The 288,358-nt window shown below is 41.4% G+C and overlaps 20 protein-coding genes across 20 annotated transcripts; 6 read left to right on the forward strand and 14 right to left on the reverse strand.

The window, feature by feature from the left end:
* Window positions 1-1,939: 1,939 nt before the first annotated feature.
* nr2c1 (nuclear receptor subfamily 2, group C, member 1) lies at window positions 1,940-7,028 on the reverse strand (the record flags this gene model as incomplete). The annotated part of the gene is made up of 13 exons (XM_079224325.1): window positions 1,940-2,820; window positions 2,989-3,094; window positions 3,248-3,385; window positions 3,578-3,720; window positions 3,888-4,009; window positions 4,149-4,302; window positions 4,683-4,870; window positions 5,152-5,248; window positions 5,683-5,833; window positions 5,928-6,107; window positions 6,208-6,286; window positions 6,442-6,675; window positions 6,957-7,028. 13 exons carry the CDS (start codon window positions 7,026-7,028, stop codon window positions 2,649-2,651), a joined length of 1,836 nt encoding a protein of 611 aa, XP_079080451.1. The 3' UTR covers window positions 1,940-2,648.
* Window positions 7,029-9,640: 2,612 nt separating this feature from the next.
* LOC306741996 (FYVE, RhoGEF and PH domain-containing protein 6-like) lies at window positions 9,641-24,476 on the reverse strand. Its single transcript, XM_079224337.1, has 21 exons — window positions 24,394-24,476; window positions 21,313-23,314; window positions 19,394-19,526; window positions 19,149-19,210; window positions 18,838-18,868; window positions 15,759-15,910; window positions 15,191-15,347; window positions 14,958-15,045; window positions 14,382-14,432; window positions 14,214-14,272; window positions 14,067-14,138; window positions 13,003-13,071; window positions 12,446-12,529; window positions 12,206-12,285; window positions 11,961-12,063; window positions 11,674-11,820; window positions 11,427-11,532; window positions 10,934-11,028; window positions 10,725-10,853; window positions 10,474-10,613; window positions 9,641-10,381 (listed from the first exon to the last, which is right to left on the reverse strand). The coding sequence occupies exons 1-21, from the start codon at window positions 24,404-24,406 to the stop codon at window positions 10,345-10,347; spliced, it is 3,810 nt and encodes a 1,269-aa protein (XP_079080463.1). The 5' UTR covers window positions 24,407-24,476; the 3' UTR covers window positions 9,641-10,344.
* A 10,323-nt stretch (window positions 24,477-34,799) lies between these two features.
* Window positions 34,800-40,809, forward strand: LOC306741114 (methionine aminopeptidase 2-like; the record flags this gene model as incomplete). Its single annotated transcript, XM_079223367.1, is given in 11 exon segments — window positions 34,800-34,938; window positions 35,754-35,867; window positions 36,075-36,137; window positions 36,792-36,894; window positions 37,191-37,352; window positions 37,596-37,777; window positions 38,000-38,094; window positions 38,891-38,987; window positions 39,082-39,185; window positions 40,267-40,382; window positions 40,557-40,809. Coding segments are annotated over 11 exon segments (1,428 nt in total).
* Window positions 40,810-42,880: 2,071 nt separating this feature from the next.
* Window positions 42,881-50,745, reverse strand: LOC306740999 (netrin-4-like; the record flags this gene model as incomplete). The annotated part of the gene is made up of 10 exons (XM_079223250.1): window positions 42,881-43,023; window positions 43,374-43,547; window positions 44,373-44,441; window positions 44,589-44,701; window positions 44,843-45,050; window positions 45,848-46,036; window positions 46,297-46,423; window positions 47,288-47,560; window positions 49,865-50,415; window positions 50,685-50,745. The coding sequence occupies 10 exons, from the start codon at window positions 50,743-50,745 to the stop codon at window positions 42,881-42,883; spliced, it is 1,908 nt and encodes a 635-aa protein (XP_079079376.1).
* Window positions 50,746-58,655: 7,910 nt separating this feature from the next.
* hal (histidine ammonia-lyase) lies at window positions 58,656-64,848 on the reverse strand (the record flags this gene model as incomplete). The annotated part of the gene is made up of 20 exons (XM_079224179.1): window positions 58,656-58,778; window positions 58,924-58,993; window positions 59,112-59,220; window positions 60,359-60,493; window positions 60,763-60,928; window positions 61,024-61,089; window positions 61,262-61,342; window positions 61,575-61,633; window positions 62,047-62,142; window positions 62,252-62,399; window positions 62,627-62,674; window positions 62,872-63,011; window positions 63,160-63,285; window positions 63,414-63,451; window positions 63,544-63,610; window positions 63,730-63,802; window positions 63,910-63,984; window positions 64,065-64,092; window positions 64,372-64,432; window positions 64,602-64,848. The coding sequence occupies 20 exons, from the start codon at window positions 64,846-64,848 to the stop codon at window positions 58,656-58,658; spliced, it is 1,956 nt and encodes a 651-aa protein (XP_079080305.1).
* Window positions 64,849-68,142: 3,294 nt separating this feature from the next.
* LOC306741030 (ETS domain-containing protein Elk-3-like) lies at window positions 68,143-77,067 on the forward strand. Its single transcript, XM_079223283.1, has 5 exons — window positions 68,143-68,217; window positions 72,236-72,444; window positions 72,773-73,573; window positions 75,403-75,525; window positions 76,324-77,067. Exons 2-5 carry the CDS (start codon window positions 72,238-72,240, stop codon window positions 76,420-76,422), a joined length of 1,230 nt encoding a protein of 409 aa, XP_079079409.1. The 5' UTR covers window positions 68,143-68,217; window positions 72,236-72,237; the 3' UTR covers window positions 76,423-77,067.
* A 2,167-nt stretch (window positions 77,068-79,234) lies between these two features.
* On the reverse strand, window positions 79,235-108,648 carry LOC306741670 (cyclin-dependent kinase 17-like). Its single transcript, XM_079223985.1, has 17 exons — window positions 108,640-108,648; window positions 98,225-98,373; window positions 93,099-93,263; window positions 92,216-92,349; window positions 88,617-88,742; window positions 86,716-86,772; window positions 86,471-86,585; window positions 85,561-85,655; window positions 85,307-85,369; window positions 84,789-84,912; window positions 84,420-84,540; window positions 82,507-82,604; window positions 82,241-82,346; window positions 81,698-81,740; window positions 81,424-81,514; window positions 81,179-81,256; window positions 79,235-80,448 (listed from the first exon to the last, which is right to left on the reverse strand). The coding sequence occupies exons 2-17, from the start codon at window positions 98,349-98,351 to the stop codon at window positions 80,411-80,413; spliced, it is 1,581 nt and encodes a 526-aa protein (XP_079080111.1). The 5' UTR covers window positions 98,352-98,373; window positions 108,640-108,648; the 3' UTR covers window positions 79,235-80,410.
* Window positions 108,649-110,078: 1,430 nt separating this feature from the next.
* ucmab (upper zone of growth plate and cartilage matrix associated b) lies at window positions 110,079-113,747 on the forward strand (the record flags this gene model as incomplete). The annotated part of the gene is made up of 5 exons (XM_079224359.1): window positions 110,079-110,167; window positions 110,270-110,332; window positions 110,424-110,519; window positions 113,487-113,585; window positions 113,668-113,747. Exons 1-5 carry the CDS (start codon window positions 110,110-110,112, stop codon window positions 113,745-113,747), a joined length of 396 nt encoding a protein of 131 aa, XP_079080485.1. The 5' UTR covers window positions 110,079-110,109.
* Window positions 113,748-116,326: 2,579 nt separating this feature from the next.
* camk1db (calcium/calmodulin-dependent protein kinase 1Db) lies at window positions 116,327-135,726 on the reverse strand (the record flags this gene model as incomplete). The annotated part of the gene is made up of 11 exons (XM_079223558.1): window positions 116,327-116,823; window positions 118,844-119,000; window positions 119,109-119,196; window positions 119,950-120,028; window positions 121,053-121,165; window positions 122,618-122,693; window positions 122,929-123,055; window positions 123,405-123,543; window positions 125,603-125,677; window positions 126,751-126,882; window positions 135,632-135,726. 11 exons carry the CDS (start codon window positions 135,724-135,726, stop codon window positions 116,672-116,674), a joined length of 1,233 nt encoding a protein of 410 aa, XP_079079684.1. The 3' UTR covers window positions 116,327-116,671.
* A 1,517-nt stretch (window positions 135,727-137,243) lies between these two features.
* dhtkd1 (dehydrogenase E1 and transketolase domain containing 1) lies at window positions 137,244-148,323 on the reverse strand (the record flags this gene model as incomplete). The annotated part of the gene is made up of 17 exons (XM_079223549.1): window positions 137,244-138,606; window positions 138,712-138,797; window positions 141,555-141,721; window positions 141,945-142,027; window positions 142,114-142,278; window positions 143,384-143,490; window positions 143,595-143,745; window positions 143,836-143,975; window positions 144,076-144,160; window positions 144,252-144,564; window positions 144,965-145,163; window positions 145,398-145,569; window positions 145,912-146,181; window positions 146,375-146,569; window positions 146,664-146,875; window positions 147,707-147,859; window positions 148,152-148,323. 17 exons carry the CDS (start codon window positions 148,321-148,323, stop codon window positions 138,505-138,507), a joined length of 2,772 nt encoding a protein of 923 aa, XP_079079675.1. The 3' UTR covers window positions 137,244-138,504.
* A 2,528-nt stretch (window positions 148,324-150,851) lies between these two features.
* LOC306741284 (CUGBP Elav-like family member 2) lies at window positions 150,852-180,288 on the reverse strand (the record flags this gene model as incomplete). The annotated part of the gene is made up of 14 exons (XM_079223555.1): window positions 150,852-154,193; window positions 155,149-155,337; window positions 155,854-155,997; window positions 156,165-156,338; window positions 157,006-157,125; window positions 157,754-157,885; window positions 158,666-158,729; window positions 160,452-160,613; window positions 161,909-161,988; window positions 162,769-162,903; window positions 163,987-164,035; window positions 165,577-165,659; window positions 169,153-169,349; window positions 180,176-180,288. The coding sequence occupies 13 exons, from the start codon at window positions 180,286-180,288 to the stop codon at window positions 155,210-155,212; spliced, it is 1,581 nt and encodes a 526-aa protein (XP_079079681.1). The 3' UTR covers window positions 150,852-154,193; window positions 155,149-155,209.
* A 4,138-nt stretch (window positions 180,289-184,426) lies between these two features.
* taf3 (TAF3 RNA polymerase II, TATA box binding protein (TBP)-associated facto) lies at window positions 184,427-190,820 on the reverse strand (the record flags this gene model as incomplete). The annotated part of the gene is made up of 7 exons (XM_079223548.1): window positions 184,427-185,328; window positions 186,373-186,479; window positions 186,742-187,027; window positions 187,560-187,642; window positions 187,724-189,543; window positions 189,950-190,192; window positions 190,655-190,820. 7 exons carry the CDS (start codon window positions 190,818-190,820, stop codon window positions 185,214-185,216), a joined length of 2,820 nt encoding a protein of 939 aa, XP_079079674.1. The 3' UTR covers window positions 184,427-185,213.
* Window positions 190,821-192,726: 1,906 nt separating this feature from the next.
* On the reverse strand, window positions 192,727-200,216 carry tasor2 (transcription activation suppressor family member 2). The gene is made up of 6 exons (XM_079223550.1): window positions 198,147-200,216; window positions 196,067-196,189; window positions 195,336-195,489; window positions 195,121-195,226; window positions 194,656-194,837; window positions 192,727-194,122 (listed from the first exon to the last, which is right to left on the reverse strand). Exons 1-6 carry the CDS (start codon window positions 200,127-200,129, stop codon window positions 194,025-194,027), a joined length of 2,646 nt encoding a protein of 881 aa, XP_079079676.1. The 5' UTR covers window positions 200,130-200,216; the 3' UTR covers window positions 192,727-194,024.
* Window positions 200,217-215,795: 15,579 nt separating this feature from the next.
* Window positions 215,796-220,605, forward strand: asb13b (ankyrin repeat and SOCS box containing 13b; the record flags this gene model as incomplete). The annotated part of the gene is made up of 6 exons (XM_079223561.1): window positions 215,796-215,838; window positions 216,981-217,180; window positions 217,270-217,420; window positions 217,837-217,971; window positions 218,433-218,624; window positions 219,658-220,605. 6 exons carry the CDS (start codon window positions 215,796-215,798, stop codon window positions 219,804-219,806), a joined length of 870 nt encoding a protein of 289 aa, XP_079079687.1. The 3' UTR covers window positions 219,807-220,605.
* A 3,988-nt stretch (window positions 220,606-224,593) lies between these two features.
* LOC306741280 (neuroepithelial cell-transforming gene 1 protein-like) lies at window positions 224,594-230,490 on the reverse strand (the record flags this gene model as incomplete). The annotated part of the gene is made up of 12 exons (XM_079223551.1): window positions 224,594-224,955; window positions 225,880-226,066; window positions 226,160-226,330; window positions 226,486-226,743; window positions 226,836-226,912; window positions 227,171-227,267; window positions 227,372-227,434; window positions 227,541-227,708; window positions 227,809-227,916; window positions 228,580-228,639; window positions 228,865-228,931; window positions 230,342-230,490. 12 exons carry the CDS (start codon window positions 230,488-230,490, stop codon window positions 224,624-224,626), a joined length of 1,737 nt encoding a protein of 578 aa, XP_079079677.1. The 3' UTR covers window positions 224,594-224,623.
* A 23,320-nt stretch (window positions 230,491-253,810) lies between these two features.
* slc35b4 (solute carrier family 35 member B4) lies at window positions 253,811-258,424 on the reverse strand (the record flags this gene model as incomplete). Its single annotated transcript, XM_079223559.1, has 10 exons — window positions 253,811-255,379; window positions 255,904-255,979; window positions 256,066-256,141; window positions 256,283-256,392; window positions 256,696-256,756; window positions 256,921-257,002; window positions 257,118-257,167; window positions 257,271-257,373; window positions 257,468-257,577; window positions 258,344-258,424. The coding sequence occupies 10 exons, from the start codon at window positions 258,422-258,424 to the stop codon at window positions 255,130-255,132; spliced, it is 999 nt and encodes a 332-aa protein (XP_079079685.1). The 3' UTR covers window positions 253,811-255,129.
* Window positions 258,425-260,208: 1,784 nt separating this feature from the next.
* Window positions 260,209-262,740, forward strand: golt1bb (golgi transport 1Bb; the record flags this gene model as incomplete). The annotated part of the gene is made up of 5 exons (XM_079223563.1): window positions 260,209-260,233; window positions 261,068-261,159; window positions 261,256-261,434; window positions 261,538-261,619; window positions 262,591-262,740. 5 exons carry the CDS (start codon window positions 260,209-260,211, stop codon window positions 262,627-262,629), a joined length of 417 nt encoding a protein of 138 aa, XP_079079689.1. The 3' UTR covers window positions 262,630-262,740.
* A 1,817-nt stretch (window positions 262,741-264,557) lies between these two features.
* On the forward strand, window positions 264,558-265,778 carry LOC306741116 (spexin prohormone 1-like; the record flags this gene model as incomplete). The annotated part of the gene is made up of 5 exons (XM_079223369.1): window positions 264,558-264,620; window positions 264,720-264,765; window positions 264,859-264,918; window positions 265,566-265,649; window positions 265,720-265,778. The coding sequence occupies 5 exons, from the start codon at window positions 264,558-264,560 to the stop codon at window positions 265,776-265,778; spliced, it is 312 nt and encodes a 103-aa protein (XP_079079495.1).
* A 1,310-nt stretch (window positions 265,779-267,088) lies between these two features.
* ldhbb (lactate dehydrogenase Bb) lies at window positions 267,089-270,775 on the reverse strand (the record flags this gene model as incomplete). The annotated part of the gene is made up of 8 exons (XM_079223560.1): window positions 267,089-267,256; window positions 267,919-268,042; window positions 268,501-268,618; window positions 268,724-268,897; window positions 268,993-269,166; window positions 269,329-269,446; window positions 270,267-270,403; window positions 270,700-270,775. 8 exons carry the CDS (start codon window positions 270,773-270,775, stop codon window positions 267,089-267,091), a joined length of 1,089 nt encoding a protein of 362 aa, XP_079079686.1.
* A 4,314-nt stretch (window positions 270,776-275,089) lies between these two features.
* Window positions 275,090-277,793, reverse strand: tmpob (thymopoietin b; the record flags this gene model as incomplete). The annotated part of the gene is made up of 6 exons (XM_079223556.1): window positions 277,207-277,793; window positions 276,949-277,066; window positions 276,129-276,278; window positions 275,779-275,891; window positions 275,591-275,691; window positions 275,090-275,474 (listed from the first exon to the last, which is right to left on the reverse strand). The coding sequence occupies exons 1-6, from the start codon at window positions 277,438-277,440 to the stop codon at window positions 275,090-275,092; spliced, it is 1,101 nt and encodes a 366-aa protein (XP_079079682.1). The 5' UTR covers window positions 277,441-277,793.
* Between the last annotated feature and the right edge of the window lie 10,565 nt (window positions 277,794-288,358).

Below are 288,358 nucleotides of genomic sequence, written 5' to 3' on the forward strand. Positions count from 1 at the left end.
GAAAAATGACTGATGCATTAGAGTCAGCAGCATTTTAATGTAGCTGGTTAACTACTGTACATAATGCAAGGTTCTTTATATTGAAGAATGCACAATATGTTCATTGTGGATTATATGTTCTGCATGTGAAATCTATTTCCTTGCTGCCAAACATAAGTACAATATTTCCCTCATGTGGTTAAGTAGAATTGAAGTAAATAAGTGTTATTATATGGAAATGCCCACGTTAAGCACATTTGCTATATGTGTGGGCATATCAACCTGTTGCTTATCACACTCCAGCGTATGTATGCTGAGGGAGAGTTGTCATAAGCTTCAGCCTACACATTTTCACTATATTGAGGAATGTTGTGTTATTGTGTGGTATATTCAGCAGTGTTATTTTACTGGAAATGTTGTTGTTTTTTGTTGGGTAATTACTCACAATGTCTTTACTTTATTAGAATTATGATAATCACCTATAACAATGGACTCAGCTGAGATGTTGTTTGCTGGTGTTTTTAATTAATCTTTAGAAATTAATAATATATTATGAAAGATTGAATTCAACATAGGAGACACCATGTTTTGCAGCACTTTCCCCAAAGCCCCAAGAGGCCATGGGAACAGTCCAACTGGCCTACTCACTCACATTCATTCAGCTTGGAATGAGCTAATCCACCTATAGCTTGGAACACAAAAGCCCATGTTGCATCACAAATCTCTTAACCCTTCTAGTTACAGACAACAAGTGTTTGCTTTTGTGGTCACAAATGCTCCAGGCCGACCTCTTATGTGTATGTACAGAACGTACAGTGAGTGCTCCAGACGCCTGTGGTTCAAAGACGGTGAGTCAGGTGATGAAGTGATACGTTCGGGCTGTGGAGAATCACATTAAACAGGATACAATGGACTTCCAAGAATGCCAGCAGACAATATCAATCATCAAGTTTCAATGGTCCTATCAGTACTTTTAATTAGCCAGACACATCCTCCGGGCAACTACAGCATACCGGTGCTGTCCTCTGTTCATCCATATCCGCAGAGCACTAATGAAAAATTGATGCACCAATAACACACACTGACAGTTTCGTCCTTTGCACAGCAGCCTGCGACATCTTCCACCTTCACGTCACTTGACACACAAAACCCAACAACATCACTGGGGTAGGTTATAGATTTTGCATTATTAATTCAGAGGGAACATGTAAACTGACTGATTTGTTTACAGAAACAAGGGCAAGTTCCAAGAAGTTACAGAGTTTTCTAACACGTTTATTTAAACTCTGAGACTCGTCAAGTCTGGAACAAAGAGCTATTGCAGGTTATCTCTCCAAATTTTGTCCAGATAACTTCGAGACAGCCCAAACAAAGGGCGGATTAACACCTGCGAGCCAACAGTCAAATAGTGGATTTACACAGTTGAGGAGACATGTTTAAAATACTCCAGCGCTCAGCCCAAAATCAACTGTTTGTGTCCATAGGGTCTGATTTACTGGAACCTGTTTTCCTTAAAACCTACTCTCTTGAGGGGGATTTTGATTAACAAAGGTCGATTGGCTTGGTATAATTGTTAACTAAAGAATATTTATCGCTTTTAATAGTTTAAATACTCCATTATCTGTCTCTGCCTGAGTGCTTAACAAACAGGTGAAAACCTGTTTTTGTACTTACAGGATTGTTGCAGCAATGACATGCACGACAAAAACACTATAAAATACATCTCACACACAGAAAGCCTATTATAATGCAAACGGTTGCCCTTTAAATTGATCCAAATATTACTGCAGATGGGTTCTTATTTTTGGGGTACATTATAGCCCTCTACTGTGGAGAGACAGTTATCAGAAGTCAGCTCTATCTGTCTATCTATCTATCTATCCTACTTATATCCAATCAAACTGAGAGCTCATTTGTGTGAATAATAAAGAAACAAGGTTGAAAGGTGTTTTTATTTTTATTTTCAAATTAGGATACCATTTTCCATCCAGACTAATTTGTCCAAAAGATGGAATTCACAAATTACCAAGTGCTGCCCATTTTAGCCGTCTTGGTGCATTCTATATACACAAATATATATACACAATGACTTCAAGCTGTCAAATATTTGTCAAGTGATGCTGCCTGATCCTTTGGATTAGCAAACAAATAAGAAATAAAGGTTATAACCTTTTGCGATAAAGACATCTCACAAATCAATTCACATTATTACATTGTTTTTCTCATAATTATTCGAAAATAAAAATAAAGCATGACCTTGCGGGAAAGCAGTGAAAAACAAACCACCCTGATTCCTTCAAAGTGGAAACACAATCTGCAGACAAAAGAAGAGTCTTGGAGGCGATGAAGCATAAAATACTATGTACAATAAAAAGCGCAGTCTACTATGCAGGTTTCAGGGGTTCATTCCTGAATGGGAAGATACTGGCAGGCTCCCTGGCCACTGGAGTTGATTTGCTTTTGTCCTCTTCTTGGGTCGCGCTCTACTGACCGGTGACTGAGGAGCCAGATGGAAAAGCCAGGTTGGAGTGAAAATAGAATTCCCATTGGATGCCGTGTCATAATTACAGTATGTTGTGACCACTTAGTGATCGCTCTGCGGAGCACTCCGATTGGCTGGCTGTCCAGTTTTAACAGTCCAAAGTTGCAATAACAAATGGCACAGCGTGTCAGACCCCAGAGACGGCCTGGCTATTATAATCAGTGGACTCCATTTTCAGGATGTACGGGATGATGCTGTCAATCTGCACATTGCCGATGAGCCCAGCGAAAAACAGCTCCTCTGTGACAGCTGCACTTATCAGCCTGAGGGCAGGAAGACGCAGCAACAGCTTGGATAACCTGAGAGCAATGAGGGGGGAAATGAGTTGTCAAACTTAATGTGAACTATATCACAGCGATATGATCACAAATCTGTCCTGCCAAATATAGAGCCGTACTGGGTTGGTACGCCATCACCTTTCTGTCAATGGGGAGGCATTATGTACTACAAAGTTAAAGCCTACTGACCGATAGGAGTCTTCTGGGTAGGACGTGGTCACGTAGTCTTGCAGCTCCATGTAGGCCTTCTCCTGAAACCGCTCGATCTGTGGTGTGTTATCGATACCCGGGTGATCTTGTACAAAAACAACACATGCAAAGTCAGATAAGAGTCAAAAGTATATTTGGCCCTGTGTACAGGATTTTCCACTCAGGATTCAGCCTCAACAGGAGGACAAGAAGTTAAAAATGTACATTTCATTTAGTAAACTGGCAGTTGTGTACGCACCAGGACTGAAGAGAACGATGGCTTTGAGGTAGGCATATTCATAAGAGTCTGGGGACAGGTTGGTCATGCTGTTACAGAACTCCTGCATTCTCCAGATGTGCTCCATTACTAGTTTTACCCGATCTGGGGACAGCTTATCTGTAGGATAAAAAAAAGAAGAAAAGAGGAAGAGTCATGGCTGTAATGGGTAGAGCATCAGTTTATTTTTTTGCAAAGTCGAGACAGATTGTGCCACAAAAGTAAACATGGCAGATCTCACGGTCTGTAAATGGTCGTACACGAACATCATTTGTGCTTCTGTAATTGTATTCAACAGCAGAGTGCTCCTACCTTCTTGCAAGCTGGTCTGCAGATGATTGATAATGGCACTTAGGATGGTACCAACATTCATGACGTTGGAGCACTGTGCCAGACCCAGGGCGAACAGCTCATTCCAGCAGGCTTTCATTAAGTTAATGTCATTGTCTTGACCACTGTGAAAATAAAGTAAAAGTTACATTTTGCTCCAGAGAACTGTGTGGCCGTTTTAGGGAATGCTCGTTCAATTGTCATTTTATAAATTACATGTTATGATAAATTCCAATGCCATTATTTAAAAAGTTTTGATGAAACAATGAAAAATCCTGTGACAAAAGCTTACCCAAGGGTCTGAAAGGCAGGAATGGAGCGTGCCCAGTGCATAGAGAGAAAAAGTAGCCGGGAAGCCGACTCACAGATGTAGTTGACATTGAGGTACTCTGGCACAGGCAAAGGCATCATAAGCTGAAGGAACAAATTGTAGCGTAAATGAAGAGTGCATGACTGCAGAGTTTTAAATGTGTAACTCAGTCAAACTTAAGCGAGGGTTTTGGGCTCTGTTAGACTTTATCCTGAGCGGAGGAGTCAGTGGCTGTGCTCTTACCTTGAAAGGGATATGACTGTCAGAGAGTATAGGTCCCTCCAACTCCACCACAGGACCGGACTGGTCCCCCGACATCAGCTGCATTGTGGCCTCTAAGGAATCTCCCGCTGGGCCGTCACCAGGGTGCAGGACTTTGGCCAGGGTGTCAAAAGCTCTAATTGTACACAAAATATGAAAACAAAAAGTTAACATTAAAATATCCACATTTTGTGTTTGTCATCTAATATAAATGGAGCTTACACAGAAACCGGAAAAATATGACATTACTCAAAGCAGCACTATAGTGCACCCTTGACACACGGTTAATTTTTTGATTGACTGTGGTTGAATCTAATTAAGTCCGTAAGAGTGGAGTCAGAAACCACATGGCCCTGCAGGAAATTCTATTAAAGGTTTGTGACAGACACACACAAAAAACAGCCCCTGGGTTTTTTGCTAGTGCCAATGTCAATCTCTAGTATATGTATCAACTTATTCAAAAGCAACTACTGGTTAGTATCAAAGCCTCTTGATTCTTAATGACATCTCCCTCACCGAGTGATATCACTTGCACTTTGCTCATCTCCTTGGATGTCTGTCATCGAGCTGTCCCCGTTGCTAAGCGTTTCATCTCCCATCAGGTCATTGCCGCAGTCAATCGCCTCCCTGGCTTTGTTGAGGTGGGCGAGGGACGTCACTACATTTGCCAGAGTGCCGAGGTCACCATGAGACGGGTCGATCTGCTGAACGGGTAGCAGTCAGTAAGAAGTCATTTTTTTGCACTGCTATGTCTGGAGTTGACAAAACATTTGTGTTCATCACTGAACTATTTCAGGAAAGAATAACAAAATATATGAGGGACACATGCACCTTTAATGAACAAGCAATTATTAATTATTCCTTTCTCAATTATAAGTTACAAAGCTGATGTATTTAAAAAATCCAATATGATCAGGGGTTGTATTATTGAAGAATGGCTAGGTAGGATTTCAGTAAAAAATGAATTTGGCTGCATCAGTGTTACCTTGTCAGGGGATACAGGAATCAAGATGGTGTTTTCCATCTTAGTGAAGGGTTGTTGGATGTTGAGCAACATGCTTGAGTCAAGCAAACTTGTAGACCTGAATGTAGATATTTAACATTTTTACATTGCATTATGTAATATAGAACCATGCAATGTGATTAAGTCATTACTCAAACTCTTGTCAGTATATTAGTTACACATGTACAATCTAATTGAATTAAATCCAATGCAAGAAAACGCTTCCTTCCATTTGAATCATACACTAGTCAGAAAAAGACACAAATGTTTTAGAGAGGATGACGTTGTATTAGACTATATTATGTTGAGGTGTTTCTAGTTTCCATGAAATGAAAAAAATAAAAATAAGAAACAAGTTTCAATATGATGCAGTCCAATAGAACACCATAGAGTTACTATCATTTAACAGAAGTATTACACAAAGATAATGTTTACATCAGGGCTATTTATTGTGTTGTATTCGACTGTACAGGTGCATCTAATAAACTGGTAAAATAGTGTAAGTGGTTGTACCTAGCAGTTTCTTTGTCAGACATAAAAGTGGGTGTGGCAGCCAGAGGACTACACAGGTTTTTGCGGATGTAGATTTTCTCAGTGGAGGCTGCACAGTTGACGGATTTCTCTCTTGGGGTCACTTCAACGGGCTTCCTTTCACACTGCACAGCTAGATAAGACAAAACAAAGACATCAGACCTTATTCAAGCAAGTCCTAAATTACAAATCTACAACTGTTTATATAAAATATCACACTCTCTTACAATCCTGTTTCATGCCCAGAGATATGCAGCGCTGCAGTCGACAGTACTGGCAGCGGTTTCGGTGGAGCTTGTTGATGGCACACTCTCCGGAGCCCCTGCACGTGTACACTAGGTTCTTTCTAATGCTGCGTTTGAAGAAGCCCTTACAGCCCTCACAGCTGACCGCTCCGTAATGACGCCCTGAGAGAGAAAAGAGACAACAGGATCAGGTTAGCGAATGCTTGCGCATATCTGTTATATAAAAAGCATAATGATTAAGTAAATTAAACTTAACTCGTACCTGAGGCCTTGTCCCCACAGACAACGCAGTACTCCACAACCGGCTTCACAATGGACTGGTCTGAACCGTCAGTCACAAACTGACAAACAACCAGAGACAGCAGAATAATTTAATGCAGCAAACATTCCAATAAGTTACACTAAACATATTCATGCTTCGGTCATAAGAACTTTCAGTTATTTGTTTATCACAACAGACTAAAAGAGATCACTAATATCCTCCAGTCAGTAATACCTGAATCTGCTGCCCAGCCAGATCATGGGAGGCAAACAACAGCTGGTTAACCCCAGAGCAGTCTGGAGTGGTGAGGATGACCTTGTTGGGTGAACCTTCCTGCTTGGCCAGAATCACCTTCCCACCAGAGGAATAGTCAGCATTTGATAGGATATACTGTTGCTTTCCAGGGGAGGATGGCTCAAGTGCTGTGACGATCTGGATCTTCTGGCCAGTCTGCTGATCAGTTACAATCTAGTAGGAAAAAAAAAGAAAAACATGAGTGAGTGCTGACTGGATGCAGGAGGAGTGCGGGAGTAGTTTGGCTAATGATATGATAGAGGAATCAAATAAAATACAAAACCAGTGTTTGTCATTGGAGGACCAGGGAGAAATTGGGCAAATACAAAACAGTGCTAGATTAAACCATCAGCAATTCTTGGATCAAATCATGCCAAGATGATATAAAAATGTGTTTATTCACACACAATTTAAAAGAAGAGCATGTTCTCGTGGTTGACAGGGTATCACATCACCTGGATTCTGTGTCCTAATGCCATGTTGCCGTCTGCTGACACAAGTTGAATCCTTTGAGTCTGTCCATCCATTCTGATACTGCACGCACCTTCGTGTACTGGTCTTTACATCAGTGTCCCATGAGGCATGCACACCTGTAGAGAGGATATGTTTTACTTTATGTCTTAATAAAGCAACATTTGAGTCAGGTAAAGAACACCTTCAAGGATAAGGATGACATTATTATTATCTTACTACCATCAAATCTAATGTATAATACTTAATAAATTATTTTATTTTTCTAAACAGGTCATCGAGTATGTAGTCCCATTGTATAAAGGATAAGCAATTTCCTAAAACAGCAGGGCACTGTAGTTGTAGCAACTGTTCAACAGGAGTAGATTTGTTAGCAGATTTGTACACATTAGGTGTTCTAGTAGGTATTTACAGAAGCAGTTCAGTGTATTTTAGGATTGGCATAAAATAAAACTGCAGTGCCCCATGTTCAAGCTAATGCAGAAACAACACACCCAGTGCAATGGTGCAGCTTAATTGTTTTTTTTTGTAAAGCTTTTGGGCATGATATGAAGGAATAAGGTGCATCCTGCTACAATGACAATACTTATTTGCTTTGGCCTTTCATGGAAGCTTGTTGGCAATAAGAAAGCTATAGAACATTACCGGCCTTGTCATTTAATAGACATCTGAGCTATGTGTGTAATTTAGACCCCATAAAACAGTTAATTTCATTTTTACCACATGTGTAATTAACATGTTTTATATATATCGATGAGTGTCGAGCCACCCGGAGCTCGGATTTAAATGATTTTCAATTTGATATAGTTTCACAGCTCAGAGCTATTATTCAAGTGACAACAAGGAACAAGTACGTCCTACAAACCACCAGTTATATAACTTACGTTATAACTAACTCGTATCTATCCTGTTTCCTAGTTTAACTTAACCTTTCCTTCAGCTAGAAGATATGTCTGACCAAGACGTGATTTATATTTCTAAACATTTAAGAGCGATAAATGTTAACAGGTAATGTAGAACATATCATAAATGATATTGCGTGCCCCTAACTTATGTTAGTTTGTGGCCTACGCTAACCAATCGAGCCGGCGCTAGCTTGAAACTGTAATGTACCAAATAAAATACGGTTGAATATCACTGTTGAGTTTCAAAGAATGAGCGGCAAAGCTGCAGCAGTGACACAAACACGCCTTTGACAGCCGGCTATTTTAAATCGATACGGAAGATAAAGGTATTTCTTTTCCTGTGGGTGAAAGGTCAACATTGAAGGGTTAAAGCACGCTAGGGTTCAGGGCCCAGGACGCAGACTCGCTCAGTCAAACGGCGGGACTTCGGGGTTTTGACAACCGAGCAAAAAATCGCATACATTCTTTGCACTGGACTTCCCTTTTAATCAGGCATTCAACGAGACAAATTACGATCAACGCTACGACGTGCCGTTCTCACAATCGGACTTTATTTAGCGCTGTGGTTGTCTAGTTTGCGGAAGGCTGGTTAGCATCGTTAGCAGCACAGCTAAACTCAGCTAACAGGGCTAGCTGACGCGGCTAAGCTAGCTAGCACTAGCACGTACGTTACTAATATTACAGTTGCTGACATGCTAACATGCAACGTTAATGCGATTCGCAGGGCACTCTGTACAGTCGCGCGTGCACACACCAATTTGATTGCATACTTGCCTAATTTGAGTTTTAACTGCAGAGCTCCGGACGACAGCGCTAACGAGCTGTCCTAGCTGTTTGCTAGCTGGTAACGGTCGCTTCCCTGCCGTGGTCGTTACTGAACACTCCCTCTCTTCCTGCGTTACTGGCAACTCGTGTCTCCTTCTTGAACCCCTCATTCGTCCGCGTTAGCCACTGTATCTTACCTGACAAGGAGTCGTTGAGTCAGATAGTGTGTTGTCTTCTATATATTACTATTTTAACTGTTTGTTGCAGTTGGTGGGAGGGTCAGAGTTCGTGACCTTTTTTTCATCAATAAACGATTTACGCACATGCGCAGTTTGGTAGCCATGGCTCATAGCCGGTCCCCAGTGTGTGTGATGTCAACCTGTCGAAAAGTAATTTTTAAATTGGCTTCAGTTTTTTGTCACAGGAGTAATGGCATATCCATCACACAGAGTATTACTGAACACTTGTATTAACAATTCTGCATTGCACATTAGAGCAAACGCACAATGCTGTGCTGAAGTAGAACAGTTTGCATATAAATTTAAACTTACTCCGACTTATTCGTTATTTTTTTTACAGAGGGTTGACTGTCATTGGATGTAATGTTATGCATTTAGATATCTAAGAAGTTCAGGCTTCATTGTTTTAAGATCAATAATACAGTGAACAATGCAAATCAACCTACTGCTCTCCATTGAATAGTCAAGACTTCAGTTTCATTACTTGCATTTCTGCAATAGAAACTACATTTTCACACAGAAATTAACATAACTTTAAAGTCCAGTGAAAGATGATCTACTCAAAATGCCTTTCAGTTACAGTACAATGAGTATTTATTTCCCTTTTTGCTTACGATTTGCATTTCCACCATTTAATGTGCAGTGAATTTGTTTGTTCTTTCCACAGTTGACCAGGGAAAAAAAACATATTACAGTCACAGAATTTAAATGAAAACAAGATTCATGGAAATTTGATTAAATTTGATTTGATTCCTTTTTATTCACATCAGATGTGTGTAGGCACATAATATATACAGCCGGTTGAGTTACTTAAGTGCATTACCCATTGTTGTGCAGTTAATATCCAAACAGTGGAAATACTCTGATACACCATTAAGACTCCTAAGTTAGACTCAGAGTTACAGAAAACGTTAGTGATGTAAGGGGGAGGTTTCCAACATAAGCGTGAGTGCACTTTGTGTGTTCTACAACAAGACACACACTGGTGTGACATAAAGTGATCATTCTCAGACTACAAAAAACAGTAAATGTTATTTGTTTTGACCTCTAAAAATTAATGTTATAAAAAAAAATTATGACATTATTCATTACAAATCTATTGATGATAAGCTTATATTAAACAGATCTGTGCTGCAGAGATGCAAACTGGTTACTAAAAAACATGGAAATGTAACAAAAAAAGGTCTAAAATAGCTACAGATGATTTGGGCATATTATTCTTAAACTGCAGCCAAAACTGCATGAATTAAAAAAATGTAATTTAATATACAAAACTAACGGCTAATTCCCACACTTTAAAACTATATAAAAAGGTAACTACACTGATACGAGCAATAAAATACTATATTTGGATTTTATTTCAGTGCAACTATTATGGTGTCTCCAGATGCTTTTTCAGAGAGCACTGAGGTAAAACAGTATGTTGATCAGCCACACACACACACACACACACACACACAATATTAAAGCACCGTGGCGTCTTTAAATGAGTCGATCCATCTGTTAAAAAAAAAAAAAAAAGGTATAATTATTTGTATCATCATTGCTGTCACTTTATGCAACAATAAGTAGCACCCTTCTTTGTACCTTACCTCTGTGCTGTTTGGAGGTCGTCGGCTTTATAAATGTAGTGAAGTGTGTTTTTGTGGTAAAGCTTAAACTGTAACTTCTGTGATGAATCAACTTTTAACATAAACCCTAACAGGGGCTGACTCTCTAAGGCTGCAACGTCCTGCAGAAAGAGACGATACAAGAGTGATGTTAGATGGACATGAAATCAATCCCGATTGGTTAAATTATAACATGACACTGGGCTTTCACTGATGCAAGAAGGAGATCTTACCTCACTTGCAGCGTATGTATACAGGACTTTGTCTTTGATAACGAACCACAGCCTCTTCCCTTGCTTCTTATTGCGCTTTAATCTCTGCAGATACCCACTCATGGAGGAGTTGTCTGTGCTTGCCGTCACCTAGAAAAATAAAACATCTGATGAGATATCAGGTCGTTATCACCAACAGTGGGTCTTGATCACGGCAAAACAATCAGCACCTCTTTGAGTGCTGCGGGAATCTTCTTCTGCTTCCTGGAAAAAGCAAAGGTTGCTCTGTTTCCAGGGGATACAGCTGCTGAGCGTGCTCGTTCACCTGATGCACAAAAATGTGGAACATGCAGTTGTTTGATTTAATACAGTGTTTCTCTAATGGGGTGCTAGTGCCCCTATGAGTACTTTGGGGTAGTGCAGGGGGTTTGAGAGAAAACAATGTTTTAATAAAAAAGAAAAAAAACAGTCATGCATAACTCCCAAAATATATATAGTATAGTAATCTCAATGCAAAAACTGTAAAAAGAAAATAAAAGAAAGAGATAAACCACATTTTGTGTTAAATATTCATATGTCTAATGCAATCATTAACTACCATCAACTGCTGCAACAAACACAATGCCGTTGACCATTATGTTTGGACAGTCATGTTTTGTGAAATTAGGATGACAGATTATTTTGATCATATCGCAAACAATGTTAGAAGGAAGCAAAACTTACTTTTCTGTAGCTGAAGAACAGGAAAACACTGGTCACACACTCGTGCTAACTGGTTCTTTAGGTATTCAAGACAGCATTTGTTGGAGGAACATGACTGGCACACCACCTGATGGGATGATAAAGCATTAAATATGTTTGTTTTTTTCTTCCTTATTTTATAACATGTGCAGTTGTGTAAGCCATCTTATTTTGCATCTCTCATTTTTTGATGATTTGTTTTTGATGGGAGAGACTTTTTCTTTCTTACCTTTCCACATGCACGGCAGTGATGTCGCCTCCATGTTATGGTGAACTCACAGGTGCAGATCATACACATGGTGGTCCGTGGGTCAGGGATCCATATCGGGGCTTTGGATCCCAAATGAGCACCATCACCACAGTCTCCCAGCTCTACCTGAAGATAAAAACATGCAAGACTTAACTCTCATTGCTCATATACACACACTACAAAATGTACTTTGTATTCATTACTATAACAGAGTACACACTGCAAACAAAAGGTGTATGAGGTTCACTTTAAATTGTGTTTTTTACCTCTTCTGGAGGTTTGCCAGATATAAAGCTGATCTTCTTCTTAGTGTAGTCACTGATCGCCGTGGAGATGGCCTCAAGCCATTCGTCTCGCTCTGAGGCTGAACTGTAGAGAGAAAACAGTGTGACTACACGCCTACACAGTATCTACAGACCTATGCACTGCGCGGAAAAACAGAGGATGACGGTTATGAAACAACACATGTTCTTAAATTATCAAGAGAATATCTTTTGTTCCTGATCATTACCTTGCTGAGAGAATGAAGGAGCGCTCCACGCTCTCAATGTTCAGCTCATTCTGGTAGGCCTCTTGGCTTGGTTTGCTAACCTGCAATTATTTCATTGTGAGCAGTGATGGCAGCAAAGAACATATCCTGAGATCATTTTATATATATATATATATATATATACATATATATATATATATATATATATATATATATATGAAAAGATGAAGAGTGCAAAGGAATAAAGAGTGAAGTTCTCACCTTCATCCCAGCCAGAGAAAACAGGTTGTTGAACTTGTACTGGCCCGACTGGACAGGAGTGGTATACAGCAATGTGTCGTTAAACTAAAAGGAGACAAACAAACATCATTTACCTATTGCCATTTCTGTCGTTTTAAATACACCACAGAGTAGCTCGGAAATACTGGTCAACACAAATTAATTTAAATATGTTTGGCTTTATTAGGCGCCATAATGCGTTGATATGAGCCGTTACCAAGTTTGAGGTCATATGATCAAAAGGCTCGGTCCTCTTTGAGCCTTAATCTCAGGACAATCAAATAGTCTCTGATCTAAACTCCCTCAGGAGCTTTACAGCAGTTTAAGAGGACAGTAGTTCTGATAGATACAAGAATCTATGAATATATAACGCCTCACTTAGAAAAGAATGCCTTTGCTGAAAAACAAAACCAGCTACACAGGACACACTTTCTAACTGAAGGTAAGAGCGTGTGCAGTAGATTGTCTCATTGCAGTATTACCATGATAATGTGTACAAATTATATTAGAGGAGGAAGAGATGTTTTCTTTCACTGTACCAGGAAGAACGTCCGGGGCTGCATGCCCTTCCTCGACAGCTTTTTCAGGGTGCCCTCTTTCAGGAAGATCTGGAGCATAACAATATCACAAGATCACATTAAACCATGACGGCTATTTTTGGACTCCTGAGCTGAAAAATGTCGGTGTTAAAATGAAGCACTATATTAGGTTTAAAAAAAGCATGATAAAAATACTGTAGTCGTTTTGCTAATGATACTTGCAGGAAATTATAGTAATTACTTCAAGACCTACATTTTATGGCTTAAAGTGTAACAACTGGTAATATAGTATCAGTAAACATTTAATACACAACATTCATTCATTCATACATTTGATCAATTGGTGAAATCAATGAGTTTTGAGTTAATTTTTAACCTTGAGGTGAGATTGTTCTGTAAACTGCTTCTTTCAAAGTGAAGCCTGAACTCTAACTCTTAACTTTTAAGCCAAAACAACCTAGAAGTACTGCAAGTAGAATAAGTATAAATAAATATAAACATGATCTATTTCATGACAACTGACTTTGACTTTATTTATTTGATGTGGACATCACAATGGCATTAGCATTCCTAGCACACAGCTATGCACAAAGGAAAAAACAGATGCACTGTGTTGAGTGTATATAGCGAATGCTAATTTCCAACACCTGTCCACAGGAGGCTTTTTTAAAATATAATACAAATATTATAAAAAAGAGAATACAGATACATACATAGATAAATACGCAAAGTAAAAGTATGAGGGTGTTAAATCTTCCTCAGCAGATGGAGACTGGGCAAAATCTGCTGAGGAAGATCATGTGATATAGCCGAAAGCTCCAGAGCAGCTACTAAATGGGCCTCAACGTGTGTTCTTAACTTTCTTCATCTTGTTACCTTGTCTGAAAACAATGTGTGAATATTTATGGATGAGGGCTTTGGGGGATCGATGTAAATGAGACGAGCTTAAAAAATTGTAACAATCTTATTACTGTAACAAAATAATGTAGGTTTATCTACAAATGGTTTATATATAAAAAGAGCAACACACAAAATCAAAAACAAAAAAATCTTTATGGCCCTACCCGTCCAGGTTGGACTATCTCATGGTGACCGTTAAGGCTGCACTGCACCTGGATCAGCTTCTGGAAGTTATCCTGAGAGAAACAAAGTGGACATCAGCATTGTATTAACACGTTATTAAATACGACTGATTTCTTGTTGGTTCTCACCCCTTGTTTCATGATGTCGTTGGCATGATTGGCCACCTCTTTCACGATTTCAAGAGCAGCTGAGAGGATAGAAATATGAAAAAGTGTACATCACATACAGGACAGACACATTTCACCATGCGGTTAAGTTAACAGTATACCGATGTTCAAAGACCGTTGTTGGTTTACCTTGTGTGTCCTTGTAATCAAGTGAGTCTTCAGACAGGTTTTTTAGATAGTCTGAAACACAATAAGAGAGGTTCAACCGTAGACACTACTTTGTTCACTAGTTTACAAGTGCTCAGTGTTGTACAGCAAATTCCTGAAACGTAATCCGAGATTAAAATCCTGGATGAAAAGGTCCGCAGGTGCTCACATAATACAATTATACAAGAGCGACGTGAGGAACATTCTTCACATTTTGCTCCCGAGGGAGCGAGCCTCATCCATTAGACTCCTGAAACACTAAGCTCACTCATGTTAAAGCTTGTGTTATGTCACCAAATCTGATTTGGGCCGCACTTCAAAAATCTTATTTTACGGGGATTGTAGGAGCAAATTCCAAACTATTTTCTTTTTCTGGACACCAGAGGGCAGCAGGATGCCAACAATGAGACATTACAGGTTGGTCTGACATGCAGCATTGAGGAGTCCATAACTACAACAATTAAGGGATTTTTGTAATGAAATAAAGCTCAACTTTAAATAAACATACATTGTGAATGATAGTGATGAGCAATTAATGTTCTGAAGATGAGGATGTACCTGTGAGCAACAGCCGATACTGAGGAATCCTCTGAACAGGCTTCAGCAGGTAATGCTTCAGAGCCAAGTTGGCACAGCGTGGATTAGCCTTAGATGGAAAAAAAAGACACATATTACAGATAACACAAGTTTCAGGAACAACCTCACATACACAAGCATTAACAATGAAACCTCAGTGACCCAACAGACACGCCCCCTCTGACGGGGAAAACAGGTCAGGCAAGCCTCGTTACCTCGAATTCCCGAACCACTGCGCCGAATGCCGGGTTCCTCTTGCTCTGCTCTTCCAGTAGAGCTACATTCTTGTCAAACTCGCGGATGTATGTGGAGTACATCTTCAGATAGGGCCCTTTCTTCAGGAAAATGTCTGCTAGCTGCGCATTCTCATCCCTTGACATGGAATAAAGTAGAATGAGATCAAACTAGACGCTGGGCCACTTTGAAGTGAATGCATCTGTAACTAAGCTGTATTCCTGTAATAATGATATATGTACACATATACAGTATACAGACTATGTCTGGTAAGTTCAGAAAATGACGTCACTTTACTGTAATGTAATGTAATTTGAACCCAGGAAAAGACAACACTAATGCCATATTACAATATCCAAAATCATAGTGACATTGTTATATATATCATATCATGACATATCAATGACATATCATTTTATTCAATAATGTTAAGCTTCCTCTTGAATGCAACTATGTTGACTATCCCCAGACCAAAACACATTTATGGGACAGGTGTTTTCATACACCTTTAGCCATATCTTGTAGGTGTTTTTCAGGATTCTTTTGTACCATTTGGCTACTCTCTGCTTCAGCTCTCTCAGCAGGTCTTCGTTGAGTTCGTAGAGCTGCGGGAGGTAGTACAGAATCTGGTTGAGAAGACGCTCCTCGATCACAGGCTTCCCACTCTGACGAGACGCTGTGGACACGGCGTCACGGAAGTCCTGTGGATCAGAGCCAGACAGATCAAGAGTCAGATGGTCAAATACAGGAACTCAGGCACTCAGGGGGAAAACCCAGAGGTGAATCTCACTGAAGTACTATAGAAGAAACATAAAAGGTTATAAAACAGTCTGCTCTGCAGATCATGTAATATGCTCCCATAAAACAGATAAGCTCCAGAAATCTTCAGTGGAAAAGATAAAGAGTGCTGACCCATGACCAACACATACACCTGAATCACACTTAGCATTTTTGAATTTCCAGCATTTCATGAATCCAAACCAAAAAAGAAAAGGAGAACAAGAGAGCCTGAGGGTGCTGTCTCTGCTTCCTTTTCTGATGATGTGGAGTTTTTTGATGGTTTATGAGGACACATGGAAAATGAAACTGCTTGCAGACTGAGCACCCAGTAGAGAGCTGCTGTGGTTAACGGGTGATCTGACAGAGAAGATGATGCGTCATGTGGAAAAAGATTTGGCAAGGAATTATAAAAAAATAAATCTGAATGATTCACAAGATAAGAATAGATCACAATGTAGACGTGACTGAATCAGCAGCAAGCGAATATGTTATTTTTATAATATTTAAGTAGACAACAAAAGGGAGGAAAAGAAGCTGTGGTTTTTACTTCAAAACGGTTACACACTTCTATGTGAATTGAAATGATTCTTTAAATGTAGTTTGTGAAGCCCTTTGAAAGCTGATCATTCATTTGAATCAAGTAAAAAAACAAAAAACAAAAAACAAAAAAATCAAGCCTTTTCTTATCTTTCTGTTCCCGGAGAGAGGCATCGACAGTACAAAGAGCACTGCAGTACCTTTGATACCGCTGAGCTTGTAACTTCGATAAAAAACGCACCACACATTTGCATATGGGGTTATCATCAATCAGCGTGCCTGGCACAGATGGAGAATAAACAAATAACAAGTCACCTCTACATTCTTTTGAACTTGGTATGACTGATCCTCATTACTGGACTCCATTCCTCTACAGTCTGCAGAGACCAAAGTATTTCCTGTCTGTGCTCTGCAGTGACGAGTCATTGTTTGTGACTCAGTCCCACGACAATCTTGTTTCGAGACCTTTGCATCTCCAAACATCCTTTTTTTTGCGAAATAAAATGTGAAAATACCAGAAAAGACTTTGAGGTAAACCAACACTGTGAACACAGGCACACACGTTAAATTAGGTGAAATACAATGTTTTGAAGATTTGCTTTGAAGATGACCTTCTCTGATTTATTGAAATAATGTACATGAATGAATTAATGGTGACTACATTTATATATTTGATTCTGTTCCTTCTGTCCGACAAGGTACTGCATAAAATGCCGCACCTTGTCTGTCATTTTAGTAATGGTTAAAGGTTAGCGGAGTGATATGATTAGGAGGGGACGTTTTGTGTAGTTATCAGTGTTCAGTCATTAAAGTGGTTATCCAGAAGACACTCTCCCTGTGGTCTTGCTTTACCCACGTCCCAAAAGTAGTTTTAATTCATCCATCCATCCATTATCCGAACCGCTTATCCTGTTTAAGGTCGCAGGTTTGCTGGAGCTGATCCCAGCTGTCATTGGGCGAAGGCAGGGTACACCATGGACAAGTCGCCAGTCTATCGCAGGGCACATGCAGTATATAGACAGACACCATTCACACCTACGCTCAATTTAGAGTCCAATTAACCTGAGCTGCATGTCTTTGGACTGTGGGAGGAAGCTGACATGGGGAGAACATGCAGACTCCACACAGAAGGACCGCCCAGACTGGGATCCGAACCCCGGCCCCTCTTGCTGTGAGGCTTTAATTCACTTTAATTCAGAAACTACAATTATATAGTTAATGCTAAGAGAAACCAGCATTACATTTGGTTGCATGTCGCCCCTCTAGGTATTAGATATGTATAATCCCCGTCAGTTGCTACACAATACAACTTGTGCTGGTTCCTCTTTAGGCTCGTCTGCATCTGATTCATGGCTAACACGAGCAATTATTGTGGCTGTGTTTAAATTGCGTAAAAGATCAAACATTTTAATAAACTGTCTTTGTTTGTTTTTTGTCTGAGAGAGTGTGGATGTGGGATTGTGGTCCTTCATGTATTTATTTACTCTACATTTGATATGACATGCAAAGCAACTTGGCTGCACAGTAGAGGGTTTCTGTTGTAAGATTACAAGAGAACAATAGTTCAAAGTTGCTTAGAGTTGCACGGATCTGACAATACAAACACTCATATTCTCAAACATACTTTTGAGGGAGTTACAGCACAGAAACCTGATCATCATATAATTCCGTTGGCTTGTTTTGGTTATAAATTAAATATCTGACAATATCCCAACATGAAAAACAAGTCGAAGAAGTGTATGGTGTTACCGTCAGATCCCACTATTATCAAAAAGCCGGGGGAAACCGCAAGGAATGCGAGCTGAGCGGTCGAGACTGAAGGGAGTGAGGACTTATCCTGCACGGGGTGTGCCCTGTGGCCAGCATAATCAAACGCATATGGAGAATGTGGGCTCACACTGTAGACTAGCACCAGATAAAACATATACAGAGTCAAAGTAAAACGTTCTCAACACCATAACGTGTGGCTCGCTTCATAAGTTTAGATAAAGATGGTAGATTTATTGAATATATATATTATCATTTGTTCAATATTAATGGTGTTTAGCTGCCTTTAATGAACACCATTTTCCATGTGGTCAGTTTCTGTACTCTTATTAATCATTTTTAATTTAGCTGGCTTTGCAAATATACAAAAACAATTTCAAAATGTAAACTTCAATTCAGAATTTTATCACACTTAAAATATCTTTTGATGCATGATTTTAGTAAAGACAGAATTCTCCTCCCACTTCACAACTCTAAAACAGCCGCCTCATTTTATCACAGAAAACACAAGTCTTGTTTGAGGTTGATGTGCGTTACAACTTACGACATGAAGCAGCTTCAGGACATCAACAAACCTTAAAAAAAAACACAGAATGTGAAAGTTAAGTTATGATTGATTATAAAAAGTAAATCAAAATAATCTAGTGGTGGCTGATCATTTTGTATTATTTGCCAAGATTTTGAGGTATACATCTCTCCCTAATACAGTGGGGATAAATAGAATTGAATCGGTGGTGCTACCTTAAAAACCAAACCACCCTCATGGCTTAACACCTCTCAATGTTAGTTAACAAATGTTTTAGCTCATAATTTGAATTAACCTACACTTAAAGAAAAACAAATGAAGACTCTTACACACTCTCAGAGCTCATAATTTCTGTGGCGATGTGGTGGATCTTGCTCTTCTTCAGTGTACTCTGCATCAAACAAAAGGTGCAAAAAACACAGACTTAGAATTACAATGCACTATAATAAATCACTGTGTCGTTCACGGCAAAACTACTCATACACGCTGTGCATCATAATATTGCGTATAAAAGTCCAGGAAGTATTTCTGAGCACCTCCAGGGACTGAATTCATACATCTGTCGGCTTCTCACCGGACTCTCCTCTGGCTGCTCAGGGTCTCCTTTACTCGAGGTGGAGCTGCTATCGTCCTCTGAGGTGTTGGCCAAGATCTCCTCATCCGAGGGCCCATCATCCAGGGCGGTCACCTCCTCATCGACGGAGCTTCTGTCAACAGGGGTGGGATGTTAGGGTCAGAGGAGAATGAACGAACCACACTAAAAAGACCTTTATTAAAAAAACCTGAATGCAGCACATGATGACCACATCATTCACGTGCTGCATGATTAGTACCAAAAAAAGTACAAGAAAGAGAGCTTGCTATCTATAGAAGAGGAAGAAAGAGACAAGGTTTGTAAGAAAAAACACCTTCGTCAGCACATAATCTGTCAGTCGAGTCAAACATTTCCTGCTCTGATCAAGTGGGAGTCATGAAACAAAGGGCACACAGGAAATGGGAACACTTGACTAAGCTGGAAAAAAGAAACATTTAATGATAACCATCAACACGCTCACATGATGCTAGACTTGTCCAACAGAAACAGAAGAACTGCAAACCACTATTCATCCCACACACACACGTTTTAAAATGACAACATTTGAACAGCTAATGGGGGAGTAGCAGCAAAAAGAAACTACATATCTAAAATGCCACAATTCCCGAAGGGAGTGCTGCATGTGCAACAACGGCTCCTCCCTGAACAAAACTGCAGAGAAAGAAACAGGCCAAGGCTGAGCAGCAAAACCAAATAAGCCGTAGTCTGAGTCCTTCACACTGTGGTACGTTTACAATAGCTGTTGCATTGAGCTGGTCTCCGTTTGTGAGCTGCTCAATGTATTTTTGACATGTGATTGTTGCACAGTTGGAGCTAAACAGGGGCGAAACACTAAGCTGTGCAATGCCGAGCGCACAGTTACACAAACTGTAATCCGATTTTTTTTCACTTGTCGTTCACGACACAAAATGTGAGTTCCCTGTATAAAGGGATAATTAGAAACATTACTACCCAGAATGTACACATGCTAAGTTCAATTGAGCTAATCGAGCTAATTGAGCGTCAAGCTCAGGATCGTGCATGTGGTGTGAGAATCGGTTCACTTCAAAACACATTTTCTCACCTTCCAATGAGTTTTTGTCAATCAGCACATTACTTTTTTTTATTTTGAGCATTTATAAATCTTTCACAAATGGAACTCAATCAACTCCATTGTAATCAAGTGGAGGCAAAAATCCCAGCAACAGATCTCTGAAAACCTGAGCAAACTAGAGTCCATGGCTACGGTGCCTTCCCAACTTCCTACCTCCTTACTTCCGACACCCTTGCTCAGACCAGACCCGTCATCATGCTCATATCTTCATTTTGATCTCAACTACACAACTCTAAAGTTTCGTTATTGCATCTTGCATTGTTGTGACACTTCTGTACTTTTTGCCATGATGACAAAGGTGTGGCTAGAAAATACTGAATATGTGCCTTATTTAAAAAGGCTTAGAGTATTTAGTTCAAAACTGCTTTTGAACTAAAGCACACACACACACACACACACACACACACACACACACACACACACACACACACACACACACACACACACACACACACACACACACGGGTTCGGGTTTTCTTTAAAAACTATTTAGGTCATGAAGATATTTAAAAAAAATAGGTATGTGCAATCCAAACCCACACCTGACGGCACGCGTGTCATTACACTTGTCAAACTTCCCTGACAGGAATCTGCAACAAAGGACACAGTGTGCCATGCTTCTGTGTCCTTCCCCTTTTCTTTTTCTTTTTTTTACAAATGACAAACACTTTCCGTAATTAAATAGATATTTTACAGATTAATGTTTTTGTGAAGCCTATATGGTTTAATGCACTCCTTTCAGAAGACAAGGCAAATCACAGACGTGAGGACAAAGAGACATGAAACGAAAGCCCTCACAATCTACCTGTCGTCGTCTGTTGGCGTCGGACACTGTTGCTGTGCAGTGGTTTTCTCAAAGGACATATACGGCTCCTGCTCCTCATAAATGCCCTCATCATCATACTGCCAATCTGCGGGCTGTGAGATGGAGGTCCGAGGAGATGCAACTGCGCCTCCTACATGCACATTTATGTAGTCTGATATCTCCTCGTAGTGAGGCACGTTCTCATAGTAAACGTCTTGTTCTGTTCCAGAAGATAAATCGTCTCCGTCCACGCTTTGCTCTACTCCAATCAGCTGGCAGGAGAATTTACGCTGAGCCACGGGATTCTTGTGGAGGTTCTGACATCTGTCTTGGTCCCTGTCCACATTTTGTCCAACGTCATTCGCAGTGCAGTCTGAGCTCTGGCCTCCTTTCGCTATCAGCTTGGGAAGCATCTTCACAGAGAGCTTCAAGTCCAGCAGTTTCCGGAAAGAGTTCCTCTTCTGTCCGTCGGAGCGAAGGACGTCAGCGCCAGAGAAGGACTTGGCTTTCTGTTTGCCCAGGCTGGACCGAGTAGGCTTCATGATTCCTACTGTTAAGATTTTTCTGTGCGTTTTCTCGACCGGAGGCAAAGGCAGCTCCCTCATCACTCTGTCCTTCAAAACACGATCCTGTCTAGGAGGGCCCTGACTTTTCTTATCATCCCCTGGTTTACACTCTTCTTTCTCCTCAGAAGACTCCTTCCTCTGCATCTGTGCCATCGGGCCGCTGTTTCTCTGGGGCTTCTTGGGAGCCACCTTGACCGCCTCGTCCTCCGCTGCCACAGTTACTGCAGGTGGCTGGCTCAGCTCCGGGTGATTGAGCGAACTCCTGGAGGGAGGACTTTGTGTGAAGTCACTGTAGACTGCCTCCTCGTCAAGCGTTCCTTCCTTCTCCACCTCGTCATCTACCTCGTCATCCTCCTTATCAACCGATACCTCCATCTCCTGGATGCTGCTGTCCCAACCCAGGTCTTCCTCCTCCACATCCTGCGGGGGAGTGTATGGAGCAGAGATTGCTGCTTTCTCAGGTGCAGACAGTAAAGGCTTTTTCATGGGCGGAGGAGCTGGCTGAGCGCAGGTTTTTCTCGCAGACAGAAATATAGGCAGCTTTTCCCCAACTATCACACTGACAGACAGTGATGCGTTACCTTTCCCCTCTGGTGACACCTTCACCTCTTTGACGTTCATTTCCCTCCCTTCCTGGCTTACGATCTCTCCACCCTCCTCCTCCACCTTTTCCTGATGGGCCAGCCAAGCGGTCCTGGGTTTCCGTGGTACAGGGACAGGGATGGGCTTCCTAGACACTGCTGGGACTGGTGTGGGCTGGGAGACACAAGATATCTGCTCTGAGCGAAGAGCATCTTCCTCTGGTCCGCGCCCAGGTGCACTCTGAGTTGTTATGTTACCGTTTGCCTCATCGCTCCATGTTCTGTGAGGAAAGGACGGCCGAACAGTCACCTCAGGACTGCAAGTGTTGATGTCAGTGTTGAGACGTTTATCTAAAGTTAACGATTCTTGAAGATGTTTATGATTTGTGAGGCGAGTATTGGTGGACGTGTTCATCACTTTGCATTTAGCATTGTCTGTTTTCTCTCCTCTGTTGTCCGGAGTTGCTCGAGATGGAGGAGGAAGCCTTCTGTTTGCTGATGAGTTCCTGATGCACATGCAGTGTTCCTGGCTACACAGACAAATAGGAATAATATAATCCCAATCTGGTTTTTTGTTCTCTTGCTGTATTCCATTTTGGGAGTTAAGAAGGCCGTTGGTGTGTGGTGTTTCTGTTGCAGATGTTTGGAGCAAGCTCTTTGAAGCGTGCGGTTTGGATTCTACAGCAGTGGAGAGTTTAGAGAGGCAGGGTTTGGGGGCCAGTAATGGTTTGACCTTCCTCGGTGTGCCAGGAGATGGAAGTGCGAGGGGGTTTCTTCGGGGGGTTGAGGGAGACGGCCTCGGCCTCTGGGACTGGACCAGCTTTGGTTTTGGGGCCACCGGTGGCTTTTGCATGCCTGAGGACAGAAAAACAAGAGATATGCACTTAGGATATTATGCAAAGTTTTCTCCTCTGAATGACAGCCTCTTGCTAGGAAACAGATTCAAATCTGAAAGGCATCAAAAAAGATTATGGCTCTAATGTGACACAATGAAAATCTCATTCTGAATATCCAGATGGTATATTTGATGCATTTTCACTCGTCTGACAGATGTTGCCCTAATGACGGTTGACTCTTTAACTCTGTCACACTGATCCTAACCTAGTGACAGCTTAGTGCAAAACTGCTGTAAAGTACTAAACTACCTCTCCAGGGGGTTCAAATATCACATGGCTTATGTTTGCCACTCAAAACACACAACAGCCCAGTAATCCGGCTCACGGTGCGTGTCAACAGACAGAGGAGGAGGAGGAGGTGGAGGAGCAGATGGTACACGAAGAGTGGCAGATAAATGGTGGAGGGGATGCAGGGACTGACAACGAGTCATGCAACCTGGTACTTCTGTCTTTTAAACTTTCTGTGGTGAGCAAAACAACAACACTGACCTGCTGGCAAGAGGGAAAAACATTTTCTTCCCTCAGCACATATTTCCTGATTCAACAAGCCACAGGTTTGACACAAACACATCTACAAGTCTACGAAAACCCTCATGAATTTTTTTGGGATGTGTCACAAGCCCTGAGAATACTTTTCTAAAAATAAAAAATAAATCACATGATTGCCAGTCACTTACCTGTCCAATACATATATGCAAATACACACAATCTGTCTTCTGATGTGTTTTACGTTCATATATTTGATTCGCTGCATCAACCTCTACATTTAAAAGCAATACGGATACAGACGTAGTAGAGTAGCTTTAGCGAGACGCCCTACAGTATAATAAAAAAAAAACATGACTTCTGTTGCACTGCTTCTGCCTGTGTAACAATGTATCTGAATTGTCCCGAAGAAATAAAATAAACAAACATAAATAAACACACGGTTCTGTCGGCATTGCACTTCCTGTTTGTTTTAATAGGTTTGGTCCTTAGTGGCGGCGCAGTCACTAACAAACGTTTGAGCAGAGCAATCATCGAGTTTCCGTCACTTACCTGAGTTCATCATGGCTTCACTCACTTCGCTTCTGTTTTGTCAATGCTCAACAATCAGTAACCATCGTTGGCGTCCGGATCCATCGCAAGCCGTCGATGCCAAATAAATCATCTGCTAAAAATCGACATTTTCACCGCTTTAGTTAGAGCAACACATCCTGCAGCACACGGTCCATTCTCATCGCAGCCGCACCGACGGGCTTAGAGCTTCCTCTTTGTTTCCTGAAACAATCCACTAGGGGTGCTCGGGGGCCACAGGTTGCCAGATCGGTCAACAACAACAAAAAAGGTTCGTGGTTGTAAAGTCAAAAGTGAAACTTTGAAGGATTGTCGTACACACTCTCCTCTGTCCAATGAATATGTCTACATAATTGCATTAGGATTTGCTCATCATTACATGGGAATTTCCTCCCACACAATTTCCACATACATCATCATCGTTGCTAATATTATCACCACTCGTCTTATTAAGGGACTAGAAATATGAGTGGGAGGCAGCTGATGCTTTGTAAGCTATATTTAATGTATAGTTGAGGAAGTAAAACCAAAAAAACAGTATTTATGGTTGGTGCTTTCATTATGCTGTTACTTTGTCACCGGGCTCATTAATCAGTCATTCTTACAGGGAACCGCTCTGGGAGGGACATGAATGGCAGCTTGTCAAGATCCTGAGATGCCTAAAATGCCTCTAAGAGTTGCCTGTTAAGTGTTAAGCCTAAAAGTTGAAAATAAAATTTGCATTTCAGAAACACATTTGTGACTCTAAATTGCATTTTAAATAAAAAAGCGGCATTACAGTTTGATTGCACATTAAACTAAAAGTATTAACCCACAGTTGATGCAGTTTGGAGACTTTTTAATAACCATGAGTGGACCGATGTGGATAGAAACCCGTCACCGCAGCATATTCAGTGTGTGATCACAGGAACACGGCTGAGTGCTGGAGTCTTCTGTGGTTTGGTAAAAAAGTCTCTCGGCCGTTTTGACACACCAGGAAGTTGATTGTTTTTTCTGTGCAGGAAGAAGACATCAGGCAGGTGAATCATTATTAGCACTGTATTAGCAGTAAACAAGTATGCAAACACGTCACATGAATTAAAGAACATGTATGTGTTCAAATTACATGTCAGGAGTTTGCAGGTAGTTATACAAAATATGAATTCAGTTACAAACCTCTCATTGACCTTTTCCTCTTCCACTGAAGCAGTCAGTGCTCCTTTTAGTGCTGCATCCTGTGAACCGTGTGCATCTGTGACTGCAGGTGTGTTAACTGTATCACTGCAAAAATAACAGAAAACCAGGAACACTTGTGGTGGAAAGTAAAACAAACCATTTTGAGATACTTGTACTTTACTTGAGTATTGAATATTTTAGGGTATTTCATACTTTACTAACATAACTACTTTATTAAACTACCCAGAAGTACATAACGCAGATATAATTAGCTTCACCTCAACCAACTACAAAATTGAAGTATTGCTTGCATATTTATACGTAATTAATACTGATCCAATGATAGAAAACTGACAGGGGCCATTCTGCCAAATGAGTACTTTTACTTTTGATACTTGAAGAACATTTTGTTCCTAATACTTTCATACTTTTAAATTAGTTAAGATTTGAATGCTTTTACTTGTAATGGAGTAATTAATAGTGCGGTACCGCTACTTCTTCCACCACTGATGAACATATTAGAAGAAGTAAACTTCATTAAATCAAATTATGAATTACTTAAGTGTATTTTAATGAAACGTTTCACCTTGAATATGCTTTAAATTTCCCAATGATCACTGACAACTGTTTTAAGTTGAATCCCGTTACATTCACACTACATTACAGCTATGATTCAGGTTCCAGTACATCGGATTCACACTGTATGGTGTAGTAGTACCTGAACTTGTAGTCCGAAGAGAGGCTGAGGCCTGATCTGTAGTCTCCTCTGGTTTTGGAGATTTGCTTCTCAAGGTTCCTGACAGAGCAGCTGTGTCCACTGAATGTGTGGCCCACAAACAGCAGCTTCCCTCTGATGTACATCTATCTCAAAAACACAGATAATTCACTCTAGATGTGTAGAAATGGAGATCATTCATGTGGATATTTTTATATTTCACAACAGAGGATCCTACAGTGTGTGTATACAATGTGAGTAAGATGAGGATGTCTGTTTGATTTATGGACTAATAGAGACATTTTCATCTCACAGCAAAAATCAGTGGAGCATCTGTCATGACTTTGGGCAAAAAATTAGACCAAGCCTTTTGTAATTAAGAACCCCTCACCGCTTACTAGCCTATAGTAATTTTATAATAAATGGCCGGGTTTCTTGGAAAAGACAGCACCTTACCACAGTCTCACCCCATCCCTTTCATATCGCCTCCTCTGCTTAAGGCGAGCACTGCTGCTGCCACCCAGTGGGAACCATGAAGTCCTGCACCGAGCAGAGCCTGCAGCCTTTACTCGAGCCTGCAGTGGGTTTACTGACCAGGGCCATTCCAGGAGCAGCGTTGTGCCGCTGCTGCAGCAGCACGTTGTTCTCCCCTCCACAGCTGGGCCTCCCGGTATACACCTCATACCTCACCAGGCGAAATGAATCCATCTGGCACTAGATTTTTAAGAAACCCGTTACTAAGTTTGCAGAAATACATTCTGTGCAATATCCTGCTGACTGTAGTTTGGCTTTCACGGACCCTTTGTTTTGTAGTCTGTGCAAAGCTGTATATATCTAAGTACACATTTAGCATACTTGCTGATTATGTAATTTGGATGCTATTTTACCTCCAGTGATGAGAAACAAATGATGCAAACACTTCGAATCAGAGACTGTAATGATGCCTGGTTTACATACTGGATATAAAAGGTGATAAAAAAATAGAAATTGCCACATATTGTGTTTTGGATATTTTGCCTCATAAGACACGTTCACACCTGAGTGCAGGGCATGGTTCTGTGCTTGTTCATCCTCCTGTAAAGCTGCTCCAGGACGTCCTGGTGGGACAGCACACGGGTTTTGACGGGTCGGCGCAGCGGAGTTGTGCACACCACCAGGATCTGTTGACTGTGTGGCGGCTGGCCCACCACGAAGGCATCGTACTCCAGGTCCGTGACCACTGGCATCAGTGCAGTGCTGCAGCAGCAGCGCCTGCGCCCCCCCTCCCCCAACAGGGCAGCTCTCAGCAGAGCAGGGCACACTGTGAGGGTGTCCGGTGGGGCCGGACAGCGGGTGATAGCAGAGGGCTGCAAATCTGCACTGCTTGGAATAATCACTGAACTGGCAGGGGTGATAGTGAAGGGGTGATAGTGAAGCATCGTAAATATACTCTTGCTCTTATAAACTGCAGTAAATATCCCTTGAATCTGTCAGTAATGCAAGTGGGTCTTACTCAAGTTGGAAGTTGCCATTAATTCGAAGGGGTCCTATCCGTATGAGATGGGGCTCCTTCCTTGTTCGCTTTTTTGGGGTCCTGGCAACATAAATGTATAGACAGTGAAATGTTATATATTGCATAATACATCTGTGCAAAGTCTAGCAGAGCTGAAGAACTTGAAACTGATCAATAAACAATATGTGTATTTTACTACTAAAACAATTACTGGCTTCTGGATAGGTAGTTGGTAGGTAGCTAGGTAGGTAGGTAGGTAGGTAGGTAGAGTGACACCTTGGCAGCTTGACGGAGGAGGCCAGAGGTTTTTCCTCTGGTGCTGACAGATGGCTGCGTAGTTCCAGTAACTCAGTCTTGTCCTCCTCAGGCCGGACTGGTTTAGCATCTGCCCGCTCAGGTGGGTTCAGAGAGGGCAGAGCGGCTGCCTGTACCTCTCTCCTCAGCCTGGTCCTCCGTGGGGTATCTGCCATCCGCTCCAAGTCAGGACACTTGATACCTGAAGGAGAGGAGGAGGTCATTCAGAAATGCACACAGACCGTGAACAAGATCCTGACAGAACTATTCAATAATGTTGAGTTTGCAGGATGATGTGATACTGTAACTGTTTTGATTCACTGAATCACTCTGAAACAACCTTTCTGGGTCAGATTGGCTCAAAGTTACTTTTGTTTTGTTTTGAAAGGCACACTTTAATACCTCAAAATGTTCAGTACATCCCAGCTGGGAAGCGTGAACACACAATGCACATTTCAGGAAAGCTGGACTTCTCAGACGGCCATGCGCACACGTACGTACCGATGGCCACGTGGTAATAATCCATCCAGTCGTACAGGGTGTTTCGGACTCTCTGCTGAAGCCGCTTCAGCTCCCTGCTAACATGCCCTCTTCTTCTCCACTGTGCTAACGGCTCCTTCGACCCCTCCACCTCTCGGACCATCTGGAGGACCTCCAGGGAGCACACAGACACCTGCATCATTAGTGCATTGTAGATTATATGATATAGAACAACAAAAGGCATTTTGTAAGCTGTTTTATACAAAGGGAGTCAGTGAAGGCCTCTTCAAAGGTATTGTTTTAGCCTGGGCTGTTCTTTTGATATTTGGTATTGAGTCCATAAATGTATGTCATGCCTTCATATGGTGATGAAACGTCACTTACAGTTGTTGGGAGCAGGTCCGTCTTGCTCCCTAGGATCTCAGCAGGGGGTTCTGTCTTCAGAATCAGAATCAGAGCCATTTATTTGCTAGGTATGTTACACATACGAGGAAGTTGTCTTGGTGGGTGGTGCCTACATTCGACAAACAACAATCAACACAGTAAAACATATAGAAACATATTCCTCACCAACAGGAGGTCTTGAGCAGAATCAGAAGTAGACGTTCCTTCAGTCTGCAAACACGTCTGTCAATTCAGAGTAGACGTTCCATCATTACTTGCATGGTAGATTTTATGATATATAGATAAACAAAAGGCATTTTGCGAGCTGTTTTATACAAAGGGACTCGGTAACGGCCTATTCAAAAGGTATTGTTGTGACATATTGTTTTAGCCTGGGCTGTTCTTTTGATATTCGGTATTGAGTCCATAAATGTATGTCATGCCTTCATATGGTGATAAAACATATAGAAACATATTACTCACCAGCAGGAGGTCTTGAGCAGAATCAGAAGTAGACGTTCCTTCCGTCTGCAAATACGTTTGTCAATTCAGAGTAGAGGTTCCATCATCACTTGCATGGTAGAGTATATGATATAGAACAACAAAAGGCATTTTGCGACCTGTTTTATACAAAGGGACTCGGTAACGGCCTATTCAAAAGGTATTGTTGTGACATATTGTTTTAGCCTGGGCTGTTCTTTTGATATTCGGTATTGAGTCCATAAATGTATGTCATGCCTTCATATGGTGATAAAACATATAGAAACATATTCCTCACCAACAGGAGGTCTTGAGCAGAATCAGAAGTAGACGTTCCTTCAGTCTGCAAACACGTCTGTCAATTCAGAGTAGACGTTCCATCATTACTTGCATGGTAGAGTATATGATATAGAACAACAAAAGGCATTTTGCGAGCTCTTTTATACAAAGGGACTCGGTGGGCTGTTCTTTTGATATTCGGTATTGAGTCCATAAATGTATGTCATGCCTTCATATGGTGATAAAAAGTATCTTACGGGTGTTGGCAACAGTTTCATCTTGCTCCCTAGGATCACAGCAGGGTATTCTGTCTTCCTCAACAGCAGGAGGTCTTGAGCATAATCAGAAGTAAACATTGCTTCAGTCTGCAAACACGCCTGTCAATTCAGAGTAGACTTTAATGATTTTAATGATCATAAATCTAATACTTTTTGTCCTCTCATTTTACTTGGTAATCTCACCGTTTCCTGTGATTGGTTAATGTTGGACAGAGCCAAAAGGGGAAGTTGAACGCTTTCGTTATTACACCTGAAGCTGAGCACCGCAGACGTGCCACTGAGCAGCCTCACAGAGATTACATCTGATAACTAGAGGAGACCAAAACACATTCACAGGTTTCTATAAAATGGAGACAATAAATAGCTATCAGTATGATAAGCACTCATAAACTGTGATGAATGCATCCCTGGTTATCTAATCGACACAGTGTACCCTGTTATAAAACCTGTCATGGCCCTGTCAGAGGCAGTTAGTGTTCGTTCATCAGTAGGTCATGCGTCATACCTCACATGCCCTGTTTTGTTTCCCCTAAATGTGACATTTCCCATATGCACGTCTCACAATTATCTCACATGGCAGGTTCTCTCCAGATGATTACCCCCTTGTCTTACCCTTGTCACTGAATATATTTCTTGACTGGTGATTACTTCCGCCCTGGTCTCTATATGTAACCTGTTACTGACTCTGTCTGTATATTGCTCAAAGAACATGGATTTGTTTTATAACAGTAAGCATGTCATTGGTTGAAAAAAAGGTTGTGTTAGTCTAACTACAGCATTGTGGCTTCACCTGTACAATCTTCTCTTTCAGTGAAGAATGCCAGCTCCATTCCTTAGTTATGTTCCCATGATGTTCACGTATGAATCCACCGGCCTGGTCCCACACTGCTGTAATGGCAGAGCTGGAGGAACATTTTACACATCATTAAAGCTGTCATCAGGGTTCCAATTACAGGGGCCTGACCCCCCCTAATTAAGACTTGAACCTCGAAACAATGATATAGCCTTCCTACTTGTAACAGTAGTGAAAGAAGATGGAAGAATCTTGTCATGCGATTTCAGACACCCCTAAAGTTGACCTCCACGGGGCAGACCTGAGTTGCTTTGGCATACTGCTGTGTGTTAAACACGCTCATACATATCAACACTGAGCTCACCTGAGAGGATGTGTCACAGCGCCGTGCCCAGACGCTGTGACAGTCGCCAGAACAGCGGGACACTTGCTGTCGCTGAACACGTTGGTATAGAAGCCTCCACAGGGCCGGCCTGAGTGGCTCTGGCATACTGCGATACAACCAGACGGGTAGCTGAGAGAGCAGAGTCAAAGGACAAAAGGTCAGCTGCAGCGACACGTTATCCATATGTCCTCCGCTTCTGGGAGGAACTTCGAGAATTGAAATGTTTGTGAATAAAAAGGATGCGAGTAGGGTACTATATGAACGAGGAGCCGTCTTCCATCTTGTAGTGTAGTTTCCTCCGTTCTGGATCCTGCTGCTTCACTTCTGGGATCCGGGGCATCCCATTGACTAAAGTAGCAGGTTGGCTTATTCTCACTCTCCTGTCCTTCAGTTGGGTCTTTGCATCGCCGTAGTGACGGAGTATTAGGGACTTGCTCAGGTCCTGTACAGCTTTTTGCAGTTTTCTACGCAGAGAGGAGGTAAACTTTTATGCTTAAATGACTGATCTCTCATTTAGTATTCGTGAGGAGTTACATGGCAAAATGAAGCATCTACAAGTTTCAATAACAGATGGTCGAATGTCAAATTTAGTAGGAAAAACATTGTTCTGCAAAACTGGGCGAAACTCATTAAAAATATAAAATAGTCTACAAAGCCAGTAGCTAGAACTTTTCATTGAACTAAATGCTCACATCAGCATCCCATATGCCCACAATGACAGGGCTAATATGCTGATATTTAGCCAAAGTTATTACAATTCAATTTGAGTGGTGACACGATTGCGATTTCAATCCATCAAGTGGTTGTTAAGACATTTCAATCAAAACCACAAATGGCACACTGATGATGGTGCCACTGGAAAAGTCAGAGAATTCAATGTCAATCCGTCCAATTATAATTTGACATATTTCAATCTGGACCGACAGATCGACCAACATTGTCATCCTTAGAAGCCTATTGGATACGAAATTGTGTAATGTAACCCCTGATTTGACAAACATGTTTAGACCAAATGCAGCCACACACTCTGGACTTCTGGCCGCCTGGAGTCGCTCCAACACCCACTGACACAAACTGATCTGCTGAGGCTCATCACAGGAGGGCGGCTTGGGCTGGATGATCCAATCTGGACACAAATCACATCCAGCTGAGGCCGCATGGCCACACAGACACTGTGGCCACCATTAACATAAAGCTTCAGCTCCATGGTTTACCTGGATTACTGCCGCTGTTGGATGAAATGGAGAAACTGGCGGGGGTGAAGTTGTGAGCTGTTGGGGAGTGAGAATATGAAACAGTCAATTTATCATCTGAAGTCTAAAATTCACTTTTTTATTGAGTCCATTTCGACAATACTGGCCATAAATCGGTCACTAACGGTGGCATCGGGGAACTTAATAATGTAACTCAATAGCTCTGTAACTGATTAACAGACAGCAGATTAAAAGACAGCAGTACTCCAGCTGCATTGTTCTGTCTGGTAAACTAATCCTCTCACTTCCACAAGCTTGCAACTAAAGCCGTCCTCACGTTCAGTCTTAAAAGGTCATGAGAAATTACTTAATGGTTTTTCACTTTCATCGCTCTCATTGTTATTGCCTCTTATACATTAATAACTATGGCAAATAGTTAAACAATTGTTTTGTCTTATTCTCAATTTCATGTCATTTGTACCTTTTCTAATATTTTATAAAAAGGGTTTGGGCCGCAACTAAATGCTTAATTAATTGTTAATAAATAATGCCAGATGTAAAACATATTGTATACCTGTACCTGTACAACCTGATGGTTTATTATAGTGGAAGAATCCATTATTATTGACTTGTTTTGATCAGCATGACCTGATGACTTCTAAAGTTAGCACATGGCTTTCTAATAAACAAATCATACAATCATAAACCATCAAGTCTTCAGTACTATTGATCAGAGGCTATTGATTTTGGATCAGGTGTGTTGCAGCACTTTCTCAGAAAGGTAAAAAGTCAAAGCAAGGTTATGCATGAGGAGGATGAACCTCAGCCAGATTTATTTTTTTGACACAATCTAGCAAAAGTTGCCCTTATTAATAATCTTGAAGGCTTTCATAAATTAGTTGTCATTTTCTTAAGTAACTAACACAACTTTCCATCTAGTGTTTTTTCCCTTCCCTTGTGGAAGTGGGGTACCATACAAATGTGACACCGAGATTCATTCACCTCTAGAAGGGAGTTTTCTCTTTTTCATGCGTGTGTTCGAGTCGACGTGTGGTTTCCCCGCAGAGCCAGCATTCCCCACAACATGCGAGTGTTTCTCTCCTGCCTCCCTTTTGTCTTTGGCCGACACCTGACGGGATGAACCTTCATCTTCATCCAACATCCCGGAACCTCCGTCAGTCCGCTCCAAACTCTTCAAGGGCATCGACCCCGCGGTCACATCTCTCCAGGAGTAATTCAGGATGTTCACAATCCCGTGAGGAATGCGCCCCTCCTCGGTCCACTTGTGTTGTGAAAGGAGTCGAGCCACTTCGTTTAATAACTGAGGGGCTGCTCTCTTGTATGCTGCCAGCGGGTCGTGGTCCATTGTGTTGAGTGCAGCACCTGAGGTATCGGGTTCAACATCGCCAAGTGTTTCACCCGACAGCCTCTGAGAGAGCTCATCACCTGTGTGGTCGTTCTCTCGGTTACTATGAGGGGGGAACACAAATATGAGAAAAAAAGTATTGGTCGCAAGAGGAAAATGTAAAATGATTTGTAGCGATTGAGGGAATTGAGTTACCTTTGTGTCGTGTCTTTTGCCTTTGCTTCTTCATTTCCCAAATTTAAGTACAAAGTTTTGTGTCGTCGTGCCCCTTTAATTCGATTGTGTTGTGTTGGCTGCAGAGAGATGCAGTTACATGATTAGTACCTTGTTGTTTCTTTTAATAAAGTCAGACAAAATGAATCATTAGCCCACCTGGTCAAAGAAATACAAAGGGCCAGTTCTGAGTTCCTTCTGCGCGACAGAAGAAGGCATTCCACCGAGAAAAAAACACTTAAATTTCCTCTTAAGAGTCGCCACACGCCAAAAAAACACGCTGTAAAACGTGATGTCCTTGCAACAGAATACGCTTTAAAATCCACCTTTCTCGCCTCTTTCCGCCCAGTGCGCCGGGCTGGTTGCTTGGATACACTCGTGTCCAAATACTCGCGACACGCACCAGCAGCGACTCCGCATCAAAGTATACGAACAACAAAAGAGTATTAAAACATAAAGAATGCGGTGTTTTCCGATGTGTGCACGCGGGAGAAGTGACACACAAGTCTTGCTGAGGAGCCGCAGTCACATTTGCGCACAGTAACCTGAAACTATAGTAACGTTCAGACAAAGTGATGATTCTAGCATGCAGTGCAGTTTTTCTTTTTTCTTATTTTTACATCAGGACCTGATGGTCACATAACTAAGCATGTCATGTGTTTGTGCCTGAATGCAATCCCACCCTAGAGGAGAAAATGTGATGATAAATAAAAGTTGTGCTCCTCAGGACAGTGGAGGATCGTCTTCCTGGAGGCTATATGGTCAAGTTGTTGCACTCTAATGGCTCATTATTGGCTCAGATTCCTCCAGCACACTTTTCTGCTTTGACCACTGGAGGCTCTCAGCAGCTTATGCGTCACTTCATCTCTCAGTCGCTGATGATGGCGGAGCTACAGCGTGATGTGGAGCCTCAACTTCTCAATGGGGACGACTTGAACCAGGAGAAAGAAGACCCGGAAGCCCTAGAATTAGTAAAGAAGAAGAGAAGAAAGAAGAAGAGGAATAAGACCACCGCACCAGGTAAGAGGCATCCCCAGAAAATCGGTTTGGAAAAAATTGCGCAAATTTGTCTCCTCTTTAGTGCCACTCGAAATAGAGCACGAGCATCAGACATGCGGGACAGGAGACTTTCCAACCTGTCAGATGGCATTCCTGTCCAGCTGTCCCAACTCTGTGCGGCTGGAGCTGAGCTCATTTGGAAACGGGACAATCTCTGAAAATAGGAATTTATCATCAAATACTGATTGAAAGCTGTCATTTGAAGATATGGGTGGAATACAATTTAATTTTACTTCAGATTAAATATGTTTCATAAATCCCCCCTAAGCTGCATGAAATTATGTAATGGAAGTATCCACAGTTTTAGTGTAATAAGATGACAAACACTGTAATATTTATAAAAAAAATACAAACATCAAGCTATATGCTGCCTCATAATATGGAAAAATAGATTCCCGGAAAGCCTGACTTTTTTAACCTGCCATAGGTAAAGTGCTTTCCACACCGCTCTGTCTTTGAAGGGCTAAATGTGATAATGCTGCAAGGTACATGTGCCCTTGAGGATATTGACTCTCAAGGCATAGAAATAAAATATATGCACAGACATTGCCAAGTTGAGATCGTAGTGGATGCACTTTCTTGAAATGGCTGGACCACAAATAATGTACTCACTCTATGTGTGTGTGTGTGTGTGTGTGTGTGTGTGTGTGTGTGTGTGTGTGTGTGTGTGTGTGTGTGTGTGTGTGCGTGTGCGTGTGTGTGTCCATGCATGCATGCCATCGATGCACACGTGCATGTTCACCTGCACATGCATGCACGTGTGTATGACTTTGCAGCAGGGACAAATGAAGCTGAGGGGGATGGAGAAGCTGGAGGTGTTGATGATGTGACAAAACAGCTGGAGCAGCAAACACTGGAGGACAAGGAGAGGGAGGAGGATGGAGAAGAAGGTAACTTCTCACCACCACTAGTGTATCATCATCATCATCTGCAGTGGTGACTGTGTTGAACTTTAAGCTCCTGAAAGTGCACGGGCAAATTCAGCCGGATATCTGCAATGGGACATCTTATTTTCAGCAGCACACTGGGAATTGTGCCCAAGCTATATTATATATGTCTCACTTTACAAACTGTATTGAAACTAATGATGCTTTCAGCAGATGAAGGAGAGAACCCAGCTGGAAAAAAGAAGAAGAAGAAGAAGAAAAAGAAGAAAGGATGTAAGCCATTTTTCTCAATGCAGCAAATGTATCTAATTCTGCATCAGATTACATGGACCAGATTCACATTTACTCAATTTCGAATTTGAACTGAAACTGCAATTTACATCCCAGTGACAGAATTTGTATTGTCTCAATGGCACATCCGATTTTATTGATGGACTGCCCTCTAAGAACCCTTCAACAAAAACTTTTCAGTGTTTGAATTGAATGCGTCAGATTCACTTTGAATAACAGGTAAATACAACAGGTGCAGAAGCAGGTTGATGTAGTTCATTATTGTCATGACAGTAATACTACTACTAATAATAATAATGTAGTACTGACACAGGAGGCATAGGACAAAATGCTTCGGGACTGTGCAGGTCGGACAGACAGCTCAACATTTATGACATCATATTCAGTATGTCCTACATATCGTTAACCCATTATATGTGCTTTTATATTGCCTACAATATTTCTTGCAATATAAGTCAACAGGATTATTTTACTCATGGGGATGTCTTGCTTAATTAGATCTGTAATTTAGGAACTGTACTGTATTCTCTGGCTATTGAAATGCTAATGTCATGGACATGGGGAGGATAACTTGTGCTTTCTTTTCTCTCTCCCGCTGCTTTCCTCTGTTTCTCTTTCTTACTATCTGGGTCACAGTGAAGGGGCAGACTGACCCTCCCTCAATACCTATTTGTGAGCTCTATCCCAGCGGAGACTTTCCAAAGGGAGAGGAGTGTGAATATCCACCATCGAAAGACGGGTGTGTGCAACCTCCACATCGTCCCTCACTCTCAGTAGTAGTCCTCCACTGTGTGACATATTTTTATTTAGCTCTCTCTGTCTCTCTGCTTTGCACTTGGACAACGTGATGAGGTGCAACGTTTAGTGTGTGGTTTAATTTCCTGTTCAGGAGCAAATGGATGTCGTCAGGTTTTGACAACACGACGTTCACCTGTGCGGGGTTCCTACAAGTGTGTCATATCCTCGTTACAAATATGTGTATAATGAGAAAATAATGAGTTCCTCCTCTTTGTGTGCCCGCCTGCCTCCCGCCAGGCGCAGCGCAGCGTGGCGGACCACCAGTGAAGAGAAGCGGGCGCTGGACGGGGCCAACGAGGAGATGTGGAGTGATTTCAGGGAAGCGGCTGAGGCACATCGGCAGGTCCGCTCGTATGTCAAGAGCTGGATCAAACCAGGGATGACCATGATTGACATCTGGTGAGACATACACTGAGATATTGTTCTTGAGCCAACTTTAATGGACTTAAATCTCGGCTGCTCGTACCTGCCTGGGATCATTTGTGACAGACATTGACATGGTTTCAGCACCTCTTTGTCCTAGCCTGCAATACACTGTTTTAAAATCATCAAACCTCTTCTGGATGCATTATCTGCCCCGACAACACTCTCATTGTTCCGCGTCCTCCATCGTCCCTTTGTGCTGCTTTCTGTTTCTGGCAGTGAGAAGCTGGAGGACTGCTCCAGGAGGCTCATCAAAGAAAATGGGTTAAAGGCCGGCCTGGCCTTCCCCACCGGCTGCTCCATCAACCACTGTGCTGCCCACTACACCCCAAACGCAGGAGACCCCACGGTTCTGCGCTACGACGACGTCTGCAAAATTGACTTTGGAACGCACATCAACGGTTCGAGCTCGCTAATAACTTTTTAAGTGCTTTTTGAGTTCTGCTATGCCATTTGACACTTGGCATTTATTATGACATGGTAAAGTGATGATTACATTATAATTTTCACTGCCTGGAATAAACTGTTCTCGCAAGTTAATTAACTTACACTTTTTTTTATTATTACATTTGGAATATTTCTTCAAAATGACAAACTCATAGAAACTGTTTTTGGTGTTTTAGGTCGAATAATAGACTGTGCCTTCACTGTCACTTTCAATCCAAAGTACGACAGGCTGCTGGAGGCCGTAAGAGACGCAACTGACACCGGCATTAAGGTAATACAGATCTTCCTGCTGGTTACACAAAAGATCCTGACTACGTCCCAAGAAATAAGAATAATCATATTCAGATTACAGTTGCGTTAATATTTATATCTACTGTAGATTGAAAAGTATCACAATTAAATCTCTAAAATAATGTAATGATTGAGAGTGTGTATCTAGCTTTAATGATTGCTTCCCAGGAAAAACTCTGTAGCCAAATGTGACATAAAAAAGACATGATACAGCCCTTTAAATTAATGTATCCCTACTAACTTTACAGAATGATATGTACAAAACGAGGAAGTAATGATAAGATAAGAAAAATAGGAACATATAGAAGTGTCACAGCAATAAAAAAAAAGAACAGATAAATCAAATGAAAAAAAAAGAAAATGCTGCAAATGTGCACAAATACAGTCACTCAATGGCATGAAGAACAAAGACAATATAATTCATGATCTTAAAATCAGTGGCTCCCTTAATAAAAATAAAATACTGTATACAATATGGAAAATGAAAAACAAGTATAACAGGTACAATATACAGCTTATATAAACTGCACACAGAGACTCAAATAATCAGGAGATAGGGAAGTTGCAATAAATGATGAAACACAAAAAGGTTTAGGTTTTATTTTTGTTTCTTTTAGTACCTGGTTCAGATTTCAGAAACGATTCATTAAAGTGTTTAGTGTACAGATTCACATTCAAGGAACTAATAGTTAGATACAAGTTTAACACACACACACATAGCAGCTACTTTTCAAGTAGTTATGATGCATATGCATGTTTATGCCTCTCTGCCTTAGTTTGCAGGAATTGATGTGCGCCTGTGCGATGTTGGTGAGACCATTCAGGAAGTCATGGAGTCTTATGAAGTGGAGATAGATGGGAAAACATATCAAGGTAATAGGAGGTCATTTGTTGTCTCTTTTCTTTCATGCACAGGTTCAGTGCTTCTTCCTATCCATTAAACCTCTTTGTTGTGTTCTCTTTATAGTGAAGCCAATCAGGAATCTCAATGGCCACTCTATTGGACAGTACAGGATACACTCAGGGAAGACAGTCCCCATTGTTAAAGGCGGAGAAGCCACACGGATGGAGGTTTGTACAGCAGCGATTATAGCTTAATCAAAATGTTATTTCATCTTTGCCAAATGTGGATGTGACGAGATTCTGGAGCACAAAACAACACTGCTGCCTCTTCTTACTGAAATGTTGTATTGCCTTTTTGTCTGAAGTTAAACCGTTATTAGCTGCTTGACCTTGCATATTAATACACATTTTTAATTCTTAAGTGTAATTGGAAGAACGTGTGGCTAGTTAGGGTTACGATGGGGTGTGGAGAAGTGTTCCCATTCACTGCTCTAACAGCTTCTTAGTCACCCTCATCAGCACTTTAATTACACCTTTAATGGAATTACCAGCCGCATCGAGTAGCAACACTTGTTAAAACTCCAGCTCCTCATTTCACCGTAAGAGTACTGATTTGTGGGCATCCAGTGCTCATTAACAGGCCGACCCTTCACCAAGGATAAACATGGCTTTGCACTGCCCTGCGTTTGCCGAGGACTCCACTGAGATCCACACCTGCCTCACACCTGCACAGCTGCAGCACACGACTGTATTTGGACAGAACTGAGCATTTTAATTGGCAACTAGCTGAGTCGAGCATTTTACCTGATGGTTGCAGGGGGGTTAGGGTGGCGGAGGGGTTGCTGCTGAGGTTGCAGATTTGTGTGTTGTATTTTTAGCACAAGTATGTTGCCATTACCCTCTTTGTGATCAGAGAGTGGCAGCTGGGCGGGCCACAGAGCTGCTAGCACTTTGACTGATTATCGGTGCAGTGAGAGTAGGTGTTGCAGCGTTATCAGCTAATACCACAGGGACTCTAACAACAGCCACGCGCTGATAGAGACACAAAACGCCATTCAAGCCCAGCCAATCAACTCGCACGAGGCGCTGCTCCGCAAAGGACACTACTGCCCTTAATAGACTGTCAGCTGCTGGCATCCTGAGATTTTTATTAAATTTACTCTCAGCCCCACTGGAGTGTTTCTGTCCTTTCAGTAACGTCACACCCACTCAGCCCCACATAATGGTGCATAGATTTTCATAGTTATTCTACATTTTACATCCACACCTAAATTCATTTTTTTGTCCATCTTTTTTTGTTGCCTCTCAGGAAGGTGAAGCTTATGCGATTGAGACATTTGGCAGCACGGGAAAAGGTGCAGTCCACGATGACATGGAGTGCTCACATTACATGAAGAACTTCAATGTTGGACACGTACCAATAAGGTTGGCACTGCCGTTTTCATCTCTCATTTGCTCCTCATTTTTTGTCTGCCAATCCATCATTTTAACAAAAGACATTGTGAAAGAGCATCATACCTGAATGATTGTTTACATCTATAGAGTTAATCTCCAGTTTGTCTCACTGCATGTGGACTTTGTGTTGTTACTGTGCTGCAGACTTCCAAGGGCTAAACATCTGCTGAATGTGATCAATGAGAACTTTGGCACTTTGGCATTCTGCCGCCGCTGGCTGGACCGCCTGGGTGAGAGCAAGTACCTGATGGCGTTGAAGAATCTGTGTGACCTTGGCATCATGGACCCGTACCCGCCTCTCTGTGACATCAAGGGCAGCTACACCGCCCAGTACGAGCACACCATCCTACTCAGGCCCACCTACAAGGAGGTCGTGAGCCGGGGAGACGACTTCTAATCATACACCAAAACTCAAGGCGAGCCAGGAGGAGCATTGGCTCAAAGACAACAAACCTCTGCGGACTGATAGCAATTATGCAATATTTCTCTGACCTAAATGTCCACTGCTTGAGTACCACTAGGTCATTATTCTGGCAAAGGCAAAATACTTGTCTCATGGTAGTAGCTTACTAGTAATTGTTTTCCAAATGATCGAGCCAGTATCAAAGGGCATATCTGTAACAAAGGTAGTGTTGCCATTTTAGTCACATTTGTATGTGCCGCTTTTAGGAAATATGCAAAACAAATATATGCAAAAGAAACATGCAAAAAAGGTTTTGGCGACCACCTCACCTAAAATTGCTTAGCTTCACGCGTTGTTAAGACCTTGTGAGGAAACTGAAATGAAATATTTCTATTTCTATAGTTCTTTGCTCTATTTTAATTTGAAGCAGTTTTGTAAGAAATAAATTGTTATAAATCTTGCATCAATTACTGTGTGCATATTTGCATAATAGCTCTCAATTCTTAATTACATGAGAAATATCTGATGATATAAAGGTGTATTCTCTCCTTTAACCAAAGGAGGGCAGTACTAAAACACAGGTCAAACATCAGTCACTAGTGAAGATATTACAGGAAGACACATCAGGCTATTCGCAGTCTTGTGCTTTAGCATTATGTCACCACGGAAAGAAGCAGATTTTCCCCTAGAGCATTAAGAATGAGCACACTGATGTGTTGTTTTTGTAGTTTAGATGAAAGAAAAACACACATATGACACACAAAAATAGCAATATAAATATTACATTGATGGCAGAGTACATTCATGTACGCTATCTCCAGCCCATTTCTCATTTTTTTGGTGAAGTCTTTGGGACAAGGACATGAGCGTTGATGTCACGTTGGAGGAATGCATTATGTCTCCTCACAGAGTTTGTCCTTCTCCTTGGAGACAGCGCACCAGACCTATTCTTAACTGGACCCGTGGACTCTGGATCTGATACACTGTGATGTCAATGGCTTTTAATACATGTTTATTTTGGAGCGGCAGGAGTCACAGGCCAAAAAGAGGAGCATATGTTAAAGAGAATGTGCTCTTTCTCACGCACACACACACACACACACACACACACACACACACACACACACACACATGCTCACACAGGCTCCCACAGGGTCGAGTTTGGAAAAGGCCTTCTTAAGTAAATCCTCCTCACAAGGAAGCAGGTTCGAACGAGGACAGCAGAAAATCCTCACAGAATCTGACTGGAGCGACATGACAATGGCCCACTCTTGTAGCTGAACCAGCTGCGAGAGCAAACTCAATCCCAAGTGTTTGAGCCGGTTGATTGTACGCCAGGCCTGAGATGGAGGAGCAGAGTGTGCTTTGCTGTCAGACAGCAGGCTGGCAAGTTTTCCGGCGCTGTTCAGATTAAGCCGTCTGATTCCTTTAATGTTTTTTTCATCCTCTTCCCTCAACCAGGAGCTGCTTGTTGTGACCTGCACAGTCCCCGACTCCCTGCCAAGGACATCAAGCAAATGCACACATCCACACTCGCACACATTCGGATGTTGACTTCATTCATGATTTATCGGTAATATCTGTGAGACGACAAGGATAATTTACTCTGCGCCTTCAGATTTCAAAGTAAACAGCTCTCAGTGAAATTGATGCAGTAGGACGTGACTGGCTCGTCAACTCTGACAGAACGTTTGGCCAGGAAATAAAGTGTAATGGAGTTTTTAAACATGCTTCGCTTATTGTTTATAAATAACCTGGAAAATATCATACTGTACAGGAATGAAAGTTCACCATCAGGTTTGTCTTTGTTCAGATGGAAGGCTTTGTTCTTTTCTACTCTTAAGTGACTGGAGTCTGGTGAGGTATGTGCTTATTTCTACCTCAGGCTAACAACCACAGCACTGTGGCATTGAATCTGTTTCCTGAGGATGTGCACTCCACTTGAGACACAAAAGAAACAGTGAAATCCCTGTAGTGGGCATTAGATTTGGCTTTCTTTTTAAGTGTCAAAGCAATGCTTAATTCGAACAGTCCCTCTGTTCTTTCTGCACAGATCATTGTTGCCCTACCGGCGGCCACAGTCATTTCTGAGGATGTGGAGAATTTTACGTCCCAGGGTTGACTTCCACGATTTAATCAGGCTCTTGGTGTTGATCATCAGTCGGCCGGTCTTCCAGTCCTCATGACCAGCCACAACATATTCAGATCCTGGAGAAGGAGCAGAGCATAAACCCTACTGAATCTCAAGTCTGCTGAGAATGCCACAAAAAATGTCCTCATGTAAAAAAAGATTATAGGACTATAATCAATCCGTTAAATACTGTGCCGTTATAGCCGATTTGAACGAATGTTGCCAGAAATGATTATTGTAAACGTGTTTGATGTGAAGCAGTCTCACAACAGAGAGGTGGCTCTAATCTTTAAGCTGTGAATGTTCAATCTAAATGATTGATGCACCGACTCTAAGCCTGCATGAGCAACGACAAAGATCCTCTATTCAGCACAAAGATGGCAGATTGTTCACTCAAAGTTGTCCACTGGAAGTGGCTGCAGCTCACCTGGGTTGAGGACGGGACAGGTACAGCCATGGGTGGTCCAGGACTCCGGGTACAGGGTAACGCTTCCCCTCTGGACCTTCATCTGGGGGTTCTGGTACAAGACTTTCTTGACCTTGACCTCCACCTCTGCATGGGAGCCTTTATCGTGAGCTGACATTACCTTTACCACCAGGACTGCAAAGGCAACACAAACAGATGTTCAACAACAAGAAAATACAAAATACGATTTCCACTTCTCAAACCTGTACTACACTACTAGCCATGAAGAGAACTACCAATGTTCTGTAAACAGTTATGAAAAGTCTTCTTTGGTCCTGGATCAGCTTTTCAAGTCTAAGAAAATAACCAGTGTTGACATTTTCTTTCTCTGCTTGGGTTTATGACAACCTGCATTATATACTGGGGGAATTGCATTTGAAAGATGTGATTCTATTTAAAAGATGTGGATTGTAGAAACATCTATCTACAGATCCAAGCTGTGGACTAAAAGTCAGATATCTTGGCCTCTGCTGCATCAATTTTGACCTTGAGGTGCAATACAACATTTCTTTAAAGGTACACTGTGGAGTTTCTGACCACTGGTAGCGCTATAGAGCAATATTTTTGTGAGTGGGTCCTTGTTTTGTTAATCCTGGTGCCAACAGTTTCTCACTGATCTACAATTTATGTGCCAAGAACCGCAGCAATGCACCAGCAAAGGCAGAGGAGAAGAAGACTTGTAGCAAGTGAACATGGATGTAAACGATGCAAATTTCAATTTGCTTTGCAAATGTTTTTTTGTGGAAGAAAAAGCATTCAACACATTTGATAGATCTCAGTGATACACGTAATGTATTTTAGTGAGAGACAACAAAACAGAAAATGTTATTATAAGAAAACTTTAAGGAATCACTAGACAAGATATCAAGGGGAACAACCAACATTTTGAGTTTTATCATAGACACTGTCATGACAGGCTCACACAATACTGAATTAATTCCCCCTGTCAATAGCACTTACCATAGTCATACTCTGCAGCACAGAAGAGTTTAGGGCTGCCAAGTGTAACTTCTACACACTCACATTTCTCTGAAAAAAACAGAAACATGATTAATAGGATTCATCTTCTTCACAATGTATAGACATCAAGATGTATCAACATCAAAACAGCCGCATTTCCTCTGTGTGGACGGATGAGTGTGCAGTGTATTTTGTGTGATATGACCTGTGACTTACCAGAGTGGTGCAGTGCAGAGAAAAGCTCCTCTAGCCTAAAGAGTGCCGTCTCCCTCGTATTGCTGCTGTGTCCCATGTGGCCGGTGGCTGTATAGAAGACCTCCACATCTGAGCTGTGCCGCAGAGGTAAAACCAGTCAGAGGCAGGGCTCTACATAGTGTTAATCATCCAGAATGCACTCCACCTCTATGCCATATATCACTTGATTCAAGTAAAAATACTTATGGATATGGTATTAAAGTCTTGGCTCTCACCCAGAAATGCAGTCACCGGTGTAGGGGTCACAGTCCCCCGCGCAGTCACATGGGCGGCAGCCGTATTCGTGAAGCCCCCAGTATCCCAGCATGCAGCTGTCACAGCGGGGGCCTCCGACACCGGGCTTACAAGTGCACTCCCCACTGCTAGGGTTACAGAGAGTGCTACCTCCTGAGAGGACGGAGCCTACGGGGTGGCAGGAACAGGCTGCAGAGGAGAGAGGGGGAACAGAGCATTAGGGCTGCGTGTTAACATCTCTGTTTGTAGGTCAAAAGACATGTCTGCTTCTCTGGCTCAGCGCTATAGGCACTGAGTTTACATTATGAGCCTGCATGTATGCGAAGGACAAACACACTTGTAGAAGCACAAACAAACACATTTAGAGTGTACACAGTGAACTCCCAATATTAAAAGTGTACTGTATTTTATCATCCTCCTGTAACAAGCAACAAGCTGGGAGTATGTCCGCAACATGCGCTAAGCAGCTGCAGCAAAAACAAACAGTGAATCACTCCCTCTCTACGCTGTCAGACCTGACAGTCCCTCGTGATGACAGATTGACTTTTTGTTACAGACTTGCTTCATCTGTTTCCAAAAACGGCATGTTTGGTCTTAAAAATGCTTCAGCATACCTTGCGGGGCGAAAGGGCAAGAATGGGAAAAATGTGCTCGCATTGGTCCATGGGAAATTCCTCCATTGTTTGCAATTACAGTCACATTCCAAAAACAGTGCGGTCTCCGTCATTCCTGCTAAGGAGCGGACTATAGTCGTCCTACTATCTCATCACTGGGGAGGCAATGACTCAGAAAGGTGCTGAGGGAACTTTAGAGATCCATCTGCTTTAGTCTGGAGAGTCAAACGAAAAATCTAATCTCCATTACTGCCCTCAAAATATCAAAGACTCCCTCTCTTAATTGGAATTCTCTGCTGGCATTCATCCATACAGAGTTATGGCTTAAGGAAGAAGAAAAAAAAGAGCTGCACTTTGCAGAAAAAGATTTACCTTTGCAGGAGTCAGGGGCCGTTTTTGGTCGGCTGGGGTCTCTGAAGAAGCCCCTCTCACAGTTCTGGCAGTGACGGCCCTCTGTGTTGTGGCGGCAGTCGTCACACACGCCGCCACTCCGCCGCCCGGTCGCTAGCCACAATCCACGGCTGAAGTGACAGCTCTTGGCGTGACCATTACACTTGCACTCTATGTTTGGATGGACATACACAATCAAACACACTGATGCGTTTTGTTCTTTGCTCGGATGAACTCTCAAAGCCCTGGAGATAGCAGTGATAACTCTTACAGCATATAGCTGACATTAAAAAAAAGAGGACCTGCTCTGTTATTAATCTTGCTTGAGCGTCTAAAAGGTCACATGATTTATGAGACTAAATTAATTTTCAAGATACGTCTACATGCTGTGTGTCCTACTCTGCATTTGACTCTCTTGCTCCATCACTCACTCTGGCACTCATGTGGCGTCCCGATGATGCCGTTGGCAGCCTGCCAGGGTCGGTCATTATAGAGAGGGGCACAGCGCTCGCAGTGCTCACCGTCAGTGTTGTGTCTGCAAACACACTTGCCGTGGACCTGCCAGGCAAAGAAACATATTTACATCATTGTATCTGCATGCATCTTTCTGACTGTATGTGCCTTCAAGTGGCTCAAGAACAATGCTGAGAGAAAAGTGAGCATGCAGTACTTGTGATACTACTCTTTGGGATTAATGTATATTTGAGGAGTTTTCATTGTGTCCTTCTTTAAGTGAAAAGTTGATGTAATGTGGTTTTGTTAACCATTTTAAATCACTTTGGCCTGACGATGATCCGACTGAGATCGAATTCAGCCTTTTAAATAAATGTGTGGCTTGTTGTTAATGTGCATTGAGCCTGATTTCTAGCAGCCTTGCACCTACATGTGCGTAATACTTCTCAAACATTGCAACATACCAACATCTACATGCACAATCACAGCAGTTACACACAGTGCAGCTTGTTCCTGCCTGTGTAGCATGTCTACACCTCTTTAGATCATGTTGAAATCAAACAAGCTCTTCTCGTCTCCATTTACAGTAAAGAGAATAACCCAACAGAGACTATGGTTTGGTGAAGCATTGGGCTGAATACCATAATTAAGGTTTCCACACACTTAAATCCCTGTAATGGTAGGTAAAGCTGTGGCCTAATATCCAGTCTTCACTGCAGCCTTCAGCGGCACATACCAGCGCACAGCTGAGTAACAAAGGAGTGGTGGGAACAAAACCCCGAACCCTCTACTCCCAATCTCACCACATAAACAAATCGCGATGGAGACGAAATAAACCCACCGGCAGACTTCAGCGTGACACAACATCTCAGTAAGTTTTCACAACAGAAGAGCAAGAGCTTTCCCTAAGTGGAGTATTGTGCACCTGCAAGCTGTAAACTCACAAAAGCCAAGCTCAGAATCGCTCACCATGTTGCTGGTCTTCTGTTGGCTGGGTCGGTAGCCCCCGGCCGGTACGCAGTGGTCAGCGTGTCCATTGCAAAGGCAACTGCCTTTGACAATAAAATCATAGATGGCATAGTGGTCTGTGGGGAGGCCAGCAGCCCCAGGATGTTTGGCCTGGCAGGGACACTGCTGGCGCTGCAGCAGACGGACTCGGAGGTTGGTGATCATGAGCTGGTCCTGGGCGGCCGGTCCATATGGATCCACTGAGTTCCAGGGCGACAAAGCTCGATAGATCACCTGAAAGATTTAAGTAGAGGAGAAAATGTCTTAAAATCTGTGTTATTCCACTTGTAAAAGCCTCTATAACAAGCGGAAGAAAACGGACCTTTGAGACTCTGACAGACCATGACGCAAACATAAATTATATCAGTCTCTGTTTTTTCTTGGTCTGCCAAATGAAAAACAGGCATTAATCTGGTTCGCCTTTCGTGCTCCTCAAATAGCTGCTCTTGGAAAATCAGACTAGCTCCAATATAAACATGGACGCTAAATCTAGTTGAATGTTGATCTTTCAGATACTCTGTTGGGATGAAAAACTAGGAAATCATTTCAGGTGGGAGATGAATCGAGTGCATCGTCCTGGTTTTGGTGTCTGACTGAAAAAATGTTTTATTGTTTTTTAGCTTCATGTTGGCTTCTTCCGACATGACTATACTAGGACTTTGTAATGACTTTATTCAACATGCTATACTATGACTTTATTTTCTTCTTTCAACATACCAGAACACAATTTTCGTATGACTTATTTGACATTTTATATCATGACTTGAAAAAAAAAAAAAATTATACATACTATGACTTTTTTACACATACATATATGAAAAATATCAGGAAACATCATGAATTAAAACTGTAAAACAAAAAATGCAATAAAAATGATTATATGTTATTTTTATGGAAGCATGAGTGGATGAGTTGTGGTCAAAAACAAACTATATATCCTCAATACATTTTGTGTCAGTAAAAGGTGAAACTACAATGTATTTGATAGACAACCCATACTTAATAAATCCTGTATTGTTTGTTCTGTACACAAGAGAGACTTCCAAATGAATATACTGGATTTTGTATTATAACATAATCTGGTGAGTGGTACAGTACATATCAACAACAAGTTTTACCATATAAACATTGGACTTGACAGATCGTAAGCTAGCTCACAAGCTAGTTCTGATTTGCAGTCTCATGACAGCAAGCCGAGAGTTTAAACTAAGTATATGATGCCTGTCGTGTTATTTTATTGAAACTCTACATTTTAGGTCTTTTGCATGTTGAGCAACAGATACACTAATTATAAAGGGTGACAGGCTTATACAAGAGAGCTGACATACAGTACCAAGGCACATACTTGTTCCAAATACACTGCAATTATGGGATCAGTCAAAGCCATATATTCATTCAAGACGTTCAACCAGAACCTCCCAATGTGGTGCGAGGCTCCAGTGAGAGTCTCTCTTGCACACCATCTGTGTGAATGGAAGGCCTGCTCATGAATTAATCATAGCTGGTTATCTGGCTCAGACCTCCCTGTGATAATGCAGCAGCTCCAAAAAATGCTTTAAGGGAACATCAGAGGAAAAACATTGATATTCTAGCCGTGCATGTCAAAGCAGTTTGCAGCTTAGAAGGCTGGCCTAACAAAAAGAGGTCTCCCATAGCCCATCAGAGGAGGTCAGTTTACAAAGCAGCTGTGTGTTCAGTGGGCTGTGTGATATCAGCTTATAGTGCATCCCGGTGCCAAGAAACGTACTTTGCTGTGAAGTGCTGGCAGTGTGTTTTGATGTGGTCACTCTCAGATCTGAGAAATTAAATCACATCCCGTATTTAACCTTTTCTATGAACGACAGCAACCTCAAAGATTACTGATCATTGGCTCTTGACCCAAGTGTATTTATAGCAGAGTTCCCATTTTGTGAAGATTAGGACTGGATGGTAATTATATGTTATTGTCCACAAACTTCCTGTGAAATATTCAATTTCAATTAAATGTTTCTGTATGGCTCAATATCATAAATCACTAAGTTTCCTCGAAGGGCCTTTACATTCTGCACAGCATACAACATCCTCTGTCCTTGGGCCTTCGCATCGGGAAAAGAAGAACATTACTTTGATTCGTATTGCCTGTAATTTCTATTTTCTATCAAATCATATACAAAACAAATGTCAGTCATATAACACATATTCAAGGAGACACTTACATCCTTGTCTGTGTAAGTGTACTTAACTCCCTAAAAAGTATGTGCCAGTTATACAACTTTTACATTTGACTTTCTAATGTCAGGGTCATGTTCATCTGAAATGTGTTTCATTAAAACACTGATGATTGTGGGGGATGAATGCAGTGTTGTTGTACAATGATGAACTCGGGTTGGATCTACAGGAGGGAGTTATAAACTGTCAAAAGTAAAACAGGTGTTTAGTTGACAACTTTCATTTGTTTGTTATTTACCTAGAAGTAGTAACATATGTATTTGTATGTGGCCCCCAAAGACACCCCTCTCGGGCCACACTGTCAAAAACAAAGGCACTGGACTCACTCACCTCTCCTCTGGTACAAGGGGAAGCTCCTGAATACTTGGAGGTGCACGTTGCTCCCCCGACTGGCGACCCCTCTGCCAGGCCGAACAGCTCCTCGCAGTCTCTGGCAAAATACCGGAGGGCTTTCCACGTGTGCCCTCGGTCCTGGGAGCGCTCCAGCACCATGGCAGCCGGGCGGGGTGAGCGGAACACCAGGATGAGATGCGTGAGGAGGAACCCCGTCTCCAGGTCGAGCTGGAGCAGTTCCTCCTTCACCCCCTCTGCGGACTGCCACCACGTGTCCGGGTAGCGGAAAGAAGAGTCGCTCATGGAGGAGGGAGGGTGCGCCTGGACGGGACTCGCAGAGTTGCACTTGCTGCATTTGGCTGCGGGGCAGGACTCCCTGCTCCGGGGCGAAGGCGTCTCTCTGAAGACGCAGTAGGGCTCCGAGAAGTTGGAGCCGCAGACCGACTGGGTGCTCAGCATTCTGCCCTGGGCCAAGTTGCCCATGCGGGGGTTGCAGGCTCGGCCGGAGCAGCGGCTCTCCACAGCTGGACCTTTGGACTTAGTCGTTTCTGGTCAGAAAAAAGGTGCGTTCATTTTAGTATAAAGTCAGTGAAAGCGAGAAAAGAGTTTAGATATACATTTAGATATACAAAGTCAGGCCATTAGACTACAACGGTGATGAGTTCGGTTCCTGCTTCCCCAACTTGCTTTCTAAATGTGTGCACTAGGCACGTGGATACATTGTTTTCCAGAATCGCACGCGCAATGCTTGTTTTACTAATTCAGGTCTTCTTGAAGTGCCTGCGTAAAAGTCTCAGATACACAAGTTCAAACTCACCGGCTGGCAGAGGAGATGATGCGCACACCGGGATGATGACGAGTAAAGTCCACAGTCTCATCCTGAAGGAGTTGTTATCTAATAAAGTCACCTGTCCGATATAAAAGTTGGAGCGCGCCCTCAACAGCTTGATACAAGGATATTATCCAGTAGTTAATTATCCAACATGTTCCTTTCTGATACTAAATAATTACTTGAAAGTTATTCCTAATTATTTAGAAAGTCAAGACACTCTAACCTGAGCTTAATCCTGCCGGTCATGGTGTAGAAATGCCGCGCTAGATTTAACTCGTATTATCTGAGCGCTCATCATCCTTAAATTATTCCAGCCCACGCACTTCAGGGTTCAATCTGTTGTGAGTTCATTGACATTTGGGAATATGAAGAGGTTAGCACCGCCCTCTTCTTCTTGTCTTCTCACAGTCCCCGCCCACGCTGATTCCGAAAATCTGACTTTTCAAAAAGAGCTAAATACAAAACCCTGAAAGACTTGTGCTTTAAAAGGGATGTTGTGAATATGATAAAGATTATGACTGTGACACTTTGTCATCATCTACCTTCAGACTATTTCTTATCAGCCTCAAACAAATAGTTGCATATTTCTTTTTTAGGGAAGCGTTCACTTTTTTTCTCTGCAGTCAGATGAAAGCAGTCGGCTGTCATCAGATTTGGAGTGCAAAAGCACTGGTCCAAAACAATGAGATATTTAGATTGCCTCCACAAACCACCCAGGCACTCGAGCGCTGGCCGTCAAACATGTCATTGTGTTGCATTCCTGCCACATATCACCACTTATTTCTAACTGCCACTCACTAACCACGCTTTACCTGCCTCGCCGTCAGACAGAGAACAGCCCTTGGCCTTGAGGGGTCACACAACCCCTTGGCCCCAATAACCATCCTGTTGCGTGCCATTTAAAGAAAAGAAAAAAAACTTTCCTACAGTGATGTCACCTCATTGAGTGCATGGACACATTTCAAGAAGAAGAAAACAAATAATGTGCATATGATACTACAGGTAACTTTGTGATTTGATACCATGAAAAAGCTTAACATGTGGACGCAGACTGTCAAAGACATGCGGGACAGGCTGATGTAGATGAAAAGGGAACTATGTCGTTGAAAATCTGCATCATTCCTGTGAATACATGAGGTCAGGAGTGATCTGTTCTCACTGTGAATATTGTCCGTCTTATGAATCATCCTCTCATTGAGTGTATATGTTAAAGCACAAGAAGGGGAGTCATGGGCATTCTCAGTCTCTTCCCTAAGGCATCCCAGATCAGGACATTCCTTGAATACTGCTACTCTCGTCACAGTGACGGGTCTCCTCTGTTTAAAGGGGACAGGGTTCATGCCTGCGTGTTTATAGATTTGCATGGGTTATTTCGGTTGTCTGCCGATTATCCGCCGGGGCAAGGGGTGATGCACCTTGAGCTGTTCTCTTTGTACATCACTTGCATGTTTTTCGATCCTCAAATCCCAGGAGTCACCGTGAAGAATGCTGCAGAGGAAGGATGTCTAATGTCGGCCAGTGTGTGGTGTATTCCCCTGGCAGGATGAAAGCCACTCATGTGACAAAAGAAATTCCTTTACTCTCTTTAAATCCAGCTGTTTGTCGTTGTTTTCTTTTTTATTACACAACTTGAATTCGACGGAGCCAATTTACCCTATTCGTGTTTTACAATTAAAAAGCCACTGGCTCATGTTTCTATGTGGGAATACTGCAGAAAAGGGCAGTTATGATAACGTTAGGTAGGGGTTAGTTCAATAACACATGAAATATTGGGAGGAAATACTCCGCCTGTGTTAAAATACCTCCCTGCCTGCAACAGTCTGGTGCAGGACCTCCACAGCCATCAGTGCTGCTGTGACATTGTCATCTAATTGCCCAATAAGATGATAGACGTGGGGCCGTTCCACCGCCGCTGGCCTGCTTTATTTCCAGACTGTAAAAGGATATGGGTCCCCCCCCTCTCCTCAAGCTGCATGTCACCTAGTTCCTTCAGCTCACTGAACCATCTCAACCCTTGCAAGTAATCTGTCTACTCTCCTGTAAAAGCCAGACAAAAAGCCAGACATGCTCCAGGCCAGGAGGGTAGGTGCCTTGCCCACAGGCTCCAAACACCTTCTTTCACTGCTTTTCCTAGCGCTTCATTCCATTTTTACGACGTTTATCGCCGCTATCTGTCTGCCTGCTCTGCTCCTAGCCATAACACTCTCCTCCCCCACAGTTTTATCAGATGGTTTGATCTGAAATGACATGAAAATGAAACAGGGTCTGCGTTCTGTAAATATTAGTCCTGAAATGCAACTCTTCCCATGATGAGATCATTTGGCATTGACAGTGTTAGTTATTTGTACAATAACAGTTGAAAGGCTCTTGATTCTTCTGAGCACAGCAAAGGCCTCCACTACCCCTCCACAGACATTCCCCTCACCACCTCAACCCTACTCCGTCCAGACACTTCAGAAAGTTTATACTCTACGTTTCACGTCATCTTTCGACCCACTCACACAGAACAGACTCAACAGATGACCGAGCACCAGCCTAGTTTTGAGAGTGGACACAGAAACAGGGGAAATGTGGGAGTTTCACCTTCATAAAAGACAGGCAGGCGGATGTGTCCCAGTTTGTTTTGTAGTGTTATGGGAGCGGAACGGAAAACCCACAGGGGGTTAAAGTGAACCTGCTTAATGTCATCTGCCACATGGCATGAATAAAAGGACAAATTAAATATACAGCATCACGAACAGTGGGAGAGGAAACAGACACACGTTTCGACATTGTAGAAACCACAGGTGTGAGTTCCTGTATCTGACAGGTGAATGATGAAAAGGCAGAGAAGCAGTCAAACAAGGTGAAATTCTGAATATTACAGAGATGTTTCCATGTTACATGATGTTATATAGAGGATGGGACATATGTTAAGTCCTTACTGTATCCCTGATGCGTATTAAATACTATTAAATATGTTGAAGGTTACACAGGAAGATAACCAAACGCAAAGTTAGCCTTCATTTCACTTCATTTCATTGGTTGAAATGTTAAACAATTTAAACAAAATTGTGTTTATTTTCCTTTCTTTTTGAGTATTTGTTCGCAACATCACTTGTATCATCACTCCTACTATTGGTGGAGTGAGCTCCACCAACACATATAGCAGTTCACTCAAATACATCTTCACTTTCTATTTGTCAATTTTTCAAAAAATGTGAAATTGGTCAAAGGGCTCCACAGTAAAAGCTCTGTTGGCATTCATGAGCACACACACTGTTCTGTTATTTCCGGTCCGTACAAAAGTACACAATAAAAAGAGCTACTGTACACTAACCTTTTGAAAAAGACTTCAGTGTGTACTTTATAGCGTTGGCATGCAGTATTGAAATAGGACAGAGATGCGGTTGGCACAAAGTCAGAGTGTTGTGACTGTTTGATCTTCATTGTGCAGGCCTCATTAGGAAATGCCCATGCAGGACAGCCCATCAAAAATTGATTTCCATTGTATACAGTATGGTGCAATGCAAAACACTGAGGGCGTAAATCTTTCAAAGGGCCTCATGGGTCACATGGGTTGGCCCATGAGGATGTGACAGACATGGCGACCTTGGGAAGCAGATTGAAGGCCGCTGGCAGTTGTTAATCATGAGGATGCCTTTGGGCTGCTCCCAGCTTAAACTTTGCTCGGAGAAAATAGCTCCATTATGAAGAGAAAATTACGACAATGTGCCATTTTCTTCCAGTATTTACTGCTTTGAAACACACTTTAACGAAGAAAAAAAGCCATAAAACATTAGAAAATTTGTGCTAGATTGAGGATAACCATGAAGTTTGTCTTGCGAAGCCGTCTATTAGCGGTTATGATTGATGGTAACATGTCTTCAACCCACCTTTTTGACTTTTCTTTACCTCAGGCGGGTGAGGTTAAGTAGCTCCCCGATGATTCTGGGCAGACAGGATGATAATCTCAGTAAGGGATGGAGAAGACTCTAACCTGCCTGCGCTATGAGAGGAATGTCGGCCGCCTCACTAATCTGCTTTAGGCTGCATGTCTGTCCCCATGTTGTTGTAATGCACTGTATGTTGAAGCAGCTACACATGTAACACACGCCTGTCTGTCTGACAGGTCAGGACAAGATGACTATGTTTTCATTTTGGCTGACAGCAACCATTTCTGTTTAACATTACAAGCCTTTAATAAACCTTCGCTGAAAGCAATTATCATTGTCACTTTTCAGCTCAACGCTCATTGCTTTTCAGTTTACATCTCAATGACCCTCAGTAGTAGAATCCTTTAAAAGGTCAAATTCCAAGTAAAAGACACAAATATGCATATGTTATCAGGAAAAGACATATATTAAGGATACAAAGTAAAATAAATCAGAATACAAAATGGTCCTTTCAGTCCTTTGTTCCTTTAGAAGGTTATATTATTATATTAGATTAGTAGATTATCAATGTGTAAGAAACATTGTAATGTATTACTAACAATGCATCATATTTTATTAAAATGGTGTTTTATTCTTATAAAATCTTAGTCTGCAAAGTAACAAGCTACTCGAGTATTCAAATAAATGTTCTGGAGTAAAACATACAATATTTCCTTCCGAACTATAGTAAAGTAGAAGCAGGAAGTAGAAGGAAATATAAATACTCACATAAAGTAAATGTGCCATTTTCTTCTGTTACTGATAGCAATATCTTCTGAGATTGTACCTCTCCCCCTCTTGTGAATGTACAATGAGTTTAGTGAGACGGGCTAAATGCTAATTCTGCACCCTTGCTTGGTGTTATCATGTAACAATGTGTTGAATTGCAGTTTAAACTTGTTTGAATGTCCCCTTGCAGGATTAAAGTATCCGTTCTCACTTTGTTCTTGTTTCAGTATCAGAATTCAGAGAATCATGGTCAAACTAACAGCAATCGTGATCTGTCAATTTAACAAAAACATAAGAGGATTGTGATACAACAGTACACGCAATCATCTGTCCTGATTCTCAACTAATACTCAAACCCTTGACAAAGTCCAAAAGTGAAGCACTATACTCTATACTTAAGATGAAGTGAAGTGAATTATTTGAACTAACCCCACATTTTAATTTTCTCAAGAAAGTAATTATATATCTCAGCCTAGTAGGTGCAGTGATTAAAGGATCAAATAGGGGAGTGTTGCCACCTAGTGGTACAAATAGCCTTTTCAATGAAGCAATGCAGCAATAGGGGCCCGTGCATGAAATATACTGTATCAGCTGTACAGTTAAGACATTATTCATAATTACAAATTGTTTTGGGGTTTTCAGAGTCATCAACGTTCACCCCAGTGACATAACATAGAGTAAGCCTGTTTTCCAGAAATGTCCCATGTGTCTTGTTCTTACGTATGAACCATGAAACAGATGCATCTTATTATTTTTCCAATCTTTTGCGGAGTCTTCGTTTAAATTAGGATGGGTCCCAGATGTGCCATTTACCAAAATATATTATATATATATATACTGTTGTCTTTCCTTTTTGTTGTAAACGGGTGCGCAGTTGTACCATAAAATGAACGAAACTAAACACAGTGTGAATGTAATAATGTCTGTGTGCAATATGAAGGCTTTAGTTGAAATCCTAGCAACAGGCGCTCAGTTTATTCTTCCAAGAGATTTTCAGTCGACGTCGTGGCGGGACCTAAACATTTTTACAATAATTAGATAATATCTGGTTTGGTATCAGAGCTCAGTATTTTTCATGAGTAACTGTCCCTTCGATAGCTCAGTTGGTAGAGCGGAGGACTGTAGTGGTACAATGCTGAAATCCTTAGGTCGCTGGTTCAAATCCGGCTCGAAGGAGACCTCATTTTTCTTTCTACGTAACCCGACATTTGTAACAGATGTAAGTTGTTTCTGCAATTACTGATAGTTCCTTATGTTATTTTCTTTTTCGTCTTGTCTTTTCTGCTGAAAGTAGCTAGAAAGGTTTTTTTTTATTTTTCTGTGAGTAACGTTACACATAGATTTGGGACAGCAGGGAAAACTGAGAATGATAAAGCCTAATGCGGTTTGTAACGTTATATGAACATCAGATATTGATAATTTGTTATATCATAACTACAACAAACACTTAGAACACTTTAATCACTTTGGCCACTTTAATTACATTCATCTGGTGCAATATATAATACATTTTAGTACTTTTATATACTTTTTAAAATTTTAATTCCGTCTAGTGTAACTTTAATATTTTTGTGTTTGCTCAAACAGTTTTAATACGGGTCTTAAGAAAGGAAATAATATTGGCAATGTGTTGTGCTACCTTTACATACCTTTTATACTTTTGCGTGTACAAGTATGTTTTGTAGCCTGTAGAAACACATTTTTGTAATTAAATGTCAAGCGTTGGTTAATTCAAGTCTAAAACCTCATTTAATCTGTTCTTAAATTTGAGAATATGTTTGGAAAAGGCTGAGATTGCAACAAATTAACTTGTTAAATTAGACACACAATGGCAAAGTATTTATTGTAAAATGTAGCTATTTCTGGGTACAACAGACTTCTGCCTCTGTGCTATTATCTGTGAAGAGTTGGTTGAGTAACCTTTGAATATGTTTACCATAGCTGCTGTTTGCAGGTCTGTGACATCCCACGTTATCTTCCTCAGGTTTTTCATCACAGTACCTCAAGGTGGCAGAGTGGCTTCTCAGTCCGCGCAGGTAGGCGTTGTTTCTCTGGACTCGGAAGCTACTGTTAAACTTACTTCCCTAAAGTTTAAGCACACAGAGACAAAAGCAGTGTGGCTGTAAACCCAATAACACAATCCTGTCTGTTTACTGGTTTGTTCATGCTTGCCTAAATTAGGAATAAATGTATACAATGATTTGCTTTGCTTTATTCCTTTGGGGTTTTGTTTGCAATCCCATTTAATATGTAACTGCATGGCGTTTTACATTCTACTATTGTCAATCCCTTTAATAGGTCTTCTGTAAACTATGGTCATAGGTTTCATATGGTAAAATTACCCAGTGGTGAAAAAAAGTATTTGTATCGTTTACTCAATTAAAATAAGCATTACTGCTCTGTGAAAATAACGTTGAAATATACTTAAAGTAAAAGTACTTGTTGGGGAGAATGGTCCCTTTCAGGGAGTATTGTAATAAGTCAAATTAGAGTAGAAGTATAAAGTAGCATAAAATAGAATTGTGAAAGTACCTTGAAGTTGTACTCAAGTGCAGTACTTGATAAAACATATAAAGATAATATCAGTGTTGGAAATTAACATTTAAATGACAGATGATAAAATATATATTGTTTTTGCAACTAATACTTTCAATACTTCTCCCACGACTACTACTAAAAGTAATCTTGACAATAATCTTGTAATAACTACAAGCCAGAAATAAGTTAGTATTAATAGGTAACGTCATTTCTGTCAACCACCTAAATGCCAATATAGTTTGCAGAAAGGAGGAATTACATAATCATAGAAATCATTACAGAATGCAGCTTTTTAAACTTTTATTGTTGTGTTGTCTAAACTGGAAATGTACAGATGACAATCATTTTAGATTACACATAATTCCACCAGGGAAAAAAAAGCCTTTAATCATAGTAATGTTTTTTCTACATGGTCTAAAATGGTGCAATGAATGAGGTAGTCATGTGGCAATAACTCAATTAGGCACATTTTAAAGGAACAACAAAGGTTTAGATAAATACAACTCTAGTGCACAGTGGTGTGGGGCAAGCTATATGCAAATTAAACACCCAATAATAATTACTAGAGAAATAGACAATTCTTAAATTACCAAAATATGCTGGAGGATTAAAAATGTTAGCTATCAAATATGAGTTTAGTTTAAAAGGGTCAAAATAACATTGGCTCCTCAAATCAATCTTTGATCGTTGTCGTTTTCATTAAAAGCAACAAAAGTCTCATTAATTTATGCTGTTAACTATAGTTATTTCAAAATAACAAAAATCGGCCATGTTTTCATTCACGGCGAACACGTTTCGCCAGAGTGTCCAGAGAGAAGGCCGTTGGGGAGACGGGACGGGACTCGGGGATGACCTCTGTCTTATACTTGTCAATATAGGGCTTGGCCACATTCCACACCTGAGTTGAAAATATAAACATGTTAATTGAAAATCAAATGTTCTCCATTTCCATCCCCGTGGAGCTTACATGTACATGTGTAGTAGGAAGCAATGTTCATTTTAACTGTGGCTGTAAAATGTGTCATATAAGATGTGTCACTTGCCTTCTGGTCAAGTAGAAGACGGTGAACAGCTTCAATGTCCGGAGACATGAATCTGTCTTTAATCCATGGTCTGTTCATGGCAGAAAAGTCAAGAGTCAGAAGTGGAACAGTGGATAAATATTAACTATCCTGTACATAATTTCAGTGGACTGAAAGTTGTGAACCTTGGCCACATCTGTTTGACTTACTTGACCACACTGCGCACGAGTTCATAGACCTTCTCCAGTGGAGTGGTGGTACGGAGCGGGCGGAGGAACTCGATACCCTGACAGGCGGCCAGCAGCTCTATAGCAAGAACTGATAAAAACAAAGTAGATTTGACAATTGCATAATCACATATTGAGTTAATTTACAAAAGAATGCCTTATTTTATAAAATGTCTTTTTAAGTACATCATCTTTTTGTGGTCATAAAATGTAAACATTACACAACATCTGATGTCAGTACTTTTGGTGTGTTGAATGACGATCATGTGTTTGCAGTAAGGTTGCTGGAGCCAGCATTGCATACTGAACACAGCGTGAGGGACTGCACCAATTCTAGGTATGACATTGCATTATGTAGAACTATCATTTTACAAATGGGGCTTTAGAACCGCTCCTTTGGATTCAGTTCTAAATGTTCTGATCTATACCTTCCTTAAGAAGAGATTGTGGAGCCCGTTGAGTCCTTCAATCCTTGAATTTGTTTTGCAACATGTCAATTGATATTTTTTTAAATCATAAGGGAATTTAATGTATATTAGCCACTGAACTAAAAACTCACAATACACTAAACTACACTTTTGTTGAAATTCGGAATTAGCTGTTGATTTCAGCTTTTCAGTCTATTCCAACACATATTGTAACTACTATTGTATCTTATCGTTTTCTTGTGATTGTATATTTGTACTCAACAAACATGAAGATAATTATATCTAGAGAGGAATTGATTTTACCTGTAGTTTTGCAGTTAATCAGGAAAACCTCTTGATGAGCTTTGATTTACAATCATGCAAATATTTGCTCATGCACTTTTATCCACAGTTGGCAATGATTTTCAAAGCTTTTACCTTTTGCACTTTATTTGTGGCAGAGGCGCCAGAAACTGGACGTAGCTGCTTGTTACTTTTGAAGCTCACTTAAAAGGTAGGTGGTCAGATCTTTAAAAAAAACTGCGAATGACCATTGAACTTTATATAACTGAACTATGCAGCAGCTTGTGTAACTTATTTTGTCATCACTTTAAAGTTAGTCATTTTTCCTGTGTTTCAGTCATTTGACCGTTTAGTTTATTTGATGCCAGCGGAAAGTCTACCTACATTATATTTAATTGTATTTTGTTAATGTAATTGCTGTGTTTAGCGTGTTCCCCTGGTCTGGGCCTCATACATACTGTAATAGGAGGCTTCAAATATTAATAGCAATAATCATATCAGGATTTAAATTAGTTTTACCTTGCTCCACATGCTCCACAACCCTCAGGGCCTTCCTAGCAGCCCAGCCTCCCATGGACACATGGTCCTCTGTGGCAGCACTAGTGGACAAGGAGTCCACAGACGATGGATGACACAAACCTTTATTCTCTGAAACTAGACAGTAAAAAAACCTGAGATTAGTGTTAAAGTTCATGCTAAAAGGGTGAGTAAAATGGGATGTAAATACAAATTAATATGATAAAAGCAGTATTTTGAATAACACACCATATATATTTCTGTGAAATATTCTACCTGAAATTCATCATTTAATATTAAAACCTATTTAATTCAACCCACATCTGTTTTAATCAACATAAAGTAACAAATAATTCACATTCACTTATGTTAATGCTTAATTTTACTGTAACTCTTTGCGCACTAACCCAAGGCAGCAGCGGTGCAATGAGCAATCATGAAGCCTGAGTTGAGTCCTCCCTCGTTGACGAGGAAGGCAGGCAGCTCGCTCAGTGACGGGTTACACAACCTTTCGATCCTCCTCTCACTGATGGAGGCCAGCTCGTGGACTCCAATGGCTAGATAGTCCAGAGCCTAAAAGAAAGGTGAAGGCAATAAAAGAGATGACAACAAAAAGTACAACAAATACCCAAATAAAACAACGTTACATGAGTCACAAACATACATACCTTAGCTGGGTATTCGCCATGGAAATTCCCACCTGAAATGGTCTCACCTCTTTCTGCAAATACCATCTTGTATGGCCGTTAAGAAAAATAAATCTCACCTGATATCAAATAACAAATCCAACTTTGTGGCAGAACCTAGAATTTGTGGTTGAACCACTTTACAGTTTTGAGACAAAAAGGACACGGCTAGACTCACACAACAGTCTAGTTTTTTCATCTTAAAGCCGGAAAAGGATACAGGATTGTCAGTGGCGCTGTTGATTTCTGTATTGATGATGTTCTGGACAAATGTTATTGTGTCATTGGTGATTCCATGGACCTGTGTACAGAAAAAGGTATGCTCAGAAACAACTCAACAGCACTTTAAGCACAGTCCGACTCCAATTCAAGAGAATCGGAATGCCCTGCTTCACTCATTGGCTCCACCACAAGAGAATCCACCACTGTTTTCCTTTTCCAAATTGAGCGTGTAAGGATTGAGGGTGTACTGACTGTAAAGTCCTCAGGGAGAAACTTGGGATTTTGGGATGTATAAATAAACTTGGGGTTACCTGAGGACAGCATCGCATGGTGTAGGCATCCTGGACTCGGTCACAGAACCTGTGGCTCTCTGGAAAAACAAACCAACACCAGATGACATAAAGTACTACATGTTTTAGAGTTCAATGCAGCCAAAAGCTATACTTTATTAATCAATTTTGGGAGATACACCCTCTCCATTTGAACCATTCTAAATATTTAGGAGCCGTGGGCTGCCACAGTGGAGTGTTCCAGCTCTAAAACTAGTGCCTTGATCAAGCACAGTGGTAGAAAATACTCCGTACAGATGTTTGTACTTTGATTGAGAGGAAACCCCCAACAATATGTCGTTTCTGTCACATGCCAACTCTACTCACTGTGGCCCTGTAAGCCATAGATGGGTTTGAACACAGGACACATGTCTTGCTGTGAGGCAACTGTGCTAGCCAGATGTTAGGTGTATTACAATAACACAATAATGCAAATATGGGCCTGTCCTCTCACCTGCAATCTGGGATGGATGGTGATCAGAGTCCAGCAGCGAGCGGAAGCGTTGGGCCACCTCAATCTGTCCGGGGTGGGGCCGCAGTTTATGAATGTCTGCAGGATGAGACATGAGACGAGCAAATGAGGAAGGACGGAACAGACACAGCATCTTGGAGTTTGAGGTAAGTATTTATTTTTCTTCACCACCACTGTGTCTGCTCACCACTGTCAAAGGCATTGGTGGTTCCCTTTAGCACCTCCAGGGTCAGAGCAGCAATGATGTCTGCCTGCCGAGCAATGGCCTGGGCTCGCTCCACGGCCTCGGCCCCCAGAGAGGTGATCATTTGGGTCCCGTTGATCAAAGCAAGACCCTGTGAGGGAAAGACTGGGAGTGAGATGCCCGTATTTTCCACTTCAAGAAGCCACTGGGAGAATGCAACGCAGTCTGCACTCCATGGGCTTATAATTATAATGATAAACATTATTATTGTTCGTCTGTACCTGAGGAGAAATCACAATGCATTCCCAGTGAACCCTGGGACAGGTTCTTTAGTGCAGGCAAATCAAATATGAGAGCGTGGTTGATTTTAAACATTACCTCTTTAGGCTTTAGTGATATTGGCTTCAGTCCATGGGCCTCTAAGACCTGGCCAGAGATGAAAGGATAACAAAAAAAACAACATGTAAAAGTTCCAGGGTCATGAAAAAGCAAACATGTTTTCCTATTGGACCTTGCTACCTGTCACTTTTACAAGCAGTGGGCCCATTTCCTGCAGCATTAAGCAAGTTATGTTGTACAACCGTGGAAAAGTAATTAAGACAGTTATATCTGTAAGATCTTACGTATTTGGCATCTGCCCATCCGCTCTTGGGAGACCACATTTTCCCTTCTCCCATCAGCCCCAGGGCCAGGTGAGAAAGCGGTGCTAAGTCTCCACTTGCACCCACTGTTCCCTTCTCTGGGACAAAGGAGAGGCAAGAAGCTGCAGGGTCAGAGTGAGTTAGAGATGAAGATTAGTCATTTGACAGTCCGCTTCCCCAATACTGATCCCCCCCCCAAAAGATGGTATCAGCAATCAACTGAAGCTGATATCCACGGTCTGTGAATATATAGTGAGGCTGGTGGCTTACCGTTGAAGGCTTGGATCATGGCATGAAGGGTTTCCGGAGAAATTCCGCTGTACCCTTTGGCCAGAACATTGATCCTCAGAGCCAGAAGCATGCGGGTCCTTTCTGGGCTTAGCGGGTTTCCCACACCTGGACAGCATAGCATAACATTGGTGGTACAAATACAGCAAAACCTGAAACACTTTGTCAGGAGCACTGAATACGTTGAGATTTTAAGTTCTAGACTAATAATCAAGCTTTACAGGGAGCTTTATTACCTGCCGAGTGTGACCGCACCAAGTTTTCCTGCAGCTCCCTGAGGAACAAGCACACATCAGCACACAAAAAACATCTCATTCTCCAACAGAAGATCCAAAATTGTCACCGGTAAACAAATATTGTCTTTACTTGAGCTTGCTGACAGGAATGACTGTTCGGGCAAATTTGCCAAAACCTGTTGTGATTCCATAGACAACTGGAGGAACAGAGAGAGAGAGATACAGATAACTCAATACATGAGATCATTGACTTCATGAAATACATTTTATCAGCTGATTAACAGTTAGATCAATGCATTTAAAGTCATCAGTCTACCTTTGTTTTCCTTGACAATACGGTCCAAGAGCTCTCTGGATTTCACAACGTTTTGTTCTGCCTCTGGAGTCACCTGAAAATGTTGGAAAAGGGATTTTTTTACATTAAGTCAAAGATTTAAAAAAAGTCAAAGATTACACAGACTAGCCATGACAGCAAAAACTATTTGTTGATCATTACCTTGATCTTGTAGAGTCCTCTTCCTAAGTTGACAAGATCTGTCGATGTCAGGCTGTTGCCATCCAAGGAAATATACTGCATAAATAGAAGCAAGTTAGAGTAGTCAGGAAAATAGCATATCACTTTTAGTAGTAGAAAATGAGTAAAAGACTTACCTCTCTGGGTTCTTTGTATAACGCGGTGCTATTTCACATAGTAATTAAGGATAACATCCAATACAATGTTGCACAATACTGTATCATCGTATTACAGAAATTATAAAAGCAAAAATGCATCTTATCTTTTTAAATGTTAAACTGATATGTATTGTATTCTTTCAAAAGTCAGTGCTACCCACAGTCTAACACAATGTATTTGCATTAACAAAATAAAAATCTGATTAAGAAAATATGTGATTTAGTACCAACTTCACTGCCCAAGTTCCCACTATTATTAATTGTGCACACATATGTTTAAGGATACAGATGAGAAACTCCAGGCTCATACGGGATAAAGTCAGGAGACATGGTGTCGCCTTCAATGGCTGTAAGTAAAGGACATTAATTACACATATTGTACACATTTCCTCTTGGTAAATTAATGTTAACATAGTCGGTACATAACAAACCATGCACAATTACGCACAATAAGTGGCAACACTGTCGCATAACGTTCTTTTTAACTTATTTCCTTTAAATACAGACTGCCTTTACCAAGCTCGACAAAGTCATTATCCTCCAGTACATCCTCGATGGTGTCATCCGCGTCCAACAAACCCAAACCCTGGCACCTGCGCACGACAAACTTCGTGTCCTTTAGAGACGTGATGCCGCCGTTGTCTGGTTTGTTCTTCATGTAACGTTTGAGCGCCTCGTGTCCGAGCCACTGGATGTTGTTGGTGGTATCCCGGCAGGGCACCGCCAGCCACTCATTTCGGATATGGACAGTAAAACCAGGCATAGCTGCTTCAGCGGGTCTTCTTGCTGCAGTGAGCGCTGCTCGCTGCGCCTCCAGGTACCACTTTCAGCCACCGAAAGTTCAGCCGCCAATCAGACGGTGCGTTCAGGGGCCACGCCTCGCCGGTGTCGCACCTCTGGGGACCATTGACCTCCACATGTTGGTCACATAGATGTTACGACACATCGACCCAAAAGCGTTCACGTGATTTAACCACCGGAACGGACCGGTGGGCGGCGAAAAACGTGCTGGCTTTCATGTGTTTGAAGGAGCCAAACGTGACGTATCTGCTGCTTTTTGACTGGTGGTATCCAAAATGCTCCTTGAGTGTAACACAATACTATCAACATGTGTAAATCAGTTTGTTGATTCAACATAATATTAGTTGTGCTACAGTTAAGTGCATCATCAAAATATCACATTCTACACAATTTAGTTTAATTAACTGGATTGGAATAAAAGGTGCTCAAAAAATGTATATATATATATATACATATATATATTAGATAGATATATTAGATAAGTTATTAAACATGTCTCCTCACACTATGGTGCTCATAGAATGACATTTATTTACAATGTGTCGACAGTATATGATGTTTTCAACAATTTATTCATTTTCTTTTGCAAAATCAAGCTCTCAAAAGTATTTAAAAGTCGATATGCAGTTCCTTAGTGTTTTATTTGTGTCAATTGATTCAAACATTGTAATTTGATGCAGTTTACCTGAAACCGACAGTGTTTTGTACATTACTTGCAAGTATAGCAATTGAAGGCTTACATGGGTCAATAAAACCTGAGCAGCTATCTCGAGGATCCCACTTAATTAAGTAAAAATGGCAACAATGTAATCATGACCTTAACCACATACCAAACTTTGAACTAATGCAAATGACTCTTTTTAGATTGGACTGGATTTAGTCAGATATCTCTAACATGTTATAACATCAGATCCTCTGTGTATTACCGCTGGTCTCCTGAGAGCCCTACTCTCATTTTACAAACTTATGGACTGACGATCAAAGAGTTTATCTCCATCCATCCATCCATTATCAGCCGCTTATCCGGGGTCGGGTCGCGGTGGCAGCAGGTTCAGCAGGCCGACCCAGGCTTCCCTCTCACCCGCAACACTTTCCAGCTCATTCTGGGGGATCCCGAGGCGTTCCAAGGCCAGCCGGGAGATATAATCCCTCCAGCGTGTCCTCGGTCTTCCCCGGGGTCTCCTACCAGTTGGACGTGCCTGGAAAACCTCTAATGGGAGGCGTCCAGGAGGCATCCTGACTAGATGCCCGAACCACCTCAGCTGACTCCTTTCGACACGAAGGAGCAGCGACTCGACTCCAAGCTCCCTCCTGATGTCCGAGCTCCTTACCCTATCTCTAAGGGTGAGCCCGGCCACCCTGCGGAGGAAGCTCATTCCGGCCGCTTGCATCCGAGATCTCGTTCTTTCGGTCACGACCCAGAGTTCGTGAACATAGGTGAGGGTTGGAACATAGACCGACCAGTAAATGGAGAGCTTCGCCTTCCGGCTCAGCTCCCTCTTCACCAGGACGGACCGGTACAGCGCCTGTTTTACTGCTGCAGCCGCACCGATCCGTCTGTCGATCTCCCGCTCCACCTTCCCCTCACTCGTGAACAAGACCCCGAGATACTTGAACTCCTTCGCTTGGGGTAGGCAGTTTGTCCCCACCTGGAGGGAGCATTCCACCGGTTTCCGGCAGAGCACCATGGCCTCAGATTTGGAGGCGCTAACTCTCATCCCTGCCGCTTCACACTCGGCTGCAAAACGCCCCAGTGAATGCTGGAGGTCACAGTCCGAGGAGGCAAACAGGACCACATCATCCGCGAACAGCAGAGAGGCGATCCCGAGACTCCCGAACCGGATCCTCTCCGCCCCCTGGCTGCGCCTAGGTATCCTGTCCATGAAGGTCACGAACAGGACCGGTGATAAAGGGCAGCCCTGGCCTCCGCCAAGAGTTTATCTATTCAGTTCAAATACATTTTTAATGACAAAGGCTCATATTTAATAAAAAAAACTTGTGGGTTCTGATGCAATGCAACCAAAACTATTTAAATTGATCTGCATACAAGTACATGTTTCTGTCCCAGGGTCATTCAAAGGTATAACCAGGTAGTGCACTGTTTCAATGCTATTGGATGCTTTTGTTAATGGTCTTTGTTTAACCCCTTTGTTCTTTCTATTGTTCCTAATATCAAATAACGGCAAAAATGCCTAAAATATTCACTTAAAATATAAATGTGACATCTCAATCATTGTGCTTCTGTCCTGCACAGTATACAACAACAACAACATGGCCATTAGACATGCAACAACCAAAAGGAATTTATTCTGTCATTGTTTGACATTTCATATTAGGATAATCACCAGCGATTGTTGGTATTCAAAAGTAGTTTGAATACAAAATAAATGCAATTCTTGAATGTACTTTTTTATAATAGGATATATTTAGGGATTTTGTATTATCCCACAATTGTCCAGGTCACGCAAATATAGAAAGAACAACATACATAAATTCATAAATGCAGACTAAAACTGAAAATAATATATTTAAAATGTGACAGCTTTAGTTAGTTACTTTGAAGATTTATATTAAAACAAACTATAAATCACCTAATCAATTATGATGCATGATTATAGACTGAGCTATTTAGCAGTATAAAGTAATTTACACAATTATAATATGAATCTTAAATGGGTCTCTTTGTAAAAAGAGACGTTTTACTTTCAGTACTTTCAGTATGTTTTGATGCCTCATACTTTTGTACTTTTACTTGAGTGCGATTTTGAATGCAGTACTTTAACTTGCAACAGAGTAGATTTACAATATAATACTGCCACTTTTACGAAGTAGAACCCTGAATACATCTTCCGGCACCGCGGAAAACGAAAACAAAATAGGATAAGACCTCAACCCACGTGACTGTTGGCCTGTAAATGGATGTGTTCGAACTAACGAGGCGAACCTGAAAGCATCACACTATAGCCTGCGGACGGGGATGATGTCAGTTTACGGGCTGTAGGAGTTTCTGTATCACCATGTGTGCCGACGCGCAGTCGGAGTAGGCCTACTGCTGGCCGTCAGCGGGCGAGCCGAGGAGAAGAGAAGAGGAGGGGAGGAAAAGTGTGTTTACACAGACGGCAAACTGCCTGGGGAACCGTCGGGGAGAGGAAGTCAGCCGGCTCTGTGTCTGCCTGCTCCAACTTCCTGCTCAGAAGAAGAAAAAGCACAGGATCCTATTTCAGTCCAGCACAACTGTGTAGACCAGAAGTAAGCATGGAAAAACAAGGAATCACACGAGCTTCACCGTAAAGTTTCGCGGAAGGGAAAACACCCGAGTCGGAGATAGCAGGTAACGTAGAAATAAACGGACCTCTTTCTATGAACAGCGCTTTGTTGGCTCGTAGAGAGCGCGTAATAATGCATGATTAACAGTTGTAAGCGACGGGATTCACGTAAAGGATCCTGGACCGTGAAGTTTTCCACCGTGTGTTGGTTAAACTTGTCGGAATCCAGTGTGTTTTTAAAGTTTAAAGTCAGGATAATAACGTTACGGATTTTAGATGAGGACTTAATTGTGCCGTCTTCCGGTGCAAGCAACATCTTGAAAATGAGTCAGTGGGGCAGAAGAGGGATCCAAACCCCTCTATGCGTAACAGTGAGGCTCCAGCAACGTTCAAGTCCCGGGACACAAATGTAGCCTTTCCCTAGAAAGGGAGGCAAACAAAAGACGAGCAATGCAACAACGGCGCGTGGCTGCTGTTTGGAGATGGTTCTCTTATGGGCCCCCTTGTTGCATTTTCCACCGTCTGCGAACAGGAAGAGAGCAGATTTAGTCATGGCTAAGTAATGTCTGCACACACCATCTAATCTCATTAGCAGTTTCCGTTCAGCCAACACTGGATGGCTTTGTGCGCGCAGCGAGACTTCTCAGTCCGAGCATCCGCAGCAGGGCTCCTGATGCCCGACTGAAACCATCATAATGTAATATTCCTAGCGAGATTTATGCCATGTCTGTGGGTCACACAGCAACTGTCCGTTGTTGTGGCTTTCATCTCTGTGCGGTAGGCGTATCAATCTAATATTCAAATAAGGTACAGTAGTGAGGTTATCACTAGATTGTGTTTATATTTCAAATCTACTCATTTCTGTAGGAGGTATTTTTGTTCCACGCTTCAAAGTTCCTCTGAGCTATTTGCAGCATCTTGCAAAGTTTAATGTTTATAAGTGTCAGTGGCCTAATTGTAGACCTGTCAGCTCAGTGGCCCTGTATAGGTTTACCTTTGTGTTTAAAAGCCAAGCCGAGGTCTGGGTTCAGATTGGTTTAAAGGGTGTAGCCGTGGAAAAAGGGGACACTGATTTGATCTCTCGACCCTCTCCCGCTGGGACTTTAGTGGGAAGTGTGGCCGGACTGGGGAAATGCTCCCCTGCTGTGAGATCCCCTCTCCTCAACATTTGTCCTTGGAAGTAGAATAGGAGGAAGTCCTGACTTTGACAGGTTTGTAGTTTCACATGGCAGATAGAAAACTCAGGGGATAGCTTGTATCGGAAATGAGTTCAGCCCTCCCTCTCTCCTCTCTGGACAGAGATATGGTGGTCAAGAGGCCAGTCTGTCATCACTAGGGATGGGTATCGTTTGGGTTTTTTCCGATACCGGTGCTAAACCAATACTTTTAAAACGATACCGGTGCCTAAACGGTGCCTGAACCGATACTTTTTATTGCCAAGGCAATTCTTTTTCTTCAAATTGAACAATATTATTAACTGTTTAAAGTATACTATAGATATAAATAAATAAGTACATACAAAACACACTTCAAACTTCAGCTTCAAACCTTTTAACTTCAAACTATAAAATATATATATTTAAAAAAAGAACAGACACAAGCATCAGGTGGCCTGATGGGACCGTGTGCAACAGAACTCAGACACTGTTGGATCCTAAAACTGCTGCTTTACTGGACTACACGTCATCATTAATATCAACTGGAGAGATTTGTTCCATCAAGCCGAGGACGGACGTTCAAAAGCTCGTGCTCGTGTCTCCAGCGATCTCTGTGTGCGCGCACTGTGTGTACGCGTGTGTGTGTGTGTGTGTGTGTGTGTGTGTGTGTGTGTGTGTGTGTGTGTGTGTGTGTGTGTGTGTGTGTGTGTGTGTGTGAGCGCTGGAAGCCCCGCCCCCTCGAGCCCCGCTCTGCATGCAGGCGGACAGAGAGCAGAGCAGCGAGTGCGCTCTGATCCGCGCTATTTTAATAATCGTTTTTAACGTGCGGGCACCGCGCCACCTTTTTAGTATCTATATACCGTGCAACTTTACAGAGTAGTGTAAAAAAAAAAGTATTTAAATCGTCTCAGGCACCGGAAGGAAGCACCGAAATCTGCGTTGCTTTTCGGTCCGGTAGGTACCGGACGTGTTGGTACTCTAGTCACACAACCCTAGTCATCATTGTGTTTTACCATCAGCCACTTATTGCTCCTCACATCCACAGATAAGACACAGAGTACACGAGATGAGACTCAGCCAGGTCCATCAGCATGTACGGCTGTGTGATGCCAAACAACTTAGTTACAAATGTATTCATCACTTACTTACTTTATGTGTTTTTAATATATTTAAAACAAGTCAAACTGCTCACACAAGCAGCTAAGAACGACACCTGGATGAATAAAATAGTGTCTAAAATTGGTAAAACTCTAATTTCAAAAGTGAAAAACATCTGATTGAAGAATAAGTAAAGAGTACAAATGTTTTCCTAATCAGGCAAGTAATGCCAACTTTGTTTACTTGACAGTTTTTGTTGTTTAGTGCAACAGACAAATTACAGTCTGCAACGAAAAAGTATTTAAGTTTGAGGCTATTTATACGCGTGTCTCTCTGGTGTAGGTCTGCAAATACTATTTTCATCATTTATTCAATTTTTCTCTCCTAATTGGCCATCAACTTTAAAGCGATTAATTAGATAACTTGACGATTTATCTACTTTTTTTCCCAATTTATTATCTGTCTTTTAACTAATTGAAAAATACTGTCTGTTGTGACATAAACAACCCCCCAAAACACACACACACACACACACACACACACACACACACACACACACACACACACACACACACACACACACAGTTTTAATATGTGAGCTCCTAGCAGGCAGACAGAAGTTTTGAGGCTGCACATTCCTCTATTAAAGGAATAACCCACCCTGGGCCCGTCATACTTCCTGTGGAGAGAGGGCCAGGTTGAACCGCAGCATATTTCTGGCTTGAGCTGTTGTTCCTCCTAACATTTTTTTTCTCTTGTGCTGCCACATTACTCTACACTCTTTAAAACACACTGTTCTATTCATCACCGGTCTACTCTTCCTTACTCCACATGTTACAGGCTCTTCCTCTTCAACCTAATAAAGTCTGTATGCACTAGTGCTGTAAATCACAGGCTTTATTATGATACCATATTCTATTGATTCTTTGGGCAACAAAGATAGTTGCTCATATCACAAAGTTGGTCAAGATACAATTTCAATTCAAAACAGCCACCTGCGATCTATATGACACAATATCATACGGCCATTTAATACAATCAGTTGCATTTATGTCAAGTCACAAAAAACAACAAAAATAAGAATTTACATTTTCCCCTACGCAGAGCGATGCTGCTCATGATCCATGTGTCATTTTTACAATACTGGGCCAGCAGTGTCTATGCTGCATATTTTCAAACTATTTATTAATGTGGGTTATCATGTAAAGGTTATTTCGTTTCATTCAAAGATTAAGAAGTGAAAAAAGCTGAAAAAAAAACCTATTGCTGAGATCCAGGTTGCTCAGCATTACAGTTGACTCCCAAATCAAAACAACAGGATGGTCGTTACTGTTAACTCTGAATAAAACGCATCATGTTTACATAAAGGGGCCGGCTACTCCTCCCAAAACACATGCAGGTCTACACCTCCTTATTTGGAGTCAATAAACACACACCCCTCTTTAAAACATTTTTTTTTTCCTTTCACAAGATATGTTCCCTTTCATTGCCAATAGACTGAAAATTGGTAGAATCGTGTTTTGAGTGGAGTAACCATTTTAATTATTGTCATATCATGTTATAATAGTTACAGAAAAAAAGATAAACATTTTAGTATAGTATGCAAAGAAATGTCATAAGTTGCATTATAATATTTCATAGAAAAATGGCATAGTTATAAATATTTAATGAATTTCATAGTTAGTATAAATAGCATACAAATGCCATATAAAATCCTAGTATAGTATGCCAGAGAATAGTATTTAAGAGGACGACCTCGGACCGTATGATGTGAGCCCTATGTTCCCCCCATGTCAAATCCACTCACTCTGATCATGTCTTCTTGCAGGTATGGACAGTGCCATCACCCTCTGGCAGTTCCTGCTGCAGCTGCTGCTTGACCAAAGTCACAAGCATCTGATATGTTGGACGTCCACAGACGGAGAGTTCAAGCTCCTCAAATCCGAGGAAGTGGCCAAGCTTTGGGGGCTGCGCAAGAACAAGACCAACATGAACTACGACAAGCTGAGCCGAGCCCTGCGCTACTATTATGACAAGGTGCATTTCACTGGTTAATGTGCAGGAGCTGCCTCTGTGTACCAGTCCTGTTGGCATGTGAAAGGAGTGTAGTCACATTCTCTTACAACCACAATCTCCCTGATAGACACGTACACTTCCGCTTTCTTGGCAAACGTTCAGTGGAAATCTGGCCGCGATGTAGCACTCAAACACAAAGTGGTTTCAATACGTCTTCGCCGGACTGAAATGCTGTCACCATCCCAGTTTTAATTAACATTTGTTCTTTTAATATTTTCCAGATTAATATCCATTTGCTGAACATACGAGTTCTTCTCCTCATCATTTATGTTGTTTATCTGTTTTACAGAACATCATCAAGAAGGTGATTGGCCAGAAATTTGTCTATAAGTTTGTGTCCTTCCCCGAGATCCTGAAGATGGACCCTCAGGCGGTAGAGATGGGCCTGGCTTCTGGAAGGTTTCCCCTTCAGGAGGGAGAGGCATCAGAGCTGGAGGTAGAGGAGGAGGAGGAAGAGGAAGAGGAAGTCGAGGAGGAGGCCCAGAGGAGGACCCTGGCAGCCTTGGGTGCGCAACAGTGCCGCAACGACTACCTCCGCTCTGGACTCTACTCATCCTTCAGCATCAGCTCCCTGCAGAACCAGCCCGAGCTGCTCCGGGCCCTGCGGGAGCACCAGGAGGAGCCGCGCTCCGTCATCCGCTTCGGCACCAACGTCAGCGAAAGGAGCTCCCCTCCCTCTGCCAAACTTGAGTCCTACGTCTCCCCCAGGTCGTCCAAACTCCGCTCCCCATCTTCTCCCCTCACCCAACCCTCCTCCCATCACGGCCGAAGCTGGAGCCCCACAGTCAAGGAGGAAGAGGAGGAGTCTGACCCGAGCGCCCAGCCCCTCAACCTCTCCTCTGGGTACAGGGAGCGAGCCCTGCAACCTCCCGACAAGAGGAGCAGCAGCAGTGGTAGAAGTAGCTCTACTAGTAGTAGTAGTAGTAGTAGTTATCATGGAGACAGACTCCCACCAAAAAACAAAAAGCCCAAAGCTCTGGAGATCTCATCCCCGTCCCTGCTGCTTGCGGGGACCGACATCGGCTCCATCGCCCTCAACAGTCCAGCACTGCCATCTGGCTCCCTCACTCCGGCTTTTTTCACTGCACAGGTGAGATGATTCATCTGACTGATGCACAACTATATCTCTCGGCAGCGCAGCCAGAACAGATGATGACGTCACTTTGTGTGGGAAGTGTGTGCGTTTTCCTGACAGAAGGCCGGTGGTTTGAGACTCAAAGTCATAACTGTCAGCACCTTGAGGTTGGTAAACAATTCAAGGTGTCACCCAGCATATTAGTCAATAATGGAGGAGGATAAATGCGGCTAATTAAGGTTGGCGTGACACCTGAGGCTCCTCTAAAACTAAACTATTTTATCTGTATCCCGTCCAGGCATGCTTACACACCCAATGCTACCATTTGATACATGTTTACACGCTCTTTTATTTCTGCTCTCAATAATTTAAGGTATAATATAGATTGTGTCACTCTGAGACAGCCGCTTTTGAAGCACCAATAATAATCAAATCTTAGCATCCCTATCTGTTGCTGTCCCCTCTGTGTGGTGGCCTGGCTGGCCACCGAGAGAGGATGGATTTATCCAGAGCATGATGTCAGTGTCCCTAAAGCGGTCCGAGAGCAGCAAGAGACATCTGACACAGCCTGGCATGTGTCGGTGGAAATACTACTGCTATATTTATTTAAATGGTCACATGAACCAAAACTTGCTTGAGCAACAGACAGCGAAAAGGTATGAAAAGGGTACATTGGCATGATTTTAGGGTAATATGTGCGAAGGCACTTTCATGTCAGATAGAAATTAGACATACTTTTGAACAAATGCAAATTCAAACACATTTAATGAGTCATTGTCTGTGTTTGGTTAGAGCCTAAACCTTTCAAATCCTTTTGGTAAACAGCTCTGTGGGGTAAAAGCCCAAATTACTGCCAGAATGTTTATGTGCTGCAAATAACAGGGCTTATCGAAGTATGTCTATACTAAAAAAAGTACACACGCAAATGTACATTTGACAAGTTTAGTGAATCCAGTAGCTGCTTTTTACCTCTTTTGGTTGTGCAGTCTTACAGGACATGACTGCTAGAAGGTGGATTCTGGTTTTATTATCCAATGTTTGTGTGTTCAGCCAAATTAATCCAGCTGTGACATTTTGGTTTGTTTGGTTCTTTGTTATAACCCCAAATGCTCCGCTGCAAGCACCAACTGGTGTTCAATAATCTACTGCAGTGAATAACGTGCGCGTTGGATTTGTTGCAAAGCAAAATGATTCTGCCACATCAGAGGTTTTATCCACACGTTGAGAACGCCATTATTACCACACTCGCACTGTCTGTTTATGAGGGTGCAAAAAGTGAGATCAGAGGAAAACAAGCAATTTACAGGAATCTTCTGCGAGTCCAACCTATGAGAGGGGGGGGAAGAGGCCCTAAGTGATGCCATATGCTCCAATAATTCCATTAATAATAGGAGCAGGGCTGGGTCCCTCCGCAACACTGGCTCACTTCTCTGAGGTGACACAGGGGAAAGGAGGGGGAGACGAGACCAGGGGAGAGAGGCAGAAATTGATTTCACATGTTTTTTTCTCTAGTTGCCGTTCCAAACGCTTGAGGACCCCCACCCCCCCTCTCACACTTATCCCCCCTCAATCAGCATCAACCCCCACCGTCCACCTCCTCCTCTCCTCCCCACCTCAACCCTGTATTCTGGGGAGAAACCACAGACTTCCTTCCTGCTCCGTCAGTTTGTTTTTCCAAACGCCAGAACACGTCCATTTACCATTTCAGCATGTATCGCATTACCGAAGGCCTCATAGCAGCGCTCTCCAACCAGTGGGTATCTTGTGTTTTTTTTTTTTTTTACTTGACTGGTTTCTCTTATTTACATGAAGCCTCCCTCCCTCTGTGTTTCCCCCCCTCACAGACTCCCTCTGGTTTGCTGTTGGCTCACAGTCCGCTGTTGTCAGGCATCCATTTCTGGAGCAGTTTGAGCCCCGTAGCTCCGCTCAGCCCCGCCCGTCTGCAGGGCCACAGCTCCCTCTTTCAGGTATGAAAGCACACACAGGTGTAGACACATCGGTGACAAAAATAGCAGAATAAGGAAACGGAAGGTGTGCTCAAAAACGATTATTGGTTACTGGTATTGTTTGAAAATCGAGGAGGAAGTTGTGTGCAAAGTATTCATTTCTCCCAGCAGTTATTCATCTTCTGTCATAATGTTTACTCGATGCTGAAATATTAGCTATGCTAGAATCCTATATGGGATAATTTGTGTTTTTATACCCATCATATACATTAACATTACTCCTCTATGTCCTAAAATGAAGTTCCTGTGTAAAGCAAGTGCCATTCTTGATCTTTTTCATTTTTCATGTTGGTATTTACAGGAAGCATGTATAAAAACCTAACAACAAGATGTTTTTGAGAACTAAAAAATTTCAGACAGTTGTGAAACTAGTTGAGACTTGGTAAGCAGGTCCAGCCGAGGTGTCTTGTTTCAGAGAGGGAGAGGAAATCCTGTGAATACTTCCTGTTTGAGCCCAGGGGAGCCAGTCTGAACAGGGTGGACTGGTTTAAAAGCTGCTCCTCATTTGTGAAACACACACATACGCCACAGCCCAACACACACCATTCTGGTTTATTTGTGCACAAATAATGTAGACTTCTCCCTCTGTTGTGGAGGTACAGGGGACAGAGGCGAAAAGGAAGAGGCACAATGAGTACAATAAAAAAAAAACAGGAAACTAGAGCAGTGACAATGCTGCAGTTCCTCACCGGAAAGCCGCTTTCATGAAGCCTCCGTCCCCTCCTCGCTAACTCTCGGCTCCTTTCTCTGCCGCCACAGTTCCCCAGCCTAATCAACGGACACATGCCTGTCCCCCTGCCAAACCTGGAAGGAACACCCTCCTCCCTGCTCCTGTCCCACGCCGGCCACAAATCCTGATCCAGGATCTGGTGACCCTCCCATCTTCATCCATCTCTTATTCTCACCGTCATTATCAGCAGCAATCTCTTGCCCGTCTTGTTCATTTTGCTTCGGTAAAGTCCGACAAGACGGTATGTGACCTCACTTTTTTGCACTTGAGTTGCTTCAGATTCCAGTGGTTGAAAGCACCTGGTAAAAGCCATACGCTGCGATGTCTTTGAGACGTCTGGCTCTCTGTGATGAAGTACAGCACATTTCCACATGACCCTTTTCCACGATGGACAGTAGTGACGTGTAGCTAGCTGCAACATGCTAGCCAGCCGCTCATTCTGTGCAGAGAGCTTGTTTGTTTTCATCATGTAAAAAAAAAAAGCAATCTTTTTTTTCCTTCAGTGTTCATCATAATGCGAAACTAGTTGTTTCACACTTGTGAGGTATTGTATGCACTATGCTTCTCAGATAGTACCAGCTGTGCCTTGTTGTCCTATTTTTCTTTTCCAAAATCTTTTAATGAAGACGAGATTTCAAATCAATGAAAACCTTTAACACTTGTAATGTTCTTTTTTTATACTGGACTTGGTATACAGTTTGTATTCTGTATCATTTTGTATTGTGAAGAATGTCTTGTCATTTTCAATAAACAAAGCATTGAATGCTTGCCTTTTTAAATTAAAGATTTCACAGTAGCTCAAACCAAATGTTAGAAGACAAACCAGTTCATTTGATTCATGTTTAAACTGTAGATTTCATTTTCTTTACTCTGGAAAAAATTATCACATCTGCAATGAAAACCAAATGACAATTGTCAGCCAATAAAGTTAAAGAATATCATGCAAAACATCTCTTATAACACTGTTAAATAGACTGACTCATATCGTCTTCACTGAGAAGGACTATAGCTCGTGCTCCCTGCAGGGGGTTGGTTGCTGTGTGCTTCCTCATACAACAGAGCAGACATGCAATACAACGAGGGAGGCAAACCAGAAAAAATTCCAACATAGTAAGTTAAAAGATGTAATGGTATAGTATGTTGAAAAAAGTTATGGTAAAATTAACAGTATTGTATTCCAAAAAAGTCAAAAGAAAGCTCTAAAATGTCAAAGTACAGTATGTTGTGATAAACTTCACAAACAATTTCATAATATAGTATATAAAAAAATTATAAAAATAAGTCAGAAATAAATTATTGTATCCCATCATTAAATGATATTGTCATTAAATTTCCATCAAAATGTCATAATATAATATAAAATAAAAATATCAGTAATTATTAGGTCATTAATAATGTCATAAAAAAGGTCTTAGAAATAACATTTAAAAAAGTTTAAGTTTAGTATGTAGTTAAAAACATCATAGTATAGTATGGTCAAAATGTAGTATTTCATAACAATGTAATAAAAAGACATGCTAAAATGTCACACCATATAGTTTAGACTGTGGTTGGTGTCACTGCCCCGTGTGGCAAACCGTGGCATTACATTGTTAAAGAATTGGCACCTGTTGATGGCGTCATTGCCGTGTCGGTGCCAGCTGTGCACAGGGCGTGCACGCCACGAGCCGAAAATAGTTTTTCAACTGGTTTGTATAAATGTGGCTACTTGTTCATCAGAGTGTATGTTATCCTGTTTCTTTGCTTTCGGTCGCTGCGGCACATCCTTTATTTAGTTCATGTTGTCCTTCTGTCCATCCATCCATCTTCTACCTGAGCGCCGCTGGACAACAGGCTGTGAGTAAGTCCAGCGAAACCTTGTTGAGCACGTTTCATTGTGATGGAAATAAAGGAAGCCACCACACATAGTATGGCATAAAAGAACGTCATACTTGCATAGTATGCCATTAGAAATGGCATTTAACTATTCATCGTATAGTATTTTATAAAAATGTCTCACAAAACGTCAGTTTAGTGTGTCATTAAAATGCCATAAAAAGGTCAAACTGGTATAGTATTGTATATAGTAATACAAGTAATAAGCCATAGTATAGATTGTAAATTAAAGAAATATTATAGAATTCCATTAAAGTCATAAAATCAGAGTATGTCATTATAAACATAAAAATGCCAGTGTAGTAGTTTGTTGTGAAAAGTCATTAAAAGTCGTATTATATATTGTATGTCATTCAAATTTCCATCAAGAAAAGGGTTATAGTATGAAATGACATTTAAAATGTAACAAATTCATAGTAAAGTATCTTTAAAAAATGTCAAAATCATAAAGTAGCATGTTATTTGAATTGCGTACTTCTTAGTATATGTCAAGAAAGAAATGTCACATGTCAATTCACAAACTGTCGTAAGTCATTGTATAGTACTGTGGTGACCCACATACGGACTGTGAGAGACATTCACCTAAGGGCTACTGTGCCTTTAAGAGCTGGTGGGGTTTCCGGGGTCTGGGTTGGTTTGTTTGGTTTGGTTTCCGGGAAGCGTGGGGTTTTGCGCTGCCGCTATAGTACTGCACAAGTATTGTACATTTTATGTGGAGCTTGAGTAAACTATCTCGACTGCAACTACGCCTACTGTCTCGCTGTTTCCCAACTCTACAGTACGTCAATAGTGTCATTGAAAATGTCCAAAAGTCATAGTATGTTAATCTTTAAAATCTCAGTGTAGTATGCCATTAATAAATCGTAAAAAAAAGTCTGTATTCTGTATCATTTAGTATTGTGATGAATGACTTCAATAAACAAAGCATTTAATGCTCGAGCATAACCAGTCTCTAAAACCCAAACGTTAGGAGGCAAAAAAAAAGACAAACCAGTTCACATGATTTTAGTTTCAAATTTCAGATTTAATTTTCTTTACCCTGGAAAAAAAGCTCACATGGGAGGGCATCTGCAATGAAATCCCATACCAATAACAATCATCAACAAATAAAGTCAAAGAATATCATACAAAACATCTCGTATAACACTGTTAAATAGACTGTGACTCGTATCGTCTTCACCAGGGGAGGACTATAGCTCGTGCTCCCTGCAGGAGGTCGGTTGCTGTGTGCTTCCTCATACAACAGAGCAGACATGCAATACAATGAGGGAGGCAAACCAGAAAAAAAAGGGATAGATTTTACAGTTGATGGAGATGAGAACGGCAGAGAGGAGAACACGTCTGTAATGGAGCGGATTCCAACACTGGGGATTCACTTTGCACCTTCCACCTCTTTGTAACAGACTGGAGGAGGTGAGGATTGTTCACTGTCGTTAAATATGTAGGTTTTCCGAAGAATTTAGGAGGCGTAGCTAATCCTGTAATGCCCTCGTATTTGCTTCCACGTTGCTTTTTTTCCTCTTTTTTTCTCCTGCATTTGTTCATTGGTGCCGACAGGGACAGCAGCATCCTGGAATGATATGCCAGCATCTGACAAGAATTTGATCTTTGTGCACAGAGCTTGGCAGGACTGCTCTCATATTGGCCTCCAGTTGGGATAAAATTATCAGTTATATCAAAGCTGGCCTCGAAAAACCTTCAGAGTAAACGGTCACAAATGATGGGTGCAGCGGAGAAACCGCACCGTCGGAGACAGAAAAATTAAACCCTTTTGAGTTGCTACAGAAACACCCCTCTGCTTGTCTGTGTGCCGTACACACCCACACGTACTGAGGAGCTTTAAGATGGAGGTTTTTATTTTTTATGTATGAAAATGGAAATAACAAAAAAGGTCTCTTAAAATACCACCACTTCAAAAAAAAGAACAATCTATACACATTGCATGTACTCATTAAAGTGACTGAGCCAGTTAGAATTCTAGACAGTAGTTGGATTTAGCAGCAAATTCTCTTCTCAATAAATATAGATGTACAGTATATAAATGTCTCTTTTGGGCCAGGTTCAGGCCAGACCTGGAAAGGGGGGTTGGTGGCACTGTGGACGAGTTTCCCAAGTAGTTTGGGGGAGGGGAGTGATGATGGTGATGCTCCACGCCAACATCCATTCCTGGTTACTGATCCATCGAGGAGACTGTACAGCTAGGAGACTCTTCTCAAATAAAAAAAATACAGTCCAGAGAATCTAAAACAGCATGCTTTGTCTTCTGCTCTTTCCGTTGCCTGAGGGGAGAAAAAGAAAATGCATTCATTTTAGTTTTTATATAGTTGACAGCGGAGGGTGTCAAAGCCAGACTCCGTGGGCCCCCAACTTAAGGACAACATTGAAATAGAGGGATAGTCTGGAAGAAGGTTTTGGAAGAAGAATTCCCATAATGCATTGAGCGTTGTAAACAGGAAGAACAACGGATTCTGTGAGTTACGTTATGGCTACAACCCGAGCCCCAGTCTTTAAGCCTATATTTAGTCACAATTTGAAAAATTGCCACATTGTGTGCAGAATTAGCCATTAAGCAGCTCTTTTTTTGCAATGTTTCTATTTATTTTGAGTAAAAGTCGAAAAAATATCCCTTAAATATCATACTTTAGAATGAGATTAAAAAAATCTTAATCTTTAATAGTGTCATACAAATGTAATTAATAAAAAAGTCAGAGTATAGTTTCTCAAATAAATTAACAAAAACAGTCATCAAAATTGGCATTAAAATTCAATAGTATATTCTACGAAAAAAAATGCCATAAAGTCACGCTATAGTATGTCGGTAAACAAGATTGTCTGACAAGTTTGGTTTGTCATTAAAAATGCCATAAAAAAGTAATACAATAGTATGTCAATAAAATACTTAAAATCAAAAAGTGCCCCCCTGGGGAAGAGCATCTCATGGTTTGAATATCTTTGAGTTACAGGAAGAACACAAGTAATCAAAGTAGTTATACTTGCATCATCTCTCACCTGACTCTGGGTATGATGAGTTCCGGTAGCCGGGATCTCTCTGCAGCTGGACCTCCTTCAGTGTGAATATGGATATGCCTACCAGACAGAGTCAGTCAATGCAACAGAAATCCCATCTTGCCAGGAGAATAGTGTCTTTGTTATGAGGCTGTAACTGATCCTCGCTGTACACTGCAATATCCTTCAACTTGTACCTAGCAGAGCCTGCCAAGTCTGCATTACTGCATTTCCATTTCATTACTCACTCTCTGGCAGTGTGAGCACACGTGGCCCCAGGCTCCTGAAGTACGGCTGTTTCATTGCTTCATCAGCAGATATCCTCTTCTTCGACTCGTACTGAAATTCAGGGCAGAGAATAAAGAAACGTACAGTCATTAAAGAACAACAACAAAATGGAGTCAACAATGTGTGATTGTGCCACTTCTCTCTAAAAAAAAAATGTAGTCCTAACATCGCTGCAAGATGTGTCGCACTGCTTTCAACATCTAAGTTATGCCTGGCAGATAAAGTGTGACTCACTTTTAGGAACGACAGCAGCAGGTCGATGCCATCAGTGTCCAACCTACAGGGGGTGGGGGGAGCGGTAGAGAGAGAGAGCGAGAGAGAGAGAGCGAGAGAGAGAGAGAGCGAGAGAGAGGTCAGTAGAGGTGGAGTGACTCACAGATGTTGGCGAATGTAAGGAAGGAAACAGGGAACTATTCCACAGGATTTCCTTACAGGAAGTGACAAAGAGCACACACTCTTAACTAAACAAACCAATGATACTAACGCCTAACTCTCAAATCTAAAAACAACAACAACCCTACACAGTATTTTCTCCCATACCTGGGCTGGTCTAGAACAATTTGCTCATTTCCACCTCCAGTGATTAGAGGGCTAACGAGAAAGGTGAGGGGGCAGTGTTAAGAGATTATAAAAAGGTGTAGAATTGCTCTCTAAACATCTGGAATAACCCCACGTGACGTTTGATAAGCTGGCAGCTCACTACATCTGATGGAATATCAAAAAACAATCCACACATAAAAGCAGACGTTCAGGATACAACAAGGGTCCCAGTCTTACCTCGGTGCGTGGTTTATGAGCGGCTGAATCTTGTACTTGGGGAACTTGTAGGACTTGAACTCGTCCATAGCGGATATTCCAGGCCAGCTGTCTTCATTGGGAGTGCCTGTGGGGGGACATTCAATCGACCTTATTAGTGAGGCGTGTCCATGGCAGCTGGAGGGACTTTTCACGCTGCCACAGAGGCGACATGCCAGGGTTTATGCGATTAAAGGCTCATACTAAAAAGTTTGAGTGGTCCCCTGTCAGCAGGGGGCAGCACTGACCTAGCAGCCTGAAGATGAGATGCAGCTCGTCCTCCACTGTGGAGCCGGGGAACAGAGGCCTGCCGGCAGCCATCTCGTAGAATATGCAGCCCACACCCCTGACAGGAAGACAGACAGGAGGGATCAAGTCATAAATAGTTAGATGTCTGACTGAGAGTGAAACAAAGATTCAAATTGACGAGTCATCTGTATTTATACTACCGCTAAAATCTTTTGATCAATCTCCCTGAATTGTAGATTAACTGTCTGAGTTCAATCTGTCCCATAAAGGAACTAGAATCTCCACCCTGCAGTTGAATGCCTGTCGAGGTGCAGTTTAAATCCATGTCGGTCTAAAATGCCATCACTTCATTATTTTATCCAATTAGACATTGGTGTTAAATTGTCATATTTAACACAAAAGTGTATTTCGTGAGGTCACGGACCTTTGACCTCCAAATTTTAAATAATTTAGTTCATCTTTGAGTCCAAGTGGAATCCAACTGTGGGAAAATTTTCTCAAGGCATTGAGGTACTTCCTAAAAGTATAAAATACGTAATGACTGTCGTAGTATGTCATTAAAAAGTCATAAATATGTCAATATATTATGTCATAAATAATGTAATAATAGTTTTTATTAGTAAATGAAAGAGACTAGAGCATGTCATGAACATGGTGTAGTATAGTAGGCAAACTATGTACAAAATATTTAACTACATGTTTATTGACATATTCCATCCATCCATCCATTATCAGCCGCTTATCCGGGGTCGGGTCGCGGTGGCAGCAGGTTCAGCAGGCCAACCCAGGTTTCCCTCTCACCCGCAACACTTTCCAGCTCATTCTGGGGGATCCCGAGGCGTTCCAAGGCCAGCCGGGAGATATAATCCCTCCAGCGTGTCCTCGGTCTTCCCCGGGGTCTCCTACCAGTTGGACGTGCCTGGAAAACCTCTAATGGGAGGCGTCCAGGAGGCATCCTGACTAGATGCCCGAACCACCTCAGCTGACTCCTTTCGACACGAAGGAGCAGCGACTCGACTCCAAGCTCCCTCCTGATGTCCGAGCTCCTTACCCTATCTCTAAGGGTGAGCCCGGCCACCCTGCGGAGGAAGCTCATTTCGGCCGCTTGTATTCGAGATCTCGTTCTTTCGGTCACGACCCAGAGTTCGTGACCATAGGTGAGGGTTGGAACATAGACCGACCAGTAAATAGAGAGCTTCGCCTTCCGGCTCAGCTCCCTCTTCACCAGGACGGACCGGTACAGCGCCTGTTTTATTGCTGCAGCCGCACCGATCCGTCTGTCGATCTCCCGCTCCACCTTACCCTCACTCGTGAACAAGACCCCGAGATACTTGAACTCCTTCGCTTGGGGTAGGCAGTTTGTCCCCACCTGGAGGGAGCAATCCACCGGTTTCCGATTGACATATTATAAAAGAGAAATAGATGTTCCTTATTTCAAGTGGACGTTTGTGCCAAATTTGTAGAAATTCCCTCCAGGCATTCCTGGACTATCACATTTAAGAGAATGGGACAGAATGACGACCTGAAAACATTTTGCGGAGGCAGAAAACTCAAAGGAAGAGGCATGTAAAGCAAGCAGTGAAGCAAGGGGTTTCCCATAAGGCCTAATACTTACATTCCATATCAACTTGACCATTGACGACCGTGTTCTACATCAAAGTCTCTGAACTGTAGATTGGGACACCGGTCTACCGCTGCACTTCATACGTTGCTCAACATAAAAGCATCGACTAAATGAAAGGAGCTCCAAACAGCTGCGCTTATGCCCTCAACCATTAAAGCGGCCCGAGACTAAATTCTTTCTCTCACCTTCACTGCATTCAGTCATAAAAACATAAAGCGATTGAAGCCGGGAGTCTAATCAGTACGTTCTAACGGTTGTAATCATCCCTGTTGAGTGAGGCCCACTCACCACATGTCTATCTGCGTGGAGTACTCTGAGGAGCCCAGCAGGACATCGGGAGGCCGATACCAAAGTGTGACCACCTCGTTGGAGTATGTTTTAGTGGGCACCGACTTGGCCCTCGCCAGGCCTGTGGAGCAGAAAACGTGAGATATGAAAAACAGATCGCACATTTAGTAGAAACTTCAAATGACGTGTTTAATTCCAAAATGCCAAATATTCATCCATTTTTAAATATGGAAACAATATAGATGAAATATGTTGGCTTCAGCTTGAGAACTGTATAATGTGCCTTTTTATCTAAATGACACAAAATAATCTTAATATTGCACAGATTAATAATTGACGCAAATACTGTTTGTATTTTTTTTTTTTTACCAAAGTCTGCAAGTTTGAGTTCTCCTCTGTCGTTGATGAGCAGATTCTGGGGCTTCAGGTCTCTGTGGAGAACTTTACGTCTGTGACAGTACGCCAATCCTCGCAGGATCTGGTACAGAAAAATCTAGGGAAAGACATATTTAAGATCAGCAACTATCATCATATCGGTAAAATCTTTTTCAAATAGTGGTGCTGGATAAATGTTGTTGCTACATTACCTACATTTAATGTATCCAAAAAAATAAAATCAATACATTCTGGACTGATAGAACCATTTACGTTCTCCTTCCAAACAGTTGAGTTTCAATATGCAGTTTAAGTATTTTTCTTATTTGAAGAGACATTTAACCAAAGTTCTACAAAAAGCAAAGAAAAGAAGGGTTCAGGAAACCAATGTCACTGCCTACTTTCCACCACCAGGGGGCACACAGTGTTTCTCGTATTGACACAAGCAGCAACCACAAAGTCATGGCAGTTGGTAAGTTGTCCGGGCCAGCAGGGTGCCTGCCGAGGCTCACCTTGACATTCTGCATGCTCAGGATGTTCCCGCAGTCGTCCATGTACTGCTTGAGGTCTTTGTCCTAGACGAGAGAAAGGGCATTAAAAGGGTTGAAAAAGCTACAGGCACATCAACAGTTGTGCTCCTGTATTATCATCCTCAACTCCGCAGAGGGTCATGAATAATAATGAGGTGAAATGTATTCATTTTAGCATCCGTGCAGAGAATAAACCCGTGAGTCAGAAGTGAGGGTCAAGGTTTAGTTGGTCTCACCAGGTATTCGAAGACCAGTGTGAGCGACTTTTCGGTGTGGATGATGTCGTGCAGCGTCACAATGTTGGCGTGTTTCAGGTCCTTCAATAACGACACTAGAGGAAAAGGAAGAGAACACGGATGTAACGACTGGATGAATTTACAATCATTAAGCCAGGAGCGGTTGATTCACAAGGCCTCGTCATACACAAATGTCTCAGACCTATAAAATAAGTCTCAGATTTAAATAATCAACAAATTCACAATACAAACTGATAAAATACCATATACAAAGAACCTCATTAGCGCTTCCATGTTAACTTGACATGTAGAGATTAGTAAAAACTTAAAATGTAGTAAATTGAATCAACTTTTCATTTAAACTTTTATGCAATTTTGCTGTGTAGCAAAACAGTATTTTTTTTAAGGATTTGACAGGTCATCAAGTTCAGATGATCATCCTAAAGTTACAACTACCTCTGCAAGAACAACGTTCCATCAATCTACCAAAATAGAAAGACAAATTGGCTGCATGCGATATATTTTTCTTCCCCGTCATTGCATGCAGTCATAACTTCAGACCAGCAATAATAACATGGTCAAACAATCCCATTCAGCCAAGCTGTTGCGAGAATATCCTTCAAAAAAACAGTGGGTGAAATGATTCTGTATGATTGGGGTTCAATTTATTTTCCTTTTAAAGACCTTTAAGAGTTCTACCACCAGACAATCTAATTAATATGAAACAATTAGAAAAATCCAATAAAGATTAATGATTATCTTGGGTTTTGTTTATAAAATCAAATTTATTTTAGAGAGAAATCCCAGAAGTGATCTATTCCTGGTAAATTCTCATTTTAAAACTGGACTAACTGGGAGGCAACAGTGGTTAATGTATGAGGTTTCTGGTGCAACACAGAACCTGTAATACCTTCTCTGATAGCTGTGCATGGAGCCCCCTCCTCGTGCTCCAGTCTGATCTCCTTCAGCGCCACAAGGTTGTCAGTCAGCTTACTTCTCCCCTTGAAGACTGTAGCGTAAGTGCCCTGGAGGACGGGAAGACGAGGAAAGCGTTGAGACAGCATGTCGGGGGTTAAACCGTGTCACTAGCTGTTATTTCTCTTTGAGAACATCAGCACCTGTGAAGCAGTCCAAAAGGTAAACACTCTGACGTACCTCCCCCAGTTTGTCCAGTTTGATGTAGGTCTCCAGCTTCCCAAATCCAATTTCTGACTGGAGAAGAGCAAAGGACAAACAGCATTAATGAGGGTAGCGTCTTTATTTGCACTGACAAGCTTACAGACACTACGACAAATCCTTATGACGGCCTCGCAGCAACAGAGGAGATGTAAGGAGGTCACACACAGCCTGCGCCATCATAGCTAATCTCTTGTGACAACTGACTCTTGGCTTTTACAATGTGTTTGTTTATAGGGAAGGGAAGGCAAACATTATTTAAAATGCATGTTTACATACACAATGGAAAACTCTAAAGTGCCTTGGACAATTATTAAATAAGTCAATAAACAGAAAATGTACTGACTTTTCTTCTTCTTTTTTTTTCATGATCCTTTTTTTTATATTATATATATATATATATATATATATGATACGTTTGTGTCATGTTTGATAGTCAACTGAATACATTTGTTTTGTAGCGTCACTAAAAAAAAAATCTATATAATTCATCTTAGGTTGTGGGAAATGTTCCCTATTTTCTGACATTTTACAGATAAAACAATTACACTATTAATCAAAAATAATCAGCAGATTCATTGATAATGTAAACAATCATTAGGTGCATCCCTAATGCGCTTTAGAATACAATTTGTACAAGTAAACAAGTGCAAACTTTAAGAAACTACGGTGCAATACATATTGATATACATATATTGCCTTTTATAGTCAACTCTGCAGGGAGCGTGTATGCAAGTAGAGCAGACTGGGTGAGGCTACGTGCTCATACTTTTCCTCTGTTCTACTTTTGACAGATGCACATTCAAAGTAAACCCACAAGCCAATTATTGAGGCTGTTGACAAAGTGAATGCTGGGGTGAAAAATAAAAACACGAGTCTGAGCGGATGAGATTAGACAGTGTGAGCTCTCACTCTCACTTCTGTTTCTAGCTGCCTTAAAATAAAACATAACTCTCACAGCTATCTTTATGTTCTGCAGCCCCTCCTTGACGGCCTTTCTGTTTCCTCGGCCCGATTCTACTCTACTCCGCTGCTTATTCTCACATCAGAACTGCCCGCTGTCAGACGTGGGCAGCAAGTACTGCACATTTACATAAGCAGTTTGGAGCCATCAGCACTTGAGTTTCTTTTTTTAAATGCAACATTTAGCAGGGACTTATTTTAGTTTCTATTTCACTCCCTTTATCTGACTGTTATGGCTTTGAGCTACCTGCATGATCCAGACAGTATCTGCAAAATGTTAGATAACAAAAGGGTAAGGGTGATTATAAGCCATGAAGTGATATATATGTATTTTTTTTTTTATGTGTCAAACGTCTTTTGGTGTATTAGATAATTGCGGGCAACGTTGAAAAGCAAGGAGCAAGACTGCTTTAATTTCTGCCATGTCATGACTCAGTCAAATCTGAACACAGACATAACACACATCTTTAGATTCAGTGAATTAAATCCACTTAGAAATCATAGAAAAAGACGGAGAGAGAGAGAAGATGCCAGAATTTGGCTGAGAATCTTCATATTTCTTCTTCAAAATAATTCAGTGATTGTTGTCTGTATTTCCTTGGGTACAATGCTTACTGAAACTGCTAATAGCTAATACGGGCACATTTAAACAAATATAGATTAAGTTGTTGCCCAAACTGTAACGAACTGAATTTTTTATTTGGAGTCCTTTTTTGATTCAAGTTTTCAGAAGACAAACTTATTCACTTTCACACATCGTTGGCTCAGCATTTAGGAACAATTTTGAGGTTAATTATCCATCCGACTACTCACAGACAATTCATAATTGTCCTTTTTTTCTAAGACCACAATGTCTTTTCTGTCTTGCCCTCCAACCCACTGTCTATCGCTTTCGCTCATTTCTCTCTCTGTCTCACCAGTGAAGCTCTGCGGGAGCGCCGGCTCAGCGGCTGGTCGAAGGGCGGGCTGCTCAGCTGCAGCTTCTCCAGGTAACCGTCAGGTATCCGGATGTCAGCCGGCAGGGACAGACGTTTGTTCAGGTCCTACACACACGGATAAAAACAACAGAGAACCTAATTTGAAAAACTGTCAACATGATGTAAGACCATTTAAAAAAACGGAGTAAGCCCTCAGTAAACAGCGTAAGCTCTGAATAAATACCAGCGATTGACAACAAAAAGGTGAAAACTCAAAGTAAACAAGTAGAATATGGACAAACCAGTTAGTTTTAGGCCTCATCGGTCAACAGAGAGGGCAGTGTGTGTGTGTGTGTGTGTGTGTGTGTGTGTGTGTGTGTGTGTGTGTGGCAGCATGGGGCTATGGAGTTGTGCGGCCTGTGGAGCCCTTTAAGAGTTCGAGGTAAAGTCTTTCCCAGAGAAACAAAGTATTACATCATGATCCTATCGACTTGTTATATAAAATCTAACACACGCTCACAATGCAACGTTGGGATTCTTCCCATCATGCATTTCCTCTATTTGTTAGATTACTGTTAATCCGGCCTCTCTCTCTCTAGCCGTTTTAAATCTTCCACTCCCTCTGAGGTAACATTGGACACTTAGTAACATCCCTCCCCCCTCTTCAATATATAACAACATGGAACTTGAACTTTCCACATTTCAACAACAAGAGCATTGATGAATCTGTAACTGAAGTTGCCTTGACTTGTGAATGAGTGAACCGCCCCGTCAGCCTCGCATTCAAACCACAACACTGACTCAGCTTTTTGATTTTGTTGTCGACGACAGCTGATGTATTCAGACGTGCTCAGTTTTATAGGAAGTTAATAAATGTGTTAATATGTGACATGTTTATCAGAATTGTTACTCAGATTTTACATTTTGTTTGTATTCTTTCATAAATTATAGTCAATGTACCAACAAACAAAACAAAATTTCAGAAAGGTGTGTGTGCTTCTTACCAGATCTACCATATACTATACTCTAATGTGTTTTAATAAATCTACAAATAAAGTCCTAAATGTGTTTGCTTTATCCATATTGCTGAATAACATTTCCAGTTTTGTTTGTCTGGTTTCTGCGTGCTGGGTCAGTATTGCTGGTTTGTCCCAAGAGCAAACGATGCCATCCATCACCTGACCTTTGCACCGCTAGCCCCCTCTCCTCCTCTCCTCCAGTTGTCCAATCAACCCATCCTAATCTGTTACAACATTGGCCCATCTGGACCGTATTAAATTAATCCTTGTGATGTAATCCCAAAACAGCACTGCTTCCAGTGGGAGACGGACAATCCTCTACCTGACCACAGACAGAGAGATTTCCTCTCTCTTCTTCCTCCTCCTCCTCTTCTACTACTACTACTAGTGTCACATCAGCAAAAAGGGAGGCCACACAGTGATTTCGCAGTTGGATCACTTCATCAACAACAATCACTCTGCTCATACCAGCAAAAATAATACACAGCGTTTGTTGGGCTGCAAGAAAGTATATTTAAAAAAAAGTCTTTGCTTCTGTCCAAATAAACCTCATCAGGTTGTGAAACAGTCACAGGAAGTGTGGGGTGTGCTGCTTGCACACGCCGCCGATGCACAGCGAGGGATGGTGTGTCATGTCTGTGTGTGTGGGTAGCCCCAAATGGAGTAAGCTGCTTAACTATGCGTTTATGTTTTTTTTCTTCACTTGCAGTCTTGCATGTTGGGTTTGTCTGTGTAGCGTCTTCTCATAAGTCCCCATATTGCAATCAAACAAACCAATAAACGCTACCGGAGAGAGGGAAGTGTGTGTTCCTCAATCAGACGTTTGCTCGTATAATCACCCAGCAGGTACTGTGCAACATGTTGTTCACTCGCAAGATGTCGACATCAACCACACGCCGAAATACAGATGCAGTAAAAAGGGGAAAGAAGATGACTGCTCTTTATGAAATGTAAATTGTTGTTCAAAAATGTTTTTACATTTAATTAGCTTGAGTTCTTTTATGGAAACTTTGTTGGCAACAGCTTTACTTTGTCAGGTGTCATGTTTTAATAGTTTTAAACTACATTTAATTTAACGGTGCGTGTTAATACAAAGCCAAAACCAGATCTCTTCATATCAACCAGTATTATGAGTCTATATTAACAGTCTCTGGACATTCAAGACCTCCATCTTCACCTGCATATGTGAAGATTGAGGTGATGAAAGAGTGGCAATTATACAAGGCTCAAGCAGCCATGATGGAATTAGAAAATAAATAAAATTTGAGAAAGAAAAACTGTCAAAATCACTAAAGGTTTATGAAAAGTTTCTTTCCCATACAAATCGTTGGTGTGCTTTGTTTGAGAATATTAAACTTAATGAAAATAGAAATGCTGAGGTTGAGAAGTAATTTCCTTCTTCACTTGAACCTGGACAGTAAGTTGTACATCATCAAATCCTATTGATGGCTATTAAGGTGGATTGAAGGGATATATAGTTTCAGATATTGTTTAAAGTCCTCAATACAATACAAACACCATGTATTGTTTAATGATGTTGAACACTAAACAAAAGAAAGAAGCCCCAAACACTGGTGTCATGTTGTGCATTTGATTCTCTTCAATTACTACTGAAACCTGCACAATAATATGATGCAAGTAAATGTTAGAAACATGCTGAATTCAGGGAAACCCCAATGGGACACTATCTGTGACCTAAAGCACCAGGATTTCTCTTCACACTTCACATTCCCTCTCGTGTGCCGACGAGCCGGTTGGATTAAAGCTTTCACTCTTGATCTTGTTCTACATTTTGTGTGCACGTATTTCCATATGCTCTGCTGAATAAAACTCTGCTTAGCATGGAGTAAGCCATGACAACTGTAGCTCTACAGTGGATGCTTTATGAATTTGAGAGAATAACAATGCTGCACTTTATTTAATAAGTGCACAAAAAAAAAAAGAATCACCTCCCTGGATTCAAAAGATGCTTTTGGTCAAATTAAATCCCTCTGACAACAAAAAAATAAAACAATAATAATCACAGCCTTTCCATAATGTGTTGACATTATGAAACTAACAGAGGAATGTCATAATTGGCCTGTCCTTTACTGAATGTGTGTGTTTAAAGAGAGAAGGTGAAAGTAAGTAAGAGGGTTGGGTGGTGGTGATAGCAGTCGCCGGGAAACCTTTTTAAAAACAGATTTTTAAAGTATGTTTACTTCAGCAGTATGCCGAGTCGCTGTGTGCGCGTGTGTGCGTCCCTTGCTGAGATTTTGTGGGCAGCTGAAGACTTTGGCGTCTTAATGACACACTGCGAGAATTCGCCTACAACTTACAGCATGGTGCAGTGATGCACACATCATTAATCACCATCTCTTTATTCATCATAAATCCATAATCGAACACTCAGTTTTCTTTACTTTTCAGTAAATTAATGAAAACATACATTCAACAACAATGCCGAGGCTGACAAATAAATGGTGTAGTGTAGGTTGCAGTGACTCATGTCGCCCACAACGTATTCACCATTAAAAAACGAAGAAGAAAAGTAGAAAGGCTATGCAAAGATGAATCAAATCTGAAAGAAACAACCCCCACCTCTGCAGAGATGCGTCTGTTCCCTCTGTTCCGCAGACAAACACCCGTGGGCGACTGCACCTCATCTGAGGAAGTCCCAGACGCCTGGTCACTCTCCCCGTCCGACCCCATCTTCAGGTTCTCATGGACGATATCTGCAGTAGAGAAAGACAGGAAAATAGGATAAGAGGTTGCGTTTGACAGATGAAGCAGGTCTGTGGAAACAGATCAGGACTCGACGCCTGCTGATGACTTGAATAGGAAAGAAAAACACTCTCTTGACACTTTTATGAGCCCCTGTTCTTATAAATCTTCTGGTTTTGTCAGATGTGTATATGCGAAGAGCTACACGAGAAGTATATTAGTTTTAATAAGTCTGACTGATAGATTTAATTTATTTCATTGCCACGGGGCCTTACAAGACAAACCCAGACATCATGATCACTGTAATCTTCCCATGCCTAAACAAACTCCGGCTTCATTGATATAAAGCACATTGCCATTTCCTCCAGGCTTCATTTTTATATTAGGGAGTGTTGTGAATATTGTATCTGGGTTAGGAAACCAAACTGGTTTGCTGGAAGTGTCCAAAGTCATTATTTTTAGGCTCATTCTTTTAACAAATGGCTTATTGTGAGACTGAATGCAACACTGGAGCGATTGTACTGATATTTATGTGTGCGTCTGCAACATTAGCCTCAAGCTGTGGTTTGTTTGCGCACATAATATATCCGTGTGTGTGTAGGCTCAGCTGACTCTGAAATAAACTGGAAATACAAGGATTTCCCGTTTATTCTACATGCTGGATATTCTACATGTGGACTTTTATAAAGGCAGCTTTCATCCACCTTTAAATGAAATCTTACAGTGTGTGTGTGTGTGTCAGTGTGTGTGTGTGTCTCACCGAGACGACTGCCGTTGCGAGGCATGACCATGAGAGAGCCCAGGCCTCCTCCGATGGCGCTCTGGGGCCGTCGCAGCGGCGGCTTTTTAAATGAGCCTGTGTATTGGTGGAGGAAGGAGTGCACACTGTGGGCCGACGGAGGACGGCCATTCCTCACTATCGGCTCTGCAGAAGAAGAAACAACAAATTGCTTAATTATGCGGAAAAAAATGTCTGAGAGTGAATTACATGGTTCCATTTTTCAACCATTCCCAAACACAAAATCTCAGAAAGCATCAATCAAAATCTAGCTGGCTGAATGTTTTTTTAATGACAAGTAGAAGGTGGTGACGATTTTAGGCGTCTGCATGCCCACAGACAAAAAGCTTTCTGAAGCACCAACTATACATTAATGGTTACATAGCATAAAACAAGACCGCATAAAATAATCACAGTTACATAAGAGGTTTCAACTCGTAATCTACTAATGAAATGTGCACGTAATATCAGTTAACGACTGTGACTAAGTAAGATCGTCAAATACATGCTATTCCACACAAAGCATTTTTCCAAAAATAAACTTGAACAAGAATCATCTTTTTCACAGATTTAAAAACAGAAAGACTGAGAGAGAAACAGGCTGTTTGAGAAGAAATAACTATGCCAACATCCATGAAAAAAAGAGAAACTGCGTAATAACTGATTAATAAAAGCAAAGGACTGATGAAAGAAAAATATTAATTGTTACATAGATAGACGTGAATCTAGTAGATTATAGTACTGTATAGTAACAGCTTAGGCTATTGCAATGCGTTACATAAGCATGATCATTTGTGATATTGTCACAGTTTTAGCACACCTGAAAATACATATAAAATACACAACGTAGCTTAAACGTAACAGTACTTGTCCTGGCGATACAAAGAAAACGTTTTGCAGTTTAATGTGCTTTGATTTTTCCAGAATACCACATTGGGGCAGTTACAATGTGGTCTATTCTCTCCTCCAGTGTGACCAGTGTACAAGAGAAACTCTAGTACGTAAACAAAACGTCTTGTAGTGTCAGCGGCGGTGTATTTTGGCAGGAGGGTCTAAACCTGCCTTACAGAGGAGCATTTGTCTAAACGCAAGAATGGAGCTGACAGAGGTGAAAGATTTATAATGTACAGAGAAGGAATAACTAAAACACCAACTGTGGAAGTGTGGAGAATGTGGAGCCCGAGAGAAGCTGACCTCAGACAGACGGATAACTGTAGGACTTGTGCAACAAGTGCAGTGAAAATTAGGACGAAACACAACAGTTTAAGAGGAAGGATTGTTATGGAACACACACACATTGTTTTTTCTCTGAAAACAGTGTCAGAGAAACAGTTCTGAGGTGTTCATGAAGTTTTATCTGCATGATGATTAGATGGTTTTACAGTTTATGTTTACTCATCACTGTCTGGTTTTGGATGGCCCTTAATATGATGAACCCTCCATCCAAACGGAGTGGTTAGAGTTAGTGTGAAGAGTAGACCTTGAGATGATCGATTTCTTTGCATTTTTTATTAACGGACAAATGTATTCTCATATACATACGTTGGAAGTGTTTACGGTCGAAGGTCATAATAAAATAATATGATTTAATTGTTATTCATTGAGTTAGAATTACATAGCCAACACTAACGTTGGTTTTAGTCACAGTATTCTCGCTGGCCTCAATGTGTATTTGTGTTGGGCTGTATAACAGACGACTGAATGTACTCCACTTCACCGAGACGTGACAGCAACCCTTCCCACACCCGATTAGATAAATGCACCCCTGACTTAGCTGTCATCAACCATTGGCTCTGATTTTTAAGCTGGAAAACCAAGGTGATTGTTCTGTCAAATTTATCTTAAACATAATAAGAATCCAAGGAAGGAAATAAGACATGTAGTTGCAGAGGCATGACTCATTTTGTATCAGCAATGCCTAATAATAAATACTGAACTAGATTTGAGAGGTTTGGAGGAAGCAATCCACGTCATCTAAACTATTGCTCTCTCATTTGTGTGGCTACGAGTTTCCAGGGTCAATCAATTCTCAGTACATTTTTAGACTTAAATCCCATTGACAAAATGAAGCTCACAGGCTTCAGAGCACTGTGGGCTTGCGGGTTTTGTTAAGATAAAAAAAAAAAAAAGATTTCACCACGTGATAGTTTTGTAAGCACAGATTTCAAAACTATGGAACATTTGGTGTGTCCTATATTACAAGCCATGTCAACAATGTGTTATTTTCCCCTTCTACACCAATGAGGCATTTCCTAGATTTCCTATGAAAACCGAAACAAACACCACATGTAACATCCCGGCCCTTATGCCACCTATCTCTTATCTCTCTGCAGCTGCTGATGCTGGCCTGAGTTATAAGTGTTACATAATCAGATCAGGTCCAGAACGCTTTCCCCAATCACAGAGTTCAGATCCCATCTCATCTGGCCACTCCATTCTGTCTCCTCTCTACCCTACTTACTGTTACACAGGCTGCTAACCACACACACACACACACACACACACACACACACACACACACACACACACACACACGCACACGCACACGCGCGCACGCACACGCACACGCACACGCACAGATTCTGTGTCCCCACTCACCAAGCTCAGAACACTCTGGCCAAACCTGGTGTTAATCACTATACAAAAAGCTCTTTGCAAAGCCCAGTTAGTTCTCAGAGGGGGGAAGGAAGGGGTGGCGGACTTGGACGATCTGATTAATTGAAGAAGGGGAGAGAGAGAGAGAGAAACAACTTTCCAATTGGACAAAAAGACAACAGAGGAAAACTGAGGACAGGACTGAAAGGGCCTTGGGGGGTGGGGAGGACCTCTGGGTGGCCAAAAGAGAGGAAGCAGAGTTGAAAGATTGAAGAAAAAAAAGGGGGAAACTGCATCAAGATGCCTGGCTGGTTTCACCAAGTCATCCAAGTTGCTGTGGCAATGCCATGGGAACTCTAGAATGTTTCCAGATCCTGAGCACCATGGCAACGATGCGGTAGCACGCCGAGTCACGCTCCCTCCCTCGCTCCCTGCAGATTTTGTGAATATCAGCAGAGATAGGCTGCTGTGCCGCTATGCTTTTATTATGACGCCTTTGAGGCCACAACCTTCAGCAGCATCCAGATGAACGAGGTGACAAACTACAGTATCTACGGCTGTGGGACAGTGTGTGTCTGCAGTAACATAAACAAAGAGTCATGTCAGAGTTATTGTAAATATCACATTATTTCTGTATATAACCAATGTTAAGGGAGTGCCAGTAAGATGGATTTCCAAGGCTTCGGCACACATAAAAGCTTCAAGGGATAGTTTGGATTGTGTGGGGTAGTAGGAAGTACTTATCCACAGTCCGTGGTGTTTTAGAGATCGGATTCACACAACACAAATGCACTAACCAATCGAAGCAGCGGTAGACAAGCAACGCCTGTGTTGTCCGGGGTAAAATTACCGTTTTTAATCAGTAGTCTGGTGGCTTTGAAGGGAGTGTAGACAACGGCTTCAGTTCCCCATCGGAGAGGAAAAAAAGGGAAATATTCTACATGTAGCATACACTTAAATCGATACAGATTATTTTTTGGTGGCTAAAATACGTTTTGCTGCTACCTTTCTGCACAGCGGTACACTGCTTTACTTCTGTGTCAATACTCACTTCTGGTTCTTATAACTCGTCTTCAAGTGGCATTTCAGTAAGAAATATCCAATCATCGAGCTAAAAATTCTGTTGGAGTATCACCAACTGCAACTGATGCGTAGATTAGACTTTGCAGAAACCTGATGACATATTCCGCAGTTTAACCCAGTCGGCTTTCAGATTCTGATAAGTGTTGGATAATAATTGGATTTGGCTTTGGATAAATGTGCAATGTAAAAGTAGTCCATTTAAATAGAGCAGTTAAATCCCATTGCAGACATGCACTTCATTACATAAACATGGTGGAAATTTAACAAGTCAATCTGGTGTTTGAGTAAACCTCTGAGGCAGGTTATGGTTAGGCCACAACAGTGTTTCTTATTTACTTAGTGATGGAGAACCAAAAGTTATTCAACTGAAGTAAACATTTTTAAATCCTTTACTGATGTAACTTGTCTGAACACTTTCCCTTTTTCATATAATTTTCCACCTCACCACTGTTCTCCAGCAGCACCAACACTCCCTTTATGTAACTAAAAGCCATGATAATCCAAAATAATCGTCTTTACATAATAAACTGTAGTTGTGGATGATAAGTATACAGTCCTCCATCATTATATGTGTTATTTTGTATTGCAATGCCTACTGTATATATCTATACATTCTTTTTCACGCACAACCATTTCTAGGGTTTACAAAGAATGGTGTGAAAAGGGAAAAACATCCCGTATGCGGTAGTCCTGTGGGCGAAAATGCCTTGTTGATGCTAGAGGTCAGAGGAGAATGGGCCGACTGATTCAAGCTGATAGAAGAGCAACTTTGACTGAAATAACCACTCGTTACAACCGAGGTATGCAGCAAAGCATTTGTGAAGCCACAACACGCACAACCTTGAGGCGGATGGGCTACAACAGCAGAAGACCCCACTGGGTACCACTCATCTCCACTATAAATAGGAAAAAGAGGCTACAATTTGCAAGAGCTCACCAAAATTGGACAGTTGAAGACTGGAAAAATGTTGCCTGGTCTGATGAGTCTCGATTTCTGTTGAGACATTCAGATGGTAGAGTCAGAATTTGGCATAAACAGAATGAGAACATGGATCCATCATGCCTTGTTGCCACTGTGCAGGCTGGTGGTGGTGGTGTAATGGTGTGGGGGATGGTTTTTTGGCACACTTTAGGCCCCTTAGTGCCAATTGGGCATCGTTTAAATGCCACGGCCTACCTGAGCATTGTTTCTGACCATGTCCATCCCTTTATGGCCACCATGTACCCATCCTCTGATGGCTACTTCCAGCAGGATAATGCACCATGTCACAAAGCTTGAATCATTTCAAATTGGTTTCTTGAACATGACAATGAGTTCACTGTACTAAAATGGTGAACAACACTTCTGGATACAGCGACTCCTCCCGCTCTGCAACTCGATATCGTATAAAGTACCACATCAACTTTCAGAAACCCCTCCTAAACCTCACCGCTGTCCTTCAGGCCGTTCTCCTCGATGGTCATCTGCTCTGCCAGCTCAGACAATGACTCGTCGATGGTATGGCTGCCTCGTAACGTCTGAGAGAGACGCCGCTTGAAGCGCTTCATCTTCTCCATGGAGCTCTCGGGAAGGGGAGGCCTGAGGATGACAAATTTGAGCAGTGGTTGGTTCTAACCCATGTTACACAATGATATGAATAGATACAGCTTGTTATGTTGTTTTTTTACACAAGAGTCCTTCACCACCACTATCTGTGAGCTGTATTGTTGTCGCAGGCCTTGACATTTCACAGACAAAACTGTACTGTAAACTGTCTTTAATAGAAAAGAATACACCTCATCCGCCTGCAGCCATGTTTCACAATCCCACATCAAGAGTCAAACTGAAATTAAAGACGTCGCTGAATCACCAGGTATCGTACTGAGCGAACAATGACACGGACCAGCGCTCTGGCGTTAATTATGACTCAGCTCATTCAGGCACATTACTTTGCATTCCTCCTCCTGGGAAAACATGACAAGTTGGTGAGAGATTCTTACGGGTAAGTTTGGAGTACGGTCCCCGGCTTACCGGACTGTAAAAGCAAATCCTAAACCAGGGGGATTTGCTCCTGAATGGAGCCGGACTAGCCTGGGCCGCATCGAGTCCACATCACACATTCCAGCTGCACTTACTGTGTACATGAGAGTAACTGATTGTGAGAGCTAGAGACAGTATATATGTGTGTCTGTGTGTGAGGAAGTCAGCAAGAGAATCTGTGGGAGAGGAAAACAAGATCAAAATCTAGACATCAAGATATTTAGGAATGTTTGGCAGGAGCAGATTACAAGCAGCCTCTCACTTTGACCTTTGAGATCATGACTCCACTACGACTGCAGATATGAACAAGTGTCTGTCTGTCTGTGACGGTGATGAGTAAATCCAGACATGAAAACATGAGTAGTAGTAGAGCCCTTCAGGGCTTGCTGCCTGTCAGCCATTCCCTACCGACAGCCTTGTGTCTCCCAACTATCACTCACAACCGGATTTCTGTCCAGAGATGTAACATTTTACTCACACAGCCAGAGCCAAATAAGGAGAACATGGGAGTGAATCAGAGTACAGCTGAAACTAAAGCTGCCGTCTTAAGTGTTGATGCTTTGACTCATCAGTTAAAGGTTAGGCTCTTTCTTGAAAACAATACTCACATAGCTATAGGTGCAGTTTTTGTTAGCTGTTTTTTTTTTTTTTACCACAAAAGAGATTTCAATGAAAGCCGTGGAGACGAAATCCCAAATCCTCATTGTGTGAAAAAAGTACATTAAAAGTTCAGCAAAAAGAAATATGAGGCTTTAACAGGGATTTCAAATGATTCAAGAGGGGATTTGTCACTGTGGCATTTCTTTCTTTCTAAAAAGCTAAATATTTTGACAAATTTGACCTATTTCATTTGTGTAATCTTATTACTATTATCTACGGCTACGCTTTAGAGCGTAATGCTTCACAGAACAAGTGAACGACGGCTGTTTGCCGTCACTTTCATTGGAATGGCAGTGGGATCTCTTCTTCGCAAGTATGGGAAGAAAAGGGTTAGGGTGAGTTCATCTATTGGTTAATACTTCTTTTAGCAGTTAGTCTAAAATAAGCAAAAAGATGCATTATAAGTTCCATGAATCCAGGCTCACGTCTCCAAATTGTTTGTTTTATCCAAACATATTCAATTTACAACAATAACAAAGAATGTCTGGCCTTTGTGCTTGATAACCGACTTAAATGATTGACAGATTGATGTTGATTATTGCAGCGGAGATTGAGAGAAGCATCAGCCCAAACTGGCAAATCAGATTTGACTTGAAACAAGTCCAGAAGCACGGCAACAGTGGCAGCAAAGCAGTGAAGAAAACATGACGCCTTGATTTAAAACTTTGAGAAGATATATAGACGATTCAGCATCTACATAGCCTATTTTTCAGCCGACAAACTGGAAGATAGAGGCCGGTTTAAAAAGTTTGGACATAGAGTTTTAAGAGGCAGAGAGCCTGCCCCCATTCCCTCCACACAGCAGCAACAACTCTCTGGACTGGGCTTCAGGCCAAAGCAAACTGGGACAGTGCAAAGACGAAATATTAAACTGTATATTGTGAGCACCTAAACTAAACGAGGAAACTTTATATAGTCACAGCTTCTGATAGCAGTGGGATAGACTAGCTGAAAACTTGAATACCTAAAAACCATGTAGCGTGACAGTAAAATGCATCCAGGGGCATCCTGTTGTTTAGTGGTTTCGGACGAGTACGGTACTTGCTTCCTGGTTCGCTTCTGGTCAGCAATCTGTCACAACATCAAAGTAAAATGTTGGAATATAGAGCAAATCTACTTTGCGTCGTACGTACAAGGAATGGGAGCGCTCTTCTCCGATGTTTTCCTATTAAAACTGGTCAGGATATTTATTTTACATACTCATCTTGTCTACATTCATACACACTGCCCTACTGTGCTCTCAGTCAAGCAGCAATCAATCTAATTATTCCAGGATCCGAGATGAGGCAGAATGTCAACTCGACTGTCATAACAGCTTCACATCAGTTCGCGTCATGACACATCAGCTCCAGCACGGGCGAGCAGTCGTCTCCCTGACAGCTCACTGCGTTACCCACTCTCCTGCTGCAGCATTAAGCTCAGCCTGCAACATGCGCGCTACATAGAATAAGTACACTCATTATACCGATGACATTTTTTTAATTATTAACCACTATTGAAGGGTGCCCTGAAAGAGACAACTTAATCAGAGTTCACAGGTTGCAGTGACCATTTCTTCCCACAGCAAGCCAATTAGTCAATAGTCGTGGTTCCACTCAATTGTCAGGGAAATTTTAAGTAAACTTTTTAAATGGAAAAGAATTAATCGCATTTCATTTATCTGGTTTTGAGTGAATAAAGTAGGCTACAGCGGAGTTTCTTCAGGAGTTGGAGCCATAAAATATGTTTTAGGAGTGGCTGTAATCTGCCAGTAAACAGAGTAGAAGAATTAAGAGGTTACCAACCGAAAAAACTAAAGAAGTTGCCTTGGGCATTGAACCCATGATGAAGTGGTGAGAGGTCTGAATTTTAGGCAAAGTAGGCAAGTTATAATTGTTCTTTCATGTCAGCTAGCATTGGCCATGTTTCATGCTGTCTGGAGACGAAGACAAGGATCCTCACGTTATGGGAATATCCAGTAAAACGACGACGTAGAAACAGCTGATCAGTCAATTGAGTTAATGGTTTGCTACGTCACAATTTATTCAGCAGAGATGTTAAACAAATATGTTTTACGCAATTGAGGCAGCTTCATCGTATTTTGCCATTTACAAACAGCTTTGTGATACTTTAAAATGTGCATTAACATTTATGTGAATGGAAATACTCAACAAAAAAATGCAACAAAAACAAAAAAAATATTGCTTGTTCCAGTTTATTAAAACATAATTTGTTGCTTTTCTCAGTTTTTTTATCATTTTAAATGGCATCATCATTGGTTTTGGACTTTTGGTTTGACAAATTAGACATTTGAAGAAGTCCCCTCAGGATCTAGGAATTTGAAATTGACATTTCATGCTATTTTGTGGACTTTTCATAAATGCATAATAAACACAATCATTGGTCGTAACACTGAAATCAGTGTGTTGTGTTTAGAATCATTGGGATAAACTCAAGGATTATCTGGCACCAAAATTGGGATAAATTGACAGGCCAGTCCCCGTTTGTTTTTTTGCAGTAAATCTGTCTTAAGTTTCCATGGTGATGTGCAGAATCCCCCCTGAATTTATGAATGTGTAAGAGGGAGCACATTAACATCTCATAAATAACCGGGATTTGACCTACTATCCTGCAAACTTCATGGATACAAATCACTTTCTGAGTGTCCAACGGAAAGTTAATTGAGCAGTAGGGAGGAGGAAGAGAGAAGGGGCCGTCTATGTGGCCCGTATCCGCTGGCCCACGTTCCTGCTGTGGGATCGAGTCTGGAGCTTTGGACATGATCTCTGTTCCGAGCCTTATCCCTGCTCCCCTAAGTAGGCCGGTCTGAGGTCTGAGCTCCAGATCTGCTGGGAGGTGGCCAGGGAGCAGGAGGGGGTGGGGGGATACGTGGGGTGGAAGGGCCCGAGATCTGTGATTCTGGATTTGTTACCACAGCAACCTAACTGCTTTTTCCATGTTGAAAATGCAGAGCACGACAGGAGACTGCATGCATGCTGATTTTCCGTCTCCCTCCATCTCACAACCTATAGAAACCCCAACACCCCCTCTTCTTCTGTAGCTCCCCCCCCACCCGACTACGTCTGCATTTTTATCCCCTAAACCAGCCATCAAAACCCAACAGTACACAACACACGCCTCACTGACAACCTGACATCTCCTGCTGTATGTTAAATTGCATTTTCCACCTCTGGTTTCCTGGCAGTTCAGTAGGCAAGAGGCAGCAGGGAGGGGATGCAGGGAAACGAGGGAGAGAGGAGGAGCATTCTGGATGCTGCAGTGATGACAATACACATATGGATTCTGTGCTTTCCCCCACTGCAGCCGCGAGCAGACAGCGACTGTGCTGGTGATGAACAGAGGGCTACTAAAAGTGTAAGAGGTCCTGCTGTGAGGAACCCCCACCCCCAACGGCGGCCCTGTAATACCAGACTAATGCTCAACAAGCCACAATCACTGCAGAAGTCTGTACAAATGTCCCAGTTCTGTCAGATGAACCAATCGCATCGCAGCCACCATCACTGCCACAGGGTGCCTGCTGTCTGGGCCACCCACAGGAACCGGAAAAGAAAGGTCACAACCTCTCCGTGACCCCCCCACAGGGTTCAGTAACCCACCTAACGGCACTGCCTACAGGAGAACGGGGGTCCTAGAAAATGTCTGCCTCTCCTCCGACTGCTTTCGCACACTGACAAAGACGACAAAGAACAAGTGTGACTGTTGGCATGATTCACTGGTGAGCTCAGCCTTTGCTTTTCTAAAGAGCAGCCTTTTCTCATCCTGGCCAAGACAATGAGGACATGAGTGAAGGAGCTGGCTCCATTATGGGGACCCAACATAAAGGCTGCATTGTGCACAGTAAAAAAAAAAAAAAGTAGGCTTTGTAGGTAGTTGTGTGCTGCGTGGTGCCGAGCTGAGCATGACAACCAGGCCGGCATGCTTCCCCCACGCACTGCAGCAGGTGAGGATTTCATTTATCAGTGAGATGCGTTTGAACTTAACCAAAGCCAAGCAAAAAGTCCCATCATGTTGTTGTCGTCTTTTCTTTGCTCTTTTCCATCCTTAATGACATGCACACGCTTTCCCCACCCTGCTTTCACACTTGTCACACGTGTTACCTGTGTTTGCAGGGCGAGTTGGTGCTGACGGACAGGTCTGTGCTGGTGTGTGTGTGTGGGAAATACAACAGAAGCCCGTGGCCGAAGGAGGAGGCCAGGCCAAACCAGTGACGCACACAGGCACAGATCTCACAGACAAGATTCAACACTAGCTGATTAACACTGCTGCTATGGTTACGGCAGCTTGAGTGACAGGTCTGCTTCTCTCTAAGCCTTTTCTGTGGCCCAACGCCGCCTGCAGCCAGACAGCCGATGACCAAGTTCAATATTGCAAGTTTGTAGCTGCAGTCAAATAGATTTCGGAGCCATAAGCTAGTTTCGTAGACTCACGGAAGAGCAGGTCAATTGCTTTTTAATATTCTTGATTAATATAAAGACTCACATAGTCACACAATGTCGCCTCCTTTTGTGATTAACCTTAAATATACAATTATACCCAGCGTTGCCTCACCCATGTCTTCACAAAACTTGATTAACTGCCCTTCATAAATATGTCATGAATAACTACGACTTTAAAATGAAACACATCATTCATATGGAAACGATACATCTAAAGCGCCACTCACACTTCAACTGATAACAGTTTATGAATGGGATGAAAGGACTGCATGAATCGTGACAGATAAGCCTTGTGGACCCAGCTGAGATCAACAGATATGGCCTGATAGCATCTGGTCCGCGGCAGACGTGTGTGTCACTCTAATGTAAAACATTGTTTTGTCTTTTCTGTCCAGTCTAATTCTTTGTAAAACCGCCATCACAAGTTTTGTGGTTAGAATCCTTTGTGGAGCTAAAATAAAACTCATGTTCAGACTGGAACCTGAAAGCGTTACGGCTAAAAGGATTTTAGATGTTTATTTCTCACCCATTTAAATATATTGATAGCCTTCATTAATTCCAGATAAAGGCAGCATGATTATCACTGACTCCTGTCTGACTCATTATGGAGATAATCGCCCAGGCATGGACTCATCTGATCTGAGCTCGAGTTAAGTCACCTGGCGTCCGTTTGTGAGCAGAACATTAGCATCAGAGAGAGCGACAATTAGCCTCCCCTCCCCGCTCGTCTGCACTCATCGATGCCACAGCAGGTCTTGATAGCCTTTCATGGCCGTTAAAAGGCAACAACAGGCCAAGCTGCTATCTAACTAAGGGCAGACGGCAGTACGAGGTTATCAGAATATCAGTTTCACTATCAAACTGCAAACACAAACAGCTCCCAGCAGCCTTTGTAGTCCTTTCAGACAGCTGGCATGCCAAGCACAGTTATGTGCCGGAGAAATTCCATGGAATATCTTTGTTTATAACTGACTTTTTTAGTGTGTCTTCATAAAACACAAGATCTTATTTGTTTGTTTGAAAAGCTACAACGAGACTGTGGTATCGATCAACTGATTAATTAATTGAGCTCTAACTTGTCAGAAGTTTAATGATATATGAAGATATTAATTTTATAAAGATATGAAATAGAGCAAATATACACATTTCAGTGCTTTAAAATAATCAAACATTTGGGATTTTAGATTGAAGAATGATTATCGAAACTCTTTGTTGTCTCATCTTTTATGGATGGTCCGCTTTTGAATAAAAAATAACTGAGGAAAAACTTTGTTCCACCGTGCTCCTTTTTCCCCCGCTTGTGAGTGGCGAGAAACTCACGTAGCTTTGAATTAAATAGAACATTGATAATATTATTAGGAAGTAACTTGTTTTTGCCAAACATTGGTCTACTTTCTCAATCCCTGATTAGAAAAACCCTACTGCGCCACGGTAGAGGGGGCCTGTTTTTTCTTCTTAAATCAGCGAATTAAAAGAACAAACACATGGACTTAACGTGGTCTTTTATTAAACCAGTGAGAACTTAATTATGAACAACTCAGCACATCTCAAATATGTGAGGCTATGCTGGCTGTAATTACGTTGGGGTGTGTGTGTGTGTGTGTGTGTGTGTGTGTGTGTGTGTGTGTGTGTGTGTGTGTGTGTATGTATGTGTGTGTGTGTGTGTGTATGTGTATGTGTATGTGTATGTGTGTGTGTGTGTGTGTGTGTGTGTGTGTGTGTGTGTGTGTGTGTGTGCGTATAGGTGTGTGTGTGTGTGTGTGTGTGTGTGTGTGTGTGTGTGTGTGTGTGTGTGTGTGTGTGTTTCCAAATAAAGACCAGACAAGTGTTCAGATAGCTACTGCAAATCCTGCCAAGAGGGACGGGGAAAAAAGGCAATATTTGTCCCTCACCTGTTTCAGACATTAATACTTTAGATCACCACCCAGATATGCGGCGTGAGGTATTTCATGATAACTCGATCAAACAGGTTCTCAGCCAGCTGGCTCACTGGCTGCAGTGGGGTTTTTACGACCACCAGACACTCCAAGATTCAGACTGAGATAGAGAATCGGGGAGTGGATCGCGGCCAAACTTGCAAGCAGCAGCATTTGTCTTGAGGTGCAACTGCATTCTGAGCTGCATGCCGGAGCCAGAGTTCTTGTTTTAATGCAGCAAAGAAAAGAGGAAGAGTTTGTATTCATGGCTATCTATAGACACGAGTGGTGCCTGTGACATAGCAGCTGCTCCCCAGAGAGCGGTGACACATTAACCTTCAGCCAGCTGTCTTGGACTGCTGCTTAAACATGTGCACACAAACACACTCAGAACTCACATTTGAATAAGCAAAACCTTGTCAAGCTAATTAAAAATCAAAAAAGTCTATGAAGTTTTGTTTGAAATCCTTCCGTGTATAATTAGATGTCCAAAAGCAGAGAACGAATCTCTGGCAAAAACACATCTATTAATGTGTATGCTCTCACAGACACACACACACACACACACACACCCATACACATACTGGACCATCATCTGATCCGCACTGGGACTCGAGGGATCAGCACCACATGGCTACAGCTGTTTCACAGCGGGTCGGGTTACACCGCCACCACCGTGCCCAAGGCCTTCACCAAGGGAACGACCCCACGTCAAACCAACACACACGGGGAAAGCGTCCCCCAACAGATCCCTGCACTCCTGCAGGTGCCAGGCTCAACACGAGGTATTTAAAGCCCCAAAATAATAATAATCGACACGCCTCCTGAAGCTTCTGAATGATGCACATCTTTCAAGGAAGCTCAGCAGTCAAACTGAAAGCTGCTCACAGGAAATGAGAGAAAGTGCTTCAGCAAATCTTTCATTCAGAAAAACAATATAAACTAGAGCGAGTGAGAGGTAGAACTGGTGGGTATTGAACCACATCACTTTTTTGGGGGGTACTGACCACAATGTTTCCATAGCACAGTGGCAAAAGCATTAAAGGCTATATTGTATGTTTTGTTTGTTTACTTTATTACACAGGGGTTTTGTTTTCTTTCTTGATCTTCTGTTTTTTAAGTACTTCACACCTAATTCGAAACTTGGTACACTACTGTTGCATGCTATTTGTCTGGAAACCCAAAAAATAAAGTTTGGAAGGGAAAAAAGTGTTAAAAGCTTTCACTGAAGGCTTGCTTATTTTTTGATCAGGGAGTTTGTGGTTTAAATCACTAGATTTATGTTTGGCAAAAGTACTACAACATTACATATTTCAGAAGTTTTGTTTCTTTTGCTCAAGAAAAAAAAAAGGTTCTAAAGAAAAATACTGATCTTCCTCAAAATAAGATATAGATAATATTGTTTGGGTATCTGTACTAAAACTTTGCATCAGATATAAATAGTATGCAGGGAGATCATTCTAAATCACCAATAACTGACTATTAGCAGAATAGTACAATCATAATTGTATTATAATCATAACTGGTAACTAATGTTCTTAAGTAAAAGTACCAAAAATCCACTGGTTCTAACTTGTTAAATGTGAACATGTTATAGTTTTCTTGGTCCTCTGTAATGGTAAATGGAATAATTGGGATTTCGGACTATTGATCAGAAAAAAACTGAGGCTTTAGGGAATCATGATGGGCATTTCCTAGTATTTATATTACAGCAATTAATCAATAAGCAAAAATATAATATATATATATATATTAATAATACTAATAATCATCAGCTAATCATTATGTTATCTTCAAATTGTATATTCTAAGCATGCTATAATTAAAAGCTAACACAAAAAGTATTTAAAAATTCGGTTTTACACATGAGAGTAGTGTGACATAGAACATCGCATCAGTCAGTCGACAACATAAGAATAATAAATGTGGCAATAAATATGCAACCACATAGGCTCCTGGGTGTATTCACACCAAATGAACTTCCTCATGAGTTTACCATTAGCATCCCTCCCTCCCCCCATCCACAACAATGATGTCTTCCCTTTGGACATCCTGCTAACTTCACATCGATCCCTCACACACAAACACACACACGCAGCGAACCACCAGTCCGGTCAGGAAGAAGACAAACGAACAGCATTTCATTGAAAGCTGCCTCTCGGGGGTGAGATTCCTGGAGTCTTGCTCTAACTGTGTCCCATGCAGGCTCCTGTCTGCTGATCCTTGCCTTCACAAACAGCTGAGGCGGCTTAAAGCAGTTAATACTGACTGTGTGTGTGAGATCAGAGGCTGGTACAGTTTGCACAATGCTTCCAAATAGTTTGAGGGAAGAAGGGGAAAAAATTGGACCGTAAAGACAGTCCACCTCTGAAATGTGGGTCAGTGGATGTTTTGGTGGCAACTAAGCAAGACGATACATGCAGACCTCCCTTTGTACAGCCAAACCTTGAAACAATGTAGCGACAACTAAGCAGCCGACCTCTGTGTGCAACAACAAAGCTGACACACATGTTTCGCCGCTTGGGCAGCGTTAACCAGTCTGAACTTACTTCGCCATTCATTTTTTATGCTGCGTGCAGCTCACCTCGCAGTTAGTTTTTTTCGTTAAACGCGGCCATTCACCTGTGAATGGGACGAGCTGAACAGCGCACACAACAACCCGGCTGCGTTCACGCAGAAAGGGGCAGCGAAGTAAACATTGTTAAGCCCGACGTATGTCAACGCAGTGCGGTGGGAATGCGTCTCGTGCCACACCGGCGGTCCAACCGTCGGTAAATTCGCAGAAACTACCCCGAAAATAAAGAGTGACTCACCAGAAACGACGAACGTTGCTCCGACCGGAGTCCCCGACCTCGGAGCTTCTTCTCAGGCCGGATGCCGTCTTTCCCTCCGAGCGTGAAAAAAAAAAGACTGCTGGTTGTTCTTCTTCTTCTTTGTGGTTTCGGTGTGGTGGTACTACTTTCTGTTCTTCAATGTCGCTTACATCCGCGGTGTTGTGACGGTCAGCTGCATGGCTAGTTCTTTTTTTTTTTGTAGGCTTTAAAGTTTCACTCCCGGTTGAAAATAGGAAGCGCTGTTGTCGTTTTTTTCGACCATGGCAGTGTGAGAGACGATGGTGATTACTGGTTGATCTGAGTGTGTCCTCTGCCTGCTGACGCCGCCTGCCGCCACACAGCCGTGTCATCAAAATGTCAGCGGGGAAACAGCGCCCCCTAACAGTTGGTGCTGGAAAGTGCAGCGTGACTGTCATAGTGGCCCCACAGCGGCCCCTAGTGGAGGAAATGCGAGTAAAAAAACAACGTTCAAGACTTAATTCAAGTAAAAGTATCACGAAAGTCAGGGGCGTAAAGTAACTGTACTGAAGTACAATTATTCTGTGGTACTTCTATGCTGCTTTAAACGTCTACCCGACTGCACTTCCGTTACTTCAGATTAATAATATGAAATATAAATCAACAAATAAAATGTATTATTTTAGTTTTTGTAACCTGTTAACTAACACACAGACAAACAGGCGCAAAACAAACAATGCAACTCCCATGCTGTTGAATGTAATGTCCTATTTCATTATAAGTATGATTTCCCCTCCTCCTACATGTTTTCCTCGCTTGTCTGAACAAACATGAAACTCATATTCTGAAACCTTCTGAAAAATGTCTTTTCACTTCTCTGAGCAACAATCCCTCCACCTTGGATTGCCCCACAAAAACAATTTAAACCTTCAGTCTTTTCTGGGGCATGGACAGAATTCAGGTGGGAGAGAAAAAACTCAAGCAAGCAGAAGGTTGCATACTTTCCGGCAGGACTTTATGCAAGAAGCAGAGAAAGCCTTATTCAGGGATCTCTTTCAGCTGCACCTGCAAAGGAGACATTTGGCGAGAAAAACCTGGCTCCAGGTCATCCCCCCCCCCCCCCCAGAAATGTCAAGTGTTTTTTTTTGTCTGTGATCTATTTTCTCTAGTAAGTGTGGGTATTAACTGGGCAAGTGGGGCATATCCAGCCCAGTAGTGTACTTTCTACAGTGAGGCCGATACGTTTCCCCCTCGATGACTAAAGAAACAAGCCCTCACAGGTCCATGAAATCATCAGCAGCTTCCTGTCACCCTCCCTGCTGTTTATTGGATTCAGCCTCTTATCAGATCTCCACCGACTCTCCCTCCCTCTCCTCTGACAAGCAGTCAATATTCCTGCAGGCTCCCACCCCACCTCTCACATACTCACCTCTCCCACCTGGTCTTCCACATTACTCATATCGCTCAACAAATTCAGACACAGAGCTGAAGATGTCCTGGACATATGCAACCCTGCTGGCTCTCCTCGCTGTGCTTCTGGCACTTTCCTGTGAGTCCGATGCAAAATCATTTATGTGATATCTTTTGATTCTTTGTGTGCTTGCAGCCTAGAATACATGTTTTGATTTTGAGCCTTCACGTTTTGTCCCAGGGTCTCCAGAGGCCGAGTCTGCAGCTGTGCCCAGCAGCACAGGCAGCGCTAAAGATCCACAAGGTGAGGAGCTGCATCAGCTGCTTCTCTTCTTCATCCCCTGTCTTTATCCTTTTATGTTGTAAGCTGAACCTCCACCTGCTCCCCACTGCAGGTCCGCTGAAAAAGATCTTCATGAAGGAAGCAGACGCCTCAAACTTCTTCAGCAAACGCAGCAGACGGGGTGCAAAGTCTCAGGATGAGAATAACGGTGAGTTCACTCACTGGGATTGTTTGTGGCAGTTTGAACGGAGGTCTGGTCAACCAAGGTGGTGTGTGTCATTGTGCGTTTGTGGTAGTTGTTGGCATCTGGGTCTTATTACACAGGATATTTTGGCAGCAGAGGTTCACTCATACTAATTTCTCCACTGTAGTGCCGCCATGGAAGTCATTACGTTGCAACCGAATTGGTGATAGTATGAATAACAATTCATTCTAAAACCATCTGTCCTTCGAGATAATTCCTTTTAATTGTCAGCATTCAATATTTGAAATATAGAAAAACAACTGCACACTACGGATCCCTTTACTCACTGTCCTCACTTGTATTTTAAGTGAATGTTATTATTTAATAAGTGATCAACACCATGTGGGAGTATTTGGTTTGCACACAGTCAAGAGTTTTTCCTTCATACCTGTCTTTAAAACTGCGTCAAAACGTTGCAATTGTAACTTGTTAAAAAACTAAATACATTCGGCTAAAGACTGTAGATAAACCCAGCGAAGGTTTAAATACTTGAGGAATTTGTAATTCTCTTAAAACAAGATAGGAGAGGGCAGACTGCTGCACTAACAATATTTTATTCAAAAGGTTTATTTTATCCCTTTGTATTGATGTGAATGAGACATTTACTTCCTCTGAGAAGAAGTTGCACAAGAACAGTCTTTCTGCCACTTATTTTTTTTCCCCAGCTTGAATGAACCCTGAGCGAACGTGTTAACGACCATCTGAATGTTTTTATGGCAGCCAGCAGCTGTTAACTGTTTTGTGAACCTAGTCTGACCAGAGACAACCTCATACCTGTCTGGTCACACAGCAGCTCTGCCTCCTCTGCTGGATGCTGTAGAAGGAGCCACAGGGCAGCATGGAGCTCTCTCACACACACACACACACACACACACACACACACACACACACGCACACGCACACTCATCGCACAAGTAAATCAGTGAATATTCTCCTAGCAAGTGTTGTGAAAATTCACATACTGTACAATGTTTGACATTCTCGAGTGCTTTAACGGCCCTGTTATGTGCAGTTCTGCCAACAGGAAGGTGAGAGCACACACTGAGACCGATGCTCTGAACTCGAGTTGTGTAACACGCCGTGAGGTCTGTGTGTGTAACAACAAGGCACTTTGTGGACCCTTTTATATCAGGTCACAAGGTACAAATCAAGAAAAAAAACATGTTATAAATCCCCCCCCTCAAAAAAACAAAACATGTTAGGCATCAAATTAAACATAAAAATCAGGGCTACAATAATATATAATCCCCATGTACAACCTCTAAACACACCTCAAACAATAAATAGGATTAGGGGTTAGGGTTTAGGGTTAGGGTTAGGCTGTGGGCTAAAAGGGTTAAAAGCTGGGATAAAGTTAACACAAAGCGGTAAACACAGTGAAAAGACTGAGATGGACTGAGAGTGGGTGTGTGAGTGATTGGCTCACTGCTGAACGTGGAATGTGCCGACACACAGGCAGAAAGGGGTCAGAGAAAAAACAAGTAAAAAGAGTGAGGCAAATAAACTGTGCTCACTTTGAAGAGCCTCTCCTGCTGCATAATGACATAAAAGAACAACAATTCGCTGGCAGGCGGATGAAATATGCAAAGGTGAATATTTGATAAATGTATTGCATGTTTCAGTTGGTGAATACAGTGAATTTTTGAAGCAAAAAATTTATATGACAACGTATACACCAGACTCTGCTGTTTGACCTTTTGTAAGAGTTGGGGAGCCATAAGAAACAGGTCTGCTGTGGTGTGTCAAGTGAAGAAAATGATTGATGATTTGTGCTGCTGTGCAAAGTAAAATAATATGTTGTTGCCGTCAGATGTTTTCATCTGCAGGTCATCGAGAAATCGTTAAAATATAAAAAGTCTGGTTTAAAACAATAAACTCACAAAACTAAGTGACTTGTATTCCCAGCATGAGTTCCAGCTCCGAATGCAGGCACTGACTCGTGCTGGGGATCCAGTTAAAAGGTCAAAGGTTGTGATCTTATTTTGGAAAGGTTAGCATGGCTATCCCAAACCTCTCTTATCTTAGCTAATGGCTCTTTCTGATGTTGCAGCAGTCAGTGTGTGAGTTTCACTGACAATAACATGAGAGATGAGTATTTGAATGTGCACTGGAGGTCACTTCTCTGAGTCTATATTAGTACAGACTTGGAAGCAGATCCAAAGTGGAACCCATCCTTACTGTAATGTTGCAAAATACTCAGTTGATTTTTCAATTGTCAGAGTGTTTGTGAGTTTTGTATAAAGATGGACCTTTGTAGGTATTTTTGGATCTGAAAAAAAGACATTAGACTTCTTTCGCCCCTTTAGGGTCCAGGTTTTTGTTCGTTGGGGGTGTCGACCTTGGTAACCATCAGCTGCTGTGAATCGCAGCTTCACCACAAATACCGGCTCTATAAGCAAAAAGCAGCTTTTGTTCAGATACTGTGATTCATTTGTGTGGTAGGTTGTAGTTTTCAGATGTCAAACAGTCATTGTGTTGAGTGTGTGTGTGTGTGTGTGTGTGTGTGTGTGAGTGTGTGTGTGTGTGTGTGTGTGTGTGTGTGTGTGTGTACTCATAGATGAGCTTTCAATGGAAACTGTGCTTTTGTTTTTTGTTGATCCAGTTTATTTCCAGAACAATGCCATATCAATGGTAATTCATACTGGGTATTTAGAGTTGTGATATTTTGTTAGAAAGTTATTTGTACTTAACTCAACCTTAGCGAGTCGATTAAAGTTTGTTGAGCATTACAAATGGTGATTTCCTGGATGGAGGTTAGTTGCTGAAGAATCCCTCTTGGCCTAATTGAGGTTTTCATCGAAAAAATATTTAGGAATTTCAAATAATCAAATCCTCCTCATGGATTACTATGATGAAAAACCACAGAGTCAAATATGTTGATCATTTTACACTCAGTTAATGCACCATCATCCTTTTCCTCTGTGCTTGCAGCTGAGCAGAGGCTGATTCTGGCTGCAGATAAGCGGAAGAGAGACTTTCACGAGGAGAAGAGGAACGAATTTGAGAGCTTCGCGGAAGAGGAAAATGATGGTATACCCGATGTAGCTGAGACGGATGTTTAAATTCAATCTGCTAGCTCATTCATCCACTAAAATTCTCATTATCTTCCCAGAACAAGACGAGAGGAGCAGAGAGAGCACCGAGCAGTGGAGGAAGTTTCACTACGACGGGATGTATCCTCCTCAGGAGTAAAACCGCCAGTCCAACTCAGAGAGGAGAGAGGTGATGCTCTTTAAGTACAGAGTGAGGCCTTTCTCCTCTGACCGTGACATTTATATAGTAGAGATATCAGCTATGAGACTTTTCAACTTGTTTTTCACTCTCTTCTCTTGAGTTGATGACATTGATTTTTACTTCCTCCCTGTTTGGGATCACAGACCCCACTGATGTATGTGTAAGTAACAGTAATAGTAATAATTGCAAAACATTTTTCAATTTCTTTCACCTTTTTTTCTTTTGACCTTTTTAATTAAAACACAATATGTAGTAAAAATATATTTAGTATATTGAAGTGCCTTTATCTTTGCAACAAACTGGGCTTGCACATTTAACCGAGGTGACCATGAAACATTGCCATTACTAAAAATAAATCTCCTTTATTTAGGGCTGTACATAATGATTATTTTCAGCGATTAATCTATTGAATTGAAAAAATAATCGATATTAATTTGTTGTGTAAAATATCAGAAAACAGTGGGAAATGCCACTGTCCCAAAACCAAAGCTATTTAAATTGCTTGCATTGTCCAACCAGCAGCCAAAAAACAATTATAGTATATCTAATATTATTGTGGAATGAGAAAAATGCAAAAAAACTGGAGGATTTGCACAATTTTTTTTTTGTAATTGACAAAGAATTGAACAGCATGCTGTCCTGAATAGTGGAGTTATTTGTGTTTAGGGTCATTTAGGGCCCATACAGATATCTGTTAGAACAAACTGTTATATAAATCCAATTACAGAAATCCAAACAGACTTGTTCAGGATTACGGAGGGCGAGGGCTGCATAAAGAGTTCTGTCAACACCAATCATAATTATAGAGCAGATGGAAATCCGTTGTGTTTAACAGCTGGGGTCTCTAAATCCTGACCAGAAGTAATGCATCATGTTCTCTAGCAGACACGCCATCAAAATCATGTTTATAAGCAATTCTCAAAAGTCATTAAGTAGATGATAAAACAATGTTAAGTATGTTTTGTAGGTGTGAAGGAGGGCCTGGATTAAATAGATGTGCAATGATGTCATGCTACCAAATGAAGTGTGAATATACAGTTTCTACTATATAATTAGTCCCTTGTAATGAAATGAAGTCTTTAAACAATCATTTAAAAATCTGTATTTTTATTGTAATAAATATGTACAAACAGAACTAATTTGACAATGTACTCCCTCTTCAAGAAGCAACAACTCATGCATGCATTTTTTTTAATACATGAATCTCTACAACTCCACAGCACATTTCTGCAACAATATGTTATACATGCAAACTGAGGGGCTTGCAAGGAGTCAGAATTCTGCTTTCTGCTGATGTTTTTTGTTCTTTGTATTTACAGTAAGTAGATGTCAATATTCACCACAACAGTTTTAGATAAGTCAAGATGGCACAGGCCTCGATATTGGGCAGATTCTGGTGGAGTGTTCTTTTTTTTTACCATTCATGTTGAGGGTTTTAAAATGAAATGGAGGTACCACAGAGAAAATACAAAGACAAATACCTTCTTTTCCCTGTATGTGGACGTCTCTCGAGTGAGAAAGAGAGTCTTTCTGCTAAATTCAACAGGCTGGTATGAAAGCACAGTGATTAAACACAGAGCGACTGAGCTGTTCTCAGAACAGCCACTCCATGAGCGGAAGCAGAGCACGATATTACGACTACTGAACTGAACACTACTGATTAATTCTGCAGTGGGAGCAGTTGTTATGAAGATGCGCTTGCATTCATTGGTCAGTTTACATTTTTACACTCACTTCACTGATGAACACAACATTCTTTTAATCCAAATATGATTCAAGGTTTTTAAAGGGAAACACAATCCATTCAGTACAAGTTACATTACACCCATACTGCCAATAATGATGGATTTAAAAGAAAGAAAACATCTGTCAAACTCTCCCAATGGCACATTAGAAGCACATGCAGTTTATGGAGGTTTTACTTTTCAACTATTTCACCATCCTCATCAGCAGTGAGAGGGGTTTGGTTGGTTTCATGTTGGAGCACATCCCTGAGAACTGGTCACACAGAAACAACACATGGCTGTCCTCCTGTGGTCAAGGAGGACTTCACAGTCGCGTCCCAAAAAATTAATTCATCAAATAAAACATCAATTAAAAAGTAACATCTATTAGATACTGTGTCTTCATCATTCGAAATTTAATAACTTTTCAGTCCTGTCTAATAGCACATTTACATACATGTTACAAAAGTCATAATATATTGTAAGAAAATAAATAATCCAATACATTAGTGCAATGCACCAGCCGCGATTGAAGCACATCCTCCTGCTCACATTTCCTGTCCACACACTTTAAAGCAAAGAGATAACACATACTGTCACACTGTTGGGAGCCATTGTAGCAAACACCACAGCAAATTAACAAGAGCTGTCGAAAACGACAAGAAGAAGTTCAGAGTGCATGATGTCACAATTATTTACCACAGCTTGAAGCCTATATTTCAGTTGCATAACATGACACCATTCAACGTTTCCAGGCAGGATATTTACACAAGGCATACAGCTGAGCGTCCTTTTCTCAAGACACTCGCAGTCAAAACTGATAGCAGCGTCAATAAAGAGTTCCCTTTAGTGTGGCACTTCTCAGCTGCCTGTTTATCTGCCAGACAACCACGATTCAGGCTCAGTACGCCTTCCACAATAACAACTTCTGGTGAGCATCCTCCCCTCTGTACTTCCAGGTCTGTATGAAAGTGGGAAGGCAAGCAGTGGGGGGTGCCGGGCTGTGCCAACGCTCCTCAAATTCCTCCCGTGGTTGGCAGAAACAGATGGGAGGTTGCGGGATGAGCAAACTGGGCGACGACGTTGAGGCCTGGGATGGTTGTTTTCCCCGTCTCAAAGCTCTGTGGTCTCCCAGCTCACTTCCCGCGGAACCTGGCGTCATTTAGTCCCAGTGTGGATGACGGTAACGGTGGAGGGCCGCGGGCGCGATGGCTCAGCCACCGCGGATGGCTCCTCAAGTACAGCAGAGGGGACGTCAGAGTCCTGATTGTACACGTTGACAGCAGAGGGCAACGGTTCTATTGGAGGACCTGAGGGAGGAAATGCAGTTTTATTTGACAAAGCATGAAAAAAATGAAAAAAAGTGAAAAAGGATGAGTCTGGAAATGTTTTTATCATTGTCAGGAAATCCCGTGAATAGACCAATAGACCAAATGTGTTCAGGCACCAGCATGCTTCTTAAGAAGTGCTTATTTGAAGGTCGAATGAGATCGTTCAGAAACTCTCCCCACCTCCACCTTTGTGACATTGGTTTACATTCACACCCACTTCCCGAGAAAGGAGCCGTGGTTTTAACTTCTCCCTCAGCTCTCTTTTATAATGCGTTACACAACAACTTCTATCAATTTTCTAAATGTCATCCAAGAGAGACTGCCTGAAAATATGCGCCGCTATCCCCAGAATTCAAATGATAAAGCATCGACGCCTCATATGCTGGCGGGTTTTTCACTCAGAAACTGTTTTTTTCCAAACACGGTCACACAGCACGTCGTACAAATAAGTTCAGAGCGAGCATAATTCGATCTCATGGTCATCAGTCAATACTTAACGAATACGCAAGCCTTTCTGTGGCACTCATCCTTAAAACAAGTCACAAATGATTACTTTTCATTTTCAAAAAAAAAAAGATAACACTGCGTGCACTGTGTTGTTAGCAAATGTTACTCAAACTGGAGTAAATCATTTTCAGCCAAAGATGAACACATATTTGGTGTTCTGATGAGTATTTACAGCAGCAGGGTGGCAATGCATTTAAATAAGTATAAAATATCACCTAGCTCTAAAAAAAGTTTTATTTCTTTCATTTATGATCTTGGAAATGGTTTCAACCTTTCAACATTATGGTGTCGGGATAGCAGAAAATAGGTGAACTCAGTGGAGTGCAGATCTTGGCCAGGTGTGTCTGCAATGACTACTGCTGTAAGGTTTGAGTGAATTAACACAAAACCCTCCTTCTCGATCAGAGTGTGTGTTTTCACTCGCATGTCTCACACAACAGATACGCCTTCATTTTAATCTATGTAGACGTCTGCACCGGCTCGTGTCTCGGCGCCGTCTCACGGGCGTAAACGCGACTTGAAACATTAATTCCGGCATCAATTCTATTTTTCCGATAATACACGTACACACGGGAGGTTGATGCCCACTTAAAGAGAGCAGCAGCTGGGGTGCGGCAATGCACTCAACCGTTTCATCACTTGCAGCCGCTAGCGGCCAGGTTAGAGTAGAGAGTGAGGAGACAGGAGTCAGTCAATGGCAGAATAAAACAGGCAATAAAAGGAGTGAGTCACCACAACCATGAGAGGTCCTTGAGCATGCAGCTATAACTAGACACCCAACATATTATACAGCTTGCTGCAGCAGACTACATGATTAGCTGTGGACAGACACAGAGGTGCATATCCCCTCCCTCACCCACTCATGGACACACACATACGCGAGTGATTGCATGATTCTCCTGGCGTAGATAATAATAACGAACTATTTCCATGACAACTATCTGCTGATGAAAACCATGATCTGTGGTTTAAAGGCCAGAAAAAAGCAAATTAGTGGACCTCGAGTTAAGATTACTTTGTCGTTGTTGTCAAGCACAGCATATTGAACCGACTGTCACCAGTACAATTTATAATTAACCCATAAAGAGAACACATTAATCGTCTATTAATTGATTTTATACTTTAGATCAGCTAAAGGTGACGTCTTGACTTACAGTCCAAAATAGTGAATTAATGTATAATGATATAAAACAAATAAAAGCCGTAAAACCTAACATTGAAAAAGTTGGAACCAGTTAGTTTAGTAAATAACTTAAATGATTGATAAAATAACTTGTAAACAAAGTTTATTAGTGGGGTGCTACTGTAACACTGTTAAAGTAAATGGCACCACACATGTAGTGACCACATGGCTCAAATCAGTTTAGTCTTTTTAAAAAGCTCCTGAGGTGTAATTTTCATTCAAACCGTTTCCAACTATTTCAATGAAGAGGCCAGCAATGTGGCACTAAAACTTGTTTGTGTCTGCAGAGACATCTGAAGTGTCACTCACAGTCCTTCAGGGAGAGCGGGGCGCAGTCCACAGACTGGCTCTTGGCTGGAGCGCGGCTCTGAGGGTTGGACACGGTGTTGTGGATGTTGCTGCCAAAGCTGTTGCCCAGCTGCAGACGCCTCATGTGGCGGATAACAGCCGTGGCATTGAAGGCTTGCTGTGAAGAGAGGGTGTAAACAGACACATGTAATGCCAGACTAACCACTGTGTGCTTCTGCTATTCAAAAAGATAGAGAATATTATCTCATCAGTCTCGTGGGCTCACCCTCCATTTGCTTTTGGCAAAGTTTTTCCGCATCTGTCGACTGACTGATTCATGTATGTTCTTGCAGAGAGCAGTGTCTCCAGCAATCCTGAAAATGAAAGTCACGTTTTAGAGGACGCAAATAGCAATTCACACATACATACACAGCATTACCCACATAGTTTGTATGTGTATCTGTAATACCTCTGAGAATCGTCCTCGTGGTTTTTTTTTTTCCTGTTTACTTATCATTTATTTTTATTCTGCCACAACGTCTTTTAATGATGGATGCAATGTGTTTATGGGAGCTCACACACGGCATCCCTGTCTGTCACATTCATCATAATATCTCTGTGTGAAAGCTTTTCAGTGAAAGCCATTTCTCTCTGTTATTACACCTGTTACTGGTGTCACAAACCACATATTTGTGTGAGAGGCCCCACCTGCCCAGGACCCCAAAAGGCCCATTAGGGACTAACAGACCTATCCATATTGGCCACCTCAGCCGGAGACAGCGGCCCACGCCCGCTCGCTATCGTTAGCTCGGGCTCAGGCCTGGAAAGACATCATAATTGTTCATTAAAGCGTCCACATTCTTCAAGGATCCTTCAGGATGCCAGCCGCTAATTGGCAGCCATTTATTCAGCAGATTTTTTCTCAGAGGGTTGGCGGTGCCGAGCAGAGGTGGGTTCGCGGCACGGAGCCATGGCGACAGATGACAGTGGGAGGACATTTTCTCCATGACAAATGCGTAAGCCTGGCAAGCTGCGTCATACTGCGGTTTAATCACACCAAAATGTGTGTGGTTCCCTGCGATTGTCTGGTTGGGGTTCAGCGTGGTGTTCGGCGGTCAGCTTCTCACCAAGGGTGCTGAAGAGCCTGGTCACATATGAATCTCTTCTCCGGGTCTTTCTCCATTAGAGAGCCGATGAAGTCTTTGGCTGTGGTAGGAAATTAAAAAAAAGGTGAAAAACCTGTTCAGCTGAGAATATGTTGTATTCTCTGTAACAGCGTAGTGTCCTCCAATCACAAGATTTCTCTAAAACGGTTCCTGAAAAGTATACAATTTATTTGTAACATACGAGTTGAATTACTTTAGTTTAACCAGGAAATGTTACAGTAGTTGGAGGTTACAATATGTGGCTGATTGCCATAGGAATTTCCTTGGAATATTTAAACCCAATATAATACTTGTGTAATCTCATGAACAGAATCCTATATTATATTATATAAAAAAATAAAACATATGAACACTTCCTTAAACAACAACAAAGAGAAATTGGCAAAAAAACTAGCTCAGTAGTCGTCTTGTTTGCGCTAATGCTAGATTCCATTCTCCAAATCGCTTACATCCTATTTAGGGCCACAGGGCGCTGGAGCCAATCCCTGCTGACATTGGGCGAAGACAGGGTTCACCCTGGACAGGTCGCCAGGGCACATATACACACAACCATTCACGCTCCCATCTACCGGGAATTTGGAGTCTAATTAACCTAATCTGCATGTCTTTGGACTGGGGGAGGAAGCCGGAGAACCCGGAGGGAACCCAGGTTGACACATGCATGGAGAACACGCAATCTCCACACAGAGTGTAAAATAAATTAAAGGTTCAATTCATTTTACAAAAGGATTGGAAGTTCAAGAAAAAAATAATAAGCTTTATATTTCTTCTACATGCCACTTAAACTAGGCTATTTAACTCTGCAGAATTTAGGCAGGCCTATTAATTAAATTATTGACTCATCTAATAACTATACCTGGGTTTAATCAGTTCCTTTATTTAAAAGTATTAGAAAACAACGGGACCTGTAAAATAAAGTGTTACCTCTTATATTCTAAAGACACACACACACACACACACACACACACACACACACACACACACACACACACACACACACACACACACACACACACACACACACACACACACACACACACACACACACACGCGTCATAGCTCACCGGAGTCTGATATGTCATCCCAGTACGGTGCGTCGAACTCATAGTCTGCCTTGAGAATCTGCTCAAAGAGCTTGGAATCGTTCTCGTCATAGAAAGGAGGGTAACCACACAGCCTGGAAAGATGAAGATGGATGATTACACAACAACAATCTGTGTGAGTAACGTCATGTAGCTGATGTTGGAAACTTTAACCCAAATCTAAAAAAGGATTTGCTGTGACCTAATCTCATTCACTGGCAGTTAGATTTTTCCTATAGCATACAACAAGAGATGGTTCAGATGGATTATAGAGAATACATGAAGGCTAGGGAAAAAAAAGGACAAAAACATATTTTCATATGATATGGATGAAAATGACATGCAAACTGCAGATTTAAATTCTGATCTTGAATATGAAACAGTCTAAAGTATTCCATAAAAACCACCAGACTCATTTGTGAGGGCTTCAGAAACTCAATTACCTTACAATTCCTCACACCTAACGAATGGATAACGAGACGGAGAGGGATTTTCTCTTTGCTAACGAGCAAGACCACTTAATTCATTTGGCAGCGATACTTTACAATGAAAGCTTTACAGGCTCTGATTCCCACAGCCGCTGTTCCTATTTTACAGTCTACGATCAAATGGTGTGTATTAGAATTGGGATTTGGCTTAATTTATTTCATGTCTGGCTGTTTTAGACTGCTTTTAGGTTTTCTTTAAGGTGCCACATAGTGTTGTTTGTAGGATGTGATCTTTCATATTGATCTTATCAATGTTTTTTTTTCATATTTAACTATTTCAGCCACGCTGTGGTGTGCCTCTAGATGACTTCATTAGTTCATTGACCAAAACACGACTTTGGTCCAGACTGAAATGTTGACAACGCTCGGAGGATTCCCGTGAAATGTTGTGAAGACATTCATGGTCCCCAGAGGATGAGTCCTAATAATGTTGGTGATTGTTTTACTTTTGATCTAGCGCCTACACAATATTTATACTTTAGTTTCCAAGTTAAATATCTCAACAACTGTAGCCAGGGAAATTTGGCACATATATTCATGTTCCCTTCCGGATGAAACCTAATTACATCTGTTCTTATTTAAATTTGTCCAATACTTTGATTTATATCCAAAGCTTATGAAATTCCCATCAGCCTCAGCTGTACTTTGTGTTTAGAGTGTGTGATGTCAGTTGTCGACTGTCAACTGAACTTCACAAATATACAATTTACATAAAGTGTAAATGCCCTACTCAAAACTACTTAGAATCAGTATGCAGTAGTAGCAGTAAAAGTAGTATAGATTCCATACACAGCGAAAACATTGTACCTGCTAAAACAGCAACATGTTAGCATTGCTATTGTGAGCATGCTAACTATAGCCCAAGTGAAGCACAAAGCTAGCTTGGCTGTTGACTTTTATGATGTTGATGTCTGCAACTTCACTTTGCTTCCTTTATTTGTCAGGAAACTCTTGATAAAGAAGTTTCTAATCTCAATGAGGTTTTGCTGGTGGTTTCTGAACACATGCTATCAAACGCACACAAAATAACCATATTCATATTTAAAAATGAACACTTACAGAATATAAGCGATGACCCCAATAGACCAGCAGTCCACAGCTTTACTGTAGGGCTTCTGAGCCAAAACCTCGGGAGCTGGAACAAAGATTTTATTTTTTTAAATGGCCAGAAAATCTAATAGTCATGGAGTGTTTTGACCATTCATCACGACACAGAGGCTGGAGAAGAATGCAAATGTTTGTTGTTTTGCCTGCAGCAGATGGCTAAGGTTGACCTGCGGCTTCTGGCAGATTAGATTAGATCATGTTTAGCCAACTAGTGCATCTAATTATCTCGGTGGATGTTTCCAGAGCTCAGAGGGCGTCCTCACCAACGTATCCTGGAGTCCCGCAGGCGGTGGCCATCACGTCACCTGTTCCCTCCATCTTTGACAAGCCAAAGTCACTAATCATGATTTTTGATTCATCGTGGGGACTGAAGTACAGCAGGTTCTCGGGCTGGAAATGAGAGGAAAAGAGTTCTAAAATATTGCATCAGTGTGTGTGTGTGTGTGTATTCATACGACCTCATGTACTGTTTATGTGGATTAATTTCAGTCGACCACGCCGCAAAATATCAGACAAAATGTGAAACTAAATCCCCTGGATTTGTCAGGCAAGAGTTGGGGAGTTTTAAAGCTCATCCAAGAGGCTTCATCAGTTTTACCCGAGAAGGAAAATCCCCGACATTTAACCTCTGTGGGTGATCCTCATGAAGCACTCACATAAAATCATTCAGTCAGGTTAAATAGCAGGGATTTCCCCTCTCAGTACAACTGAAGAGTTCAGCGTGAATTCCCGGTTGTACCTTTAGGTCTCTGTGCACTATGCCCATAGTGTGCAGATAGTTGACTGCATCCAAAACCTGTCGAATGAGCCGACTGGCATCCATCTCTGTGTAGAAACCTTTCTCTACGATGCGGTCAAACAGCTCGCCTCCAGACACCCTGTCACCACAGACAAGTTTATCAAGTTATGTTCATTGTAATATTAGTATATTACCGAAACACAAATGATTGATTTCATGTAAAAACACTGAATACAAAAAGTTGATTTGACATTAGTACCAGGTGGGCTGGAGGAAACCACATAATTATTCTGCTCCGTTTCCATTTCCTTTCCTTTCTAAAAGCAATGTATTCTTAATTTAAAGCCATATGTAGCTGTACTCCACCTTAGATCCTGCATTAACTGTCAGCCCCCCTATCTCCCCAAACCCTGAAACAGAGTCCTTGTTGATTAACTCTATCCTACATTTTTTGAATTTCCATACACCTGCATTTCTGTATAAAGGGGTCTTTTTTCATGAATTGTCCGTTTTCAGTTAATTTGAAAACACTTGCATTTTCAAAATTAATTTAGTTATGGCATATATTTACTTATAATTTCTTCTTTTTTTATATCTTTGTACTTTTGTTTTGCCATTTAGATTTCTAATAAAGATTATCATCATTACTGGGACTCAACAATGACACTGGTGCACGTTCAGTACATGGAATGGACAACATAATAGAAATGTCTCATTCAGTTCAGTGCAAGAATTGACTGGAGGATTAATTTGCGGCTTTATTTTTCCAAATGCAGTTTTCCAGTATGCATCATATGTCATCGGGACTTCTGAGACTCGTTCCTTTATCACATGCTGTAAACCTGAAGGCTTTGCAACTGATGCACCAGAAATTAATCTCAACTACATTGACAAAAGGAAGAAAAAAAAAAAAGAGTGAGTGATTAAGTTGAGCATCAATCTTGATGATGGTCACGCTTTAAAGGACGACTGGCAATCACCATTTTTAGAATTGAGACTTAAAGGCAACATGGCGCACCTTTGCAGAGGCACAATGAGAGCAGATAATCGCTGGTGCATTAGTCACAAACGCTGTGAAATGATGTGGTGAGGGGAAAGGTCTCTAAAATAATGACCACATATGCCACACAGGAAAACGACACAGAGGCTTTCACACATACGCCTTCACAGACTGACTGAAATACATTTCGCAAGATATTTGCAACATAAAGAACACTTTTAACTTTGTTGCCGAGAAGATTGATACCACTGTGCGGTGAATATGAAGCCGAGGCCAGGAGACCGTTAGCTTAGCTTAGCATAAAGAATGGAGACGGGGAGAAAAAACAAGCCTGCCTTTGTCCATATATATATATATATATATATAACAAAAATATGAAAAACTGCCAGGCAACATTTATCAACTTCCTTAATTCATTTACATTTCAAATTTCATATTTGTTTCATCTGTACGAAAACAAGTGTAAAACAATAAGTTGTAGTTTTACGGAGGGTTATGTGATGTTATGTGAAGGTGCAGTGACTTCCTGGTGTCTCCTGAAACAACGTGGTCTTTCTGAATTTGTATGACATGAACTCAAATGAAAACACTTAATTATCGGTTATAATTCTCTATATTAGTGTTTCTTTCTAGTATTATAAATATACATACTATCAAATACTATCTGTATAAGATTCTATTTATATACAAACAAACAAAAAATGATGTGCTAATGTTCCTAATGTTTTCCTCCTGTCATAAAAAATGTCTGGCAGATAGGAATACAAATCTTTTGTGTCTGCAATAATATTCTGCAGACAGAATATTACTGCATCCAGGTGTCTGTGAGGTTCCTGGAAATACAGCAAAAAGTGATTTTCTGAAAAACAGATGCCTCGCTCTGTGACTCAAATATGATAATAATAATAATACTTGAGAGGAATAATCCACCACACGACCTCTGCCACAGACAGATATTAGAGTGGTATCAATCTTCTTATCTAACCTTCGGAGAACAATATTTTGTAATATTTCGTTCATTGTTAAAGCCTTACTGTATTCACGCAAACATTCATCTGAGGGCAAAAATGCCACAAGGACACAACATATGCTTATTCAAGACACACACAAAAACCACAACACATTATCAAAATGGATGGCCGAATGGGAGATAAAGAGCTAGCCCAAACAAACCAAAGTGACGGGTTGATGTACTTACAGCTGCATTATGAGGTACAGGTGGTTTGAGCTCTCGTAGATGTCCTCCAGAGCCACAATATTCTCGTGCTTTATCCTGCAGAGGGAGGACAGAAAATTCACTGTGCTTGCTGTCAGCCTCGGTTCATTTCAGCACAGCCCATTAATGAGGAGCAATTGGCTTTTTCTTTTGTTAAAACGATGCCCTGCCAACTGAATTTTTTTTGTTGCTTTATTTAGCAGCAGTTTGTAATCACACTGTGTTTGTGTACAAATGTATGTTCACGCTTGTTGAAAATCAAGCTGACAAAGTGTGTATTCACTCAAAGGGGAAACCTTTTGTGTGTGATGGAGGAGGAGGAGGAGGAGGAGGAGGAGGAGGAGGAGGAGGAGGAGGAGGTGGAGGAGGAGAGGCATCAAAAGAAAAGATGCTGGGAGTCTGTGTCCTGGCAACCAAACAACAAGGTTACTAAAAAAATAAGATAAAGCTTCTGCACGCAGACATGCAGATGACAGAACGTGCTCACAAGGGCAGTTGGCTGAAAGGGAAAAGGTGGGGGTGGAAGAGGAGGAGGCGGGAGAGTCTCAAAGGACGAAACAACCTTCACAACTTCCTTTCAGAAAGAACGAGAATGAGGTGGCAGTTTGAGGGCCGTTAGACTAACAGAGCCGAGTAAAGAGTGTGAAAAGAGGGAGAAAAAAGGATGAGAAATCAAAACAGCAAGAGAGAAAGAAAAAAAAAGGGAGGAAGTCAAAAGGATAGCAACTGTAACCAGGCAACGACACCCAACAACTGTCGAGCTCACTTGAAGAGTGACTGATAACTGAGCTTCTCGGGGGAATTACCCATCAGGCCCGGGAGGATGTATTGTCACCTGATGTCAGTGCAATCCTAACAAACCTGTGTGTTTGTGTGTGTGTACCCAAAATGGTGGATAGATGAGATTCGACAAGCAAGTCACTTAAGCCTGGCAATGGCTGTTAAATAAACTGAGCGGCACCTGCTTCTCGATGTCATGACTGAGAGGACACACACACACACACACACACACACACACACACACACACACACACACACACACACACACACACACAAGGTGGTGACCCTTTTTCCTAAAGTGCCGTTCTTCTTCTGCAAACTCCCCCGCGGCTCAGCCATGCGGTACCTACTTCCTGAGCACGGCGATTTCATTCTCGATACTCGTCTCCTTTCCCTTCAGCGCTTTTTTCGGGATGCACTTGATTGCCACCATCTTTCCCGTGGCCTTCTCCCGAGCCATCACCACTTCAGAAAACGCACCGCTGCCAGGGAGGGAGGGAGAGAGGAGAGAGAGAGGGGGGGAGAGAGAGAGAAACAAGTTAGTTCTGCATATGCGCTCAGTCAATATTGACACAGAAAACCTATCGTCACCGAGTAGATAGAGGGCACTCAGAGGCGCAGACAGGACAGAGTGCACAAACAGCATATTGTGAATATTTACTGAGAACTGGCAAAGTCCTGACGATGGCCAACAGCCGTCTGTGTTGGCTTACGCTCGGTGCTCGTTTGCAGCCAAAAGCACGGCAAACACTTTTAAAACCTCTAAAAAAAAAACACCCATTTAGGACAGCAGATAGCGAGTCTTCCTCGGACCATCTGTCTCCATCCACAAGAGCCTATAGGAACAAATACGGAATTAAGGGAATATTTGCTCAAGCAATCGGTATCTGTTGCTACGATACCACATTCAGTCAAACCTTAATAAATCTTGCTGAGCAGGTAGCATGATCCCTTCTTTCTTGTTTTTTTATTGCACACCTTCACAGGCACCTTTTTTTTTTCTCCATGCACCCTCAGAAGGTGCTTAATGTGAACAAGAAGAAAAGATCATTTCATTTGAAACGCTCAGGGTCGTGTTCACTGGACCGAAACAACTACTGCGATCTAAAAAGAAAATCCTTGATCCACTGATGAAGTCCTGAGTCTGATGAAAGCTTGTTTGCTGCAACGCATCAGCGTAAGAAATGAAAAAATAAACTGAGCCTGAGGCCAAAGTGCTGAGATTTTCGAGAGAGCTGTGGTCCAACTGCAGTTCATACATTCTTGATCAAGGTCCTCTTCTGTTTAGAAAAACATGCAGTGTTCTATTATTATACTAGAGCTGTGGTTCTTTTTCTTTTTGTCCTCAAAAATAAAGGTTCCATTTTTTGCAACTTTAATATTAATTATTAATTCTATTGAGAGGGCCGTCATTGGATAGACCAGTGGTGCTCAACCTTTTTTCAGTAATGTACCCTCTGTGAAATATTTTTCCAGTGCAAAGCATTTTTGGTTTAAAAAAATTACAAAAACACAGCGCTGTGCCATCAGTGTCTGATTTAATATAGGATATATACAATTCAGTTTATGAACTGACACGTATATTGTATTGAATATTTATTAAATAACTATTTTTAAAAGGATTTTTTAATGGATGCTCATTTAAAATATATATATATATTTTTTAAATCTCACGTACCCCCAGGGGTACACACACACACACACACACCCATTTGAGAACCACTGGGATAGACAACACGTACAGATAAATGCTCTATAAACAATGTACAGTATGTAATGAGTTAGATCTTAGCGGCACATATTGTATTTAATGACATTTTTTCCCAATATTTAACATTTTGCATCGCAGTTTTGGGATTAAGGTCAGTTTCTCAACACTGTTTATTTCAATCTCGACTATTTCAATGCAGTCGTTGTTGTTGGAGCGTTTGCCAGAAGCCATTTCTGTGCTATGGCTTTCTTGCTGAAGTGCTTTTCCAGGAAATATTAATGCCATAAATGTAACTATGATGTTGCCAAAGGTATAATGTAACAAAAGAGCAATTAACTTCTAAATCCACTATTATCCCTTCCGTAATCTCTTGCCAAAAAAGGACAAGCCCAGAGAATATAGCAGCTATCCTGCTTTACAATTTCCTTCCTTTCTGACAAAATGTTTAATTGCAGAAATAAGCATCTTGTTGGATTGTCATCGGTTACACAAAAGTTAAAGTGACATAACCCATCGTAAGCGATCCACCGCTTTACAAAAAGCAAGACGGCCAACATCAAAAGGTCCATTATGTACTCAAAGTGTAATCAGTTTCTACCAACGGGCTCTAACTTCAGCGCCACTCGCTGCACTAAATCCCACGAGGCCATCAAATCCACGCTAATCCCTCACTCCACCATCACATGGGGTGGGGTGGTCAGTCAGAACAACAACACATAAACACCAACCGTGAACAAACAAACGCACTACCGGGGGTCGCAAAGCCCCGGCCCTGCAGGTGTGATGAGGTTGAACACACTCAGACAAACTGAGGGGGCTTGGAGCGCACGCCCTGCCGGCTTTGACCTCATTCTGACACGTGACGTGGGACAATATGTAAATGCGCGGCCTCGTGTCAGTGAGGGAGTTGGTGCATCACTTGCTGGCCTGTCACACCACTATCTTCCCACCACAGCTGTTGCCGTGAGGACCATGAGCATCATATCTGTTCAGCGCATGCAACCAATCTCCCCAGTGGTGCGGAAAATTCCTCCACCAGCATGTAGAGTCTGTCAAACGACAATCATGCTTACTCTTTTTTTTTTTTGTTTTTTTGAGGAGGGTGAGGTTTCAGAGCACACTTTCTGCAGCAAGAGAAACACAATGACAAAAACCACAGGAACTTACTGAGAGGGTGGTTCGAGCATGTGGCGCCATTTCTGTCCCCCTGCTAACCACACTGACTACCTGCAACATCACTTCCTGTGAATGACAATATGACAGAATCCAAGCCTGTGACTTCCCTCGCTCTGTCAGCGCATGAAGCACGGCAAATCTATTAATTCCTAATTCACAGGAAAGAAAAAGGTGTGATGTGTGTGTTTGAGACATATGGTGATGCTACGTCCCGCATGCTCTCTCTGCACATACATACACACAGAGATAGAGGATTTTCTAACAGAAATTACAAACATTTGCTGGTTTCAGATGTTTTAAAATGTGTCATATAGGGTAGTAAATTAAATTAAAGTCATTCCCTACTTTTTAAACGCTTAAATCGAGAAAATGTTTAGAATCGATGAGTAAAATAATGGTTATTCGTGCCACAGCACGACAAAACTCCACCACCTATGTGATAACCAGCACACGTAATTCATCTGGTAATCCTGGATGTGATCTGGTGATGAGCATTAAGTGATGAGAGAAACCTCCATCCCATCCTTTATTGAAACTAACTCTATTACGCAAGATCAATTTGAGTGTACGGCTGCAAAAAGCTTCTGACCCAGTGTCACACACACACACCGCACAATCAAGTCAGCACACTGACTCATTCGGTTGAATAATAATATTTGAATTTTAAGTTTGTCCCAGAACTCACTTTTCACGGCTCTTGGATGACAGTATGATGTGTGCGTGCGTGACTGCAGTCACACAACATCACCACACTGCAGGACAGCCGAGCCAGCGGGTCCCGCTGACTAATGTGAAATGTGAATGTGGGCGGTGCTTTGTGTGAAACCTGCGGTGGATGCTGCAGATGCAAAGTGAAGCCGTGTCTCAAACAATCCAGACAGAAAACTTTTTCAGGCCGCGACCTCAGGCGGGCGTCCTTATGGCGATTATGAAAATGAAGGGTCACAGTTTTTTTCGATGGAGGGTGGTGAGTCTGAGGCTGTCTGGCTTATTGACATTCACTTTATTGCACTGAGTAATCACACTGAATCATCTTGTGTAAGATGCATCACAGCGGCCTGTTACGCAACATATGGGATGGAAAAATCAGACTTGATAATCCAGGTGGAGCAATAACTGGTGCAACCTCCTGTGCTCAAAGTCACACAAGGTGACAGATTATACAAGTTATACTTTCAGAAGAATGCAGGTAAAATGAATATCGACAGCTTGGCTCTATGGGACAATCGCTGATTCTCCTAATCATGAGTCCACAGATATGAAAGTAAGTCATCAGCATAAATGTACAGTAAACATAAATTTGCAATGTACACAGTGTGTACATTATGCTGGCAACAGTTTTAAAGTTACACAAAAGCCTTCTTTTTAACAACTATCACACCACCATCTGCTCAGCTGTGATAACAGTTACTTTCTGCAACGTGCGCTTTACTATCACCATCATCTGAAATACAACAACACGGGCCTTTCTGCTTCAGGATCAGTTATCTGTAAGTTAGTAAGTAAGCTAGGTAGTTTGCTGAAAATAATATTTGTAAGGCCAATACGGGAAGAAGTATTCAGATACTTTAAGGAAAAGCGGTTATAAAATGATGTAAAAATACTCCACTACAGCCTGGTTATTACTGGATTTTTGAGGCCAATACCAAAGTGAAAAAAATTATAATTTAAAGATACACATGAAACATACTGAAACACTGAAAAGTACAGAAAGAAAGAAAAAGTACCCCATCATAACATTATTAAATATACAGTAAATAGAATATTCTTAGCGGTTCAAAAGTCAATCATTTTAAAGCTCATTTGAACTACTTTACATCTAAAATGTACAATATTTTATAAGATGCTCACATGATTTCTATGTGAAATCTGAAGTAAGCTGAAATTATTTGTCAAATGAAGAATTGACGAAAATCAGTCATCCTACATTTCCATGCATGTGAATCACTTTTCAAGCAAAATTGCCAAACCGCTTATATGTGAGAATATGTTGCTTTTCTTTGTCTTATTTGAGGGTAAACTGGATATCTTTATGTTTTGAAGTGTTGACGGGACAAATCAAACACGTCACCTCAATCTGAAGGAAATTCGTATGGTTGCGTTAATAAAAGGAAAGTAAAGTATGAACACCTCCAAATTATACTTCAGTTCCTTTCCACCAGTACAAAGCAGTAACACCATCAATCCAGTTGTTGTTTCCATGTCTTGTTCTTGCTGCCAGACCAGCCAGCACTAGTTCTATGTCCTTCCAGGTAGTAAACTGCATTGATCTGGTGCTGTGGAGTTAAATCAACTCCAATAATACGATTTGAATGAAATCCAGAAGCTCTCACAGTCCCAACGAATGAAGCTGGAAACCATTACCTAACCACACAGATGGACCTGAGGCTACTTTCCAGGAATGTGCACATCAGACTGCTGATCAAACAGAGAAAGATGGTCAATTTACAGGGTGATAAGCGCTGATGCCACCCATAAACAACTAAAAGAGGGAGCCATATCTATCGCTCGAGGGGAAATGTTTGGCAGAAATCTGTCTGAAGCCTCAGATCAGCCCGTTGGAGAAAAGCGGAATTATTTTAATAGGGGTGATTATCGCTTCCTCTGCTTTGATACAGGCCAGTCTGGTACACTTCAACTCCCCGAGTGCAGAGGATAGCAAACTGTGGCTTTGCAGGCAGTCACTGGGGAGGGAGGGGCGTGGATACAAATGGAAAGCATTAAACATACTACGCATTATCTTATTTGACTCTCCATCATTATGGTCGATGACAAAGTGTCTCCACCCACAGTGAATGTAGCTGGAGGACAGTGGTGGTGGGAAGTGGTAGGCAGTGACTTATTCAGAGGGAGCAACCAAGGACTACATCCTAGTTGCCTAGCTGCCATTTTCCCTGCATCAAGGACCCAACTAGTCTCTACACAAGCCGTGTTTCAGAAAATGATCAATGAATGGAGGCAGTCCCTTTAATGCATCACGAACCAAAGCTTTGTCAGAGCCAGGGTCACTTTAATATAGAATGCAGAGGCCTGTTTACTCATCGCTTTCATTTCAAGAATGTTCCTCTTTGATGGCAAAAAGAATAATTAAGACGGGACTTTAGTTAGCAATAAGTGACATGAATGTGTCAGCTAAGCTTTGTGTGGTCGGGTGTGGGAGTTAACAGACCATGGCTCTTTAAGCTCAGAAAGAGAGACTCTGGAAAAAAATGAAGGAACATAGAAAGGATGAAGACGGAAAGCATCATTTTTGGCCATGACATTTAAAACAAATAAAATAAAAAGGAGCGCCTGCAGCTTCATCCAAGCACCACTCGCCCCCAACGCAATACGTACGCCCTCTGGCACGAAGTTAGAAGTGTGTAACGCAGAGGAACAGCTTTTATCCTCAGGCCATCATACTGATCAACAAATACAATCCACTGCAACAACCCACCTCACCAGACATGAAGCACATATTCCCCATTGATAAATATCAAATTGTGAGCCAATATTATTTTTTATTAAATCAGTATTTCTATATTAACAATGGATTACATAGAGATAGGGGTCACTCGTAATGAAGAGCCCACGGTTCCCCTCAGCTCTACAGAGAGACCTTAGAGACCTTTAAAAGCAGATTAGCCATCATGCAACTCATGCACATTAAATACAGTTTCTTAACCGCTGTCTTTTACAATTTTAAAGTGTGACGGCCGCTGACACAGATTTCAGAGCCGTAGCGATCCTCATGTTACCTCAAAAAAAAAAACAATGTCGGATGCTTCCTTATAAATCAGTTGGCTCGAGTCGGGTGGTAAAAAACATCTCAGACCAACGCCAACATGCCACTGGGAGTAGGATGAAGGTTACCCTCCTTCTGCTGCAGTCACAACACTTGCCAACTGGGATCTCTGAAGGCGCTTGCGGTCAAGTTACTTAATTTGCTCCCACAGAGTATCAGCAGCTTAAGGCTCTGAAATTAGCCACGAGGCAAAGTGGCAGTGAGGTAGGAGGACTGGCTTCAGTGGCGAAGATCTCATTAAGCCGAAGAAGCTAATGCAAGTAAACAAGGGCAGGAAGTGTGGCCAAAGCAGCGACACCGCCGGAGGCTTACTCCCCAAACTCCTATAAATGTCTGATCAGTCTTAAGGGTCACAGTCCGGCCTCCAGCTGGTGTTGAAATCAAATCTTTGTGCAGCAGTGGGGGGAAATGTTCACTTGACTAAAGTAAAAGTAGCAATAGCAGAATGTAAACAATACTCTGTTACAGGTAAAAGTCTTACCTTGAAAATAAAAAAGGTAAAAATACAGAAGTATTAACAGCAAAATGTGCATCAATATAACCTACAGTGTCATTAAAATCACTAAAATGTACTTAAATGTAGTTTAATATGTTATACTTATGACTGCTGTTGTTGCTTAAGATGGTTGTAGCTGGTGGAGGTAAAGCGAGTTTCAACTTTGACAGTTGGGTATTTGTATCTACAACAATGCATCATATTTCACTACTCAAATATGTATCTGCTTGGTAACTCCTCTGTGTAACGTTGTTAAGTAGAAGTATAAAATACCTCAAAGTTGTACTTAAGTATAGGACTTGAGCAAATGTACGATCTGCAGAGGGATGATCCCTCTTGGACGCTGACGGGGAAACCTGATGAGGAAGCTACAGTTGAAAAGGGGGAGCAGCAGGAGGAGGAGGAGGAGGAGGAGGATAATCTATGTCTCTGCGCTCCTTCCTCGTCCATTTTTAATCCTCAAGCCAAGCTGCAGGGCTTCTCTGCCCCAGGAGGCCTGTTGTGAACCCTGCTGTGTGACAGCGAGGCACTCCCTGACTAAGAGGCAATGGGACTTTCTCAAAGTCAATCAGGGCCAGGACGCTGCGCACGACATGTGTGCCGGGGTCGTGGGCGAGGGATGCGTGTTCCTCCAACCTGGCCATTGTGCGGACAGTAAATCACGATGATTCACTGGTGTTAGTCAGAGGCGCTCCACACAGATGAAAGCCTTGGGGAAATCAGAACAGCCTCCAGGTAGGAATGTCTGTCTGTTTAGAGCAGCAGATGAAGTGTCGAGTGCGCTTCATGAATCACCAATCTGGAAGAGATTTTTATGATGCTGCTCCTCGGGAAAAACAGGTCTGTTTGTCATGCCAAGCAGCACAACATGAGATGATGAAGACAAAGATGAATAAGTTTACACAAAATGCTGCATTGTATACTACAACAGGTGACTTGGGGCCAATTTTCTTTTTTGCTCAGCTTGACACCACCAGAGTCCAAATTAAAGAAAAGAAACAAACATATTTCCCCAGAGAGAACCCATCCCCCACACGGCACTTCCCCGATTTCCCAACAATACAAACATCACCTCATTAAATTCCTCTCATTTAAGGATGGACGGACATGTCTTTAGGGGGTGAGGACCCAGATATACTCTGTGATGATCACTTGATTGACTGCCTGAGACCTCTAGCAGTTTGGGGTCTTCCATTCAGGGGGGCTCTCGTCAGCAGAATAACTTATTCAAAGAAGAAAAGACATGAAGTCAAGCAGAACTAACAGCGGCTCAAAATAAACTCTGGAATTTTGTCTGCTCTGAGGTCCAAGGGCAAGAGAATAACTTTAACCCAAGTGGTCCCTCAACGAATGTATCCGAGCAGTTCCCATAAGTGTTGACAGGGCGAACAAGTATCTGTCTGTAAACCCAGACACAACAGACATGTCCTTCTGTTTCAAGGAGAACGAATGAGACACACAGGAACGTGAAGTCGCCACAGATGGTGCCTCACATGTGAGAGTTCATCTCAGTACTTGGAGTGTATGCAAATGAGCCCCGCTGTCTCTCTCATAGTTGTATCGTGTTGTACAAAAACGACCCAAAAATAAATGGCTGCCTGCTCTGTGAGGCCACATGCTTCAGCTCTGATCGGATCTGTTGGGAAAGAAGAATTTACATTTTTTTTTTTTTTTTTCTAAATCACGCTGCAGTAGTTTCTTGAATGAACTGTGACATAACGGAAGGGGCATCACGCGTGTCTGACTTCACACATTATTGTGTCTCACGAAGCATTGCTTCCGCACCCTGGACAATTAACTGAGGCTTCAATATGAATTTCTAAAAAAAAAAAAAATTACAATAATGTGTCTTTTAGACACGGCTGTAAGTTCAAAAGGGCCTTTCTTTCTCTGCCCCTCAGTGTCGAGCGGTTCTCCGTTAATTCATCGCATATTCAACAGCTGTCAGTCCGCCTGTTCGTTTCCGTTAAATCGGTGCAATGTGTCATTGTTGCCTTCTCGTTTGCACAACTGGATACAAAGTTTCTCGTCGCCCGCACGGCTGCGTGATCTCGTTATACTCACGTCCCAAGGACTTCCTTGAAGTCAAATATGTTCTTGATATCCTCGACGTGCTTTTTCCAAGATCCATCGCTGGACTCGCCGTTTTCTTTCGCCATTTCGCACCAGGGGTGGGGAGAGGAGATGAAGCAGCAGAAGCAGCAGCAGCAGCAGCAGCAGCAGGAGGAGGAAGAGGAGGAGGAGGAGGAGAAGAGACGCTGCTAGAGGATCACAACAGTCGTCTCACTCAGACACAGCAACAACAACAGACAAAAAAAGAGAGAAAGAAAAGTAGTGCACTTCTGTATTTCGCCAAAAGGTTTCCTGGATATTTGTCAGAGTATCTCGCTTCTCCTCAGCCCATGCAAGCAGCCAGGCAAGCCCAAGGAGGAGGTATGTCCTAGCCCGAGAGGTTATTTGACTAATCTGTTTGACGTAGCGGATCCCGACTCTGAGCTTCCCCACTGTTCAGATCACTGTGACGGGGAAACCAGGCTCTCACCCATCCTCCTCCTCTTCCTCTCTTCCTCCCTCCTCCTCCTCCCCCTCCCCGGGCGGGTTCCAGTCAGTGTCAAGGCGGCGATGCGGTGAGCTGAGGTCGGGCAGCCTGCAGAAGGAGGGGGACACATGTCGGTCGCCACCGAGTCCCACCGCCAGCCCTGTGGTGGGTATGAAGGGGCAGTGGGAGGCTGTCTGTCTGGCAGCGTGCACACACTGAACGATTTAAGTGTTCGCATTGCACCAAATCACCGGCCCGGTGGAAACTCTGCTGTCCCGAGTGTGTGTGTGTGTGGTTGTTGCACAAACATAACGTTGTTTTTTATTTTAAAGATGAGTTGAAATGCAGGGGCGTAGCTAGGAGTAGTGAGGGAGGGGGGTGATCTTGGTTCCCTTAAACTTTCCTCCATGTTTTGGTCTGTTTGTCTTGTAGATGTCACCTTGCTTCAAACCCAGATGCATGTGAATCACATTGTGAATACATTCTGGGTCTCGGGCCCTCGGGGAGACTCAAGGTTTTGACAAGATGTGTGGAATAAAAAGATGATGTCTCTGGTTTTGCTGCATCAATTTTTATTTATTTTTACAGATTGTCAAGTTGTAAGTCAGACAATTGGAGCTGAATTGTCTGAGGAGAGGCTGCAGCAGAGGGACGATGGAGAAAAAGCTGCAGTCAAGTCCAACAGTTTCCAACAGCCTTTCAAAGAATATACAGAGAAACAATCTGTTAAGCTACCTGTAGTTTGCAAGACCACATTTTGGATTTATTTGTATATTTGTTCGTAAATAAACATGAATATGGAAATGTGTTTGGATCGGGCATTGTATTCTATCTTTATTGTCTTTATTGTTGTAATATTCGCCTGTAAAGCACTTTGATTGCTCGTTTTGATAAGTAACAACATGAAACTACAATTACACAGAAAAATAGGACTTTCTACAAAACCTCCATCTCAGGAGGTTGTTGTTGTCCACGTGTGCAAAATAAGTTACTAAAGTCGTCTCTCTCCAGCAGATGGTGATAGTAAAAGTGATTCAGTGGAGCTCCTCGAGAGTGACATTATGGTCTCTAGTTCATCATAAAACAAACTATCAATAAAATTAATCACTTGTAACAGGTTCTAATAAAATCACAAGATGAGAAAAGAAACATAAATATATTTATTTAAAACATATTTCCATTTGAAATACATCTCATTTGGTTTATTCACATTAGTCTTCATGCTTTATTTCAAGTCTTCAGTTTAAACCAGAATTAAATAATGATCAAGTACTTCTTAGCCCAAATGTGTACCATGAAATATCCAACTCAAGGTTGGAAAACACTCAAAAGGTGACAATTTTCCTTTCTTTTTTCAGAAATCCAGTTCAAATACTCCTGTTCCTTTTGTAACATTATGCTGATATTTTTTTGTCCAGGACAGTACAACAATGGACAACTTGTGCAGAGTGATAACAAACAGGACGACCTGGGCTTCTTCCCGAGAACTATGGACATCAACCCTGGAGATCCTGAAATTCAGCTCACGATCATCCAACTGTACCGGGAGCCGAGTCAGAGAAGTTTACAACTGTTCAGAATCGGGACGCAACGATCAGAATTTTTCAGTCCCGATACAGATAATTGGGCTTTTAACTCGGTCGATACAGAGCACGATCCGATACCAGCGTTTCACTAATAAGCTGTCTCCTCTGAGTGCAAGAGACTGGGATCATTCAAATTATACTGTCAGGATCAGAGTCAGATCCACGCTGGTTGGTCAATGTGCACACAGAAACCAACAATGAGTTAGTCCGTCTCGCCACACTTTCTGACTTCCCGCCTGTGGCTCTCGGCTCCAAAACCCATTGGTTACGACTGAGGATCTTTAAAAACTCATCAGCAAGATGTAGCTTCTTGTTTTAAACGGACAGTCTTTGACACAGGCAAGATACGACCCCAAGTGATTCAAATCTGCCAGTCAACTAACAGACAGGGTTGTAAACATGGTCTAAGGCCTTGATTCACATCCGAACCACATTAGCTGTTGTCCCTTTTTTTATACAAAAGTGCACTTAACACAAAGAATACTGGCCTAAATATGATGAGGAGGGGGTGGGGGGGTTGGAACCAAGCAGACAATAATTCAGCCCTTTCCCTCAAACCATAAACATAATAATTAAAAACCTGCGTTTTACTAAAATAGTTCAAAACCACCAAACACTGCTCTCTTTAACACTTTGATTTATTATTTATATAAACCAATATATTTGTGAAACCGAACATTGTTGAAAAAGGTCCCATGTATCTGCAGTGAACACGTATTGACGATGGTTTGAAGGACCAGAGCAGATACCAGTATGTAGCCTTGTGCTGATGCTGGTGTACTGGTTATTTTGGTTCCCAGTCCGGTTGAGTCCTAGGAGAAGGTACCGGTGAGGATGGCCTCTTGCTGCTGCTGATGGAGGCTCCCGATGCCGACAGCAGGGGCGGGCAGCGCCGGTCGGCTCACTAACCGGAGCTGAGAAAGACAGAAAAGACTCGTCTCGTATGTGTAACATAAACAATTCATTTTAGAAGCATTAGGTTTCATATTGTAGATTATTTTATTTGATAAACTGCTCACCTTGCAGGCCAGCTGCTTCTCAAACCTGGGAGCTACAAAAGACCAGGGACCCATGTTCTGTGGCTCCTCCTGACTCCAAACAAAATCTGTGGGGGATTTAAACAAATAAAAAGAGTTACATTGAAAGTAAAAGAGGACTCAAACATGTGACCTTTTCGTCCCATCTAGGGAGTTCTTCACACTGAAACTGGATTTGTTTCAGTAATAGTGCTTCAGGAGGGGAGAACAATAAAATAGAGAGCCGAAGTGAAACCTGAACCTTCGCGGCTTTGGTAAAGAAGTAAGAAAACCTCACACAGAATCATAATGACATCTGTAATAATGCAAATAACTGAAGCGCCAGCCTCGGAACAGACAGGTCTTTTTATTTATTTTTTTTAAATCAGACTCCATTTATCTAGACAAGCATCATGTTTAAAAGAGTTTGAAGACTGAAATTATTTAGCCGATAAATTGATTGATTTCTTGTTTTACAGAAAAACAATCAGCAATCATTTTGATTACAATGTCGCTGAGGGGACGGAGCGGGTCGGCGGCTTGATCCCCGGCTCCTCCTGCCTGCATGTTGAAGTGTCCTTAAGCGAGACACTGTACCCTAAGTGGCCCCTTGGGTGCTCCTCAATGTTAAGGATTGAATGGAATATTCTTTGTTGTTATGTGCGGAGGGAAACATTAGCCAGGGATGGAACATCAGCAATTTGGCATTAAAAACTAAATCAAACTAAATAAAAGAAAGTTATATTGTATTTGTTTCTGTTTTATAACCTGTTTTTTAACCTGAGCCAGAGCAAACATTAAAAATGGGAACATCTCTAGGAGATTGTGATGAAGGAACCACAATATCAATAGATTGATCCAGAACATAATCAGCATATTAACCATAAATTAAAATAATTGTGTTGGAGGTCCATTATATATATTTTTTGGCTGACTTTAACAAACACCATTGAATTTGAGCTGTAGACTATTTTTAGACCGCGAAGATTAAATTATAACTAAAAAGGTTTGAAAGACAACAGAAGAGTGTATAATAACTAAAGGGAGAAGTGTTTACAGGGATGTCAGTACCATCTCAGCTGTGCTGGTAAAACAATTATGGGAGAAGATCTAATAAATGTCAACAAACGTATCGTTGTTGAACTTACAATCAAATGCCTGCAGTAGAAACTCAAGAATAATAAACCCCATAAACACATTTTTCAGACAGGCTGATGGGAGAATCCCTCAGACGTTTTAATATTTAAGCTCCATGTGAAAACTGCATCGTCTCTGATGTGCCGTCATTGTGTTGCAGTTGGTTTGAAGAGCAAAAACAATATTCAATAAATACTGTTAAGAAACAACAAAATGCAAAGATGTATGGGTAAAGAGAAGGATGTTGAAACTGATAGTTTCTCTTGCCTAACAAGATGAACAAGTTCCCTGTCTGAGTCGGGATTGACACTCATTCAGCTACAGAGGACAAAACAACAAACACAATAGCCCTGCAGTGAATACCAGTCTGAGGAAGCTCGACTTAAGATTTTTTGTTTGACAAATGCACATTGATGCTCTGGCATTTATGGTTTATTTGCGTCAGACTTCTATTGAAGTTGCCACACGCTGCTAAATGCCTTTCAGCTTGCTTTGACTCACTTGAAGAGCTGCTTTTCTAATTGTTTTTCCACTCGACACATTTTAGATGGCTGTATCGAGTGACTCTGGTCCTGAGTGCATGGAAGAAAATCATTTTCAAATCAATGATAAAACTCAAATTACTTTTTGTCAATAAAAAAGGTCAAAGGTCATTTTGATTCACTTTCACTGAAGTCATAAAAGCGTCACCTTATATATAACATATCAATATAGCAAAGATTTAAGGACATATCTCAGCAAGACAAAGACCTAATATGTTTGTGTTTTTAGTGGGCCAGACTAATGATCTAACGATGTAGATTTAAGAGATTAAGAGGATTAAAACAAAATGTGGAGAGCTTTTAGTTTCTCTGCCCCACTTTTTATTACCTTGTAGGTTTTTTATTCTGCCCTGCACCTCCAACATAATACTTCTTCTGTTGTCTATTATTTAGTTCATTCATTAAAAATTATATATTTCCATTACCATTGAGCTTTACATTTTGTTTTAATGCATTTTGAAGCTTGAGGTAAAGAACTAAGAATTGCTTCTGTGTGTGAAAAGTATTCTATGAATAAACTTGCGCTGACTGCAGGATTACATATATGTAGTAAAGGGGAAATTCCTCTGAAATCATGACATTGCAAAGCACAGCAAACATGTCAGAAAAGAGGAACAGTGTAAACAAAGAGACCACAGTTTACCTTATACCCTACAAGAACTACCATCAAGCTTAACGTACAAATCAAACACTTATCATTTATCTCTCAAGTAACACTAATGCACCTTCCAAATGTTCCTTTGGTCTTTGACATTTCTGGAGGCAAAGATTTTACTGAACGGAGGCAAAAAAATAAGTAAATAATGAATTTATATTGTAAATAACTGATGATGCAAACAGTTGCAGCCCTAAAACTCATATTATGGGCTTTATCAAATGTGTACTTACTGTGGAGTTTACTGTAGTGGCTGTTAAAATGTCCTCTACTGTGTTTCTTCTTTAGTTTTTAAGTGGTATAAATGAAGGCTAGTAACGGTCATGTATGTGAGGAACAAAGTCAAGTACTTCAAGTAGCGATAGTGTTCATTTGATCATAAAGCGAGCCCTGGTTTGCTTGTAACACAGCATTCTGCACTGACTGGACTGCACTCGAACCAACGGTTGTTGTGATGGCCCTTATAAAGCCGGTATGCCCGCTACCAGTGAAGCTGGAGGTCCCACACATACCTTTGGCGTTGGGGTATTTTTTGAGCTCCTGCTGCAGAGCGTCCAGTGGGAACGGACACAACTCCTCCACACGGAGGAGGGCCGTGCTCTGGTTGGCTGCTGATGTCTCCCTCTGTTTCAGCAGGGCATAGTAATGCTTCCCCGAGCACAGCACAACCTTCTGGACACTGCATGGAATAACACAAACATGAGCTTATACTTTTGAAGCATCTTCCGCGTTCTAGTAGGTTTTATTTAAAAACCACCATTTAAAACAACCAATGAAAAAATGTTTTAGAAAAGTAGTCTGAAGCCCTGCTATTTGAATTGTTCCTTTAAATGTATTTCACCACACTGAGGACACATTATACAATCTGTTTCCACAATCATTAAGTGTTGTGACTTCTGTACCTTTCTGCTGAGACTGAAGTATCACCCAACACTGGTCTGAATGATGTTCCTGGTGCCAGGTCAGTCAGACTGGATGCTGCCCCCTGAGAAAACAACACATGCTATTGAGCCACTTGCTTGGACATGTCTGTGAAACGGTGTTAGAAATATGCCATCTGGTGGTGCTTACAGAAAATCTGAGCAGCGTCTTGGGTCCAACCACGATGAGAGGTTTGCGGAAGTTACGGATCATCTGTCTCCTCAGCAGGTGGAAGTACTGAGCAGACGTTGTGGGGTTGACCACTGCCATGTTCACACAGTCACTGTCCACGCCCTCTTCTTTACTGTCACACATCTAAGAGGCCAAACAGGACGCGTTAGCGATCCTTTACAATGCAGGTAATGTGTAACAACACATAACTAACTAGAAAGCTGCTGGTAGACACACATTCAGTTCAGAAACATCCAAACCTAATCTGGAAACCAGTTAAAAAACAACAAGATAGAGCCGTGCTTTGAAAATAAAATGTTCCTGAATGCAGAGTTGTCAGCAAACTGATTTCTTTATTTTTTTTAGCATGGAACTACCCTCTGCCATTATATTTAAGGGTCTGAATTCAAGCAAATTATCTTAATTCTGGTAAAGTTACTATAAACTACTAATTATATATATATATATATATATATATATATATATATATATATATATATATATACACACACACAATACTTAGTTTCACATTGTAATTGTATACTGTTCTGCATGTACGGCAAAAATCTATGGAAGATAGTCAGTAAATAAAATGTCAAAACTAGAATTTCCACCTCACGGTTAAATGCCTCCGACAACAGTTCAGATGTCCATGGTTTATGAGGTCACATCGACCCTTTGACCTTGAAAATCTAATCGGTTCATCCTTGTCCTATTGTGTTCACAAGATTAGACTTCACGAGCAGACAACCCGAAAACATTTAACACATGATGCCTCCGGCTGCGGCTGTCGCCGGTGAAGAGGCAGAAAACTGTGAAGGCTGCACTGCTGAAAGTTCAATTGTGTGTACACTTACTAAAGAAATCTCAGTTTGTCACCGACAGCCATATTTTTGTTTTACGTTTGGCGTTGTGCACCTGGAACGCTTGAAAGTTGGAACATTTTGGATGTCAGAGTTGAAAACGCAGTAACAATTTGATGTCTTTTGTTTGCCGATTGCCATTTGGACAATTAAGAAACTGTATATCTCTGGATTGGTTATTGATGACAACCTGTGAACTGGCTGAGGTAAAACATTTAACCTCCATGAAAACATCCACATCATCATTAATTTAATTAACAGTCGGTAACTTTGCAGGACTTAAACAAGTAGTTATGCAGCATTGAGATGAGAAAGAGTAACAAGATCTGACAGTTGAACAAAGTGCCAAGTTGGTTTGACATGGATTACATTTCAGTCCCACAGACCTGAAGGAAGCGCTCCATCCGGCAGGATGAGTGTTCAGGTCCGGCTCCATCGTAGCCGTGAGGCAGCAGGATCACCATCCCGCTCTGTAGCAGCCACTTGGCTTCACCTGCGGACGACGCAGCAGTTTCATATCCGATGTGTGAAGATTTTCTAACGTATATAAGATAATGAGTCATTGAGAATGTAATGAGAAAGTAGTCAGACATTTACCTCCAGTGAGGAAGGTGTCAAAGATGATCTGCGCTCCGTTAAAGAAATCTCCAAACTGAGCCTCCCAGATGGGAAGGAGCTTCGGCTGTGCGATACTCATCCCATATTCAAATCCAAGCACCGCCTCCTCAGACAGCGGGCTGTTACACACCTAAACACACAAAGACAGAGCAAGACTTAAGGTTATAGTCATGTCATGCATTAGATAGATTATGTTTTAACTGGTTTATCAGGGTTTTACCTCCAGGAAACCTGTCTGCTGAGGGCTGATGTGGTTCAGGGGGATGTACATGTCATTGGTGTCTTGACACACCACCATGGCGTGTCGCTGACTGAACGTGCCTCTTCCAACGTCCTGTCCGCTGATTCGGATATTGAAGCCTGTAACAGCAATGATTTTAAATCTACAAAGCCCTTTTAGCAGCAACACAATGAGATGATTCTTACGTTTTATCTGGTGTATTTTCTGCTGAACACTAACCTTGGGAGAGGAGGGAGCCGAAAGCCAAGGCCTCAGCTGTGGACCAGTCCAGTTTGCTCCCTTCTTCCAACTTTTGCAACCGAGCCTGAGTTCACAAAGAAAAAAAAAGCATCATCTAGCTGCTGCCAGGTCGTTAAAAGAGAGTCCAATAGGAACTGCAGAGGTGATGGCCGCACCTGTACATGGGTCTTTCTAAGGTGGCTGTGCAGCTGGATTTCCTCAGGGATGTCCACAGATTTCCCTCCTACAAACTGCAGCAGGGGAACGGGGACGCCCGTGTCCCAGGTGGTAACTCTGGCCTGGGGCTCGACCAGACCCCCCCACCGGCCCTGCAGGTTGGTGGGTGGAGGGCTGTACAGGGTCATGTTGGACAGCTTGTCATTGAGCATGCCGTAGTGTTTGGACTTGATCTCGTCACGCTCGGCTTCGGTCATCAGACCCTCGGAGATCAGCTGGTCCGAGTAGGAGTCAGGGACGCTCTTCCGGGATCTGAGGGGATGCAACAATGAGAAAGTGTCCGTTTCATTAACCGGTATTTGTTCAAGAAGACACCATACAATAATATGTAGGGGGATTGAAGTTTTGTTAATTTACACAAATGATTTAAAGAGTGCTTCAGGAGGTACCACATTTTCTAAACAATCTTCGTTTTGATTGTCTCTGGTTTACCAGCTAGGTCTTGGACCACTATATTACTTTTAAATGCAACTGTAAAAATGTTTGCTTACATTGTTCAGAATAAATTCAAATGAGTTTATGGATACTTTTTTATTTTAGCAACACTTTTACAAATAACCAAGGCTAACATTCATTAGCAACCAAAGGTCAACCGCTGTCTCGCTTGGAGAGTTTGTTGCGATACAAAGTAAACAAAGTCAATTTAACTGACCGGATGACCTTGTACATGGACGGGTTGGTTAAAGCAGGCTCGTCCAGCTCGTTGTGGCCCCACTGACGGTAGCAGATCAGGTCCAGGATGACGTCCTTCCTGAAAAGCCGCTGGTACTCCACAGCCAGCCGAGTGGCCCGCAGCACATCCTCGGCATTGTCGCCGTTTACGTGGATCACAGCACAGTTCACCATCTTACCTGTGGTACAGATGTGAGAATTAGTTCCTGATTATAACAGGATACATAACCTGGGTCAAGGAATATTTTGTTTAAACAAATCTCTTGCCACACTTTGGCAATTCAAATAGGTTAACATGTTCAAATACTTTAAAAAGAAGCACACAATCACATTTGCAAATAGTGATTGACAGAGGTGTCCATGATTGATGAGAAAGTAGAAAATATGAAATTATTTTGATATGCTCCACTGACCGACATCACTGCAGTACAAAGAGGACCTCCCTCTCTCTGATGGAGTGGTGAAACCCACTTGGTTGTTCACAATGAGGTGAATGCTCCCACCGACTCTGTAGTGAGGGAGGTTTGAAAGGGTCAAAGTTTCTGGAACGACCCCTTGACCGGGGAAAGCACCATCACCATGGACCTGTGGAGAAGAGAACATGGAAAGTCGATTTGATGTTGGGTGGATCGAGACGTTTTGCCAATGGCCCCCGTCCACAGCAGTACATGGCCTTTCTCCCTGGTACCGCCGTCTGTTTCTCCAGACTGTGGATAGGTTCCTCATGCAGCCCCACTTCAAAACATCCAAACTATCCCTTCGATTTCACACTATAGTCGTATGTATAATACAACAACATCTCCCCACTTGGATTCTGGCTGAAAACCTGTGTGACCTGTCTCTCCACCATCACTATCAAACAAAGGAAAAAAGTATTAAGTTGCTCCTCCTCTTCTTTGCTGCATGTGTGCGTTAGCGGTTGTGTACCTGCAGGCAGACGATGTGGTCCCCTGGCTGGGCGTTCTCTTCTGCTGAATAGTCTCCTTCTTTCTTGAGCTGCTGCCTGGCTCTGGTTTTGCCCTGAGCCACGGGGTTGATCGCCTCCAGGTGAGAAGGGTTGGGCAGCATGGTCACATGAAGAGGTTTTGCAGCTCCGAAATCCAACTCCAATGAGGCGGTGAGGTGGGAGAGGACGTCGCCGGTGGCAGGCGACGCCTCGGGGAACTCGCTGAGGCCACGCATCTTACGGAACATGAGCTGAAGAGAGAAAAACGTGCGTTTGTTTGACGTTACCTTCCCCTTGTTTACACTTTCGCAGCAGGCTGTGACTTTCTGTTTACTTGTGCTGCTGATTACAATCGTGTAAAAACAAACAATCTAATCTTGCCAGGTCACAGATAATTTGAAAGTGTGCATGTCTCAATTAATGCATCTGTCGAGGCAGATTAACCTCTGGGGGGAATTTCAGCAGGCCTGTCAGGAGGTTGAGTCTGCCTCGATGAGGCATGCCGATGACAATGTCAGTGACTCCGCTGTGGGCCGAATGGTGGAAAATCTCATGGAAGCATCCCATCATGCTCTCTGCTCCTTCTCCTCCGTAACGTTTCACAGTAGAAAACTTGGAAGCCAGAAAGTGGTCAAATTCCTAAAGGTGGTGAGAGAAAGGTAAAGAAACAGATGGCTCAAATAGTACAGTACTTTTCTTTTGTGTGCATCCTCTTGCTTCTTCTTGGGCCAACCTGAGACTCCAGCATGATCTTAGCCAGCTGCCTCCGCTCCTCCGGGGAGAAACTCTTCTTCTTGAGCTCCTCAAAGCGGTCAGCGACCCACTCCCTCTCCTCCAGGCTGCTCAGCTGGCTGGTCTCCACCGACAGGTTGCCACAGTAGGCTCCCTCCAGGTAGGCCTGAACCTCTTCCACCGAAGCCTCCGCTTTGCCAAAGTGTTGTAGACCTGCAGAAGCACATTGAATGAGCGGCGATAACACCGACAGGTGAGTTTCTGTTGAGTGCATTAAAGGGAAAAGTGAGGGAGCGACAAGGGAACTGAGGAGAGCAGTGTTTTGGTGTTGACTTAAATGCTTGACTCCTCCCCATTATCTTTAATACAAATCTTTTCTAATCAAGGACAATGTTATACCTGCTGCTGGTTGATGGGGAATACAATAAATTAGCTGACTTCACAAACTCATCAGCACTTTTATTTTATTTCCGCTGATCCTCCGACCCTCTCCATCCGTAGGTTTATAAAACAATGAATGAAAAAAATATATATATACAATCAGGTAATTGGCACTGTAAACATTAGAAATTATGAATATCAATAAATAAGGCATTAATTAAATAACAAATGTAAAAATATTATAAATCACCAAATAAAGAAAAATAATCATCACATAAAAGTTTTTTTTTCTTTTTTAAAGTGTAGGTGAGAATATATCCTGTTTACGTGTCAGGTTGGTTTGCTAAATATCAAATTAAGCTCAAAACTTTTTAGGCTTAAAGTAACATTTGCTGGTAATACTTTTAAACTAATACATAGTCGTCACTAAGATTTGACACATCATTTGTATTCGTATGGCATTTATACTTCGTTGTAGATCATCAGTGCTTATCCTGCAATGCGTGAGAAAATGTGAATATAACGACGGATTACAAAGAGTTGCATGCAACAATATACAAATCAGAAAACACGTGAAGGAGGAGTAGACTTCTCCATGCTTCCTGTGGGTCTGCACCACAGAGTGGAGTTACATACACACCACAGCTGACAGCTGTCTCGCACCTGACGTGTCGAGTGGTCCGGTGATGGTGCCAGTCAGCATGTCTATCTCCGGGACGCTGTCAGCAACCGGCTTGAGAGGCAGCAAAGGGTTAATCTTGGCCGCCTTGTGCCCATGTGCTCTGTACGCCTCCACCAGACGGGCAAGACCATGATCTGCGAAACAACCTCTTGTCAGGATGAGCTGCCCCAAAAACACACCTCAATGTCGGCCACTGGGTGTACTGTGCACTGGCAACGTCAAAACTAACTTTGTCCTCCAACTAAACAATGAGCGGCAGTTTAAAATGGGAGTGAGGTAGTTTACACAAGCGCGGACAAACTGGAATAAAATGAAGCTACATTGTTACACTTTGTCGTTATTTGAGGGGAAGCAGCGGCTCGCTTTCTTTTCTTGTATTGGTCCCCGTGTTGAGTTGCTCTCGGGGTAAATTAACCCCATACTGACCTTGATTCAAAGCGGCGATGCAGTCGCTCTGTGATTTGAGGTGTCTCTCCGTCTGTTTGGGTCGGTATCCGAAGACACCTTTCTCAGTGTGGTAACAGCCGGCGACCACCTGCCGAGCGACACTCGGCGGCAGTCGACTCAACGACTTTCTCAGGAAAAGTACAGCCGACATGTTTAAAGTGTAAAGCTGTAATCGTATGCGAGGACACACCGACGGCTACAGGACGGCGGCCATAGAGCAAGAAGGAGCGTACGACGTAATGGGAGGAGACGCCGCATTGGACGCCTATTGGCCGAGTTCTTCTCTTCGGTCACAAACCGTCACGAGACTATTCCTTTTTAGTTATTGTATTACCCTTTACTGCTATTTTTGTTTCATTACAAGAACACCTGATTTGTATTTTTAGTACAGTACACGACAATACGTGTTGGGTCGACGATTCCCAGTGTTCAAGCTTGATATAAAACCCGTTACGTAGCGCAACAAGTGTCAAGGAACAAGAGCGGTGCTGCGTTCACGTGCTCCTTGTAAATTCCAGAATTTACATTTGAAAGTTGGAAAAACGGATTTTACGTGATTGTGGGATGAAATGGACGCGGCTACATTGTTCTAAACATTGCTTCGTGTAGTTATTCATTGCTCTAAAATTAGCCGTACGTTTAAGTGGCATACAGGGGACAAATTAATGTGAGTAAAATTATAAGGATCATTATGGCCTTCAGTGTCCAGATCTCAACCCAATGTCACATCTATGAAGGATTTTTGAGTAATGTGCTTTTAGGCTTTCCACCAGCATAATCAAAACCCCAAATAATGTTTTCTGGTATACTTTTGAGACATTTCACAGCATTTCCTTGTTGAAGGAATCCATTAGAAGAATTTATAGTCATACGGTAGGCTACCTTATATTGCTTTCAGACGCCTTATTCATTACTGGGGGGTGGTGTATGTCAATTTGTAGATATTTTTATAGCAAATTAGCATAATGTTCTTTAAAGACTACGTCTGCAAACTGTGCTATACACCAACTGCAGATTTACCCGTTAAAATTTATTTTTTATTTCATGATGGAATCAAACATTTGGTTTCTAATTTTCCATATTGGCCCAAACGTCCTGTTTTAACACAACGTTCTACATTCAATAATCGAGGAAGGTGATCTCGGAATAATAACTTTCAAATGTGTGTTTTGATAATTGAAATATGGGAAAGGTCATCACAGTCTCATGTGGACATTTCAAACTAAACATATTCATATTATAAATATTTTTCACTTTCTGGCTAGCTTCTGGACCCATGTAGTTGGAAAAGCAGAACATTTTTCAGCTATCTTAAACATCAGGTTTTGGTATCAATAGCCCAAAAATAAAAATAGCTTTTATGTTAAAGCTTCTGTTTTATATCAGTTCAAAAGAGGAAACTGTACTGTAAAAAAAAGCAGAGATGACAGTTTCTCCACCCACACCACCGTCATCAGACCATGGTGCAAGGCAGCAAGAAACGTTGTGTCATGGTGGGGTGCGGCTCACTTTGACCCAACAGAAATACCATTAGTATACTGAGATTATGCTGCTACAGCTATCACTCTCAACAGAGTACAAAACAAATGAAAAAAATATGATTTTATTGGTCCACCGTTTGTTTTGAGTTTTTCTATGGATTAAGGCTGAAACTAAATCATTTGTATTATCGATTAATCAGATGATCATTTGTCTGCCATTTGTCTATAAAATGCCAGAAAAGAGAAAAATGTCTCTAGGTGTTACGGGTTATTTATATGCATGTTCGGCAATATAAAACAGAGGTGCAGCAAATATTCACATTTGACAAGTTGGAACCAACAAATGTTTGGGATATTTGCTTTCAGGGTTACACCCAATGATTATTTCCATTAATTATAATTGATGGGTTTACAAAAACGTCAAAGACAAAACCATTTTCTCTATAGCCTCATGTACTCTCACATTTGAGGGGCTGGAACCAGTGAAATAATATATCAAAAAGGATGGGCAATTTCTCAAGACTATATTTTGAGGTTTAAAAGTATTAACTCGTCCCCTAATCATTTCACTGCAGGTTGTTTAAACTCAAAGTGTTCACAACTTTATATTGAGGATTAGTTGGTTTTCACACAAATGTTCATTTGTGTAAACACCTAAGGGTGCAGCTTCACAGACATACAAGCGACCCAAATTAGCTGTCGAAAGGAGTTTTTATAATTGAAAAACCCCAAATAAATCACCTACAACACCCACACAGAAATAAGCAAAGAGAAGCACAACGAAGAGAAACAAGTTAGCGAGACATGACACACTGGGGGAGGGAGGGGTGGTTTGTAAAATGTCTTTACAACACTGGACAAGCACAACACACAAAGACACACAGTCCATATTAGGGGAAATGGTTTAATTTGGAGACAGAGGCAAAGAAACACACCACACATGAACAAACATTGACCAAAAAAGAACACAGAGTCTTTCGGCTACGCACTCCGCTATGGGGAAAAAACAGAAAACTCTACACAGGTAAAAGCAAGGCTCAAACTAAACAGATAGTTAACTCTTCAACTAAGACAATTAACCACACAAGTTGTCAAAATCTTGATGATCATTAAACTATGTGGACAGCACAAATACTAACATGAAACTTACCACGATTTAGAGGATCCCAAACCCCCCTCCCTCCCTCCCGCCCCCAGAAACTGAAGCTGATTAACGAAGTGAGGAACACGTAGAGATCCAAGTAAAATCAAAATCAGGCATCTTTTAGAGAGAGAAAACAAAAACAAAAAAAAATTGCTTGACACCACCAAGAGGCCAAACTCAAGACCTGGTCAAGGCGAGGCCACATAGAGAGGCCAGACAATTCTTTTTTTTTCCAATATAGATTTTTTTTTTCTTTAATTTCCAATATAAAAAGCTTCACTGGTACAAAATACATATGAACAACCAGTTGTAGAAATTGGAAAGCCTGTGTATGTTTTTTTTTCTTTTTCTTTTTCATATCCCACCCAGTTTCAAAAAAAATATATTGACTGAACAGAAAGAAAAACTACTGTATGTATAATACAGATCACATCAAGATGCACCCACTTTGGCTTTCATCAAGACAAGATAAAAACATCTATTAAATTATTGGTGGAACGTGAAATAAGTCCTACCGATCAGACAAGAAAATAACACAGGAAAAGATTTTTTTTTTTCCTCTTTTCTTTTGGATCAAGACAATATCTATAGAGATGCAAAGTTACCACACTTGTCAAAAAAAAAAAATATAGCACTTCAGAATATGAACACAACAAAACAAAGAAAGTGATTGTTAGAGCTTGAACGGGATTTGTGATGGAAGCCCCTGAAGTGAGTCAAGTTCCGGTTAGGACCGCTGTGGACTGTACATTGTGCTTTTTTTATTCATTCACAGTAACACTTCACCATACACGGCATACCAACTACAGATCTGCAATCATTTCAGTGTTTGACGCACATTTTTAATCATTTAAACGATCTTATTACCAAGTTGTCCTTTTCTTTTTAGTTCGAGTTTTAGCTTGTTTTTAACTTTGTTGATTTCAAAACAAATTCCCGGACACATCTGGTCACCAATCGTTTGTATCGCAAAGTGTTACGGTACACGTGTTCACACTCACTAAAAAAGAGGTTTACTTTTAAATGTATAGGGAAGTTTATTGTTTATCTACAGGTTCTTATAACCAACTGTTCAAATTGAGTACATCACAACACACATTTACCAATAACTCAACACACAGCGCGTGGGGGAGGGAGAAGGGGAAACACGAGCAGGTGACAAGAGCTTTCATGACACTGGCATAAATAGACAAAAAAAGGCGAACTGCAGCAATCTCTAAACCAAGGCCTGATAAGGATGTGTAGGCAGTTTCTAGACGTATATATGGCACTTTGAATATTGTATTGCATTTGGATAGAAAAAACACACTGTAAAAAGCACATGCCCATATTAAAAAGTGAAGTCAGTGGTACCTTGTAAATTTGGGGGATTATATCACACTCAACATTCTGCAAAAGTGATTAGCTCCCACAATTGTGCTTGACATTTTCTTACAAAACGACAACACTTTCCTCGAGCACTGATTCAAATTTGGTACCTCTTTATATATATTTTTTTGGAATATTTATGTATTTTGAGAAAAGAAAAAGAAAAAAAAAGGTCAAATGGTGATAATTGTGCATTGTGTCGTAATCCTGTGTGAGCGTCTAGTTTCACACACAAAAAAAGCCCCTGAGTTGACAACTCTTTAGCGCCCTCAGGTACGCAGTTTTAGGGAACCCTTCTTTGGGGGTGAAGTGGTTGTTAATTTTACCAGGGTTGTCTCAACAACTTGTAGTACAATAGACAAAATACCACCCTGGTAAAAAAAAGTGTAAACTTGTGTGCTGAAAAAATGGAATGTATTTGTAAACCAACACTATTTGTGGTGGATTAGTATTAATGTGCTTCGCATCGTCTACAACTGAAACCTGGAAGTCAATTAAAAGAACTATCAGCCAAGAACTAAAATAGAAAAGCAAGAAGATGTGGGTTTGTCTATAAAAATGTGCACAGACCGACAAGTCGTGTCGTGTGTTGTGTCCAAGTGATCTCTACTTCAGGGGCTCCCACATTTGCAACCACAGAAAAGTGTTTTGTGTGCATGTGTGTGGAAAGAAAACTAGGTTATATTACAGGGGGAAATGTGTGAATTCAAAAACAGAGTTTGACACATGGGCACTTTAACAACAAATTCTAACAAAAAGACATTGTCTGGCATCTGTATGATTAACAGACATTGTAAATCATCATCTTTCAACATGGAGGCATCCAAACTAAACCAAAGTGAAACATCCATTAATTAAATTAATTATTAATGACAAATTCACAGAAAGTCAACAAGACGTACCGTGGAAGTTGAACACTAATTTCTTTCTTTAACGCAGGAAAAATAATTACGTCTACATACTGTGACCCTTAAGGAAAAAAAAATGTAGTTTTTTTCCCCAGAAGTTGAAATTACAATTAATGTAGAGGTTTTTTTTTTTTTTTTTTTGACTTAAAGTGTTTTTAATTTACTGGAAATTACCTCAAACGGTCACGCAGGCCAAACTGATTTTTAGTCCTCTTTAAAAATGTAATACACTGAAGACCCCCCCCCGACACGGATGACATTACAACATAATCTACAAAAAACCCAAAGTTTTGCCTGGGTTCTGTTAGTTAAACTTCTATAGATTCAATGGTATAAAATATAGGTAATCTAAGTGTGCATTTAAACCACAGATTGTCTATTTGTGAATCAGTTCTAAAAAAGTTGACTCATGTAGGTAGCCATTTCTCTAAACAGAGCAAATGTACCTTTTATTGTGCCATCAATAGTTCCAAAAAAAAAAAAAAAAAGCGGTAAATACACTGGATATTTTTTTTAAATCAAAAGAAAAATATTTTTTAAATAGCCTTGGTGTAAATCTTCACACTGCCCGCAAAATGTAGAGATCATTACAGAGCACTGAGGGGTTTTACTGGTCAGACTTTCAACGTGTTGGAAAGTGGTCTGTAGCATTTTTTTTTTTTTTAAAGAAGCCAACATATTGCTAATGGCACCAAATAGCACAGCTGTGTGCCAATCCCTGTATTCAACTTTCAAGTGAACTTTACTGAGAGAGGTAAAAAGAAAAATCAAAGCTAAATTAAAAAATAAGAAATCCCACAGGTTTTTAAAACATTCGCAAAAAAAGAAGAAAAGTCTCTTAAATGAATTCAACGCAGGTAAGTTTTCACATTGATTTGCTTGACCTCTCTCCCACCTGTCACATTTCTATACAGAAACAAACTGAACAAAATGAATATACATGCAGAAAAATCAGGTTGAGCTAAGGTCAAGGGTCAGTGGGTGGCCAGGTATTGGTCAGGCGAGCTTAGAGAGACATCACAGACAATGGTGGGATGATGAGGCCAGGAGTTTGGCTTGGCTTTCAACATCATGAAGACATGCTAGGCTAATGATGAGCAAACAGGCATGGAGATTTGTTCTAAAAAAGGAACAAAAACACAAAAGGAAGAGCGAGAGAGAGAGAGAGAGAGAGAGAGAGAGAGTGAGAGAGAAGACAAAGAGGAGAGAAGAGAAAGTTAGGGGCACAGCACAAGAATCGTTTAGCCATGAGGCACAAAAAACAACAAAAACAATGCCAATCACCACATACAGTAAGGACAGTGCGGTAAACAACCCCCCCCCCCTCCTACCCCCTCCCTTCCCGACACACAAAAACAATACACATATTTAAGGAAGTGACACCACCAGGACGTATGGCAGAGACTCCAACATGCACAAACTGTATACTTGGCACCCAAAGAGATCCATCGAGAGCCAGTCCCCCTGGCGGGAGACTTGGAGGATGGATGGAATGACTGGAAGAGGTTGTTAATAGAGCAAAGAGAGGTAGCCTAGCTCGACATGGCGTAGATAATGACAAAGAGTGGGGGGGGGGGCGGAAGAGGGAAAGACGGGGGGAAAGATAGAGGACTTTAGAGTGCAAAAGACTTTCACATTAAGAATGAAAAAAGGAACGAGACAGACTACATGTAAAAAGCCAAACACAGGTTGAAGCTCTGTGCTCGGGGGTCTGCGTGGCCCGGCTTCAGCCCTTCAACACAACTACTGATCCTTAGTCAACCTGTCTAGCTTGACCTGAAGGCAATGAAATGGCATGGAAACACACCTGATGCTCTCCACTAATTACAGTGACACAAAATACCTCCAGCGAACACTGACTCCAGTGATAGTCATAAATAATCATATACATTAAAATATTTAAGCCGACTCAAATTACATGATAAAACCGCAGGAATGAAATACAGTAAAATGTGGAAAGATCATTGCAACCATTTGTTTTAGGAATAGAGCGAGTCTCCCTCCTGTGGTGGGCTCCTTGCCCCCTGCCCCACCGAGTCTCTGCTGTGGTGACCTTGGTTGGAGGGTGAACTTACCCTAGCAGTGTTAGCATTAGAGCTGGGGAGGGGGGGGAGGGGGAAGGCCCCGGGGCTAGGATCAGTAGGGTTTGCTGTCGTTCTTGGAGCGCTTCAGCTGAACCTTCAGCCTCTTCATGCCGATCTGGAAACCATTCATGGCCTGGATAGCAGCTTGTGCAGACACAGGATTATCGTAGCTGACAAACCCTGAGAAAAGAAAAGCGTTGAGGACACATTAAATACAGTCAAGAGAAATGTAACACCCTGTTTTAACTTGAACACGCCACCGTGACATTAACAAAATGCTATCACCACCAAAAATACCGTCTGTCAGATGATCCCAAATCTCTATATGAACTATAAGGGCATTTTGTACAAGGCAACAGATTTTTCTCTGATATGGACAGAATAATTGGATTTTCTCTTGGAAAAGGAAACCATTACAATTATTATTTAAGATTGGGGCCAGAAGAAAGTACACTAGAAATAACTGAATTAATTTAAACAGTATTTAGGGTTACTTAATTAATCTGCAGACAACATGAGAACCAAGTGTATGAAAATAAACTTGCTCTTTGCTAGCTGTCAATCAATACTGGTTCAGCTTTACTTAAATTGGAGGCCAGGTGGCACCATGACAACCTGATATCCACCCCACAAAGTAGGAGGTACATCAATTATAATAAAGAGGGCTTCAGAGACCAGTGGTGCCAACACGCTTACCAAAGCACTTGCTCAGATTGGTCTGTTTGTCAATGAAGACTTTGGCAGAGACCACATTTCCGAAAGGCATAAACATCTGCAGAAGATCCTGGTCGCCAAACTCCTGGGGCAGGTGGTAGATGAACAGGTTGGCGCCCTCTGGCCCTACTCCAGTTGGTAAGAAAATCAAACACTCACATTAGATGGGTGTTAGAATGTGCACACAGACACAATTAGATAATCGTCAAGTTAAACTTATTTACAAACCAGATGAGAAACCATATTAAAACGATGACATGAGAGCAGCCTGAAAGAAAAGAGATAATGCTCACCTTCCTTCTGACCTCCAGCAATGCTCTGCTGCAGGAGAGACTGGCCGTAGAGGGAGGGCAGGGCGGAGGCTGCGTACTGCTGCATCCCTGAGTAGGCCTGGGTCAGAGCGTCCATGGAGCTGGCTGCTGACCCGTTGGCCATGGAGGCCCCCAGGCCATTCATGGACCCCATACCTGTTAAACAGAAACCAATGAATGGGATGTAGTCTTGTTACACATTTTGCAGAATATTTTTTTAGGAATCAAATGTATTGGCCACCAGGGGGCAGAAAAACTAATCTTTACCAAAAGCCTTTGGTTTGTCAAGTCACACTCCCTGGTCACTTCATTATGTATAGCTATATAATTGAATGCAGTCCAGTACAACAGCTCTGCAATATATTCTATTTTAACTAAGCTTAAAATGGCCAAGAGATGGTAGTTAAACTATGTTTTTATTGCCGAGGTTGTAGTTGGTGGTGCTGTACTGGACGACTTTTTATTGAAATGTGTTTGTAACATTCTTCCTCCCTCAATGTTTGAAAATCAAGGTGGGCAAAAAATAAAAAAATTCCAGTTCAACACCTCTGCAAACTAAAACCTCAATTATAAACAGATAGATCAATCAATACCTCTAACATTTAACATTATTATCCATAGAATATATGGCGGAGCTGTTGTATTGGAATGCATTAGTGTTTCCACTGCAGCAAACCCAAACTCCAAATCAGTGAGGTTTTAAAGTATTTCTGCTCTCTAGTGGTACATCTGCCTTAATGCAGCACTGGTAGTAGTGTGAAAGTGTTGGCAACCATCTTCTTTTAGCTTTCATCCAGCTATTAAAAAAAAAGGAGCTTCTTACCACTGACACTGTTGGTGAGAGCGCTAAGGTTGAGGCCCATAGAAGTCCCAGTGAGACCCTGCATGCCCAGAGAGGCCAAGGTGTTCATGGCAGCACCCGCGTTGGACGCTGCTGAACCCACTGTTGAAAGACACAATAAAAACTAAAATGACATACGGGTAACCACGCCATGTTCAAAACACCTTGTCACTCTAAAAGTTTGGCATCTTTGCCACACATTGTCAGTTATGAGAGGATGACACAGCACTGAGGGGGCAGTTCAAAATCTGTCTGTCCTGAACAAAGAGGTCATTACTGCAGCAGCAATAGGCAAAACTCAGACAGATGGCGCCAATGTATATTTACACAGATTAAAAAGGGAAATGGGGGCTCTCATTTATTTTATGGGAGTTAATCAGCCATATATAACATTTTATGAGGAATGGCTGAGGGCCGTTAGGCAAACAGCGGATGAGGAAGGTTTGCAGAGCAGTTGGTTGATATCGTCACAGCAGCAGGAGGGCCAACTGTGAACAACATGCATGTTCATCTCAGTGGGTGAGGGATTTTTATTTACACTTAGATCTAAATGTTATGTGTGAAGATAAACTACATGGGGGAATTTAGCTAAAGGTCAAAAACTCATCCGTAAACAAGTACTCTGACTGAACTAAAATAACCATGAACACAGGGTTTGACTCAGACGGGGAGCTTAATGCTGTATATACAGTGCATGCACATACTACCGCTCATGTTAGTGTTTAATTACTTGGACTAGCCAGGGCTCCCAGGGCTGCGCTGTTTGCAGACAGAGCGCTGGAGGATGGACTGCCAGTATTCTGGGCTGCAGCCGCAGCAGCAGCTAATGTGGCCAAGTTCTGCAGCTGAAGGGGGTTCACACCTGCTGCGAGAACGAAGACACAGTGGCGATTATCAAAGACTTTCAAAGTTATACTATAGCTCTCTCAGGCGGATGCCTTTCGGAAAAGTCAGAAAAGTCAAACAAGTCAAACCTATCCAGATTGCAAGCATAGAGAAAGTATATATACCGTTTAAAATGAGATTTGATTTTGTCGTCAATTTAAAAAAAAAAAAATTGTCCACTACCTAATACATCAACACATTATCGTAAACAACCTTACAGCCATTCACTCTTGCTGGCCAAGTTAACATCTAATCATTCTTTAGAAGTTGAGCTTTCATCAAATACCGTTTTTTTCTTTAATAATCAACCTATTCAATTTGGTGACTTTGGCATTACTGTACTGAAACAATCCAAGCATGGTGTTTATTGTGGTTTCACACTAGTTTCAGGGTTGTATTAGACACTTTATCAATAGAAAATGCAGCACTGGTTTGAGTGAGACCTATAATTATACATTTCAACATACAAATCCTGCAGCACTATCGTTACGGTGTGTGCTCTTTCCTGCTTTAAACATGTGACATTTTCCCACACAGGTTTACGTGGTTTTTAAATTTTATGTGCTGCGTTTGTCTTTAAGAAGGGCTAGAATTACAGGACTGATTATTAATGTACCACTGATCTGAAAGAGTAATGCGATTAACAGTCGTTAAAACCATCTGGGTGTCAGGCACCAAGTCACAAGGTTGTTGACATGAAAAGTGTCAGATGTTAAGTCATCCTCTATAAATGAACAAGCAGAGAGTGTGAACTTACCTCCTAGCCTCTGCATATTACTGAAACTGCTCTGGTTACTGGTAGTTGTGGCCTGCTGGAGCAACTGGTGAGGACAAAGAAAGAAAGATTCACGAATCATATAGGGGACATATAATTAGGTCTTCATTTATCAACAGTATAATCACAATTGCTTGATTTGCTGAATTTTCATAACAATATTGTCAAGTGCTGCCATTAAATGCGAGGACAAAATTTTGCATGTTGTAGTCTTGGCTTCCTTAAACTCATCACCTTTGACACTTAGTTTGTTTATTGAGACACAGTATTTACTGGTGATTTAGGCCCCATTTACACTTGTCACATCCAAGTGCGTCACATCCAGATGGGATTCAAGACATTTACGTTTTCACTTTGCTATATAATACAAGTCTCTGTTAGAGCGGCTCGCAAATCTGATTGCAATCAGACTTTGTTTATCCAAGCTACGTTCTGCTCTAGTCCAGTAAGAGGTTGTAAAGCACCTGAGACTGTTTGCAACTCATGCTCTTTAGCCGTTTAGTTAATAAAATAACAGTTTCGTCAACATTAGTTAACAACCATCCGTAACACAGACTGTAAATGGGCTCTTAGTTTGAGGTGCAGCAACAAAGCAAACTCACATCGGCATGTTTGCTTTTGATGCTACAACAACCTTCCATTTCCCTAGACCAAAATGTATGTGATATTTGAGTAGATGAAATAGCAGCTCAGTTCAATCATTGTTGTACCAGTCACTACTTCAGGTGCATGCAAGAGTCTCAATGTCTGTGGTTTTCAGATCAAAAACACGGGTGTTCATGTTATGTCCATCTTTAAGACAATACAAATGGTCTCCAAATGAAGGAGTTAAAATAGACTTCACATCATATTTCAGTTAGGCCGATCACAACCAAAGAGGACCTGAACAGGGACCATTTATTTATTTCTAGGGCCGTCTGATGTAAAACCTACAACATCGCACCTCCAGTTGTTTGTGTCATACCGCATAGCTCAAGACCGTGTCCTAGCCTTCATTCAATAGCTTTGCTTCAAACCAGAGTAAGTATGTGCAAGACGCGTGTCTGTGTCTTCCATCAAGAACAAAAACTGAGTGAAACTAGATATTCCTATTCCAAGAAAAGAATCCTTTTAATGTGTAAACCTTTGTGTGATGTGCATTCTGCACAAGTTTTATATAATTAGCCCTATAATAAACTAATCTTTTTGATAACTTTGTAAAGGTTTGCTGCCGATATTGTAGACAAAATGGCCGCTGCATTTCCATCCATTAACAAACAGTCACCTGACAAATATAATTCCCTGGGGAAATTTTCAGTTTTATTAGACTATGTGGACTGCTTGAACATTAACCTCACAGTCAATGCAGTACGACAAACTACACCCTCAAACATTTAGATTAAGCACCACCTCTCTTCTTTCCGACTCCATCTCCACAAATGAATTGCAAACTTTACATGTACGGATAATTATTTTTATATATATATATATATATATATATATATATATATATATATATATATATATATATATATATATATATATATATATATATATATATATATATATATATACACACACACACACACACACACACACACACGTGTGTACGCAAAGAGGTGTGTGTCTTTGTCGGGCGGTACCGTTTTTTCCACACTTGTACAGCAGTGGTCCATATGGTAAACATATGGCTAAACTATTAATACATTTTCAAACTTAAACAGCGCCATATGATAATACAGGAGTAATTGTGCAGCTCTGCGGGGTTGCGTGTTTGTACAACACTTACTGCCAGGTACTGCGGTGAGAGGGTCCCCAGGCCGGCCAGGTTTCCCCAGGTGGAGGCGCTATTGAGCTGCTGAATCTGCTGTACTAGCTGCTGCTGCAGGCGCCTCTGCTCCTTATCTCTCTGTGTGTCGGCAAACTTCACCACCAGAGGTGAGGAACAGCCCTGAAGCAGTGAAGAGGTCAGAGTCTTTAGACCGATTCAGAAGCACGCTAAAGAATCTAGAGTTTATTCATCAACGTAAGAACAGTCATTGCAAAGAATTTCTCAAAAGGGGGGTATCATCTATGCCTCAAGACAGATTTGTAATGCCTGTTGCATTCATATCAAAGCTCACACACACACACACACACACACACACACACACACACACACACACACACACACACACACACACACACACACACACACACACACACACACACACACACACACACACACACACACACACACACACACGACATCTGCCATGCATAGCTGAGGCAGGACACATTCCAAAAGGAGCACAGGAAAAAGCTGCACAGTCAATCTTTGTAGCACTCAGAGGCACTAAATTGAGTCCACAGACAAGCAGACAACAGATGGGGACAACACTTAAAAAAGACAGACATTCAAAACAAGGATATGTCAGCACACATTAACAAGAAAAATGCATAACAATACATACAATCTCACGAAGAGACAGTCTCATACGGTTCAGACAGACGCATGGACACGAGGCATGCGGTGCTGAAGTATTTTGAGAGTTGAGAGCCAGACAGGGACCAGGCTGGACAGGGAAATTGGCTTCTGCACCGGCAGCACCCCCATGGCAGTTGAAAATTGGGGAGGTTATGATACACGGGGAAATAGGGGGCAGTTTAAATCTGGTATGAGGAGTGTTATATTTGGTTGGGCTTCTAATTAGACTTTGTCTGCTGCTTCACTGGGGATCCTCTGACCCGCTAGCTGTCAAATTACTGCTGCTCCACTTCCACAAGGATTGGCTACATGATGACATGGACCTAGTTTTTGAAAAAAATCTAATAGGAATAGCTGCTCCAATCTGGGTAAATTATTTGTTAACCTATATTTGAGGGTGTGAGGTCTTTTCCCTGTGGTCCAAAATATAGATTATTATGGTGGACTGTGATGGATAGGCTCCAAAATATTATCAGAATCAGTAAATGAGATGTATTTAGTCCAGCCCAAAATTAGAGATGACAGCATTTCTTGTTGTGTCCTGTTAGCTCAGGATTCAGCAACTATGTGAGAGGCAAGTTTTATTTAATTACTTTGCAGACGACAATGTCATTTTTGTAATTAGCAAGAGTGGTTTTGGAAATGACTCATGCTCTGTGATGAATGAAGGCCATCTGCTTGGACAGGTTCTTCATCTTTCCAACACAAGGGGTCAGCAGAATGTATGAGTGGGGTGGGAAGGAGGGGACATTAGAAATAGGTGCTAAGGGGTACAGTACCTCCATAGTCTGAGAGTGATGCATGGTTTTGATTGCATTCTGTGCCGTTGCCCTGGTAGAAAATGTGACAAACGCACAGCCTGTAGGGGGGGAACAATAGGAGAAGGGGGGGGGGGAGGGAGGGAGGTACAAGAAGAAACAAGACAAGACAAAAGGTTTGGACAACTCGTTATGAACCCCAAAAAAACACATTACAGTACAGAGAATGGCAACTCCCAAGCACACAGAACCACCCTCACTGGTTAGCACACAAAGAAAGAACACAACAAGGAGAACAGTAACACATGTCACATGAGCACAGTGATTGACGGATTAAATTGCCACCCAAAGAGGCTCAACTATGGGGTGTCATGGTGAAACAGTCAATGTGATTAAAACACATAAAATGCACACATAAATACACATCGAAAGGCTTTGATTTGATAACGTGTAAAGTCTCTGCTGTGAGGGTTTTATCACATACATCAACACGAGAGCCTCGTGCCGCTCGCTATCCGAGGCTTGATGCAGTTGAGCGCTATGTAGGAGACGCGACAACAAGCTAATTCCAGCCTTTGTAGAGTGTGATGAAGGAGGCGGTAAAAGAGGAGCTGAGCCGAGCAGAGCCGCCTGCCAGCTGAGCCCACGAACACCGGCAGCCTGTGGTTGCCAAGGCGACGGGCCATTGTGCCGGACCGCGAGTGCAGTGGCCCTTCGCTGCGAGATGTGGAGTGTAACGACTGCGGGAGGATAGACTATGGGGATGGAATGGGCACCATTGGAAGTGAATAACACTTGATTTAAGGGGAAGGGGGGATTTAAATAAAGAAGTAGGGAGGGGCCTGAATAAATACTTGATGAGAATATGAAAGCACACCTACCTCTGCTCTGACCATCTGGTCCCCGGAGAATTCGGCACTCTTCCATCTGTCCGAAAGACAAGAACATCATCCTGATCTCGTTCTCGCCGTATTTCTTTGAAATCATTCCGATGAAGAGTTTTCTGTCTTCTACCGCTGCGGATGGAGGTGGATAAAAAGAAGAAAGATATTCAGACAAAAAGAAAAAAAATTCATGAAGCTATGAAAGCTGCATCAGGCGTTAAATCTTGAACTTCTTTTTCAAGCTCTCTCCTTGTCATGCTGCCACATTTTCGGTGTCTCACTTAAGGTGCCAGTCTCTAGTACAAATCTCTGCAACTTGCAGCTTTGTTTTCCTCAGTGTCTACTTCTTGAGACAGATGACAGTATCATCTATTTGTGCTCTACTCCAGATCCTCTGTACCTGCTCTACTCTTTCTCCCCATGGTGCCTTTTAAAGCCCTTAATCCTCCTAACCCCTGACACTATATAGAAATTGTGTATTGCTACACATTCCCCCCTCTGACCTTCGCGCCGGCATTAAACAGTCACAATCCAGCACCCGCCTTCTTTTCAAAATCTTAAAATGTCACTCTTCTTGGCTAAATCTAAAAATATTTTTCCTTAACAGACGTCATCTCTGTACCCTGCTTCCCTGTGGCTGATGTCACCCCACATTTCACAAGGGCCGTCAACGAATATTCTAAATCTTAATATATGCCACGGTCTGCTTTGCCCGCACTGAATGCACTACACAACACAACACAACACAACACAACAGGAGTCACTCCATGTCACTTCCATTAGTTGAAAATTAAATGTAACGTTCGGTGAAGCTGAACGAGGAATTATTTATCAACAACTGTGATTATGGCAGAACATGGGCCGGAGAGATGGACTGTGTCCCAACGGCAAGCATTATCTTTCGCTATGTAAACAAACCACGTACACACGTCAGCTGTGCGCACGAGATCAGGCTGGAGACATAACCACTTAAAATATGGGTGAGTTGCTCTTGCCATCTTCCCACATTTGTACTTCAGAAACAGGGCGTCCGACTAAAGTTCAGGTCAAAAGAGCAGTGCCGCATTGCTTGCAGCTTGGTAGGACTGTGTCCACTGACATGAGCAAAAATAGATATTTGAATAGTTTGAAACCATGTATTTTTTTAGAAAGAATATTCAAACTTATTTTTTTCGCCAATTTTGACAGCCCTGCATTTCTCATGAATCCACTTACCACTTGTTTTCTCACTGTCAGCGGGTTTCATCTGGATAGGATGATGCATCTGGAAAAAAGGGGTAGACAAATGGTTAATACAAGAGTCTCACATCTTCACACTCATCCCCTCCATCTTATAGCATTCATCTCTCTTGCTGTGTTCTCTCACTCAAAACACCATCATCCCTCGCAACTGCTAGAATCAGGAAGATGTGTCTATGAGTCAATGGCGGGGATCAAATCTCCAGTATTCACTTCACACTGTACTGTTGAATTACAATTATACTTTTATATTCTTCCTGTCGATATCACTCATCTTCATTAGAACAATTTTACTGAGATGGTTGACAAGCAAGGTAGGTTCTCCATCCTTTCAAATGTACAGTGAGATTTAATTATTTAGGTTTTTTTTAAATCATTATATCACATACAAAATGAACACTGTTGCAAATCTGAGCTGTGAAAAATCTAATTTGAGTTCTATCTGAAGCTATGTGTTCATGTGAGAAACCGCTTCCAGATCTGTCATTTCAAACAACTTAATGAACACATTTGTCCAAGGCGCCTCACAGAACTTCAAGGGAAAATATTTTTAGCTCATTTTACCTGCCTTGTGACGTGAAGGAGAAGAAATAAATCTCTACGAGAGCTGCCTGAGCAGGTTGTACTTATGAAAAGTGGTGGGTTTGTTTTTGACAAGCGCTAAAAGAGAAGCAGACAGATGGCCTGCTCAGTATGGGTACTAGCTAGCGTCACTGACCAAGGAGAGGGAGGCACATGAGGAGAGAAAACCGAACAGAAACAAGCTTTTCCACTGTCACGCAAACCAAACTCAGTCACCCGTAGTCACGGCCAGTCACAGTAGGTTTGGGGACTGGGATGCCAGAGCTTTATGTCAACACTTTATTTGAAATGTCTGTCTGATTGATCCAGTAAAGAGAGCCAGACCTGCAGACTCAGCCTGCAACACTCATTTATCAACCCAGTTCAATAATTACCTGTAACCTCACAGACAGTTGCTCCATTCCCAATAGACTTTGCTATTGATTTAATCGATGGCTGGAGTTGTTTGTTATAGATTTAATTGATTCAAAGGGAGTCATTTGAAATAGTTTATAGGCGGAGCAGATGTTTCGAGGTTTAACAAGCAGCTACAGTTATTCCAGATGACTGGGCTTTAATCTCTAGATAAATCAGGCAATGAATTAAGAAACTACTCATTCTCGCCAGGCTCCATTGTTAAAAAATACTTCAACACGACTCCTTTTATACCTCCAACTTTGGGAAATAAAAATGCAGATGTGCATCAATGATTCATACGGACAAGCATTAATAATTTGTTCCACTTTGTGGCGATTGGGTCCTGTGCCTCAGTGAATAACCTGCTGCCCGGTCAAGCACGAGTTACCTGATACCTGCATATGTAGTCTCTGTATGTGTGTACAGGTCAGCTGGTTTATCATTTTAGTGTGTTGAGATTATTTTTCAGGCCAGACAGGCGTTCAGTGAGCCGAGCGCTCATTATCGGCCAGCATACAACTCACAGGCTGCATCAGGGATGTAGAGGGGCTCAAGCAGCTAAAAGCAGCGCATACTGTGCCTACTCACCCCAGTTAAAGTCTTTATGTTGTGCAGTGCATTCTGGGCCTCCAGTGCAGCTTTTCTTGTATAAAAAGTAACAAAACAGCATCCTGCAGAGACAGAAACGGGGACAAACAAAGGGCGGGGGTAAGGAGACAAAAAACAGCATTAAAAACACAGCGCATACAGACGGTTAATGTAATCCCACTACTGCTGCAGAGCAAGAAGCTAAACGGATGAGTCTATGTTCTCTGTATATCACATGTTAGAAACATGTGACAGGATGTTCTTAGCGGCAACTGTTAGATGGTGCACACAGGTCATGTGGGAGCTTGCAGCGAGGACACTGTAGTAATGAGATAGTTGAAGGCTGTTGTGTGACATGACCATAGAGATGACCACAGGGTTAGATAGCTGTCAGGAGGCGCTGATGCGCAGTCCACAGGTCAACACAGCCCGGGCATGCCAGGCCACAGGACCAACACAATTAGTGCCACATTACATAAGAATCCAAATCGCATACAACCATACATACAGAAAGCATGAAAACGGCACAAAGAGACAAGAGGGGAGCAAGAGGGGAGCAAGAGAGAGCGCGAGGAAGAGGAATGATGGGAGGAGAGAGGAGGTGGGGGAGGGGGATGAAGAAAAGAAGAGCGGGGGAGGGAAAAAAGCCTCTCATCCTTCCGTCCCAGCAGACCGCCAGTGGCGTTCCAGCCTGTCAGTTTCACTGGGCTGGGGAAGTGGAGCACTGCAGCGTCTCTGACCTACATAGTGTGTATTATGCTGTTACTGGAGCTCCCAGGCCGCGGGGAGGGCTGTTGAACTCTAATATGCATCGAGCTGCTCTCTTCTCTCACAACCGACTGAGCGCTCTCTTTCTCTGCTGCTTAGCCCTGCCTCCAATTTACTGGCGCTAAATAAACCATCCAGAGAGGCGTGATAGTTATCTGATGATTTTTTTTTTCATGACCTGCAGTAGATGTGACCTAAAAAACACACAATCTGATGGTTCTTCAATAGATCCGTGGCAAAGTAAACAACCAAAATGGAAGTGGGATTACAGCAATTTCTGCGAACAAAAGCAAGACTGATGAGATAGGAAGGGGGTGAAGGATGTATTATCTGCCATGCAAATAAAAACAAGCCAGATATCATCAGGTCGTCGTGCTTTGATAAAACTACCCCCCACTTCTCCCAGTAGGAGTAGGACTACTGGGAAAGGAGAATGGCAATGAAATAGATGGGCGTGCCGCTGCAACATATTCACCTCACACAGACTGAGTGAGCCAAAGGCCGCTGTGATCAAGCTAGATTATCTATTAGAATACATTAACATTGCATTAACATGTCAATAGGCCATCACAGCTGACACTCAACATAACAGGGGAGGGCTCTGCAAAAAAAGAAAGGGGGGTGGGGGGCTTTGAACTCCACACTGTTTGTTGGCTGTATTTCTATATACACACAGAATAAGCAGCATCCGGGAGCTTTTCTGGTATACCTTTGAAGACACTCAGGAATATTTGGTCACATTAGATGAGTACGTCTTTGTAAAAAAGATCATGTGAACCAAGTACTGGCCTGGTCACATGGTGTGTCCCATTAGTGCCCCAACACTCTAAAGGCTGTTTTTAACCAAAGAGGCACAGTAAAGTAAGGAGCCCTGGGAACCTGATAAAGATCTAAAGTTAGAGGTTCCCTTTAGCAAATTCCATAAAGATTAAACAAATTACACTGCTAGTCAATTGAAAAGGCATCCGATTTATTTGCACAGACAACACAGAGTCGTCATGTTATAATTTAGTGCTGCACGACTGATGTTTTAATTAATGGTGGGTAAAAGAAGAAAGGAGTGTTAGTTTAAGCTCCAGAAAGGCAAGATGTCCATCTTCAAGTAACAGCATTGTTGTCAGTATGCCTTTCACTTGTAAAAGAAGGGTGGAGGCAAACTATAAGGATAGACTGCGTCAAATGGGTAATATCACAGATTCACTTGGCTGAACAGCCAGGCAACACTCTCTCCGACTGCCTCCACCAAAGACTTTACAGACTCAAAATCAGCAGCTTAAAAAAAAAAAGGTTGAATAATGCCAATACTACCTCAAAAACTACGAGCGACAGTTGGCCAGTATCCTTTAATGCTTAACCGCCCAGGAGAGCTTGGTGTGTCAGGAAGACGACACCACTAGTTGCCCAAAACAGGCGCCCTTTATAAGCAGAGTCCAGCATCAAAAAAGGGTCCCACCCCATTAAAATCCAAGTGGATTAGTGCCTTTAGCCATAGTGAGTCAATCAACCATCAAGGGAATTGAAATTTGGTTGATGCCGTAAACCAAGGACATCAGGGAAACAGTCGCTTACTTTATTCACCTGCAGTTAGTTACGGGAGACTGCACACTTCTAGTGGCACTTTGCAGCTTTCTGCAGACAGCAGGCTTCCACTTCACCGTCTTCTCTAATTGCAACCTAAACTGAATCGCTCAACTCGAGCACCATTTCTAAAAGGTGAGTGCATCGATAGATGTCTTAATGGAAAATTGCAGTCGAGTAACACTTCCTTCACACAATGCTGCTTTTAAGCCACCACGGCAAAGTAAAGGGAAAACATGTTTCCTATAGTGCAGGGTTATGATACAATCTTACTTTTTAACCATAAAACAAAAGACCATTGAATCATCTTATCTGCAAGCAGAAACATAGCTACATTGCGTGTGCAGACAAGCAATGCTGTGCACTGCCTTAGGGGATTGTGCTGAAATGTGATGGTAGATGACGTGGCAATAACAGGGTTTTGTGTATAGAGTTTGACCACTAAAAGCCAGGCAATAGCAGGTAGAGGACAACGTCGGCCACATAAAAGTTTAACACATCTCAGTAATATGGAAGGTAACCACCATAAAGCGTATTCAGAAAACATGTTTTCCTAGAATATGAGGCAGGACACTGTACATAACGGATCATCAAGTGTAATCAGTGCCTTTTGTGTGAATTGTTAAAGCTGGGGTAGGCAATTTATTTTAAAATATTTTTTTATATTTGCTGAAATTCTCATTACACCCGAAAAGCAATCAATAAATCAAATGCTAACAAATTGCATGCATGAAATGATTGAATGGCATACCCGTCTGTCACCCGATTTGCCGTCATTGTTGTATTATATAATTGTGTCTGTGTTTCCATTTTTCATTGATTTTGTCATTGTTTGTTCGGGACCTGCTTGAAAACTAGATGAGACATCTCAAGGGGTGTAATAAATGTCTAATACATGAGGTAGTTGGATAGGGTCAGCATATATAACAATGCAATGTTCTCCCCAACCCTCTCTCGTGGATTCGTCCTCCAGCAGTAATTAGGAAGTGAACATTCATGCATTTTGAAACGATGGCTTTGGAATGAGGCCCGATGGGAGGAGCTGGGATTTTTTGGGTTGGACACTTTCAAAATCTAGCTTACTCTTGCTGGTTTCTCCAGAGATGGCCATCATGGCTTTAATCCAACTGATTAATTAACTAATCACTCAACACTATATTAAAAAAAAAAACTCTGTGAAGTGGGAGAACAAACAATCACTGAAATAATGTTTTTCGGCCCCGAACGTACCTTTGCTCTGAGGGGGATTCTGGGTGCGATCGCGGAGGATGTTGATCTGGTGCACAGCTCCGTAGGGCTCAAAAAGCTCTTTCAGTTCTGTTTCTGACCAGGCCCGCGGGATCTGGCCCACAAACATCTTGATGGAGTCTGGGTCCGGCTGGTCCAATTGCTCCAGCGACCCGTTCATCTTGCTGCCGTTGCCGTTGCTAAGAGAGAAGAGAAAAAAAAAAAAAACATTATTAATTAATACACTTGGATTGCAAAAACAATTATTGACCGGTAGGTATTGTTGCTGCCACACACAGATAACCCAATGTTCACAATTTTGCTAACAAGATTCACAATGTCTCCTGAAATGGCTAAATCCAATTAATTATTTTTTACCAATTCTTTAGAGGTAGGTATCCACCCATTTCAGATTTGTAGCAGGACTGTATGTGGGAAACCAACAACCAAACTTTAGGTTTAATTGTGATTCATTAGTTGATCTAGAGTTAATGTCTTTGGGTTTTCATAACTAATCTTAATGTGCTTTAATAGTGTTTATACATTTCACATGTTTATAGATCATTCAATCCTTTTAATTGTAACAATTTAACATATGTACACCAAAGTAGATGCAGGAACAATATATTGTTTCCAATAATGGATGGTGCAACAACTCTCAATTGCAGAGTCAACAACGCATCACTTAACAATCTGGGTGTAGAAGAGCAATGACTGAGATGAGTGAAGTACTAGATCGTGCCTTTTTCCCTTTGAGGCAAGCCTTAGGGACAGAGAATCAATACCAACTGGAGTCTCTACAACTACAACACCTTTGTCTCACTCACAAACAAACTGAAGGGCACAAACATTTCCTGACAGGTGAAGAGGTGCTGAAAACCAGGATTGAGGCCAGAGCTACAGCCATCCACGGGTGTCGAGGCGGAGAAATCATGTTCAGCACAGAGCATCACTCCCAATACACAATGTAATACCACAGAGGATCAAGAAGGGCCACAAATACAACACAATAGGTGTAGACTGTGGTACAAAAGATGTGTGGCGCACACACACAACCAAAATTCTTTAAACAACATTTTGAAAAGTGAGACACTAAAAAAGAGATACACTAATGTAAAAGCAATATCACACACAGACCTTTGGACACGAGCCATCCATCTCTTACAAATTGAGCCCAGTCGTTCCGCAGAAACACCAAACTCCTTGAGGGACCTAAATGACATGCTGACAAATCACACTTCAGCTCTGGTTCTTCTGATATCCAACTCCACACCTCAGTATGAATGGTTGTTTTTTCTTCCCCCGGAGTCAGTCAATACATTCATATAAACAGTAGAAAAACGCTCTAGTAAAAACAAAAGCCTCTCCACCAAAAAGGGGTGAGTGCCCCCCTCCCACCAGCTCCGACAGCTAAAGGAAAACAGCACTGCAGAGCTCTAAACCCTACAAGAATCACTGGTTAGCAGACGGAGATTTTGCAGTACATCTCCTCCTCAGGCGCTTTGGCGATGGTACAGAGAGTAACCTACAGCTTCTTCCCCACAGCAGGGGAACAATCACATATTGTTCGCCCATGCTGGAGAACACTATTCACCGTTCCTCTACAGCACAATGGGCCGAGTCAGAGAGATGCTTTGTAACACGTCGAAGGCTACGTCTGCTAAGGCCACAGCACTGGTGGGTGACACCATTTATCCAGTTTTGCCAGTAGCATTCTGACGCCATTTTGCTGAGGACCCTTCAATGAAATCTTGCTGTAGAAACGGCAAACCACACTTGAAAAACTGGAATTGTGTCACTGCTTTCAAAAACACGAAGGCTCAAAATCAACTCCCTTTGACAGTGTCTCCTTAACATTCATCAACCGCACATGCCCCCTGCAGCTGTGCATTGTCTCTTCGGCTTAAGAAACTGCTAAAGGGAAATATAAACTATTTGGCCCGTCTACAAACCCTATCAAAGAGGACCTACTGCAAAAAAAGGTCTATATATCATGCATTTATATTATTATAAGTCTATATATCATGCAGTAATACAAATCAATGATTCAAATTACCTCAGTGTTCCTATTTCACAGAATCGTAATGTGACTAAGTGCGGTAAAAAAATAATATATATATATATATATATACATATATATATATATATATATATATATTAAAGTTTTTTTTTTTAAATAAAAGTGTAAAGGAAACAATATATAGCAAAGACTATAGAAGAGCATTTTAAGTTGTTGCGATATCATTAACGAATAGTTTGGCATTTAGGGAAATACCCTTCTCTTTCTTGCAGGTAAAATGTACACCCAAATGATATTTGTAGGCAAATATCAGTTGGGTGTACATTTTCTTCAACTATGAACCAAACACAAGTGGTGAGTAAGCTTAGCACAAAGACTGGAAATAGGGGGACAAAGCTAGCCTGGCTCTGTCCAAAGGTTAGAAAATCAGCAACTCTTAAACTCAGGCCCAGAAATAGTCCGGCTCCTCGACTAACTGGTAAGAAACCAAATAATTGCATTTCCCAAAATATCGAACCATTCATTTAAAAAGGGATAGCGATTAACTGTGGCTAGCTCTGCTAGCTTAGCTCTCAGAAGGTAACAGCTGTCTTCAAGGGTCCTCAAGTAGCATATCAGTTTCAAGTGACACCTGCTGACATTAGGTAGTATCTATCAGTGGAAGAGTGTCATGCTGTTAAAGCTGCATAATGTTATGTCAATACAGCAATGGCATTGCGCCAATACAAAGCTGCTAGGGTACGCCTTAAATGTGTCCAATGCTATGCTCATGGCTTGATACCAAGAATGGACTGAATAGGTTGACGCTTAATTCATAACTTTGACATGAATTCTCAATTTAAATGATGCGCAGTTTTTTCCCCTTCTTTCTATTTAAACCCAGTTCTTCTGCTCAGTTGCAGATAAAGACTATACTTTAATACACAAATATTAGTATTATACTGTTTGAAGAATTATAGTCCAGTGGCAGCTTTGTAGGCTTGTTTCTGACTCGTGTTAGCAAAACATTTCTAATGACTCCAGTGTTGTTAAGTCCCCAAAAAACAGGCACAATAAATTCCATTTATAGAACGGCAATCACAAGAAAATATAGATGTTTAAGGTGATGACAGACATTCAAATCTTCATTTGAAAACCATAGAGGCTTTGAGTGTTCAAAGAGTGCCGGGTTTTTGCTGTGTCATCACAGCACATTTATACAACCTTTATGTTTGTGATTAAAAGAAGCAGACTGAAAAAATACTCAAGTAAAAGCCCTGGATTCAAAATGTTACTTAAGTAAATGTTAGCAAAAGTACCAAAAGTGAAAGTATACTCATGATGCAGAATAGCCCATTTAAAATATTAATATTTACGGTACTTCTATTATATCATTGGTATGTCATTTGACTGTGCTAGACACACACTGTGTGTGAGATCAAAAGCAAAGACTGCCATCTGCCTGATCATTGCAACATAAGCAACTTCTGCCCCCTCAATAAACCACTGCTTCAGATTAAAAATCATATAAAAGCAGAGAGACATAGAATCAATATAAGCACATCACTAACAACAAAACCAACAACAATACAAACTCAAAAATACTGGTTTATTCAGTCAATTACTGCCCAACTCTTCCCCGACACCGCCCAGCATCGTGCTCCCAGACAGGAGGGATGAAGTCTTATGCTGAGATTCCATAAACAGCCCTGCGATATGGCAGCTCATCAAGCTTTAAGATGCCCCGTAGCAGCTGACGAGTCATTCAGAGCCAGAGCCACGACAGTTGCATGCTTACTGCTGCACCACTCATAAAAACAGTTGATTTATCTGGACCATGTGTCTGTCCTGTTGGTGAGCTCTGACCGCGCAAGTATGCCAGCGACACCTTTGCCATGCCCATAATAGAAATCCAGCCAATTTGTCTGGTAATGAACACGATTTTGAAAGCTCAGCATTGTGTGTCCCTAAACCATCAGGGGTCCCAGCAGCAACACATGTCACTAGATTTTGTTTCATCACCACTGCTCATGGGAGGCAATCAAATTGTAGTCACTTACATTATAAAAAAAACAGAATTGTACTTTTGTGAATATAATTATACATTTTTTATTAATATAATTTGGCACCCAGTATATAAATCCCAATGTTGCTTTTATTAAAATATAGTGTCAACCAGACTGGTTGGGACAGCATACGGATAATACCACGGGGCGTGTGATGCTCCGCCGTTCGTGGAACTTCCACAACAAGTATAAAGCAGAACTAGTGGTTATTTCAATGGTGAAAGGCGGAAATAGTAACTATTTTCACAGAGTAAAGCTACGGAGACACCATTAGAAATAGTTGTTATTCCTTCGATGGTGGATAGCGGAAATTAAAACTGTTACGGAGAAAGCCGTACCCACTTTCCGCCGCGAATGGTTGCGAAAAAGCGAATTAGCCACATAAAGTTGAGCGAAAAGGCGTTGACAAAATTACTTTTGGTGTGAACGCGGCATTAGATTGTTTTGGCAACGAGCAGTACACTACTGTCAATGCTTATTGGGGATATTAAAAGAAAAGTCAGAGATCACACGGACACACTAGTACTTCTGAGAAAAGAGGAAAATCAGTTGCCTGAAATATCTGTTTGCTAGTAATACCGTAACAATAACATGAGTTGCTTTTTCTTTGAGGAAACCAGTGGCCTTATAAGCTGATTCAACAAGACAGAATGCCTCTAATGGCTTGGTAATATCGTTGACAGCTGTCAAGCAAAACATGAAGGCTCTCTCTTCTGGCTTTATCTATTTACTCCACAACTACATAAAAGGAGGTAGAATATTCTTTGAAAGGTTGAATAGGGTTTCACAAACTTGGCATGAAAATATCTTCCTGACACTCACTTGGAGTTGGAGCTTTAAAATAGTCGCAGAAAACAGCAGCAGGATTTACATAATGTTTGCTGTAGGACCCCTTAAGAAGCAGACCGACTCGTAGCTCAGGTTTGAAAGAACAAATGATGGGATGTGCGTTATTTGATTTCCATACCAAATGGTTCACCCTAGTTAGCACATTGTGGTTCTGATGAGAAGTTATTAGGATATTTTCCTCCTGGCATTAACTCCAATTCAGCTCAATATGGCTTGATTTCACTGTTACATTTCCCCTGATGAAGACAGACATGTTCAATCAGCCTCTGAATGGGCCGCATGTTAACAGACGGCCAGCATCTGATGACAAGGCCCGCCCCATTAGCTCCATAATCACACCAAGCGTCCCTGGCGGTTATGGATGACATTGCTAAATCATGCCTTGTGTTAGCTTGTGTGAACGAACACAGCATCAGATTCCCGACCAAATAAACTCTGTTTACAGCTCTGTTGGTGTCAGGTGTAGCATAAATGCAAATCTTCAGGTAGAGGCTCACCGGTAGCAGCAGCAGCCTTAACAGTGCATCTAAAATGAAGAGACAAACAGCCCACTACAAGCCGCAATTACACTTGACTACTTTGAGAGTGTGCTAACTGCCCTGACTCAGTCAGCCATTATTCTAGCATGTGAAAGGCAACAGAATGCCTTTAATTAAATACAAAAAGCCCCTTCCTACATTTGTTTGCTTTCAGTTTATGCTTACAAATATAGCACCATTTTATACGGCCGTGTTTGAAAAATCACTCCCGCATCCCCTACTATCTGTATCTATATTTGAGAAACTTAGCAGTTTACACTATGGTGTCCAAGTTAAGTGAATACAATTAGATTTCCGACACTTTTCTAAAATCGTTGTCTCACAACCACCATTGACATAGGACATTGTGGGACCGAAAGCAGAAGTTGCTTTTTTTTTCGAATCGAATGCTGGTATTTTTTAGGTCAATTTATCATGAATAAAACTCACAAAATGGCGGTCATTTATACTATATGGAACATGATTGCTAAATGAATCTTTCTGCTCCAGAAAGCCATCAATCCTTGTTGTCACATCCCTTCAAATCAATCCATTACTGCTCCTTTTGACCTGTCTGCTCCAAAAACACCTTATTTGATTTCATGTGGAATGCAGACTTACTTACTTTTAGGCCATAAGCATGCTGACCTGAACAGTGCATAATCTTGAAAATATTATGCTAATTGTGATCCAATTTTAGAATCATAAGCACCCCATAGCTTATTTTGCTGATTTGACATGCCTCTAGTGTAGACTTTGTTAATAACTAAAGAGCCGCGCAGTAACTGACAATTTTATGGACACGATGGGTGCATCTGGTCTTATGTAACAGTGTCCCACAATATCTGTTGTTTGCGAAGCTTCAAGAGGAATTTGCTCAACCTCCGATGACACCGCCCCATATAGGGTACGTGATTATGAGCGTTCCAAGGCTGTGCATGTCGCTCCAGGACAGCCAGCCATGTAATTATTGCAGCGCGAAACTAGAAGCAGGAGCGGAGACACAGGTGACAAACTGGATCATAGCCCTCCTACTCTTGGCCTTCAACATCTGGCTCCATGGCACTCACCCCATAGCTGCCGCCACCCTGGCAGCGAGCAGAACAGCTGGCCTGAGGAGCCCCCCCACACCCAGTGCCAAGATCCTACACTTTGCACAGATCAACAGCTCCCTGACCACAACAAACGGGATCACTGTGACGCTTAGTTTACCGACACGGCGAACACAGTGGCTGCCAAAGGATCACACTTAAGCCCTCACAGTCACTCTTACTGTCAACAACCAGGCGGGATAAATCAATCAAATACATCTGGGACCAGATCTAAATCACCACCTATGTGTTGAGATAGTCTTCAAAGAATATCCATTGAAAGTGTCAAACCAGCCATTGTATAAAAACACCCATTACATTATTATTATTATTGAGATCATCATTAGAAGGTATGCAGTGCTACAAATTATTAAATTATGGCCCAACTAATCTGCTAACTGTTACAAAAAAGTGAAACGCATCCATCACAGTTTCCTTACATCTTCAAAATGCATGTTTTGTCCAACGACATGCACAAACCTAAAAAAGTAGAGTCTACAATATACCGTCCCATGTCATCAAGAAATGCAGCAGAACCTTACATTTTATAAGTTGTTACTAGGTATTGTTTGCCATTTGTTATAGAAATATTACCCAAAACTGTATTTCTTCCTGTTAATAGACTGTTTCGACTATTGTTACAGTAGAACAAAATATACGATATTACCGTGCAGAGGTTCGTCTAAATCACACGTTTAAATTTATGAGAAAACTACTGAAACACAAGAACTATCGTTTTTTGTATTAATAGTTTTATCGTGATATTGCCTTAAGTGCCAGACCAGGAAATCAAAAAGGACCAGGCCTACTCTACTGCAAAAAAAGAAGGAAAAAACACTCCTGAAAGTGTAAGCTTTTACATTTAAAAACGCGTTGCATCCGCTGTGGTTTTGGAAATGTGTTTGTCAAACTGGATTAACGTTAGCTGGCGTTGTGTCGAGAGGACTGGGTTGTACGATGCCCCTTCCGTGCTTCGTGGATGTCTCCTCTCCACTGTGTACATGCCCTGTCACAAGATTCACATTAATGGCTCAATAATGTAGCAAACCACGTGTTTTCTGCCGTTAAGTAAGCACTACTTACAACATGGACGGGGTGCAGCTAACGACGGTAGCTCACTCGCTCGCTAGCTAACAGAGAGACAGGGAGGGACCGTGTGCTGCCTACAAACAAGCTCTACTTCTGCAGTTAAACAAAAATACAACATAATGGCGGCAACAAAAACACAATAGCTAACTTTAAGTCCACTTAACCCGGGACTGTACCCAACGTACCGTTGATAAGTGCACATTTTAGACACCTACCGTTTTGATCGAGTACGTCCAACGTAAACTTGGTCAACTAGGGAAACTAACAAAGACAGCGGCGCTTTTGTTTGTTCAGGGAAATTAAAATAGACGTACACCCTCCACAGTTGCTCCTAAAAGCTAACAGATAACACAGTTTCTCACGGCTGATACTGAAACGTATGGTCTCCGGAAGCACATGTCACCCGACTATCTTAGCGCGCCTGGTGTCCGACAGCGAGCTAGCGAACTGCGTTTACTTCGGGTAGCAAGATGTTAGCCCCCAAAAATCGTCGCGCGCGGGCGTTATGAGTCGTATTAAATGTACTTGATCAACTTCTGTTGTGGTTGCCTCCCTTATTATCGTAGTGAGACGAACTACTTTAACTCCAGGTGAACGCTCAGTCACTGCTCGTGCTGTTAGCAGCGTTAGCTTCGCTTAGCTATCGGCTAACTACCAACTCCCCGCGCTGAACTGTTGATTTTCTCTATAAAAACACACACGCACGTAAATGTGTGGGTCGCTGACGCGGAGAAAACCCGGAAAACAACGCAAATCGATAGTTCGATTACTTACATTGTGTCGCTCGAAGTCATTAACCGACTTTCGGTCAGAGGGTGGTAATCCAGGTTGAACGCCGAAGTCATGCTCATAACAACGTCTGTCTAACAATGAGAAGTCCGCTCACTCCGCAAGAGGATCAACTCCTGCGAGACGGCAACAAGACGAAGCAGAACAGGTGCAGGGAGGGGGCGTCTTCTTCAAAACTGCATGAGAGAGAGAGGGCGCGAGAGAGAAGGACCCGGTATCCGCCTTATTCCTTCCTTCTAATTTCTCCGTCGTCCCCGACTGAAATAAATTTAGGCGAGCCGCTGTCACGCTGCACATCGAGCTGCAGCAAAGCAGAGGCGTGGCCTTTTCAACAAAAAGTCTGAAACCATGCTGCCTGCTTGCTGCCTGCTGCTCAGCCAGCCTCACAGAGCCTCGACCCCGATGTAAAATGACTGTAATGGCCCTATAGGGACCTCCACGTGTGAGTTCAGTGACCTATTTGTAGTTCATGATGTTTTATTTGCTGTGGCACCACTGTATGACTGTTATTGTACTGCCTTTTCAGAGCGGAATTGCTCATTACAAGACTCAGCCATGTCCATCTTTATTGGTAATCTAAGGATTCCGATTGCAGAGCCATTTAACATGTTTTAATATAAAACCCAGGTAGGTATCATCAAGATGGATACTGATGTTCCTGTTTCTATCTTTTCTTAGGTGCCTGTTTATTTTGACTATGTCCAGCTTGTGTATTGCCTTAAGTTGCATTATAGGTGCATACATCTCTTCCAGTTAAAAGTGAGGTGGTTAAAGTGCAGTTTTTCTTGCTGCTTTTCGCCGGGGTCATAGGTCATTTTCCCCTTTTGTGCTGGCCTGTTCTTTCCCTGGGGGAGGGGAAGCTTATCTTCTTTTGTTGTTTTGGACTTGCAGGGCGAGGCCTCGACACTTGGGTAGAGAGGTAGGGGGCCCATTGTCAAGTACTGTTTGCCACAGCAGAGAGGCGAGGGGGGGGGGGGCCTAATTATCAAACCTTTCAGTATTGCTCCAGCAGCTGCACAATCCAAAAATATTATTCATAGCGAGTGTTAAAAAACACCCCCATTTATGAAATCCAATTTAATCCTTGTATCCATAGCAATTTCAAGGCAACTTGGAACAAGCACAGAGCATGCTCTATTAAACAGTGCCTAAAAGAGGTTTCTATGCATAATGTGATATGCGACCTATTTTTCCATACATGCAGAGGAGCCCACTATGTAACATGCATTACTGATAAGGGGTTGCTATAAAAAGATAGTCTAAACCTCTGTGGAGAATCAGATTTCATTCAAATGGAGGAACAATATGATAATGCCATCCCATCTACAGCATATTTTCTTTGACTGAATTAGCTCTTGGGGATCTTATTGAATGGGTTTGTTTTAAAAGGAGCAGGATTATTGTAAAGAGCAGCTCCTGTTTCTCTCATTGGTATATCATATATACAGTACAGTTTTCAATACAGTTAATCATGCCATCGCACCAGTTTATGCATGTCCTTCTCTTTTCTAAGAAATGTATTTTGGACTGGATTCCAGAGGATGATGTCTAGTCGCCAACACCTTCTAATACTAGCCTCCTATTCTTAATCTCATATTATTACTACTGCGATCCTATCCTAATCCTCCACACGTACCATGCTTTTGTTGTTTACATCAAATGTTTTCCCCTCATGCAGTGGAGCCGAGGTCCCACTCACCCATCACCATCACCATCATCATCATCATCATCATCATCATCATATCATCCAGCATTTCAATTTTCACCCCTTCGTGACAAACTGCATGGTGTAAAAAAAATATAGGCCAGCCCTAAAACCCAAATGGGTCACATCATGTTTTTTTTAACGTGTCACCTCAAACTTGGGGGCACACTTTTTCTCAGCTCTGCCTCTCGTGAAATCATTTGCAGAATGGCGACCAACTAAAGGGCTCTCAAAATGGAGAGTAGAGAACTTCATCTTGTTCCTTCTAGAAGAAATCTACTGGGTCAAGATGTACTAAGCACGCATTATAACGCTGCCTCATGATGATCCAGTTCAACTATATTATTGCAAAATCCTCAATGGATGTATATGTTCCTCCTTGTTCTTTTAAAGATAATTTATATATTTTATTGTTTTGGACTGAGGGAGCACAGGAAGGCCTGGGTTGGTTCAGTAGATATCTCATCACACAGATTTGTCTTTTTCATTTCAGAGACAAACACCTGGATCACATTCATCTCTCTTTCTTTCTAATTCATGCAAGTACCTGAGCCCTTGTGGAACTTCGAAAAGAAGAGGAAGGTAATTACGTAACACAAGGATGCTATGAGGTATTGATTTTTCTTTTCAGATACAATTTCAAACTAATCCCACTACCTTCTGATTGAATATTTTTTGTCTGGTAGATGGGATTGACATGGATGGCCAAATTCATTAGATTCAAATAAGTGGTTTGTTGGATACAAAAAAAAAAAATCCCACACCCTGCCCACAGTCACACACTCGCAGCATGAGAGAACGCCTCAACTGGAAACAATACATCCTATGACAATATTCAGCCCAGACAAAGAAGCAGTCCAAAAACGGGCTGCTCCACAAAAGCTCGCCCAGATTTGAATGAGGGGCCAACCCCGACGTACCTCATAGGCAGGTCCTCATTCCTGACAGAGATCCCGGTCGCAGAGGGGGGACAGCGCATGCTGTTGGCATACAAACTCTGCACCAGGGCCAGCTCAGAAGAGTGTTCCAACATCGGTGCTCTGGAAAAATCCACCCAGTGTAATGGACACTTTCTTCTCTTTCCCTCTTTCCTCTATGTGTTTCTCTCCCTTTCTCTGTCTCCCGCCCACTCTTTTTCCTCGGTTTAGTGCAGCAGAGCGGCGCCCACCCCCTTCGCTGACTGGCGTGGCTGAAATAATCCTCTCTGACAGCTCATCGTGCGCTAATGCATTGTGCTGCCTGCAGCAGCCCAGTTTGCAGGCTGTAAAGCTGTGGCCACAGTAGCACTTTTGCACTAATTGACACCCATATTAGGAAAACTTCAGCAAATTGGACACGGATGATTTATTACCACTGTCAGATTTGGGGGAAATTAGAGGAAACATAGACACCGTCGCTTCAAGATCTCATCCACAAGTCCTGGTTCTATGTCACACTTCTGCTTATGAATGCTCCACATAAAGGCCAAGGCAGGCATACTTCTTTCAATGGCTCTGTCAAGCCTGCTACCCTAAAAACTGTGCACATTATATGTATTTATTTTTTACATTAAACATGCTGCTCATATACAAGTGACCTATTGCTGGTAAATATGAACCATTCTCTTTGCAGCTCCTGTGGAGAAGTACATGTCACTGTCCCCCCCGTGGGCTGGCTGATGATACACCACTGGGTGACAGGTGGAGAGCTGACAACCTCATGCGATTATTATTCTACGGTAGATAAGGATAAAGATAGCCCGCTAGAACACAAGCATATACATTGAAGTCAGCATGAATACTCGTTAAATAAGGACAGGTTCCGCCTATGGGCCTATAGTATTCCAGAGCATAATGTACTAGATCGTTCTACAGAATTACATACAGGTACATGCCATGAATATTATATGGCATGTACCTGTATGTAATTCTGCAGAACGATCTAGGATACCACATTCTTAATTGCAACCAAATTGCTGGAGGCCCTAACCACCAACGGATTGTATATTGAAGAGTGATATCACAAAAACTCCTTGCATGTTCATTTGCATTGGACAGAGCTTTGCTTAAATTCTGAGCCATATAGCCGGTAATATGATAACGGCAAGGCAGTTTGTGAAGCTGCTGAACATTGCAGTACACATATTTATTATGTGCTATGCAATGTTCAGCAGCCTAAAGCATGTTTTGCTGTCACTATGGCATCCCATTAAAAATTTGAAAGCAATTTGAAACCATATTCTTTGCACAAAACCCAAGAGAAATTACATCTAGGTCTCACTCTCCCATAGGTGTTGTGTCCTGTGAGGGTAGCGTGACATTAAGTCGGAAAGTCATCCGAAACAGGGTCATGTCAGTGTGCTTGTATCACGGCAGAGAATACCAGCATGAAGGGGCTCTATTTCCTCTGATCACGGCACACAAACCTCTTCATTCCAGCCCTGCCCTTTTTCTGCTGACATGAATATTTTAAACGCTGAAATCCAGCTCTTTATGATGTTTTGCTGCTTAGTGTGACTGTCAGTGCCACGGGCGTCATGTTGAGCACAGAATCTCAGAAAGCTCTGATCTACCAACATGTAAAGAGCACCAGAAAATGCTCAATATGAAAAGCTTTGAGGTTGAAACCTAATCCAGAAGGGGTTGGAGAAGTAAAATAATACGACACAAAATGGCACATGAATGCCGCATGAAATGTGTTTGTGACTTGTGAACGCGCAGCAAATATGCATCGCTCTGAGAAAACAACCACATCCTGCTCACATCCACAGTGAAGAGAAAGGTGGTGTTAGTGCATGAAGAAGAACAAAAACTCACTAAAGCTCATCTTGCAATAAGTCGAATAGCAGCACATGTTAACAGCACTTGCAGGTGGTCTCGTGATGAGTGAAAGCAACCATCAGCTTTCCCTTTTTATCACTCGTGGGATCTCCTGGGACTGATTGCACAAACAAATACCGTCTGTGTTTTTGTGGATTAGAACTGAAACTGTTACGGCTCGGTGCACATTGTGTTCTGTGGCGTGTACCCATCCATGCACAGTACTGTGCACGTGAGTTTTAACGCAGGAGAAGTTACATTTATATTCTGTATCACATCAGAATAATATCCTGTTTATGAAGCCGTGTGTAGATGCATCTGGACAAGGTGAAAACATGTTTTTAGCTAATAAGAGATAAAGACATAATCCTTTTTTATGTCAGACGAGGCGGGGCTCTATCTTTACCAGCACTGGGCAGTAAAATTTATGATCTGACAGATGCTAGCAACAAGCTTCGACTCTAGGAGACCTGACACCAGCATGTGTGACTGAAGAGGGAGAGAGGCCTGCAACCATGAGTGGAGTTAGCATTTTAGCATTAGAGGATACTGCTAACACTGATCTTCTTGCCATTTTAGTTCACACAAAGCCTCTTCTGACTCTCAACAATAACCTACTGGTTAAATCTATTTGAAAAATCATTTATCACTGTAGTTCTTCATTGCTCATTTATTTATCAATGCTGTATTTCCCCCTCTAATTCTGCGTTAAATGACTTTGCATGTGGGCTTGCATCTCATATGATTGAAAAGTTACACCACGTTGAAATGTCAGCTTGTTTTGGGCAGAAGTCATTTTTACTTCCCCTTTTACTGCAGTCACACATCATTTTTTCCACTTCCTCTTTGATTTAGTGTTATCGGAAGACACTGAGTAGATTTCCATCAGGGCTATCTTTGGCAGCAGCACACAAAGACAGACAGTAAAAGTTCACAAGTTTAAAAAGTGAATGAGTCCGGTGGGCTCTTTAACTATAGATAATATGATGCATCCACATATAATCAAGGTATCCGAGAGCTAGGGGTTTAATCTCATTTATATTGAAACCATGACTGCTGTCTGTGACTGCACACACTAAATACGGGCATTGAATTCAGTGATTGGGTGTGCCACAATTTCCTTCAGTTAAATGAGGTCAAAACTGGAATGTTTTGCACCAAAGTTGAAAGACTGAAAGGTATCCTGATGTAGTCCTGAATCAAACCTGATTTTTGTAACAGTAATCAAGACAAAAATTAGCTTATTATCACATATTCATATCTGCACAAGGTTTAATTAATTATGCACATCACATCCCTCTGTCAAATCATTTACTGCTACTGTTTATAAATAGTTTTGCACAATTTTTTTTTTTTGATCTGCTGTCAACCAAGTAGACTTCTGAGGCCCAGCCAGCACGTATCTGCTGATTGTTCCCAGAAATAAATAGAAGTACAGAGAATCTGATAAACATCTAGACCTTTCAGAGTACAGTATGTGAAGTCAAGCTTGACTGGTCATAAAGTCTTTGGATATAGACTTAACAGTTGCCAACCTGTTCACTGGAGCATCAGACTTAAATGGAAAACGTTAGATCAGACATACAAAACCTGCCTCATAAAATATGATAGTCCACCGAAGGCTGGGGAGACCCACTTTACTATCTCACATTCTCTTCTATAGATTTCTATGTCCTAATAGCTTCTGAGTGGCTGTAAATCCTATTTCCAGTCCTGGTCATCTGTAGGTCCTCTCATGACTGATGGCACTTCTGGAGCTGGTTTTACTTGCAAGATAATGACTTCACATGAATCAACTCAGAGAACCTGTCACATTTCTTACATTCATGATGTGGTTTGTGAGCTGTTTTTCGGCGAGCCTGCTGCGGTGTCTGCACGTGTCATGAGCAGCATGCCTCAGTGTCTGTGCGTGAAGAATGACACCGTGTGGTCAATGAGGGAAAAGCAAAAACAGCTCTGCTGCAAATGGCACAGGAGACATATTGTCAGACACACTTCTAAAGATGAGAGACAGCTCCTCACAATCCACAATCGATCTTTTAGAAACACCAACCTGTGCAACGCGAATGCCGAGCACTCTCCCACATTTGTCACGAGTTGAAGTGCAGGATGGCAACTCTGCAGAATAGACCCAAATCTAGGCTAATGCATTGCACAGGCTGCTGCAAGGGAGGATCCTGGATTTGAACTGTAACCAACTGCACACTGCTGAGACAAATAGCTATGTCATCAAGTCTAGAATGAGCAGGAACAAAATTCAACATCTGAAACACAGTTTGTTAAAAATATTTCCAATCTGTTCTATTCAAGCAAATGCAAACAATCAGCTACTGCAACAAAGAAAAATGTAAATAACTGTTAAGGTACAATTTTTTATGGTAATGACATTTACGTCTTAAAGCCTGTGAGTACACAGACAGTTCATCTTTAATATTGAAATATCAGCGAAATGAATTACATTACAAGCACAGCTACAGTATTAACTCCAGGACATATCCATATGAAGAAAAAATAAAAATACAAACTTTAAATTTAAAAAAATGTACAGAAATTACAGGAAATCATTAGAGTTAAAAACCAATATCTGAGATCTGGATTTAACAAGTCAGAATCCTAAGAACGAAATGCACTTGGCTTGGAAGTTGGTATTGACACATTTATACACACCTGATGCCATCCTCATTATATACATGACATTTCAATGATACTGCAGAAAACTGGAGAAAGGTTTGACTTGGTGGTCATTCCTTTTGTGGCAACACAAAGGAAACAGAAATAATGACAATGAATGTTAGTTGTTCTCTGGTTCTCTGTGTTGTTGAGCTCTCATCTTAGACAAATTGTCATGGCCTCCTGATACAAACATAATCGTCATGATCTCCTACGACTGAATATCCAAAACAACAAGCAAACAATTTACAGGTGAAAAGGGAAAAACCACAGAGCCCACACGAGAACTAAGGCTGGATATGTGCTGGTTAAAGCCTTTTTTCTTATCAACTCACAATGCAATGGCCGACATCCTTAAAAAATCATCAGATGTTAGTATCAGCCACTATTTTAAACTTTCTTTTTTATTGTTATTTTACAGCAGTGCCACGAGTGTTCAGTGATGGCTTCAAGTCCAAAAAAGTCCAAAATATGTGCTTTTTGCATAGTCTCAATGCACTTTGTGTTTCCTTTTCTTGTGTTTTTTGTCCTTCTTCCTACTGGAACATTTAACACAGAACCACTGCTGGTCCTCAGGGGGGGCTGTAAGCATCCCGACACAAGGCCTGAGCAGAGGAGAAAGAAGAGGGTTCAGGTGAGTGAAAAGATGTGGCTATTTTTTACAATTCAGCACATGGATTTATCCCAAATTTCAGTACGACACTTTCGTCAGTTCAAGATATGCCACGTTAACTCAATGATTACTGTCAAATAAGCTTAATACTTGCTTTTAAATGGGGAAAAAACTGAAGCACCAACTGTCAATCAATGTCTAAGGAGCCTGTCAAATTGCCTCACATTTTGACAATTACATTTTTAAGTGTGAGAGTTCAACCCGGACAGCTTTAGCTTTAGCAACTTTAGATCTATCATTTGGAAGCATTATGGTTTTCCAGTAGGATACGATGACACAGGACAAAGCTGTGTGGCGTGAAGGCATTATGTCTCTGCAAACTTAAAACAACCAAAGCTAAACTGTTGTAACGCCATGACTCGAGTGTGGGTGTTTGCTGTAATGTTCCTTTACAGGTGCATTCAGTCAAAGACAAGCTGCCCGACTCGGACTCTTTTACTACTGATGGATGGACCTCCATGACTGCAGAGAGCTAATGGGTAAGACAACAGACTGAACGTACTCTTGACTGAGCATAACATTAAACAACTGCATTTACAGCTGCTGTCGGCTCTAATGTTTGAACTAAATTATACATAGCATGCCGTTATCTTTTCTTTTTTTATCTTTATATTCGTACATATATTTGAGTTTTTTTTATGAGAATCATATATTTATGACATCTTAACATTTGTTTATTTTTTTCATTCTCCATGCACCTTGGAAGGAGGTGAAGTTGAAAAAGAAACTCCCACTCTGCTTTTACTTTTATCTTACCAACAGTTTCACTGACCAATGAGCCATAATTGACAAATTATAAAAATGTTTTCCCACCCCTCTACTGAAAATACAGTTTTTTTTCTTTTTTATAACTGTCCGATAATGAATCAACTTGTAGACCATGCCAAACTATAATCTTCTATAAAACACACACCATGGTACAAAGGGAGTCATGAGGCCAGAGAAGAAAAGGGAAATACAAGGAAAGAAGTCTCACCAATGATACCAATCGTCACAGTCATCACAGCCTATCATGGGACTGCCGTCATCCGGTTTGTTGCATCCAGGACAAATCCAGATCTGGTTTCCCCATTCATCTCGGATCTAAGTTAAATTAATATAACAGAAAACGTTAGCAACACAATGCTCAATGACGAAATAGCCATTACATAAGAAATGGATTAGTGAAAATAGGGGAAAAAGATAACATTGAAAACATTTAGTTTGTTTTAACCTAAGTTCATTTACAATTCACCTAGACTCAAGAAACCCCCTTAAAAGATAAAGCACACTCTACTTTAAATGCTCTTTATAAATAGTGTTATCATACACACTAATTATGAATGAATAAAAGAAGACCACTCACCACGTAGGTGCTGACGGTCTCGGTTACGACGCTGCGGACCGGTGTTTTGAATGATACGGTGGGAGAGAGCAGAGGGGCCGAGGGGAGCAACGATGACGGAGCAGGAGCCGGTGGGAGCAGAGAGGGAGCTGGTGGCAGAATGGGCACGACTGGGCAGAGCACTGGGAGTGGTGGGGGAGTCCGAGGGCGATTCCCGGGTCCAGACTTGGCAGCGGGGGTCTTGGGTGCTGGCGTCTTGGGCGTTGGCGTCTTGGGCTCTGAATTTGGAACCACCTTGCTGATAACACTGGGGATGGACAGAGACACATACTAGTAAACACAAATAGGAGACTTTTCTATCTCTATATAAGCTATATAAATGTAAAGAATATAAACAAATGTCAGAATAATTGTAACCACTAAGTGAAGGAAATATGTAGTAATAATTTTACATTTTTGTGTTTTAATATATACTTGTTTCAACTATTTTTTTTACATAAACATCACATGCACTCTACCTCAGTGGGACTTATCTGATTAAACACACCGTATAGATTTTTTTTCTTTCTATATTATTAGCAATTCCATACCGGATTTTTTTTTCTCAAAGTATGCACATCAATGACGTTTTATGTAGAGCTTTTAACACTGCTATAATAATACTCATGCTAATACAAAAATATATAATTCTATAGAAGGTTAATACCCAGCACGAGCAATATGTGTCACGATAATACTGCAGAAACAAACATCTTTAAGTTTTGTTTTGAATAAAGAAAGAAAGAAAACCTCATATAAGATGTGATTGGGAAACATCACTAGATTCAGTCAGTGCTTACATTTTGTCCTGGCCTGCTCCCACCCTGAGCGTCAGTCTGGGGATGACTGGAGATGGTAGAGCTGCTGGAGTGTCTACTTTCACCTAAGGAAACAGGAAGGACGGGTAAATATCAGTAACACCCTAAAACAGATACATAATGACATGACAAGCAAAAAAAGTTACCTTCTCCAATCGAATTCTCTCCTTTTCTTTCTCTTTCTCCTTTTCTCGTTTTTCCTTTTCCCTCTCCTTTTCTTTCCTCTTCTCCTCTTTCTCCCTCTCCTTTTCTTTGGCCTTTTCGCGCTCTTTATCCTTCTCCTTGTCTTTCTTTTTCTTCTTCTCCTTCTTGTCTTTCTTCTTGTCCTTGTCCTTGCTCTTTACGTCCTTATCCTGGAGGATCGGGGCCAAAGAAGGGAGCATGGAGGGGAGGCGCAGGCAGGCGGAGGGGCTGAACAGTGGTGGCATTTCACTCAGCACGAAGGGGGCCAACGCAGACTGTTTCTGTCTGTCGTCCTTGCTCCTGTCTTTACCCTTGTCCCTCTTGTCTTTGTCCTTTTTACTTTTTTCTTTATCTTTCTTTTTGTCTTTGTGTTTCTCCTTCTCCTTCTTTGGGCCATCTCCATCTCTGGTTTTTATCTTGATGGAGCCCTCGGGCAGAGTAAAGTCTCGCATCAGGAAGTGCTCGTCGTCCTTCACGCCAAACTCCTTCCAGGGTATTTTGCCATCCTTGGAAAAGTCCTTATTTTTATCCCTGTTCTTATCCTTGTTCTTCTCTTTCAGCTTGCCCTTATCCTTTTCCCGGTCTTTGGGCTTGTCTTTCTCCTTCTTCTTAAATTTAGTTTTGAGTTCCTTCTTCAGCTTTTTCTTGATGTCTATGGGTGGCACAATCTTGTTCTTCTCTTCAAACACCTTGAGTAAAGGTTCAGGAGTCGGTGGTGAGGCTGATCCTGACGAGACATAGTCTCCAAGGTTTGGCGGGGGTGCGGACGGACCCCCCTGGTTGACCTTTCGGATCACCTCATTGATTGAATCATCCATAGTCCAATTTCCTAGGCCTGCATGTGCCTGCAGGTGAAGTGGTGTCGACGTGTCTTTTACAGAGATCCCAATCGAGAGCTTAGGTGTAGACGGCTCCATGATGGTCAGCCTTCTGGGGCTGGAGAACCCATTGCTATCAGAATCAGACCCCGAGGAGAAAGCGAAAGGATCAGGCTCCCGCTCGGCACATGCTCTGGCAATCACAGCATCGATGGAGTCGTCGATGGCTGCGTTATCAGGCTCTAGTTTCTTGAAGGGGCCCTCAGCTAACTCTCTGTCTTCTATATTTTGACGCATATGGATGTTCTCTTTGCCCATCCTCTCATTCAGCGTGCACAGTGGTAGCTTCAGCATACTATCTGTCTTGCTCTGGGGTTGGGATACTTTTGCTGAAACCATCTTTGGGCTCTTTGGGCTTTTAGGACTCTTCGTCCTCCCCGGAGATTTCTTCTTTTCTTTAGACGGTTTTGGAGAATGGATGGGACTACCACCCACTGGAACAGGTATGACCCCTTTCGGGGACTTAGTCCGTTGTCTGCCAGGGGATGAGACCTTCGACTTTCTTCCTGGAGTGGTAAGGCCCTTTTGATCCGAGTGTTTTGGTACCACCGGCTGAGGTCTGAAGGAAGGCAGGGCTCCAGAAGGTGTTTCAGGTGACAGGGGATCAAGGCTATCATGAGAAGGAAGCATGCCTGGGGGAACACGTTGAGTGTTGAGAGAGGTGAGGGGCTCCCTGGGCTCAACCCCCCATTCTGGGCTGAGGCCAGGGTACATGCGTGGTCTCTTAGAGGTCGGCATCATGCCCATAGCTGAATCAGGACTGTCCAGGTGCCTCTTCAGTGGGTGGTTCTCATCGTTGACCGTCTCATCCTCATCCATTTCCTCCTCATCCTCCTCCAGTGCCACCTGCATAGCTTCGGCTGAAGTGCCCATGTCAGCAAGGACCTCCTCCTCCTCTTCCTCTTCTAGTGAGGAAAAAGACAACAAAAAACAGGATTTGAGCAATGTTTTTAATAAACCTCCAAGCATTCTTACAATCGCAACACCTCTTTTAACTTATACAGATTATTCTGGTGAGGTAAACCCAGCTAAAACTGCAGTCTGCGATGTGTTTTTAATTTTTAATCCATCCCTATTGATAGAAATGGAGTCGATGAAATATTGGGAAAAAACTAAATCAACAAACAACGACTATAACCATTATGAATCAAATGTTCCCAATACTGGCACGTGAGTGTATTCTTTATATTCCGTTCTATAAGTTGTGGATTAGTTGAAAACTTGTTGTCTCCCAAAAACTTAACTTTTCACTGATGGAAAATACACACTTATACACTCAGAGATGTCCATATAGTAATTATATGCACCAACCTTCTAGTAAGGAGACCAGCGGGGGCATGTGATCTGGAATGTAATCCTTCCTTTCCTCTGCATCTCGGGCTCCAGGCTGGGGAAACTGCAGGACGTTGTTTTTGCTGACAGGGAAAAGTGGAGTTTGTTGGGCGAAGGCCACGGGCTCCAGGTTGTGGACATAGTCCTCCAGTTCACTCAGGCTCACCCCCAAGACTCTGAAGGCCTGGCTGACATCATCCAGTACTGGATCCGTTCTTCCATCTGAAATTCAGAGTCACAACAAGACCCTTTAAACCTTGGCGCTCAAACTCTACAAGTCTCTTGATTACTAAATTGCACTGTTAGGGTTGCAAAAGTCTACTGGTGATTGTGCTGCACACACAAGTAAGTACACTGCCTGATTCCACTTGAAACAAGAAGTAACGTTCAACAGGTCCAAGATTTATGAAGTGAATCATTTCACAAGTAACAGTTCTTAGTTATCTAGGTATAATGGCATGTAACATGGATTAACACAGTGTTGTGACCACAGCTGGGAGGCATCGCAGCCACAATAACAACAATCTATGGACGCTAACTAGCCATGTAGCTACTGTACTTTTTTTTGACACATCAACCTTTTGCTAGGGGGCGCCAGCTTCAGACACAGTCCACAACAACGTGATCGACTACTTCAAGTTTACGGGTTAAAAAAGTAATCGGACTAATAAACGAGGCACTTACAGAGCTCAGAGTAGCGATGGCAGACCCTGGCCAACTGCTGGATATATCGATGCAGCACATCGGACAGCTGATCGCACGCAGTGAGCTGAATCGCATCCCAGCCCAGAGCCTGGCAGATCTGCGCCACCGAAACACGCAGCAGCGAGCGGGCATAGCTCTCGCACATCTCGCTGACTTTGTTACGGTATATATCCCGGTCAGTTCCTCTCCCAAAACATGATCCCGGCCTTCATGTTTCACGGAAACCCCTCGGGGGCTTGAGAAAAGCCGCTACCGCGGTCAATTTTGGACATCTACTTCAGTAAATATATTGGCGCTTTCGCCAGAGTCGCCATCTTGATTCCATCGATAGACCCATCCCCGAAATCCAGATTGCACATGCGCACGAATCAGCGTATGCCTACACAGCTCGGCCGTGTTCGAGCGGTTCACCAACCGCTAAAGATGCGCAGCCGGTGGTGCCGTGAGTTCAAAATGTGCGGTTAATGTTTAACGCAGACGGCGGTGCTTAGTCCGTCAGGCTTGTGAGGTGGGCATTGTAGTCGTGTCGAGGAGTGATTGGAGTTACCTGAAATTTGCTCGGGAATAGTTTGAAACCACGTTTTTTTTAAAGCACGGAACGCACCGATGACGAGTTCTGGCTTCCGTTTCACATCCGCTTCGTCACTCCACGACAGTTGGGAGTAAAGTGCCGTCAACGAGTATCGATTCAGACCGACTCACTTTACCGATGCGGCGGCAGTACATTGAAACTATTTAGTGAAACTCGTACTGAGTGTCGACCAGGGCGTTAAGAGTAACGACATTAAAACATACCTTTTAGTTTGAATTCAATCTTTGAATAAAACTGGCAAGAGAGTGGAGTGGGTCCGGTTTCATTTCCGGTTGTGTTCGAACATCAAGTAGGAAGGAATTTGGTAAATGATTGAGCTTCTCCTTATTTGTAATGATTGCAGACGACTTAACTTTGCTTCTGTATTCAAATCCAACCAGTTTCAGCTTCAGTGGTAAATCCTACTGCAACGAACTGCAGGCGATGTCTCACCTACAGGGTTCCTTGTAGAAGTTGAGTAGAAGCAGAAGTAAGAATGCATTATGTAAAATATTTCTTCAGGTTTTTTTTTACTTCGACTGGTATTTTTTCTGTAAAACATTCCTAAAAAAAATATTGCACACCAGCTGATCCTCTATTTCTATTAATTCCAGGTCTCTACTTTTCCTACGTATTATTTGTTTAAGCATACTCCTTTATTTGCAAGTCACAACTGGACGAGACACAACTCGTGTTCCTTTTTCCAAACAAATCCACAGATCTGCTTCTACTCACCATTTTCCTCCTCAACCTAAAACTTTAATTGGCGAGAGTAAATATGACCTGAACCCAAGAACGGGAGACAAAAATTAGATTTTGTTCTCATTTGTTTTAAATAACAAACCACATCTTAATGTTTTTGGGCAGATTGTTCGGTCAGTCTTTTTAAACTTTATTTAAAAACTTCTTTACTTGGCTGCAATGCTCAGATAAAATACTGACCAGTTTGATCCATTTTAGGTAATTTTGACCAATTTTTATCCACTGCATTTTTGTTTTAATGTGGCCTGTTATGGTGTGTATTGTTGTTTTTATGGTTATTATATATCATTCTTATGATTATGAGATCAGTCCATATGACTGATCAAATAAGAATCTGTGTGTGAGTGCCTGTGCATCTCTGTGTCTGTCCACAGTAAATTTTGCATACTGGTATACCAAACTGCACAGTATTTTGGGTGCTCATTTATGGCATGGTAAGGACCTCTCGTGGTTGCAGTTACTCACACTCTCAAAACACCTTTTATTGCATGTTTGAAACCAGTTACTCTTCACATAGCTGTGCACTGTTCATACCGAAGGAACCCCGCCGGTGCCTCTCACATCTCCAAAAGCATTTGCAGCAAATTTCAAGTATTATTTGGATAAACTGACCACAGATTGGGAATTTAAATGCTTAACCTTCATTGTGACTGACGACTGGTCTAAAGGTACCCTGATGCAATGCATTGTGGAGCAGGCGTGTATGAGAGTATTCATCCTGGCCTTTCTCATGTACGCAAAACCCACTTACTATGCAGTGTAAACACAGAACATACTCAATCTTACGCAATACTTGGTAAGAATAGTATGTTAAAATGCCTTTTTGAGCACAACCAGAGTAGGGGAAAACAGTTTGCTCCCTTTATTGTTCTTGGCTGGTGTGAGCCTGCACAGAGCCAGTGGAGACCACTGCATAGATTACAATGACAGCGCATCTGTTGTGCAGGACGTGCAAATGAAAAACCCGTCTGATACACTTGCAGTCTAGACATGGGGATTAGACAGCTGAGGGTCATTCTATCAAACATCACAGCAACGGTTGTTGCAGACACCCTGCGGAGATCTGCACTCAACTGATTGCACCTTTATAGTTTTATCAGTTTGACATCCTTCTAATCATATCTGCGAATCACATTTTCTGTAATTCATTGTAGCATTATGATCTTTAAGGTTTCGCAACCTCTGTGACGTGCTGCTGCTGCCTTGCCCAGAACACCTCTGTCGAAGAGATTTGTATTCTCAGTGAGGCCCTCTTCTGGTTAAAGTTCTTACTTTTAATTTTCCATTAAGTGTTTTAATTTACCTACACACATTTTAAAGACAGTTGATGTGCTCTGTTGAGAAGCAGGCCATTCATCCTTCCATTGTTAACGCTGTCATGTTTTTTTCCAGTTAGGGTGGTCTGTGCGTAGTCAGGCGTGGGGGATTTTTTTAAAGCAAAACAATTATAGAAACGTCTTTATTCTCAGTCAAATTGCTCTGTAGAGAGTCATGAAATATAAACATATTCATTTCTTAGTAATAATGTTAAATCGCTGTGATCCTCGACACTCTGTAGATAAGGGTCACTGTCAGCAACTTGAAACATTTAACAGTATACTTAAATATTTAAAATATACACCATTTGAAAACAGCCTGATTTAGCTTTTCTATCTAACTGTACCTACAAACAACACTAATAATGATTGTGCTGCAAATGTCTGAAGTCAAGATTGTAAAGAACACAAAATATTAACTGTAAAAAAAAAAAAAAAAAACACAATTTACAATACAAAATATATTACAAAAAGCTTAAAGTATATACTGTACACCTGCCTGTATATTGGCATTTGTGTCACTATACATGAACTGAATGATAACTTAGTGGACACATGAAACAAAACAAGTCAAATCATGGATCAAAAATTATTGCTACATACAATGTATGTTTGAAATCACCATAAAATGGCAGGTTGAAGGTTTCTCCTTACATACAGTGAGTTTTTAATTGTTGCGTTGCATCTGACTTTGAGCAGGTCAGGCTGTAAATGTTTCGCTTGGTGAATACGTCAGGAAAGATTGGAAAGTCATCGTTAAAATTCCATTCTTCCCAAATGCGCTGTCTGTGGTTGTATCTGTAAGAATAAGAAAAACATGTAAATCCTTATGTTTATTACGTTCATTTTAATTAAGAGGGGTCAATGCACATTAATTGACAAGCACATGAGTCCATCATGTAAAGGCTAATTTTCATCTGCTGTGGCAGGTTGATGGCAGTAAAAGAAACATACAACTGTACATTCACTTAAACCTTTACAGGTTAATACAGACAAAATGAGTCAACCGGTAAAATTTGGGGATCTTTTAAATGTCCAATTACTCTGACTCACTGGATGAATACCATTGGCAAAGTATCTCATGCGGTATTCATCTCTCTTACTGCGCCATCTATTTGGCTTAGGATTTTTGATTGATTTAAAGAATGACTGACTGGAGACTAATGTCCAATTAACATGGTCGTTTTGAGGCACTGAAGTACTGAAAGCCATCGCTCTTTGTTATGTATCAGAGATGTTTTTTTAATCTTGTAAAACAACTCCTTCAAAATGAACCCACAATATCATGAGACTCAGTGAGTGTAAAGTGTATCTGTGCCTTAGTGTCTCACCGGTTATAAAAACAGGGTAACGAGCCGATATATTTTGGACCTGCAAACGGACCAAACATGTGAGATAGTCGGGTAGATCTCTTGACATGAGGTCACACTCATGATAAGGCAAGACCTCCAATAGTCCAGTTTCTTGGCAAAAGTTGAGGAAGTGCTTCTTCTCCTTCGCCTCTGCACTTAACCTGGATGTGAGGAGAGACACAATGTTCAGACAGGCAACATTTGAACAGAAATTATTTTATAAAGTGCAGAATCACCATATGGCAACTGTGAAAATATAAGGACAATCTGTGAAAGAGATATGAATTCAAACATAGAAGAGATTATTATGAAAAAACACTGTTGTTGCTGCCAAGAGGCCAGTCAGTAAAACAAAAAGACCTGGAACACCTGGAACCTTTGTAAGCGCAACAGGGAAGTAAGAGACAAGTTTTTTGTCGTCACTTTTCCAAAGTTAATGCCTACCTCGCATTTTCTTTCAGTCGGCGGCTGTCTCTGTAGTGCATCATCCATTTCCACTTCCCCGTTTCGCTTAGCTCTTGCAAGATTTTGGACATTTTTTTCATGTTGCCTTTAAAATGAATACAAAATGTATATCATTAGTTTACCTGGCCGCCTAAATGACAAAATATTTATTAAAAAAAAACTAAACGTTGGTTGTCAGTACAAAGTGCACATACAAAGGCTGAGGGACTCCAGTGCCGCCCTATCGAACATTATGAAGCCACCCCTTGTGAAGAGCTCCTGGTGGGTGAGATTCATAACATCATCTGGTTCGTCAATTCCAGCAAACTGCACACCTGGGGACGTCTTCAGCTTGAGCAAATGTGGAACCTGAAAGATAGCAGAAAGCTCAATTGGTAACTTTTATAAAAAAATACTTTTATCATATATGCTCAAAGTACCACTATATCCTGATACATGACAGATTATCTGTGGTAAAAAAAAAAAAAAATCTCCCACTAGTGCTCAAAATGATGTCCACCACGCCAGAAGAAAAAACAACTAGAGCCGAGGAGTCTCAACACAGCTGTCAATCACGGCTCGTGAATTACGACCAAACTGTCAAACTAGGCAGGTTATTTGACTGTATAGCCTATTTTGTTGTGGGCAGTGCTTGGGTTTGGCTTGCCCGTTTTCATAAACGTTCTCATTCTACAGCTTAACAGTACACAATATATATGATATGAAGATATGGGCAATGTAGTAACCAAACATTGATTCAAGCTTGATCAGTGCTGCTTGGTTTAACTGGAATTCATGGCTGCTAAATGAGCCATGAGACTCCTCGGCTCTGATTGGTTGTTTTTCTTTGGGCGCAAAGGAATCTTCCAATTGCCATTAGGAGCACTAGGCAAAGGAGCCATATTTTTGTTCCCGTCATGATTTTTTTCACCAGCTGATCCATTACCTCACAAATGTGCTCTGCAATGTCTTCATTCCTGAGGATGATGAGTAGAGATAACGAACTATCCTCACCAAGGAAGAACTGGGATGAGTGTACAGCAGTGTGGCCCTCTGCCTCCAACTGTGCCTTTTTGAAAATCAAGAAAGAAATTTCCCAAATTTTAACAGCCATTTTCCATAAGCTTTAACATAAAAAAGAAATCCTGTCTTGCTTATTGTCTTGATATTTTTGGATTGCAAATATGTAAACGACAATAACGGGTCAAATAAATGTAGCGATAAAAACAGTCGAATATGAAAATAAATGTTGTGATTGTGTCTACCTAACGCACTGAATGCACCAAATGAGTCACACAACATCCCTTTCATTAATTGAAAATGACATGTAACATTAGGTCAAGCTGAATGAGGAATTATTCATCAACAACCTTAAATGATGGCAGAGAACTCGGCCGCAGAGAGTGACATCGTGTCCTAACAGCAACCTTTCGTAAACAAACCACGTAGCTATCAGTTGTGCGCTCGATATCAGACTAGAAATGTAACCACTTAAAAGATGGGTGAGTTGTTTCCAGTAATACTACTCTGGAAATGACTGGAAATACAATATAGCCAACAGGAATTAGGAAACTTCCTGAGGGAACTCCCTTCCTCCAGCCAGCTGCCACTGTATTTAGGGTTTGTAGTGAAAATGTATATAGATATTGCTTTATTTTAACAACAATGAACTAGGACTAGTCCATTGCTATTGCAGAATCTGACAAAAGTTCATCTCAAAACAGCTCTCAGTGTTATATCCCTCGCGACCAGTTAGGGCACAGTGCCATCGACAAAATGCTCAAAAATAAAATGTTCAAACTAATCAAACCTGTGTGCTTTTTAAAAAAAAGAATAGTCAGATATAATTTTTGGCCAATTTTGTTTTGGATAATAACCCCTTTAAAACACTCATGGGAATAGGTTGGCTTATACCAAACTCCAATATCTTTCTGTTATGGAACACCCCTGTAGGCTTATAAAGGAGCAGTACCCATTTTGTAGATGCTCCTTAATGAAGTTCAGAGGCTGTGATCCGTTTGGAGTCAAAGCAGTTGTGACAGATTTGTAAAAAAGTATCACAATGACAATGGAAAGATCTCCTGGTGCTCATATGATTGTGTTCCGGTGATACTTTCACTTGTATTGTCGGTAGTTCTTTATTTATTCAAAAGGAAGACTAGAGTAGTCCATCACAGTACAGTAGATCGGGACTAATCCAAACACTATCCAAAATCCAACAAGCGTAAATGTGGCAGAGACACTACATTTTGCAGCCTGGCTGGTCTAAAACCCTCTCAAACTAGTTAATATGTATTTATCTTCACCAAATGTTACAGTACTTTTCTAAGTGTAGCATTGGCTTGGCCACAAAGTAAGCTAAAACAGAAGAAAGTATATTTCTAGGATAATGAGCAAGGACTAATTTACAAGCAGAATATTTAGCCATATTTTGAGGAACTGTGGGAACATACTGATAATACCAGTGGCGGGCCGTGTATTTTCTACTTGGGCCTTCAGTGGATCAGCTGTTCACGCCCCTCCCTTCCCCGCGAGCTAACAGCGAGCGCTAGTAAGCTCGGGAGCTAACAGCGACCTAGCGCAGACCTGCTTTCCATCGCGCCTCGGCTGGCCAAGCAGGGTGAGATGCGCCGCGGGGCTGCGGGGAAAGCCGGTCCAAGTGTTATAATGTCCACAGGAAAAGTCTGCAGCCGTTGCTGCTGCTTCTTCTTCTGCAGTTTAATGGCGGATCGCAACCAACTTGACGAGGTGCATACCGCCACCTAGTGTACCGGAGTGTGAGAGCCCATCTAGCTTGCTGTCACCATGTAATTTAACCGGCTTCTCTAACGTAGAGAGAAACAGAAGTGATGCGCTGGTGCCAAGCTGCACCAGTGCGTTGGCTAGAAGCTGAGGAATATACAAGACAGGAGCTGTGCAATGAGAAAATAAGCTAATAGGGAAAAATAATTATAATACATGTAGTGTATTTGTGAAAAACAATTACATTATAAAATAGATATAACTTTTAATTTATTTCGTCTTACCTTTGTTTCCTCAAAGAAGGCGTCATCTGACGTCACTAATATGTAGAATCTGTATTTTGTTTTACAGGACTTCTTCACAACTGAATTCAGATTACTGCGAAAACTTTTATCCAGCTCCCTCTTCATTTGATCACAGAAGTCAAAATGGTTGCCTGGTTCAGTCTTTGGGTAACCTCTATCCATTCTGAAGTGCTGAGGTCCAGATGGGACCTTTTTCACAGCACAAACATCAGTCATCATTGCCTTGTACAGTCTGGCACACTCAGAAGTCACACCAGAAACTCCAGCATGTTCCATTGGGTTCCCTGCTCCCGGAGTCTTTTCTTTCTCAGTCAGGTCTTTCCTCTCAGGCATGTCCACCTTGATCTTCTGTCCAACAAGTGTCGGTGCGCTCAAATGTGTCGTCAAGTGATCCACTGTATCCTCCTGCTCCTCTAAACCGCAAAAGTGCACAGTCACAGGACTGGCGAGAGACAAATTCAGTTTGTCATTTGTGTCTTGACTGAGGGGTCTTCTCTTACTCTTTTTCAGAAGATGTTTCATTTTTTCCGAGAAGATAAGGCACTCCTGCTCCATCGACGCCTCAGTGAGGTCATCTTGAATGCACCTCTGAGAAACGTGCTCCAGAAAAGAATAAGATCTCTTCCGGTCGGTGTTATAGACCGTACAAATGAGTGAGCTTTGAGGTCCTAGGAAAAGACTATCATCTAATATGGCACCATTGTCGTTATCTGCATGTGAAGTTGATGCATCAGAGCAGTCTTTCTGAATCATCTGAATGCTCTGTTTAATTGTTTGCCCAACCTTCTCAACTGAACCTTGGTTTCCATCATTGAACTTAGAGGAACTTTTTGCAGATTCAAAAGACTGCACAGGTAGAGATGAGGGGATGTTGTTAAGTTTAAAAATGTCTTGTGACTTACTGTCACTAACATTTGATAAACAACTGCTTTTTATAGAAAGCTCACTGGCCTCTTGCTTGACATGTACTCCTTCAGAAGTTCTCTTGAGACTTTCTGTGTTTTTCACCAAGAGCATGGTAGTGGGTATGGTGTATGTGACTTTAGGGGTTTTAGTCTGCTTATCTTTGGAGAAATGTGATATTACAGCATTTTCAATTCGTATGTCTTTAGAGATCCCTTGACTTTCATCACTCTGAGATGGTTTCACTGCCATGACAGGTCGCTGACTGTATGAACGTGGGTCATGATTTAAATTGGATGTTGTTTTATCTTGGTCAACATGTGAGTTAATAGCTTGCAAACTCTCAGTAGAGGGACCAAATCTGGAGGTTTCCTGTACTTTATCTGTTCTTTCAAAATAGTGTTGATGAGCTGGTAAGTCAGTTTTCTGTAGCTGCAACTTAACACCAAGTACTTCCTCTAATTTACTTTTGAACGGTGATATAAGAAAGTGACCTGCTGATTCCGTGTTCAGTTCTTGTGAGGTAGAGGCCGACACCACAGCTGGTGCCGTCTTGCTCGTTCTCTTGTCCTTAGAGTTAAATGAGATATGGCTTGGGGCAAAGCAAGTTGTGACGTTCTTGCTTCTGGGCTTAGCGGTTTGATCAAGAGTGTGTTTCATATCAGCTGTTTCTATCTGGCTGGATGAGTCACTGTGGCTTGACTTGGAGAGGAACTTGTCTATACTTTGTAGAACTCTTAGAGTTCTTAGTTCAATATCAGGATGAAGATCACGGTGAGGGTTGGCATCAGAGTTAACGGTAGACCTGTGATGTATCTCATCCTTCATGGATGTTGAGCCTCTGCTAAAACGTTTCGGAGTAAGAGCAGAAGCAGAGCAAGTTAAGTACTCATGTGGTTTCTCATCCATAGTAGGGGTGGAGCATCGGTCGTCAGACTCACTTCCCGGATGGTTTGTTTTACTTACATCAATAAGTGACAGTGATATTTTGCCAACAGACCATTCTGCCTTCTGAGTGTCCATTTTAGATTCACTGCATACTCCTGTAGGTAGGACCATTTCAGGGGAGGTAGTTTCACTGATGAATGGTATTTCTTCCTGGCATTGAACAACTTCTTCAACCTTGCCTTGCGAGTATGAATCATATGGTCGTACTGTATCCTCCCCAGAGATGTCTATTCCAATGAATGGAATTACAACCGTACTATGGATCTTTTCCAATGACTCATTTGTTTTGTTGATCGGTTTGAGATCTGTTTCTTTAGTCGGTTCCCTTTCAGCTTCACACTGAGGGGAATGAGCCTCATGATGAAATACTTCAGTTGTGTTATCAGCTTCTTGCTCTCCTTTAATTGATTTGGTATCCAGATCTTCATGATCATCACTACTCCAATTGAAATTTACCATTACTTTGTCATTTGTCTGGGGGCTAGGTCCATCTTTGCACTTGTTGTCATCAGACATTGATAATGCTAGCTTCTGATAATGTACAGTGTCTGCCAAACAGGTATAATTTTCTGAACTTTTCTCAACTGCAGGTTCATCAGAAAAAGGATTCATTTCGGATGGAGCATGAGTACACTTTTCTGGAATGGCATGTTCATCTGTCAGCACACTGCCATTTGCACAAAGCTTTTTCAACTGCAAATCCTGGCAGGCATCTTCTTTGTTGTCAGCTTGAGGTGGTTGCTCATCCAATGGTGGTTCTGGATTACTTTCTATGATGCAATCCGTCTTTACCGAGTCTGGGCCATCACACATCATAGGTACTGGTTGATCACTCAAATCCTTGTCAGTTTCCACAGGTGAAAATGCAACTTTCTCATTAAGTCCAACTTCTTTTTCAATGTGATCTTTATCTTCCATCACTTTACCTCCCTGCAATGTACAACAATCCACATCTTCATTCACATTTTCAGCCTTGTCTGGTGAAACTGCTTTCGGCTCCTCTGTAGGCAACTGCTTCTCATTTTCCAAAACAATTCCATTGCACACTATACCCAATTCTTCGTTTGTTGGATCCTCATTTGCATTAATCACTTCTGGAGAAGGTTCTACATTGTCTTCTTGGTAAGGCTTTTCTTTCACTTCCCAGTTTTCCTCATCTTTGGATTCAGTTTCATCATGCTCAACTGTATGAAGCACATCACCTGCTTCTCTGTTGGTGTCTACCTCTTTGTCGGTTACAGATTTGAATGAATCCCTTCCATGGTTTTGGACTAAACTCATCACTGTCACTTCTGAATTTTCTCTTCCATCTTTCATATCCGTCTTCTGATTGTAGTATCCATGTAACACGTGGCTAATTCCTGAAGTCGTTTGATTATTTTCCGGCTGAACGGATACCCTTTCCATTTCTTCTTGTACAGAAATCATTGTTCCATCACCTTTACAAGATGGTACATCGTTGGGCTCCAGACTCTCAGCTTTTTCTGACGGGGTACAAGTCCTCTTATTTTCAAAGGCACTTCTGACATCATTCACCTCATTAATGATCTCTGTGGAGTGTACCATCATTTTGGAATGCTGGAAGAATAGAAATAAAACAGAATAATAATTACATCAAGTACAAATAGCTGTTGTTCACATGAAAACCGTGACTGTTGTTTCTCCCAGTGATTTTTCAAGGTTTCTAACAATGAATACTGTAAATCACAATCAGAAAGGCAACCACACATGCTTTAACATAATTTAGATATTAAAAGGGTATATTTCACCCTTAAACTTATAATTTGTATATAGAAATGGGATTTTAGGGTGAAGAATTCCTTCAAGAAGGTAGTTGCTGCCTGACATGTGGGTGCATCAGTCATAAACAAAGTACCCATTTTGGCATTAAATTCCCCTGCTTTTCTGTCCACTCATCCATTTTATGCTCACCAATCACACAGAGCCCTAATATAATAAATAGGATGTATCAAGTTTCAGTTATCGGGCTCCTCTTCTGTGGAATCAGCTTCCACTTTCAGTCCGGGGGGCAGGCACGGTCACCTCATTTAAGAGTAGACTTAAGACTTTCTTCTTTGATAGCGCTTATAGTTAGGGCTGTTTCAGGCTTATAGTTAGGGCTGGCTCAGGTTTGCCCTGGTCCAGCCCCTAGATATGCTGCTATAGGCCTAGACTGCTGGGGGACATCTTAGGATACACTGAGCTCCTCCTCTCCTTCTCTTCCTCTTTCGCTCCTCCTCTCCTTTCTCTCCTTCTGGATAAATGATTGTCTCTTCAATGCATATTACTAACTCTACTTTCTTTTTCCATGGATTCGTGGCTGCCTGGAACTAGGGGGACGACCCCAGTCCTCCCCCCTGGCCCTGCTGATGCAACCATGGCCCTGCTGATGCAACTGGCCTGAAGCCGGTCCTGCCAGCTGCCATGGCCCTGCTTTCTCCTCCCACTGCCCCTGGGATGCCCCTCCTCTCTACCTCCTTCTGCTTAATGGATCGTGGCTATCTGGATCATGGACCATGCATACTACTCATATGAATAATTTCTGTCACATTCATTGAATGTGCTGTAACTCCGTTACGTTATTCATTCTGGCCACATGACATCTATTGCTTCTGTCCATCCGGGGAGAGGGATCCTCCTCTGTTGCTCTCCCTCAGGTTTCTTCCCCTTTTTTTCCCTGTGAAAAGGTTTTTACTATCTTTATTGGGGGAGTTTTTCCTGATCCGATGTGAGGTCCCGGGATAGGGATGTCATGTGTACAGATTGTAAAGCCCTCCGAGGCAAACTTGTATTTGTGATGTTGGGCTATATAAAATAAACTGAATTGAATTAAAGGCATTCCCTTTTCAGTTGGTTAATCCCTGTCGCAATCATACAGTACATCAGCAGCATGGTGCATGTTAGGCACTGCACAGGGCTCTTGGAAATTAGTACGCAAACATTAATACTCTTTCTAGTATATGGTTTGTACATTGCAAACCATTGGGGACTTCAGAAGATGGGATGGACGTCCATTAGACTACCCATTGGGTAAGGTTAAAAAGGATAAAAGATGTGATTGGCCCCCTCTGAAGCTCACCCTTACATCAACTGCAGATAATACTGTATATTTCTGCTCTTCCAGGAGTATGCATTGATGATGAGGGGTTTGCATGGGAGCTGTGTTGTCAGGGACAATAGTTCTTAGTAAGGTCTCCCATTGCCAATTGATCCATGTCTATAGGCCAGAAAAAGAGTGATTTGAACACCCTTATGAGAAGGCCAAAACAGGACATGTGGTAATTAGGATACTCACAAATCCTGGTTGTATGCTGTGTTGGAGTATTCCCCTGAGAATAAAAGGATAGCCCCCCATTTTGTTTGTTCTTATATGATAATAGCTTTTCAGAGTGTTTATATCAGATGGTGGTACAGTAGAACCTGGTAGATTGTCAAAGTCTCCATTGCAGAGACAACTGTTAGGCGCTATGGCCAAAAGGTCTGAGGGGATTTGCAGAGTGAGTATGTGACTGCCCTTCAGATGCCATAATACTCTGCCAGAAAAACCTAATACCTTCAATAGGTCTATATTGGTAGTCCCTTAATTATGTCAATGATTGTATGTTTATTACTGCATGGCAAGCAAACTAATCCTATCATTTAATTGTTCTATATTCTAAATACCAGTGGAAAATGACAAAAAAACATGAAATGCATAATTGTTTGTCTTTAATGTAACATTAAGAATGGAACCCAACCTGTATTGCGATTGCCTCCTGTGGTCCCACAGATGGCTTGAGTGGGTTTAATGTTTCACTTGCTTCTTTCCGGTCAATGGACGCAGAAGTCTCTTTATTGTTGGTTTGTGGATCTGGACTGATAATCTCTGCATTGGTGTTTCTTAGTGACAAATCCAAAATCCCTGATCCTTGGTCCAACATAGAGTCTTCTTCTTTGCTAAAGTCCAAAACTTTAGAAATCGAAGTGTCTGTCATACTCGGGCAAGGAGCAAATGAATTGTCATTGAGCTTAGACTGAGCTGGAGCTGGTACCATTTTACTGGACAAAGAATCACTCTCTTCTGAATGTGGGTATGAGTCAACATGAAAGAACCTGGATGTTGACCGGCTGTAGAACAGACCTATCCACATGTGGACGATGAGCCGCACCTCTTCACTGGTGTCTTGCATGGAGAAGTCCCATGGGCTATCAAAGATGTGAAATGCACAAAAATTAGCTCTTTCAGTTGAATAAGTGATGATCATCACATCTGAACTAAAAAGGTCAACAACTTATTGCCCACCTTTGTGAACTAAATACAAACAAGAATAGCACTAAAATTATACGATGTCTAAAGATACATTTTTTACCAATATGTTGCAGGGCTCTCAAGTGTCACGCATTGAGCGTGACTGTCACGCATTTCGGTCTTAAGTCACGCCCTCCCGCCACACAGAGAGAGAGAGATCACTCTTACCTGTCTTAAAAACTTGAGAGCCCTGATGTTGAGATTCCTTGTATAAATACGTAATACAAATGTACATACCCATGTAAAGCTCGGACGATAGTTCTATCCTTCGAGTCATTTGAAAACTTGCTGTCCAGATCAAAGTCATAGTTTTCTTTCCATTGCTTTGTGACTTGGATAGATCCATCCTTGTTAACAAAGGTGCGGGAGTGTCTGAACTTTCTTCTGCGCACCATGTGTTTTTTCAGGTATTCTGGAGTTCTGTGGTTTTGTTCACTACCGTCTTCCTGGCCGACAGAGGGAAGTAGTGTTTTATTTCCATTGCCATACATTGTCTGGTGATGGCGCAGCAGTCTAGTAGAACCACTTAAAGGGGATACCTGGAAAGGTGTACCTGGCAAACCCAACAGTAGAGAGGAAGACGGGAGCAATGAGTAAGCATGTTCTTTAGATACCAAACCAACCCATTCTTTGCCTTCCACAAGATGATTTGGTGAAGTAGACTCAAGAGGCTGCACGGGTCTAGCAGCAGGCTGTCTAAGCAGAGAATGAAGAACTGACTCTTGCTCAGCATTGGTAAGATCTTTCGAACGGTCACACTTCTTCAAACTTGTCTCAGTTTTTCTCTCAAGTGCTGGGTCTGGTTGTGGTGGAACCTGGTCATTACTGGCACTGAGTGCCAAGTCAGCAAGTAAGCTCAAAGCATCTGTAGATGAGCAAGCACTGTTAATTTGTCCCTTAACAGTCTTCCTGACAGAATTATCCCTAGTACACTCTTTGAATTTGAGTTTTTCACTGGCAAAACAAGTTGGGGTTTGAAAATGCAACCACCCTGTGAAGACAAAACAGAGGAGAGAAAAGAGAATGAAAATAAAAGTAGCACATTGAAAGCATTTAAAAATATACCAATGTATTACTATCAGGAACCTGACACCAACTTGTCATCGTTTCAAACAAATGGATTGGTTTACAAAGCCAACAACGCCACATTTGGGTGCAGATGCATAGGATAGGCAAGATGTAGCACAAGCAAGAGGAAAGCAAAATAAAATGAAGAACTAGCAAAGACTTGGCAAAGCGCAGCAATGGCATGCAAAGGACAGATGCAGAGGTGACAGATCCAAGAAAAGAGTTAGTTAGTTTGGATGTCATGCGCAACACTGAGGAGATGTTACAAATCATACAAAAGAATCATGCAGAAATTTATAGATATGACTTACATTTCTGTTTGACATATTCCGTAGAGATGCCTTGATGCTTTTTGAGCGTTTTAATCCTTCCCCTTCGCGGAAAGATTGGTGAAGGCCTGTGTATGATTTGAGGTTGTTTCTCCAAAATGGTTTGCTCTTGCGGAGTATCTTGACCCTCAGTTTTCTGTATCTTATCTACTGTCTCTTTAGGGGTCAGACCTAATGCATATGCAAAAATGGGGTCAACTGAGAGCATCTTTGAAACTTCCTTGACACACACATTGGTATCCTGGACACTTGTAATTGCATAATTACTCTTCAGGTTCCCAGCTTGTGAGTCAACTTTGCCCTTCTTGAGACAGGGCTCAGTGTCGTGGGCAGCATCTACAGTTGTTTCCTCTGAGACGAGGAGATCAGTTTTTCTCTTTCCTCGTAGAAGAACTGATTTTAATTTACTCAACAGAAATGCACCCTTTTTTGCGATCTTTCCCAAGGAGAGTGCATCAGTGGGTTTTTCTTTAACTGCTTCTGAGGGAGGAGTTGCTGTGCCATGAGTCCCTGACAAATGCTCACTACTGTCTGAATTCAAAGTCAATGAACCCTTGCCATCATCTGAGGGTCCTGCAATACTGTGTTCAGGATTAACATCGCTGACAACATGTTGAAGATGGTTCCCTCCATCCTCGAATGTTGTGGCCTCGGTTTCGCCCACTGCTGTCTCCTGAGTAGGATTGGACTCTTTCATTATTTCGTCTGAGGTATTCACAAAGGTATCAACCAACATTTTTTCAGGACACTGTTCCTCTTTTGTAGATTGAAATTTATCCTTTAAAGACTTAATCTGAGCAGCAAAATCTACAGAGCCATGAGGAACCAAAATTCTTCCACATTCACTGATGACCGGCTTTAAGTCCCATCGCTCTGTTTTCCTTCTCTGAGGACAAGCTTCAAAGTCCATCAAAATGGTGCTTTCCAAGCTCTGCGGTCCAGGCGCTGTTTCTTGCTCCTCGGGTACTGCCAATCCAACCAAGGTAGAGCTCACATTTTCATTGATTGATAGTGGTCTAAATTTGCACGTTCGCATTTGTACATTCCTCCGATCAACATGTACTTTAGTCCGGTATTTCCTCCGAATCTTCAAGTTGTCATCCTTCACTGGTATTTGTAAACTGGGAGTTACAATGCAAGCTTTAGATACCTTTTTCGGACTTTTGAAAGGTCCCCTGCGTCGTTTTCTCCGTTTGATTTTTGAGAGATTTGTGACCTCAGGGCAATCCAAAACCTTTTTGCTTGCAACACTCTCATCATTCAGACAGTTCACTTCTTCTGTTGGTAATTTGGCTGTTGAAAAACAAGAAAGCTGAAAGTCATTTTGCTTTGTGGCAGACACAGTACTGATCATACTTAAACCCTCATTCGTGATAGTTTGCTCTGCCGAAGTAATGCTGACAATCAGCTCTGCAGGGAGGTCATCTGATGTAGAAGGAGTCAGGAGAATTTCCCCCCCCATGTCTTCAGTTTTATTTAGCACACTCCTATCCGATTTGCCAGTGTCTTTGGTTGCATCTCCAGCTTGCACATCATCATCTGGTACAACATTTTGAGGCACAGTTGTGAAGTCAACCGGTGATTCTGCATTTGTTATACAACTGTCCACAGGTGTTTCACTGTTTACAGGAGATCTCTGGCCTGTCAACTGGTCTTCTGACTCCATGCTAACAGTTTCGGCTGGTGGCTCCTCGGGAGATGACAGACAGATGTAGATATCATCATCAAGGTCTTCCATTCTCTGCTCTTGTCCAGCTGCCAGGATTTCTGAAGCCTTGGACACTGGCAGTTGAAAAGAGTCTGGTTTGCTCAGGTATGACCTGAAGCTCTGCCATGCCTTGTTAGTCCACTCCGGGGATGAGTAGAGGTGCTTGTGGGCATCCGGCACATCATACTGATCAGGAAAGATGCTGACTTCCCTAGTGGGACTTGATGCCAACCCAGGATTTATTAGTGCTGCGTAAGTCTGCATATGCTGAGCCAAGACTTCACAGAGTTCTTCACTTGGGTCAAAAGGATTTTTCTCAACTTCACCCTCTGCATAACTTAGCACCGGTAGAGCCTGCAGGATTTCAGAGGACATGGCAAGCTTTCGCTCTCGAAATTTAGTGTCTGTGAAAAATTTAGAAAGAGTACCTGTTAAATCTTTGCTTTGTATTTATCAAAATATCAACATATTAAATTAAAACATCCACTGTTAAACATATGCTTTAATTACCTCTCTGTATGACTTGTGAGTTTGGAAACACAAACATGCCTTGCAGGACATCAGCACCACTAGACCCAGTATCTGAAAAAAAAATAAAAATAAAAAAGAATATTACTGCAAGTAACTGATGAAGTATATGAAGAAAAAAAAGATACAAATCAACAAGTTTAGTTATAAAACCGATAGCATAGTGCTCCGTCATCATTTTTAATATCTTACCATCATATTTGAGGAAAAGGGATGAGTGCAACAGGATGAGAAAACCACCATCATTCAGCTGAATAGTGAGAGCCTGTGCGTGAATGAGCATGTTTGTCAGTTTTTTTCAGATGTTGGATAGCAAGTCAAATTCAACAAAAACATTATGATGTAGCACAATAAAATATATGAAGTAAAAAGAAGACCGACTGTTGTAAGATATATGCCATTTCCAGCGCTGAAGCTAAAGACTACACAATCGACAATTAAATAATTTCATAGTTTATAATTATTTGATAAAAACACCAATAATTTTTCTCGTAACAATTGTAAAACTGTTAGGGTTTGGTCTGTTTTTTAATATCAGTTTAAATGGAATATTTTTGCTTGTTCGCCGTCAGTCAAACCAAATAAAACACCACTTTGGGCTCTAATGAATTGTGATGCATATTTGTAAATTTTTTTACATTTTATGGAATGACCAAATAAGCGCTGAAATCTCTGGCAGGATGATTATAAACAGCAACTCACAAGATCTTTCTCCTTGATCTCCCGCAGAAGTAGAGAGAGAGAGTGGGTTTCCTCCACCTCAGAAGAAACCAACTCACACAGACTGAAGTATAAGCCATCCAGAAAGACTAAAAGACATAAGAAAGAGCCAAACTCATTAAGTAAATGTTCAATAAATCAAAGAATTGTGTTGAGACCTTCCTTGAAGATGTAACTACTGTGTAACATGACAGATTTTTTCCAATTTTCTCACAGCACACCTTCACCAGAAAAGCAGGTTTCAAAGACAGCCCTCGGCAGCAGCTGTCGCAGATTCAACATGGAAATGGCTCGGCCTATTTCAACAACGGGTGGCCTTAAATGAAAAAAACAAGACAAAGCAAACAATAGGTTAAATAATCTAAATGGTACAAGACATTCAATAATAAAAAGTGTGCATTTACCATGTGCACATCTTAACTTACAGTACTGCAGGGATCAAGGCACCTGCTGTAGATCGCAGCCCAACATCATAGAACTGTGTGCCTATTTGAAGCTGACCCCTCCACTGAAAGTATTGACAAACTGGGGTGGAAAAAACATGAAATAAAACAATTATTTTAACAGTTATTGGTAAGTAAATGGATATTGGTGCAAGAATATTGTTTTAGAATATTGCAATGTATTCGTTTCAATGACATTCATTAGATAGTAGCTGTATATGAGCTGTTTATTGTGCCAAACTACCTCATGGAAGTGCTATTGTATTTCTTTTTGACAGTATTATGTATGGCGAAACACTAGGTTTGCATATAATTACATGTTACTTACCAAGTTTTTTCTCCTCACTGAAAAGAGAAATCGGGAAATATTAATCAATGTGACATAAATTCCATTTCATACACATTTTAAATAGTTGAGTTGCTGAAGTGAGTACCTTTTCTCCTGTGGTGCTTCGAGTGTTGCTTTGGTATCCGTATATGAAAACGATACAATGGCAATAGGACAGGCAGCGCTGGGAGATTGAGTCCTCACATTGCTTCCATCATCTAGCAGCTCATACATGTAATACTGCGGAGACAAAAGAAGACACACTTGAGCTGCCTGGTGTCTATGCCCATGCATGTCAACATTTAGATGTGTCAACACACTGACAGATAAGAAAAACACAAAGTATTATCACTGCATGTTTTTCTATCACCAGCTAAATGCCTCAACTTACCTGAGTTCTCTCGAAGGCAAGAAAAGAGCTGGTTTTGGAAGATACTGAGGGTAACTGTTCGGACACATGACAGTCAAACCCCACAGTGGGCGCAGTGAAGTTTTGGGTGTAGTTCTCTAAAACCCTTTTAACTCTACCCTGTTGGTAACAACAAAGGACAATGATGTTGTTCATTAAACGTTTTTTTGTTTGTTTGTAAAAACACAATGAGCACAATTCATTTTATTCCCCCCCTAATACCTTTGTCAGCTTGATGATGGCAATGTATCCAGACTTCCCATGATACCAGCGGTTAAGATCCAGACAGTCAGAGTACATTGATATGTAAACACCTGAGTAAACACAGAACACGTTTACTCAATGTGAACACACAGAACACTTCACGCAATGTGTCACTTAACTATAGTAATTAACTCAGAATTTCAAAGTGCCTTTCAAAATAACCGAATTTCCTACAACAGCAACGCCACATCCTGAAAAACGAATGTGTCACCGCTGTCAAGAACACACCATACCAGTAACAGCTATCTGAAGGACCAAAACAATGTTACATTAAGCCATTATGAATATGTTTCTCTACGCTCAGCAGCAAGAGATTTTAAGATAAAAAAGAAAGTCCAGAAGGAGTCAAAACTTTGATACTTTATGCAAATGTTTACTCACACTAATAATAAAGCTCTTAATTCTTAGTTTCCACAAGGGAAATCAACAAACTTTATTGATTTCACAAGGAGAAAGTGTAATCTCCCAGCAGCAGACAGTACCTCTAATGGTCACCAGATGATAGGATTTTAATAGTTACTTTCATTACTTCGGTGAGGATTTTATTATAATACTTTGACAAATGAATGAGCATACAAAAGAAACCTGACAATGGGTGCATACAGCCAAGTTCTCACAGGTTGCAAGTATGTATATGTAGGAGGCTTAACAAAGAGATAAACATAAAACCTGGTTTGGCAGGTTTGGTGTGTCTTTTATCCTCCCTTGCCAGCAGTGTGCTGACAAAGTTACAATATAATAGACAAAAACCCTTCAAAATGTCTCTTTTGGCCATCAAGAAATGCAGTCGTAATGTTGAAAATGAACGTGTCTCTTATGTGAAGATATTTGAGGAAGTCTGTCATAGTAGCATTGCAATTTGCACAAGAACTTAAACAGATAAGAAGAGGCATGGGTGTGGAGTGCAACCTATCTTGTGCAATGCCGTTGCATTTAATAACATGTGACACAGTGGAACTTTTGTTTCATACGCAGTTTCATACTACCATTTACAGAGAAACAAGGACTTTGACCAATGATTATACCCGAGAACTTTCACACTTATCAGTCTAGAGTGTTTGGAGGAATAATAAATACAATCTTAGCGAGGAAACATTTAAAATGTTAAGTTATAAATCAAAACATCATAGAACTTATGTTACAGTTAAATGAGATCTATGTTACAAGTTAAAAGCTACATGGAAACCAAAAATAAATGCTGAATTCATTGCATTTCTGCCTTCGACACAATTCCTATCCTGTGCACCAACAATTAGTTTCTGTTTCACAGCAGAAATCCTTCCACTTTCAGTTGTAATACATTCATATAGCTAATTAACTTGCTTTCACTTTCAAAAGGCACCATAGACCTTTCCTTAGCAGACAGGCTGCATGCATGAACAACAAAATCCTGGATAATATCCCGTCAAGGTAATAACTTAGGATAAAACCCTTTTACTAAGAACAGCTTATTGTAATGTTTACCATTTTTATCAAGTAACTAGTGTAAACCATGTTATATTTTACAACAATTGTTGTTTAGATGTCTTCACTTGGTGTTTCCTGCATTGTAATATGACCTCTACGTTGGTCGTGGTTGAGCTCTCTGTACTAAAATGTCGCTGTGACCTCTACGAGTTTACATGGTGGCAGTTTGAAAGGAGGAAAAACAGGTATCACCATTATTTACCTTTCGAGGGATCTCCCAGAGTTGTACATGTGCTGTTTCCAGGGAGCACACCAGTTTCTCTTAGTGCATTAGCCTTCAAAGAAATATAATTGAGCATAATTACTGGGATTTGTTTGAGCATGATGGTTCTCTCATGTGTGCCAGCGTTTCAGTGTTTTTACCTGGTTGGTATCTTCAAACAGCAAAAAACCATAAGATTCCTTCAGGTCCTCCTCTGAATAACCTACTTCTCTTCTCTTTTCTCGGAAAGCATTATACTGATACAAGAGAAGGAAGAAGACAGCAGTTTGAAAGTTGGAACACCCTCTGCCGCTAATAATTAAATGTGAACATATTCAAGGTTAACCATTACATTTAATGACGTCTAAATGTTTGTGAACGAGGAATACAATTTGGACTGACCTTTTCTTCCAGTGCTGGGTTTTGTACCAATACAGCGGACTTGTACCTGAAAGACTGTTTTGACTCCTCATACAAGTACGCACTTTTAAGTGGAGCCAAAATACTGCTTTGAAAGACGTCACATCGTTCCGAGACAGGTACTAAAACACCTGGAAGTCGACAAAAAAACATACAAAAATACATTCATTAGCAAAACAAGCGATACAACAGCAAAATTCAGTTTTCGCTATTCTTCAAGGAAAAAGTTTCACATGCCTGGAACTTTGTGTATTGTGAGACACGACACATAATGCACGCGTCCTTTTTTAGTCTTATCATACAGCATGAGTAGGTAGATATCCCACAAACTGATTGGGGGAAATACATATTTAATACACATTTCTTGTTAATCCTAAAGTGAAAGTTACGTTACACGCGAGAGAAGAAGAAGAAGAAGAAGAAGAAGAAGAAGAAGAAGAAGAAGAAGAAGAAGGAAAAAAAGCTCGTCACCTTTACTCGAGGCACCACCATTCCCACTTTCCATTGCTGAATACTTATGAAATCTGTCGTTCACCCTTCGGCCTACGTTGAAAATAGTTATCTCTGTCGTTGAACATTACAAAAGACATATAAAGTCCCATGAATCCTGCGTCCGGAGAACCTTTCAAAGTAACTTGAGCTCTCGCCGCAATTTCCTCTGACATATTAATGCGACAACCAGGAAGTTACAGAAAATGAGCACCAGTCTGAACGCGGAGAAAGAAAAACATCCACTTAAATCCACTCATATCGGGTGATACGTCCTTTTAATTAGGACAGATCCTCGGTCTTCACTCAGGGGTGGTCCGCGCGTGAATAGTGCCGTTTCGAAATAGAAACAGAAACCTATCGAGGAGAGACCTCCATCTTGAAAGTCTTCACCAAACTGGTCGTGTTAGTGAAGCTAGCCTGCGCCTGCGGTTCTCTCTCCTGCGGGTGTGTGTGTGTGTTGTCCTCTTCTCAGTTTCTCAGTGAATAATTAATGATTGCTAGCTATGAAACGAACTGACATGACAACCCGTGTTTCTACCCGTAACGCTAACAGCCGGTTAGTTTCAGGTTATGGTTTGGATTACACAAGAAATATACAGTATGGACATTATTTTTTTGCGTGTAGCTCTAGAGCTAGTGGAGGAAGTTGAGGTCCGCGCTAACTGCTAACACACGTTTGACCACACTCAAACGTTTAGTCTCATTTCTGTATAATCATTTAGGTGAAATATGTATGGAAAGAATTCATGAGCCGGCAGCATTTGTATATTTGGATTGAACCATTGACCATTGTGCCTGTGTTTGTCACCAAGCGCTCACTAACTTGGTATTAAAGTTCGGTGACCCAATGTCCCAGTTTGTCCTGTATCCAGAGTCCACACACGTATCAATAAAAACACCAGAAATGTCCCTGTCAGGAACAACTTGTCCTGTTTTTCACCATGATTAAAATTAAACCAATACTTTACTTTTTTCAGTGCTTACATAGTTGTTTATCATGTTCTGCTAGATAACAATAAACAAAAGCACACCGACACGAGTGTGCGTACATGAATGTGCTGTTCACTTATGGGTCATGGTCACCCTTGGCTAGTGGCCTTTAAAACATCAGACAATGTTTTTAATGTTGACCTTAAATCTTTTTCTTAATATGAAATGGTTTACTATTGCCAAACCAAGTGAAAACCAGGAAGACACCTAATTATCAATCTCTTTGCAGCCTAATGCAATTTATAGATGGTTTTAGTCTCTTTAGTCCCCTTTGGTGTATTGTTGAGTCTTATGGCTCTCACTGCCAAAACCATAAACCGAGTGGATTGAGTCTCTGTAACGTCACCTGTAGGTGTCTGAGGAGCCTTGTGAAGCTCAAAGTAGGTGGCCGTTGTCATCAGAGGAGACATCTAACAGCAAGCGACGCTATCAACAGTCACTCAAAGCGGCCACACCACATTTACGCCTTTACACTATTCACATGGGTGAGTTTAATACACTGTTGGTTTCATTTCGCAGCACCAGAGATTGCATGGACTTGCAATCCATGTTTGTGTTTTCATTTTTGTATTGCAATAACAACAGTTTTACAATGACAAGAGTCGTGAAGGGAATTATTTTTCTAAACTGCTTTTGTGCATTTAGTGTGCTGGCACAGTCCCCTCTACCAATTCAGAGAAACACTCTGCAGATACAAGGGTAATGTTTTTGGCAGATTGATGTAAAGGTATTACACCAACACCTGTTCACTCTAGTCTGTTCATATTTTTGATAAAACCCAAAGGATCTCACAAGCCGATACTGTTTCAGCAGTTGCAAACACTACTTGGCCAAATTAATTGGCTGTAATTGATGAGAGGTTACTACTCTTTTAATATATTCAGTGATGGCAAGTTAATGTACCACTTGCACAGATGTATGACTCTAAAATCCAGAGTTGTCCGACCACACTATTGCATGTACTGTACCTGTCCAAGCATTATGGTTTAACAAGGGGGACTCCAGTAGTTTCTGGGCCATTTGGGGCAACACTAATTTCCCAAAACTTTGGTGATCTACCCTGTGAGATGTTTTTCAATTTGTGACAACATTGGGAAAAACAACGTTCTCCTCTCCATAGGGAAGTTAACAATTACGACTGTGGAGATAAAACCAGTTAAAGAGCATCTTACTAGCCAAAGGTCAACAGGAAAATGTAAAGCTATCCCTTGCATAAAGGTTTTGTGATCATATTGTTTGCCATACTTTTGAGTTACCTTGCAATACAATTTACGTTCCCTTCCAATAACATTTGTGTACCCTAAATTGGGTTTTGAGATCCCTCGCAAATAAGTTAGCCTAATTTAGCCCTTTATTAGCAACTTTCTCAGCTAAATCTAGACTTAATCATGTATGTATAACATTGTAAAAACGACACTTCCCCAACATAGGATTGATGTAGATGCTGCTGTTGAAATGCAAATGTCACAACCAGAACAAATCCACAGCCACACAGCACATCATGGATTAGCAAGTGTAACATAGCTAGCTAGCATTAGCCAAGTTAACCACAAAATAAACAAACACACAAAAAGCATTCCTACCTTTGCACTTGAAAACGCCATTGTCGGTACAGTTTTGTGCCATGTTGCTTTAGCTAGCTTAGTCGAAAGCTTTATATTAAGTGGTTAACTCATAGGTAAGGCAAAAGCCCCAATGCTTTTCAAAATCAAAAAAACTGTGCTCAGTTTCATGTGGCGCTCATGCCCATGCACCAGGAACTGGCGGAAAGCAAGTAAAACATTTGTTTAATCTTCTGCATTATTAAATATGAATAAACATTTATTTGTTTGATTCTTGGTATTTCTTACTTTTTATTTTCAGTTAATTATTTTTAACTTGAATGTGGGAAACTGTCTCCCTATTTTTCAAAAACAAGTCGCCTACATATCCCAGAATTCCAAGCTCTCGTTTGTTTGGACTGAACCTCTCAGCGGCTCTCACTGAGCACCCGGCGGGCCTCGCGTGTTTTACGGTCATGCAGCTCCTTCAGTCTCTCTTCTCTTGCTTCAAAATGAAAAGCATGTTTGGCTGAAGCTTCGTGGTTAACGGAAAAAAAGAAAAGAAAAACGGTAACATGATATGGAGATCACTCGGACCAGACCGTCCTTGTATGGAGAACTCGGTAAGTAGCTTACAGTTGGTTAACCAGCAGTAACCCAGTGGGCTAAGCGAAAGACCGGATGGGGCTGGTACCTCCATGGCTGGTAGCTGGAGCTAGTTTCATTAGCTTTGATTTCACGGTAGCTATCTGTCAGTGTCTGTAACATGTTCAGCTAGTAGGTTCAATGAGAGCTAACTGCTAGTTAAATATGTGAAGGCATGACAGCAAGCTGGAGGCCAGCAGGAACTGAAGTGCAGTTAGCTTTACTCTTTCACAGCAAATGTGACACACCTAAAGATGTATATTCATTGACTGTATGACACACTGTATAATGTAATACAATCCAATACACTAGTGCTGTAGCTCGTGATGGTTTGGATCATGCTGTACATGAGTGATTACATTATGCCCCTTTTCTGTGCTAGGTAATGTAGCTAGATGTTACACATACACAAGGAATTTGACTTGGTAAAAGTGGCATAACAATAAACAAAAAACACATCAGACATTAGACATCATTCTCCTGTTTTCTCTGCATTATGTTTTGATGCTTTTAATGGTTTTATGTGAAGCACTTGTGTGAATCGCCTTGTTGTTGAAATGTGCTATACAAATAAACTTGCCTTGCTTTACAATAAAAATATGGGAAACAAACATAACAGTACATTGAAAGAAGTGTATTATCAAAGTGGCAAGTGTGTTTTAATCGAAGAAAAGAAAAAGATGTGCAAGAATGTAACAGTGACACTGGAGTATCCTGGAGTTTATTTCTGAACCCAACTGCAGATGGGAAGAAACTGTTTGTGGCACGAGGTCTTGGTCCTGATGTGCCGCTGCCTCCTGCCAGAGGGAAGGGACTCAAACAATTAGTGTCCAGGGTGAGAGCGGTCGGCCACAATCTGTCTTGCCCGCATCAAGGTCCTGGAGGCGAACAAGTCATCCAGGGAAGGCAGATTGCAGCCAATCACCCTCTCTGAAGAGTGAATGGCACGCTGCAACCAATGTCATTTATAGGCTTCATTGTTTTGTTTATGTGATTAAAAAAAGTAATATTTCAGCTTTATTTAAATGGTGGGATTGACGAAATAAATATAGTTCACCATAAGTCAACATGCAGACATGAATAGAAAGGCTCAGTATTGTTTGGCTTCACATATTTGCAGCTCATGGTCTTGGATTCTGGACAGACCGGTCAGCAGTGCACGAGGCCGCTGCACAGGGCAGGGCCCTCCAGCTGCAGCAGCTGATCGAAGGAGGTGCAGCAGTTAACATTGTGGCAATCGACTCCATCACTCCCCTGCATGAGGCGTGTATACAGGGACAGACCCAATGCGTCAGACTGCTGCTGAATGCTGGCGCACAGGTGAGATGGTCTAAGAGATGTTGATGGCTTGCCTCATCCGTGCATGATTTACTTTGTTTCTGACGGTTTTATGGCTCTATGTCTTCCAGGTGGATGCTCGTAACATTGATGGAAGCACGCCGCTGTGTGATGCCTGTGCAGCAGGTAGCCTTGAATGTGTCAAGCTGCTGTTGGAGTACAGAGCAACAGTTAATCCTCCACTGTTTACCTTCTCACCACTTCATGAGGCTTGCATGGGAGGTGCGTCTTGTCACACATCACACAGGAATGTATGTATGTTGAGTCATATATCTGTCCATTAAGATGTCTTAGTTTCATCAGCCAAACCTGTTTCCAAACAGTATTTGTACTAGATCAAATACTAGGGACAAAAGTAAACTGACCTATAAAAAAAATGAAAAGAAAATGAAACTCCGGACAAAATCTATTCATGCTGAACAACAGCTTCGGTACGCTGTGACGGAAACTACAAAATACAGCCACCTTTTAAAGCCCACAAGAATTGAGATTCGTGAGAGATAATTTTTGGTTGGAGTTCCAAATCTACATGAACTTCTCTTCTGTGTTTTTCCCAGCAGTATTTGGGAAAGTCTCTCTACTGGAGAGCATGTCATTTAGTTCTAAACCAACTTAATTTTTCCTGTCTCTCACAATAGGAAATTCCGATTGTGTTCAGCTCATGATTGATCAAGGAGCTTTCATAGAGGCCCATGACTGCCACTATGGGACACCGCTACATGTAGCCTGTGCAAGGCAACATTATGACTGCGCCAAAGTTCTCCTAAGTGCAGGTGAGTTAAAGTTTGTCCTATGCACACCAAAGCTGGGTCAAAACGGGATATGCATTATTCACATTTTGAATGTCATGTTTTGGTTGTGACTGCTTTTATATATTATTTCGTTCAAGGCAACAACATATTTTAAAGATGTTTTGTTTTATTAATAAGAGTAGATTATCTTTGGTACTGCTTCATCAATCAACCACTTCAAACAACTGTCGAGGAGTCATAAAAGATTTCATTATGGAACTGTAATCTGAGAAAAGACGTTTAAGATGTATCATGCTATTATAGTAACCGGTTTATTACCATAGAAGTCAAGTGTCTCTGTGCGTCGCGCTAACTGGTAATTATATTCCTTTATGGAATTATTATTGATTATAATGCATTTGCAATTAGCATACAAAACACAAATTCTACAAACAAGAAGTATTTCATTTTTTTCATAGAGTATTTTTCTTACTTTCCCAAAGGGGCAAATGTGAATGCTGTCAAGCTACATGAGACGGCCCTTCATCATGCCGCCAAATCCAAGAGCGTTGACTTGATTGATCTACTTGTGGAGTTTGGGGGGAACGTGTACGCCAGAGATAACCTGAACAAAAAACCAGTCCACTACACCAGTCAGGGATCCACCCCTTATCTCTGCCTCAAGTTCTATGAGAGTAAGTTTGTTCATTTGAGCATCCTGTCACTGTCCCTATATACAGTCGGGTCCATGCGTATTTGGACTGACACTTTTTTTTTCTTTTTTTCTAATTTTGCTTATTTACACGACTGCAATGGAATTGAAATAAAGCAGTCAATGTGTGGTTGAAGTGTAGACTTTCAGCTTTATTTCAATGGATATAACAAACATATGCCATTACCTGTTTAGGAATTACAGCCATCTGTACACAGTCCCCCACATTTTCAGAGGCTCAGAAGTAATTGGAAGTATAATCATTTTTCATACATGGAGGAAACTCCTTTGCAGTCGATGATTGCCTGAAGTCTTCCACCCGTAGTCATCACCAAACGCTGAGTTTCCTCCCTTGAGATGCTTTGCCAGAACTTTACTGCAGCCTCCTTCAGTTGCTGCTTGTTTGTGGGTCTTTCTGCCTTCAGTTTTATCTGAAGTAAATGAAAAGCATGCTCACTTGGGTTGAGAAGAAGAATATTCCATTTCTTTGCACAGAATGTTCTGGGTCATTATCCATCTGTATATCCATATATCCATCCTTAGAAGCGCCATCCAATCAGTTTTGCAGCATTTGGCTGAATCCGAGTAAGACCGTAAAGCCCAAACACCTCAAAACTCATTCTGCTACTTGCACTGGCAGCCATACCAGCCCATGCCATAGCACTGCCTCCACCATGTTAACCAGATGTGGTGGAGCCGTTCCTTTCCTTCTCTACACTTTTCTCTTTCCATCATTCTGGAACAAGTTAATCTTGGTTTCATCCTCCAAAGAACCTTCATCTAAAACTGATCAGGCTTATTCAGACGTTTATTGGCAATTGTAATTCCTAAACGGTTAATGCGATAGTTTTGTTATATCCCATTGAATTAAAGCAGAAAATCCTCACTTCAACCACATATTGACTGCGTCATTTCAATCCTGTCGAAAGAGGAAAATAAGAAAAATTGTGTCGCAGTCCAAATACTTTTGGCCCTGACTGTAGATGATCTCATCTCTGTTGTTTCCTCTTCCGTAGATACCCCCCTCAGTCTACAACAGATCAGCAGAGTGGCTGTGCGAGGGTCTCTCGGCATAAGAGCACGGGAAGTTGTTTCCAAACTGAACTTGCCCAATCGCATCATACATTTTCTGTCTCACATGCCACCTCCAGTTATTGAAATTTGATCAGCTGTGGTAAACTTCAGATGCAGCTCTCAAAGGGTTAAATATAGACCCGTTATGTCTGCTGAATCTGTGGATCTCTTTCCGGAAACTCATATGACAGGATGTTAAATTTGACATCGTTGATACCATCATCTTATAATGATCAACCTGTCAGTAACAACTGCCTAGTTACACATCTACTGGAGTTACGTTTAAGGCCACCAACTGATGTTAAGCCCAGCATTTACTTTCATTTAAACCCTTTGTTTGCAAATAAATGTCTCTAAGCGATAAAGCGAGATGAGACTCAACCATACAGTCTGCATGAAGGACAAAAAACTGTACCAACTAGCTATTAAAGGCCAACACCTGAGTGGAAACCCACACGGGTGATATATTAATCAAAGTTACTCATAAACACATTCTCTCCTTTTGGCTCTTTGCACATGTTGTGACACTAAATTGCTTTTATCTCCTGTTTTACGACATGGAGTCTGATAGCGTGACCGCACATAACTTCCAGCGTAGCTCAGCCTACCTTCCCCCTGAGCAGAATCCTAGTCAGTCGCACCTTTGTAGGGCATGTTTCTGCATTCTCAGAAGCTTTGACAACAGACCAATTTCACATTACATGGAGTCATTAGAATCAGTATTATTTTCAAAAGTATTGCTTAATGGAGTTGAAATATATATTTTTTTAAATGTACCTGTGTGACTTCATCATAGATCTTGTAATACTTAATTGGAACCAGAGGGAACATGAAGTAGTTTGATTGCTAGGATTATATTTCTGTATATATTATGTAATTATTTTTCATGTAAATTTGTAAATAATACAGATGGTTCTACCTCTTTAAATTTGTGTAAATAAAAAGACCACTACTGGACTATTTTAAAAATAATTCTCCAGTGTTGTGTCTTCTGTTGTAGCTGAACCACTACTATCAACATTGGTTGGTTTTGGTTGTAATAATGTTTCTTTCAGAAAAATATTGCTTCCACGGGTTGCGCTCGTCGAAACTACATTATGGTTAAGAGGTAATTCAGTACAGACTTTTCAAATTAATTTGCAACCAACTGAATACCCCTCCACTCACTCCTCCCTTCCATTAACTGCAGGGCTGTGAGCTACCGAGGGCAAAACTGTGGTAACGCCAACCACCGTCAGATTCCTAAAGTAGTGGCATCATAGTACGAATGGCCTCATAGCGAGGGGAAGGGCGTGACCACGGTTTTGCACTCAGCAGCTCACGTTACCGCAGTTTTGGAAAGAGAGTGGAGGGGTATTAAGTTGGTTGCAATCTTTTAAAAGCGTGTTTGAGAACTACGGTGGCCAATGTAAAAACTAATGTAATGTAAAAACTTAACGAAAGGCTCTCTAGAGCCAATGTTTGGCTTGTCCATTCAGGGCTATGCTAGAAACATGGCGGCACAACATGGTGGACTAGCTCCATATAGACATGAAGAGCTCAGCTATCAAAAACACAAAGATTCTTAGTTCCAGGTGATTATACACTAAAATAAACGAATGACTATTCTATAAATCTGCAAGCTGAATATTGATATACATCCAGTTAATGCTGTAAGCTTCATATGGGGAACTAGGTCTGGAAACTTTAATGAAAAGACACTTCCCCAAAACCCTTTGGTCTGTCAAAACTGGTGAATATGCATGAGAAACTCCATAAATGGCTCAACAACATTTTGTTCAGGCCTCAAAGCAGCATAGGCAGTCAGGCATACACTGGATGCTGAGAGTGGGCAGACAGGTGAACTGGAACCAATTGAAAAATAACCAGAAAACAGACTGACATCCCCACTTGAGAATATGAAGCGTGCAGTATTTCTCCACCAGAATGCTTTAAAACTGAATTTGGGTTTAGACTAAGGACATATTTCCTATTTCTCAAATCCTGTCTTTAGCCCCCACCCTCGTCTATCGTGATTAAACGTGCTCGAGTAATTCAAGGATACAGGCCATAAATACCGTCAAGCTAATTTAACGGCTGCTAACAGTCTTAGCTCGGTTTTACTTCCTGTTCAACCGGTATAACTACAACAACCTGAAACACTAGTTTCTACTCATAGAATAACTTCTTGCTTTTAACTTTGGAGATGGATAAAGTCCCTTAAGGGCTGAGGGCATGTTTGCGTTTAGAGCACTTAAATGAACTACAAACATCCAGGGTATTTTAAACAACAGATTATTTGGGCAGGACTTGTGCAAACTATCTTGAAAGCAAAAATTAAGCAGGTCAGTAAACACGCCAAGCAACAGAGATATTTTTAAAGGAGTATGGTAAAATATGATGGAAAGGAGCCCCAAAAAGATGAATATGTCTTGAATTGGTATGCAGGCCACAAGTTAAATGTGTATCTGAAGACTGTTTCGACAAACAATCATGAATTTACGCGACTCTGTGAAAAAGAAAGACAAAAACATCCGGTGGAGGTGTTGAAAATCCTTAAAAAAAATATATCATTTGACCCTGAACCACAGCCACCAGCTGTCTCCACTGACCACTCTAGGAAAGCATGTGTTAGATTTGTAGGAGAGGCATCAGGATAGCAGGAAATGTTTTCTTGGGGAGCCACTGAGCTAATGCTTACCACAACTAATGCCAGGTGGTTTTACATGAACTCTTACCTTTTTTAAACCCTCAAAGACTGCATTTGCCAGCAATAAACTGTACAGCCAACAACATCTTACTTGGACATTTTTGAGGAAGATGCTATGAGGAAGGCTGGTAAGAAGTTGTTCTTGTTGGTGGCTCACAATGAGCTATAAATACTGCAGGTTCAACAGCTGACAATGTGGGAGAGGCCCTTTCAGTCAAATGGGAAGTGATGTGGCATGCAAATTGGGTTGTGGTTGGACCAGCAGGCAAACTAGAACCGCCAGGTAGCTCATGTAAAAGCAAACGTTGAAATGCATAGGCTGCTCTGGACATGTTAGTTTAACTTAATTACTCTGATCTTTCTCCAGACACCTGCACCTCAAATGTAGTCTGGTGAACGAGATAAATATAATTATCCATATCTTTTCCTCTCAGAGCTGTTTACACAAGCGGACGATTGAAGTTTGTCTTCTAGGACAGAATTCACTCAAGAGTTAGTTCCTCTTTGTGCACTTCCATTTTCGGTTCCTCAACTGCTGTTATTTCTGACTGAAGCTCTGCAGCCATTTTGTTACTGGTATGGATTTCAAACACATGAACGCTGTATTTTTGTCCTGCATAAACCAGTCTGATGAAGTTATGTGATAAAGTACATCTGCTTTTCTTATTGGAAGTGCTAGCGAGCCCTCTTCAGATGTTGATAATCATCGGCTTGGCAGGGAGTACAAACTGAAACGTAAGATATTAAGCCATAGGTTACTTATGTAAATCTAGTTTTGCAAATGCATGAAGGCAGCAATGTTAAACAAATTTCAAATCTGCTCTATTCAAAGTCTTACAGGCCAAAAAACAAGCTTGACTGGTATTGAGGGCAGATCATGAATCAACAAGTCTCTCCAAGCAGTCAACAGCATTTGATAATAAGAACTACAGTAAGGAGGTAGAACGTGTTTACTGAAAATAAGTAAATGGGTTTTAATGCTTCTATCTAGACAAATCAATTGGCCTTTACAACAGTATTATTCTGAATGAAAAATTTTACAAAACTATGACAGATATGTAGGATTTCAAGACATTAAGAGAAAAGGAGCACAAAACGAGTTTTTCTCAGCTTCTGTTTATTTGACAAATGTTGCAACAAACTGTTGAAGAGCTCCGTCAACGGTAAAAGAAAGTGACTGAGGGGTCCAAGTACAACTGAGAGGATGCTTGTGCATTCCAATATCCATACTACCATACTATTTATATATGCCAGAAAAAGATCAAGCATGACACAATACATATTACGTCAAATGCAGTAAGTCGAAAATACCAGGATGTCCGTCTGAATCTGGTCACGTTTTGCAGGTCGGCAAGCCAGCATGCTTTTCTGACCGACAATCCTCTGCACAGTATGTGCAAGAGGATCAAAGTTCAAGGTGCAATGTTGTGACGAAACAGTATGTTGCAGTCGCAACAGTGAGTCTTTTGTAAGGGCAGCTGCAGTATGAACTAAAAGTCAAAAGGAATGTATGCAGTTTGGGACACTGAATATCTCGGTCTATAATACACAGGAGTCTTTTTTTAAGTACAAACTATATGTTTTTTCTTTTTTTCCATTTAACAACTTTTCTCTGACTATATATATATATATATATATATATATATATTTTACTTTATTATATTCATGATCAGTTCCCTTATTAATGTTCTGCTCATTATCTCATCTCAGAAATCTAAACTTCTCGCACCCAAAGGCTTCCTGTACGGACCGCTGAGGCCATCACAGGGGCTTAGTTTCTTGATCCCTTATCTTGGCATGATAGCGCTTACAACGGCAAACATCTATAATATAGATGAATTACCTCTTTGATTGCAGCAAAGAAAGAGAATGAGTTTCAGTGTTGACACTCGAAGGAATGTTGAAAATAAATTTACAGAGTGGTAACATGCTATTTAAATGAAAGTATACATAAAACCCTAATTCCACACACAAATAGATAAGATAATATAAACACACATTTCAGTAACACTGACACTTTTTTTTTTTGTAAACTAATTACACTTGACAATACAGTTTGGACGGAAATGATTGGAAAGACCTTTTCAGTGCAGCTAGAATGGTAAAGTAAAAGTATAAAAACAGTGGTTGTAGGAAAATTCACAGAGACACGAGACAAAACTGGACTTTTGTTGCGTACACATGTCTGTCTAAGAGGAACCTGCTGCCGGGTTGAATGTCTACACTCCAGTCTCCTTCCTCTTTAGTGAGCCTTGTAACTTCTGGTCCAATCTGGTTTTGGAGAGCGTCTGAGGCCTGAGTTTAGGGCCACAGACAGGCGGGCAGTTCTCGTCTGTCTCCTCCTCAGAAGTGGTGACTGAGATAGTGGAGAAGCGACGCTTGGCTCTGACGGCTTCTCCCTGCTGGACTCTGGGTGGAGCCCCCTGGTGTTGGGCCATTGCAGTGCGGAGACAGTTGAGCCACTGCTGCTTGTGGTAGACGTCGTTGACATGCAGGGTGTGGGACTGGCCATGGGAGGGATCCAGAGAGCTCACGCGAAAAACGTTCTTAGCTAGAGGGACACAAAAAGAAAAGAGCTACAGTCCATTGAACAGCAAGCAGCAAAGTGTGGGATACAAAACGGTTTATTTCTTGCTATCAGGATTACAAACTCTGATCCTGCAGCTGGACATGTTCTTCTATGTAGTTTCTTTTCAACAAAAAAGCTCTGATGAATCTGATAATCTGCTTTTATATTAAGCACAAACACCCAGACTCCCTACTCATCGTTCTTGGGGACTTTACCAGAGCAAACCTAGCCAAGCTGGAGCGACAGTCCTGCTTTGCCACCACTGATTGGAGTGTTTTTGAGGCTGCTGCTACAGACCTGGTTGAGCTCACTGACACTGTGACATCTTACATAAGTTTTTGTGAGGACATATTAGTGCAGACTAAAACCTTCTGCACATACAACAACAATAAACCCTGGTTCACTGCAAGACTCAGGCAGCTTTGTATAGCTAAAGAGGAGGCCTACAGAGGTTGGGACAGGATTCTGTACAACCAGGCCAGAAACACACTGACGAGGGAGATCAAGGTAGCTTAGAAGAGCTACACTGAAAAACTGGGAAAAAAGTATTCAGCCAACGACCCCTCCTCAGTATGGAGAGTCCTGGAAGTACTGACGAACTACAGGAGACCCCCCGCCCCCCACTGAGGACAATCACCAACTGGCTGACGACCTGAATGTCTTCTCCTGCATGTTTAAAAAGCCCACTTCCACCCTCCCCCAAACTGCCCTATCATCAAACAACCACCTACACCCTCTGCCTCCTTCAACAACATGTGATTTGAAATGTAGTTAAGAAAAACTGAATTCACAAAATGTGAGAATCTTTGCTGGATAAATAAAACGATAAAATACTTAATTAATGGGTGACACAACATGCCTGGCCACACTCTGCCAGCAGGTGAGGCTAAACTCAACTCAACCCACCTTTCTCTCCATTGTTGAAAGCCCCCCTGAAGGAGCCCCCCATGCGGCTCTCTCCATCCTGCAGGTCCTCCAGACCCAAATCCCGAACTGGGATGGGTTGTCGATACACCTGGAAGCAGCTCCTGTCGTTCCGGGTCACTGGTCGGGTCAGAACCAACAGCTCAGAGAAGAGGAACACATGCAGCCTCTGCGAAGAAACACACAAGTATAAAATTATATAACACAGAAAAAAAATATGTTTGTGCATGGTAATAATAAGGAGTGTAATCCTAATTCTCACCGAGCCACTTTTGTTCCGCAGCTCGCCGTGACAAAGTAGGATCTTACAGTCATCGATGAGAGGGTCCCGCTGCTTATCATCCAGATATTCCAGTTTGTCGATATAATACTGACACTCAGACTCCCCTTTTCTCACATTGATTTCAGACAGAATCTCCTGGATTATAGTAATCTGGATAATTAAAGAAAGACAGATCAGTTGGTTATTTGGCAAAACACACAAGACTACAAGTGAAATAATAGCGTAATATGTTCTTTATCAGATATAGCAGCAAAATATAAGGAACAACACTGTGACTGCAAAGGCATGTCATTTGCATAACGTACAGCTCTCTCCAGACTGGGTACGTCCGAGTGATCAGTAGGAGTGTGTTTGAGGATCTCTCGCAGCAGCAGTGGGTATTTCACCAGGCGTGACCGTGGAATGTCGAGGAAGCTCCAAAGATCCAGCTTCCTGCTGAAGGGCGACTCCAGGCAGCGCTGTAGGAAGTCCTGAACCCGTCTGTCCTGCTTTTTCTGGTCCAGCAGGGCTTTGGCCGCGAGCTGGTTGCTACAATAGCCTTTGTAAGCATTCAGACCAGGCAGCTGAAAAGATACAATAAAAGTTAATATTTTTTTTCATGCTGAAATTGTCAATATCTGAAGATAATGTGTGTACAGTAAACATCAACACGCACCCAGTCCATAACTATCTGTCCAATCTGAGCTACTGTTCCATCGGGGCCAGTTCCCTCCGTCAGTTTCATCAGTAAGTCTGCAGATTATTAAAAAAAAGCACACAGTCAGAAACACTTCAAGCATCATTTAAAGCTAGGGTAGGCAGTTAAATTTTCCAGATTTTCTAATACAAGAAAGCAGAGCCAAGTGGAGGTGCAGAAGTCTGGATTTCTGCCAGACCACAATTATATGCTGAAAGGTTATTACGAATGTTTTGGCCAATGAAGCCAATAGTGAACGTCCGACCCCAATTTTTAAAGCCGTCTAAGTACAGTCATGTTTAGTGGTAATTTACCCTCATGTAAGGGGATGTATGCATCCAGGTCCCCGAATATGTGAGCCAGTTCCTCCTCTGTCATGATGGAGAGTTTTAGCATTGGATCATGGTATGCCTAATTGTGAGAAAAAGCAGCAGTGAGGACAAAATACAATTTGTAAAAACGGGAGCATAAATGTTTTAATTTATTTGTGTAATGTTAAAAAAGGCTTTTCTAACCTTCCGTGCAAGTTGGAGATCCTCTATGAGATCCTGCTCTCCCCTGTAAAGCTCATGAATTGTCTGAAGAAGAAACAACAGAAAACACAGCAGGATAAGTTATTTTTTATGCCCTCTATACTTTTAACACAACTATCCTGTAAACTTTGAAAAGACTGAACTGCAGAACCTCTTGTCTCTTGATCTCTTTGATGGAGAACGTGCTCTTCTGATGGACATCCAGTGTCTCTGACCACAGCGTGCTGTTTCTGCGTTTAGTGGGAGTGGGACCTGCTGCCTTGCTGCCGGCTTTGAGGGACATCCCTGGTGACTTGCTATCACCACGCAATGACATTGACTTAAGAGAAGAAAAGAAGAATTATTTTAAAGTCAAACACAGATTTACAGTTCTACAACATTAATTAGTAGAGGGAGTGCCAGAAGAGTATGTCATTTACCTGGATGGTCTGACCAAAGCGCCGCACTGCTCCATTCTTTGAAGGAGACATCAAGTTGACGAGGGATGAAACTTTAGCCAGAGGCCGGACACGCTTGTTACTGGGTTCCTGGGAATCAAGGAAATACACTTCAGTTTAACTTGATTGTATTGATGTGTGGACTGTAGCATTAAATACTCGGACATTGTTTAATACAAGGCTGTCAATCACACATCGTGAATACAACTTTTTGCAACTCATTTTGTTCAAAGCCTATTACTAAATGCTGTTCTGCAGTCGCAGAAATTAGATGACAGATCTACCTATTCCCTTTATTACTTACAAAATAATATTTTATATATTATAAAGCACTGATTTAGTTTGGTGTCATTTATACTAATAAGAAACAACTCTAAATGCATCAGGAGATACTCCATTTTTATTTCACTCTCGATCACCACAGCTTTTATGTAGGCTTAAAGCCACGGTATCAAAATGGCCATGTACGTTGTTGATGTTGTTAAGAAAAGGTATTAAACCACATTCGCAGAGCCAAGAGACTGTGATAATACTGAAGGACAATGTGGACCGGATTTTCTGTCACCAGTATCATTTGCTCAGACAGACACTTGTGCCAGTGAAAGGAGTGTTGGGATTATCCTGAGCTCATAACACACAAGAGCACTCATGGCTGTCTGTGGCGAGTCCCTGAGTCATGCAGGGGGATTACAGCTTGTTGTGCAAGGGTGAAACACTAGACTTGCGCCCAGAGGAAGCTGCCCTGGCTCTCACCTTGAGGTCGAAGCTGGACAGACTGACTGTGTCATCCTCCTTCTCTTTGCGCTTTCTCTTCTATTGCAACATAAGAATACAAAATGGTTAGTTTTACAAGTCTGTTGAAAATTCAAACAACACATTTGCAGCAACATTTCTGATAAAATATTTGAACATTTTACTGATACATTTTGAAAATATGAATAAACAGTCACATATGGCTTTAACAGGTCATACTGTATGTGCGTGGATGTGAACACCACAATCTAACATCATGGTGTTGTGTTTTCAACATCAACTCACTAGACTGAAGTCCCACGGAGTCCCAGGAGTGAGAAAAGTGAAGGAGCTGCCTCTCTGCAGAGGAGGTCTGCAGGAAATGGGACAAATAAGCATTGGTCAAGCAAAAGGACAACAAGTTTACATCAACGTCATTGCAAAGAGACTGCCTACTACTCTGCCGAGGATGTTTCTTTGTCTACTATTGATAAAAAGACATACAGAATCTGATCATACGCGCAGACATACCTGCTGAAATACACCTCAAACAGCAAATCAAGGCATACAAACACGACTAAAGAGCATTTCAGCTTTGTTAACATGGTGAATGCCTTTTCCTTGTGTGTGCTTTATTTGCTTCAGTCACTGTTATGTTTTAATAATGTCAAACGCTGTGGATGACGACTGAGGGACGTTAATATAACCAAGTAAGGAGCCGGACTGCTCATCTGCTGCTGAAAAAAAGTCAGTTATGGAGAAAACAATGCAGCAGCAGAGAGTTACAATGTCTTCTTCTTAGTGAATGGACCCCCTGAGGGTGTCGTCAAGGCCAAAATCAGCTGAACACGCTGCTATAAAATCTACCTCTTGTAATCCCGCCTTCCAGTCATTTTGGAAATTATGGAATAATGAGTGGAGAGTAAAAGATCAGAGTAAAGTGATGGAAAATAATTTGTTAAGTTGCATTCATCTGCAAGCCAAGTCAATAGGATGTGATTACCCTATCTGCAGTATCAAAGACCAAACACTGGTGCAGTACAGGTTTAAATATGCAGACATGCCTTGTTAATGACAACTGTGTATACTGTGACACACATATAATACAGGAAGAGAAATCATGGAAATACCAACTCCACAGTTTCCCAGTACTAGTATAGACAAAACCAAACTGATACAATTATACCTGCAGATATTAAAAGCTATGCTGATATTATTTATTGGTGTGTCTAACTTACTCTACTATTAAATATCGTGCTCAAAAGATTCGTCAACAGAAAAGTCCATTTACAATTCAGCATTAGGTTTTAAATTGTGCTTTTTTTCTTTTTCACATCATTGTAAATTGAATATCATTCAGTTTTACAAATACAATGATTATGAAGTCAACTTTTAGGGGATTTTAGAAGCTTGATGGGCATTTATTAGCATTTTATAGACTTAACAACACTTAACAGATGAATTAATTATACAAATAATAATTAGTTGCAGGCGTAATTAATCACATTTACATTCTTAGTTATAATTGTAGTTAGTTTAGTAGGTAGTTTAAGCATAGCAAATCGTGGTGACAACATCCGAGTAACGCTATATGGATTCCGAGGTGCACATGAACGCATCATGAGCCAGTTACGATAACAGCCCTGCTCGTTGCATTTGGCTAACCAACGTTAGCTCGCAATGTGCTGAAGTGGTATGACTTAATAACCAGGGCTTCCAAGTAAATACATACATCAATAATTACATATAACGATACCACATGTATCTGACGTGATCCACTTACTTCTTGGAGATGTTTCTCCGGAGTGTTTGAGGAGACGGCTCCTCAGCGCTAATGACGCTGGTGGTGGACGTCCTCGATGACGTCCGGCGAAGTTTCTGCTTTTTCTTTCCCGCCGTCCTTCTTCCTCTTACTTCTTCATTTTCTTCCATTTTACAAGGGGCTTCGTGTCGAGATCAGTTATATCGAGACGTATCTACGACTGAGCGAACAAAAGACAAAGTCTAGACGCATGAAAACTGTTCCGATGTGTACAAAGAAAGCAGGAGATCGATGAAAACAGAGCAGAGCAGAGCATACACCACGGTGGATGTTTGAATACGGCGGCTTCATCGAAATGGACCAATCAGGAGATAGTTCAGAGCACCGTTGCTGTGATACCATGAGGTGGGAGTGGCCAGTGAGACGAATAGGACCTTGAACGTAGCACACGTCATGTTTCTTACCAGCGGGGGATAATGAAAAACAAGCCAACCAAAATATATATATAATAACGTATATATAATAATGATAAAATAATAATAGTAAACAACAGTGGCTTACTTAAAACCTACACATTTAATTCAGTGTGTAACATTTTTAAAGTTGGTCCATTTTAAATATTTTTATACAGCTTTATATCCATATTATATACAGTATATGATATTAATTAATACGTTTTTTGCGCCAAATTTGGTTGATAATACATACACAAATATAAGTGATATTGGAAATGCAACAGTGATATTTCTTCATTTTTAGCACAGCCAAGCCATGAGCTTATAATAGTTTGACCTGTCTATAGCGGCTATGTTTTTGTTGTTGTCCAAATGTTATTTATGCATATATCGCTCCTTACACTTACCTCTAAATAGCAGCTATATTTTTGTGTTTGCTTACCATTGTTTACTTTTGATGTCTTTGTTTCACAGTTGTGCATCAGGTTTGTTTACTCCTTTGTATATTCAGAGCTACTCATTCCTTGTATGTGTTCTGACAATTCAGCTGCCATATGTAGTCTGTGTAGTAGATGTTCCCCTCAAGGCAACACGCAACATACACTGGGCTGGCTGGACTCCGTAGTGAGTGGTAATATAGGTCATGGGAGCATCTGATTTTTTCCCCTATATAGTGGCTAAAATTAGCTATGACTGTCACATATGCGAGTTAAACTTGATGGCTGAAGTGAGAAGAAGCAGTTATAGAAGTTTATAAAATGTCTTATTTCAATATTTAGATGTGTTTATGGGTAAATATTTAAATGAATTATCATATCATTATCTTATAAGAAAGCCTACCTGCTACTTTTTCAAACAGAATTTTTTTTTATTTCAGTATAAAAGCTGTACAAGTAAAATGTCAAATACTGGAGGAAAACTATGATGTCACCAATTACCTACAAATTCTTTGGCTTTTTAGTAAACATAACACTTAAGGTAAACATAAACATGCTGGTATGGAACACATCTTTTGTTGCCTCCATATGAGGATCAGGATTAGATATTGTGTTTCAGAGAGCCTGTTTGACCGCATCCAATGGGACGACCTGACCACCAGTCAAACAGGTCACAGTGAGCTCTTCTGACTCGTTCTGTCGTTCAGGAACATATCATGACCTTAATGTGGTCATCCATTCCCCTGAATCAACATACCTGTCAGTCACATGAAATACGGTGCTAGATATCACTTCTATGGTGTTTTCATCAAGTCAAGGGGAAGAGGGCATTTTGAAACAGCTCCTTAAGCACAATAAGACTGTACCGTAGACATAGAATATTTTATTTCCAAGTATTACAGAAACCATACAATTAGTGGTGTGCATTTATGGTTGAATGGGAGAAATAAAATCCAACAAACACATGGATATGTGAAACAATCTCACCTCAGGGTCCATATAGTAGCTGTTATAGAGTCAGATCCACTTTCAATTAAATCAAATTAATTATATAATTTTTTTATTTAGCATTCACACTTCATTCAGGACAGTTAATCTTACCTTATATACATACGTGGACAACTCCATGACAACTGGACACACTCATATTGTGTGATCAAAAGCTCAAAAACAGAAACTACATAGACTTGCGGAAAAAGATGGAACTTTCACTCTCAACTTGGATGTATTTTTTTTTTTTACATGTTATTAATGTGCTCCATTAAATCCATTAGTGGTGGTGAAGCTTTTAAACATTTATTAAGTGGTGAAATGAGGCAGATGGATTAAATCTAGAAATTCACACTTGATTTCAGCTCAATCTAGAAAACCTTCATCAGATCATCAGAATAATTTATTGGCCAAGTATGTTGCACATACAAGTAATTTGACTCAGTGAAAGGTGCATAACAATAAACATAGACACAGAATAAAACCTGACTGCAGCTGCAAAGGAACTGTTTGTGGCGTGAGGTCTTGGTCCTGATGGACGGCAGCCTCCTGCCAGAGTGTAGGGACTTGAACAGTCTGTGTCCAGGGTGAGAGCGGTCGGCTATAATCTTACCTGTCCGCTTCAAAGTCCTGGAGGCGAACAAGTCATAGAGGGAAGGCAGATTGCAGCCAATCACCCTCTCAGCAGAGCGAATGACATTACATTTCATGAATGATGCGCTGCAGTCTGCCCTTGTCCTTGGCAGTGGCTGCAGCGTACCAGACGCTGATGGAGGAGCAGAGGATGGACTCAATGATGGCAGTGTAGAAGTGCACCATCATGGTCTTTGGCAGGTTGAACTTCTTCAGCTGCCTCAAGAAGAACATTCTCTGCTGAGCCTTCTTGGTGATGGAGATCTGAGGTTCCGAGTTATGGTGGAGCCCAGGAAGCGGAAGGACTCTACAGCGTTGAGGCTGATAGGTACCGGGGCTGCGTTCTTCTGGAAATCCATGACCATCTCCATTGTCTTTAGAGCGTTGAGCTCCAAGTAGTTTTGTCTGGACCAGGTCACCAGATGGTCAGTCTCGAGTGCTCATAAATAAATAATGTCACTATTTCATCTGTGACAGTTTCTGTGAGATTTATTAAGGACCCAACAAACCCTGTATATTTACTGTGAGTGTTTTATTTCCCCGAAATACAAGTTAATTACAGTATTTTATAAATATATTAAGGAACCTTCGATTGCCTCAAAACTATATAAAATAGCCGTCACTTACACTCATTTATTTGATCAAATTAATTAATACATTATAATGTGATGGAAAGAATGGCAGTAGGTGGTACGAGACCAGGCTACAATGTCTCTGGTTATTTCTGATTCACTTCCAGTCGTCTGTACTTATTTACACAGCATTGAGGAGTATTTGCACTTTGCCTTCCTTCAGCATCGTTAAACAAAGCGAATGGTTTTAGAATTTATCAATGAAAGTAAATTCATGAATAAAGTAAGTTTGAGTTAGACACAGAGGGGAAAAAAGAGTTAACAAGAAGCAGGAAAGCAGCTGTGACCAGTTAGTGAATGAACAGGAATTTATACAAATGTGACCTACTTTGTGGCATTATAAAAACATCTCATATTTCAGTTTATGAATGTACAGCGTCTGTACGTGCTGATGATCCACCTCCCAGAACACTGATTTCATATGGTGCTAGAGACTGGGTACAAACATCTACGTCACCAAATGAAATCAGTTTCCGAGTGCAGTCCTCTGATTTTATAGACAGTGCATTGTGCTTGAGACATGCAATACAAGACATGTTGGATGAAGAAAAAGAGATCTTTGATATTGTCTCATATGCACTGGTAGGCCCCGCGCTGTAAATTGGATGCAGATGTAGGTCAAACGTGTTGTTTGAAGAGGGCGGCTGCCCTGTGTCTGCTCCTCTTGCTACACGACGGCCCATTCTACAAATGAACAGCAGAGGGTGTGGTACCATTGAAAGACAGAGCCGGCCCAGTGACCCATTGGTGGAAGGAAAGTTAAAGCGAACCTCATAAAGTTCAAAGGGATATTTTTGGAGATACAAGCTTGGAGGGAACCCCCTCGTGTAGCCTGGTTTTCCACCTAAAGAGATTGAATTCAACACACACACACACACATTATAGTTAAAACAATCACATAAAGTTTCTCTTGTACATCAGGATAAATAAATAGTTTGATGTTTTGGGAAATGTTCTGATTAACTTTCTTGCTTAATATAATATGAGAAGAATGATACTACTCTCATGTTTGGTTAGCCTAAAATACGGCATATGGTCTTTTCAAAATAAACTTCCGTCTTCACAGTAGACTACCAAGTTGGGTTTAGGCAACTTCTTGGTTAGTAAAATATGGTGAAATACTTAGTTAGGTTAAGGCAACACAATTTCTTAGTTAGGTTTAGGAAAAGATCGCTGTTTGGGTTCAAATAATCACAGCAATGCCATTATGCTATACAAATTATGTGAAATATAAATCAACATTGACTTCTCTATTACATGGGGAACTAACTGCGGTCTCCTGGCTAAAAGGTCACTCTTTGTTGGACCCATCCAACTCCACTCTGCCCACCCAGTGTGTCCCTTTGCGACCTTTATGCTTCCTTCTTCGCTATTACATGGATAACATATAAAATCATTTCGTGGAATATCATTATTTTTTCTAGGTATTGCTTAAAATGCTGGATGAGACCAGCCTGACCCATCAAATGTTAATTAGTGCTGGTAGCTGTCAGTAGCCAGTTGGCTTAGCTTAGAATAAAGAATGAGGAAGGGGGAGCTGGAAGCCTGGTTCGTCCTGAAGTTAACAATATCAAACAACTAGTGCCTTTAAAGCTCACTAAAACCACAACTTGTTCTCTAATTCTCAGAAAAGAAGCAAAAAGCGAACAAACGTATTTCCCACACTGTCAAGCTATTGCTTTAAGAATAGAAGGTTCTGGAAAAACAGGTAAACTGAATCGATGGAGAAGCAGGATGGACACTTGCTCCTCCCATGTCATGTCCGGGAAATACATCTTCATCATCTTACAAGGACAAATCCTCCATTCAGGGAAGCCATATAGGGTTAAACAGGGGTCACAAAAAGGTGTTATGACATTGCTGGTATATACATTTCTGCCTTAATACAAAAGAAGAAGAAACAGATATTGCAAAGAAATAGCCGCAGGAAAAATGTGAGAAGTGGATACAAATGCATTATGAGCTGAGCTATAGAAATTCTGTTGACATTAAATGTGCAGCATAAAGGTACCGGGTCTAGCAGGTCTAATAATAATGCTATGACTCATATTTGTTTCCAGATGGCTTCATTTGAACAGGAGCTGAAGGGGGTGAAGGTTTATCTTATGACACACTGTTCATCACACCTCCTCTTCCCCTTCCTTCCCACCACGTTCATGGGCCAAATCCCATCTAAATAAACATAAAAACGACATGCAGAGACATAAAAATACAGGATAAATCTTGAGTCCATTCAAGGAGAAGGTTTGTCGTGGTGCAATCTTTGCCACATCACAACAAAACAACCCTAGATGAGTAGAATGAAAGGAAATGAAACTCTACCCTCCACTGGGTTTGATGGTAAATACCCTGCATCACCAAACTGGGACAATGACTGAGCCACATCTAAATGAGAAAAGCCTCAAGAGGCATCCAAAGAAACTGTACTCATCAATATATCTCTCATCACTCCTAATATTTTAGTCTGGAGTCATCAAGCGTCCAAAAATTCAAAGCAGGAGTGAGTCAGTTGAAGACTCACAGAGGAAGATATGACGCGTGCAACGTAGCGATCCCCTGAGCTCTTCCTGAAGGTGGCGTGTCTCTCGTTGCATCTTCATGCTCATATCGCACTGAATGCTCCTCAGCATGCTTAAGTGAGTTCAAGGCTAGGGCAAACAGAGCAATTATGCGTAATGGCTGAAGGTATACCCACTATGAATATGTGCAATCATGTGCTCGTGAGGCAGCGAGATGCGGAAGGGAGGAAGGAGGAGTGAATCGAGGGGAAAGGTCTCCTATTCATCATGACATAAACATGGAGGCTTGTTGACCCAAGCCAAGGAGAATTTACATTCATGTTCCTGAAGTATTTATTGAATAATTTGAGCAGTTTTAAATTTAGCAGACGAGGGGAGTCAGCCACACCTTTGTGTTACTTAAAACAATTATGAGAAGCATTTACCGTCCAAGGCAGCAACAACAACGTTAACATGCAAACAACCTGCTTCCTTCAGGTTAAAGTAGTGGTTTAACATTTGAGGAAATTCACTTATTTGGCTTCTTTCTGAAAGTGATGGAAACGTTTAATACCGCTTTCATCTGTCAAATCTGGTAAATATAAAGATGTGGCGAGTGGCTGGTTAGCTTACCAGAAGTCTGGCTCTGTCTGAAGCTCTCAAACTAGCATGTTGTCTTGTTTCTTTAATCCGTCTCAAATCAAAGTGTAAATAACACAAGTTGTGATTTTAGTGAGCGTTAAAGGTGCTGGTAGCTGTTTCCAGGCTTTATGCTAAGCTAAGCTAAGCTAATGCTGGCTGTAGCTTCATTAAATGGACAGTGATGTCAGTGGTATTTCAACAAGAAAGCAAAACCCAGTTAGGCTCTAAACATTTGGCGACATGGAAGAAGCTGCTACTTCGACATGAAATCTCCCCTTGGGGATTAATAAAGTATATATTCATTCATTCAAAATGTCTTTCATTCCAGGACACTAAACTGAAGAGTATTCAACCACCTCCTTGTTCAAATATAGTCTATGATGTCAACACCCAAACTGAGATGTGCGTCAATGTGCGAAAACATCCTTACTTAAACCAATCAGCCTTGTGACAGATGAGTCAGAGAAAATATTTCCTGGGCTTTTCATTTTGAAGAAGCAGCGACGGACATTCTCCTGTTCAAGAATTCATACATCTGCGTTGGCACGGTGATAGTTATATATGAAGACAAGTGCATAAGAGAGGCAGAAACTGAATTACATCTTTAAAAATATGGAAATAAATGTCACCCTATTTGATGTTGGAGGATGAGTAACCAGGGGATTTTAGAGACATGTCAGTCAGCCGTTAATTAGTCCGGCCTTGGTTGAGATCAGTGACTGTGCAGACAAACAAAGACTTCATCAGGATTTAAATGACAGAATGAGGTTTGCAGGGAATATGTACTTTATAGCTACACTATATATATAGATATATCTATATATCTATATATATCCACACCAATGTAGGACAGGATCCAGGTGTGGTCATCTGGCGCACACACATATGCAAGACTTATATGAGAGTGAAAGTAAAGACAGAATGTACTGTACGGACACACATATACCCAAGATGATTTTGTCTAAACAAAGTATTTTGAGCCTTGAAAAATCAACCTCACAGACTCACCAAGCATCACATTTTGCTGTGAGTACAGAGTGACAGAGAGAAAGTGTTTCTCTGAGAAGAGACAGCAGGATTACATCTGAGACTTTGTGCCATTGCATTTGAGATCACGAGATTTTACCTCGGAGAAGAAACCTCCATGCTGGATCTCCTCCTGAATTGATCGCTGATTCTTTTCCTCCCCCAATCAACAGAAAGGGGTTTATCTTCTACATGGAAGACTTGTTTATTTTTTCATTTAAGCCTGACGTGTTTTTCAAGACACGGCTACAGATGACTGACTGTGGTTAAAAAATAGACTGAAAGTGAAACTGCTTTGTCACTTTCTATAACACCCCATACAATTATAAATGATTAAATTGTGAAGCAGCAGGATCATGTAACACAGGGTAACCTAAATAAATAAACACAAACACTAACCTGTTGCAAATCATCCGTCACCTACCACATCTCCCTGGAAATGTCTTCTCCCTGGAGACATTTTCACACTCCGACTGCTCCGAGTCAAGTGTATTATACTAAACTGTCGGTGCTGTAGTCCTCAGGGTTCTGTGTGTGTGTGTGTGTGTGTGTGAATACACTAAGCAGCAGAGGAGTTATGAGATGGAGATGCCAGAGAGAGCACAGCCCCTCTCTCTCTCTCTCTCCCCTCTCTCTCTCTCTCTCTCTCTCTTTCTCTCTCTCTCTCTCTCACTCTGCTCTTTACAGTCAACGTGAGCTGTTCATTATTGTAACTGTGAGTCAACACTGGCTCCCACACGCACACACACACGCACACACGCACGCACACGCACACACACACACACACACACACACACACACACACACACACACACACACACACACACATAGATAGTCTGTCCTGTATTGATAAATATATACATTTACAGAAAGTTCTGAAGATGTAAACAGTGAAGATATCAATGTTTTGTAAGCCTTTGAAAAACGATCATAATTAACCACACGGGAAATAAAACCTCTCTCTCTCTCTCTCTCCCAAACATACATGCAAACATTACACACCCAGCATGACAAAGCATCCTCTCTCATGCCAACGCCCGCCAGTGATTTACTCCATTTACACACTTCATCCACATAATCCTCCTGATGTATTTCCTCCATGCTCGTAAGCGACCAACTCTAAAATGCTGTGAAATTCCCCACATTTCCCCTCATGTATGACTGGATTAGACTCCTGACCTTTAAATGAGAAAACTTTTGTTTTGTTAAACTACTGCCAGAATAACACAGCTTAGACAAACTCTGTAACTTCCTCCATGAATAAAAGCACACAAACTGGGAAACTCCCCGGCTGACGGGAAAGGGAAAGATGAAATCGTATCCGTATGCTGATGGCAGGTGAGAGGGCGCGACTCACTGAGCAGGAATGTCACCCTGCATTCCTCTGGTGTGACTGGAAATTAAATAATTGTGCATCTGTCAAACACCAAAGGCATAACACACTCATACACATGCACACGCGCTTCCTTTCCAGTATCCGTTCCTATATGGTGAGTCAGCTGACCGCACGATGAGTCGCTCCTTTCATCTGTCCGTCTTGAAGATGCCAAAGGAAGTGGCTGTGAAGGCTGAGTCACATCACCTTCTCACCCCCTCAAAATCCCCTCCTCATCATCACTATACAAGAACAACATCCACTTTCATCCTGCTGTCAGTTATCCAGCATCCTCCCACAGCGCTGTGTGCACCTGCTAGTACTCTCCCCTCCTCTGACCTCCCAACCTCCTTTTCCTTTCCTTTAATTAAGGCGACCTTCCAGCTGTGTGTGAATCCACAGCCCGCAGCCGGGCCTCCGCCCGCTACCCAACATCCTGACCTTCCTTGTAAGAGGACAACTCTATAAAGACTCAGATACTGAACATATCTCTCCTCTCTTCACACTTTCTTCTTTTCTCTCGCTCTCTGTTTGTGTACATCTGACAAACAGAATACAGACTTGAGCTATAACAAGACTGCTGAACTGTCAAGAGCTCAGATTAACGTCACAGTGTGCGTTGAACTTCGAGCTACTGTATATCAAGACATCGCTTTTGAGCAGAGAGTTAGATAAGAAGATTGTTACAACTCTCATACCTATCTGTTAAATATGAAGCTACATCCAGCAGCTGGTTAGCTTAGCTTAGCACAAGACTGGAAACAAAGGTAAAAAGCTACCCTGGCTCTGACCTTCCAGCAGCTATAAAGCTCACTGATTAACAAGGTACGCCTTGTTTGTTTAAACCATAAAGTACATAGATGACGAGTTGTGGTTTGTCAGGTGTCGTGACCTCACAGTGAGGTTACCAGGCAACTATGACAGACTTCAAGAAGTCACTGCACATTGCTCAGACACAACCACTTGTTGTTTTTACACTTTCCACATGTGTTTTTACACCTGCTTCTATTCCATTGCTAAGAAAAGACAACTAGCTGCTCCAGCTTCTCATTTAGGCGCAAACACGAGAGTGTTTTCAAGGTGTGTGTGTGTGTGTGTGTGTGTGTGTGTGTGTGTGTTTGTGTGTGTGTCTGTCTGTGAAAATGACAAATGACTGATCGGGTGAGTGAAGGCTAAATGATGGTTGTCACAGGAGTGATATGCAGACCAGAGGGACGGTAAGGAGAATATCTCAAATATATGTGGAATAAAATAACACAATACACATTGCAGGTTGCAAACCGGCTAACGGTTTGTCTCTGTGCATTACAAGTAGATTGTGTTGCCCCTACTGTGTATATGACCTGTGCCCCGCGGGATTGTTGTGCTAATATCTCAGCAGACGTCATATGCTCCCTCAGCAGCAGGCAACAAGGCGACAAGAGAAATCCACAAAAAAAGCAGCATTATGTAACAACCCGACTAAAGTAGTCTGCAGGCTTCAGGTGCGTCCTTGGTAACAATGTAGCACCACCAAAAGGAAGGACAGGATTGCATAAGGACAAACTCAATGCCTTCGAATGGCAGCAAAATGCATCAGTTCTAAACTCGCATACGATATGATATTGTCTGATGCTTGGATCTTTATGTTTCAGTAAAGTAATGATTCATATGATGTACATGCAGCCCTGCAGCTTCATAGCATTGCTTTGTTGTTGCAGCAAAGTGATATGCAAACCTCCTAAACCAACAGTATAATAGATTAATAGTTTCCCTTCAAAGCAGCAATATGTCCTTTGTGTTGTTACATTCTGATCATAATATGATGCTGTTGAATATTCAACATTCTTTTTATCAGTTTAATGGGAGTTATTTCTCAAAACATTGAGTAGGTGATAAGGTTACAGTGAGTCTGACCGCTCAAACGCCTCATTTTCTTATTGTTTTTATGTTATTTTATCAGACTGCTAACACAGTAATATTTAGTGTGTGAAGAGCCCTCCAATCCCCCAGATATGCCCAAAACATATTATATATATTTTTGGATATATATCCTAGAAAAACCTACTGCACGAACATAGCAGGAACATAGCGAGTGCAGAAGAATCTGGCTTCGCTCACTTTTAGTGCTAAAACAACTGTTAGAATTCAGAATGTTGAGGTTGTACGTATTCAAAAAGCTGTGCTCACTCAGATGCAAAAAAAAGTCATTCAAATCCGTTTCAGCAAAGCAAAATGACTGACTTAGCTTTAGAGCAACTTTTCCCTGAAAGAGAAGAACTATATCTTTTGAAACTTGTTTACAGGTCAGCAATCCACAGGAATGAAACTGCAGGTAAGACAACACCTGCACACTCTTTGAGTGTGATGCATTATTTTAAAAGGTATGTTAGAAATGTTAAATACGAGACAAATTAACACTGGCCAAATGTATTTTCTTTGTTTCGGTAAACTCAAAGCTGGTGACTGTGTATGCCGAAGGATCATCAAGATGGAAGTGTCAAACCTCAGGGCTTCTGCTCTGACTCGTGACCAGATAAATGCCTTGGTGGCCTGTTTACCTTCACTGCAGTGTGGGCCCAGAACAGATGATGAGCTGTTTGACCAAATTTGGTGCAAGGAAAGGTTAACGGTGCGCAAATTCAGTTCCCAACTGAACATAACCCCACTCTCAGCACCAACACCTGAAGCAGAGGGGAGGAGGAAGAGGAGAAGGAGGAGGAGGAAGAGGAGGAGTAAGGGGAGGACACACAGCAACCAGTTACTGATGGTGAATCCAGTCCACCCGGAAAAGATTGACATACAGACCCTGGCCAACACCCAGAATCTCTTCAACACCATGGAGTTTAATGGGAGGACGTTTGTGAGAGTCACCTCCTCTGTTCACTCACCTGATGGACAACAGAGTCCGAGCACATGGAGAGTGTCTGACTACAATCTGGATGGTTACAAGATCCTGTCTGTGATCTGCACCATGACCATGGACGTGAAAATATCCGGCAGCAAAGAGACACGACAGGAAGAGCAGGAAGGGAGCAGGGCGGCCACCTGAACAAAGAAACAGAGGAGCCAGAACATGATATTATTTATTATTAATAAACCTGTATTAAGTGATTGCTTTTGGCCTTTTTGGGTCCGCAGAAACAAGCACGACATTGACATGTAAAGTAAATGGTGAACACATGAGCACAATCGATGAAGTGTCACTTATACATCCAGCAGACACGTAGCAACATGAGCATTACTTCGGAGTTGTGCTTTTATCCATCTGATGAATGTAATTCATATATTTTCTCTCCTTGTAGTTTTGTGTCAGTCTTCGCCAAATCTTGAGGGAAAACAGGTCTGGTTCTTTAGCAGCTAAATGCTTCACTCAGCAGCTAGCGCTTAGTTGATCACTTTGTAGTTGGGTACAAACAGGTTGTTTTTTATCAGAGCTCTTGAGAGTGAAATTTAAATTAAATTTGAGCAGGTAAAACCAAAACAATGACTTACTACTTCATCTGGGGACCATGAATATCTGACACAATGCGAACAATATGGATATATTTGTTAAACCAGAGCAGCTTTAAGTTAACTTTGCCTATCAATTTACAATTAATCAATCCATGAATGCTGTGAAATAAGAAAAAACAGCAGCTGTGCTTTAATTCATAATAACCAACAAATACTGTTTCACAACAAGTCTGGAAAACAGAGCTCACAAAGGACCATTTTTTCCATTTTTGCATTTCATTGCAGTAAATATTTGTACCTCATTTGATAGTAAAAACTGATCAAACACGGACACATGCAGAGTAGTACTATTTTCAAAAGGCATTTTTGTGCACTCAAACGCAACCACACAATGTTTTCCACCACACTCCGCTCCATGATCACAAACAGCCACAGATAAACACTGCTGAGTTTGACCGCTGCTTCCTCTGAGTCTAATGAGGGAGGTCTGGTCTGTTCAGCAGACCACAGCTTCACATCCTTTTTCCCCTGTTTTTTCTTGTACAGCGAGTGGATGAGGATGTAAGCTGCAAGAGTAAAATAAACACTTTTACTTCTATCCAACCTGTTTGTGGAAATCCTTTGTGACAATATTGGGAATGAGTAGTATAGACTAAAAATAAAAAGGTAAAACGACTGGTTTTCGTGCACCTTTCACCTCCAAAATGTCCATATTTTAGGAACTAACAGACCTTGTTTTTAGTTTGATCATTCAATATTCAATTTATTCAGGAAGTGTCCATGTCTGTAGCACTTTATCAACCTACATAAACAGCATGACATCTTTTTATTTAACCTCTTGCATGTAAATTGTCCAAATCTGAGTTTTTACCCAACATTTCTCACAGGATGTCTGCACTCACACATCCATGCAAACGCTTACTTCCTCTTCATATAGACCAGGACATGGTGCACCTAAAATTAGATGAGACAACCACTCACATGCCAACAGACACGCAAGTCCTCGATTTAACTGCACTGTGGTTTTCATGAAATTAGGAACAAAGACACAAGAATGGATAATACAATTAATGTTTAAATAACCTTTGATGGACTTGTTCTTTAAATATTTTCATTTAATGTTATACTTCTATTATATATTTCAGTGGCAAATATTGTGGCTTACAACATACATTGGTAAAATAAGATTTAAATATATTGTAGCATACCTAAAAGCCTTTATTACAACACAAATGCAGGAGCGCTGTCTTCAAAAGACTAACAAGAGCATAAATAAAAACAGTCAGAGAGCAGGAGGTTGTCTTTTATTGAACAAGCACTTTTATGTAATAGGCTGTTCTGTTCTCAAACATGACATCAACTGACAAGGGACGGGTTTAGATCATTGTGATACACAACTTTAAATACACAGCGGGAAACTACTATAAAATAGGCAACATGCAGGGAAGGCAAAAAAACAGCACCTGAGACTGACACTCAATCAGTTGCAGCTTGCTTAAAAACCCTAAACGCCATGTGCTATGCATAGCTCAGGTATACAAAAAGGACCAGCAAATGTGGGGCATCTGTTATAAAAACAACATTAAAACCCTAAAGCAGCAGCTGAAATCGCATGCCGACGGCCATGTGCAAAAGGCTCCCAGTTATGTCGGCGGGACACTCGTCATCAAGATTGTCACCTGTTCAGAACCAAAGAACACAACCGCTGCCCTCATTTGTCACGTGTCTTAATACCAGCGTTCACCACAAACCAGGAAGTAGTAGGACCCCAGACATCAAGAGCTGCCTGTGACTATGCCTGCGTTTATATGTCCTGTTATGTGTGTTATCATTGGTAACACCTTCCCTACTCATCATTCTCTGGTGCTTACAATATAAATAAGGTACAATTAGACTACAAAAAAATTACACATTGTACTGCTAGCATGTTATTGCATGAATATTAATTCACCAATAATACTCACAAGGGAACAATCTGCATAATGAGTACTTTTAAGGTTTTATTTTATTTTAAGGTACTTCAGGTAATTGTTGCCAATACTTTTCTACTAAGTTACATTTTGAATGCCAGACTTTTGCTTGTAAAGGAATATTTTGTACATTGTGGAATTGCTGCATTCACATACAGAATGCTTCTTCTGCACAGTACATTCCCCAGTGTAAAATAAGCAGTGTCAAAGTATATGGACTCTTTCAGAGTTATTTTAACTACGACACGGTTAATTACTACCAATTTATCGCCCAGTGTTGGTGAAAATATTCAGTCAAAATTTTCAGTGTTAAATATACAGTCTCAAAGCACATTAAGTTATTACAACAACAGCAACAGTAAGACGCCCCCCAGTGTTGATGTAATTGTTCACTGTTACAAGACGTAGTGTACTGAAAGTACTCTTGTAAGCTCTGCCCTGCCTCATTTTGCACTTATAATGCAAAGAGACTAATTAGAATAACTTTATGTAGTTAATATAACTTCATATTGAGATCATAGTGTACATTTTAAGTAACACTTATCAATGTGTACTGTAAACATATTAACGCTTACTAGAGATGATATAACTCTGAAAATATTACACTGAGTTCAGTGTAACTTGATCACTCTGTAGATAAGGACTATATGTTCACTGACTTTGTGTTGAAATAGACTCCTTAAGGGTTACATTAAAACATTTTACTGTGTAGCACTCATTGAGATACAATCTTGTCCTGCTGCCAACCAAGACTCTTATTTACAAGCTAAATGGAAGTCACTGAACTCAACAACAAGCTGTTTGAAGAATGGTGAATAAGTGACTAAACAGGGAATATCTTAAGTCAATAACAGATGAGGAAGCAGCCTGAAGTTGAGGTCGAGGGACCTTTATGGGACATTGTTGTTATCAGTGTCCTGTCTGATGTTGAGCTCCACCAGTGATTCAAAGTAAGGATTAAAGACAAAATGACTCATACCTGCAGCAAAGGGTAAACGTAAGAGTAAGAGGAGTCGGGATGGCAATCACTCAAAGAAATAGACAGCAAAATTATTTTTAAAAGTTTTTTTTTGCCATGCATTTTGATTTTTTTGAGTATTCTTGTTTTTTCATTGTGATCTCACTATATTGTTAACATTTGATTAGATATAATGTGTAATATGGAGAAAGTTATTGATAGTAATTTTCATTCATGTTTTCCTTACATTCAACCTAATATATGTGTATTATGAATAGGAATAATTAAAACAGCTGCCGATTGATGATATACATTAGAAAATAATTTAATAAAGACAATTCACTGCCAAATATATAAGTCTAGATAGTAAAGATGCAAGCTTTGTTTCCCTGATAAATGCAAAAAGGAAAGTCTCACCACTCCTTCTGCAGTCATCTGAGACTTCTGGAGATTTCTTAAATTTAGGAGGAATTTTAAGTTTTATTTATTCGTATAAGTGTATATTTAGCCTAATCTTTGACATAAATACAAGCCCAGACCTTTACCTGAGTTTGTACAAGTTGCCTTATATTTACCAGGTAAGCACTAATAAACATAATGGGAAAAAGCTCAGACCATTTTTGTGTTTGAGGTTATATCAATGCAGGACATGGCTTCTCCAATGTCTCTGGATCCTTTCTGGGTGGATTCCAGCTGTCTGTTATCATTTTAGGAGCTTTTGCACTCTGTCTTCCTGCAGCATGGAAAAGCCAGTCTATGTCTCCATCCGGTGGCTGAATTGTAATACTGCACTCATTCTTGAACGTTAATGTATTTTAATACATGTATGGTTTTCTGTGAATGGGAACATGTATTCAGGTCTAATTGATTGATTCAGAACGAAGTAAAATAAAACAGTTGTATTAAGATGGAATTAATACTTAGTTACATGTCAATTATATTAAATTAGCCTGACAGCAAATGGCATACCCAAATTACCAATTTGAAAATTCCACTTTAACGTGTCTGAACTTAAGAGATGTAATATTTAGTTTGGGCATGTCATTCTTGAGCAGCGGCCTGAGCCAGAGGCTGGTGGGTCATTACAATCACTTTTTGTTTGTTTAAACTGAAGAAAGGAACTTTAACTTGCTCACACCTCCAGGCTGAGCGAGCTCTTATCTCATCTAAGCGTCTCTGGCCGATAACGAGAAACCAAAGATAATTTTCTCAGAAGACCTGAACTCGTGTTCAAGATCTTCTCATGAAAATTCCCAGAGTGAGTCCTAACCACTGAAGTACCCTCAAGCGAGGCACATTCCTAAAACTTCCTATAGTGATTGGTGAGTAAACTAAGAATGTGTTTACAGATGTGGTGGAGTTTTTCTTGAAATTAATACACGTTCCATCATTTCATGCATAACATTGTTATGTTGTTTTTTGTATGGTATTATTGTATGTATATGTATTATTATATATAGTTTTGGCTTGACATATAAAGTACATTTCACATTTTTTTTTATATGACTTAAAAGGCGTATTACAGTGGTTTCTTGTAACCACAATAATCTTGAAAAAAGTTCCACAACTTCTGTGAATGGTGGAAAATAAAGTGAAGGTTCAGTCCTTTGTCTTAATTATGAAATGAGGATGTACCCTATCAAAGAAATTAGGCACTTTAACTCAAACTACATCTACCCGAGGCCAGCAACCACCGACAAATATTTTCTCAAAATATAAAAGCCATTATGTGATCCCACAACAAAGTTTATTGATTTGTTTTGCATGCACCAGAACAAAAACTTCTGAAAAAAATGTATATACAGAATCAATAACCTCAGGCATGTACAGGTCTTTGTTACTTCACATTCTGCTCCTTAAATAGTTCGTTCATGCATCTGCAATCTGTTAATTAGCTTTCACAACTTCAAGGCGCACACACACACACACACACACACACACACACACACACAGACACACACACAAACACACGCGCATATTAATTTTCCAGGATTTCATTCAGTATATATCTCAAACACCTCACTAAAATTAAAAAGATAAACTTGCTCCTTTTCTGTGCTCCCGCTCGTTTACAAAGACGAGCAGACAAAATGAATGAATCCGTCTGCTATTGTTGTGGCACATTTGGTTTTAATATGATCCCGAGAACCAGAGAGGTTGAAAACATGACATTACCAGTGCCAGACCAGATTACTACACTGGCTCTGTGGCACTTTTTCCAGTTGTATGTAAAGGCTGGAGTCGATTCTCCTATGACTCATTCGTTTGTTGCATTCTGTCGGTCAACTTTTCCTTGATGCAGCAGAAAAGCTTCTAGATGTTTCCATCCTCATCAAGTGGTCCACATTAACCTCCAGGGCTCAATTTATTCTGCAACACAAAGGGGAGAAACGGGTCAAAACAACAGGCAATAAATCAATGTTAGTGACGGGCCGTGAAGAAGCGGTGGATGTGTGCACATAGGGAGTTGCACCTTCTTGGCGTTGTTGACACACTGCATGTAGGCCGAGGCGATGCTCGAGCACGACAGAGTCTTTCCTGTGTTCTCCTTGTAGCATTTCAGAATCTGCCTCTGCAGGTCACCGCACACCGGCTGGATGTCAAAACGCCTGCGAGACACACGCAAATATCGAGGTGATCATTAGTCATTGATAATTGGTAGTTAATAAAGTTATATTTCTCGCAGGTATCCAAGGACTGTGGTTACACCGGCCGCCAACACCCACTGCTCAGTCATTCCATTATATCCAATGCTGCTGTTTATTATTAGTCATATATTTCTATTATTACTCTCTACCATATTCACGGCTGTAGTGGACTCTTCATGGACATAATTCAACAGGACTGGTGTTGTAGCGTGAAGTGAATACACACTTTTAGGTTATAGGACTCTATTACTCTGATCAACAGCGATGTGCAGCCAAAAAAGAGACGCTTGCTGACTTTGTTAATCCCAGCGCTACACTGCTCTTATTATTTTCATAAGTCCCTTTTAATATTATTATTTGTATTCGCATAGCTGTTGTGCCATTATTCTTGCGTTTCTACAAATTGGAGAGAACGGTCTGGACCTGCTGTACAAGAAAAGTGTCCTGAGATCGATTTAACAATTTACATAATTTAATTTAAAATATATGTGAAACATTCATTCTCATTATAACGATAATACTAATAACTGTGTCAGTGCACTCTACAACCTTATTAACTTTAACCTAATACACTGTACAATGTTTGCATATCTAGACTAGGTTAGTAAGAAATGTGCTTATCATTTATACATACGCAGTGACTCCAAACTTACGCAAAACGGTTGTGAGTCTCCTCTTTGCCCTTCTGGAAGCTCTCAGCAGTCACTTTGTAAAACTCAGAGCACTGTCAAAGAGGTAAAAAAAAAACCAGTAAGCATCACAGTAAAATATTAATTCTCTGAAAACAGTTGCCTGCAAAATGCTTCTTACCTTTGCCTCAAGCTTTGTGACATGTTCCTTGTAGAGAGCGTTTCGTTTCATCAACTCTTTCTCCCTCCCCTCCAGCTGATGAGCCTGTGTGAGTTTTAAATGTTTTATATCATCACGTCTCTAAAACCAGCCATATTCATGCAAATATGACATATACACGGTTGTATTTTGCAGGCCGTGATACTTTCCCCACAGTTAAAACTGACTTTCTATCTTCAGAACCGTCATTTCAGGTGCGATTAGAGCAGAATGAAAGTGAAAAAGTGAGTCATGCACGTTTAAATTCTCTCCCGTCTTACCTTCAGCTCCATCCGCTGAACCAACACAAGGAGGGCAAGAAAGAAAAAGAGGCACAATAAGAGAAAAGACTTTCACATTAATAAGAGAGATCCTAAAGATCGATTCATGTTCTTCTTGCGCTTACATAGAGCTGCACCATCAGCCTCTCGTCGTCCGTCTTCATTCGCTCCTTCATGATGGACTCGGTCAGGTTCTCCCCGAACGCCGCCTTCTCCGTCTCCAGCGTCTTCCTCACCTGCTCCTCCACCTGAGCCCGAGCAGCTGCTTGGGCCTCAGCGTGAGCCCGAGCCCTCATCTCCTCCAGCCTTCACACGGGTCACAGGTCATACGTCAGAACCGTTCTACCAACACTGATGCATCCTTCATACGTTTCATGAGCGCGAATGATCTGATTAGTTGATGGACAGAAATTTCATCGAGATTTCCTGCTTTATACTGTAAAGTGAATATCTTTTGTTCTTTTAACTTTTGATCAACATTTTTATGGGATTTGGGGAATTAAAATAAGCATTTTTCACAATTTTCAGACTTGATGATGAATCAATTAATCGATTGACAAAAGTTTTTGACTTGTGAACTCAGCCTACTGTCATTGCATTTTTATCAATTTTCACTCATACTTTATATTTCTATGTTAATAAATTGTAACATAGTTGCAACTTTCTGTGCAGTTGTTGGTTACACCCACAATTTTATTCTATACCCCCTTTTATTATGGTTTGCTCTACTTTCACTTTATACTATTTTACTACACTAATATGTATGTATTTTACTATGTTTTAGAGGAGCAACTAAATATTATTATAATAAAGATATTATAAATCAGTTAATATGCTGATTATTTCTCAAATAGTCAGTAATTGTATCCTTTTAAAAAAGGTGATAACTTTCCCAGAGTTTTTTAATTCCATGTTTGGTTGAACTACAACCACAATATATTGAATTTACTCAAATAAAATAAAAAGAATACTTTAAATCAAAAAACGTTTCAGCTTCACTATGTACTGTATATCGAGCATCTTTCTGTACGTACGTAGAAAAATGATTCCCAATTTATCTGTATTTATTTTATCTCATCAGACAAAGACGGGAACACAAACATCTTCCCACACATATAATGAGACGAGACAGAAACTCAGTGAAACTGGAATGTGTCCTTACTGTCGCTGCAGCTCCTGCCTCTTCTGGTTGATCTCCTTCTCCAGACTCATCTGCATCTCCTCTTTGATCTTCTGCCTCAACTCTTCCTCCACCACTTCAGGAGGAACAGATGAAGCTATAAGTAAACACATTACATTTATGAGATAATAAAAACATAAGAAGTTGATTTATATCAATCTATATCGTGACGATCAGCTCACCTGCTGCAGGTGGTGTTGCTGAGGCAACAACAGGGACTTTGTCCTCAACAACAAAAACAACAACAGGTACTTCATCCTCAACAACAGGGGGCAGAGACAGGGTCATGGTGGGCTCCTCAGCAGGAGGAGCTGGAGAGGGTGGAGGTGTTAACAGAGGCTCTACGAGGGGTTCGCTTACAGGTGCATCAGTGGGTATGATGGCCAGCTCCACACAGTGACAGGGTGGGGAGGGCTCTTCAAAAGTGGGCTCCGGAGGAGGAGGAGGTGCTGCCACCGGCTCCAGAGTAGGAGAGGGTGCTGCCACCGGCTCCGGAGGAGGAGGAGAGGGTGCTGCCACCGGCTCCGAAGGAGGAGGAGAGGGTGCTGCCACCGGCTCTGGAGGAGGTGGAGGAAGTGCTGCCACCGGCTCTGGAGGAGGTGAAACCAGTTCACATGGAGATGCTGCCATTTGTGCAGGAGGAGGAGGAGGAGGAGGAGGAAGAGGAAGTGCTGCCACTGGCTCCGTAGGAGGTGGACAGGGTGCTGCCACCGGCTCTGGAGGAGGTGAAACCAGTTCACATGGAGGCGGTGCATCGAAAGCTGAAACCAGGACAGGAGGCACTTCTTTTTCAACTGCAGCAGGTGGGACTGCAGGTTCAACAGGAGTCGCCTCCACTTGCGGCGGTAAAACTAGAGCTTCAACTAGAGCTGAATAAACAGGACAAGTTGGTGTTATTGGTTGAACTGGTGTAAATTCAACAGCGGGTGGAGGTGGAACCGTTTCCACTGGTATTATAACAGATTCAAGAGGTTCAATAGAGGGAGTTACAGCAGCAGGTTCAATAGTTGGAGGTGTTTCAGAAGGCAGCAGTGAAGCTAACGGTTCAGGTGGAGCTACAGCCGATTCTACAGGTGGAGGCAGGACAACGGGTTTGAAGACGTGTTCTGCTATCGCCGGAGTAGACGGGGTTTCTGGTTCTACGTGAGGTAGGATGAAGGATTCAACAGGAGGCAGGACTACTGGCTCCCGTGCAGCGGGTGGAGGAGGAGGCGATTCAAGCTCCACCGGTGCTTCTACGTGTGGAGAAGGTGTAGATGGAGGCGGCGCAGGGGCTGCTACAACAGGGATGGTTAGAATTGGAGTTTTTGGCGGGGCTTCAGGCTCCACCGTAGGAGGAAGGGAGTAGAACTTTACAGGAGGAGGAGGTTCCACTGATGGAGGTGTGGGTGGGGCTTCTTGAGAAGGAGGAGGTGGTGCAGCGGCATCTGAGACAACAGGCTCAATTAGAGGTGGAGTTGTGGGCTCTACAGGTGGAGGTGGAGACACAGAGGTAGGTGGCAGGGAGTGAAACTTTATAGGTGGAGGAGGGACGAGTTTTAAAGGAGGAGAAGGTTCCACTGACGGAGGTGTGGATGGTGCTACGAATGGAGGCGTCGGAGTCAGAAGGGGTGTCAAGTGTTCGACAGCGGGGGCGGGGACTGGAGTGGGTGTTTGTGTTTCAGGTGAGCGGAAATTAGGAGATCCATCCCGTGAGACCCGAGGAACGGCCTTTGAAGACTCTTTCATCCGATGGATCACTTTATCCGACAGCTGAAGAGAAACAAGACAAAACACTTATTAATATGGCCTTGATCTCTTCTCATTCTTATGTCTTTCTTTCCCTTCTTCTGTGCTCAGCAGCCTCTGAGCCTAAGTTATTTCATTTAGTAGGTTTTGGAAATCTTGTTTTGGCAGCTTTGTTTCTGTCCAGTTTCTATATTTGTATTTTAAAGTTAGGAGGAGGAGCGTCAGAACAGCTACTGTGTGGAGCTTGTGGGGAAAACAACAGTTTTGAAAAAACATGGATTATTATTTTTTGGCAGTATCACATATTTTGATTTTATGAACTCACATTCTTGTTATTTAATAGGAAAGCACAACCCATGTTTACTTGATCCAGAAAAGTTAAAGAGTTTTCTGGATGTGCTTGAGGTCACCAACAGTGGTCAATAAACAAAATGTCAAAGATTGATGAAAATAACAGGATTGTTCAGAGTTCATTCACAGACGTAAAGCTCCTTTAATTATTATTTGTCAGGTTAAGAATTTAAAAAACAATATGAATTAATAATATTTGCAGTTATATTCATAATATAACTGATCAGTTATATTCATATATTATACGTTATATTCATGTTCAGTTTTTTTCCCTTTTTTTTCTGGTCCATGTGACAACAGAGTATGTCCTTTCTTTATTTAACACCAACAGCAGCGCAGTCTGTGACGTAGGAGAGACCCTGACTTTGTGTTGTGACAACAAATATGAGGGCGAGATCAATACTTATTGATTACATATCACAGAATTATAGATTTTCCACGATTACAGATGCAGAAGAAAAACAAAACACTCGTGCAGCGAGTGTTTTGAAACCGTCTGCAATAAACGTTGCACTTTCTCCCACTTCACGTCCATGCATTCTCCCTGAGCTTTCACTCACCCGAATGCCCTTCACAAAAGTCACTCCTCCGCCTTCACCATCCTCACGAGAGAGGTGACTCGGGCTGTTTCCCCCCATCCGCACACTATCAGGAGCGGCTGCTGACTGGGAATATGTAATCCACCACGTTTATCTGCGCTCAGAGAAATAAACTCAATGCCCAGCTGCAGCGACCTGCCCTTCCCACTCGGAGAGCCAACAACAGCTGCTGCTATTGGATGCGTCTGAACAAGTTCTCTCGGGATTGGTCGACTCAGTTTAAGGCCGATGAAACGTAAAGGAACATTGTGTCCCAGCGTGCAACATTTATACAACTAAATACAAAAATCCATTGTGGTGGAAGAAGTACTCAGATATTTTACTGAAGTAAAAGTAGCAACACAACCTTGTAGAAATACTCAAGTAAAAAGTCCTGGATTCAAAATGTTACCTAAAGCACAACAGTATTAGAATCCAAATATAGTGCAATATCTTTTGAGTACAAAAACAACAAAAAACACTCATTATGCATATTGGCCCATTTCATAATCATAATATATATTATTGTATCACAATTATAAACTTTGCAGCTAGTAAAGGTGGTAAAGGTTATTTACTGCTGGGTTGCTTAACTTATAATAATACATAATAATGTATTAGTTAATTATAATTTGTAAAAGATACAATATTTGCCTCATAAATGGAGTAGAATAGAAGTATAAAGGAGCATAAAATATAAATACTATGTACAGTACGTGAGTGAATGTACTTACCGGTAGTTACTTTTGTTTTGACCAACTTCTTTTTCAACAAGCGATTATTGTTAAGCTTCATTATTTGATCATGGAGCTACAAAGACTCTATAATCTATATTTATAGTCAGGTTGTCATTTTAATTTCAGCGGGCAGGGAAAAGTAGTATTGAACTGTACAATGTGATGTTTTTCACTGACAAATAATGATCCGATACACCTGAGACAGTTTGACACATAAGAAAAGAAATACAGCAATGACATATTCTCCATAAATTATCCATCTGTATATTCATGTTTCAAAATAATCCTGATTCAGCTCCTTAAACATGTATACAGTAATACAATAGTATTTTGTCTCATCATCTTCACATTAGTGTTCACTGTAATCCTGATGAACATTAGCATCAATGCTAATATTGAGGAAATTAGCCGTCACTTTTAGAAAATAAATATAAATATTTTGCATCTGTGAAGGCTAAATGAGGTACTAAAGTGAAAGAAGAGGGTTGGTGATATTCTATATTCTCTATATTTTACATTTCTAAATAATTATAGTTTTCTAGCCAACGCCTGGTATAACTTGTTCCTCTGTGCTGTAGAGCTTCATTGACTTACAAAAACTCAAGACATGTTCCCTCATTATAATAAACTTGGGCACTGCTGTTTATTTTTAGTCAATTATAAACACCATCCTGCTGCTGGATACACTCATTAGTGCACTGATTGTGTATTCATCCGCAGCTGAAAATAGTCCCAAACAAATGCACTATTTATTCCTGTTTGAGTAACGTTTGCTAGAAACTACAGCTACAACTGTTTTATTCAATTATTTAACCTTTAAAAAAAATGACAAGACAAGTTTTTAGAGCTGCATTTTTGGGCTTCTTTGAGGCACTACAGTAAGGTTGCAACTAACAATTATTTTCATAATCGATTGATCTCATTTGGTTTAAGGAAGATCAGAAACAACAATTCAAAGCCCCAAAACATTACATTTACTTTAAAAGGTGCTAAATTAAAAATTCAGAGTATTGCAGTATTTCAGAGTAAATTCGCCCTTTCAGGTATTTATATAATTATAATTCATTTGGAGTGGTGGTAATACCCACCTGATGAATGTAAGTTGAATATTCAGGGTCTGTGTTTGGTCTCAACCAACTCTGGAGGGAAATATTTGGCTCTTTAGCTGCTAAATGTTCCACTATGTTGACCAGCTAGCTGACTGTCTGTCTGCTGTCTTAAATACAAACTAACGCAAAGAAAATATAGGAGGTCACCATCCTCATCTTGCAAACTGTGTGTTGAAGAGGGATTTACCACGGCTTCAACTGAATGACATAACTGTATAAAATCACTGCAGGATAGTCGAACAATAACAATCTCTAAGTCCAACAAAGAGGCTATTTTCCATTCGACCACCGGTCCTTTCCTCTTCCTCCTCTTCCTCTTCAATCTGCCTTCTTCTCCTTGACATCAGGTCCACGCAGAGCCGCCCGCACGCTGCTCCACACCTCCGTGTACAGCAGAGTTCCCAAGAAGACCACCCCTGTGCCCACCCAGTGCCACTCCGTGAAGGGGTTTTGGAAGTACAAGATGGAGAAGATGAGGCTGAGGAACTTTCTCAGGGTCACCACCAGCGTGACGGTCAGCGAGGCACACTCTGTGGTCAGGATGAAAACACTGCGAATGCACACGTACCTGGGAAAAAAGGGTTAAAGTCTGGAACAAGAGTGTGAGAAAATAAAAAACAAAAACCCGCAATTTAAACTAAAGTGTAATTCCTCGACAGGCAGCGATATCGATAGCTATCACACACACACACACACACACAGATGTTGATTCCTAAACATAGAACATAAATAACAACATTGTTGTATTGTATATATAAAAAGTGCAGATGTGAGTTGCAGTTAAGAATCTGACAAATTCAAAACCAACTTTCTATGCTCGACCTTTAAGACAAACAAACAAATCGAAAAAAGTATAGAAGATCGATCGCAGTCCTAACTTTTTGACTCCTTACTGTAAACTGAAGTGGTGCGTTTACTTGCAACCGTTCGCCACATGTTGGTGTCTACTTCACCAGTCGAGAGCAGTGGTAGAAATTTGTTCTTTCTATCATCTCGTTGAGGTTTGGCACCAACGTAATACGGTAATATTTGCACAGAAGATAAATAAATATAAGCCAGTGACATTAACTTTTTTTTCTTTTTACAGGATACTGTGTGATGACGTTGATCAGCAGGTAGAGCCACATTAACGGCACAGTGAGTCCAACCACAGGAACAACTGTAGGAGCTGAGAGAGAGAGAGAGAGAGAAATATTTATTTACATCTGTAAGAGACAAAACGTTGGCTCCACTGAATGAATCGATGGCACTCACTGCTCTGACTGAAGTGGACGCAGTGGTTGTAGATGTCCGTGGAGAGGAGCAGGAAGCCTGGCAGAGGCAGGAAGTGCTAAACAGAGACAGGAACAAGATCAATAGCTGTGGAAGTGATCATTTATGCCCATGGGGGAATATTTCTCATCGCTCAAATAGAGCTTGATGTTGACTATGCATGCTGCGTGCTGCATGTCGGAGCAGAGAGAATGCTCACGTTGTAGAAGAGCGCTTCCTTGGAGTGTTTTCCGTACTGCTTGTACAGCGTCTCCTGAAAGATGCCCATCCTCGCAGACATCAGCAGAGCGAAGGTCAGCATGGCAATACCTGAACGGACAGAAATCAACAACAAATCAATGTACTTGTATGACATCATGTTGCAGGTTGGTAGTTATTTATCAAGCAAAAGCTACATCTTCTTTAGCTCAGCCGCTTTTCTCTCTTTTATGTGGTTGTAAATTACGCAAATTCGTCACTCTGGAAAGTTACGATGGAAGTTTTTACTATTTTATGACATTTTATTGACTTAATGCTTCACAGATTAATTAACCAAATGCTAAATTGTTAATGAAAATGACTCCTTAGTTTCAGCCGTAGTCCATACATCATGATTGGCACCTGATAACTCACCTATAAGCCAGCGCATGAAGGCATAAAAGGTTTGCTCTTCTGACCCCTCATTGGCCACATTCTGCAGAAACAAAATGACAAAATGTATTTTTATTTTTTCTTATGTACAGGTCAACGTTGCCTATTTATAAACACATTTAATCGTGGATTGAAAACCAGAGGCTAAAGACAGTCACAATGAAAATTGTTATATTGCATTATACTGCAACTCTGCAGAGGACTCACCACTTGTCTGGCAGACATGATGGTGCAGATGAAGATGCCAGCTGAAACTAAAGCTATAGACAGATATTTACTGGCTGAATACCTGCAGGGGATGAAGAAAATTAGACACAATCAACCTTGAATCTTTTAAGGCTGCAGACTTCACTTCATCTAGACAAGCTCTGCAGTATTATTATTCTCTGAGGAAGCAGGCAAACCTTTTCTTCAGGATGATTATTCCCAGAATCATGTTCGCGATTAGTGATCCCTACAAAGAAACAAGGCATGGATCACACCGAGGTGGAGGTGACGGGCGAAAACAGGGAAAATTTTAAACTGAAGGTGAAAAGCAGAAAAACAACAGTTCTTACCGATCTGAAGATCATGTGTAGTGGCATGGCGATGTTGAAGTTGAGGGCGTAGTTGTTGATCACACTGATTGTGAAGAACATGGTCACCATGATCACATAGTTTCTGGAAGAAAAAGAGACATAACAGGTTTGTTTTAGCATCAGTTCTACACATTGTTATGCCGCAGAAAGTTTAAACTCCTTCAACAAATGTTTACCTGATAGGGATCGCTGGTTTCTTCCTCCCAAAGTTAGTTTCGAAGATCAAACCTTCTAATGCGATGAATAAAAATTGAGCGAAGGTGACGATGTTGCCGCATCCTGGAAACTGTCTGCAGGACAAAAAAACGAAAAGATCCAGATTTAATAGATTTTCAAATGATGAAGTTGCAAAACACAGACTACTTTAAAAAGGAAGAGGCAATACATTTACGTTGGATAATTATAAGCGTGTATTATAAGTTGTTGATAGGGTTGTGTTGTTATTGAGCTGCTTTTGTTTTTCTCTATTTAACATTTTTCTTTTGGACTTTTGCATCCACAATAGTTAGTATTGATATATTTGGACACCCAGGACGATAAGAAGCTAATGAGGAAAGAGGGACCAAGTGTACAAGACAAAACATACATTACAACCATGTGAGTTGATTACAGGCTCGACAAAAAAACAAACTGTTTTTCACTTTCACACTTTGCCTGAGGAAAATCTTTAAGAGTGAATCTACAAATAAACTGTATAATTGCCCCCCAACAGCATGCATAACTCCTTCGTTGCTGCAGAAGTTAACGAGGATCCCATAAAATAAACACATACAAATAACAAGTTCCCTCATTTGTACTTTTTACTTCATATTACAAACTTGAATGTATGCATTTTACTTTACTATATGGCCTAAACATACAGTAATACAGTATTGCATATTTATACAAATATTATACATATACACAAAACATCTTAGCAACAAAAAAAAACCTTTGGTATGACTGAAGTTGTCTCTTATCTTATTTTAAAATAGCACCAGTGTGGCAGTCAGTTCAGAGTATTTCCTAAACTCCTACTACTTCTACCCAAGTAGTTTGTACTTGTAGTTGACTGACCTTACGAGCAGCTCCAGAGACACCACATTGCTACAGCAACCGACAAAAACCAGAGCAATAGCAAAACCAGTCCCCATGTTGGTTCACTCGGTGGGAAACGTGTCACTTGATAAAGCAGATATCCAATCGGTGCATATTTGCAAAAACGCAGAGTCTTTTGTATTAACGCAGATCTTCTGCTTCGACACAAACTCTTGTTTCAGCTGAAAACGTCTGAATCTGAGATTGAAACACTTCCGCGTTGCGTGGGCTCATGGGAGTTGTAGTTCCTTTCTGACGTCGGTGAGGGAAATGGCACGCAGTGTTCTTGATATTATCAGTATTTAAGGCAACATTAGTAAATAAATACATACATTGTCTGGCCAACAATAGTGCATGCACATATTGGTGAATTATGTGGAGAATGACGAACAGAAAGCGTAAATGAATGCGTTAACGGCGTAATCACTGCGCAGTTGTGATGCACAGAAACGTTCAAACGTGCACGCGCAGACCAGTACTGCTTCACAAAATGTGAAGAGCGCTCGCTCTGCTTGAATCTCTGGGTACCAGAAACCAAACCGACCAACAGATAACTCTTCGCTGCTTTCCATAGACCACAGTATTATTATTAAGGGATGTTACTGTCAAAAATAAATACTGCATTCATTCATACTTTAAATTAAAAAAAGCACTAAAGTGGACATAAGCACCAGAAGCCTGTTTTAAAAAACAAGTTAAGTTTTAAACTAAATCAGTCAAAGACTTGAGAGGTGTACATTTTTTTCCAGACACACTGTTTATTGTATATTTTAATGACATATGCTCAATTATAGATCCATCTGTGACCCTGAATGGTCATAGTATATGTTGTTATTTTGTGCAATCTTACATATCACAATGTTTTTAAAAGCATATCTATTTACCTATGACTGTTGACAACTTTAAGATTTGGCTAGGATCCCAGACCTAAAGTTAGTGTGTAGAATGTTGATTGTAGTAAATGAAAAGATCCAGTTCTCACAAAATGACCATGGTCCCAACTCATAACTGAATGCATAAACCCGTGCTGTGACTTCACTGTTGGAGATGTAGCCGACTGCATGTATTTAGAAAACACAACAGAAAATCTGTCATTATGACCAGTGATGGAATTGATTAGATCTTTGAGTAAGTAAAAGTTGCATTAAAAAAACAGAGCATTGTACTGCACATCAACATACATGCAGCATTTGTTATGTTGTAGCTGATTATGAGGAAGATATACGGGTCAGGTAGCTCATTCTATAATAATGCATTATATTTTTTCAGCTGATATGTTTTGCAGTTACTGTAAACCAGTAAAGCAAAAATCAACTGTAGTTGTCAGATACAAATAATGCAGGAAAACTGCAGAATCAGGTTGAATATGTCTTGTCTTTTGGGGGATATCAATAAACATAGTAAGAAAGTAAGACTGAAAAGTTACAGTTACAATTCTGTGCAAAAAGAATGTGCAAAAGTTTACGCCAAAATGTATAAAGAATAGAATATGTAGAGTACAGAATGAAAGTACCACAGAAAAACATAGTACGAATGTAATGTAAAAGTAGCATACATTTAAAGTACGTTAAAGTTAAGCTGACAACGTTCAGGTCGTTTGTAGGACGTGACGAGCAGAAACACAATCAGCATGCTGCGCCGACAACTGCAGCATAGACGATCTTTGGCACGTGCGTGTCTCCGCGCGACGTGGCGCAACACACCGCTCGCGTCGCCTCTACCGCTGCTACTGTTGTACCACTTAGCCCTAACGGCGTAAAGCAGCAGGTTTGAGCCGCTACGAGCTCTGCGTTGTTTGATTATTATTATTAATAAAGCATTATCTCCTGCTGCCGCCAAAATGATTTCTCTCACGGATTCTCAAAGTAAGATCGGTTGATGTTTTTCCGTGTCTTTTGTCGCTGTTTCTGAGTTAAAACCCGGTTAGTTAGCTGAACATATGAGGTTAGCAGCTCAAACACCATTGGCTGAGATTGTAGTTACGTCATGTAGCCGTACGTCACTGAGAAGTGTTTTAAAATGAGAAATAACTCATTCATTTTCTTCAAATATACTTCCTTTTATATGCATTCATATTATCAACTAGTGTGTTATAATGTATGTATTAAAACTGACGCCATTAACATATTAGTTACTTTAAATTACCTCCATCACTAGTTTCAACATTGTTCTGTATAAAATATACCCAAGAATTAAATTCCACAATGGTGCTATGATTGACCTTTTTTTTAAGCATGTATTTCCATTTATTGATCAATTACCCTGTTGTTTCAGCACAAAACACCAAATTAGGAGTTTGTATACGGATAAAATGATCTATCACAGTGTATGTGATTGGATATATTGAAAATTGCCATCTTTCCTGATGTCTATATAGTAAAATATACTTACTTATCTATACTTAGATACAAAGATATTTAAACAATCCAATATTGCTCTTGAATAGAGACCAATGCACTCCTCATGAATACTGGACTCCATATATTCATTCACAAGTTCTCTCTAAAACAAAATTGTGTGTTTGCGTAACTCCAGTTTGCCTTTTTCGATTTTTTATCTTCCTTTCTTATTTGTTTGCACCCTGTTAATTTCTGCAGCTGCTGTTTCCCCGCCCACTCCAGATATTAAAGTACAATGTCACCAACAGTTTCTTTCATGTGACCACACGGCCGTTATAAAAACTGTTTTGTTCCTCACAGAAATTGGCATGGGGCTGACTGGGTTCGGTGTGTTTTTCCTCTTCTTTGGGATGGTGCTGTTTTTTGATAAAGCTCTCCTCGCCATTGGAAATGTGAGTTGACCAATGATGCTATTACCCCTCTGACCGACGGTCAAACATCTCCCTCACCTCTCACCTGCCGTCCTCCCGTGTGTCTTTGTTGTGCAGATCCTGTTCGTTTCCGGCCTGTCCTTCGTCATCGGCCTGGAGCGAACGTTCAGGTTCTTCTTCCAGAGACACAAAGTGAAAGCCACCGGCTTCTTCCTCGGGGGAGTGTTGGTGGTTCTCATCGGCTGGCCGATCATTGGAGTCGTTCTGGAGATCTACGGTTTCTTCCTCTTATTCAGGTCGGCTCAAACGGAAAGAAAACAAAATCTCATTGCCGTTGTTGACCTGAATCAAAGTGATTCAATGACCTGACCTCGTTCTCTCTCTCTCTCTCGGTAACAGGGGCTTCTTCCCCGTGGCGGTGGGCTTCATCAGACGAGTACCTGTGCTCGGGTCTTTGCTCAGTTTACCAGGGATCAGTACAGTGAGTGTCACATCGAGCAATGAATCGCTGAATGAACGCAGACTTTAAACAGCTGATTTGTCACACAGAATTTGTTTTCACCTTTGTCTCGGTTGTTATTTTATGTGTTCATTTGTATCAAAAGCTGCAACAACACACAATATTTGATAGTTAGATCCTGAAAAACACTGTGTTTTCAAGCTATCAGGCCGCCAAAACAAAAAGTTATAGAAATGAATTTAGTATTTTACTTTTAGGTTCACTTTTTTAGGCCTTTATTTTCTTTATTACGAATTTTTTGGTCGAGGCAGTGGATCCATATAGCGTTTTGTATTCGACAAACTCAAAAGATGTTGAGTATAATATGATAGTAATATCATATATTACCAACAAAAAACATCAAATCCTCACATTTTAAAAGCTGTAATCTGATAGTTTTGTTTAGTTGCTTGAAAAATGACCAAAACGATTAATCGATTATCAAAAATAGTTGTAGATTGTCTTTTTGTACTGATTTCCAACTTGTCCATGAATGAACTAGCATGAGCTAAACTTATGTCACGACAAAGATGTCCCATCAAAGCCGACTCTCTTTCACACTGATAATAACTAAAGCTATTTTTTTTGTATATATCTTTCATCCCTGTTGTTTTCTATATTTTCTTTTGTGTTTGTAAGTAAGTTGCTGCTACTCCAACAACACATTTCCCCTTTGGGATTAATAAAGTATATATTCATTCATTCAATGTGACGGCGTGAGAACAGAGTCTCTGTTGTCCTGAACACTGAGAGTCTGTTGGTGTCCAGCATCAGTTATCAGTTCTCTTAATGTCTCATTGCGTCATCAGAGAAAACTTTCTTTTCAGTGGTTTCAAATGTTTTTCTCTCTTTTTCTCCATCTGAGCTTTTAACCTATTTAGTCTGATTCATTATAAGTTGTTTAAAAAAAAAATGCAGCTTATGAATAACACTGTTGTCTTCTTTTCTTTCAGCTGGTTGATAAAATTGGTGAGAGCAACACGATGGTATAACAGAGGACCGTTTCCGTATCAGAGGAGAGCGTCAATATTTATCGTAGTTACTAATACATACTGTATACTGTATACTTTGGTCTTTGCCACTCCAGAACTGTGAATCCAAACAAAGTGTATCTGTGGACGTTTGACTGACATCATGATGTTTTGTATCCGACAGCCAAGAGATTTTTTTTTTATTATTATTTTAAAAGCTGGAAGCAGGTCTCCCATTTTGCATCATTCCTGTCTGATATTTATGGACTGATAACTTGGGACCACTGGATGAACTCAGCGGAGAGGCGGGAGCTCTTTGCAGCGTCCTCTCCTCTGGATTGTGTGCCTGAACTTAGAGCTTTTTTTTTTTTTTTCACGAGTCTTTCAATGAATTGTTACTGGAATTTTGTACACTGAAAATAAATAGTGTTACGCTAAATGTTACTCGGGCAAAGACACCGGAACAATTGTGGAAAAGGTTTCAAATGCTTTCTATGGAGATGTTTTATTGTAACTTTTGTAAGTGCATACTTGGAATAAAGTGTCTTTTATAAGTTTGTGTTTTTTTTTGCAGCAGGGATAACAGTTGTATATGCCACCCATGAGAATGAATGACAGTTTAGACATCTAGGTTCCTGTATGAAAATGTCTTAAGTCTAACGTATTTTCCAACATAAACTCGGTCAAGTAGCTGTTTAATTAGCATCTCAGCAGTAGTCATAAATCATTAAATATGATTACAAACATGATAAAACACTTACACACGTTGTTAAATGTGCTTAAAACGGTTAATTAGCATTCATAACCAAGACACCTTGGACAGTAGGAAAGCAACAGGTGTAACTAATAACATTAACGATGGCTCGATGAGCAAGTGTCCCAGGAAAACATTGGACCCAAAATGTCTGCTGGTCATCTTCTAGCATAACTGCAAATAATCTGCTCTGTCCACAGGTAAATATCCACTCAGCACCTCTGAAGCTCACTAAACAACAAAGTAGTGAGAGACAAGTGCAGGACCTGGACTGTTGTGAGGCCTCATACATGTGTCTCCGCCCACCTACTCTACTGACACGCTGTCACCAAGTCAGCGCTCATTCATAAAATCTCACGCGTGACGTCATCACGCGGTGACCTCGTGAAGAGACTCTGCTGCTCACGAGTCTTAAAAAGTGTCAATGTCGCTGGTGTGTCCGCCCTTAACGAGCGGCGACAGTTTCATCAACACCTGTCACTCTCGTCAATGGAAACATGACGTGAGACGCAGTTGAGGCACTAATTGGCCTCATCAGTGACGTATTTAATGAGCGGATTTGATTTGTCGTGTCTATAATGTAGCAGTGACAGAGGAAATCATAACATAAGTATTTAGCCTGCAGGAGAGCACTACACATACCGTTAACGGTAAGATATTCTTCTTAATATTATTATTATTATCATTATTGTTATTAATAATAGCACTATTCGTTTATGTTTTTGTCAGTGTTTGCCAAGTTTTACTTTTTTCAGACTTAAAATATCTGAGAAGCCAGATATTTGTGATAATTGAAGTGTACCTTTAAACAGTAATACTTTACTTTAAGCATTTCATGTAAGGACATAATAGATTCATGTGCTTGTTCACAATTATACCTCCTCTGTAAACAGATAAGTGATACTATTGTAAAATACATTTAAAGATATCAAATAAACATCTTCATGGGATTTAAAATATTTTGTATAGTATAAATATTTTTTTATATAGTTCAATTGTTGACAAATACCGTATATTAATAAACACTTAAGATATCATTGTATCTGCTTTTTACAACATTGTATTTAGTTAGAAAGCATTTATGAATTGGTGGGGTTGTATAGTTACTCCTTTTGTTCTATTCAAACTTCTATTGGTGTTTTTTTTTTAAATTTAAAAATTTCTAATCATCTGAATGTCATTACAGACTGGAACAATGTCTCTAATAGTCGCGTTTCTTGTGGTGACATTGGTTGCTCAGTGTTGGGGAGAACCACAGGTGGGTGAAAGTAGATTTAGTTTCTCTTTGAGCTGAATTCAAACAAACACATGAAGAAATATAAAGAGATAAACTATGCTCTTCTGCATCATGTTTCAGCGGAGGAACTGGACTCCTCAAGCCATCTTATACCTAAAAGGAGCACGTAAGAATTTGCAGAGGAAATTTAAAACTGTTGAATTGTCTGGTTTTGAGCTGTTCTGTCAACTTCAGAGCAAACTATGTTGATGTTTTACAGAAGGACACCGCTCAGTGTTGCGGCGCACCAGCAGAGAGGAAGGGGACACTTTACATATAGGTGAGTGTAGTATGTCATGCCCTGCAGCTAATTAGGAAAATCTATAAAAATAGCATGTATGCATTGGTTCAGTGTACATTTTTTGGCTTGTTCTACTTTCTAATAAGTGACACATTATAAAGGGTTTACAACTTGTAACTAATGACCTGGTCAATAAATGTCACAAGCCGGTATTGAGAACGACTTCTGAGTTTTCATGTTGTGAAAAGTCTCTCTGGCTGGTGTTGAGTCTGTTATTTAGCAGCAGACCATAATCCATGTATTATTCACTATTTATTAGGGTTAGAACTGTAAAAGAAAAAATCAATGCAAAGGATTTACTAACTTTGGCTAGAAAAACCTCATAACCCTTAATAAATGACTTAATTAACATGTTGTAATGCATTAAAGATGGTTTACTACAACATATTGACATTCATAGCTGCAGACTTGATGACTTGACTTTTAAACATCGAGCAGAAATAGAGCGGTTTCATGATTTGGTTACCCAAAAGGTGCTCTAGTTAATGGGTACCGATTTTACTGATCTATAAAGTATTTGTAAAGTATTCAATATAAGCTTTTTTTTAATGATATTTTAGGTACCACTTTGTAACAGTTTGATAGGACTTTAATTCATTAAATGTCTTTGTCGTGTGTCTCTGCAGCGACTCACAGCCAGAGCAGTGATGGACCTGAGCTGTCTTTGTCTTCCTTTCTTCTGGAGCTTCTGCAGCGAGCTGCTGAACGAGGTAAACAACTGAAAGTTATCTACAACACAGCACTTTAAAGATTTATATCCAAATCTATGTTCTTCCTCAGGTGGAGGCAATCCAGATAAATCCCAGGATGAACAAGAGCTGATTTTGAAATATGTGTAAAGATTTTTCTTTTCTTGTCTTATTTCTTGTAACATTCTTGTATTCATTATGTTTTCTTATACGTGTTGCTTGTCGCTGTTCAAGGTTACAAACGTGCTAAATAAATAAAATTCCCTTGCCTTGTCGGTGTGCTGCGTGTTCAACATCGAGGGATTTCCTTTCACAGTCGTACAATTTATCTATTAAGAACAACAACGAAAAAGAAGTCGGTGTCAGCTTGAGGCAACAATTAAGTAATTCACGCCACACAGTGATCAACACCGTGCTAAACATCACTAAGTCATTCATCATCACTGTCAGAGCGGTGGCCCAGTGAGATGTATTGGAAATGGCAGCCTGAACTAGCCGTGACTGAGTCAATCAAAGGTCACCAGCTGAGAAGAGTTTTAATCCTGTTTTTTAGACTGATATGAATCTGAATAAAAGGGTAGTTGTCTACGTGTATGACTCCTAAATAAAAAGCTTCATAAATATGGAGAAGTTCACCATGTGATTAACACAAACGGGAGGTCACATGAGAAACAACCCAGCTGAACATTTACATTTCATCATTCAATAAGATCTTGGACAATAATGAGTTTTTGACAACAGACCATTCTTTAAACGGGCTTTATTTCAATTGTTTACAATGAAGATTCGATAAATGCAGAAGTAAAAACCCAATGATCTGTGGACTGTTTCTTTGTGTTCATAACTATAACTATCAGTGCAAGAAAGGGCCTCATTATGCAGCCACCATGCACCATATCAAACCTTTTATTCCAGGATACAGGAAAAAGATTAGAACTAAAGCTTTTATCTGTTAATTATTTAATGTCTGTGGTAATACGTCCAACAAATGTTTTGACTGTCGGGCTGTGAATCAGAAAATGCACCCACGTCCCCATGAAATCACCTCAGGAGCTTTAACAGTGTTTCAGGATTTGTTTAAATTGTCAGTGTAACCTTTAAGATAAAACTTCCAGTGCACCCGTCTCTGTTTGCTTAATACTGATTACCCAAACACATGCACTTTACTGATCAAGCAACATCAAACTTACTTTATTACACACCAAAGCAACATAAGTGACACATACAGTCCCACACAGCCGAGGGCAAATGAGTCCGAGAACAGCATTTCAGTCCGTTAATGTCACAAACTGACACCTACAGCTAAATCTGACGGGATCAAACTCCCGTACGCCTGTGAATCTACAGAGGGCTGTGGGTGGAAGGTGTGGAAGGTGTGGAAGGTGGCGCTGTGTGTGTTTAGTGACTGCAGAGTGATAATACATCAGGAGGGTAGGGCTACATTGCCCCCTGTTGTTCGATTAGACGTCCTGCAGGTCCTTCTGGATGTCCCACAGTGTGTCGGCACTGGCCTGCAGCTGGGCCACCTCGTCATCGGTCAGGGTCATGTTGACCACGCTGGCCACGCCGCCGCTGTTCAGCACGCAGGGCAGACTCAGATACACCTCGTCATTGATCCCATACATGCCCTGTACACAATGAACAACAAGGAGGAAATTCAGCAGAAATATTCATTCTTGTCCTGAAATTTAAAAAAGGCTGAACAAAAAAAATGTAAGTGAAAAAGAACCCAACAATTTAACCTGAAGGCAAAGGCTTCAAACTAAAAGTCATTATTACCCGATTTGTTTTTCACACCCTTCTCAAATGTGACACCCAGTGAACAAAATGTATTATATATACTATGTAAAATAAATGCTGCTGACTGTGAACTGAGCCTTCTGCACTGAAAACATATTCCACTGTTTGTCACTGAGAGCTCAAAAAGATTTCAGAAAAGTGAGCTTGAACAAGCAAAAAGAAAGAAAACAAATATTTAAAATAAGTAATTATCTTTAAAATTGTCTTTTAATCAGCTTCTTTTTCTCAATATGATCATGAAAAATCAAAATGTATGCAAATAAAAACTGATCTTGGCTGACATTCCTCACAAAAAATTATAATATTTATGCTAAAAAGTAACATAACTTCAGGTTCTGTCTTCAGTGAAAATTAGTGTGTGTGAGAGAGAGAGAGAGAGAGAGAGAGAGAGAGAGAGAGAGTGGGGGGGGGATCTGTGTGTGTGAGAGAGAGAGAGAGAAAGAGAGAGAGAGAGAGAGAGAGAGAGAGAGAGAGAGAGAGAGGCCTTTACCTTGACCATGGTGGAAACCGGATGAATCCTGTTCATGTTCCTGATGAGGCTTTCTGTGAGGTCAGCTACACTCAGACCGATGGCCCAGTTGGTGTAACCCTTCAGTTTGATCACCTCGTAGGCACTGAGAGGACAGGACATGTGATTGACCTTATGTCTTGTCCTCAAATATAAGGGGATCTCACTTTTTCGCTGTTTCTGTTTATACTAGTTTAAATAGGTGACAATTGAGGGCAATATGGATCTAATGAATCAAGAGTTATCACTTTGTATGTTTTGATATGTGACAATTATTATCGTACTAGTATTAAACTCAGATAACAAAGTTGAACTAATGTGATATACCAGCATTTAGACAAATTATGTACTACATATAAGACCCTAAAAGAAGAAAAAAAGCATGCTAAAAACTATACACATTAAAAATTATGACTATTTAAGGCCTTGATAAAAATGTTTGTGTGTTATTATTTATTTAGATGTGAGAAGAGTGAAGAGTATTATTACATGGAAGTGTTAAACAAGAAGATGGAATTATCCCCCTTTTCTACAAATACCAATCAGTAAGGAACTGCGGCCCACCTGTCCACCACCATCTTGTGCGTTTCCATCCAGTTCTCTTCGTCGCAGTCGGTGCCGATGTCCGGGTTCAACGTCTGCAGGTTGACTCCCGCCACGTTTGTTCCGCTCCACACGGGCACTAGAGACACACATGTGGACGCCATTGACCTCGGTGCACATGCTCCACACACCACAGTCTGCGTGATCGTTTCATAAATCATTCAGAAATCCAACAGATCCTCACCACTGGTGTCTCCATGTTCTCCCAGGATCCAGCCGTTGAAGCTGCTGGCGTGGATTCCCAGTTTTTCGGCCATCAGGAAGCGAAAGCGCGCCGAATCCAAGTTGGTGCCGCTGCCGATGACGCGTTGCTGGGGAAGGCCGCTCAGTTTCCAGGTGACATAAGTCAGCACATCGACTTTTAAGGAGTGTTATCATTATCAGAGGGAGCATTCTGTATGCCGGCGTGTAAGAGAGAAACAACTGAATGAAGGAGTGCGCGTTGGAGAGTACCTGGGTTGGAAACCACGATGATGGTGCAGTCGGGGCTGTATCTGACGATCTGAGGGACGATGTGTTTGAAGATGTTGACGTTTCGCTGGACGAGGTTCAGCCGGCTCTCTCCTTCCTGCTGACGGACTCCAGCTGTCACCACCACGATGCGGGAGTTCGCTGTCACGGAGTAGTCTGAAAGAGGAGGAGTAGATTTGTCATTGTGGTGGTGTCCTCACGTCTAAACTCTAGTATCTTTAAATAAAGATGGTAAAAATTCATGCATTTTTTATTGCCCGTAAGGACAAAATGCTTGCCAGTTAGCTGCACACCACAATGTCTGAGGCGTAAACTTGCCTTTGTCTGCAACTATTTTGGGGGTTTTGAGGAAGAGGCTGCCGTGCTGCAGGTCCATCATCTCTCCTTTCAGCTTGTCCTCCATCACGTCCACCAGGGCCAGTTCATCAGCCAGCTCCTGCACACATCAGGCAACAATACACCAATCTCCCCTTTTCTGCAGTTGGAGTTCCCAGTTGAAATAACCTTAATAGAGAGGTTCAGTTTGTTTTAGGGACTCAATATATACCTAAAACACTATTGTAGCATAACATTGGTCAATCTAAACCGCAGCTTTCTGCATGTATAATCTCTCATAAGGCCACAATGAGGTGCTTTGGCTTTTTTACACCACTTTCACGAAGAAGACACTCAATTATATGTATAGAGCATAAATTATACTTTTATTGCAGGATTGCCTCAATGAAATGTAAGACCGGATAATTAAATAATTGTCCACAAATCAAATATAAATCTATATTTATCAGCTTTGCATACAGTACAATTTATCATTGGAGAGTCCAACAAGACGGTCAAATTACTGCCATTACTGCTGTTTTAGTAAAAAAGTAATTATGTAAACTTTATTTCAATTGTCATATACATAAAAGTAAGGACATGCAATTTCAGCTCTGACCCATCCTAAGCATTTACGAGTAGTGGAGCAACTTAATTGTCTTGCTCCACAACACTTTGACATGCAGATAGTAGGAAGCAGGGATCAAACCGCCAACCTTCTAGGACGACGACCACTCTACCCACTGAGCTACAGCCGCATTACCCCTTTTGGTGATGAATACATTTTTCTTTCATTGTCACCACCCCCTGAACAAGGACAGTGAAAGGATAACAGCTCAGACGCCAAGAGATCATTAATAACCAGGTGTCAGTCTGGAGGAACCCTAGGTTTTACCCCGTCCTGTGACACCAGCAGGCATGAAGACCAGTGGAGCTCTTACCCTGAGCAGGATGCTGATAGCACAGGCCATGCCCACCTGGCCCACGCCCACCACGGTCACCTTATTCCTGGGGGGCTCAGGAGGACCACTGAACAGCGGGGTGATCAGCTTCTGCAGAATTGAGGCCATGTTCAGTGCTGAGGAGAGGAAAATGAAGGAAGAGAAAAATGCTCCTAGTCAGAAAACATGTTGACACTATGCACAGACACAACTGAGGGAGACAGTCCTGCATCCAGAAAGCTGTGCGCTCATACATGAATACTGCATTCAGCACGTCGCATTGTATATTTTGAGGGAAGAGGGATACAAAATTAAACTAGACATTTATCACAGTAGCACTAATGGAAGCATGTTCTTCTCTGTCATCTAGATCAATTAATAAAAATAAAAACGTGACGCAGAGTTCACCTTGAAATGACAAGTGGCCAGATACAAAAACAGGAGTAATACTTGCATTGTTTGGCGAGGCTCCGGGCTGCGAGGTATAAATACCAACTTGTAATCAGCATGGCAAAGTGAACGGCTACCTAAGGTGAGTTCCTAGAGCTGCGTGCCCCCTGCATCCACATCCACAGTTACTATTTGTGCAGACGACGGAGGCAGGTCTCCGGCCAGCTGCAGCGGGAGCTCAGAGCCCATGTGACTCAGGACCGGGTCCTCTCCTCCCTCCCTCCCTCCTCCCCAAATGGAGGACGGAGGACTATAATCGGATGCCGAACTTGACTGACTGACCGCAGACTGTTAAAGGAGTTACTGTAATCCCTTAACGCTGCCGCCATCTGCTGCACCTGAACCACAGATGAACATTAACCTTGCATCTAATAAAACGCCTCGAAAGAACAATTAAACATTACCTCTGTCATAAACAGTGGATGGAGTAGTTCACCGATTTGACTAAATGACTCTGGATAAATGCAGTATATTACATAATCCTTAGTCCCCATTAATATGGCTATATTATTGCCATTGTTTAGTAATAACTGGCAGAAATCTGAATTATGTATGATGTTGCTGCCACTGATTTTGTAGAACATTTATACTGGAAATTGTAGATACTACAATACAAGAGGCACTCTTCAACTGTGGTCTGTGCATGAGATTACTGCTCGAAATTAAGTAAACCACGTTATTGTGAATGACAATGCATCTCTGCAAAGATCCATTTATTAGCCTTAAATGAACTGGATTACCAAGAGAAAGGGTTGTGCACTCGTACGTAAACTGGAGTGGTAATCGAGGTGGCTTACCCTGCAAGGTCACAGTGAGGACAGTAGACTTTTAATTATGCCAAATAAAAACATGGTTGGTACCTGAATTATCGAGGAACCAAAGTATCATCAGATAATTTGCCTGTTGTGGAGCTACCTGAGTGATGAGGTTAAGTCTCCCTTGAACTTGAACACAGAGCAGTGCAGTAACCAGACGACACATTAGGCACTACAACTGTGGACTTTTACACAATGTTGAAAACATTTAAGATTGATAATTGTGTTGCAACGCGTAATAACATCCCTTCCACTTACCTCGGTTATGACTTGATGGGCCTCAGATAAAACTACATTAAGAAAACAAATGACTCACTCCTCAAGAAACTATTCCCAAATTATTATTAATCAGTTTCTTCCGTATACATTTCTTGATTTTAAAAAAGCGACTCTCCTTTCAGTGGTTTCAGTGTACCTGAAGATAAATAGTCAAACTGGAAGCAGTCAGTTAGTAAAGACCCACTTTAACACTTTCAATAGTACATGGTGGATAAACACATTACTAAAATACACTTCATTTTTAATTCAACAAAGTCTGAAAAGCACAAAATAAAAAATCTGCACACAGGATGGAGAGAACCGGAAGAGGATACATACAAAACAAATGTTATTAGGTTGAACAGCAGAACTTTCCCCACAAGTTGGATAAATTCAAACCAAAATTCAATCAAATCCAATCTAGATCCGTGTGCCTCCTGCAGATATTTAAAATGTGCACATAAAGGAAATCATGACCGTTCACCTGTTGTCTTGAGGGTCCAGTCACTTTGCAAGTTCTCGTCCTTATTTCAACACGTCAGTCAGACTAAACCTTGGTGCGCTGTACTGAGTGCCTGCTCCTCTTTCTGTTGTGCCGTCAGGCTGCAGCCTACTGGATTTAATTGACTAAGCCTCTCCATCCCCTGCAAAGTCTCAGTTTGGCACTACAAGGGTCACCTCAGGCAGCTGGTGCACATTCTCCAACAACACCACAGATTTGTAGGAAAGAAAGAAAGCTACAATAAAGAAGAAGAAAAAATACCCACATACCACTTTACAATTATGCCTTTTGTGCAAACCCATATAAAGACCTCACAGCCTCTCTGCTACCGTCCAGATGAGGGGCCTTTGCAGTGTTTTGGCTTCACATGAAAATGACTCCATGACTTCAGAGCCTGGGAGCTGCTCCAGAACAGATTCATTTTAGAGAGTGTAATCTGTCTGTGTTACCACTGACAACTGTTTCCAGTCAATCACATCTTTAAATCTGAGCGTCTTGTGGACACTGGATGTGCATTCCTTCTTAAAGCCCGGGCACCACTGAGCCAGCAGGGGGAGAATCAATGTTGGAGCGTATCTGCTGGCAGGGCTTCAGTTTCGTTAACTACCCTCAGGTGTTTATCAGACGGGGAGCTGCGTTTAAAATACATGTATTTAGAATATTGACTGAGTCAAGTCAGGTGACTTTAACGTTGAGTTCATGGCACTTTTATGTTGAAATCAGTGTTCATGATAAATGTAGTCAATCGTAGCAATAAATTCATCAGTGCGTCCTAAGGTGATGTCACAGCTGAAAAATATGTTATTCCTGCATCAGACACCGTCATTTGAAGCGATATAGGTCAGTGATGTAGGCGAGGATTTTGCAATGTTTTGGCTGAGATTATGTATATATATTCATTCAGCCATATTTATCCAGAGGTCGAGGCTTCGTTATCTGTGCCCGCCTCCGTGAGGTGGAGAACCCAGCTTTCTTAGTCATTGTAGCGCTGATCATCAACACTGACTGGGCATCCACATACAAAGGTGCCGATTGTTCCCTTTGCTAAACATCACTTTAAAACATTGAAATGTTCTATAATGATTATGTGACTTATGTTAAAAGCAAAACTTTTTCTAAAATCCTAAAGAGTAAGAATTGCTTGGGAATATTATTAGCATTGTAAATGTGTTGCAATAAAATGGTTTAAGAGTGCAAAAATACTGGTACCAAAAAGAGCTACAGAACACAGGAAAAGAAATCTGGTAACAGCCATGTTTATTTTATGATACACTGCCTACATTATCATAAATAAACTAATACATCCTTACCCACATAACCCCTGTCATGTTTGTCCATTGTGGGAGAGCTGCCTGTTAATGACTCATTTGTGTTAAGTCAGCAAAATTAAAATTACAGTATCACTTTCATGTCTTACATATTGCTTTCAAATGTTAGCTTAAAATGTGCTATAAAAAGTTGAACATACCATTTTAGAAAAATATCAAAATAGGAACAAAGATGCCCCAGAAATCTCCCCCGACCCACATCACCTTTGGTGAATGAATGAATCCTTTCTCCCAGTGAGTAAACAGCCCCTTCAGAGAAACATACCATCTCTTAATTGTGGAAATTAGCTCAGGCAGAAGCAGTTTAAAGAGCTCTGAAGAGAATAACTTGATTAACTGTCTCAAAAGGATTAACTTTCTCCATGTCTGGACACATGCAGTCAGTATGGTGGGCTATGTGGGTGCACTGCAACAGCCAATCCTGCTTATAGGACTGAAGGATCAGAAATCTAATAAAAACAGAATGAAAAAAAAAAAAAAAAAGCACAGCAGAGCACGAAAACCCAAAGCATGTAAACTCAAATAGACACACTGACAGGACTGGAAAAATCAATAATCCATGATCGAACACTGCAATTTTAGTTTCCTTAAGGAAAAATTGTTTCTCTTACAATTCAATTAATTTACAATTTTGTTTGTAAATTGATGACGTTGATGAGATCCCAAAAGTAAATATTCTTCCTCAAACCTGTCACAGTAAAAATGTGGATGACAATAAACAGAATCATGATTTTAGTCATAGAGCCCCGTTAACAATGACTCGAGCGGTGATCAACAGTCATCGAAAAGTTGTTATACCTCAACCTGAACGTGGGCGGATTTTCCTCATGCAGTGATGCGACCTGATTACACCGCGTGTCTCCTCCCAGCACGGACCACATTAAAAGGTTTGAGCTGAATTGACCTGAGCACCATAGAAATAATGAAATCACTCTACCTAACTCTATAGCTAAAGAGCAAATTTTGAAATGCATACAGAAACACATCTAACATTCTGGTATTAGTAGCACTGCTTTGTGCTTGAAATGGGAGGGCACTACGTGCTACGTGTGTCCAGGCACTTCACCATCAGAAAAAACACCTGGCACAGAGAGTTAGAAACTACAGTATGACCTTCAAAAACTACAACCATGCATGGACAAACGGGCCCCTCCATTCTGCACCTGTTTCTACACACAAGGGTTAAATACATACAAAGACACAAACAATTCACAGATTAAAAACAAACAATAAAAGGAGTCTTTCTGACTGCCACAAAACAGCGTTATCCAGAAGCTACTGTTTCCTCTTGAGGTGGGAGGAAAGCCAAAGTCCAGAAAGGAGAAAGTTCAGCATTCCAATTACATCTGTAACCTTTGTCCAACCATGTGGGTAAGAAGAATAGGGGAGCCAAGTTTGCTGCTTGAGTTGTGGTGAGCTGTGCTGTGGCAAGGAGGTGGCGTGGCCAAGGGGAGAGACTGCTGAGGGTCTTTACTTACCGGCGCTCTTTGTAGCACCGCTGCTGCTGATGCCAAGGTAGGTGGCCGCGTTGTTTGCGACACCCTGGAGGGGGACAATGACGCTGTCCAGGAGGCCTTTGAGGGTCTTGACGCAGTCGGCATCCAGGTTCTGGTAGGCATAGAAGAGAGAACCACCCACCACAACGAGGAGCAGGAGCTTGAACAACATAGACAGGAAGCCTTGTCGGGCAGGCGCTTTGCTTGAGGAGACGGCGCTGCCCCCTCGGGAGAAAGACTCGGAGAAGGAGCGGGTCTCAGTGTGGACGCTGTGCTGCAAACGAGACTCATCCAGCCAGTATTCACTTGGTTTTAATGGCCGACCAGCTGCCCCTCGGATCGGACGCCTGCAGGTCGCACTGATCAGGGAAACAACAAAACTCTTAGGCTTGACACAAACATATATCTTAATCCAAGATCCACTTTTTGACATTTTCAGTCAGATTTTGCAGTGCATGTTTCATGTGCCTATTACCTCAGGCCTGTTGGTGTGTTTATTTCATTGGCAAGAATATCTTCAACAACACTCTCGCTGGCCTTCTTTGGAGTTTCTTCAGTAATGATTTCCTCCACCACCTGTCAGTTTCATATAGTTTTTTTTTTTAATACAAACTTAAAATATACTCCAATCACAAAGATTGGAAATGGCCAAATGTGCCTCACCTTGACTTGTCGTCTGCTGCTGCTGGTTCTGGTGGTAACTGGAGTTTTCCCTCTGCTCCTCACAGGCCTCTCTACTACAGGAACTGGCTCTGGTTCAGGGGCAGCAATCTCCTCTGAAAAAACACATGTAGTGTTAACAAAACAGTGAAACATGAAGCCATCAGTACACAAATCTGTGTTTTCCCAATGATTAACCAGGGACCTGTTGCATGAAGCAGATTTATCAACGTGTCTGGATAGCATTTAGTTAAGAGAAGAAAACATACCGAGATATTAAGGCCATGTTACGCGCACTTGCTAAGTAACGTGAACTTTAAAAAGCTCAAAGGTAAAATGTGGTCATAGCTCACCATCTTCCTTGTCACTGTACTGGTCAGAATTGGTGTTGCCATTCTGGTTACTGTCGGCCTTGGGGAGAGCGTCTGTAGGAGCTTCAGGTTCAGCAGCAGGCTGGTCCAAAAGCTTCTGCAGCTTCTTCTCATACAACTTACGGGTAGTGGCTGAACGGAGGGGGGGAGGGGCAAAATGGGATAAATTAAATATTTATACATTTTTTGATCAATTAAGTCATTTAAACATGATTACTTGGAAACCAGCGTCAGAAATACACAAGCAAAACTGCCCCTAAGAAATATAATTTTGGGGATGTCGGAGGGGCAAAAAATGCCCCCACAATTTCCTCTAATAATTATGATTATTTAATGAACTTGTCAAAAATATCGCAGCCTACATGACCCGGTCCTGATGTTGTGTGCGCGCGAGGGGGGGGGAAATGGAGCGCTCCTTGATCAGACCTGTGACTGAAAGCCTAAGTACATTTATTATTTTGAATAAGGTTAAATGTTATTTCAAAAGTTTCAAAAAGTGCCCCCAATTGTTTTTTAAATGCCCCTGGATTTCAAACGGTGGGAGCAAAAATTGCCCCCTAAAAAATATGTAAATTTTTTACCCTGTTGGGAACACATAGCAATGCTTCAGGGACCAGTGTTTATGTATATGTTATATTTGTGTTAACAGCTGGTCAAAACAAACAAACCACATTTAAAGGATTCTTGCTAAATGCATTAATAATGCATTTATAAATCGGATTTATCTGCATCTTTGAATATCTTCAACCTATTCTTATGTCTCATGCTGAAGAAGTTTTCACACATGCCTCAAGGAACTCACCAACAATGGGCCCTGCGTCCACGCCATGTTTTTCCAGCTGTTGTTTTAAATCTTCATCAGTGAGATCTGTCACTTCCACTTCCTCCGAGCGAGGCTTGTCTGTCTTTTTGGTAGCTTTCTGCAGAAAGATTTAAGTTACACATATCACACAAGTCAAAATTTGCACGTGTTCCATTAACAACGGCACACACAGGCGACACCCACAGCATCACATCGCAGCTATTCACGATTAAAAAAAACAATTAAAACAAAACGTACTCTTCCAGATCGACTTTTGTTGGACACCACGGGGGCAGGCAGCTCGTCGTCGCTGGAGAAGAGGTCTACAGGCGGGCTCCTCTTCTCGTTCAGTGGGGTTAAGTTCTTCAGATACAACTGCACGTACACTTCTTTCTTGTGCTCTCCGGTGGGAAGCGGCACATTGTTGGCTGCGAGCTCATTCTTCAGCTTCTCTTTCGTGAGAACCGCCGGATCTTCGAGGAAATCTGCCATTCTTAACTTTAATGTATCTATCGTGAGCGTTCTTTTCTTCTTCTTTTTTTTTTCTCTTCTTCTTTTCCCGCTAACGGAAATTAGCTCGTTCACTCAGCCGCTAGCTACAAACAACAACACCGGGAACGTGACCGAATGGCGCTGTTGTCAAACACGACTGGCGCCAATTCAGCTATCGGCACAAACGCGGTTTACTAAAATAAATGCCCGCTGCTGCTTCTTAGCCCGCCAGCTGAAACATTCACAGGAAGCTCAGATTTTTTGTAAATAGATATGCGCGTGCGCTACAAACGGAACCAATGCAAACAATCAAAATTAACTCGCTGCAGGGTGGTTGAATTAGCTTAGCTTCAAACCCGGTCCACTTGCTTCTGTCTGTGCGCGCTCGCGACAGGGCCGAACAACAACCGGCCCCGCTATTGGACGGCAGAGCCCAGTAAGCTGCGCTCTGATTGGCTGGCTATGAATGGCAGGCTCGCGTGCAAGGCCCGCTGCCACAAAGAAAACAGCAGGCCCGTGTTACAGATAATGACTTCACCTTTAATCCTCCCGACTATATTTACACTATTGTTGTAAATAATTGGCGTAATTTAACTTATTGTTTTTATACGTAGACATCTGCAAGTTCAAATAGTGAAATATATTCTCATTGTGTGACGAAAAACACAATGTAATGTCGATTTATTAGCAGTGGCTGTTACTTTATACACAGGCAGTTTGACTCATGCATTAATGGTTTGTTACGGACAGCAGTTAATAACAATAACTACAGCTGCACCAATGGTTTTCATATTACATAGTGTGGCATCGAGTGAATGTGAGGTCATATAGATGAAGTCTGCCTCTGTAACAGAGGAGGGCAGCATGAGCCACATTATTCAGAAGAAACAAGGGTTTAGTCTCATTTTAGGTTTCATGTTCAATATAAAGCCAGCAAACTTATGGTTGTAAGAGAGAGAAGAATAAATACATGTACAAACTACAAAATAGAATCAAGGGAAGCTGAGGAAACAAAAATAAGGCTGCATCAGCACTCTCACTATTTGTTTTTGGCCTTGACCTGGGAACAGCTAGATACACAGAGGTGGTCAGACACACTTATATATGTCAATAGTAAAATTATAAACGGAAACGGAAAAGTAAACGATGATTCAATCACTTTCCTTCAGTCCCCCTCAACCCACACAAACTGCTTCTAGCTTTCACTAATATGAAGATTTGCTGCATTTGTCATTTTTATATTATTGTACATTGAAAATATTCGCGTATCAGGCTGTTTTCGGACGAAACAAGACATTTGAAGACTTCAACGTGGACATTTTTGTAATAGCCTGAGAATCAGACTGAATGAACTGAGAAGATGAGGACAGCAATTCAGAGGCCTGGAGGCAGGCAAATCATCCAGTGTTGTTTGCCATCTTGTGGACTAAAATATTAATTAAAATAATGATGGATGAATCAACAATGAATATAATTGCAAGTTGCAGCCCTACACACTCGCACACAGACATGGCAGTGTTTGACCACCTGAGTCTCTGGGCACGCTGGTCTTTAATCCTGTGGTGAGGCCTCCCCCTTCCCGTCGTGGGGACAGTGGTTTGAGGTGGCTCTGTGTGGCTCCCCACCTGTCCTTCAGACCTGCCTCTCTGGGGCTTTCTGGGATGCTGCTGCAGAAACCAAGCAATTGATCCCCACCTCAGCTCCAAACCACACTAAAATACAGCACTTCAAGTACAGTTCAGCTTTTCCATAGTACATTTGCCAATGGAGTGTAAGCATAAAAAATGTTGAGCCCTTGAGAAACACCTCTTAAGCTTTCTTTGTATGTAATTTATACAGAAAATAAGGTGTGAGCCAAGAAACATAGAGAGTGCCTCTTTAAGCATAACAGTCATGGCCCCTGAAAAATGATCAAAGCTCGCTCTTTAATCGTCAACATTCACATTTTCAGAATGAGTTCATTGAAAATGGAACCGCTCCATCTGATGTCGAACAGTCAGTGTAATCGACGACATTTCTTGACGGAAGATTGCAAAAATATAACTGGGGGACAAATTAAACTACTATTAAATAAAGCAGTTGATGTGAAAATAAAGGCCTGCGTGCAGTTACTTAAAGAAAGTTGGATTGAATTATTAAATGTTGTAGTGTTTGGAAAAGGCGGCTTCCATGTTCTAAAAGGGGATTTCTGATCACTTAGAAAAATGTTGAAGACAGACTCCTCGGTCAAGTTTATCTTGGATTTTAAACATTTCTAAATCCCAATTGAGCCAACCACAAAAGTAGCTTAGGAAAAGTCAACCTTTACCACCCAGAGGATGTCTGATCCAATTCCACTGACATAACAAAACACATACTTAGTTATAACCTACCTAGTTATGACATTTCAGCACAGTGTATGATCACAGCCCTTGTCACCTCATGTGCATGCATCTGTTGCTTGGTCCAGATTTACACAAAAGCTAAACATTCAGCTAGTTTGCTTTTATAATTTCTTATGTAAAAGTATGTTTTGTTAGACCAAATTCACATTTAAGATGTTTACATTAGCAGAGCATTGTGGTGTACCATCCAAAACAAAACTTTTCTGCACTAATGACAACAATCTCTAATCCTTAGAGGATCTTAGCACAGTGCCAAACTAATTGAGATCAAGTCCCGGGCAGTTTCCTGTGCATAACGGAGGGGAGGGTGCAGGTAGTGTCAGGAGTGTATTTCACAGGAGCTGAGATTTGTGTGTCCTGGCCTAAGAACAGCCATCTTGTAGTGCTCACACAGTATATTTTCATCTGTTGACAATCCAAATTCTACTTGAAGGACACACGCTTAGTTGTAGACATTTCTGTCTGAAGGAAAAATGAGACTCCCTCCCTGGTCCTTGTTGATGCCCATTTGGCCACCTGCCTGTTTGTATCATAAGTACTCCTCCATATATTTGCATTACTATTATGATTTGGGCTTTTCCCGTTTTATTTGGCCATTGAGTGCAGACACACACTTGCTCGTGTCCTCACTGAACTTAAGGCAAACATTACTGTGTGTGAACTTCCATGTAGTGAATGAAGAATTTCTACTGAGTCTCCACAGTGAGGCACCCATGTGATGCCATGTTGGATCACTGAGAGGAAAACTTAACATCGGCCATCCATCTCCTCAAACTCTAATGCACTGACATAAAAAGGATCAAGACAAATTTGATCTGTTAGAGCCACTGAAAGTGCTACTTCTGCCACTACAAATGCACTTCAACGCAAAAGGAGCTCACTGATGCAGCTCTTTATTCCACTTCACACTGAGATCATGGGCCCTGTGTGCATAGTTAAAGCGGCTATTATCAATAATTTCAATATTAGCAATGGATCAGATTATTATGTGTATGATAAAGGGGTTCAAATCAGCCATGATCAACTGACTCTCCACGGAGCTGTCCTTTTAAAACCTAATAGGCAACTCTAAAAACACACTGTACACTATCTGTTCAACGAGAAGAGAAAATACTGGACTTAAATTAATCAGATGGCTAGAAACACAATCCCATATGAATGCTAATGTTGATCCATTTCTGCTGGATGTGTAAATAAGCAACTGTTCGCTGACAAGTTCCCTAAATAAACTTCATAATGTTATATTAATGTTGTGTTTTTTACCTTGTTCATGCTTCCCCCAAATTACAAAAAAAAACAGGTCATGCAGTTTAAGGGGAGCATGTGCTAGTGAGCTACTCTGCGCCAAACACAATCGCCAGCCTTGCCTAAACAGAAACATATCCACTGTTCATGAGCGCAGACCTGGCTCCGCTATGACAGGGCCTTCAAGACCTCATGGCAGCTCTACACTTTAGTAGAAACTAAGGTAATTTGTTTCAGCCAACACAACCAGCAAAGTGAACATTTTCTTAGTTAAGAGACAATGACACGTAATATAATATAGTGTCATAACTCTGTAAACACAATGTAACATTTCAAAAATCACATATTTCACTTCACTCATGGCTCATCACTAGGTTGTCCTTTTTTTTTTAACATGCCTCACGCGGCTGAACCGAACGGCCGGTGGCTCGCGACTGAAAGAGAGGGCAACCTCACACAGGTGACTGCCAGACTCTTGAGTTAACAGGAAAGACATATTTCCGTGCTTAACTTGGCTGATGCTCTCAACAGACCTGCCTCTGCTTAGTTTTTCTGTACGCATGGCTGAACACGGGTACCGGACCAGTATGGGAAGAGCCAAAGACTTCTCAAAAGCCTCCTGTGATGTGTCGGTTGTGACACCGCCATGCCCCTCGACAGTTTCCTCTCTTTCCAGGATGCCTAGGCTCTGAGCTCACAGGCCCCTCACTCAAGTGAGGAGTCACCGTTCAGGAGCGTCAGCATTAACCGTACCTAATGAATGAAAAGTAGACAATCAACAGAGACTCAGCAGCACTCCTGTGTGCAAGTGCCAGATCAGAGAACACGCCAACAGCTCAGTGTATTCAGCATTTTATTGCATTCGTTGGCAGGACTCAAGCTCAATTTTCAATTAAGTACCAAAAAAGAAAAGGGAATGGATTTTATAAAAGCTGACAACAAGAGAGCTCTTTGGGGACCTTTGTGTGAGGCGCTTCCATAGACTGACATGACTGTGTTTGTAATTTCCTTACTGGTGGATTTGAGTTCCTTCTGGTGTCGAGTTATTTTAAGTAATAGCTCTCAGCTCTGTCTTTACTGCAGCCAGGACACATTCCAAAAAACCTGGTACTTCAAGCTGATATGATCTTATTTATTCAATCTTGAAACTGAAACTTTTAGGCCTCATGGTGCCTCGCTGCCTGAATAGACTGCTCTTTAGCTGGACCTACATCAGAACTATTTGGTCAGTGGACTAGGAGGTGCATCATGTGGAAAAAGCACTTGTCGCCATGTTTACTGTCCTTCCAGGAGGTAGTCTTCATGGTTCTGCTCCTGTAGCAGCTCATAGTTGTGGGTAGTAAAACGGCGGGGGTCTATCGATGCTATGAAGCCTCACAGCGTGGCTCATCCGTGCCAGCGGTGAAGGACAAATGTGCCAAAGTCTGCTGGGTTTGGCTCTTTTCTCACCCCCTGGCTTCCAACACCGATGTATCCAGCTGAGGTACAATAATTTGACACCTCTTAAGCAGCTGAACCCTTCAGCGTGACAACCGCTGCTTTGTTTTATACTCCTGCATATTTTGAGCGCAATCAAAAATTACAGTCAGCAACATCTAAACTGTGTTTTTATCCACTTTGGACTTTTGCCCCTCCCCACCCCCTTCCATCTCCTTTATCCCTCCCTTTCCTATGTGGGATTTAACGTACACTTTGTGGTAACCTTGCTAAGTTATCAATTTTTTCTATGTTCTCTCACACTGAATACACGCTTGTTTCTCTGCGCCTGCTTGTTACGACTTCAAGGACAGCTCCCTCCATCTGGCATTAAGTATTCCTGGTGCCAGTGTCGGGTTAACTGACACTCCTGCACTTAAACTAATGGCAGCAAGCAGTCATCTCCCATGAGGTGCTCACCTTGGAAAAAAAATCACCCAGCTCCCTCATCCTCAATCATAGTTGTGCTCTCGCCACCCACTGAATGAAACCATGGGCATGAAAAGAGCGATTGTTTCACGATTCAGGAATATATGAGGGCAAATGAAAACATGGAATACGCATGTCCTTTCTTGGATTTGCCCTCCTCCAGAGTTCAATGAGAAGTTGAGAACAGCACGCAAACAGAAAAAGACGAGTCAGAAAATCTTTACTCTCATTAGGAAAGCAACATGCAAGCTGATTTCTTTTTTGCATTTTAACAAAAAGTCAAATATTAAACATTGAAATACTGAAAAGAAAAGTTTGAGAATCTACAAAGTAGACACCTGAATTTAGGACAGATATAATTTCTGATAAAAAAGTAGCACGATTAACAAAATTGCATTATTTAGTTGTTAATTTCTGAATTGGCAAGTTTTGACTATTGGAGCTTGTAAATTCAGTGGGAATTCCTATTATCTGCCTACACCTGTATGCATACAGTACGTACCGCATACATACAGTATGTTCCGTGTAGTGCAATCCAATTTGATCCCATTTAGCTAATTAATGAGTTATTTCACATTTAATTATGGTCGTCTTCAAGCACCATATCAGGATTAAAGTCTCAGTAGTCACTTTCTATGTTAATTATTGACAAAAGATCAGAAGAAAGTATCAGTATTAATTCATATCTAGGCTAAAAAATTAGGTGCATTGGCAGTGAGCTTTCATGTTTTTGTATGTTTTTCTTTTTACGTCCTGATTTTAACACCTTCTTCTTCCTAACAATGTCTCTTATTGGGGATCCCAGGCTCCGTCTTATTTCCCCACATTTTACTTTGCTGTCCTTCGGAGAGGGACTATTTCCACCCTCAGTAAGTTGTAAACATAAATATCTTATACAGGTGAGTCCAGGGCAAAGAGAAGCACCTCTCAGACCACAGAAGTACAGCATCACCACCCGTCCGTCTCTAAACCTCCTTCTCAATGGAAACCTAAACAGCTTTTTAAGAATGAAGAGGTTTTTCAGTTTGTTGCTAAATATAGGCCAGCCCGGTGGGAGGTGGCAGGTTCCAGAGCCATTTTAAACAAAGATGAGCCCCAGGTCCTGCCCTGGGCCCGACGGGTGGTGACTGCCGGTGGTCCGCCTTTCTCTTATGCACCGGCTCTTAAGTAAACATTGCAATCCTGCGGTCAGCTACAGCATGGCAGCGCGCGAAAGGACTCACTGTGCAGTTGCACACAGCTATGGTGTGTTGTCTCCTTCGGCCCACTCAATCTTGGCTCCTCCCCATCACAGAGGCCTCGGCAGGGGTCGAGGGCCAGCGACAGACCTTGATGTGTGATCCCAGAACCCTGCTGGGAACTCCTGGTGGGGGCAGTGTTGGACTTCACCTTCTGGACCCCTCTGACGGACCATTTTCCATCTGGGAAAAATAAGTCTAAATTAAGAACATTATCATGTTTACTGGAATTATGCTTATTCATGATGAATTTGCAAGTAAGATGTATCAGGACAGAGTATCTCTAACATAAATGACCCACTATCCGATTGAGGCTGTAATGGACATGGTTTGACCATTATCTGTGATTTAACTTTATATCAAGGGGAAACGGAAAATAAAATAATGATTACACTTAAATTACTGTGGTTTGATCAGAATAAATGCTCCTTGGAGTTTCTTTTAGATGGAAGCAAAAGTTTGTTGGCATTTCTCTGCACGGCAAAATTACCTTCAATTAATATTTCACAAGTTTAGAAGGAATGAATATAAATTAAATTAAGCAATCGGGACATTAGTCCAATCAAAGTAATGTACTCTTTTACAGTGAGATGAGTGAGCATAAATGGTTAATTGAGCAGATGGAATTATGTATACATCACATTCAATAGTTGAGGAATAACAGCCACAGATATCAGGTTCAATCAGGAAATATCTGAAATCCCAATGTTTTTATCAGAAGGGCAACCTTTCCAGGATAATATGCCATTAATCATCAGGATCATATCCAATAAAGTGCCAGATTAATCAACGCAGAGGAAAACTGACAGCCCCGGTCCTTATCCACGGAGGAAAATAAGAGGCAACAGGTAGGCCTTTATCCATTGAGCTCTGTTCTTGCATTGCTCCCCTATACACAAAGATCATAATTTGGGGAGTCTCAGTGGCTACCTGTAAGGACCACAGGGGTGGCAAATAGCAGGGCTGTGGCTTTCTGAGCTTCTTAGTGGTGCGAGCAGAAGGATTTACGGTAACTCTCAGACAAGCGTTCACAGCTTGGACTCTTGGCATGGATTCGATATTGTCCCTGGCTGAGCATCAAACCCACTGAACCTGAGGTCCAAAAGGACCTACACAAAACCCTGGGATGTTTGAATGATAAATCGCCGACATTTAGTGGCAGAACAAAAACATTGGCCTTGCTGGGGATATCAATTTTAATTTTAATTCACAGTGAGAGCGCATACTGGGTGGTTTGATTGACCACAGATCGGCTTCTAGTTTAATTGACAAGCTCTTCTCTTTCGGGCGAGTTTCCCTGCAAATTCAGCACAGGTGTGATAGAAGGCAATGCTGCAGTGTGAGAGGTGCAACATTTGCCAGTGGGGGTGGTATCAAATATCAACCATGACTTGAAGTGCACTGACTAAGTTATCTTAAAGTTCATGTCCAGTCCTTTTGGGACGCGTAACTTATTCCTCTGTGTAACTGGACTCTTTCTGCCTGCTTCAGCCCGCCATCGCCAACACTTCTGGTTTTGATAAAATACCAGTTTCCGTGAGAGTTCAATGATGAAACCATGTGGCAAAAATAGCTTAAGAAGTTAATAGATCTTACATGCTTACCATAATGGATCGACTCAGTAACCTGCTCGGTTTTTAAGAAGGATTTGTGTATTGTATATGTTGAGGATGTTTTTGAAATCACTGGTATAATCATCTTCAGGTAAAAACATCTTAAATACGGTTAATGCTGAATTGTATTAATGTGCCGACTGCTGATTATGCCAAGAGTTGCTTTACAAAGCCACAGGACTGAATTTAAGGTCAAAGAGGATGCACTGAGCCAAACACACCAACCGCCACCCTGGAGAAAAAAGCCATGGTGCTAATATTAGGGAGAAGACTGATTACAGTGCTACTATTAGGTTTTGCCGTCAATTTTGGTCCAAAGTAGGAACGCCCTCGGCACTTCTCTTTGGTGTTCATGCCCTCGGTCCTCAATGGCACACTACATGATATAATGAAGAGCCAGACCAAACATGCCAAGGCAGACCACAGGGTTACTCACAGCCCATGCACATTCTTTTGAGGATGAAATGTGACCCGGTCCTATTTTTCAGCAGCTTGTCAGACTCAGTGTGGTGCAGGGAGGGAAGCTAGGAGGGAAAACTGTTGTCACCTTTCTATAGCTCTTACTTTTTCTGACTTACAAGATGGTAACCTCGGGTGTCAAAATGAGACCAGATGGGTGGGTTGGGTGAGTGCTGGCAGTCACCACAGATATGGAAAGCAAAGATTTACTTACAACATCAGCAGTAGACAGTAAATGGAAATTAGTTTATTGGTGAAGCTTTGAGAGTTGATGGACACACTCTGGTGAAGCAATAAGTGTAGTAACCACATGCATTAAGACATATAATGCCATATGTGAGACTGAAATTGAAGTGACAACATAATGATTTAGGGTGGATTCGGTGAAAAGTTTTGTAGCAGCTTGAGGAAGTTGTGCGTGTCCAGCTGTGTGCGAGATGCTGAAAACATTGCTCTCCCCCATGATGTCTGCTCCATTTCCAAAAACATGTTTTTTCTATTTCCTCTCTCTATACAGTTAGAGAGAAAAGTCTTTGTTGGACAGAATCATCAGAGACTTCGACTGGAAAAACACCGTCGGGCATTCAATATGTCCGAGGTTGTCATCAGATGAGGCTCATTTTGAGAAATGCTTGTTATGACTGCTGCTAACCATATCCACCTACTCTGTGCCTAGTGAGAGGGACAGCGAAGAGGAAGTCTTTCAGTCAGTCAGGTCATACTTCATCTCAGCAGGCTATTGCGCTGCTGCACGATGCACAGAGATTTAAGTGAAACTTTGCACACCCGAAACCTACTGGTGATACCATGCATGGGAGAGAAGCAGCAAAACAGTTTCCCTCTGAATGTCTACAGTTTTTCAGAAATTCTAAAAGGTCTGGTGTTGTGTTCATCGATGGCTCTGAGCCAATAAAAGCTTTGCAGGCGGGATTGAGAATGGCGTCGTCACCTTCATGTGCCAGAACCAGAAAGAAGAAAAAAAGGGCCAGAAACCTTTCTACGAAAATGTTAACAAGCGTGAATGAGATTGATGCAGCTGTACAAGTTGTTGTAAGTCAACTCACAGAAATGGCCTAACTTATAAATCTGCATATTTCTTCGAGGGAAAAATGATGACTGGCTTGTAGCAACTGCAGCTTCTCCGTTGACTGAAAACAGGCTTGGTGGTGAATTTTGCCAAAACTTGCGTCAACCGACAATGACGGGCGATCAAATAAGTCTTCACATTCTCATACAAATGTTCACTCACTTTTGTAGTGAAAGGCTTGCCCGTCATTAAGGAGAGCCGCGAAGTGGATTAAACACAGTAGAGTGCAGTAAGAAAAGGAACATATTCTGCCAGATTCTGTCAAAATATGCCAGAATCTGATATATGCCTTGCATGGCAGCTGGATCCTCGCCTATGTCACAAGATCACGCGAGAATTACAGGATCACATCGCACAAACATCCATCTCGTCAGGCTTCAAGTAATGTGTTTGTTTCCGGTACACCAGTGCACAGAACAATCAGCATCCTGTGGGGAGCTACTGGCAGCTAAGGTGGTTTAGGTGTGTGTGTGATGACATGGAGAGGCGACTGTTTGTTCAAAACAACAATAGTGCTCCTAAAGAGATGGAGTGGATGTCTTTTTGAAGAGCAGATAACGGCACTGAAGGCTTTTCTCAATGGAAAAGATGTTTTCGCTCTTCTCCCGACTTGCTTTGCAAAATGATGTTAACTCTGATACAACTTTTTTTTATTATTGAGATGTACTTTCTTTATGATCCCCTACATTTCTCAAAATATCTTACACTATGATGCATTCTGCTGTTGGTATTATTGAGAGAGCCACTCACACTGACTGTGATTGGATCGCAAAAGCAAGACAAGAAGCAAGTCTTGCAGCTGCAATACATTATGGGCAACTGATATGTCGGAAAGTGAAGAAATGGTATCTTCTTCCTCTATACTCCATTTCTCCATGTAACCTTGTTGTAACCCTTGCTCTGCATTACAATACGCATCACTGATGGTTTTGAGCGACACATTTTGTGCGGTCATACTCCATTATCCAGTAAAATTGTCAATTTGAT

The sequence above is a fragment of the Taurulus bubalis genome, assembly GCF_910589615.1.
Source record: "Taurulus bubalis genome assembly, chromosome: 9".
Lineage (NCBI taxonomy): Eukaryota > Metazoa > Chordata > Actinopteri > Perciformes > Cottidae > Taurulus > Taurulus bubalis.

What these genes read in the sequence shown, in the direction of transcription:
- LOC306741030 (XM_079223283.1), top strand. Translation starts at nt 72,238, where the DNA reads ATGGACAGTGCCATCACCCTCTGGCAGTTCCTGCTGCAGCTGCTGCTT. An exon ending in TGCGCTACTATTATGACAAG is followed by an intron (nt 72,445 to 72,772) that starts GTGCATTTCACT and finishes TCTGTTTTACAG; the next exon opens with AACATCATCAAGAAGGTGAT. An exon ending in CGGCTTTTTTCACTGCACAG is followed by an intron (nt 73,574 to 75,402) that starts GTGAGATGATTC and finishes CCCCCCTCACAG; the next exon opens with ACTCCCTCTGGTTTGCTGTT.
- LOC306741996 (XM_079224337.1), bottom strand. An exon ending in TCCTGAAGCTGCTTCATGTC is followed by an intron (nt 15,911 to 18,837) that starts GTAAGTTGTAAC and finishes TCTGATCCACAG; the next exon opens with GACTTCCGTGACGCCGTGTC. An exon ending in ACTGCCGTGCATGTGGAAAG is followed by an intron (nt 11,533 to 11,673) that starts GTAAGAAAGAAA and finishes TCATCCCATCAG; the next exon opens with GTGGTGTGCCAGTCATGTTC.
- tasor2 (XM_079223550.1), bottom strand. Translation starts at nt 200,129, where the DNA reads ATGGTCCTACCTACAGGAGTATGCAGTGAATCTAAAATGGACACTCAG. An exon ending in TTGCAGAGCACATTTGTGAG is followed by an intron (nt 195,490 to 196,066) that starts GTAATGGATCAG and finishes GCTATCTTTCAG; the next exon opens with GTTCCACATTTGCTCAAGCT. An exon ending in ACTGGAGTCCCTCAGCCTTT is followed by an intron (nt 195,227 to 195,335) that starts GTATGTGCACTT and finishes TTCATTTTAAAG; the next exon opens with GCAACATGAAAAAAATGTCC.
- LOC306741670 (XM_079223985.1), bottom strand. Translation starts at nt 98,351, where the DNA reads ATGGAGAAGATGAAGCGCTTCAAGCGGCGTCTCTCTCAGACGTTACGA. An exon ending in GCTCCCGCAGAGCTTCACTG is followed by an intron (nt 86,773 to 88,616) that starts GTGAGACAGAGA and finishes GCTCTTCTCCAG; the next exon opens with TCAGAAATTGGATTTGGGAA. An exon ending in ACTCAAACTTGCAGACTTTG is followed by an intron (nt 84,541 to 84,788) that starts GTAAAAAAAAAA and finishes TCTGCTCCACAG; the next exon opens with GCCTGGCGAGGGCCAAGTCG.